This window comes from Anolis carolinensis, unplaced genomic scaffold (genome assembly GCF_035594765.1).
Source record: "Anolis carolinensis isolate JA03-04 unplaced genomic scaffold, rAnoCar3.1.pri scaffold_9, whole genome shotgun sequence".
NCBI classification, from domain to species: Eukaryota; Metazoa; Chordata; class Lepidosauria; order Squamata; family Dactyloidae; genus Anolis; species Anolis carolinensis.
Genome location: NW_026943820.1, coordinates 17622894 through 17855691, shown reverse-complemented (window position 1 = coordinate 17855691; position 232798 = coordinate 17622894). Strand labels below are relative to the sequence as shown.

General features: G+C 40.5%; 3 protein-coding genes and 1 pseudogene across 6 annotated transcripts; 2 read left to right on the top strand and 2 right to left on the bottom strand.

The window, feature by feature from the left end:
• Positions 1 to 9872: 9872 nt before the first annotated feature.
• LOC100556134 (neural-cadherin) lies at positions 9873 to 162424 on the top strand. The gene is made up of 33 exons (XM_062961661.1): positions 9873 to 10921; positions 53142 to 53339; positions 54033 to 54258; positions 59568 to 59772; positions 62022 to 62133; positions 63478 to 63727; positions 69238 to 69380; positions 78764 to 78936; positions 88041 to 88209; positions 89616 to 89786; positions 91895 to 92067; positions 94688 to 94855; positions 97132 to 97381; positions 98617 to 98744; positions 99101 to 99287; positions 100895 to 101038; positions 102040 to 102323; positions 104880 to 106494; positions 109084 to 109177; positions 111957 to 112141; positions 115598 to 115827; positions 117840 to 118117; positions 120583 to 120797; positions 124436 to 124563; positions 125036 to 125163; positions 125722 to 125845; positions 127018 to 127198; positions 128764 to 128930; positions 134187 to 134451; positions 136581 to 136755; positions 141403 to 141647; positions 151216 to 151370; positions 157218 to 162424. Exons 1-33 carry the CDS (start codon positions 9952 to 9954, stop codon positions 157641 to 157643), a joined length of 8562 nt encoding a protein of 2853 aa, XP_062817731.1. The 5' UTR covers positions 9873 to 9951; the 3' UTR covers positions 157644 to 162424.
• LOC134293696 (U2 spliceosomal RNA) lies at positions 150745 to 150947 on the top strand (annotated as a pseudogene).
• Positions 162425 to 165702: 3278 nt separating the features above from the next.
• On the bottom strand, positions 165703 to 208229 carry dpy19l3 (dpy-19 like C-mannosyltransferase 3). Of its 4 annotated transcripts, none has more exons than XM_062961663.1 (18): positions 208091 to 208229; positions 203812 to 203954; positions 197326 to 197416; positions 195876 to 195997; positions 195079 to 195224; positions 193907 to 194030; positions 192419 to 192553; positions 191831 to 191962; positions 189881 to 189982; positions 188941 to 189014; positions 188662 to 188820; positions 186096 to 186218; positions 185549 to 185660; positions 184983 to 185039; positions 182484 to 182566; positions 173019 to 173151; positions 171980 to 172138; positions 165703 to 171634 (listed from the first exon to the last, which is right to left on the bottom strand). In XM_062961663.1, exons 2-18 carry the CDS (start codon positions 203827 to 203829, stop codon positions 171470 to 171472), a joined length of 1935 nt encoding a protein of 644 aa, XP_062817733.1. In that variant the 5' UTR covers positions 203830 to 203954; positions 208091 to 208229; the 3' UTR covers positions 165703 to 171469. The 4 variants fall into 4 exon arrangements, with proteins under 4 accessions (XP_062817733.1, XP_062817734.1, XP_062817732.1 ...); XM_062961664.1 differs by lacking the exon at positions 208091 to 208229 and adding an exon at positions 207776 to 208058; XM_062961662.1 differs by lacking the exon at positions 208091 to 208229 and adding an exon at positions 200440 to 200564 and having other exon boundaries at positions 203812 to 203948.
• A 3421-nt stretch (positions 208230 to 211650) lies between these two features.
• Positions 211651 to 226936, bottom strand: znf507 (zinc finger protein 507). The gene is made up of 7 exons (XM_062961660.1): positions 226779 to 226936; positions 222781 to 224879; positions 221581 to 221686; positions 218431 to 218545; positions 217619 to 217723; positions 214379 to 214513; positions 211651 to 213936 (listed from the first exon to the last, which is right to left on the bottom strand). Exons 1-7 carry the CDS (start codon positions 226804 to 226806, stop codon positions 213588 to 213590), a joined length of 2937 nt encoding a protein of 978 aa, XP_062817730.1. The 5' UTR covers positions 226807 to 226936; the 3' UTR covers positions 211651 to 213587.
• Positions 226937 to 232798: the final 5862 nt, after the last annotated feature.

Genomic DNA, 232798 nt, shown 5'->3' with positions numbered 1-232798 from the left:
TAGATCACATCTGATCATGGATACTAAGCAGGAGGGACTGCTACCGTGTTTCCCCGAAAATAAGACGGTGTCTTATATTATTTTTTGCTCCCAAAGATGCTCTAGGTCTTATTTTCAGGGGATGTCTTATTTTTCCATGAAGAAGAATTCACATTTATTCTTGAACAAAAAAATGAACATTTATTATATACTGTACAGTAGTTGTCATCACAAACCAGCATAACCAGACAAACTGTGAATCCTATCAAGAATTTATTATTACTACCATTATTTCCATGTACAACTGGTATGTACATTTACCAATCCTGCATGCTCTGGTGTTCTGTTTGGCAGGCGCTGGGCATGCTTCCAAACAAAAACTGCTAGGTCTTACTTTCAGGGAAGGCCTTATATTTAGCAATTCAGCAAAACTTCAACTAGGTCTTATTTTTCGGGGATGTCTTATTTTCGGGGAAACAGGGTATATACCATCACAGTTTAATTTACCCAACCATTTCATTGCATCCAAACCATGGAGATTATTCCAATTGTCATTTAACTTTCAGTTAGGAAATATGAGTTAAAGAGATCAAGGCATTTTCATGCACTCTGGACCACTTTGCACAGCTGATCATTTAATTGTTATTACTATTCCTAACAACATTTCTGCTGTTATGTGACAATATGCTGGAAAGGAATTTCCTTACACCACTAAAAGCGGCCAGTACTTTGCAAAATAGGTGCCAAAACAGTGTAGCACAGTGGTTCTGAACCTGTGGGTCTCCAGATGTTTTGGCTTTCAACTCCCAGAAATCCTAACAGCTGGTAAACTGCTGGGATTTCTGGGAGTTGTAGGCCAAAAACATCTGGGGACACACAGGTTGAGAACCACTGGTGTAGCACAACACAGCCACTGAAAAGAAGCAGTGAATATCCTAAAGGAAAAGCGCAAAGGAGGCAGTGTGAAAATAACAATTAATGGTCAGAAGTCACTCTTTAGGCTAAAAGGTTATTGGGGTGGCACAGAAGGCAAATTATTACAAAGCCAAGTGTAAGAAGGACAGCTGTGCATGTTGAAGGTCTTCATATGAAGAATCCTGACATCTTTACCTATAAGAAGCGGGGGCCTTGGATTCATATTCACCTAAGTTCTCCATAGTTTCAGACCAGTGGGGCATGGCGTCTAAAATAAAAGGCCAGATATTGGTGGTGTCTCTTTTCCTATAAATTAGTCATGCCTGCAAACACCTGGCTGTGCTATAGGTGTGTGCAAAACTCAGGACATTAATCCTCCAAAAAAAGGGTTCTGCCTATCTGAATGACATTTTCCTTCATTTTCATAATATCACAAAAAAAATCCATTAAAATCCTTATGCCCACAGTTTGGCCTCTCCTCTGTAGCATCTAGCACTCAAAGGGCCAGTATGAACTCACTGGAAGCAGGTTCGAAACATTGTTTTGCCTTTTGGCCACTTGTTTAGGCCCTCCCTCCATCTCTTCATCTTCTTTAAGGATGGTATCATCTATCTCTGCCACATTTCCCTCTGGTTCCCACTCGGCAGAGCTTCTCAACCTCTCCATTTCCACCTCCTTTGTCCAGAGGACTCTCTATGGCAGTGGTTCTCAACCTGGGGTCCCCAAATGTTTTTCACCTACAACTCCCAGAAATCCCAGCCAGTTTACCAGCTGTTAGGATTTATGATAGTTGAAGGCCAAAAACATCTGGGATCCCACGTTGAGAACCACTGGTCTATGGCTTGGCATTCAGAGAAGATTTTCAGGATGGCATTGATGAAGCCTGCTTGGCTACCAGAAAGGAGGACTTTTTTATATTCCAAGTGACACCTTATGCAAGAAAGAAGATAAGGGAGACATCATTATTATTATTATTATTATTATTATTATTAAACTTTATTTGTACCCCGCTAGCATCTCCCGAAGGACTCGATGCGGCTTACAAAGGCCAAGGCCTCAACACACAATATAACAATACAAAACAAAAAGCAAATTAAAAACAATTAAAACAGTATAAACAACAAGCAATAAACAATACACTAAAACACAATAAAACATCAGCCACCAAGACGGGACAATGGAGCATCTGCAGGACAATGGCTTGGGTCCAGATATTTTGTTTACATTCACTTTCTGCAATCTTATGGAACAATCATATGCATCTTTACTAATAAGTAAAAAGTCATGGATGTTAATTATTTCATCTACCAGTGCAACCCCTATATCCATAGGGTCAGCACCTACAGTTTCACTTATCCACGGCCAACAAAATATATCTTCATAAACATTTTCTACATTCTCCAGCATGACTTTATGGTATTCTTGAGCCAGAGGTCCTTCATTTCAATAGAGTTCACTATTATTTGCGGCTTTACATAATCCAGGAACATATTTATTTATTTATTTATTTATTTACAGCATTTATATTCCGCCCTTCTCACCCCGAAGGGGACACAGGGCGGATCACATTACACATATAGGCAAACATTCAATGCCTTTTAACATAGAACAAAGACAAGACAAACATAGGCTCCAAGCGGGCCTCGAACTCATGACCTCCTGGTCAGAGTGATTCATTGCAGTTAATTGCAGCTGGCTTGCTCTCCCGCTTATTCTGCTCTCCCGCCTGCACCACAGCCCGGGCCCATATCCTTACAGATACGGGGGTCATAAGGTAAGAGATTTCCCCTGACATTAAGTCTAGTCATGTCTGACTCTGGGGGTTGGTGCTCATCTCTATTTCTAAGCCGAAGAGCTGGCGTTGTCCATAGACACCTCCAAGGTCATGTGACTGGCATGATGGCATGGAGCGCCATTTCCTTAATACCAGAGCGGTACCTATTCATCTACTCACATTTGCATGTTTTTGAACTGCTAGATTGGCAGAAGCTGGGGCTAACAGCAGGATTCGAACCACTAATCTATTGGTCAGCACGTTCAGCAGCTTAGCGGTTGAACCCACTGTGCCACTGGGGAGGGGGGGGGGGGGCGGGGGAGGATCATACTTCATAGATTTCAGCTTTGGCTATTGCCTTAATACCTAAATTTTAGAGACAGATTGTCATTTGACCAATAAAAGTGTAATTTCTCAAATGAGTGGGCTAAGCACAGCAAAAGGCCAAAGTCACTTTTGATGGCTCTTTGCAAGAAATCTAACAACAGAACAGAATCCGCCTTCAATGGGTTACAGTGTTCCCTCACTACTTCGCGGTTCACTTTTCGCGGATTCGCTGTTTAGCAATTTTTCAATAAACTCTAAAAGACTATTATAGATCATAAAAATTATAATTTACAGCCTAAAGAAGGGAGGAAGGAGAAGCCAAAGGGAGAGAAAAGGAGCCCAAGCAGCAACGGGAGAAGGAGGTGATTTATCAACACATGATTGGTTGATAAAGACTAGAAATAGTCTATAACTACTAAAATAATGTATAAAATAAATATAGTGCCCCTACTTCACGGATTTTCACTTATTGCGGGTGGTCCTGGAACCTAACCCCCGCGATAAGTGAGGGAACACTGTACAACTCCTTGCATTTCTCAACCAGCATGGATCCACCAATGATCCTTGTAACTGCTATATCTTAAATGGACTTTGCCGTCATGCAGGCCGAAAAATGCTAAGAACTCTCATCCTTGTAAGAAAATAAGGCTTCCAAGTTTGGATTAAAGGTTTTCTTCAGGAAAGCAGTTCTGAAATGTGTTGTTGGCATGGGAAAGGACTCGTTTTAGGAGAAAGTCAGTTTTTAATACTGGATCACATGAGTGTGCAAACTTTTGGCCATATTTTCCAGCACAACGGGGTCAAAATGGCACAGGAACTGAGATGAAGTAATGGAGCTATTACAGACATGGGCAAACTTGGGCCCTGCAGGTGTTTTGGACTTCAACTCCCACAATTCCTGGCCTCAGGCCCCTTCCTTTTCCCCCTCAGCCGCTTAAGCGGCTGAGGGGGAAAAGGAAAGGGCCTGAGGCCAGGAATTGTGGGAGTTGAAGTCCAAAACACCTGCAGGGCCCAAGTTTGCCCATGCCTGAGCTATTGCCATTGACTGATATCCCTGTTTTTTCCATCATGCAACTGTAAAGCAACCATCACAACTGATGTGCTGCTTGTGCTGCAAAGGATTAAATCTTGCCACAATGCATTTTCTCTGCCACCAGAGGAGGGCAGAGAGCAATTCTAGGAAAGCGGACCACCAAAGAGACAGGGTTAGAGTGTTAATGAATACTATTAAATATTGTAAACTATCTATATATATCTATATATATAAAAGGGTAATGAAATTTCGGCCTAGGACAAAACAACAAAACTACACATCCCAGAAACACTAAACTTGGCAGCACAGCCCCTCATCCATGCCTCTACGTTCATACAACAAAAAGAAAAGAAAAATAAAGGGAGAGGAATAATTGTTTTTATCCATTTGCTGCCAGTTAGAAGGCTAAGCTCTGCCCACTTGCTCTCCACATGCAAATAAGAGTAGATGAATAGGTACTGCTCTAGCGGGAAGGTAACATCGCTCCATGCAGTCATGCCACATGACCTTGCAGGACTCTACGGACAACGCCAGCTTTTCGGCTTAGAAATGCAGATGACCACCAACCCCCAGAGTCAGACACGACTGGACTTAATGTCAGGGGAAAACCTTTACCCTTTACCTTAACTACCACCAATTCCTCAATACTTTATTTCCCATACCACCATACTTCGCCACAGCAACGCGTGGCCGGGCACAGCTAGTATAATATAAAAGAGTAATGAAATTTCTGCCTAGGACAAAACAACAAAGCTACACATCCCAGAAACACCAAACTTGGCAGCACAACCCCCTATCCATGCCTCTACGTTCATACAACAAAAAGCTCCAGCTACTCCAGAAAAAGGCCAGGCTTTGAGACTGCAAGCCTATTCACTGCTATTCCAACTGGCCAACAAAGGATTCTCATAAGCCACAGCAACGCGTGGCTGGGCAAAGCTAGTATCTATATCCATATATATAAAATGATAAAGTTGTTTGCGCAGTGACTATAACAACAAAACTAAACATCCCAGAAATACGAAATTTGGCAACACAATGCAAAAGGCTTGCCTCCAGGTTACAACAACACAACCACACCACAAAACCACAATCCAGACCCACAAAACTCACAACAACGCATCATGCAATAACAACACAACTAAACGCCCCAGAAATACAAAACTTGGCAACACAATGCAAAAGCCTTGCTTCCCAGTTGTAACAACACAACCACACCACAAAACCACACAGGACCCACAAAACTCACAACAACGCATCGTGACTATAACAACACAACTAAACGCCCCGTAAATACAAAACTTGGCAACACAACGCAAAAGCCTTCCCTCCAGGTTGTAACAACACAACCACACCACAAAACCACAATCCAGACCCATAAAACTCACAACAACGCATCGTGACTATAACAACACAACTAAACGCCCCAGAAATACGAAACTTGGCACACAACTAAACGCCCCAGAAATATAAAACTTCGCAACACAACACAAAAGCCTTGCCTCTCAGTTGTAACAACACAACCACACCACAAAACCACAATCCAGACCCACAAAACTCACAACAATGCATCATGACTATAACAACACAACTAAACGCCCCAGAAATACAAAACTTGGCACACAACTAAACGCCCCAGAAATACAAAACTTGCCAACACAACGCAAAAACCTTGCCTCCCGGTTGTAACAACACAACCACACCACAAAACCACAATCCAGACCCACAAAACTCACAACAATGCATCGTGACTATAACAACACAACTAAACGACCCAGAAATACAAAACTTCGCAACACAACACAAAAGCCTTGCCTCTCAGTTGTAACAACACAACCACACCACAAAACCACAATCCAGACCCACAAAACTCACAACAACGCATTGTGACTATAACAAATACAACATTTGACAACACAACTCATCCACCTCCCCAATCCCTACATTCACACTTGGCCTCCAAAAAAACAATTACAATAATAACAATGACAACAACAACAACAACAAGAATCAACACCATCACAGGCAAGAAACAGCCAGGCACTGAGGCTGAGAGGCCAGTCAGTGCTACACTGGGCCTCCAAAAAACAATTCAGTAGCATCTAACTTATCCAACCTTCATGACCACTACAACAACAATAATAATAAACACCTACACAGGCAAAACAAAAAAAGGACTATTGTACCACAATAAAAATATAAACCGCACTCAGCAGAATCAGACATTACAATTAACAACAAACCAAAGACAACAGGGATCTCAAGCAATTATCAATCAACACAAAAATTGAAGAAGGTAACAGACTTCAAATACTACTACTAATGTGAGTATAAAGAAGGTGGAGGTCACAGCATAAATACAACCTAATGTAGACTGACCAACACCACCAGACTAAGCCACAGCAACGCGTGGCCGGGCACAGCTAGTATATATATATATAAGGGTAATGAAATTTCGGCCTAGGACAAAACAACAAAACTACACATCCCAGAAACACTAAACTTGGCAGCACAACCCCGCATCCATGCCTCTACGTTCATACAAAAAAAAGAAAACAAAAATAAAGTCCTAATTAGAGGGAGAGGAATAATTGTTTTTATCCAATTGCTGCCAGTTAGAAGGCTAAGCTCCGCCCACTTGGTCTCCTAGCAACCCACTCAGCCCAGGGCACAGGCAGAGTTAGGCCTCACTTAGGCCTCTTCCACACTGCTTATAAAATACAGATTATCTGATTTTAACTGGATTATATGGCAGTATAAACTCAAGGCCCTTCCACACAGCTATATAACCCATTTATAATGGACTTAATATCAGGGAAATCCTTTACCCTTTACCTTAACTAACACCAATTCCTCAATACTTTATTTCCCATACCACCATACTTCGCCACAGCAACGCGTGGCCGGGCACAGCTAGTTCTATAGACATGAACAAACTTTGGCCCTCCAGGTATTTTAGCCTTTGACTCCCACAATTCGTAATAGCGGTATAGAATACGTCACCATTATGATTAAAAGGCAGTCAATTTGTTCTATGAATCGTATCACAAATAATTTTGAAACCCAGTAGAACATTTGCTGTTAAATTTGCCATAGAGATACTTCTAAAAGGTGATGATGCTATTTATCAAAAGGCAACATCATGGAATATTCTCAGAGAATACAAATCCATATCCTTATTGGAACTGGTAATTTCAGTATGATTAATATCAGTTTGGAATTATGAGAAGACCAGGTAAATTTTCCACTAATTAGGAAGATGATGACAATAGCATTTTTAAATGATAGCAGTAATAAGAATCAATTAATGGAGCCAAAAACATCTTACAGACCGCAACAGATATCCTAATTTATATGATAATAATATTAAGGACAATAAGAAGAATTGGAAATTTATACTCATAATAAAAGTGAAAATATGTATGAATGTATGTATGTGTCTATGTGGCTAGGGTGTATACTTACACTGACAGGCTCCCACTTCCACAAATAACTATAGCTCCCACTACTCTGGAGACACCAATGACCCTTCCGCCAATGACATTGCAGGTTATAGAGAGTGCTGTAAACGTGTCCAAGAGCCCTGCCAATGATGGTAAAAACTTCATAAACATCTGGGCAACGTCCCCTGGACAACATCCTTGCAGATGGCCAATTCTCTCACACAGAAGCGACATGCAGTTTCTCAAGTCGCTCCTGACATGGAAAAAAAACCTGTGGGTCCCCAGGTGTTTTGGCCTACAATTCCCAGAAATCCCAGCCAGTTTACCAGGGAAGATAGTTCCATCTTGTCTCCTGTGCCATAGCAACATGCTATGCTAATTATATATATATATATATATATATATATATATATACACACACACACACACACACACACACACACACACACACACACAATAATTTATAAATATATGTATTGGATATTGATAACAATACTATAATGTAATGCAATATTATACTAATAATAATAGAATATAATAATATTAATTATATATTATATATTAAATGTAATATTACTAATACTGTATTATCATATAACGATATAGTACAATATAGTAATTTAATGGTATATTGTGCTATCCTAATAATATATTGTATGTACATTTGATTTGTAAGCTGCTCTGAGTCCCCTTTCGGGGTGAGAAGAGCGGGATATAAATGTAATCAATAAGTAAATTAATAAAACATCTGGGGACCCACAGGTTGAATGTAATACAATATTATACTAATAATAATAATAGAATATAATAGTATTAATTATATATTATATATTAAATGTGATATTACTAATAATATTACCATACAATGATATTTTACAGTATTTTATATTCCGCCCTTCTCACCCCGAAGGGGACTCAGGGCGGATCACACCACATACATATAGGGCATATAGGGCCGGCATGACTTCATGGAGCACCATTACCTTCCCACCGGAGCGGTACCTATTGATCTACTCACATTTGCATGTTTTCGAACTGCTAGGTTGGCAGGAGCTGTGGCTAACAGCGGTCGCTCATTCCGCTCCCGGGATTTGAACCTGGGACCTTTTGGTCGGCAACTTCAGCAGCTCAGCGCTTTAACACAATTTGCCACCAGGGGCCCCCATTACTTGTTACAGCAGCAAAATAAACACATTTCAATTTGTTGCATTGTTTCGAATTGTAGCTTGAAAGCCAAAATAAATAACATGCTATGGGCAACTATGTAATTATTAATAATAAGAATAATAATAAAATTTTATTTGTATTCCACTCTATCTCCCCGAGGTATTATAACACATTCCCCCCCCCCTTTTTTCTCTTTTTTGCTGTCTGCTAGCTGTGTGTAATAATTATTTTTATTTTTATTTTTTTCTTTTATTTTTTTTTCTTTTCCCCTTCTTTCTCTTTTCCCCTCCTCACAATTTTTGTAATGTAATTCCCTAAATTTCTGGAAAATCAATTAAAAATTATAGAAAAAAAACTCATTTGAAGCTCAGTGTATGAATATCCTTGGCTTCTCTCAGGCCCCTCTCAGGAGCTGTGGCTAACAGCGGGCGCTCATTCCGCTCCCGGGATTTGAACCTGCAAGTTCAGCAGCTCAGCGCTTTAACACACTACGCCACCACCAGGGACCGATATAAATGTACAGTAGAGTCTCACTTATCCAACACTCGCTTATCCAACGTTCTGAATTATCCAACGCATTTTTGTAGTCAATGTTTTCAATATATCGTGATATTTTGGTGCTAAATTCATAAATACAGTAATTACTACATAGCATTACTGCATAGTGAACTACTTTTTCTGCCAAATTTGTTGTCTAACATGATGTTTTGGTGCTTCATTTGTAAAATCATAACCTAATTTGATGTTTAATAGGCTTTTCCTTAATGCCTCCTTATTATCCAACATATTTGCTTATCCAACATTCTGCCGGCCCGTTTATGTTGGATAAGTGAGACTCTACTGTAATAATAAAACTTTATTTGTATTCCACTCTATCTCCCCGAGGTATTATAACTCATTTGAAGCTCTGTGTATGAATATCCTTGGCTTCTCTCAGGCCCCTCTCAGGAGCTGTGGCTAACAGCGGGCGCTCATTCCGCTCCCGGGATTTGAACCTGGGACCTTTCGGTCTGCAAGTTCAGCAGCTCAGAGCTTTAACACACTGCGCCACCACCAGGGGCCGATATAAATGTAGTAAATAAATAAAAATAAATAAATAAAGCACTTGGGGACCCACAGGTTGAGAACCACTGCCTTAACTGAAGGAGGGAGAAAGAGGGAGGAATCAGGCGCTCGAGAGCCCGGATTGGCTCCCTCGCGTTGCAGGCAGCCAATCCGCGCTCTTTGCGCCTCCTCGGCCACGCCCCCCCGGTTCGCAGGCGCGGCGCTCCTGCTTCTGGAGGCAGAGCCGTCGGAAGCGCTTCTCTTCGGCCATGCTGCTGCTGCTCCTGCCGCTGCTGCTGCTCCTCCCTTCGGCGTGGCCCTTCCTCCCGTCCTTTCGGGGCCAGGTGCTGGAGAACCGTCCCTCGGGGACGCGGGTGTCCGGGCTGAGCCTGCCCTTGACGCGGCTGTCGCGGGGGCCCTGGTGCGCGGAGGTTCGCGGCCGGCGGCGCTGGAGGATGGAGCTGCTGGGCGAAGGGCGGGCGCACTTCCGAGCCGCGCTGCACGCGAGGAGCGGGCGCGTCTGGCTCCGCACCTCGAGGCCGCTGGACCGGGAGAAGCGCGCCGTGTACGCCTTGCGCCTGGCGCTCTGCTGCAGGCCCTGTCCCGAAGAGGAGGAGCCCGCGGCGGAGTTGGCCGCGCTGGAAATCACCGTCTTGGACGCCAACGACCACGCGCCCCGCTTCCCGCAGAGCGAGCCGCGGGAGCTGCGCGTGGCGGAGACGCTGGCGCTGCGGGCGGAGGTGTGGCGCGCCCGGGCGGAGGACGCGGACGCCGGGCCCAACGCCGAGCTGCGCTACTTCGCCCGCCCGCCCAGCGCCCACTTCTTCGTGGTGCCCCGCAGCGGGAGGGTGGTCTTGGTCCGCTCCCTGCTCCGCCGACGCGCCGCCATCCCGCTCCGGCTCTTCGCCCGGGACCGCGGACGCCCCGCGCGACTCAGCGCCCCGCTCGAGCTCCGCGTCCTCCCGCAGCCCGTGCCCAGGCCTCCCACGCCCCTCCGCCCGCGACGCAGCCCCGCCACGCCGCCCCTGGCCTTCTCCTTACCCGAGGACGCGCCGCCCGGACTCCTCCTCGCCTCGCTGCGCCCGCGCTTCCCCCACGGAGCCCGCTTCCAGCTCGTGGGCCCCGAGGGAGCGCCTCTCCGCGTGGGGACGGACTCCGGGGAAGTCACCTTGGAGCGGGCCTTGGACCGGGAGGCCCGAGCCCGATGGGACATCGCCTGCCGCGTCCAGGAGAAGACAGGTACAGCTTGGCCAACTTGGGCCCGCCTGGTGTTTTGGACTTCAACTCCCGCCATTCCTCACAGCCTCAGGTCCCTTCCTTTTCCCCCTCAGCCGCTTAAGCGGCTGAGGGGGAAAAGGAAAGGGCCTGAGGCTGTGAGGAATGGCGGGAGTTGAAGTCCAAAACACCCAGAGGACCCCAAGCCTGGGCCAACCTCATCCCTCTGGGTTAGAGTTATGATATATCTATTACAACTGTTATAGTTATAAGGTAGGCAAAGGTTTTCTCCTTGGGATGGTGTCCTAGTTCTCAACCTGGGGTCCTCAGATGTCTTTGGCCTTCAACTCCCAGAAATCCAAACAGCTGCTAAACTGGGAGTTGTAGGCCAAAAATATTGGCGGCCCCAGGTTAAGAACCACTGGTATAAACAATTCTCTCACGCCAGAAGCAACTGACACGAAAAGATAAAATAAAAAATGGGTTGCCTGTATACTCAAATTGATGTCTATAAGGTAAAAGGTAAAGGTTTCCCCCTAACATTGAGTCTAGTTTATTTATTTATTACATTTATATCCCGCTCTTCTCACCCCGAAAGGGACTCAGAGCGGCTTACAAATCAAGTGTATTATTAGGATAGCACAATATAAGCATTAAATTACTATATTGTACTATATTGTTATATGGTAATATTATTAGTAATATCACATTTAATATATAATTAATATTATTATATTCTACTACTATTAGTATAATATTGTATTACATTCAACCTGTGGGTCCTCAGATGCTTTATTTATTTATTTATTTATTACATTTATATCCCGTTCTTCTCACCCTAAAGGGAACTTTGGGGAAATCGAAGAGCCCTGACCATCAAATATACAATATTACAGTTGCCCATTGTATCAATGGGTTCTCCACCAATGGATTTCACAACCCTTTGGAAGCAACCCTAAGTCTGATAAAAATGTGTTTGATAACCCTGGTTTAAGTTGTTCTGAAATACTACTAGGTTTAATTCTGTTTTGGTATTTATGGTCTTTAGGTTTTGTCTGGTATTGTTCTTTGTGCCATTTGCCACTTTGAGGCCCCTTCCACACAGCTGTATACATTGACTAAGGGCCCTTCCACACAGCCATATAACCCAGAATATCAAGGCAGATAATCCACAATATCTGTTTTGAACTGGATTATCTGAGTCCACATAGCCATATAACCTCGTTCAATTTGGATTTTATACAGCTGTGTGGAAGGGCCCTCAGGTAACCCAGTTCAAAGCAGATATTGTGAATTATCTGATTTGATATTCTGGGTTATATGGCTGTGTGTGAGGGCCCTATCTCTCTGTTAAGAGAAAAAAAGGCATCTTATTGTTATTATTATTCAGGGTGGGCCCAACGTCACAGAGGGATTGGATGTTTCCATAACTTTTTGAAGCTTTTGGGGGTTAAGAGTTTACATGTCCTATGTCCTGTAAATCTATTTCCTATATATACACTGTTGATTAGAGCTTTCCACATATTTTGTGTGGGGGACACACTTTTTAGACATGAATCATTTTTTGACCATTCAGTTTTACCGGCAAGCAGGAGGTTAAACCAATTCTCTATATCTATTATTAGACACATATATAAATTCCTGGGAACGGAATGAGCGCCCGCTGTTAGCCCCAGCTCCTGCCAACCTAGCAGTTCGAAAACATGCAAATGTGAGTAGATCAATAGGTACTGCTTGGGCGGGAAGGTAATGGCGCTCCATGCAGTCATGCCAGCCACATGACCTTGGAGGTGTCTACAGTCAATGCTGGCTCTTTGGCTTAGAAATGGAGATGAGCACCAACCCCCAGAGTCGGTCATGACTGGACTTAACGTCAGGGGAAACCTTTACCTTTTATATAAATTGTAATGAAATGTATGGGGATAAAACATGTCTCTTAAACAGCTGTGATTTTATGGATTTTACAGATACTTGCTTTTGTTGCCATCACATTTTAGTGAATCCCATGCAAAAGATGACACTAAGGAAAAGATTTGGGGACTGGGTGGACATAAAAAGACTTTGTAACAATAAGTTTCTTTGTCAAAGATTTTGTTTATTCAGGTTTGCCAGTATATGTACACACATATATTACCATGACGAGGTGGAACGCATCTGCTTGGAGGCAGCAATGATAGTGATTGTAGTGATGATAATGTAAACTATTCATTTGGTGTTCATCATTATTACTGGATTGAAGATTAGGTCCCACAAAATCCTTCTCTGCAGGTGGATTTGTCCCCCGGATTCTTTTCAGTGATAAGAATGCTTGTGTTCCTTGCTTTGCTGATCCCATTAGTTGAAAGGCCAGTTGGTGGAGCTGCAACATCAGCATGGGCAATAGATGATGCAGACTGGGAGGAAACCTGCAGTCCTCCAGATACTCACGGAATCAGAGAATTATAGAGATGGAAGAGACCACAAGGTCTATCCAGTCCACCCTCCCTTCCATGTTGTTAGCCATAACACTATGTAACACAATTGGAAAATGTTTCTGTTACTGGTTTGAAAGTGTTATTTCCTGTTCAGTTGTGTAGTATTACTTCAAAAGTAATTGCTATACTCCAGAAACAAAGTTTTTGTATTGTCGAAAGCTTTAATGGCCAGAATCACTGGATTACTGTGAATTTTCCAGGCTGTATGGCCATGTTCTCATGGCGTTTCACCCACATCCATGGCAGGCATCCCCAAAGGTTTAAGGTCTGTTGGAAACTAGACAAGTGAGGTTTATATATCTGGAATGTCCAGGATAGGAGAAAAAACTCATATCTGTTGGAGGTAAGTGTGAATGTTGCAATTGGCCACTTTGATTAGCATTGAAAAGCCTTGCAGCTTCAAAGCCTGGCTGATTCCTGCATGGGAGAATCCTTTGTTGGGAAGTGTTGGCTGGTTCTGATTGTTTTTTGTCTGGAATTCCCCTGGGGTTTTTTTTAGTGTTATTCCTTATTTACTGTCATATTTTAGAGTTTTTTTTAAATACTGGTAGCCAGATTTTAATCATTTTCATGGTTTCTTCCTTTCTATTGAAATTGTCCACATTCTTGTGGATTTCAATGGCTTCTCTGTGTAGTCTGAGATGGTAGTTGTTAGAGTGGTTGAGCATTTATGTGCTCTCAAATAATATGCTGTGTCCAGGTTGGTTCATCAGGTGCTCTGCTATGGCTGACTCCTCTGGTTGAGTTAGTCTGCAGTGCCTTTCATGTTCCTTGATTCTTGTCTGGGCAATATTGCATTTGGTGGTCCCTCTGTAGACTTGTCCACAGCTGCGTGGTATACGGTAGACTCTTGCAAAGGTGAGGGGATCCCTCTTGTCCTTCACTGAACGTAGCATTTGTTGGATTTTCTTAGTGGATCTGTAGATAATTTGTATGTTGTGTTTCTTCATCAGCTTCCCTATGCGGTCCGTGGTTTCCTTAATATATAGTAAGAACAAATTTCCTCTGAGTGCATCTTTGTCTTTACTGTGCTTCAGGCAGGAAGCAGCCAGAGTTTGAAGCTGCAAGGCTTTTCAATGCTAATCAAGCTGGCCATTTGCAACATTCACACTTGCCTCTTTAAGACTACTTTCTCCCACCCTGGAAATCATACTACAGGTATAGAAACCTCACTTGCCTAGTTTCCAGCATACTTCACAACCTCTGAGGATACCTGCCATAGATGTGGGCTAAACGTCAGGAGAGAATGCTTCCGTAACATGGCCATACAGCCTGGAAAACTCACAGCTCAGTTTTTGAAATTTAATAAACTGTTCCCATGTTTTTATGATAGAACCAATTAGGAAATGACATTTATAACCCATGAACAAAAATTCTGGTGTAATTCTAGCCAGTCAGGAATTTTGGGAGGTGTAGTTCAGTTACAATTGATCACAGGTTGTCCACCTTGGTCTGCCAGAAGTGCTGCTGCATCACACAGCTCTTTGCATGCAGCTGTTGTGGATCAGCCTTATAGAGGCACTGGTGTGTGATGCTCCTGTGCGTTTGCTGTCTTATCTGGCTTCTTAGGAAGAGGGAAGGGAGTGGAGCGCTGATGGCTCCTGCACGAAATGCAGGCCAGGTGTTGCTGCCTGGGCTGTGTCAGCTGCAAAGCCAAAGGGGAATAGAAGGGGTTATGACAAGTTCAGTCTCCTGGTTCATTGTAGATGCATATTCCTAACCTTTCAGTTTGTATTATCTAACTTGCAAGCAGCTCATATTTTGTGATCAGGATGCTACCTCCTTGGGTAGGCAATGACTGGAAAGGATTCATTTCCAATTAGCTTTTAGTAACTTCCCAGAACACATGAGAGATCAGGTAAAAAGCTTTAAAAATTGATTACTGGTTCTGTTTGGAATTATTTTCTCTTTTTCTGCTTCTTGGTGTCAATTACTCTCATGACTCTTCTTTAATTTTGTATTTTCTTGTGATTTTGAATGTCATGTATTGTACATCACCCTGGAATTCAGTTTGAATAATGGGTAGCTTACAAAAGTTTCAAGTAAATAAATAAGTGATAAATAAGGAAGAGGGAGCCGGCTTGTTTTCTGCTGCTAAAGTAGGACTTGGAGAACGGGTTCAAATGACAGGAAAGGAGATTCCACATGAACATTGGGAAGAACTTCCTGACCATAAGAAGAGCTGTTCAGCAGTGGAACTCTCTGCCTTGGAGTGCAGTGGAATTGCTTTCCTTGGAGGTTTTTGAACAGAGGCTGGATGGCTATATGTCAGGGGTATTTTGATTGTGCTTTTCCTGCATGGCAGGAGGTTGCACTAGATCAGCAGTTTTCAACTTGTGGGTCCCCGGATGTTTTGGCCTTCAACTCCCAGAAATCCTAATAGCTAGTAAACTGGCTGGGATTTCTGGGAGTTGTAAGCCAAAACACCCGAGGACCCACAGGTTGAGAACCACTGGACTAGATGGTTCATGTGGTCTTTTTCAACTCTGTGATTCTATGCTGCTCAGTATCCACACCTTCACATCTTCATCCCCAGTTGCAACCTCCGGCTCACTCTGTTTCTGCTTCAACTATCTCGAGAACAATAATGGCACACTTCATGCTTGATTCTGGTGTCCATACAGACATATCTCAGGACTGTAGTGCTCAATCTGTTTCTGATTTAATTATTTTTGCATCTAAGACCATCAGTGTCAAGGTACGTTTGATTTACCAGCTACTTCTGAGCACTTTCTATTGAAACAGAAAAGTTCACTTAGGCCTCCAAATGTAGAAATGACAAAAATGATATAAGAAGAGGAGGGTGAAGCACAATGAGGGGCCCCTAAAGGGTCTGTCATTCTCCAGTCCCAACCACTTTGGAACAAGCTTTGCAACCATCCATGCTGGAACACGGTTCAGGAGCTCAATGAATGACAGTTTCTATGGTAGAATTCGTACATTCTTCCCAGAGACTGGAGAAAAGCCATGGCCTTCTTCCCGTATTGGAAATGGTTCAAGTACAAGTTGGGACAGCCTCAGAGGGAGAGAGAGTGAATTCATCTTCAACTCAGTGTCAAACATTGCTGACTCCTCTTGTGATTGCTTTCCTAAGCAGGTCTTGAGATGGACCTTCTTCGGTTCCATCTCCACCTTGACATGCATCTTGATGTTGTCAGTTACCTTCATCCCTGGATTGATCCTCCTCTCACTCCTGTTTTAGAGTCAGGTAATCTCTGTACCATTGACACCAACACAGATTCATTGCTTGCTGGGACAAGAGGGTTTCTTGCTCCACTAGCTTTACTATATATGATCACTGCAGTCTAGATCTACAACAACTGTTTTCATAGCACCTGTTGAGTGTTCCCGGCTAAAATACATGAATCTCAATTGATTTAAAACAGCTTCAAACATCAAAGCCAGAATGATCCTTCTGGGAAACTGTGAGTCACTGAGGGGAGTTAGTTTTGAGGGATCTCAAGTTTTTAATTAGGCTTAATTCAACAGAAACAAGTTATATCAAACTAAAGTGACTGTAGTTATGCTGACTGGGCATGATGTGAGTTGAGCACCGTGTATCTAGAGAGCACCCATTTGGGGAAGGCTGGTGGAGGTAGTTAGAGGACTGTGGACATTTGTAAATTAGGAATCATTAATTAGTACTCTAGGATTTGAAAAAATAGTTCCTGTTTGGGCTTATAGTATCAGACATGATGATATAGAAGGAAATATAAATGTAGATGGAGGCAGAAAACAAGCAAATTCACACACCAGTTCTCAAGGTTTTATATAGTTAGCATTGAGGACACCGCTTTGGAAGAAGATGAGCCATAATTGTAGTTGGTCCCATGTCATCTAGTAGGATAGGTTTGACATCTATTTTCTCCGCCAGACATAGGGAGATAGAGATGCTTTTTAATGGAATTTATAATTCCAATCACATTTTGAATTCCTGTATTCATTCGTATGAAGGTATACAGTGCTGTACAGCATTTTACATGGTGTTATTTCTCCCTGTGGCTTCTGCTGAAGCTAGAATGTTTCACAAGAGTGCAAATTTTGCCTTTGTTGAGACTGCTTAGATCCAGCAGCTTACAGACTTGGTGGAGCACTCTTTTGATCTGATCTTGTTGAAGAATAAGATCCCATTCTGAGATCTCTCCCTGATCATGGCTCCTTTTAGAGCTGAGACGAGCTGTCAATTTAAAAATGATGGATGGCTTCCAATCATTGCTGTTATAGCTGGTCTTCACTAGTTGACTATGGTCCAACTGAGGGTGGGAAGTTGAGTGTCCCTTACATATTCAATCACTTTCTCTCAGAGCGGATACTTTAATCTCAGCTCAAGAATAGAAAATGGAATGTCAGTGGACAACAAAAGAGATTTAAAACTAGCCTTAAAAATGTGGTATAAACCTCAAAACTGGGAAGACCTGGTCCTTGAGTGTTGTAACTGGAGGTCAGTTGTTATCAACAGTGCTGTGGATTATGAGGTGGCACAAACAGAGGGCAAAAGGGAGAAACGTGCCAAGAGGAAGAAGCTCCTCAAGCAAACCCTCTTCGTGACTGCCTTCCACCTGGAAATCTGTGTCCTCAATTTGAAAGACCACGTGGATCCAGAATAGGTCTTCACAGTCACTTTTGGACCCACCACCAAGAGTATGTCTCTGGAAGACAATCAGACTCGGCTACAAGTGAATGGCCATGTTGACCTGGAATTCCAAAATCTGAAATCCTCCAATATCCAGAATTGTCTGCCTGTGTGGCTGAGATGGCAACATCTCTGCTTCTGTTGATTCCATATAGATACATTTTGTTTCTTGCACAAAATTATTAAAAAATATTGCTTACACAGTCACCCCTAGGCTATCTGTATAACGTGTGTATGGAATACAAGTAAATGTCCTGTCCCATCTGCAAGATATCACATTTTGTACATATATGCTAATAAAGATAAGCCAAAATAATAATAATAAACACTAAATCAAAAACACTTCTGTTCCCGGGCAGTTTTGACATGGGAAGCTCAACCTATATCGTGTTTGTTTCTAAAGCAAAGAGCCTGTCTTCCCAGAACCATCACTTCTTTTGGCAGACTTTGAATGCCTCCAGTGGCCCCATCCCTTTCATGAACCTAACGTTGACCTTCCTTCCCCCCATTTACCTGATGGTTTTGTTTGCTTTCCCTGCATTAGCTTCACCCTGTATTAGGCTCTTTCTGCAGAAAGTGGTTTTTCAGGAAGGGGGACAGTGTCCACAACATGCCAACAAATGATACCTCTCGGAATCCTAATGCTGGAGTCATTACAATCACAGTTTTGAAGCCATTGTGAGTGAATGTAGGGGTTCAGCTTAAACTGTAAGAGGGTGAGGATTTTTTGGAAAGAGGTGTTTGATTTTCAAGTGTTGTTTGTTCTGCAACCTATCCGTGATCGTGTTTTGACCAGGCTAACTGCAGGTGCATTGACATGTTGGATTCATCACCTTTTAAAAGTTATTTGGGTGTGATTTCAAGGGAGGAACTATGCCTGTTTTCTGTACCATTGTCTTGGCAGTGGAGGGTTTCGGGTGCATTGTCTGCTTTCCTCCTCTTTCTTTCCCCTTCACTATTCCCATTTTTCTGTCTTCTGAGTTTTTTTTATCTCACATCTTGGCTTTGACCTGTTTTTGACTTGGTCCCAGCTGTTCTTATTTTCCTTTCTGCTGTTGACAGCTGTCTTGATAGCAAAATAGCCTTCTTCCACCCTTACCCCAAACACAACACAGGTCTATTGTTGAGGCTATATTTATAGAGCCTCACATTTTTTCCAGTTTGTGGAATTACAGAATAAAATAAAAACACTTCAAAGGCAAAAAATAAACCCTCCTTAGCTGTACAGAAATCTTTTTAAGATGGATGTTTTCAAAGTGCCGGGGACCGTTCTTCGAGTGAGATGTTCTATTCAGCTGGGATTCTGCCTTCCTGGAATGTGCTCTAATTTTTATTTTATAAAACTCCGAGCGGCGTATCTTGATGTTTTGCCTCCCATTCCCTGGGTCCCAAAGAGTGCACAAAGACTTTAATGTTGTCAGGAAGATATCTTTCCAGGGGTGGCTTCTATCTTGCCATCTTTCATTTCCCCACGGTCTGATCCAAAGCATGGTTTTAAGGCTTCTTGAAGTGTCTCTAATCTATCATCTTGTTTTTCTCCAGAGCAAATCCATTTCCTTTAATGTTTTCTGCCAGTTCTGTGTCATATGCAGTCGTTCCAGCAGAGAAAGAATGGCACATTGCAGGGGGAAAAAAGTATGGTTAGTTCCAGAAATAACTGCTCTCAGAACTCGGGCTTATCCTGTGGCCCCGAGCCAGTGGTTGTGTTGCCAGCAAAAGAAACTGCTGTATGAATTGGGGGGAAAGCACCAGAAAAGCAATGTTACAGAAACAGCTACACAGAAATACCAATTCCAGTGTGATACCCATGTCCTTGTCTTTTACACATTTTAAAAAACATTTCTGTTTTGGAGAATGAAAGTTTCCTGAAATCCACATTTGATTAAAATGTACCAGGATCACCAGAGGATGGACGAAATCGTTTCCTAGGCGGACCCTGGACCCCAAGGCACTTATTGGTCATTCCTGCTGTACAGGATTCTGAACCCTCTTTTTTCATGACTTTGTTATATCAATATGCATGTTCAGATAACCTGTAATTTGATTTGACAGCTGGTTATTTTGACCAAAAATTTATAACCCTTTGCTATGAAAATGGGTAGAAAGACTCCTACTTTTTTCTTCCAAAATTGGACCCAGGATCATCTGATGAACCTGATTTGTGTGGGAGGAGATTTGGGACAGGCTTTTCATGTGGTGCATCATTCATATGCAGAACTCATCACAAAGTGTGGTGGGGGCCGAAAAGGAGTTGATAAACATGTGGAGCATTAAATAGATTTCTAGGTCACTTGTCATGATGGTACAATGCAGGCTTCATATTCTATGACAACTATAAGTCAACCTGCTGTTTAGCTTGACTTCTCAGAGTTGCAGAACCATAATTTGGCTGGTAACATCCATCCTCTCTGAATTCTTCCACAGACCATATGGTATCGGATACTCCTTAAGGCCAAAACCCAAAATGCTTATATTTTTGGACTACTCAGTTGTTTATAGGGTCTATTTTTTGTTATGTCAAATGGGAGATTACATCTGTGTAACTGCTTCAGTTAATGAAGTAGATATGTTATTGGGATTTACTTCTTTAACTGAAACATTGTTACTAGAGCTATAAATAATATGAGGAGGTGGGCTCCTATGTAACAAAAAAGATCAGGTCATGTTTAAGCAATTGTTTTGCTCAAAACCAACAAATATACACCTGAAATGAAACAACTAGGTTGTATAAGTAAACAAAAACATATTGCATTTTCTAAATGCATCTGAGATTATTATTTTCTTTCTTTCAGTAGCCTCCACTTTTCTTATTTCTATTTTGGTGACAAAACTTGCAGATATATATATTTTCAGTCTGCTATGATAGCTGGTAAAGCACATTAATCTCCTGTTCTTACTTTTTTATCTTCACATACTCAGTAAGTGATTTTGGAGGCAGCTGTTTAACTTGCTTATTGAATGTAAGCTCCCACAGCTACAGTAGATCTCTTTTTCAAATCTAAAAACCGTATCCCATTGGGAAATACTCAGTTTCAATCAGTATGCAATACGTTTTTTAATGACGGAAGGCATGCTGTATTTAGTTGGGATGCCTACTGTCCCCCTCATACCTGATTACAGTACTATGATTCTTATGTTGAGAAACGTGTGCTTTGACTCATCACACCTGACTTCTCCCAATCCATTTGAAGGCCTTGTCTCCCTATGTCACTTAAAAATAAATAAAAATATTGTACAGTGATGTCACCTGGAAGTCTCAAACTACCATTCTCATGAGATTTTAGCACTTCAGGAACAGAAGAAACCGTCGTATTTCAAAAACCATGATTAGAATCCCTTGTGGAATTCCTCCATTGCAGGAGGATTGTGATGGATTGCCGATGGGATTGGGGCAAACGTCATGTGATAGGGCCCATTTTCAAAGAGTCTCAGAAATGAAGTATTTCCTAATGTGATAAGGTCCTAAGGCAAATAGTTATTGTGTTGTTTCCTGTAGACCCATTCCTGTGCAACCCAGCAATGAAAGTCTGTTTTTCCAGCCCTCCTTCACCATCCTCTCAATGCCAATGCTGGAAGGCAGAAGACGAGAAATGGGGTGCTTGGACTGGGCTCCCAGAAGAATCTTTATAAATAAGAGATTCCTTGTCAGAGGGTTTCTAAACTGATCTTATGCCTGTATCTACACCAGCATATCTGAGATTATAAGTATGAGTGGTATGCGTGTTTGTGTATGTGCAATTTGTGGGTGGCATTTGACAGGCACTATTAAGTTTGCTCAAAAAAGTAAGGTGAAAGAGGGCTTGATTTTAAAATGAGCATTAACGTCTTAACATTACTTTGACATTTAATTTTAAGAAGGCAACACATTTCCATTAATGTTTGGGTGGCATGCATTGAAAGATCTTTTCTCATTTAATCCTCTGTCATGTTGGGCTTCTCTGACCTTCCGTCATCCCTCGGCATTAGCTCTGTAATCCCCTTTCGTTCACTTTTCCCCCCCTTTTCCATTTTTTAGCAAGGGATTTACTTTGGGTGGGTGGTTTAGCATGTTCTCCAAATAGGTAACGTCGATCCTGTTACGTTTTATTTAAGCATATATTTGTATCACTTAAGCCATGTGTACGCTGCAGAGAGAGCCAGCTCTGGTATTTGAATATTTTATCGCATCAAGCTTTCACTTTAATGAAAGCAAAGGATCGTGCGTTTTATTGGAGGCTGCTAGTTTGCCAGCTATATTGATTGAGAGTACATGTCCTGGCTTGACCAGGGAGTTAGACGAAGAGATAGAGGAAAGTAGTGTGGGAAGAGAGGAGGAGGACTATCTGGCAGTGTGGACAAAGCAGATATTGTGGATTATCTGCTTTGATAGTCTGGGTTATATGGCTGTGTGGAAGGGCCCTTGGATGAAGGTTTAGAGGGCCTGCTTATCAAGTTTGCAGATGACACCAAATTGGGAGGGAGAGCTAAGACTCCAGAAGACAGCATCAGATTAGAGAGCTGGGCCAAAACTAACAAAATGAATTTTTCAACAAAGAGAATGGTAAGATATTACATTTAGGCAGGAAAAATGGAATGCACAGATACAGAATGAGTGATGCCTGGCTCCACAATAGAGTCATGTGCGAATAAGGTCTTGGAGTCTTAGTGGGCAACAAATTGAACATGAGCCAACAGTGTGATGCAGCAGCTAAAGAAGCCAATGGGATTCTGGGCTGCATCAAAAGGAGTCTAGGGTCTAGATCAAGGAAAATCACTGTGACTCTCTATTCTGCTTTGGTCAGATCTCATCTGGGATACTGTGCCCGGGCCTCTCAATTTAAAAGAGATATTGACTTTAAGCTTGAAGGGGTCTGGAGGAGGGCAACTAAAAGGATCAAAGGTCTGGAGACCATGAATGCCTTTGAGGAATGGCTTAAAGAGCTGGGTCTGTTTAGCTTGAAGAAGTGAAGGTTAAGAGGAGACATTATATCCATGTATAAATATTTTAAAGGATGTCCTAAGGAAGACGGGGCAGAGCAGGCACTGCCATATAATCCAGTTCATTGTGGATTTCATACAGTTGTATGGAAGGGGCCCAAGTCATTAATGAAGATGTTGACTTGGGAAAAGGAAGTTGGAAAGTAGGGGTGACCCCTCATGCCACATTGAGGAAGGACCAAAAAAAGGTAAGTACCATCCCATATCCTCCGTGCTGCAAAGCTCAGGAAGATTGGGACAGCAGTGTTGCCATGTGAATATCTGGGCTGGTTTGAATTAGGGCTGACCAAGCTGCCCACACTACATCAAAGTGCAGGTCTGCTTTGGAGCTTCAGGCAACTTCTGAAATATCCCAACTTTTCCTCATGCTGGGCAAAGCTGCATTAACCAGTTTCTCCCTGCATCGGGGACTTGAAGGCCCTGATTGGGTTCAAGTGGATGCCTAAGAACAACTTCTTGCCCACTTTGGGGTTTGTGACCCATATAGATGGGCCATCAGAGCAGAAGAAGGGAAGTCAAACTGCTGCCGCCTCTCCTAGTTTGTGAATTCTTCCTCATTAATAATTTTTGCTAACTTGACCACACTCTCAGGTTGCATGGTTTGCAAATATCCTGGTTTTCATCTGTGAAGCATTAGAGATGTTTTTTCCCCCCATTATGGAACCAAATCCCTCAATTTTGTATTAATTGTTTATGTGTTCTTTGTGTGCTCCTTTCTCAACAGTTTGTATCTGAAATGGCTTGCACTGTGTTCAGTGAATAGCAATAAACATGCCAATTCAAAGTTCAGACATTTAAAATGGTGTTGATAAGGCATAATAACCAGGAACGGAAAATCTCAGTGCTGCTAATGGGTGTGCTCATTGTGTGATCGATTGCTTATTGCTAACACAGCAGACTATTTTCAGCCTTGATTTTAACAACTTATCCAATAGCAATAAGTAATCAGGAATTCCATGTAGGCGAGAGAGCTTTTACTTTCTCTACAGCTATCAGACAAATCAGTGAAACCGAGGAAGAACAAATTGTTCTACCCCTTGCTTGGTTGACTGCTAGGAGGTTGGTTGTGTTTTCAAGGCCTGGCTGATATGATTGATTGTTAGATGTAGATATTTCTACAGCAATGCATACGAGAAACAAATTTAAGAACAAGAAAAAGCTCAATGCTTAATTTAGAATTAGTCAAGCCAGTCCGATATTCCTGGGTCACCTTCTTGCCAGAGGGTATAATTAAGGTAAATGGATATTGCAAATGATGTGGCTTGGAAGCAATTAAAAATGGATAGGGCTGTTGGATCTTAAATGAGTATTGAGTCTGTTTGGACACTTAAAGTTGATTATTGGATCCACAAATGGAGAAACAGGCTGAGCCCACATGGAAAAAACCCTCTAGAACAATTTATTTATATCCAGAGTATAGAAATAGGAGTTTTTAACCACGCTTCTCAGAATGCCCTTGGGTAAACTTGTGGGGATTCCACAAGGGTGACTTTCCCAAAGTCTGCTTTTTTTCCTCCAGATGCTGTTGGTCAGCAGTGCCCGTCAATGCTCTCCAGCACAGCTGATGATTAGGAATGATAGAAGATGCAGTTCAGCAACATTGTTTAGCCACATAATTTCTTTCATTCTCCTAGTATAATGATAGTGGATCTAACACTGCAAACAAACAACAACAACAACACCCTAACAACCAAACCTTTGGGTGAAGAGAGAACATTGCTGAACCATACTTTACACTATTCCAGTAATGTGCCAAATGATTGTGTACCATGTCCTCTCCATGGCTAAAGTCACAAGGCAATATTAGAGGAGTTAATCTCATTTGGTTGCATTGGTCACTTTTTCATAGTAGCTTCTTTTAGATTTACATAGACATAACATAGTGGACACAAACAGACCAATTTGCACCATCCTGCAAGCTGAGGAAATGAAATCGTCCAGCTTCATCTGGCTCAGTCGAGAGATGTTCTCAGCTGTTCTTCTGCTTATCCCCATTTAATACTGCAAACTCTTTTTTCACTCCTGAAGTAGCAGGAAAGGGTCTTATGGCTGTTCATTTCCCCTTAGTGAAGCATCAGGCATTGATCTCAATCAGGAACCCCGAAATTACAGAATAAACTGGTATAGTGGGGAGGTTCTGGGACTCCATGATAAACAGGGATGATGACAATGTTATCTCCCAGTTCCTCCAAACCTCCCCGTGCCATCTGAGTTTACCTGCTGTCTTCACAGTGAAAGCAGTAGCTGCGTCTGTATTTGGGATCATCTGCTTTAAATTGGCCACACAACCCCATTTGCTTTATAATAAACCTGTTCTTGGTAGAGATGCAAACTTAAAAAACAGGCTTGGTGATTTGGAACTACATAGTTATCCAGAGGGCCTGGAACTATTTTTAAGGTGGGAAAGGGCAGCAGCTCAACATTGGCAGACAGGTTGCTATTAATTTTAACTGCTGCAAGTATGAAAATGCAATGCTTTGCATTAAATAGTCATCTGTTGTCATCACCATCACCCTTATCTCCTTCTGACTGAAGACGGTAAAAATTGGAAAGCAGGAGCAAAATAATGGTCATCTGGCACACTTCCATCTGATAAACACTACGTAACAAAATTTGAAAAAAACAAACACCTTCTGTTCCTGATTTGAAAGTGTTATTTCCTGTATAATTGTGCAGTCTTACATTGAACATAGTTGTTCTGTTCCAGAAACTTCATTTTTCGTGGCTGCCACAAACTAGGTTGAATTGGTTGAGACTCAATGAGATATTCATTGAAAAACTATAGCAAAATGTGCTGCATGTTGTCCCTCCCACAGAAACAAAGTTTTTGCAGTTTCATAAACCTTTTCCATGTTTTTATGATAGAACCAGTTAGGAAATGACATTTATAACCCAGGAACAAAATAGTGTTATATAGTGTTACATTATGAGGAGACTCAACTCCATAGGAGTCTTGGGGGCCAAGTTTTGCCTGATCATTTCAGAAAGGACCCAGTCCCCCATTTTCACCCCAGGCCTAGTTACGGAGAAGCTTACGCCTTGCTATGTTATTTTGGGACTCTCCGTGGAGCCCTGAGTTTTGGGGACCATCCTGAGAAGCACCTTGACCATTGCACATTTGCTTAGGCTTACTTCCTCTGCGACATGTAAAGCATACACTTCTTGTGCTTTCAGTTAGCTATTCTGGCACGCTGCCCATTTTTAGTACAAGTGAATATACATGAGGTAAGTTTAGTCAACAAAGCTGTTTCTCTCCTGTCTCGGAATTTTATGCACGCGGGAGATTTAGATAGCACATCTCTTACTGCCGGCAGTCAGATTAGAAACATCTTTGTGAGGCTGCTTGCATTTGAGCACCAAAGCTGTTTAGACCTGCTGGTTGTTTTCCACCCTTCATCATACAAACATTTTAATTTCTGCAGAAGTCGTTAGCTTTTGCCCCACTTTCACTCCAGATCTAACTGCATTTCAGCACAAATCTGTTAATCTGGTGACAGATGTAAATTGTTGAACATATGGACAAAGTCTGTCTTACTCCTAAAGCTGGCTTGTAACATTTTAAATTGGAGGACACGTTATGAGACTGATATGTTGTTGGCTTCACTTGAAATGACTATTTAAATATCAAAATGCTGCTTATCCCTGTTTCTTTTATTCCATTACCATTTTTCAATCTGTAATCTGCCATATAATGTTTATTACATGATTTGTAAATACTTGAGGATCTGTTGATCATATGGTTAGGTTTGCAGATTTTTTTTCTTAGTAAGCACCAGCAAATTTGACAAGACCTTCTGACTTCTTGTCACACCTTTGTGCGGAAGTGAATCAAGTGCGAGAAATAATGTGTCACTCATTGTAATCCTTTCTGTTGATACATGTGCTTTCTTACACAAAGTGTCAGTAGTTTCTAAGAGTGCAGCACATAAGGAAATGTCTTATGCCAAGTGAGACTTTGGACCATCTTGCTCAGCATCATCTACTTTGATTCATCCAAGGTGTCAAACTGGTGTCTTTTCCAGAGAGGTTGTAGGTTAGTCTGGGTTAGATTCTGCCACTGAGCTAAATGGGGTCCTGCACCACTTTCTTGTTAACTGCATTTATGTCCATCTTTTCAAAATACAAGTATGACACTAAGAAACACAACAAACAGAACTATTCCTCCTTCCATCACTCTTCACTGTGATACTTATACCCTATACGTTTCTTAAATTATTCCCCTTGTAACCTCCCTAAAATCCACTTTTGCTTTCCTTTCAAAATATACAAAAGCCAGCATCCATTTGTTTACAAGCTCTTCATTATTTTTACCTCAAAGTCCATTAGACAGCTTGGCCATTTCTATATATTCTAATAACTTTTATCTCCAATCTCTCCTCAATATCTCTCTTTCACCCTTCCAGGATTTAGCTATTTCTAGCTGCTGCAAAGCTGTATTGGCAAATGTCTTTATCCCCCTGACTTACTCCCTCTCTAAATAGTCCCAAAAGATACATTGCTGGATTTTTCTTAACCTTGTTGATGAGCATGTTATTTTAAACTTGAATTTCCCATGTTTCAGCCAAGGATGAGAATCCAGGCTTTGCTGTCTTGCATCTCCCATTAGCTATAACTAAAATCACCAATAGCAAAATATGGTGAGAGCTTCAGGAGACATGTTGAAAGATCAATCCAAAAATGTGTAGAAGGTGTTCTGCTTTCCTCGGCTAAAGACTGACCACTGTCCCAAATCAGAGAATGCCTTATGCTGGAATCAGGTCATTGGTCCGTTGGGCTTAAGTCTGTCTACATTTATTAGCCATGGCACCCCAAAGTTTCAGGTTGTTTATAGGGTAATTTAGTTGTGTGCATTGAAGTCATTTTCAGTTTGTGACTGGGAATTTCTTGGCAAGATTTGCTCAGAAGTGGTTTGCTATTGCCTTCCTTTTGAGTGAATGCATCTGAACAATTGTCACCCAGTGGGTTTCTGTGGCTGAGTGAAGATTTAAATCTTGATCTTCCAGAATTTTAGTCCTGTGTTCAAACCACCACATCAAACTGGGCCTCTGTGTATGGGATGTTAAGGAGTAAACCCAGGGCCTTTTGCGTGTACAGCTTCTGGGTTACCTCTTCCCTGTGGTTGTCATTGATGTAGTGGATACTTATCACATGCGCATAGACACCAAACTACTGCCAAAATATGTGATGGCTTGACTGTTACCCTTCTTCTTTTTGCTCCCCATGTTATATTTTCAGGAGGCGTTGAAACAGAGTATTCCCATTTGAGGTGAGCTGGAGGCCTTTTGTTATACAAATGGATTTTTTCTGCCTGTGAGCATAACTCTTTCCAGGAGCCCTTACCAGATGTCTCTTTTTTTTATGAGAAACAGCTGGTAGATTTTTCCCCCTTTCCTCAGTTGCCTAGTAATTCATAATTATGTTGCAAGGGAACAGAAGATACATTGTCAGGTGTGTAGAAAAATGTATAATTGTTAAGAAAATGAATAGTTAATGAACATAAGTCAGAAAGATCTGTGGGAAAGGAGAACCCAAATCCACAGTCAGTCAATAGCAGAATTATTGCTCTGTGGCTCTCTCTCCAGGTAGCTTTTTGTATTCTATCTCACGCATTCTCTTTCCTTTCCTTCAGTGATTACCTCCCCAACTTTGTGTTTATCTCTCACTCTGACTCAGTCCCCTTCCACAAGGTTGAGTACAATCCCACATTTTCTGCTTTGAACTGGAATATATTTCAGTTTGGACTCCGATATCCCAGTACAATGCAGATATTGTGAGATTTTCTGCCGTGATATTCTGGGTTATATGGCTGTGTGAAAGGACCATCAGTTGGCACGGCTCAATGCTTTGCAGTCCTGGGATTTAAGGTTTGATGAGGCAGCAGCATTCTTTTCAGAGAAGGCTAAAGACCTTGTCCAACTACATCCCCAAGGAATCCATAGCATTGAGCCACAGGGCAGTTAAAGTGCTTTGAAGCTGCATTCATTCTATAGCATAGATGCATCCTGACATGCATACAAATTTATTTATTATTTATTTATCATATTTATATCCTGTCTTTCTCAACCCCAGAGGGGATTCAAGGCAGCCTTACAACAAGCAGCAATTTGATGCCATACACACAGATATCAAGTAAGCAATTACAATGAAAACCAATAATTAAAGCATGTATTATTAAAACATCAGTTAAAATCACGCCATCCAAAACATAATCCAGGGCCGTTCCATTTGTCAATTACATTGTTTCACAGTCACACATTGTACTGCTCCAATTACCTGTACCTGTTCCAACTTACTGTACATGTATCTGTTCCGATTTACATACAAATTCTACTTAAGAATGAACCTACAGGACCTATCTTGTTCATAGTGACTTGGTTTTATCCAAATCTTACACTTTTGTCCCAAATTCATTTTTTTCTATTACTAGAAACAAAAGGTCTCTGTTTAAGTTGTCAGATGCTTTTTCTGCATCAAGGAATATCAGAGTCACTTGTTTTTCATTATTTGTTTCCAGATATTCAGTGATGCCCAATGCATATCTTGTGTTATTTCATTGTTACCTTTTAGGTAGAAAACCACCTTGACCCTAGAAATCGTAGTTTCTTGTAAAATATCTTTGATTCTTTCTGCCCAAATTGATGTAAAAATTTTATAATAATTATTTAATAGTGAAATTGGTCTATGATTATGTTATGGTTGAGCCTTCTGGCTCTGATACTAGGAAACGAGGTCGTAAGACTCCTCGAGAGTCAGACTCTTTTGAGGAGCGCGAAAGGAAACGGCTCCGAGACTTATTTGCAGAACCAACAGACGAAGACTCCTTTGAGGGTTTTACCGAGGGAATGGCGGAAGAGATGGTTAGCTCAGAGGAGGATGATATGGAATGGACTCGTGGGAGGGAGGATTTGGGAGTCACCGGCAATGATAGCATGGGAGGCGACTGGCGGGTTGCAGGATCGGACCTATGGACGGGCTGGAGGGATGGAGCGGGATCCACAGCTGGGGATGCTGTGGGGCGTAGTCAAAGGTGTCACGCTCACTTCAAACGACCAGCATGAACACAGATCAAAGGCAGCTGCTATCAAAACCAATCTTTATTGAAGAATACACGACTTGGGAAAAGTCGAGAATGACATAATGTTTACATACAACCACTTTTATTACCTTTGCTACTACGTCACATCACACGTAAATATCATCACCAAAACCCCACCCCCTGTATCACATTTCTACCATTTTCACACAAACTACTCATTATACTTGTTTACATTTTCACTCCACCAGTTCCCAGGCTGTGCTGCCAGGTGTTCCGGGAGCGCGCTTTGTTATGGCTCCAATTTCCAGAGCTTGCAGACTCAGCTCTGGGAATTGGCCCCATGACATGGCGCCCCCCCTTTCGCCGACCCCTTCTTCTGTGCTCTCTCCGTCTTGATCCTGAAATAAATCAAACAGGAATACTATGTATCCATTTTATCCAAAGTACCCATATACTTTTTTAACAAGCTGCGATGGAATACAGGATGTATTTTTCCCAGACTTTTCGGCAAGAATAATTGGAAAGTCACTTCGTTTATGACTTTCTGTATTCGAAAGGGTCCAATGAACTTGGGGCCCAGCTTTTTTGAAGGTAGGCCTAGTTTGATGTTCTGTGTGCTTAGCCACACTAAGTCCCCTTCTTCCAGTTTATCGCCTTCCATCCTTTTTTTATCTGCGAATGTCTTATATTTTTTGTGCGCCTCCTTTAAGGATGCAGTCACCTGACCCCAACATTCTAGCATTTGGGCTTTCCATTTCCCTGTCCCTATTTCTTCATTCTCTGCCCACGTTGGCAATTGGGGGAGAGGCTGGACCTCATATCCATAAACTATTTCGAATGGGGTTTTATTTGTTGCAGAATGGACAGTAGAATTAAAGGCTAGTTCAGCGAAGGCTAACCACTTAGACCAATCGTTTTGTCTCATATTAGAGTATATGCGAAGGAATTGCCCAAGCGTCTGTTGGGTACGTTCTACCGCCCCGTTTGTCATGGGGTGGAAAGCAGAACTTAGGCTCCTTTCTGCTCCTAGCATTTCCAAGAATTTCCCCCAGAATTTTGCCGTAAATTGGACACCCCTATCGCTGACCACTCTACTAGGACATCCATGAAGTTTGTAAATGTGGTTTATGTATAATTCAGCCAATTTCTCTGCTGATGGTAATTTCGCAAGTGCTATGAAGTGAGCCTACTTGGAAAACAGGTCTAACACTGTCCATATATAACGATGTCCTTTGCTGACAGGCAATTCTCCCACAAAGTCCATGGCTACACATTCCCAAGGTCTGGTAGGTTCTGCCACCGGTTGCAACAGTCCCATTGGCTTCCCTCCCCTCGATTTATTCATGGCACAATCATCACATTGGGTAACGTAATTTTTTATGTCCTTTCTCATCCCTGGCCACCAACAATGTTTTGCTATTGCCTTCGTTGTCTTTGTAATCCCCATATGACCAGCGCTCTGGTTATTATGAAAACGATGCAAAATCTTAGTCCTTAACATTGCTGGAATATACAGTTTCTTTTTCACAAACCAAACTTCTCCCTTCTTCTCTCCTTTTTCTGTGTTGGATGAAATCCACTGATCCCTTTCATATGATTGTATCAGTTCCTTTTCCCAACTATCCCCTTCGTCAAATTTGACTACGGCCATACTCTCCCTTTGGGCTTGTGCCCTTGTACTGACTGCTAAACCCCATTGCCTTTCGGAAAACAAAGTTCCTTCCTTTGCTGTGGCTACGTCCTCGTGTTGAGGCATGCGTGAAAGGGCATCGGCCAAGACATTCTGTTTTCCTTGGAAAAATTTCAGTTGGAAATTGAACCTGCTGAAGTATTGTGCCCATCTAATTTGTTTGGGGGATAATTTTCGTGGGGATTTTAAGTACTGGAGGTTCTTATGATCAGACCAGACTTCAAATGGAATTTCGCTCCCTTCGAGGAAGTGTCGCCAACATTCCAATGCCTTTAATATAGCTAATGCTTCTTTTTCCCATATGGGCCAGCATTTCTCAGTTTCGCTAAATTTTCGTGATAAATACCCACAAGGTTTCAAATTCCCATTTTGATCCTTTTGCAATAATACTGCCCCATATACACAATCCGAAGCATCACAATGGATTATGAAGGGACTCTGGATATCGGGGTGCTTTAGGACAGGTTCCTCCGTAAAGCGTTCTTTAAGGGTTTCAAAAGCCTTTTGGCATTCTGGCGTCCAACTCAGTTTGGCGCCAGGGGCTTTCACTTTTGCCGTCTCCCCTTTCCCCTTTGTTTTTAAAAGTTCGGTAAGGGGTGCGGTTATTTGCGCAAAGCCTTTTATGAACGATCTATAAAAATTTGCAAACCCTAGAAATGATTGCAATTGCCTCCTTGTTTGAGGTACTCCCCATTCCTTTACGTCTGATACTTTAGACGGGTCCATAGCTAATCCATCCGGAGATATCCGATACCCCAGAAAGTCAATTTGTGTCTTGTTGAATTCACATTTGGAAAGTTTTGCATACAGCTTTGCTTCCCTTAGTTTTTGCAAAACTTCCCGGACCAGTTCCACGTGTTTTTCTTTGTCCTCGCTTACGATAAGGATATCATCCAAAAATATGAATACTCCTCGGTACAACAGTGGGTGTAAGATTTCATTTATAAGCTGCATAAAGCAAGAGCCTCCATTTTTTAATCCAAACGGTAAAATTTGATATTCAAAAAGTCCGAATGCGCAGGAAAATGCAGTTTTCCAAGTATCTTCGGGTTTGATTCTTAATTTATGATACGCTTCGATTAAATCGAGTTTGGTAAATATACTCCCTTTCTTTAACACGGTAATCAGATCTTTTACTAATGGCATAGGGTATTTATTGTCCTTAGTAATTGCATTTAAATTGCGATAGTCAATGCACAGTCTTAAAGAGTTGTCTTTCTTTCTCCTAAATAATACGGGGGCTCCCAAAGGGGAGCAGGATGGCTTAATGAAGCCCCGCGCCAGGTTTTTATCAATATATTTCCTCAATTCCTCCTTCTCCTGAACAGACATAGGGTAAACCTTTGGTTTAGGTAAGTTTGCCCCTGGGGTTATTTCGATTCCCACTTCTATATTCCTTTTGGGAGGTAATTTACTTGCTTCTTTCTGATTGAACACATCCACAAAGTCTCTATATTCAGGGGGCAATAGTTCTTGGTTTATTTCCTCCGGTTCATCTCCCTCGCTCTCTTCCTCTGCTATCTTGCTTATTTCCCATTGTGTTTGTTGCTCTTTAAATGACATGCTCTTTCCCCTCCAATCTACTTCGGGGTTTGCCTGCTCCAGCCATGGGATCCCAAGTATTACATTATACGTGGCAATAGGGGCTACCACAAAGGATATTCCTCCCTCCCATTTGCCTACTTTACACGGGATCCCCTGTATTTCTTTCGTGGATGCCTCCCCAGCAGCAACCGACCCGTCCAATTGCGCGAACGCAATCGGAGCTTTCAGTTCAGTTTGCTGGCATTTCAGCGCCTCCGCTAATTCTGGAGTTATAATGTTCCTAGAGCAGCCGCAATCCACGAATGCTCTACAGGTGGCTCGATTCTCTAGCCCCGATAGGCAGATAGGCACTACTATCATGCGTTTGTCTTGACTCACCAGCTGCTCCGGGGGTTCTGGGGCTCGCACCTCCTCCTCCGCTCGTCTCCCGGCTGCTGGCGTGGGTTTTACGGCTTTGGGGGGCTCCCCCTTCCGGGCCCAACATTCCGCCGCCCGATGGCCCATCTTTCCACACACAAAGCATCCTGTCTTGGGTTTGTTGTCGTCTCCTTTGGAGGGGATCCCGGGCCGCCCTCCTGGTCGCTCCTGCTTCCGCGTTTCTCCCCGACCCCTCGTTGCCGGTCGCTGCTGGGCGCCGCCGCTCCGAAAGCACCTTACTTGGGACAGGGTGGATTCAACGCGCCTTGCCAATTGAATCCATCCCTGTAATGACTCCGGGTCATCTCTGTGCGCCGCCCAGCTGAATATCTCGGGGCGCAGTCCTTCTTTGAATATCTCCACTTTGGTCACTTCGGACCATTCTGGTACCCTTTCTGCGAGATGGAGGAATTCTTCTGCATACTCGGGCACCGTTTTGTCCCTTTGTTTTATGACCTTAAGTTGATCGCGGGCTCTTAATTGCTCCAGCGGGTCTCTGAAACGGTTCTCTAGCGCGGCCAGGAATTGGGGCACTGACTTCAAGCACGGGTCGCGTCTGGCATGTAACTGCACATACCAGCTGGCCGCCCCCCTTTTAGGGTATTACCAATGGCCCGAATCATGCTTCCTTCGGAGGGGAATGTGTGCGCATTGTCCTCCATGTATCCTCTGATGCCAATGAGGAAAAAGTTCAGCTCGGATGATTCCCCTCCGTATTCCAATTTGAGCTCCTCTCTCCTAGGCATCCATTCTGTGGCCCGTTGTCTCTGCATGGGTGGTCTGGGGAAAAGTTGCATCGGGTTCCCTTGGGCGGCCCCTTTGACCACGCCGCGCCCCAGCCCGGCGGTTGTTCCCCGCGGCTCTCGAAATTCTGCCGCTGCCGTCGGCCCTTCCACCCATCTGAATGCGGGCCCTGCTGTAGCCCCCGCACCTCGCCTTCCTTCATCGTACGGCGCATCCTCCCCATCTCCATGGATTTCCGGCTCCTCTTCGCCTTCCTCCGCCAACCCACTGGACCCGATCCCTGGTCCCAGCGGCCTTTCAACCCCGACGCCCATTCGGGGGGTGGGGAGTCCTGTTGGAGTTGGCGGCTTCAGAGTTCCCAATGCTTGCTGGCGATCCACCTCGCGCGCCATCCTCTCTCGGAACTCCAGCTCCTGCCAGTACTCCTCGTCTCCGTCGCCGCCTGCCGCCGCTGGGCTCTGCGTCGATGCGCGCTGGCCCCTCTGGCTCCAAGCCTCGTCCTTACTCGGCTCTCTTTCGGCACCGTATCGAGTGGGCTCCCTCTGGAGATTCTCTTCCAACAGCGGCACCAACCTTCCCACGGTTTCCGACAGCCTGGACAAGTTGGTCTCCAAGATGGACAACCGTAGGGCCACGGTCTCCGGCATGCTCCCTCCAGACCCCCAACTGGTCTCTGCAGCCGCCGAGACGCCTCTTCCTCCTCTGGGGATCCTCTGGGTCACCCCGTTAGGTCTGGGGTAGCCGGTAGAGGAAGCGATGGCTTGTAGCGTTTCCTCTCCCAGCGGCCGAACCTCTGGCAGGGGCCCCTCTGCCCCCTTCAGGCTCTGGTTGCCCCTTCCACTCATTGTCACTTCACTGCGACTCCGCAGGAGGGTGAGAATGGGATTCTCGACTTAATGTCACGCTCACTTCAAACGACCAGCATGAACACAGATCAAAGGCAGCTGCTATCAAAACCAATCTTTATTGAAGAATACACGACTTGGGAAAAGTCGAGAATGACATAATGTTTACATACAACCACTTTTATTACCTTTGCTACTACGTCACATCACACGTAAATATCATCACCAAAACCCCACCCCCTGTATCACATTTCTACCATTTTCACACAAACTACTCATTATACTTGTTTACATTTTCACTCCACCAGTTCCCAGGCTGTGCTGCCAGGTGTTCCAGGAGCGCGCTTTGTTATGGCTCCAATTTCCAGAGCTTGCAGACTCAGCTCTGGGAATTGGCCCCATGACACAAAGGTGTTTCAGCTCTGATGAGGATGATGATGAGGAGGCACCTGGAATTAGGATAGCAGCTGACAGCGATGAGGAGTTATGAACTGGCATAAAATGGGGTTTAGGATCAATGGCTAATTGCGTTGGGCAAGGTAATCTGGACGAACGCTTGGGCTCTTGTTGGGGAACTTCCTGAAGACGGGTGTGATTCGTTGCTGGATACGTAAGTTACCAAGGACACTGGGCATAGACGGCGGGAGGAACTGTGTGGGCTTTTTCTGTGCAGCTTGTGTTTAATCTTGATAGCTTGGACCTCCGTCGTCTTTTTGACGGACATTACTGCCTACTCTGGATTGATGTTGGACTGACTGACTGACTACGACTCTGGACTATCCCTTCTGTGGCTATCGGTGGAACTTGTGGAACCTTTGACGTCTGCACTTGGCTTTCGACCTCGGACCGGATTGGGACCCTGCTGACCGCCGTTACCCTGATTGATGTGCCTGGACCTGGATTTCGCTCGTTGCACGGAGGAGTAAACAGCCTGAGTTACTCATCTGTAGCTCTTGAGTAGCAGAGAGGAATCTGCTGCTAGGTTTTGTGTTCGTTTTGACCCTTTGTTTACCAGTATTTGTTTGTTTAATTGCCAGGCTGAAGTAAGCACTTTTGTTTTAACCCGGATTAAACTTCTGTTTAATCCGGTTTATTCTTTTGAACTGTTTAAACTCAAATGAAGCTATTTTTGTTACTTTTCACACTGAAGCCAAGTGTTTGCCTAGTCCTTTGTTTCTTACGGGCAATTTTTAGTTCTGTAACCTCAATAAACTGTGTTGTATCCTATTTGGTGGCGTTCTGTCTCTGACAGATTACTTGGTTTTGTTCTGTTTTGATCTTCTTTAGGGATTAAAGCATGAGGTTTTTAGACAAATGGAGCTAATTTACATATGTTTTAATTTTTATAATGTATTTTAATGATGTATTTTTATAGTTTTAATTGATTGTGTGTACTGTTTTTGTTTTATTGTTGTGTTCTTGGCATTGAATGTTGCCAACTGTGTAAGCCGCTCTGAGTCCCCCCGGGTGAGAAGGGCGGGGTATAAATTCTGGAAATAAATAAATAAATAATGTCATAGTTGCGGTTTCCTGTGTCTCTGGTATTTTCTCCCCTTCCAAGGTTGGATCAAAAATCTTCTGTAACCATAAACTCTTTTAGTATAAGGCTGACAATCCATCTTGTTAGAGAGGATTTATCACTTTTCATTTTTGTAATTGTCTCTGAAATTGTATTGGTTTATTTACCATTTGTTATTGTTCTTTCAATATCTGTGATATATTTTGTGCATGAAGAATTTTTTTTATGAAAATCCCATCTTTTTTGAATAGGTTTGAATAAAATCTATTTTATACAAATAAAATAGATTTTATGTGGAATATGAGTTAAAGAAGAAAGTAAGTTTCCCTTCTTGCATTTCATCAACAGTTGTTCCAGTTCTTTGCTACAGTAGAGTCTCACTAATCCAAGCCTCGCTTATCCAAGCCTCTGGATAATCCAAGCCATTTTTGTAGTCAATGTTTTGAATATATCATGATATTTTGGTGCTAAATTCGTAAATACAGTAATTACATCATAACATTACTGCGTATTGAACTACCTTTTCTGTCCAATTTGTTGTATAACAGGATGTTTTGGTGCTTAATTTGTAAAATCATAACCTAATTTGATGTTTAATAGGCTTTTCCTTAATCCCTCCTTATTATCCAAGTTATTCGCTTATCCAAGCTTCTGCCAGCCCGTTTTGCTTGGATAAGTGAGACTCTACTGTATTTGCTATTCCTAATCAGAGCTTGAGTAGATTCGTTTATTTGTTCCACTGAATGCATATTGTGGTCAGAAACGAATTCTCCTGAGATATTTGACAGCCAAAGTATTATTGTCTGGAAATATTTTTTTATTTGCTTTTAGTTTCCTGGCTTTTTTTAAGTACAGAGAGCAAAGAGAGGTATGTGACAAAGTAAGATTATTTTACCTGGTAAGGAGCACAACCTGTATTCTTCTTCTTCTTCTTCTTTTTTTGGAAGAGTTTATATTTTATAAATGAGCAGAGAACAGGACTTGAAAGATAGAGTCAGCTGCTGTCATCCTGCATTTTTAGAATTGACAGATGTACACTGTTTTACTGTTAAGCGTTTGGAGCAATAAGTAGCATCTGTTGGAATGTTCCTCTACAGCTCCTATTCACCATTGTGATGCTTATGGAGGAGAACCAAGTGGTTTGCTCTTTTTTATATTTAAATGCAGGAGCGGGGTGAATACAGGGAGTGGGGTGAGCTCCCACTGTTAGCCCCAGCTTCTGCCAACCTAGCAGTTCGAAAACATGCAGATGTTGAGTAGATCTATCTCTGGCGGGAAGATAACGGTGCTCCATGCAGTCATGCCGGCCACATGACCTGGAGGCGTCTATGGACAACTCAGTCTCTTTGGCTTAGAAATGGAGATGAGCACCAGCCCCCAGAGTCGGACACGACTGGACTTAATGCCAGGGGAAAACATTTACCTTTACCTTATTGTGCTACAAATTAAGTGCTTCTGTTTGTTAGTTTATTATTTCACATGGACATATAATATTCCTCTTTAGTTTGCTCTGTTCTATAAAAATATTTCTCCATGTTTCAATTTGTCAGAATAAAAATAGGAGGGGTATACACCCACCCCCCATATTTGAGTATGTAGTGTCCAATCCCCAAGATTGCATTTTTCAGGCAAAAAAACAAAAACAAAAAACTGCCAGTTCAGCTTTTGAATAGATTGTAGAGCCCCCTGCTCTGTGTGTATGTGTGTTTGTGTTTTCAAGTTGCCTGTTGACCTGTGACCCCCTGAATTTCAGAGGGTTTTCTTAGGCAAGGGATACTTTGAGGAGGCTTTGCCAGTTCCCTCCTCTGATATATGGGCTATGGCAACTGGTATTCCTTCGCTGTCTCCTGATTAAGTACTAAATAGAGGTGACCCTGCTTAGCTTTTAAAATCAGACAGTTTCTGGTGCCTTCTAGAAATAACATTTGACTACTTCCATTTACAGTACCTGCAAGCCCCATAACCATCTGTCAAGGGTGCTTTGATTGTGCTTTTCCTGCATGGCAAGGGGTTGGACTCGATGGCCCATGGCTCTTCTGACTCTCGTATTGTATGATTCTATGATTCTGTGGAATCTAAGGAGCCAAAAACTGACTCCCAGATTTACTGTGCATGTTCTTTCTTGCTCTCTTTGGTAGCAGAGCACACTAGACGGGTGAAGTTTGGGCTAAAACAGGCATCCTCAAACTCCGGCCCTCCAGCTGTTTGGGCCTCCAACTCCCAGAAATTCCTAACCATTCAACAAGCTGACTAGAGCTTATGAGAATTGGAGGCCAAAGCAGCTGGAGGGCCGGAGTTTGAGATGCCTGGGCTAAAAGAAGATGGTTAATTTGCTCTGATTTGGTGTAGATGGCCTGCATGTTTGCACTCTATTTTTCAAATTCAAACAACTGGCAAGCTAATCTGAAAGCAAAAGCTATGGATTCTTCCGAAACAAGAGTTCCTTTCTTGTTGTTCCTATTATAAACCAGCATTAAAAAACAACAAGTTATGATGTAAGAATCTTGAATAAACCAGGATCAAGTGACTGGAATGACATGCTAAGCTTCTGGTTTAGCTGGATGTGCTAGCTGCAGGTTATGCCAATTGGAAAAAGGGGGGCTGAGTGGCTAGACACTGCATTTCATTTATTATATACTGGGATGTCATGGTTTGCAAATATACTATATGTGTGTTAATTGGAAAATCAAATGCATGAAGCCGATTGGCTGAGTTTGCAAGGACCTGGGAATCGGTTTGCAACTGTTGCTGTCCTGCTGCTGGAGAACGGGTTTGAACAGGTTTCTGTCTGTGTTGTGTGAGTCTGAGTACTGGCTGGAAAGAAGATGGCTCTGTACTCGGAGAGGCCTGACTATTTCTGAGGCCTTGTTCGCTGCTGATCTTCACTGAAGCAGATTTATGGAATAAGAAAGGATTGTTTATGACTGTTGATTTCTGTCAGCAATCAGAGGGACTATTGTAAATACCATGGTTCTGTTGATCTCTTGGACTTAATAAAAGTTCCTGTGTTATTTGTTTCTCAAAGCTGAGTGGTGCATCATTCTGCAGGGTGACTCTAGGTTCATGGGCACACGTAAGAGCTTCTACCTATCATCCACAATCACCAACACCCTTGACCTCCACCACTGTGTTGCTTTGGAAATTCTGTTTATCTACACACAGACAGGTGAGAATGAAAAACATTGAAAGGACCCTACACCTCTGGCAAAAAGCACATTCTTGAAATGCCCAACCCAGCTACAAATTTCAGGTGTCTTCCTGCCTGTTTGTCTTCCTTCTTTCCTTCCTATTCAAACTATTTATCGTCTGTCTCTATGTTTGGTATCCACATAAACACATAAAAGAAGTGTTGCCTGAACAGTGATGAAATATTTCGCACTTTTGTCTAAAGAAATCCGAAAAAAGAAAAGGTCATTTAACAACCATATAATATCTTGTCTAAAGCACAGTTATATATAACTATACAACTTGAATATTAATCTTGACTGGCATTGATAGAACTTCATATATTTAAAAAAAACAAATTATTGAAAATTGCATTGCCAAACAGTGCCATTCAGAATGTATATCTTCATTTATTGATGGAGGGTGCATTTTACGTTTGGCCTACAGTGCTGACTTGAACTTCAGAGATTTTTAGTGTCGTCCTAATCCATTTTGAATAAACCACACATACGCGCACACACAAACTGTACATTGGAATGACCTAAAAATGCCAGGATCAACCTGACTTCTCAGCCAGTATTGTTTAATCATAGTAATACAATACCTCTTCCCTCACTAAAATAAAATAAGCAGAATATAGAGTCTAATTGTGGAGACGTGTTCACCCAAGTAAGATGCCTAGTCTCGTCAGTTTTCCCCCTTTTGAAATCATTGAATCTGTCATTGCCCTCCATTTATTGTGATCCACAGATGGTTATATCGGTAATGACTTGAGTATTTCTGATTCATAAAACTAAATCTGAAATATTCATAGCAATTTGTTGCAGAGAAAGCAAAACTGGAACAAGGCTAATGAAATCAGAAGTCTGCAAATAAGCTGACTTTTGTAGATGGACAACGTTTTTAATGATTTGACATGGTAATATGACGAGTCTAGAGGCAAATCCTACACTATTCAAGCTTAGAAAAAAATTAACAACTTATAACTTGTTTCCAGTAAAGGTTTGGGCTACTATTTTAAGCATCTTTACTTGGGAATAGATTCCAAAGAATTAATGGGGCTTATTTGGGAGTGGCCATACATAGAATAACATTACTCAGTTTTAACATAGGATAGGTTAAGGTAAAGGTTTCCCCTGACGTTAAGTCCAGTCATGTCTGACTCTAGGTGTTGGTGCTTATCTCCATTTCTAAGCCGAAGAGCCGATGTTGTCCGTAGACACCTCCAAGGTCATGTGGCCGGCATGACTGCATGGAGTGCTGTTACCTTCCCACCGGAGTGGTACCTGTTGATCTACTCACATTGGCATGTTTTCAAACTGCTAGGTTGGCAGAAGCTGGAGCTAACTGCGGGCGCTCACTCCGCTCCCGGGATTTGAACCTTTCGGTCTGCAAGTTCAGCAGCTCAGTGCTTTAAAACACACTTTGCCACCAGGGCTCCTACATAGGATAATTACTTGTAATATTTATATCTGGCTTCTAGGGTTTTTTTTGTTTATTAAAAACTCTGCTGATTCAACAAGTTTAGAACCTGTTGCCTTTGTCTTCAATGTAAAGTTGTTCAAGCCATCTGTAATGAGCAGATTCTTGTATTTGGGGGTCTTTCTTTTCCTCCCCATTGGCCCCAAGCTGTTTCATTGAATAAAGTGTTCCTTTCTGCTACAGGTTAGTCCTGTTGCAAGAATGGGGTTTTCTATTCCATTGTTTGTGGTTTCTTATGTTTGCCATAAGCCAATCATTTTTGCCTATCGCCCACCACCCATTCTGTGGCAATGAGAACATGAAATAAATTTCTTACCACATTCACATCCCAGTTGGGAATGTTAACTCTGGGCACATCTTGCAAAGAGCGGTCAAATCAACTCTGTGGCAGTGAAATGATTCATGGAGCTGATCTGAGTTAATGCAGACCAAGGTCACTCTAATACGGCTTGGAACCCCATTAACCAAGTGTTAGGGCTATATAACAACAACAACAAGAACAACTTTATTTATATACCGCTCTATCTCCCCGAAGAGACTCAGGACGGTTTCCAAGGTGCAAAACATCATACAAAAGCCTCAGGAAAGTAGGGACACTTTCCTTAGGCTAGGATCAGGAGCTCTAGGAATCAGACCAAGAATTAAGCTTTCCAGCTATTAAGAATGTAATTAAGGACTAGTGCCATCCAACCGAGGAGATCTAATTGGTTGGCTCAGAGGAGAGCCAACAGGTAAGAGCACTTTGGAAAGTGGCGTAAATAGCTGGAGGCTGGAGCTGATAGTTTGCTGGGAGCAATGTTGTGGAACTCTGTTGGTGATCTCTCAGATGTAACTTTAGATTTCGTGACTGATTGACATGATGACTGGACTATGGCGAGTTGGTGAGATGGCTTGGCTTTGACTATTTGTATGCTTTGCCTTGTTGGGCTGATTGCTGTTTATGACTTTGGACTGCCTTTGACAATGAGATGGAAACCCTATGAGGAGAGGCTTAAAGAGCTGGGTATGTTTAGCCTGCAGAAGAGAAGGCTGAGAGGAGACATGATAGCCGTATACAAATATGTGAGGGGAAGTCATAGGGAGGAGGGAGCAAGCTTGTTTTCTGCTGCCCTGGAGATTAGGACAATGGCTTCAAACTACAGGAAAGGAGATTCCACCTGAACATCAGGAAGAACTTTCTGACTGTGAGAGCTGTTCGGCAGTGGAACTCTCTGCCCTGGACTGTGGTGGAGGCTCCTTCTTTGGAGGCTTTTAAGCAGAGGCTGGATGGCCATCTGTCGGGGGTGCTTTGAATGAGATTTTTCTGCTTCTTGCAGGGGGTTGGACTGGATGGCCCGTGAGGTCTCTTCCAACTCTATGATTCTATGATTTGCCACTCTAGGAGCCCATGGTGGAGTATTGGGTTAAAGCCTCGTGACTTGAAGGTTGGGCTGCTGATCTGCAAGCTGCCAGGTTCGAATCCCACCAGGGAGAGCGCAGATGAGCTCCCTCTATCAGCTCCAGCTCCATGCGGGGACATGAGAGAAGCCTCCCACAAGGATGGTAAAAACATCTGACCGTCCCCTGGGCAACGTCCTTACAGATGGTCAATTCTCTCACTCCAGAAGCAACTTGCAGTTTCCAAAGTCGCTCCTGACACGAGAAAAAAAAAATTGTCACTCTGCATCTGTCCCAGGATAAAACATCAGTGTAGATTGCCCATTGCTGTTATTAGTGATAGCTCATATCTCAATTTTAATTTTCCCTTTTGTAAGCTAAACGAGCTGATTTCCTTTATCCTTTTCTTATGAGACTCGCCATCTGTGTTGCCTTCCTCTGGATGAGTTCTTCTGATCCATAATACATTGATACAATATGTTGTCAGAATTTGGAAACTTAATTTAAAATGGAATTGCTTATAGTAACAGTTTCAGTTCTCTCCCCGTTTTCATAATGTTACTTTTAGTTACTCATAAAAAAACACACACAGAGTGCTACAATCTTGAAGATGCTACAAGATTCCTTGGTATACAACAAAAAGATCAGAGTCCTCCCTGAGCAATGCCTCCAGTGGCTCAGTGTGTTAAAGCACTGAGCTGCTAAACTTGCAGACCAAAAGGTCCCAGGTTCAAATTTGAGGAGCGGAGTGAGCTGTTAAGCTCCAGCTTCTGCCAACCTAGCAGTTCGAAAACATGCAAATCGAAGTAGATCAATAGGTACCGCTCCGGCGGGAAGGTAAAGGCGTTCCATGCAGTCATGCCAGCCACATGACCTTGGAGGTGTCTACGGACAATGCCAGCTCTTCGGCTTAGAAATGGCAATGAGCACCAACCCCCAGAGTCGGACACAACTGGACTTACCGTCAGGGGAAACCTTTACCTTTACTAAGTCATTACAGAAAAGGAATGGACTGCAAGTTGTTACAGTCATTCTTCTGCTTTTGTGGGTTTCACAATCATGGTTTTGATTATTCAAGAGCTTGTACTAGACCTCTAGAAATTGGGGCTGTTTTGTGAATTTGTAGGCCATTCCCATCCTCAGGAACTGTTTGGGTATGCTACCTATTTATGTTTCCCTTCCTTTGTCTGGTCAAAACAGGCAATAAGAGGGGGAGCTGGCCTTACACTTCACTCCATTTATCTTGCAGATTTGGGTTTCATTCTTGTATTTTGCCAGAGCAAAGGGACAGAGGTACCAGGACAACAGTGGTTCCCAACCTTTGAGATTCCAGGTATTTTGGACTTGAACGCCCAGAAATCCCAGCCAGCTTACCAGCTGTTAGGAACTGTGGGAGCCGAAGTCCAAAACACCTGGAGGCCCAAAGATTGGGAACCACCATTTTAGGTTAATCTTGTTGTTGCCTAGTACTTCCCTTAGCATCAAATCTATATTAACTTGAAGTGACAATTTGAATAGTTCCCCCATTTTCTTCACTATTTTTCCCTAAAAGGCTGCTTTGAAAATTCCCACCACATATGGGCATACCATCCTTTATTTAATCTACAGTGCCAGCACATTGGTCTTATCACTGTTACCATATATGAAAGTTGGGCTGGGGTCCTATACCATTTCAATGTGAATTTCCTTTCCAATTCCTTGCATTTCTCCATTTTAATTTTATTGCTCCCCTTCATGAATCTCACTATTATTTGACTTGTGAGTGAGCCTTCGTTTTGCCATTTAGTTTGTATTATTCTTATCATATATTCATCATCTGGTAAAGGATCCCATCTTGAATCCTAACCTTGCAGGTTGTCATGTCTATATCTACATTTTGTGCATTCAGCTGGGCTGGGATTACATGAATCTTTCAGCTGATTTTATTTTAAATAGAGGTTGTTTTATCCATCTGTCACACCTCAGAATAGTTCACCTTGCTATAGACACTCAGTCAGACACAGAAGAGAGTATTTTGAAGTTTTATTGAGCAAAAGCAAATATATAAATCAAAGCAGGCAGTTGAAAGGTTTTTCAAAGTTGCAGTAAAGAGTCAATAAGAATCCAAATAGTTCATAAGTCATGAAAATCCATTAGTCCATAAACCATAGCAAACTAATATTCCATAAGGCAAGGCAGTAGATCCCAAAAACAAGGCCCAAAGGTACAAAGATCCAGGAAAACTCTTCCTAAGCATGAAACAAGAACATCCACACAGATGAAGTAAGGATTTGCTTTGACAATGAGCTATCTGCAAACACACACTTTTAAAAGCACCCGAGAAAGGCATTTCTTTTCCCAGAACTGGCCTTTTTCTTTCCCGCCAGCCTCTCACTCCTACGGACCTGAGAACCTCTCCATAACAGATGGTCAGCCCTAGATAAATCAAGGCCTTCTTTATTGTTATCTTGCACCTGAACCGGGACTGATCTCTCTTGCTCATTAACCGGGACTTGAGAGCTCTCTCGCTCATTAATTCCCATGAGAATGTCATCCTGGCTGTTATCAATGGCTCCTGGGGTCAACAGTTCATTCTGCTCAAACTGCAATTCTCCAGCCTCTGATTCAGCCTGCATTCCCATGCCATCATCTTCTGGCTCAACTGGCTCTTGTATCTGAAACCCAGAATCCCCTTCTTCATCCTGGCTCTGGCTATACTGTGGCTGAGTCACAACATCATCAACCCAACCTTCAAGTCATCAATCCTGCTGGCACAAGGGTTTAACTCACTGGACCACTGGGGGCTCCATGGGAGATGGTAGTGGGGTATAAAAATTATTATTATTATTATTAGCCTGATGCTCTATTTTCTGTGGCAAGGAATGTCTCTTAGAAAACCCAGGCTGTGTAGATCTACACCTGTATCTGATATATGAAACTCTAGAACCATGGGAAATTAACTCGGACATGAAAGTTCAACTGTCAGCAATTATTATAGACTTCCTGCCTGGTGTAATGAATCAAAACATATATTCTTCATGCTGGATCCCTAGGTTTATAGCAAACAAGCTGTTCATTGCTAGCAAAGCAAAGAAAATATGACAAATCTTTGTCCTTTGGCAACAGCAGAAATTAAAGGTCAAAAGTCTGTTTTCAGATTTTTCATCTCCTGCCCACCACCCCCCTTTTCAAGTTTTCTGTCAACAAATCTTAGTAGTCTAAATGAGCCTGGAGATCCTTCAGACTAGGAATAAAAAATAATGCCTTCAAGGATTTTTTTAATTTAAAAAACACACTCATGCAACAGCAGGGTTCCTTTTGAGATGACATTTTAGTACCATGAGTTTGAAATATGTGTACTTTGGTTTAGGCTTAATCTGACTGTTTGATACTTTCCACTGTTCCCATTGATGGAAGGTCCATTTTGACCTCTTTAAAAGCCACCAGGAACAGTGTATCCAAGTGACATGTTCTGACCTACCTCAGCTGGATAGCCACAAGGAATCACTCTTATATATTGAAGTGTGCAGATGAAAGGAAGACAGCATTATCAGTGATGTACAGTAATTGGAGCGAATTCTCCGGGGTCTTCAATAGCTAGGAATGCTAAGTTGTTGTTGCGTGCCCACACACATATCTTGTATTGTGACGTTGTCAAGATAAATGCTGCTAGGGAGAGGAAGCCCGAAGACTTTCCTTTTCCCACTTTCCCTAAGGTTGATAGTATTTACCATCAACGTTGGTTTCATTTTCCAGTTGCAAAAAGAAATCATTGGTTATAAGAGTGAGGATGCTAGTGGAAGTGAGCATGGCAGCCTCTCTCTCTTGGACCCGAAAGGGGACCTCAATTGTACATAAAGCTTGTTGTTGTTGTTGTTGTTGTTGTTGTTGTTGTTGTTGTTGTTTGCATTCAAGTTATTTTAGTAAGAAAGAATTTGCTTTGCTCAAAACTCTGGAGTAGCCTGTGGCTTCAGGGCAGTGTGTTCACCAGGACTGGATGCAATTTGGAGCACTCCCTGTCCACATGGGACACTGCTGCCTTCAGCTTTCCCTTGCACTCATCAGCACAGGGGAAAGGGACAAATCGCTGCTGGTCCCAGTTAGCTGGAAAGATCTTCATGAGCTTGTGGCTGTTACAAGCCTCACGTGCTGATATCAGCAAAGATGTCATGAATACTTTTTGAACCTCAAAAATGTTCTTTAATCTGTTTTCAGTGGGACAGAGTATCAGGCACTTTCAGAGAAAGAAGTAAACACACAGACCCAGCACTGGTTTTATAAATAGTTATAAAGTATTGGTTACATAAACAAAGAGGAAACATCACATATATGCAGGATTTACTCACATACATTCATTCACTTATTCATACTCACCATCCTTCTTCAATAATTCAGTTGATCAGGCTTCTCGGAAGGAGGCGGCGTTCAGAGTTCTGCATTCCTGCAGGTCTGGCACACTTTGGAAAAGGAAAAGGGTCTCCTTATGTTGAACTTTTGTTTGGTGGTGGTGGTTGTTGTTGTTGTTGTTGTTGTACTTGCTTGTTTTAATAATCTGTCATTCAGCTCAGACTTGCCGGAGCCTCATCAAGCCCAGAACAGGTTGTTTAACTTCTGTATTAAGGTCTTAAGTTAACATTGCCTTAGACCATGTAAACAGTTGTTGTTTACACCCAAAGTTCTCATGTCAGTTGTCTTCTGGAGTTCTCATTAGCACTTTTCCTGCTAGAGTTAATGACTTCTTCACCTCCTCCATAATGGCATGTTCAGGTTCCAATTTTAGGATGACGTCTTCAGTCTTGCCAGACCTTAATAGGCCCCAGCCAGATCCCAATCATACAGTTTAATTCATTCATCCATCCATCACAAAGGTGCCCTCAGGACCAGGAAGAGGGTGGGAAGATTCTTGCTTTCCTTCGTACTGGCTGCAGAAGTGCCTCTGCCAATGTCTTTATGGAATCCCTATGATACTCCATAGATAGCTCTGTGAAATGTAAAGAAGGGGACGGTCCAGTGGAGCCAGTGCAGTCCTAGCTCAGCTGAACTGCGTAGCCTCCAACTCACCACCACAGTAAATTCAGAAGGGTGCCTCCAGAACCAATCTGGAACATAAGTGCTCTGGATTATTCCCAGGTTTGCCGGCTAGTGTAGACATGGTCCAAATGAAGGCCTTTGAATAAATGGGAGTGAAGGAATACTTTTTGAATCAGCTTCTCATGTGAATTGTATGAAATGAATGATTGGTATAAGTGTGATTTGGAGATTCCTTAGCACACTGCCCTGTTGTATAATACAGATGGCACACATCACAGCCCATGTCAGTCTCTGTCTGCGTTGCATTCTCAGTCCTCTGGCAAGCCCTTGTCGGCTTACGCTTCGCCAGACACTGAAAGACTTGTTTCCACAACTTGTCTGCTCATATTTGTACGTCTTGGTGCAGAAAACATACAGTCTTGTCCAGTCCCTGTTACAGTTCTAAACTGAAGTCATGGTGTAGGAGCAAGTCAAAAATGTTTCTTCATACACTTCAGTTGCCTTTATTTGCTACAGAATGACATTGACTAATCTTGTTATCCCATTTTTTCAACTGTTTTAAAAATGATCCACTTCTCTTTCCTCCCCACTTTCCTTCTTTGTCCTTGGCTTACTTCGGTTGCAAAATTAGTCTGCATTCAGTTAATTCAGTGAGATGGGGAGAAGGAGGCAGAATCGTGCTCCTCTCAGGGTTGCTGTATCCCTTCTTAGCGGTTTTTTCCCCATTGATAATTATTTGCCATGTTGATTGTACTCTGATGTCATTTTTGATCATATGTTCCAGCCTTCCTCTTTAAAATGTTGGAGATTCTGTCTCAGTAAAAGTTTATAGGAAGCAGGGCCATGTTACCAAATGACCAATGGTGCTGGGGCCCATCTCAGTGTAGACTCCTCGGCTTGTGCATTATATGTTTATGACCTGGTTTGTCTATTGAGCTGAAATGTCAAAGGGAGCAAATAATTTTAGCAAAAGAATCTGTAAGCACAACATTCTTTCACTTAAAATTCCCATTTGCCTCTAAGTGTGTGAAGTATGCTCACATCCAGCCTTCGCTCAGCCATGAAACTCATAAAGTAGCCTTTGGCCAGTCAGTCTCTCTCAGTCTGACCCTCCTTTACAGGGTTTTGCCGAGAGGATAAAATGGGGAATGAAGAGGGCGAAAGAATCATGTATTCTGCCTTGAGCTTTTTGGAGCAAATACAGGGTGGAAATAAATAGACGACTGCATGCCTGCTGTAGATAGATGCATACTATGCTCTTAAACAAAGCTTTAGTATTAAATTATATGTTGTGGCTTTCTACACTACAAAACTGTATAAACTGTATTTTCAAAGCATGCAAGATAGTGTTGTGATTGTGGATTTTTTCACATTATCCAATCGATGTTCAGCCCTTTTCTATCCTCAGAGGAACACAGAGCTGGGAGGAGGCTTGAAACTGAGCAGGAAGACAAACCAACAAGAAACAATAGCTTTGGCCCAACACCAATTTACTACAATTTGCAAAGTTCAACAGACTGGTTGTTCATCTATATTAGCTTCCTCCTTTCTTCCCAGTGTTTGTGGAGCTAGCACTCCTTTTCTGTTCTGTTCTGCATCCATTTTCTGGCCAGAAGCAAGTAGAGTGGATTAAATGTTCCTTATTATATCTTCCTAAGTAGGTGAGAAAGAATAATCCCTTCATTTCACCTTGTTCTTGGAACAGCCCCTTTAGCTAAAATTTATCTCTTAATTTCCAAATGGGAAAGTATCCTCTTTCTCACTGCTGTTCTCTCTCTAAATTGTTAACTAACCGAAAGCAAATGGGGTTGGTATTTAATTCACAAAGCTTCTTCCTTAGGTTTCAGGTCTTGGTCTGGAAACTCTTGAAGTTAGGAAGATGTTGAACTAGCACTTTGGAGAGAAACCATTAAGGCAGTGGTTCTCAACCTGTGGGTCCCCAGGTGTTTTGGCCTACAAGTCCCAGAAATCCCAGCCGGTTTACCATCTGTTAGGATTTCTGGGAGTTGAAGGCCAAAACACCTGGGGACCCACAGGTTGAGAACCACTGCATTTAGGCTACATTCATTTAAGACTGTAGTATGAAGCTATCTAGAGAATGGCGTAATGTTATTACTCTTCTTACAATTTCAAGCATGGAATGAATGAAAGGAATTTATTTTTTCTTGGTTACAGTTTATTTAACTTTTCTTTTAGCCTTTCATACATCCAGATTGGAAGGAAGCTCATTTCTTTGCCTTGACAGTCTTTCTGATTTCTTACAGAATCCCAAAGGTCCCCTACCCCCTATATTTACAAAATAATAATAATAATTTTCTGATTATTTCTCTCGTCTCTTATTTTGCAGTTTGCCTATTTAAATCGTGCCGTAAAACTGTTATTGGGCATTACAGTAACTCTTACCTATGTTAGTACAATGAGTGTAAAAAAGTGTGATGTTCACATGCATGTAATGTAATGCTCCATTTGATGATTTACATGTGTGGCTTCCTCTGTAATAACAGGTTTGTTGAGAATGACAAAAGACGTAACTGCTTTTGTTCTACAAGCACCGCTTATTTTTAGGAAGGACACAAAGTACTTAAGGGTTGTAAAAGGTTAAGACTTTGGAATCTATACTAAGAAACATAAACTTGGAAGAGTTAATCGCTGCACCAGGGAATTTTCCTTTCCAGAATCCACTTACAAGTTGTTTATAGACGGCAGATTATGATTATACACGCTAAACTAGCTACGTTGCTGTGAGACGTTCCAATAAGACCATTCTCCTATGATGTGCTATATCTGATGGATAAACAAAAGGTTAAAAGATATCGACCATATGCAAAGTAAGCAAAAATGGTCAAGATTATCTCTCCCCCCCCCCCCCCCCAAATATGTAGGAGCTAGTAGAGATGAAAGGCAAGTCTGGCTTGGGAGATGCGTATTATAGCTCCACAAGAAGATTATACTGTTTACGAGATCAGTGTGTGTTCAGCATACTTAATTGATATGTTCGTGCAGTGTTCTTTTAAGTGTGCTGAGAATGCTATTTCTGTTTAGTACACATGGTTGAAATCTAGAATGCAGCAATGCTTTTGAACCTTTTTTCATTTTGAGCATTTCTGGAAATGGCAAGCACAAGATGGTATTGGCAGCTAAGACAGTATTAGTAGTTCCGTGTTAAATTGAGTGTTGATATGCAAGTCATAGGCTCCTTGAGGAAAGTGCAGAAAATCACTTGTATATGCTTGGACATCATGTACCGTGTTTCCCCGAAAATAAGACAGTGTCTTATATTAATTTTTTCTCCCAAAGATGCACTAGGTCTTATTTTCAGGGGATGTCTTATTTTCCATGAAGAAGAATTCACATATATTGTTGAACAAAAAATTGAACATTTATTATATACCGTACAGTGGTTGTTATCACAAACCAGCATAACCAGACAAACTGGTTATGCTGTTTGTCTGGGGCCGGGCTGTGGTGCAGGCTGGTGAGCAGCTAGCTGCAGCCAGCTGCAACAAATCACTCTGACCAAGAGGTCATGAGTTCGAGGCCAGCTCGGAGCCTGCGTTTGTCTCTGTCTTTGTTCTATGTTAAGGCACTGAATGTTTGCCTTATATGTGCAATGTGATCCTCCCTGAGTCCCCTTCAGGGTGAGAAGGGCGGAATATAAATACTGTAAATAAATAAACAAACTGAATCCTATGAAGAATTTCTTGTTACTACCAATATTTCCATGTACAACACTCTATGGTACTTACATTTACCGATCCTGCATGCTCTGGTGTTCTGTTCGTTGGGCATGCTCCCAAACAGAAGCTTTGCTAGGTCTTACTTTCGGGGGAGGCCTTGTATTTAGCAATTCAGCAAAACCTCTACTAGGTCTTATTTTTTGGGGATGTCTTATTTTAGGGGAAACAGAGTAGCAGATGCAGCATTTGACAAATCCTTTATTTTGTACATCAGCCAGATAACTCCTAAAGGTTGTGCTTCTTCTGTCCCTCTCTGACCCCTCCATATTGACCCAAACAACAATCTATATTCCATATTATCGAAATCCCAATGTACTTTTACATTGGGATTCAAACTACAGGAAAGGAGATTCCACCTGAACATCAGGAAGAACTTCCTCACTGTGAGGGCTGTTCGGCAGTGGAACTCTCTCCCCCAGACTGTGGTGGAGGCTCCTTCTTTGGAAGCTTTTAAGCAGAGGCTGGATGGCCATCTGTCGGGGGTGCTTTGAATGCGATTTCCTGCTTCTTAGCAGGGGGTTGGACTAGATGGCCCATGAGGTCTCTTCCAACTCTACTATTCTATGATTCTATTGCCTCCATAGAACTTACCTCTAATCAGTTCAAGTGTCTCCCAAATTCCATTAAGCAGTTTAAGTTGAATCCTTCTTAATTTAGCAACGCAACAACCTTCCCATTAATTTTAACATAATTCTGTTATTATTTATAGTGTATACAACACTGTATACTATTTAGAATGCCACAGTCTTCCTACACTGCTTTATAATGCAGTTTCAGAATGCAGTTTAACTAAATTGAACTGGATTATATGAGTCTACACTGCCATCTAATACAGCTCAATTCAATTCAGTTACATTCTAAAACTGCATTATATGGTAGTGAAGATGGAGCCCCACGCGGAGGCATCGTTTTGTGACACAGTCATTCAGTTTCAGTAGCAAGGTAAAAAGGTAAAGGTTTCCCCTGACGTTAAGTCCAGTCGTGGCCGACTCGGGGGGTTGGTGCTCATCTCCATTTCTAAGCGGAAGGACCGGCGTTGTCCATAGACACCTCCAAGGTCATGTGGACGGCATGACTGCATAGATAAATTGTAATAACAAAATGTATGGGGATGCAAAATATCTCATGAGCACCTTTCATTTATATTTTAAGTATCTATTGCTTATTTCTTACAGAGCAGTGGTTCTCAACCTGTGAGTCCCCAGGTGTTTTGACTTACAACTCCCAGAAATCCCAGCCAGTTTACCAGCTGTTAGGATTTCTGGGAGTTGAAGGCTAAAACATCTGGGGACCCACAGGTTGAGAATTACTTCTATAGAGGTTTTTAATGCCTTCACGCGACACACATACACACGACGGCAAATACATTATTATGTTCAACGCATAGTTTGGAAAGTTCTATTTTAGAGAGAATCAAGCCGTAGTGACAAAACGGTAATAAGTTATGGCTAATTGGTTTAAATCCTTACGAGGATACAAAAACAAGAGCTTGAAATGGATTGGTACTGGGCTCAGCTTATAATATATTTCTTTTGTTGCCTCAAAAGAGCTATTTACTAGCATTAAGATTTATTTTCATTTATTAACCTGCAGGAACGGATTGGTACCTCGTGCACTTAGAACTTACAGTGACAGACGTCAATGATAATGTTCCTGAATGGGCCATGCAACCATTTCCCTACTTGGCCATAGTTTCACCAAATGCCTCGACAGGCAGCAAAGTGTACAAGCTCTTGGCTGAAGATCAAGATGAAGAAGAAAATGGGGCTGTTGAGTATTTTCTTGTGGGAGGTAAATACGTACAGTTCCTAAAATCTGACATAACATATGCATAATCTATTCATATGTATTTTATTTTCCCCTTCTGTCTCACTCTCTACGAGATTGTTTATTTATAAGCAACTTTTGTAAATAATACATATAATAATCAGAGTTCTATGCCCTTGTAGTAGGTTTTCCTTCACATTATTAACATTTGCATAGGGCTCTGATTTTGCTCATAAGCAAATGAGAATTTACCCAGTTTTTACTTCCTGATGCAACATATGAAACACCTTGCAATTCCTACTAGAAATTTTGAGAGTTCTCAGACTTTTGCATTGTGTAATGATTTCATCAAACAAGTAAATCATTTTTATAGTAAGGGAAAGTGCTCTCTGAAATGTATTTGTTCATGAGAGATAGGAATTTATACATATAACAAGAATCAGTGTACATTGCATTTTAGAAGAAATGTGCATAAAATACTTGAAAAGTTTTTTTTTTAAAATTGTGGAGAAACGGGAATGGAAGAAACATTAAATGAAAAATAAAATGAGAGTAACCTTAATTATCATACTGGTCAAACCCTAAATGAGTGCAGTTGGGAAACGGGTAAGAGAAAGCCTTCAATAAGATTGAGAGTATAATAAAAGGAAATGATTGGCTACATGTTGTTCCTGATCCCAGCTTCCATGTTCCATTTGTTTGCTTCTTTCTGTGTAGGTGGTGATGACAGATTTGAGGTGGAAAGGGACACTGGTTGGATCAAAACCACAGGTTTGTCATTGGAAAAGGAGAGGGAATATGTATTGACTGTCATGGCGGCTGATAAACCTGGCCGCCAAGGCTCTCCTGCCTATATTTCTGTGTTTGCTGGCCGTCGACCCCCACAGTTTTCCAACACGTCGTATGCTGCTTACATTCCTGAAAATACTCCACCAGAAGAATCGTGAGTATTAACAGGACACGTCTCTCTGTTTTGCTGTTCATTCATACTCAGGACATGATCCTGGTGGCAGCTGCTCTTGACATTGCCTGTTGTGGGCAGGTTCATTCCGCTGCAGTACATTTAGGTGGAGTGATGGAGCAAGATTGTGCAAAATAAATTGTACATTAAGACAGTGGAATAATGGGTTAAAGTGAAGGGAGGAAAGAGTGAGAGAGCGAAAGAATTTGGGATAGATAAGTATTGCCAGGCAACCAGGAGGAGAGATCCCCGTGGACGGTTAAGAGGATATCAGATTGACCTGACAGAGATGGGAGGAGGGAAAAATTGCACTGAAGATTATTTTGTGAAAGATTGTTTTGTTTTGGAACAAAGAGGAACAAGATATTTAAGAGCACACACAGAGAGAGACAGAGATGCTGAAATGAAGAATGCAGAAAGAAAAGACAGAAAAAGAAGCTTGATTGCATGAGTGCATGTTTGCATCAATCTGAAACTATAAAACCCATGATGCAGGAACAGTCAAACATGGCGCTATCTTGATGCTTTCTTGGTTTGACTTGATTGTAAACCACCTCTTCCACACAGCTGAATAAAATCTCACATTACAGTAGAGTCTCACTTATCCAAGCTAAATGGGCCAGCAGAAGCTTGGATAAGCGAATATCTTGGATAATAAGGAGGGATTAAGGAAAAGCCTATTAAACATCAAATTAGGTTATGATTTTACAAATTAAGCACCAAAACATCATGTTTTACAACAAATTTGACAGAAAAAGTAGTTCAATACACAGTAATGTTATGTAGTAATTACTGTATTTACGAATTTAGCACCAAAATATCTCGATAAATTGAAAACATTGACTACAAAAATGGCTTGGATAATCCAGAAACTTGGATAAGTGAGGCTTGGATAAGTGAGACTCTACTGTATCTGCTTTGAACTGGAATATATGGCAGTGTGGACTCAGTTCAAAGCAAATATTGTGGGATTTTCTGCCTTGATATTCTGGGTTATAGGGCTGTGTGGAAGGGCTCTTAGTATTTTTCTGCAGAATTAAACTATTGTATTTTAATCTCCTTGTTTCTAGTTTTTGATTGAGAAATAATAGGGTCTTGAAATATTTGGGTACTGTGCCTCAACAGGAGTAGAGCTTCATTCCTTTTTAATTCAAGCTTAATTGCATTGTTTACCTTAGGCAGTCAGTGTGAAAAGTATATTTCTCCAGCTTTTCACCACCATCATATCAGTTTGATGCTGCTTAAAAAATCCAAATAGAAAGCAGGAAAGGAGGAAAAGTGAGGTTGAGCATAAACAGTCTTTGTTAAAAGGAGCTTCTCTGTCAGAAGCTTTGTTAAATGAAGGATTTTGTTCAGCCAGAATTTGGACTGTTGCAATGGGGGTTGAGCTCATTCATCAATATATCGCTGTCCACTCATATTTACGGTATAGACTTCGGTGAGTTTGATTATTTGCAGATTTTATTAAAATGTTTCTCTAGAAATGTCAAGGTCTTCCAGTTTGACTCTATTGTCCACTTTCTCTGGTCTTGCTGGAGGATCTGGAATCACTAGAGTGCTATTCTGTGGTCAGAGGAAGTCAACCACAGAGTGAAGCTGGAAGACCTAGAATTTCCTAGAGGAGTGTTTTTTAAGGCTTTAAAATAGGTTATTCATGTTTTTTTCCCCTTTCATGGGGGTTCTGTGCCAGTGTATCCTATTTGAAAGAAAACTTCCCAATCTTACACTGGGATAGAGGAGCCTTACAATATTTTACGGCAAGGAGCCATGGTGGCACAATGGTTTAAACCCTTGTGCCAGCTGGACTGCTGACCTAAAAGTTGGTTTGCTGACTTGAAGGTTGCCGGTTCGAATCCGCAAGATGGGGTGAACTCCCATTGGTCAGCTCTTGCTTGTAGAGACCTGAGAGAGGCCTTCCAGCAGGATGTAACACATCTGGGCGTCCCCTGGGCAACATTTCTGTAAATGGCCAATTTTCTCAAACCAAAAGCGACTTACAGTATGTTTTCAAGTCGCTTCTGCCATGATACAAAACCCACAATATTTATCCTGTTAAAGCTTTTAACAATTTACATAAAGTATACAAAGGTTACCTAATTATATAACATATCTCATAATCTTGTTCTTTTTTCTGTCATTATATTTTTAGTCACTCAATGCCATTTATGGATCAGTCTTTGAATATTTTACCTATATATTTTGCAAAAGGCTTCCAATTACAATAGAGTCTCACTTATCCAACGTTCTAGATTATCCAACGCATTTTTGTAGTCAATGATTTCAAAACATTGTGATATTTTGGTGCTAAATTCATAAATACAGTAATTACAACATAACATTACTCCATATTGAAGTACTTTTTCTGTCAAATTTGTTGTATAACATGATGTTTTGGTGCTTAATTTGTAAAACATAACTTAATTTGATGCTTAATAGGCTTTTCCTTAATCCCTTCTTATTATCCAACATATTCACTTATCCAACGTTCTGCCGGCCAGTTTATGTTAGATAAGTGAGACTCTACTGTATTTTGAAAACATTACATTGTTTTATATCTAAGGCAACATATCAGTTTATCAAATTCTGCAAAGTTTAGCAGTAGAATGAGATATATTGACGATATGGGACAAGTTTCAGCAATAAATTCAATTACATTTCATGTACACCTTACTGCCTTGAAGGTTATTTTGTACACAATGCTTTCAATAGTTTTGTGCATGGAACAAAGTTTGCATACATCTAACCATTAAATGTACTGTGCAAACTTGAGACATAGGTTCCTTTTGAAGGAGAGAAAAGAGAGCTTAAGAAAAGTGAATCTCCCCTCACCTTGAACGCGCCTTCTGTCATCTCCCAGATTAGTCGCTTTGGCTGCATTAATTTCCCAGATATCATTGGCCTTCAAATGGCTATTATCTTCTGAGTACAAGCTGCCTCGATGGAATTTGTAGCCTTTCCATTGAGAAAGATGGATGGATGACGCATGGTACATATGCGAGGCGATATACATATGTATCAAGTAATTTATCCCCCTTTTCAGGATAAACACTGTTGTAATCTTACCAGCTGTTAGCTTGACCCATTAAAATCTATGAGACTTGTTGAACTTTGGAGCTGATCTGACAATCTGTCATAATTTTGTGTGTGTGCAATCAGATTAAACCTAAATGGTTTACTATCCGATTTATTGCCCATGCATTCTAAGAACAGCGGGTTTTCTGGCTATTCCTTCGAAAGCAAAGCAACGTCATAATGGTGTATGGCTCAGAATTGGCCAATATGAAGTTTGGATATAAGCTGCTTCTTCTTTAAAAAAATATTTTTATTCAATTTTCTCATCTGTGGTACATAATTAAAAAGGGAAAAAACATTGAGGTAAGGTAATATAGTGTGGAAAAGAAGTGTAGGAGGGGAAGGAAAGGAAGGAGTTTAGGGAGGGGGAAAGAACCGGGATAGCGGGATAAGGTCTGTTTTTGGCCTCCCGTTTTTAATATTTTATGCAGTATGTTGATTTTTATGACTGTTTTACTGATGTTGATGTCTTATTCATGTGAAAAATTGTTTTTACTGTTTTATTGCTGTATGTGTCGGCTAGGCCCCCATGTAAGCCGCTCCGAGTCCCTCCGGGGAGATGGGGCGGGGTATAAAAATAAAGTTATTATTATTGTTATTATTATTATAAGGGACGGAGTGTAGGGGATAGGGAAAAAAGGGATAGAGAATATTATAGGGTAAAGGTTTATTTTGGTCTTCCGTTCTTTTCTCTTCCCGTTTTTATCTTTCTTTGTTGTCTTACTGCTCATGATTTCTAGGCTCCTCTGAATTTCATTTCACAGGAGCTTCTGTTTGTTCTCTAATCCTCTAAGGATATAGGTTTTAATGAAAGTGAGAATTTTTGGGACAAAATATTACAAAATGACAAGAAAGATACTACAAATATGTATAACTCTGAGAATGGTCCATGGAGGCAGAAGAAATTAAAAGTTGCATGATAAGAAATGAGCAAGAAATTTTGGCCGCTCAATAAAATTAGCAGAATGGGAAACAATTTGGAACAAAAAATTAAAATATACGTACTCCTTGGATTTGCAAGATAACTGGCTAGAGGTTTCACCGCTGGTATATAATACCGAAAAAATTAGGGTTAATGTATAAAAACACCCAAAATCACTGCTGAAAATGCAAGAAGCAGGAAGGAATGTTTTACCACGCATGGTGGACGTGCCCTGAAACGTCAAAATACTGGAAAACAAATACACAAAGAAACACAAAAAATGTTGAAAAAAACATTTCCAATGAAACCAGAATACTACCTTCTAGGGTTAACAGAAAGTATGACAGATTTAAACAGAATGAGGACATCTTATTTACTTATATAGCAATGGCGGCAAGGATTACCTTTGCAAGATACTGGAAATTGCAAGAAATTCCTACAAAAGTACTCTGGTTAGAAAAACTAGATGAAATCTATGATATGGACAGACTAACTTTTCTACTGAGGGAAAACAGAGGGGAAAAAAACCATTAAAAATGACAGACTGGAAGACATATGAAAGGTATAGAAAGAATGTAAAGGATATAAGTTGCTTCTGATGGCCAGACCATAGTGACCATATGATGTTGTGCAAGAGGTCAGGGAATTTTTGGATGTTGAACCTATTATAGTATCATGAAATCAGGCTGTATTGTGCCGGGTCAGCATTGATTTTGATTGGACTGAGGATGCCTGAACCTCAGATATTTAAGACATTTTTGTGTGTCTGTTAGGAATGGTTATTAACAGCAAAACATAATTTTACCAGCTGTTTCATCATTATCAATAATTATCATGATCACCAATATTTATTTCATTTATGCTATCAATCTCTTAAGATGGCTCGCCAGGAGAATCCATTAAAACCTAACAAGAAAAAAGTAAAAACAATTAAAATTTGTGACATTTAAACTATAGAAATAAAGTACTCCTTATAATGCCGTACTCATTAATAGTCTGCTTTAAACTATAGAGAGCAGGGAGGGAAACATCTACACGGACCACACTTTTCCATACATTTCTGCTTATCAGGCTACATCTACATCTGTTTACTCAAACACAAAGTTAGATTATACATTAGGCTTGTAACTGATGTTGGATTTTACTAAATATTAGTAAATGTTTTAGATATTTAAAATCTTTTGTATACATTCTGTAGTTCAAATTACCTTCTGATTATTTCTCCCAGCTTCCGTTCCTTAGTCATGTCAGAATGTGATATATAGTTAGAAATTATTCTTACCGTTTTTTCATCTAGGTTTTTGATGCTGTCTGCTTTGTCACACCAAAACGAGTCACTGAGTTATAGCCTTGTAACTAATCCAAATGGGCTTTTCGGAATCAATGAAGTAACAGGGAATTTGTACCTCAGTCGAAATATGGATTATGAGAGCGATCAGCATCAGTACCTCCTTGTGGTCCAAGCAACAGAAAATCCAGGGCAGCTGACCAGTACGGTTGAGGTGAGCGCTCCTTAGTCACAATGCAGTCCATCCTTCGTCTCTATATATAGTACTTACACACACACACACACACACACACACACAAGACTCCCAGTGTGGTCATTCCCTGATGGTAAAAGGCTCTATTGGTGCCTAAATAGTGGGACAAAACCATGCTGAAATTGGTGTATACTAACTCTATCTGTACAAATGCAAGTGAGCCTTGATCTACTCACCTGGTCAGAAAAGTCACTGCTTCTTTCTGCAAGTGTCATGAGTATTTTTTGAACCTTAAAAATGTTCTTTAACCTATTTTCAGTGGCACAGGTTGCATCAGAGAAAGAAGTAGACACACAGACTCAGTATTGATTTTATAATAGCTATACAGTGTTCCCTCACTATTTCGCAGTTGACTTTTCGTGGATTTGCGGTTTCGCGTTTTTTCAATAAACTCTAAAAGACTATTATAAATAATAAAAATTACAATTTACAGACTAAGGAAGGGAGGAAGGAGAAGCCAAAGGGAGAGAAAAGGAGCCCAAGTGGCAATGGGAGGAAAAGGAGGCGATTTATAACTATAACTATTCAGATGATTCTATGATTCTATGATTAAGATGCCGCATTCCTCACAGATCTGTCAAACTTTTCAAAGACAAAAGGGTCTCCTTATGTAGAAGCTTTTGATGTTGTTCTGGATTGTTTTGACAACTTGTCATTCAGCTAAGACTTGCAGAAGCTCCATCAATTCCGGAACAGATGTTGTTTTTCTTCCTCAACATAAGGAGTCATTGTTTCAGACTTCCTTAACTTAAAGAATCATTGTATCTGAATATGTAAACATGTGTTGTTTACACCAAAAGTTCTCAGGTCAGTTATTGTCAGTTCAGCAGTTTTCATGTCACAGTTAATAAATTTTTGCCTCCTTTGTTTCTCCATAATGCATTTTTCCAGGTTCCAAATTTCTTAGGATGGTGTCTTCAGCCTTGGCAGGCCTTAATAGGCCTTTAGCCAGATCCCAATCATACAATTTCATTCAATCCATTTATCACATATGCGCAAACAAGGCAAAAATTCCTTCTTTTCAAGGAAAGGAATAAGGAGGCTGCTGTAAGTATTTACGGTTTTGCAGCTGAACAGAATTGTTTCTACTGAAGCCCCATCTACACTGCCGTATAAAATGCAGGCTATCTGTTTTGAACTTGATTATATTAGTCTACACTGCCATATAATCCAGTTCAAAGCAGATAATCTGGATTTTATATGGCAGTGTAGAAGGGGCCTAAATGAAAAGGGTTCTTTTATATTCAAGTTGTTGGTTTCCGTAGAAGTCATCAGGAGTTTTTATTTTTATTTTTATGGGAGTCTAGCATTACGTGCCACAAAAAAATTACAAGTTTTGTTGTTGTTCCTTGTAATAGGTTGCAACTGTTCCTTTTAACTTGTGTAATTTTCATGTGTTACGATAGCTACAAGTGTAGTCCTATGAAACTGAAGGGCAATCAATTTTGCTTTGTCTAAAAATGTAACCTTGTATAAAACGGATGGGAGTTCCATGATTACAAAGAAACAACAAAATGTTTCAAATTTCGAGTTGAATAAAATTGAACAGTTCCATGACTGTAGACTGTGGGAAATGGGCCTATTATTATGTTTTGAACATACAAACGTAACAGGTATCATCGAAGAAACATTTTGGTCCTTCTTGGAAACCAGCCTTGAACCTAATAATGAAGATTGCTATTAAGCACATGAGCATCATTGCACATAACTCACTGTCTGGTTTCCCCCCAGTTTTACAATGGCACAGATCTCACATTCAGCCTACACACATTCATGGATTTGGTACTCTGTTCCTAGTAACAGTTTGCTTGCAATTGATAGTTTTATTATGTTTTGAACTATGGTGCAGTGCAAAAATTGTAGGTGCATCTCTCTTTTTTTTTTTTTTTGTATGAGAAGCCGGTATGGATTCGTGCACTCGGCTCTGGAGATCAGGGTTTGAATCAGCCATGGAAACCCACTGAGTGGCCTTGTGTGAGACTCTCTCTCAGCCTCAGAAGGAGAAAAAGGAAAACCCCTCTGAACAAAGCTTGCCGATAAAACCCCATGATCACTTCGCCTTAGAGTTGCCATAAGTTAGAAACAAAGGCACACAGTAATAAACTTCAATGAGTCCCAGACTGAGAAAAACATGGCATATGATGATGACGACGATAGCAGCTGTCATCTACCTTGATGCTACTAAATGTGGTACTTTCTTCTCATTTTAGGTTTGGGTTGTAATCACAGATGTGAATGATTGCGCCCCAGAATTCCAGCAGTCAATTTATACCAAAGACAATGTTCCTGAAACAGTGATGGTAACAACGGCACTTTTGCAAGGTTAACACCTTTCTTTCTTTTTTAAAAATGGGATATTGCACATCATGTTGTTAGGTTTGGCCCATCCAAAAAGTGGGTTCTTTCAGGGGTGAGACAGGGCTTCCAGGGCTTCCCACTGTGAGAAAGTTTTGATTATGATTCATGGATTTGAGTAGTATGTTCTCTCTAGAAATCTTTACATCCTCCACTGTGATTCTTATGCCCAACTCTGCAGAAGTTGACTGTAGGGATGTGCCGGAGGATTTAGAGATCCCTAAAGATAATATTTCTTCAGACATTTATCAGCCCTCCAGTATGATTCTGTGGACACCTTCCAGTCTGTCATGGATTTGTGTTTAAAATTGTTTGATAAATTATATGATTTTCTGGGTAGGAATTGTTTGGATGTGTGTTTCTTTGAATAGAAGAATTCTGACCATTATCCATTATACTTGGATGCCCGAATAAAGGCAATTTGATGTCACGAAGGTTGTATTTATTTACTGGTTGCTGTGAGTTTTCCATGGCTGTATGGCCATGTTCCAGAAGCATTCTCTCCTGACGTTTCACCCACATATATGGCAGGCATCCTCGGAGGTTGTGAGGTCTGGTGGAAACTATGCCAGCGGGGTATATATATGTGGAATGTCCAGGATGGGAGAAAGAACTCTTGTCTGTTTGAAGCAAGTGTGAATGTTGCAATTAGCCACCTTGATTAGCATTGAATAGGATTGCAGCTTCAAAGCCTGGCTGCTTCCTGCGTGGGGGAATCCTTTGATGGGAGGTGTTAGCTGGCCCTGATTGTTTCTTGCCTGGGTTTCCCCTGTCTTCTGAGTGTTTTCTTTATTTACTGTCCTGATTTTAGAGTTTTTTTCATACCGGGACCCAGATTTTGTTCATTTTCATGGTTTTCTCCTTTCTGTTGAAATTATCCACATGCTTGTGGATTTCAATGTCTGTGTCTGTGTAGTCTGACGTGGTGGTTGTTAGAGTGGTTCAGCATTTCTGTGTTTTCAAATTATATGCTGCGACCACTTGGTTTTCTCCAGTTGAATCAGTCTGCAGTGCCTTTCATGTTCCTTATTCCTGCCTGGGCAATGCTGCTACCTTTGGTGGTCCCTATGTAGATTTGTTCACAGCTGCATGATATACGGTAGATTCCTGCAGAGGTGAGAGGATCCCTCTTGTCCTTTGCTGAATGTAGCATTTGTTGGATTTTCTTAGTGGGTCTGTAGATAGTTTGTAGATTGTGTTTCTTCAACTATTTATTTATTTATTTATTTATTTATTGGTAGTTTCTTTTTTATTGTTCTCTTGACCGATGAGACAAATCCTGATTGGGCTTCCCATTTTCTGCCCCAACAGTGTCAGCCAGCGACTGTGATTCTGAAGAAAATGCAGAAATTCTGTACTACTCGCTGAGCCCTGACTTCAGTATTTCTGATTATGGGGCCATCTTCCCGGCAACGCAGTTAGACTATGAGCGTCCCAATCACCTCTATGAGTTTATCATTATGGCTGTTGATAAAGGAGACCCTCCGAGGACCGGAACGGCAACAGTCAGGATCCGTATCTCAAACATCAACGATGAAGTGCCCAAGTTTTCACAACCTGTGTAAGTCCATACTGGGTAGTTTTAGATACTGATGTATCACCATTCCTGTGTGGCATTTTCCATGTATATTTCTGAAATCACAATTTTGAGAGACAAGTGCAGTTGGGAGGATCAATATTTTCTCGTTCATACAGTAGAGTCTCACTTATCCAACATAAACGGGCCGGCAGAATGTTGGATAAGCGAATATGTTGGATAATAAGGAGAGATTAAGAAAAAGCCTATTAAACATCAAAATAGGTTATGATTTCACAAATTAAGCACCAAAACATTATGTTATACAACAAATTTGACAGAAAAAGTAGTTCATTACACATTAATGCTATGTAGTAATTACTGCATTTACGAATTTAGCACCAAAATATTACAGTGCATTGAAAACATTGACTACAGAAATGCGTTGGATAATTCAGAACATTGGATAAGTGAGTGTTGGATAAGTGAGACTCTACTGTATCTCCTCTGCAATAAAGTTACTTTGTTCCTAGGTGAGGTATTTTCTCAAAATTTTAGTTCCCTAACTGCGGAATCTAGGCTGTGGTGGCGCAGAGGGTTAAACCGCTAAGCTGCAGAACTTGCTGATCAGAAGGTTGGCAGTTCGAATCCGTGGACAGGGTGAGCTCCTGCTGTTAGCCCCAGCTTCTGCCAAACTAGCAGTTCGAAAACATGCAAATGTGAGTAGATCAATAGATACCACTTCTGTGGGAAGGTAATGGCTCTCCATGCAGTCATGCTGGCCACATAATCTAGGAGGCGTCTAGGGACAATGCCAGCTCTTCAGCTTAGAAATGGGGATGAGCACCAACTCCTAGTGTCAGACTCGACTAAACTTAATGTCAAGGGGAAACTTACCTTAACAACAGAATAGGTATGGTAATGATGATTGATTTTAAATTCTTATTTGTAGTATAATATTTGTTCTCAATTTCTCTCTTTCATCAACAATCTACCAATCTTAGAATAATCTATGCTTGCTGTGTATGTCTGTGTAGATATATATAGAGCGGAGGGGAGGAGAGACTTTTTGGGAACCACTTTCACTATGTAACAAAATTTTCTGTTCCTGGTTTGAAAGTGTTATTCCTGTTTAATTGTTATTCCTATTTAATTGTGTAGTCCTTATTTTGAAAGTAGTTGTTATACTCCAGAAACTTCATTTTTCTGGCTGCCCCAAACTAGGCTGAATTGGTTGTGACGCGATGAGATATTCATTGAAAAACTAGAGCAAAATGTGCTGCAAGATATCCTAATAAACCTTTTCCTTGTTTTTACGATAGAATTAATTAGGAAATAATGACATTTATAATGCAGGAACAAAAACCGTGTTACATAATGTTTTTCTTTTTATTCAGACAGGCTTTGAAAGAAGGCTTTTGAGATTGTCAGGGACTGCTGTGGTTTTTAGTTTTGAATACAATACATTACAGTTTATTTACGGTTTGTAGACCCATCAGTGAACAAATAGTCGTTAATACAATTTCCCATCTCAGGAGAAGTACCTTATATACTCGAGTATAAGCCGACCCGAATATAAGCCGAGGCACCTAATTTTACCAGAAAAAACTGGGATAACTTGCTGACTCGAGTATAAGCCGAGGGTGGGAAATGCAGGGTGTTTCTCTTTTCAAAACATTCCCTTGATTAAGAGCGAGGGAGGCTTTGCAAAAGTAAACACACTGATAAGGGAGGAGAAGAGAGAAATAGATCACATATTGCAAGCAATAGCCTGCAGGCTCAGTTGACCCAATTATAAGCCGGGGGAGGCTTTTTCAGCTCATAAATAAGGGCTGAAAAACTCGGCTTATCTTCGAGTATATATGGTACATGGTCCAAGATTTATATACATGGTTTCAAGAGATATCCATATCCGAGGATACTTACTTTCTTTCTCAGCCTTGTTGCCACTGCGAGGAATTTGGCCACTATGAGGGTCACCCTGTGGCATTTGTCCTCTAAAAGATATCTCACAATCCCCTGCATATCGGGGATGGCTGGTCATGCAGGACACTATATATATAAAAGGATAATGGTGTCATTCCACCGGGCAAAACAACAAAACTAAAGGCCCCCCAACCTAGAAAATTGACAACACAATCCCTCATCCACGTCTCTACATTCTTACGCTCAACAAAGGATCCCCCCCAAACAGGGAAACACCCACTCTTTGAAGGTCCAAACCCATTTGGTACTCATCACTCTCTCATCTCAAAACACAAAATAAAGAGCAACAATCTGAAAACAAAGGAATTCCATCCAGAAACAATCAGGGCCACCTAACACATCCCAACAAAGGAATCCCCCCCTCTAAGACATGGAACCACCTAAAAAAAGCCACAGCAACGCGTGGCCAGGCACAGCTAGTTGGGATATAAAAGTTGTCTATGTTGCACTGTGTAATAGCGGCACTGCAATAAAATGTGTTCTGTTGTTTCTACTTCATTTCCCTCACGGGAGCATAGTCTTTGGGAGTAAGGAATTCCAGACAATCTGCCTCCTAGTAGCTCTGAGAGAAATAGCTTTTAAATATGTTTTATGGTTTTTAACGGAATTTTAAAATCAAAATGACATTTAATTCCGTTTAAATTTTTGTATATTTGTAAATTTTAAATGGTACTGAAATGCTTTTGGTTTAAGCTGCTTTGAGTCTCCTTGCAGAAAGAAAAGCGGGGTATAAATAAACAACAACAGTAATTTCCTTAAAAACTAACGAAGTGCTATGTAGCAAATAAAAGAAAGAAAGGGAAAAAAAGGAAAAATGAACTCTCTAAAAATAAAATTAGCATTACAACATAATTACAAATGTTAAAAATGGGTTTTCAGAGACCAAGTGAAAAGCACATTTCTTGGCACACCTTCTAAACACAGAGAGAATGAAGCCTGATAATGGCTCTGAAGGGAGCGCATCCCACAGTTTAGGCTGCCTTTGAGGGCAAAGAAATTCTCTCACGACGCCAGCGAAGGGCTTTGAATCCTCGGGCTCTTTGAAGTGCTGCATGTTAGTTGTCAAAGCGGGATGTACATTAAGACATGGCAGTGTGCCGTGATCAAGATGCCAACTCGTCAGCGGGATCCTTCTCCTTCTATTCCCTTTTTGCCCTCTGTTTTTTGTACACCTTCACATTGCCAACAGCATCCAATATGCACCGAGTATTGGCTGCACAAGGAGAGGCTTTTGAAGAATGAATGTGCGGCTAATATTTTCTTTTCCAACCAGCCATCATGTGGATGATTGAAAGCAAAGCTCTGTTTTCCCCATCTTTTTTCCTTTTAGTATTATTTTGTAGTTAATGCATATTATTTGGTAGATAATTATTTTGTAGCTAATTGTTTGGCAGTTTGTAATAATAATAATAATAACAACAACAACAACAACTTTATTTTTATATCCCGCCCCATCTCCCCGAAGGGACTCGGAACAGCTTACATGGGGCCATGCCCGACAACAATACAATTAACAGCAATAAAACAATAAAACAAGGTCAGCAATAAAACAATGTCATATCAATAAAAACATAACATCAATGAACAGTTATAAAAGTCAGCGCACGGCATAAAATGGTTAAAAACAGAGCTAAAAACGCGGAGCTGGGTCCAGAGGAAAAACTTCAGCGTGGTAGAGGTAGTTTGTAGTTAATTTCCACTGACCACATGGTACAGTTTTTGTGTATTTCTCTTAGGTTCTATTTTCTTCTCTCTCTCTCTCTCTCTCTCTCTCTCTCTCTCCCACCCTCTCTCTACGTACATACATACATGTGTGTGTATATGTATGTGTGTATATATGTATATCTATACACAAAATATACACATATATTATGTATATCTGTACACATAATGTAGGAGCCCCGGTGGCGAAGTGTGTTAAAGCACTGAGCTGTTGAACTTGCAGACCGAAAGGTCCCAGGTTTAAATCCCGGGAGCGGAGTGAGCGCCCGCTGTTAGCTCCAGCTTCTGCCAACCTAGCAGTTCGAAAACATGCCAATGTAAGTAGATCAATAAGTAGATCTGGCGGGAAGGTAACAGTGCTCCATGCAGTCATGCCGGCCACATTACTGTGGGGGTGTCTATGGACAATGCTGGCTCTTCGGCTTAGAAATGGAGATGAGCACTAACCCAGAAATGGAGATGAGCACTAACGTTAAGTCCGACATGACTGGACTTAACGTCAGGGGAAACCTTTACCTATACACATAATAAAAGTGAAAAATATGCATGTGTGTGTGGCTGGGGTGTCCACTCAGACAACCTTCCACTTCCACAAACAGCTATAGCTCTCACTAACCATTCAGACACACCAGTGGCCCTCCCTCCAATGACATTGCAGGTTATAGTGAGTGCTATGAACATGTCCGAAGTTCTGCCAATGTCCTCCACAAACACCATACTGCCCACCACCCAAGTTAAGGCTTTCATACGGGGACCATTTCAGCCTAGATTTTCTGTTTTTCTTCCCAGTGTTTCTTACTCTCTCCATTGCTGTGGAATTTGCATGACCCCACCCACTGCCTCTCCCTTAACCCTTTCCTATTCTTTTCTATGGCACACAGCAAACAGAGGAATTGATCAGCAACTGAACATACTAGAGAGGTTTGGGGAGAATTCGTGATTTATAGGAGTTGTAGGTACTGGGATGTATAGTTCACCTGCAATCAATGAGTACTCTCAACTCCACCAATGATGGACCTGGAACTAACTTGATACACAGAATCCCTATGACCAAGAAAAAATACTGGAGGTCTTTGGGGAAAATTCATTTTGATTTGGGGGAGTTGTAGTTCACCTACATCCAGATAGAACTGTGAACCCAAATACTGATGGATCTGGACTAAACTTGGCACACATACCTGATATACCAAAATTTGATTACTGGAGGGGTTTGGGGGAGAAATGACCTTCCTTTCTGGGACTTGTAGTTCACCCACAACCAGAGAAACTGTGACTTCCACCGATGCTGGACCTGGACCAAATTTGGCACACAGAACCCCCATGACTAACTCAACCTATTGGTTTGAAGGGACTGACTCGCCTTAGTGGGAGTTGTAGTTTACCCTACAGCCAGAAAGCACACTGAACCCCACCAATGATGCATCTAGAACAAACCTGCCCGACATAACAAACATTAAGTACTGACGGAGTTTCTCGGGATTAACCTGGCATGATGTCAGTTGTAGTTAATTCATAATGTAATGCTGGATACCCAAGCTAGTGTATATTATATATATGGAGGGGGGGGGGAGAGATCCCAGCTTCATAAGGTGTATATTGTTTTGTTTTAAGATGTTCAAGTGTCGTTATGCTATAAATACATATTTTCACAAGTAAAGCAGGCAGGAAAGAAATCAAAATATAGCTGTTAACCTTTTCTAGCAGGATGCTCTATATGGTGATTTTATATTGAGCCTTTTCCTAATTGCCAAGTGGAAACGCAGTCAGCCATGTCTTTCATTTCATTTGATGCTTATGTTTGGATTTCCTTTCATCCATTCTTGTATTGAATGTCTTGTGTTTGACAGATACCGGAGTTTCGTTTCAGAGGATGCGGGTCCTAACACACTGATAGCAACAGTTCATGCCATAGACCCTGATGGAGACGGTGTTTCTTACAGCATTACTGGAGGGAATCAAATGGGGAATTTTATTATTGACCCTCAGAAAGGTAATGATGTACTTTCTGTGGCTATTATACATTTGTTGACTTCAGGTTGTTGCATGTGTCATGAGATGGGCTGGAGCCTATGTCCAATCTTAATTATTCATGATTAAATAAATATGGATGTATGGGTACTTCACCCTGCCAATGAATTTGTTCAGATTTTGAGGATTGCTTCTGATTTCTATTCTGGTGAACTGAATTGGAAGAGCTTTTCCATTACCATTGATGCCAATATCCTGGATTTTCCTCTAAGTGGAAAATGGATGATGACTTTCTTTGTCGGGGAATGCGCAGCCTGTACAATGTCATCTCTGCCCAGTTTAATGTCCTCAGAACTGCCTCCACCGATCCAGATTTTTTATATGTTTGCTTTGAAATGGTGAGAATCACACACCTTAAATCCTTCGGAATCAAAAATTATATTCTAAAGCAGAACTTTCTAAACTATGTGTCGCAACACATTATTGCGTCAGCAGCAGCATTTATGTTCACCTGAACATAAAAAGAAATGACAAAAAACTTGAAAATATGTGTTATTATCTTATATACCACTAGCTGTGCCCGGCCACGTGTTGCTGTGGCGAAGTATGGTGGTATGGGAAATAAAGTATTGAGGAATTGGTGGTAGTTAAGGTAAAGGGTAAAGGTGCCGGCCTGTTTATGTTGGATAAGTGAGACTCTACTGTATATTTATAATCTTATATTATCTGCTTAGAACTGGATTATATGAGGCCCCTTCTACACAGCTGTATAAAATGCACACTGAAGTGAATTATATGGCAGTGTGGACTCAAGATAATGCAGTTCAAAGCAGATAATATAAGATTATAAATGGGTTATATAGCTGTGTGGAAGGGCCTGGAGTCTACATTGCCATATAATCCAGTTCAAATATGATAATCTGTATTTTATAGGTAGTGTGGAAGAGGCCTAAGTGAGGCCTAACTCTGCCTGTCCCCTGGGCTGAGTGGGTTGCTAGGAGTCCAAGTGGGCAGAGCTTAGCCTTCTGACTGGCAGCAATTGGAAAAAAACAATTATTCCTCTCCCTTTAATTAGGACTTTGTTTTTCTTTTCTTTTTGTTGTATCAACCCAGAGGCATGGATGATGGGTTGTGCTGTCAATTTTCGAGGTTGTGGTGTGTTTAGTTTTGTTGTTTTGTCCGCTGCCGTGATTCCATCACTCTTATATATATATATATAGATATATTTCTACCATATAAATGAAAGGGTTTTAGAGATATGTCATGTCCCCATACATTCCCTTGTCACAATTTATGTATGTGTCCATAGCTCTTGTAAGGAGTCAGTTTAACTTCCGGATTGCTCGTAACACTGAACTACCGTGTTGTGAAATGATGCATGTTGAAAAAGGGTGTCACCAACGTGAAATGTTTGGAAGGATCTGCTCTAAAGCAAGACGCAGTACCATGCCTTACTTGCATTCAGCCTTTTTTGAGGCTTTATGCAAACTGGGGGTGAACTTTGAGTCACCTTAGTGGTTCTTGAGAAATATAAGTAACTGACATATTTGGCAGAGGTGAAGCCCACAAAATAGGGTCCAGGAAAGAGATTAAACTTTCATCATGATGACAGAAGGCAACATAAAGGTAGGTCCAGTTTGCTGAACGGTTTGTCCATTTTCAAGAAGGGAATGTTGAAAATCTCCTTGTGATCCGTCTGTCTTTTGGTCAACTTCCCTCCTTCACTCTTTGTTTCTGTAATGATTAGAACTGCTTTGAGTCTCCTTGTGGAGAGGAAATAGGGTATAAATAAACATAAGCGATGTAATAATAATAACAACAATAACAGTAACTGGACGCAAGCAGAGTTGGATGACCTGGACAGAAAAACAAAAAAACTGATGACAATCCACTACGCATTGAACCCATGTAGTGATGTCAACAGACTTTACCTGCCCAGAAAATCAGGGCAGAGGCTTCTGTGAGTGAAACAAATGGTAGAAGAAGAGAAACACGCACTTTCAGATTATGTGCAAGATAGTCAAGAATCAACATAGATGGAAGTCAACAGTAGAAAACTGCTTCAAGTGCAAAAGACAAAGAGTGAATACCGTAAAAATACAATGCAGAACAGAAGAGAAAACTGGTGAAAGAAGGCTCTCCATGGACAGTTCCTGGGGAAAATTGAGAGCAAAATGGATAAGGAAAAAACATGGATGTGGGTCACAAATGAAACTTTGACAAAGAAGACAGAGGCCTGATTCTTGGAGCCCAAGAGCAAGCAGTTAGAACGTAAGGACTCCTCTTCTTTTTCTCCAACCCCAAATCTCTGCCTTGCCTCCTCAACAATGGTTTTTGTTACAGTCCAAAATCTAATGCCTGGCCCCCAAGTTCACCCCCAAGTTCAGAATTTGTATCGTAATCACATTTATTGCTGTAAAAGGTCTGATGGATGATTGGTATATATATTTGGTGTTGCATTGTGTTAAATTTTCATATATTGTATTTTACTATGTTATTTAATTATTTTAACTGTTTTATTCTTATTTTATTGTATTATGATGTACTGGTAGTGATCCTACCAATTGTGTAAGCCGCCCTGAGTCCCCTCGGGGAGAAGGGCGGGGTAGAAATATTGGAAATAAATAAATAAATAAATAAAATGCAATGTTCATAAACTGCATCTTTCAGCAACAAAATAACACCAATGTATCAGTGGTGGGAACTGTATCACATAAATAGCTTAAGACCAAAGGAACGCTTTCTATCAGTTGCATTTTACCTTCGCACCTTAATACCAGCGGTATTAAGGCCAATTAAGCATTTGCAACATAACAAAAGCCTTAAATGAGACAGGGGAAGCTGCCATCTACACAGGATACTTCCTTCAATTCCTTTTATAATCCATTTGACGGCATCTTTTTTCTGGCTTCTGAAATACATTCATATCTGGGACATTAATATTGCAAAAGCCCTATTTGCATGGGCATTAATTTTTCATGATAAGTGAACCCCGAAGACAGATCAAATGAGGAGGAGGAGGACAGATCTGTGGCATCTTATTTACTTGTGATTAGCTTCCCAACGCGGGAGAGGGCAGAAACCCAGAGTGCAAAAAACACAAATGAGGGGGAGGAGGAGGGAGAGACTGGAGTCTGATCACAAAGTCATCAGAGTCACTTCAAACAAAACTACTGTTCATTTGTCTTCAGTTCCAAATATTCTGTCTTGCTCAAAGAGATCTTAACTATTTCAAATGGCAGTTTCACGATAGAGGTCATGAAATAAATTCAATAACAGTATGTAAAAAAAATTGAAAACAAATCTGGTCCTGGTTTGAAATCTTATTTCCTGTTTAATTGTGCAGTCCTTCCTTTGAAAGTAGTTGTTCTGCTCCAGAAACTTAATTTTTGTAGATGCCACAAACTAGGCTGAATTGGTTGAGAGTCTATGATGAGATATTCATTGAAAAACTAGAGCAAAATGTGCTGCTGCAGGATGTCCCTCCCACAAAAACAAAGTTTTTGCAGTTTAATAAACTTTCCTTGTGTTTTTATGAGGGAACCAATTAGGAAATTACATTTCTAACCCAGGAACAAACATTGTGTTACATAGTGTAATCAGAGACCACACGTGGGATCTCTTTGGGCTTGTCTACACAGACTAAAAAATTGTATTTGTTCTCAAGTGCTCTGATCCTGACTCACATTTGCAATGCATTTCTTGGGCTTTAACTTTAGTCATTTACCCCGAGGAAATGCTTCATTCTGAGTTTGAATTTCAATTTTGTTTGTGTGCGGAACAGTAGTTTTGTTTGAAGTGACTCTGATGACTTTGATCAGATTCCAGTCTCTCCCTCTTCCTTACAATGTGCCTAAACATATCTCCTTTTTGGGGTGTCCACAGATGCCAGGAATCATGGGAAAATGCCTTTTGCATGGATTTCCATGTCGTTGCGTATTGTGGTGTCTACATTCCAAATGTTCTTTGTGTATGTCTGTAAACATGACCGTAAAGTCATATTCCCTGTAATGAATCCACAATGGGATTTTTCTCAGAGGTAACATGCCTCAACAACCAAACTTGCAGAGTAACCCTAGGTTGACCTATTAGCAGAGCAAGCTAAAACAACAACAACAACAACAACAACAAAGAGTGAATACCGCAAAAACATAATCCAGAGCAGAAGAGAAAACTGGAGAAAGAAGGTTCTCCATGGACAGTTCCTGGGAAAAATTGAGAGCCAAATTGACAAAGAAAAAACATGGCTGTGGCTCACAAATGGGACTTTGAAAAAGGAGACGGAGGGCCTGATTGGTAGTCCATGAACAAGCCATTAGAACCAATGCCATCAAAGCCAAAATTGAAAAGTTGATGACCTGAGCTTGAAGCATCAGTGATGAATCCAGAAGGACCCCCAGACTGTGGACCTGTGTCTTCAAGGGGAGTGCAACCTTGTTGGGCACAGGTTGCCACCCTATACCCTGATCGGCCGTGCAACTGACCAGTAGGACCTCTGCCTTGTCTGGATTAAGCCTCAGCTTGTTGCCCTCATCCAGGCCATCACAGCTGCCAGGAACTGGTCCATGATCTTGAGAGCTTCATTGGAAAGAGGTGGAAAAGTGTAGTAGAGTGGTGTGTCATTTGTGTAGAGATGGCACCCAACTCCAAAACTCCGGAGGACCTCACCCAGCGGTTTCATGTAGATGTTGAAAAGCATGGGGAAAGAATAGAACCTAGCGGGACCCAACAGGTCAATGGCCAGGGATCTGAGCAGGTTTCCCCCAGCATCACGAAATCAAAGCCAACCTTTCTCCCTGTCTTTCATTTCTCTCTCCCAGCTCTGACCTTCAATTTGGCACCTCTGTGTTCCGAAACAATCCTGTTTTCCAAAACATTTCTCCTGCGCTTCTGCTGCCTGTCTCCTTTCTTCACTTCATCATGATCTTTCTTTCACCTTTCACACATCTTTTCGAATTCCTCCTCTCTTTCACTCTCTCCTGCCTTCCTTCTTTAACTTTCTCAAAACTTCATTCCTATATAATTTACATGTATACAATCTTAGACTCTTCAATATAGGTGAGGAAAATGTGCTGCAAATGCCTTCTGCTGTTTCAGGGGAATATCCCGTCAAAAAAGAAACAAAACGAAAAACACACTAGAGTAATGGTCTAGTTCAACCCTGTGCTTCAGTGAGTAGCTCTATCTTATGTGAGATTCTAATTCCTACAAGCCATTTCTATTGCTGGGCATTGCTGTTCAAATTACTTGTTCTGATGACATTTGGTGCCTCTGAAGAAAGAGCTTGAAAATGTCTTTCTGCTCTGTAGTAAGGATAAACTAAATTGATCCCTTAGGCTATGTGTGGCAAACTCAAGGCCGCGGGCCAAATCCGGCCCACCATGACATTTTATGTGGTCCTCCAGATCCTGGACTGTGGCTCATTGAACATCAAGATTAGAGCTGATGGGAGTTGTGATACAGGAACATATGGAAGTCTGCAGGTTGTTCTCTTTAGTCAGGAGAGTGGGATTTGACAACCCTGCCTTAAGTCCATTTGTATTTTACTCCTCTTCTTGACTTTGTATCTGTTAATATTATAATTCAATTCTTTGGATTAATCTTCTCTATGAAACTGAATGGTTAAGGGATTTCCCCCCAAAAAGTACAGTTGTAAGTAATTGGTTTCTAAACATACCATAATGTTTCCTTGTTTGCTTCAGATTCAAGTTGGAAATCCAGCAAATGTTTTCCCCATGAAAATGGTGGTGCCAAATGAATAGCTTATTATCATTCTGTTAAACAGCATAAACATGTCGAGTTACAGAAAAATGTAGTAAAGTGAAGAATTGCATCCAGTGGAAATGGGCTTAAAGCTATGAAAGTTTCTGCCATGAGAAATCTGTTTGTCTTCAAGGTACCGAATGACTTCTCTGCGGTTCTGGCTGCAAGAGGATTAACCCAGTTCTTCTCCTGGAAAAAAAATGGGTTGTCAGTATAGTTTTTTAAAGCTTTTATGGAGATGGTTGCAGCATATTTGTGCTTCCTTTTGCTGTAAAAGCTGTCGATTTGACTTATTCAGTCAGTAGTCAACCTAAGTCCAAATCTGCGCTGTCTCTTTGGGCATTTTATGTTAAGACGTTGCTGTCAGTGGAAGTGTTCTTGATCTGTCAGAATGTCAAGGTGAAGCTGTGACACATATCAGAATGCAAGCAGTGAAGGCGAAGACAGGGCATTTGCAAGTAAAGTGAATGGCACTTGTCATGTTAACAATGGTCCATTTGCAGATGGCACATTTTATTATGCCGGATAAATAATAGACACAATGTGATGGTGCTCCTGCACGAGGGAACGGCATTTGCTCACTGCAGCTTTGCGAATAGCTCCACTCGACTTTGCTTTTTAAAATAAACTTTTTATGTACTTCTGATTTGCTGACCCTTCTATGACCCACAACATCTGAAGCAGTCCCATTGAAGCAGAGGATACTTACACCTTCTATCAGCTTTGCTTTTGAAAATAATGTCAGAATGCGCAGCAAATGCAGGATGCTTGAAGCACGAGTCAATGCCGTGTGCTTGAAATGTTGCACCAAGTCTCACGCAAACCATCCCTAAATTACAGGAGCAATGAGGATAACTTTGTATCCTTCTGCAATTATTTATTTTAAAAATATTATATGTGGTGGTGGTGCCAGCAAGTGTTCCTGTTTTCCCTTTTGTCACTTAAAAATATCACTTGTGACTGTTTGTTGTTTGCCGAAAAGGTTGGCTTTGATGAAATTAACTAATTGTCCGAGTTTTTCTTTGCATAGGACCCAAGGTGAATAGTAGGGTAGAGTCAGTAGAGCAGTGGTTCCCAACCTTTTCTGAGTTGCGACCCCATTTTAGAGAGGAAAATTGACCCACGACCCTGATAAACATAGGTGACCCGTCACTCCAATATATTAAAAATTATAGCTGTTTGTGCTGCTACAATGACAACTATGGTGTCTGAACCTTACTGCACTGCTCGGCTCGTGGTTGATTGCTCTTGGCTGGCTGCTCATCTGACCAGAAAAAGAGAAATAACACAACAACAACAACAACAACAACAACACTTTATATTCTGCCTTATCTCCCCAGAGGGAATCAGGGCAGATTCCAAACATAAAAGGTAATCATTCAGTGCCCGAACACAACAACGATTCACCCATAATTATGAAAATTGATAACCCAACATATAAAAACAAATTATGACTAAATGTAAAAACACAATCTGTTATATCAGACATAAAACAAAATATCAAACATTGAACAGAAGCCTGATTCCTGGTAGATTCCCAGAAGCAGGATCATTTGATTTGTGTGCTGCGCTGGGCGTCAGATTCCTGGAAGCAGGATCATTTGATTCGTGTCGACATACGATTTATTATATTTTGCAGAATTCACTAATATTGAAGAAAAACCATTGCCGCCTGCAAGTAACAAGGCTAGGCACTCAGCGCACATGTAGCACTAAGAATCAACCAATCATAAGCCAAGCAGTGATCACATTCGTATGCCGAACTGTGCATGAACCTCAGAACAAACTAACCCAGTTGGATTCGTGACCCATGGGTTGGGAACACTACAGTAGAGGAACACCATGAGAGATTTCCCCTTTGATAGAGACAGCAATTTTGAGTTTATTTCATAGGGTCATTTTCCCATGTTGTTGCTATTTGACTTTTTTTTTGCTGTTTTTCCTTGGAACAAAATATTACTGTTTTTAGTATGATAGTTGGGTTCTCTCCCTGTCCGCCCCAGGCTTTGCATGATCTGCTCCAGGTTTCAAATACATTGTGTATGACCCTGGAGGAGATAACTCTTTAACTTCTCTGCATGAAAAATATTCAGAAATGCCCTCCCTGAATCTTTCACCTACAAATAGGTGATTTGGGCATAGATTAAATCCTTTGTAATGCTACTGATTGTAAAGACAACAAAGCGCAGAGTGCATTTAAAAATGTTTTTTTTAAAATGTGGGCTAGACAAAACTACAGTTAGGTGGATCTGTAATTGGCTAAGCGAACGAACGCAAAGGGTGCTCACCAATGCGTCGTCTTCATCATGGAAAGAAGTGACAAGTGGAGTGCCGCAGGGCTCCGTCCTGGGCCCGGTTCTGTTCAACATTTTTATTAACGACTTAGACGAAGGGTTAGAAGGCACGATCATCAAGTTTGTAGACGACACAAAACTGGGAGGGATAGCTAACACTCCAGAAGACAGGAGCAGAATTCAAAACGATCTTGACAGACTAGAGATGGGCCGAAACCAACAAAATGAAGTTCAACAGGGACAAATGCAAGATACTTCACTTCGGCAGAAAAAATGGAAATCAAAGATACAGAATGGGGGACGCCTGGCTTGACAGCAGTGTGTGCGAAAAAGACCTTGGAGTCCTCGTGGACAACAAGTTAAACATGAGCCAACAATGTGATGTGGCAGCTAAAAAAGCCAATGGGATTCTGGCCTGCATCAATAGGGGAATAGCGTCTAGATCCAGGGAAGTCATGCTCCCCCTCTATTCTGCCTTGGTCAGACCACACCTGGAATACTGTGTCCAATTTTGGGCACCGCAGATGAAGGGAGATGTTGACAAGCTGGAGAGCGTCCAGAGGAGGGCGACTAAAATGATTAAGGGTCTGGAGAACAAGCCCTATGAGGAGCGGCTTAAAGAGCTGGGCATGTTTAGCCTGCAGAAGAGAAGGCTGAGAGGAGACATGATAGCCATGTACAAATACGTGAGGGGAAGTCATAGGGAGGAGGGAGCAAGCCTTTTTCTGCTGCCCTGCAGACTAGGACACGGAACAATGGCTTCAAACTACAGGAAAGGAGATTCCACCTGAACATCAGGAAGAACTTCCTCACTGTGAGAAAGGCTGTTCGGCAGTGGAACTCTCTCCCCCGGACTGTGGTGGAGGCTCCTTCTTTGGAAGCTTTTAAGCAGAGGCTGGATGGCCATCTGTCGGGGGTGCTTTGAATGCGATTTCCTGCTTCTTAGTGGGGGGTTGGACTAGATGGCCCATGAGGTCTCTTCCAACTCTACTATTCTATGATTCTATGGTTGTGAAGTTAAGGTTCAGGGTAAGATCAAACCTACAGCTCGGGCACATCCTGCAAGTAGGTGAAGCAAAGAGACCAATAAGGGACTTCTGACTCTTTGCTCCATGTCAGCAGAGGTTGAGACATGCTCTGAAGTATGTGTGAACAACTAGGCCAGTTATAATTTGGAACTGGTCCCACTGGTCACTAGAGTGCCATCATCTCGTGTTTCCCATGCTCCATCTCCCTAACTCAAACCCTCTTTCAAAGCATACTGTGGTCTGGAAACCTCTCACTCTACCGAAGCCAGGGTCTCCTCATAATACATTTTGAAAACCCAACCACCTTTTTTCTTTTACAGGCTTAATACGCCTTCGCTCAAACCCACCTCCCAAACTGCAAGGACAAGAATATGTTCTCAACGTTACAGCTACAGATGACAATACTTCTGATGGACCTAGTTCTCTTTCAAGCACTGCTCTAGTTGTTGTACATGTTGATGATGTCAATAATAACAAACCTATATTTCAGAAGGTAGGTGGAGGTGTATTGCCTCAGATATCTGGAAATAAGAAATCATTTCTGTGTTAGTATAAATTTACATGGGGGTGGGGGGAGAAGGGCAGAAAATTTCTTTAAAAATAATTTGTTATACTTGTAATTACAATGCCCAAATAGTAAAAATATCACTTTTCTGTTGTTTGGAAAATGATTAAATTATTTAAAAATAGCAGCATGTCTTTCATCCGGCTGCATGAGCCAGCACTTGAACCAATTAGTTCCATCCCCTGCTGGCTGTCATTTAAAGAGGCTTTTGCACTAGTTGATATTTGAATGGGAGAGTGCCAGCTAATGCTACATGTAGGATATATTTTAAAGTTGGCAAAATTACCTCTGGATATTCTTTGCCTAAGAAAACCCAATGAAATTAGTAGGGTCACCATAAGTCATCAAGCAACTTGAAGGTGCATCATATACAACTATGGTTTGGAGTGATGTGTGAACACAGGCACTAGTTGGATTGTTTTTAATGTGAATTGAAATTTTTGAGTAATGACTGGTTCAAGAATATTTGGAGGTGAAGATGTTGTCAATGGATGGTGACTGGTTGCTCCTCATTTTGGAGAGAAGTGGCTAGCGAGGTTCCTAGGAGTTCTGTCTTGAAGCCGGTATTGCTTAATCTCTTTATCATGTATTAAGGTAAAGGTAAATGTTTCCCTCTGACATTAAATCTAGTCGTGACAAACTCTGGGGGTTGGTGCTCATCTCCATTTCTAAGCCAAAGAGCCAGTGTTGTCCATAGACACCTCCAAGGTCTGATGGCTGGCATGACTGCATGGAGTGCTGTTACCTTCCCACTGGAGTGGTACCTATTAATCTACTCACATTTGCATGTTTTTGAACTGCTAGGTTGGCAGAAGCTGGGGCTAACAGCGAGAGCTCACTCTGCTCCCTGGATTTAAACCTCCAACCTTTTGATCAGCAAGTTTAATATCTCAGCGATTTAACCCACTCTATCGGGGGGTCCTTATCATGTATTAGTAAATAGAATAGAAGATTCTGCATGTGGTACAGTTGAGTCTCACTTATCCAACACTCGCTTATCCAATGTTCTGGATTATCCAACGCATTTTTGTAGTCAATGTTTTCAATACAGTGTGATATTTTGGTGCTAAATTTGTAAATACAGTAATTACTACATAGCATTACTGAGTATTGAACTACTTTTTCTGTCAAATTTGTTGTATAACATGATGTTTTGGTGCTTAATTTGTAAAATCATAATCTAATTTGATTTTTAATAGGCTTTTCCTTAATCCCTCCTTATTATCCAACATATTCACTTATCCAACATTTTGCCAGCCTGTTTATGTTGGATAAGTGAGACTCTACTGTACTACATTAGGGAGAATAGCAACAGGAACAGATTGGTGAACTGGACCAAATAAACAAAATATTGGACACATTCAATAACTATAAAAATAACAAAAAATAAAACTATCCAGTTGACACATAGACATCCATTCCTGATCCTACGGATCATTTGTTATCTCTCCTTCACTTCTCCTATATCATGCTGATGACTTGGCTAACCTTCTGGATGAAGTCAGTCTGCAGTTTCTATAACATCTCATTATTGACCATTTTGGCCAATATTGGTTCTAGTTGCAGCTAGCAACATCTGGAGAGCCATACCTCCCCCCTCCCAGCCCTTTTATATATTGTTTTGTATGTCTTTGAATTAATTGACTGACAATGAAAGGTTGGGGTTTGATATTTTCCTATAGGCCCAAGAATTTAAGGGCAGAAGTATTAAACTTCGCCTTCCTTTAAAATTCATGAAGCCATTAGAAGTGGTTGTGAATGCAAAGTGACCAAAATCTGAGTAAGATAAGAATGAATGGCTATATAAAGAAAACTAGTTTTAACACATCAAGTGACTTGGAAACTCTAGAAATGTTAGATTTTTCAGGTATCAGTTTGGCACTTTTGAAAAGATGTAGGTGGATTGCTAGAGGTATGATAGAAAAGTGCAAAAGGGAGACTTCTTAAATTTTGGGGTACAGCATTTCAATTGCTTGCCTGTTTTCATGTTTAGGGGATTATGGATGATGGAAGTTTTTGTGCAGAAGTGTTGGAGTCTGAGGGAACTGGCTGTACAGAATCAAAAATGTGTGTTACCAAAGGTCACTGTGGTTAGAGAGCTGTGAGATGGCTTTGCTGTTGCTGTATTCTCACACTTTTGAGATATCAGCGCTTTCAATTGAGAAGCAACAGTAGGAAAGAGACATTAAGGTATAGAAAATACTGTTTATTCGGCCCATGGTGTTTCAAACAAAAGTCAGGGTCACTTGCAAAACGCGGCGGTTATATTCTGCATTCTTCAAATACTATTTTGACAAGTGAGAATTTGTTGAAGGATGGAACAAACACTATTTCTGCACTTTGAAGATTTCTCCCTTTGTCCTTTTCTTCTTTTTCCTTTTTTGTTAGCTTAAGATGAGACAGTTAAATATCCTTTTGTGAACTTTAATATAATAATAATAATAAAAAAACTTTATTTATATCCTGCCACCATCTCCCTGCTGGGACTTGGGGCGGCTTACATGGGGCAAAAGCCCCAACAACATAATTGAACAAAATAAACAACATAAACACAATTCACAGTATAAAAAAGATAAAAACAGTAATACAATGTAAAATGAGAATATTATAACAGTTAATAATATTGGAGCCCCGGTGGCGAAGTGTGTTAAAGCACTGAGCTGCTGAACTTGCAGACCAAAAGGTCCCAGGTTCAAACCCCGGGAGCGGAGTGAGCGCCTGCTGTTAGCTCCAGCTTCTGCCAACCTAGCAGTTCGAAAACATGCCAATGTGAGTAGATCATTAGGTACCGCTTTGGTGGGAAGGTAATGGCGCTCCATGCAATCATGCCGGCCACATGACATTGGAGGTGTCTACGGACAACACCGGCTCTTTGGCTTAGAAATGGAGATGACCACCAACCCCCAGAGTCAGACATGACTGGACTTAACATCAGGGGAAACCTTTACCTTAATAATATCAGTCAACCACCAGGCACAGGTCTATCTGAAGCAGCAGTGCAAGAATAAAGCAATGACTTAAAGTGCATAGATAAGGACCTAATAGAATACAGGATAGAATTATAATACCATCTGGGGCTGATTGTCTAATGACTGTCTCACCAAAGGCCAACCAAAACATCCAAGTCTTTAGTTGTTTCTTGAAGGAGGATAGAGAGGGAGCTAACCTAATCTCCCTGGGAAGGGAGTTCCAGCGTCGGGAGGCCACTGCCGAGAAGGCCCTCTCTCTCGTCCCCACCAGACGCAATTATGAGGAAGATGGAAGCGAGAGGAGGACCTCCCGGGAGGACTTAGAGATCGCATAGGTTCATAGGCGACGATGTTGTCACGAAGATAGGCAGGTCCCAAACTGTTTACAGCTTTATAGGTAATAACCTGCACCTTGAATTGGGCCCAGAATATGATCGGCAGCCAGCGGAGCTGCTTAAACAGGGCGGTTGACCGCTCCCTGTAACCAGCTCCGGTTAATAACCTAGCTGCCAACCATTGTACCAACTGCAGTTTCCAGACCATCTTCAAGGGCAGCCCCACATAGAGTGCGTTACAGTAATCCATCCTTGAGGTAACTAGAGCATGGACCACCATGGTCAAGTCAGACTTCTCGAGGTACGGTCGCAGTTGGCACACTAGCTTTAGTTGTGCAAAGGCCCTCCTGGCCACCGCCGACACCTGAGCATCAAGTGACAGCGATGAATCCAGAAGGACCCCCAAGCTGCGGACCTGTGCCTTCAGAGGGAGTGTGACCCCGTTGAGCACAGGTAGCCACCCTATGCCCCGATCGGTTGAACGACTGACCTGGAGGACCTCTGTCTTACCAGGATTAAGCTTCAACGTGTTGGCCCTTATCCAACCCATTACAGCAGCCAGGCACTGGTCTAGGATCCGAGGGGCTTCCTTGGAGGTAGGTGGAAAGGAGTAGTAGAGTTGAGTGTCATCTGCATAGTGTCTACTTTAGCTTTTTGTATTTCCCCCCCGCTATGTCCTGAGGTCACTGATTCCTTCCACTACCTTGTCATAAGTCAAGCATCATATGGCCTGATCCCAGAAGGGCAGTTGGTTCTCGCAGAAGCAGAGGAAGCAGGAGGACATTTTTGCTCCCTGGCTTCAGGTAGGATTTGGCTAAGATTTGGCTAAGATTTTAAACTGAGTTTGGGCTTGGCTCCTGTGGTCAAAGTCTAACTGTTGTGTGACTGTTGTGTTGAAAGAGAGCCAGGTACTTAAGTTGATTGACAGCAGGCATTGTCCCCTGTTAATTGAGTTTCTGGGAAAGCTTTATTTGCCAGTGTGAGTTTCTGCCAGAGCCTGATCCCAGAAGGGCAGTTGGTTCTCGCAGAAGCAGAGGAAGCAGGAGGACATTTTTGCTCCCTGGCTTCAGGTAGGATTAGGCTAAGATTTGGCTAAGATTTTAAACTGAGTTTGGGCTTGGCTCCTGTGGTCAAAGTCTAACTGTTGTGTGACTGTTGTGTTGAAAGAGAGCCAGGTACTTAAGTTGATTGACAGCAGGCATTGATAAAAGGCACCTTTACTAACTATCCTTTGCAGTACATACAGGAAACAAAGCAACATAAACAAATACACAAAGACGTGGTTTGTTGCAGTCTGCACATAAAGTGCGTGCATATTACTTAACTGTACAAAGATCCCACTTGGCCACCACGCTCACCAAGAGATGCAACAAAAGCAAAACATTCCCATCACATGCACCAGCTGTGGCATGTTCCGCTTTTTCACACAAAAACTAGACAACTACATCTGCTCCAAATGCAAACAGATGACTCTGATGGAGCAGAGGATCCAACAGCTCGAGCACCGTATTAAGACCCTTAAGGACATTCAGGCACTCGAGCTCTTCTTGGACACTGCACAACACGCTGCTGTAGATCAGCAGCCTGCATCACACCAACACCACCAAGACCATGATCAGGAACCTTATGGGGAGATCAACTCAAAGGTAGACAACCCTCAGGCTTGGAAGGAGGTCACCCATAGAAGGAGACGCAGGACCAGGCAGCCTCCACAGAACTCCTCTGCTCAGCTGCATTTACACAACAGATTTGAAATTCTTACATCATTAACATACAATCAGGAAACACATCTTGTGGAGGACCACAGTTTCTTAGATACCACTCAGTGGACCATCCTGGATCAATGCGCAGGGGATAGCCCTGACAGGGACAGTGCATCACCACAGTCACACTTATGTAATCATGCAAATGCTCCATCCCCAATCATAGACCAGGAGCAACAGGAACATCCTTGGGAGAGTAATGGGCTCTCGGATGTATCTCAATGGATTGTCATTGATGAATGCACTGGGGATGTTGAGGAGGAGGACAACACTTTACACCTACATGATTCACTTCAACAGGAACACTCTTCAGGGGACATACACACTGTCTTGCACAAAAGGGACCCTGTCAATCCTCAAAGGAAACAGGTCTTGGTAGTAGGTGACTCCCTCCTTAGAGGAACGGAAGCCATCATTTCCAGACCGGATGGGATGGCTCGAGAAACATGCTGCCTCCCGGGGGCAAAAATACACCATATCACTCAGAGGCTCAGCAGGCTCCTAAAGCCCCATCACCCTCCCCACCTTATGTTGATTCATGTAGGTACCAATGACACCGCTAGGCATACTTTTCAAAAGATCACAAATGATTTTCGAGCTCTGGGAACAAAGCTAAAACTGTATAATGTACATGTGATCTTTTCATCCCTCCTCCCCGTTGTAGGACATGGCTCTACAAGGGCCGGAAAAATAGTACAGGTCAATAACTGGCTCAGAAAATGGTGTCAAGAGGAGCATTTTGGCTTCCTTGACCATGGTCTACTCTTCCAAGAGGATGGACTACTGGCAAGCGATGGGGTGCATCTCACACAAGTAGGAAAACATCTTTTTGCACACAGACTCACAAACCTCATCAGGCGCACTTTAAACTAAATCCACTGGGGGAGGGGAACAACAGCCTGGCGAACACTATATTACCCACGACCACAGGGAACCGCCGTAAGGCTAAACGGAGGGCTGCACAAACACAGCAAGGACCAAGTACAGAGAGCACAATAATCCCAAATAAACAGTTCGAGGGGAGGTCACAGGGGCTTACATGTCTTTACACTAATGCTCAGAGCATGGGAAATAAGCATGACGAACTCCAACTCCTAGCACAGCACCACACATACGATGTCATAGGCATCACTGAAACCTGGTGGGATGACTCCCATCACTGGAATTTAACCATTGAGGGCTATAACCTCTTTCACAGAAATAGAACAAAGGGGAGAGGAGGGGGAGTAGCTTTATATGTCAAAAACAGTTACGTTGCAGAAGAAATGCAAGACTGTAATCCGGGAAACCAGCTTGAAAGCATCTGGATAAGAATCAAGGGAACCGGGACTCAAAAAGATCTTGTCGTGGGTGTCTACTACAGACCTCCGAGTCAGGATGAAGGACTTGATGAAGCCTTCTGTCAACAGCTGACCAAACAGGCACAAAGAAGAGATATAGTAGTCATGGGCGATTTCAACTATCCCGATATCTGCTGGAAAACAAACTCAGCCAAGAGTACAAAGTCCAACAAATTCCTCACTTGCCTTGCAGATAATTTTATGGTCCAGAAGGTAGAAGAGGCAACAAGGGGATCAGCAACTCTTGATCTAATCTTAACAAATGTGGAAGACCTGATCAATACAGTTGAAGTGGTTGGATCCTTAGGGGCAAGTGACCATGTGCTCCTGCAGTTTGCAATACAAAGGAATGCTGAAACTAAGACAAGTCAAACACGCATTCTGGACTTTAAGAGAGCTGACTTCCAAAAAATGAAGGAATTACTGAGCGGCATTCCATGGACGCTGATATTAAAAAACAAGGGAGTTAAGGATGGATGGGAGTTTTTCAAAAGTGAAATACTCAAGGCGCAAATGCAAACAGTGCCAACAAAGAAGAAAAATAAGACAAGTGCAAAGAAGCCAGAATGGATGTCCAAAGAACTTCTAACTGAGCTAAAGCTCAAAAGTGACATGCACAAGAAGTGGAAAAGGGGAGAAATCACCAAAGAAGAATTCAAACGTATAGCCAACTCCTGTAGGGAAAAGGTTCGCAAGGCTAAAGCGCAAAATGAGCTCAGGCTTGCCAGGGACATAAAAAACAACAAAAAAGGTTTTTTTGCTTATGTTGGTAGAAAAAGGAAGAAAAAGGAGGCGATAGGGCCACTGCAAGGAGTAGATGGGGTGATGGTGACAGGGGATAGGGAAAAGGCAGAACTGCTTAATGCCTTCTTTGCCTCGGTCTTCTCACAAAAAGAAAGCCATCTTCAACCTCAGCAACATGGAATGGACGAAGGATTGGGGGAAATCCAACCCCAAATAGGGAAACAAGTTGTCCAGGAACACCTGGCCACTCTAAACGAATTCAAGTCCCCAGGGCCAGATCAGCTACATCCAAGAGTATTGAAGGAACTAGCGGAAGTTATTTCAGAACCACTGGCAATCATCTTCGAGAGTTCTTGGAGAACAGGAGAAGTCCCAGCAGATTGGAGGAGGGCGAATGTTGTCCCTATCTTCAAGAAGGGAAAAAAGAACGACCCAAACAATTACCGTCCGGTCAGCCTCACATCAATACCAGGCAAGATTCTGGAAAAGATCATTAAGGAAGTGGTCTGCAAACACTTAGAAACAAATGCGGTCATTGCTAATAGTCAACACGGATTTACCAAAAACAAGTCATGCCAGACTAATCTGATCTCTTTTTTCGATAGAGTTACGAGTTGGGTCGATGCAGGGAATGCCGTGGATGTAGCATATCTAGATTTCAGTAAGGCCTTCGACAAAGTCCCCCACGACCTTCTGGCAAACAAACTAGTAAAATGTGGGCTAGACAAAACTACGGTTAGGTGGATCTGTAATTGGCTAAGCGAACGAACCCAAAGGGTGCTCACCAATGCGTCGTCTTCATCATGGAAAGAAGTGACAAGTGGAGTGCCGCAGGGCTCCGTCCTGGGCCCGGTTCTGTTCAACATCTTTATTAACGACTTAGACGAAGGGTTAGAAGGCACGATCATCAAGTTTGCAGATGACACCAAACTCGGAGGGATAGCTAACACTCCAGAAGACAGGAGCAGAATTCAAAACGATCTTGACAGACTAGAGAGATGGGCCGAAACTAACAAAATGAAGTTCAACAGGGACAAATGCAAGATACTTCACTTCGGCAGAAAAAATGGAAATCAAAGATACAGAATGGGGGACGCCTGGCTTGACAGCAGTGTGTGCGAAAAAGATCTTGGAGTCCTCGTGGACAACAAGTTAAACATGAGCCTACAATGTGATGCGGCAGCTAAAAAAGCCAATGGGATTTTGGCCTGCATCAATAGGGGAATAACGTCTAGATCCAGGGAAGTCATGCTCCCCCTCTATTCTGCCTTGGTCAGACCACACCTGGAATACTGTGTCCAGTTTTGGGCACCGCAGATGAAGGGAGATGCTGACAAGCTGGAAAGCGTCCAGAGGAGGGCGACTAAAATGATTAAGGGTCTGGAGAACAAGCCCTATGAGGAGAGGCTTAAAGAGCTGGGCATGTTTAGCCTGCAGAAGAGAAGGCTGAGAGGAGACATGATAGCCATGTACAAATATGTGAGGGGAAGTCATAGGGAGGAGGGAGCAAGCTTATTTTCTGCTGCCCTGCAGACTAGGACACGGAACAATGGCTTCAAACTACAGGAAAGGAGATTCCACCTGAACATCAGGAAGAACTTCCTCACTGTGAGGGCTGTTCGGCAGTGGAACTCTCTCCCCCGGACTGTGGTGGAGGCTCCTTCTTTGGAGGCTTTTAAGCAGAGGCTGGATGGCCATCTGTCGGGGGTGCTTTGAATGCGATTTCCTGCTTCTTAGCGGGGGGTTGGACTAGATGGCCCTTGAGGTCTCTTCCAACTCTACTATTCTATGATTCTATGATTCTATGATTCTATGATATGCTGTTTTTTAAAACATGTTTTGTGGTGCTGTTCCGTTATCAGTCTTGCTATTATTTGCTAGTGTCAGCATTATCGAGAACATGCGTCGGTGTTGGAGAATCAGCCAGTGGGAACATTTGTGTTGCGAGTCGAAGCCACAGATGCCGACGAAGGAACCAATGGGGAAGTCAAGTATGGCTTGATGCACAGAGACGGTGCTCTTCCCATGTTTAACATTGATCCTGACACAGGTAAAACCAGTGGCTGAGTTGTGGCTTTATGATTAGTTGTAGTGTAAATACAAGGGTCTGTGGCCCCTTCATGGTTATGAAATCAAATTTGAGTTAAATTAAAGATCAGTTTCAATGTTGTAAAACGGAAAATATTTGAGCTCTTCATCAGGCCGAATACTAAAGACCATTCTCACTACTTAGGACTCAATGGGAGCCATGGGTTCAAATAACAAGAAAGGAGATTCCACTTGAGTATTAGGAAGATCTTCCTAGAATCATAGAATAGTAGAGTTGGAAGAGACCTCATGGGCCATCCAGCCCAACCCCCTGCCAAGAAGCAGGAAATCGCATTCAAAGCACCCCCGACAGATGGCCATCCAGCCTCTGCTTAAAAGGCTGACCGTAAAAAGAGCTGTTCCTGACCGTAAAAAGAGCTGTTCAGCAGTGGAACTCTCTGCCTCTGAGTCCATTGGAGGTTCCTTCCTTTGAGGCTTTTAAATAGATGCTGGGTAGCCATCTGTCAGGGGTGCTTTTCTTGAATGGCAGGGGGTTGGACTAGATGGCCCTTGAGGTCTCTTCCAACTCCATGATTTTAACTTGCCTGTGATCATGAAATTCGCCTATGAGATCCGCCTTACTGTTTTTTTTCTTGTGACTTTTTAGATTGGTGGATTTTATATTTAGGACCTTTTTGGTAGTTGGTATTTCTCAGCAAGCGATATGGCCAAGTTCTGGTTGATCACTGTAACAGAGAGAGGCCTGCTGCTGAGCATCTCTTCTCACAGAGTGGAACTGAACCAAGCCCTTGCTTCTCTGGGGAACTGATGGCAATGTGATGAGTGAGATAGATTTGAGAGCAGGCAAGGGCAACCTTTGGCCCTCCAGGTGTTTTGGACTTCAACTCCCACAATTCCTTACTTTGAATCTTTTCCCTCCACAACAACAGAAAAACTTGCATAAGGAATCATGTTTTGTACAGTACAGTTCTTCGTAATGTAATGTAGTGTGTGTGTGTGTGTGTATGTGTGTGTGTGTGTACAGTGTTCCTCCACTACTTCGCGATTCACTTTTCACGGATTCGCTGTTTCGCGGTTTGTCAATAAACTCTAAAAGACTATTATAAATCATAAAAATTACAATTTACAGCCTAAGGAAGGGAGGAAGGAGAAGCCAAAGGGAGAAAAAAGGAGCCCAAGCGGCAACGGGAGGAGAAGGAGGTGATTTATCAACACACGATTGGTTGATAAAGACTTAAAATAGTGTATAACTACTAAAATAATGTATAAATATTAAAATGAATATAGTGTCCCTACTTTGTGGATTTTCACTTATTGCGGGTGGTCCTGGAACGTAACCCCCGAGATAAGTGAGGGAACACTGTATATGCTAAACTGAGTCATTTGTGTTTGTGATATCATTTCTAGGTGTCTTGACAACACTTCAGATATTTGACCGAGAAAAACAGAGAGAGCATCCAATCACGGTGACAGCGACAGACCAGGCAGCAGAGCCTCTCATTGGGATCTGCCAGATCACTGTGGTCATCTTGGACGTCAATGATAACAACCCCAGATTTGAAAATAGCCACTATGAATGTAATTACAACTCACTTGGTTATTTATTTATTTACAGTATTTATATTCCACCCTTCTCACCCCGAAGGGGACTCAGGGCGGATCACATTACACATATAAGGCAAACATTCAATGCCTTTAACATAGAACAAAGACAAGACAAACATAGGCTCTGAGCTGGCCTCGAACTCATGACCTCTTGGTCAGAGTAATTTGTTGCAACTGGCTGGCTGCTCACCAGCCTGCGCCACAGCCCGGGCTGTCTGACTATGAGCTTATCTAAAGGCTCAGATCTTTTTGGTGTGTCCTTTTTGTGGTTATTTTTTCCCCACACCATGCATTGAAATATTCTATTGTTATTGTTTGCATGTTGGAGGAGGAGAAGAAAAATCCATATAATAAAAGAATAGTTGACTTTCCCAATTTACCACCTCAAGCAGCAGATCACAAATAGAGCAAAAAAACGGACATCGTACCAGTTCTAGCAGTGGCCTTTAAAATTATCCAAATGATATGCGTACTGACTTCCAACAGACCTCTGAATATGCCGGCCACAGATGCAGGCAGAATGTCAGGAGAGAATGCTACTGAACATGGCCATGCACGCCGAAAAACTCACAGCAACCCAGTGATTTTGACCATGAAAGCCTTTGTGTTCTGAGTATACATTCCGATGATTGAGTCCTGGTGTATTTAGAGTATGCCTAGGTGTGGGTACAGTAAGTATGCGATCAGAAAACAGAGTAGTGTGATATTTGCTGGCTCCTAAGCCATCTGGTAAAGTTCATAATGCTCTGTGGCCACAGATGGAGAGAAGTGGCCACTGTGTCCAATTCTGGGCAAAGCAATTCAAGAGGGATATTGACTTTAAGCTGGAATGATCAAAAGTCTGGAGACCATGAATGATCCTTCTGAGGAACAGCTTAAAGAGCTGTTTAGCCTCAGAAGAGAAGGCTGAGAAGAGACATGAGAAGAGCCATGTTTAAAGATTTGAAAGGCTGTCATAAGGAAGAGGGATCAGGCTTGTTTTCTGCTGTTCTCTGACTAGGACTCAGTGGAGCCATGGGTAAAAATGACAGGAAAGGAGATTCCAGCTGAACATTAGGAAGAACTTCCTGGCCGTAAGATCCTAGGAGTGTGGTGGAAGCTCCTTTTTAGGAGGCTTTGGTTGTGCTTTTCCTGCATGGCATTGGATTGGATGGCCCATGTGGTCTCTTCCAGCTCTGTGATTCTATGGTGGAATGATTTTGTTTTAGATATCAAAATAACGTGGCTGGTGTTGTATTCAAAAGGAGAGACATGTTGGTTTGATTCAGTATACATCAGTATTTTGTAGTGTCTTTTATATCATTATAATTCATTAAACTATTATAATTGTATATTTATATTACATGCAATATTACTAATAATATTGCAATAAAGTTGTATAATATAATATATTGTATGTATATATACTTGTAAACCGCCCTGAGTCCCCTTCGGGGTGAGAAGGGCAGTATATAAATATCGCAAATAAATAAATAAATAAATAAATAATCTTTCATAGACTGGATCTACTTCATCATATGCATTTGGGTTATGATCCAAACCAGGAGAGTCAAATCGCAAGTGTCCAAGTGATTTTTTTTTTTGCTGAATTTCCTGATGGTAGGAGTAGACTGCTTCAATGGACTAACCTTCACTAGAAGTTTTTAAGGGTAGGCTTTTGATCACATTCTTTCAGCCTCAGAAGAAGTCAAAAGCAAACTCCATCTGAACAACTCTTGACAAGGAAATCCCATGATTTAGGGTTGCCATAAATGCGAAATGACTTGGAGGCACACAACATACACAGTAAAGACACATAGCAGCAGAATTTCAATATGTAATTGGCTAGATGACATGTAAGAAGCTTTCCAATCCTGCAGTTTGGTGAAATTCTGTGAAAAAAGGGAAGGTTTTTTTGAGTAGATTTATTCTTCTTCTCTCTACTATCCCTTAATCAAAAACTCAAAGCATTACATTTACACAAACCCAGAGTGAAGAAGAGGGTATGTAGAATCTATGGATTGTGACAGTTCTGAGACTATTTTGTGTGTTGTATTGTGCAATTGGGTTAATAACCGCTAGCATCAATTCTGCTTTCCTAGATTTCTTAAGAGAAGACACAGACGTGGGGACAAGCTTTCTTCGTGTTGCGGCCCATGATGACGACTATGGCTCTAATGCGTCCATTACGTATTCTATAGCCAAGGGAAAACCAAAATATTTTGAGATCAATCCTACCACAGGCTGGGTTTATGCCACTCAACCTCTGTTGCAGGTATGTTACAGATTGGTTTATCCTATAGCCAGATGTCAACTGATGGAATGTGTAGCTGGGAGATACAGTGAGATGCCATGTTGCAGAAGCATATACCTTCACAGACCCTTTTCTCTTCTTGTATGCATTAGTGTCACTTTGACTGTTACACACCACCCAAGGGCCTGCTCTTTTTAAATGAATTTTTTCCATAAGCATGAAGTCATTCACAGCTGTCATGTCATGCAGATTTCTGCTTTGACTGAGAAGGAAAGAACCAAGGAACAGGGTCGCAAGTCACATCCAAGAGAGAGCTGATGGATTATTTTTTTATTTTATTTTTTACTTCTGTGTTATTATTATTATGTTTATTAATAACTCACTTTTCCTCTCCACAGGGAGACTCAAATCAACTTACATTTTCAAATATACAAATATTAAAACAGAATTAAATATAATTAGTATTTAAAAATCAGTTAAATCCATAAAAGCATATTCAAAACTAAAAACCACAACCATATTAGAACCATATTAAGTTCTATGAAGTTCAACAGTTGCTAAAAAATTTTATGAACAGAATACATTGTGAGAAATGTATTGCAATATTAAGGAAATAGACTTATAAATGACCATGCATTTCTCAAAAACCAGTAATAACAGACTAATTGTATCTCTTTTTTGAGAGAGAGTTAGAGCTTGATAGATGAAGGGAATGCAGTGGATGTAGCATATCTTGATGTCAGCAAGGCCTTTGACAAGGTGACCCATCATGTTTTCTAGAGATGCGCAAAAATCTTTCCTTTGTTTCCTGCGTGCTATCGTTTTATTTCAACCATTCATCTACACAAAATGAATGATGACATTTTCATAGGAAACGAGAGGTGGCACAAAAATGAAAGCCACACAGTCATCGTGCTTGCTTTTGTTTTCCTTTCATTTCGGCCCTGTAACAATAAGCAGGTACTGATGGAGGGCTGCTTTCCCATTATAGCTGATGTGTACCAATGGGTGTTAATAATAATATATAAATAACAATAGTTATTCTGGAACCCTAAGCTGAGTCTAGGAGAGGAGTGCCTTCCCATTACATCGGATGTGAGCCAATGGGTCTTGATAATAATAACTATATATATATATACAGTAGAGTCTCACTTATCCAACATTTGCTTATCCAACATTCTGGATTATCCAACGCATTTTTGTAGTCAATGTTTTCAATACATTGTGATATTTTCGTGCTAAATTCATAAATACAGTAATTACTATGTAGCATTACTGCCTATTGAACTACTTTTTTGCCAAATTTGTTGTATAACATGATGTTTTGGTGCTTAATTTGTAAAATCATAACCTAATTTGATTTTTAATAGGCTTCTCCTTAATCTCTCCTTATTATCTAACATATTTGCTTATCCAACATTCTGCCAGCCCGTTTATGTTGGATAAGTGAGACTCTACTGTATATAATAGCTACTGGGATTCTAAGCTGAGTCAGGGAGAGGAGTGCTTCCCCATTACATCGGATGTATATCAATGGGTCTTAATAATAATATTTATATTAATATTAAGAACAACAGTTATTCTGGCACCCTAAGCTAAGTTTGGGACAGGAGTGGCTCCCCATGACAGCTGATGTGTGCCAATGGGTGTTAATATTGATAACAATAGTACTCTGGGGAAGACCTAAACGATTTAAAAGTTGGTCGACATGCCCTCAGTGTGTGGCAATTTTCATCCCTGTAGCCCAAAAACTGAGCGGGGGGTGATGGGTGAGTCTTGGAAACCCTCCCATAGCAGCCAATAGTCCAAAAATTTTCATTTTTTTCATAAGCCAGATGAAAATTCTGTTCATATAGGCACCCCATTTTCGTTAATGGGAACAAATATGAAAATGAGACAAAACGAATGAAACTACACAAAGTGAACTGCAATTCCATATAAAAGCACAACCCTAATGTTCTCACAAAGCTAGTAAAATATGGGCTAGACAATTCTACTGTCAATTGGTTTGCTGACCGAACCCTAAGGGTGCTGACCAATGGTTTGTCTTCATCTTGGAGAGAAGTGACCATTGGGAAGCCATCGAGGTCCGTCCTGGGCCTTTCAGGGCTATTCAACATCTTTATCAATGACTTGGATGATGGAATAGAAGGCATGCTTATCAAATTTGCAGAGGACACCAAATTAGGAGGAATAAGATAGTACCCCAAGGACAGGATCATAATCCAAAATGACCTTAATGATTAAAGAGCTGGACCCAAACTAACAAAATTAATGTCAATGCCACAAGTAGGTGGTATTAATCCTTCCCTCCTTGCACTGATGTTTGTGATTTCAATTGAGTATGGTTCATGAACCCAACTTTGTTTTTTAAGAATCAAAGTGTGAAGGAGTATTTCTGAAATTGAAAAGATAGCCATCAAGCTCAATAAGAGCTTTGCAAGACTTGTTGAACAAGTCAGATTGGCTTTTATTTTTTTAATGAAGTATAGTTGAAGCATTTGCTGCACTCTTTATTTGGAACTATCATTTCTGAGCAATAAAAATAAAGAAAAGCATAGTAGATTTGATATTAAGTACATTTGAAATCAGTATTAAAAATGATTGTTGGAGTAACCCTTCCCTTCCCTTTCTTTACCAGAAATCATTCATAACTCAAGAGATTATCGCAATGGATGGAGGGAACAGGAGCAGCAAGGCAGAGCTCAGAGTGACTGTCACCAGTGCAAAAAACCAGCCTCCTCGGTGGGAACGGGACACTTATCAAGTCATTATTCCAGAAAGCACAACAAGAGATACATCCATTCTGGTAAGTTGGGATTGGGGATAGGACTGTGAAGCACAGGCTTTAAAAAAGGAAATGAGAATTGGATATTACTCTCAAATTGGTATATGGATATTGCAGCTTAGGATAAACTGTGGTTGTCCTGTTTAAATTTTTCAAATATGAGAAAGCAAAATGATGTAATACGTCAGACCTATGCACTCCTACTGGTGTCTGCAAGTTTCACTTTTACCTTCTACAGAAATATGAAACTTGGTGGCTTTTAATTCGCATTTCAACTATTTGTGGAGAACTAATACTTATGGTAACCTTAGTATTTTCATTACTATTTATTTGTTATCCCTTCCCCTTGCCCCCAGTGATGTAAATGTTCTTACACATACAAGTTATAAACATCTGACTTGCATATGACTCCTAGTTAAGAATGGGGGTGAGACCACAGGAAGTGAGAGAAATCTACCCCTCGGAAGGGAAATCCACTCCCAAAAGAGTTATTTTCATGGGGGAAAGGGGTCTCCACTGAATCTTTATCCTCAATCCTTATTACCACAAAAAGCCATTTTTTTCAAAATCCAGTGATCACAAGAACAAAAAGTGAGGTGAAATCTCCCGAACAGGGGCACAGACAGCAAAACAACACCACGGGGTGTTAACTCTTTCCTATGAGATCCAAACTTACCGTATATACTCAAGTATAAGCCGACCCGAATATAAGCCGAGGCACCTAATTTTGTCACAAAAAACTGGGATAACTTATTGACTCGATTATAAGCTGAGGGTGGGAAATGCAGCAGTTACGGGTAAATTTCAAAATAAAAATAGATACCAATAAAATTTCATTAATCAAGGCGTCAGTAGGTTAAATGTTTTTGAATATTTACTGTATTTCAAAGAAAAGCAATAAACTAGCTTTATAAGTGAAAAGTAGGGGCAACAAAAACAATATGGTATCAACAATAACATAATAATAATAATAATAATAATAATAATAATAATAATAATAATAATAATAATAATAAATGAAAACTTCATTTGGATCCCACCCTATCTCCCCATGGTGACTCAGGCCAGCTGCCAATATAGTAACAGGCAAACATTCAATGCTTATATAAACAATGCAGAGCTAGATATAGATCTATAATTAAGATGCTAATTTCACATATGCATTTCCCCCTGAAACGTTTGCAAATTCCTTTGTGTGTGTGTGCATTTCCCCTACAATATTTGCAAGCTCTCTCTCTCTCTCTCTCTATCTATAAATATATATATATTCATATCTATCTAGACATTTCTATATATATTTGTGTGTTCATTTCCCCCCTGTAATATTTCCAAGCCCTATATATAGGTAGGTAAGAATATATTCATATCTATCCAGACATCTCTCTTTATATAGATATTTGCAGAGACTTGCAAACATATGAGGGGAAATTCATATATAAAATTAATGTATATAGATAGATACACATATAAAGGTACATAGAGATTGCAAAAGTTTGCAAGGGGTTAATGCCTATGTATCTGTAGGAGAGTTTAACAAATATTTCAAGGGGAAATGCTTTCATAAGATTAATGAATATATTTTTTTCTTCTTCCTGACTTGCAAGGGTGTCTCTCTTTTCAAAGCATTCCCTTGATTAAGAGCAAGGGAGGCTTTGAAAAAGTAAACACACTGATAAGGGAGGAGGAGAAGAGAGAAATAGATCACATATTGCAAGCAATAGCCTGCAGGCTCCATTGCCAGCCTTGACCTTGACCCGATTATAAGCCAGGGGAGGCTTTTTCAGCTCATAAATAAGGGCTGAAAAACTCGGCTTATCTTCGAGTATATACGATACCTATTGATCTACACTTTAAAATGTGCCTGTTCCAAGCTACATACAAATCCAGCTTGAGAACAAACTTACAGAACCAATTTTGTTTGTAACTTGTGGACTGCCTGTATTGCCCCAGTTGTTTGTCTTCCATTTTTCTCCTGAATATGTAACAAGCATAATTATCCTCTCTTTAGATGGAGTTCCTCTAATAAAGCCTATATCCAAGCAAAGGAAACTTGAGGTTGAAATAAACTTGCTTTCTGTGGTTGTACAAAAAATAGGTTGTCCAAGTCCATTCCCAAGCCAATGGGAGATCTTGCCCTATTTCTGCTCTTAGATATGAAGCCATTGTTTCTTATTCTATTTGTCACTTGGTGTAGATGAGGACTTGTCTCTCTTCCTTGTGTATCAATGTCTCTTTGCTCCTCTATGTGCTTCTACGTCTGTACGTATGTGAATCTCTGAATGTTTGGAATTGCACAGACCATTAAAGCGACATCCCCCCTTGGAGACCCACGGATCACGTATAATCTCGAAGAAGGGCTCGTTCCAGAGACCAACATGCCAATACGATTCTACTTGACGCCAAACAGAGACGACGGTTCTGCATCTCTCCTCATAGCTGAACCTTTGGATTATGAAACCACAAAGCATTTCTTGTTAAGGATTCGAGCCCAGAATGTTGCTGCAGTGCCACTCGCTTCATTTGCCACTGTCTATATTAATGTGACAGGTGCGTAATGTTCATTTAATGTTCAGGCAAAATGTGCACCAGCCAGTAGAGCATTAGTTTCACCTGCTTCATCCTTGTATCTAGTTGAACTGTTCAAGGATGCCCGTTTGGAAGCGCCAAATAACATACTGTTGGCATCTAAAGAGGCCGCATTTGTAAATTATGGAGATTGATTTCCAACTTTGATTTGAGACAAACATAGTTTGCATAGAACTTACTTTGCCCAATGATATATCAAGAAAAAAGGAAGTCTGGTGTGTGAGATGCATAACATGTTCCAGTCTGTTGGCTATAATATTCAGTATAACAAGATACCTTTCCACATTTCTGGTCTTCAGATGCCTTGGACTGGAACTCCCATCAGCTGCAGCTAGCATGGCATGTTGTCAGGGATGATGGGAACTGTAGAGCAACAAGGGGAAGAAATCAGAATAGAATTGATTGTGTCAAGGCATTCATAATTATATGTTTTGATGTTGTAGACTGTCCATCAAGCCCCTGGATATGAATATATCTTATCTAGGTAAAGGTAAAGGTTTTCCCCTGACATGAAGTCTAGTTGTGTCCGACTCTGGGGGTTGGTGCTCATCTCCATTTCTAAGCCGAAGAGTGTCTGTAGACACCTCCAAAGTCATGTGGCCGGCATGACTGCATGTAGTGCCGTTACCTTCCTGCCGGAGCAGTACCTATCGATCTACTCACATTTGCATGTTTTTGAACTGCTAGGTTGGCAGAAGCTGGGACTAACAGCAGGAGCTCACCCTGCTCCCTGGATTTGAACCACCGACCTTTCTGTCAGCAAGTTCAGCTGCTCAGCCACTGGGGGCTCCTTATATCTATCTGTAGTTTTAAAAATCCTAATACAGTAGAGTCTCACTTATCCAACACTCACTTATCCAACGTTCTGGATTATCCAACGCATTTTTGTAGTCAATGTTTTTAAAACATCGTGTTATTTTGGTGCTAAATTTGTAAATACAGTAATTACTACATAGCATTACTGTGTATTGAACTACTTTTTCTGTCAAATTTGTTGTATAGCATGATGTTTTGGTGCTTAATTTGTAAAATCATAACCTAATCTGATGTTTAATAGGCTTTTCCTTAATCCCTCCTTATTATCCAACGTATTCACTTATCCAACGTTCTGCCGGCCCGTTTATGTTGGATAAGTGAGACTCTACTGTAATTGTTAAACACATAGAGTGACTGTCTGAATCTTAAACACATTTTAGATGTCAACGACAATGTCCCTTTCTTCACCTCGTCAATTTATGAAGCTTCAGTGACTGAAGGAGCAGACGTTGGAACAATGGTTTTTCAAGTTTCTGCCACCGACCTGGACCTTGGCCAGAATGGTGAAGTAGGTTAAAACTCAAACAGTGTAGTAGTAGTAGTAATGTTTATTTATATCCCACTTTTCACTCCATAAGAAGACTCAAAGTACTGTTTATAACTTTCCAATTACAGCAGTGCTTTGTGATGTTCCGCCCAAGAGTATGAGATGGCATGTCAGCCTTCCTTACCTTTATTTTGCTTGGAAACCACAAAACACCCCTTCCTTAGTTTTATTTTGAATCAATAATTTTGAACCATGTTGTGTACACAGAATCACATGTATGTGCTCAGCCGACTGAATGTTGCCTGAGAACTGTTGCAAAATCAAAGATTAAACTTCTGGCTTTCATTGTCGATCTCATCTCTCTCTTCCTCTTTCAGATCACTTATTCTCTGCTACCCGATCGCAGTGAAGACTATACGTTTTTCCATTTGGATTCTAAAACAGGCTCAATCTATACTGCCTCTGTGTTTGATAGGGAAAAGAAAGCATCTTATCTTTTGGAAGTGAAGTCAACAGATGGCTCAGAATCGTCTCGTCCAGGAAAACACGGGCAGCCAAATTCTGGTGAGAAAACAAAAGGCAAAATCAGTCAAGCAGTATTTATTTTCTTTAAAGAAAGAAAGGGTTTTCCTGGCATGATTTGTTCTGAAGAGGGTTCAATTGCTTCCTCCTAAGACAAAGAGAATGTGACTTGCCCAAGGCCACCTAGTAGTTGGCAGAGTGGGGACTTGAACCCTGATTGCTCCACAATTCTGAGAATACATAACATTCAAAGACAACTAATGCCTTTTTCAAATAACCCGGGCATCGCCGGGTCCTCAAGCTAGTATCTTAATATATTTAGAGCTGTGGTTCTCAATCTGTGAGTCCCCAGATGTTTTCGTCTACAACTCCCAGAAATCCCAGCCAGTTTACCATCTGTTAAGATTTCTGTGAGTTAGGGCAAACAAACAAAGAATGGTGAGTGTTTCAGAGACCCAAAAACAAACCCTTTTGGAATGTTCCACATTTTTATATCTCCCATCCAAAAGAGCTGATGGCAATATATTTTGTAGTCGCCAAAGCTTTCTTCTGGGTGGGATTAATCAAAATGAAAAGACATGCTGCAATGACTCCATACTCGTATGGAATTAATGATGTGGTAGGGGAACAAGTTGTCTTTCTTGCAAGATTCAGTTTACCAAAAGTCTGCTCTTGACTAACTTCCACATTGTAAGGAATGGCATTCCTTATGGAGATCTTCCAGTTCCTCTCATCTGCCACATTCTCTTTCCTAATGTCTCAATTTTAAACAGTTGCAGCTATATCTTACCTTTCCTCCAGTGAATTCAGTGTGCTTAGCTTCTGCCTCGCTACTTTGCCTTCACTTTGGAAAAGCAAGTTGAGAGACAGGTCAGCCATTGAGTCTGGAGATTTGAGCTTGATCTTCCAAGTCCCGTCCAATCCTCTAAAGCAGGCAGGCAACTATAGAAGTGGAGAATTTTTGTCTCTTTCCAGCCTGTTCTGTTATGCTCAGGGCTCGTTGAAAGTGATGTCACACTTGTTTGGGACAAAGAATGATTAAAAATTCAGTGATAAATTAATGTTTTAATGTCTTGGGGATTTGTGGGCCATTGGTAGGGGCTTTGAAATCCACATTCAGTTTATGGTCTAGAGTTTCCTATCACTACTCTAATTACTCTATACAATGTTGGTGTAAAACTTGGATAATTGCATAGCCAGTTTATAGACAAACTGCTCATCCTGCTACATACCATATGGTCCTTATATCTCAGCCAGCAGCACCCCATAGCAATAGGAAATGGGCAGGGTATTCAATGAAAATCATATTGTCAAAGGACTTTAGCTGTGTTCTCAAAGAAGGAGTTAAAATTGGGCCCTCTAGGCTCGAGGATAGGAAACGTACGACACAACCATACAATTGCCACGTTAGACATCAGTTCTTCACATGTTATCTGCTTAGACAAATTGAATGTGACATTCATTTGATATCCAAGTGCTTTTTTGAGTAATGTTGGTATTATAAATTGTCCCACAACCCTAAGGGTTAGTTTCTGTATTGTCTGTGTTATTCGTCTTCATTTAATGTGCAGCGAGACAGTTTTAGAAATTGTAGCTGACAGAAGTGGCACAGCCAAGTATTTTAATCTCTTGTTCCCCCGTCTCTCTAGACACGGCCTACGTGCGAGTTTTTATTAGTGATGTGAATGACAACAAGCCTTCCTTTACCAAGAATGTCTATGAAGTCAATGTGGATGAAGACCAAGATGTTGGATCGACTGTCATTACCGTCAGTGCTAATGATGAAGACGAAGGTAAACCCTTCAACATTCCTAGTAGCAGCACCTGAAATATTAATGAGTTCATTTTTCAGGAGCGTGGAGGCCATATTTCAGTGGGGGAACATCTCTTTCATCTATCTCTATTTATTTAAGGGCTTCTCTGTGTCTGAAAGGCACTGTTCATGCCTTGAGCTTGACAGATTGTAAGTTTGCTTCAATAATGGCTGCATGAGTTCTTAGAGCAAGTATTTATGGCAGGCCATGCTGAGAGCACAGATGGGTATGTCCACATTGTACCTTGATACCATTATAACTGCAGCAGTGTCATCCTATATAGTATCCTGGAAATTGGGATTCTTTGGACCAGATGCTATGACCACAGTCTATTTTAGTGTGACCCACTGATTGAAGACCGTTGCTTCAACAGATGCAGCACAGAGTTTGCAAAACACAATACCACCTATTTGTAGCATCCCAAAACTGACAATTAAGATTTGAAAAATGCAGGCAAGCATGTAATAAATATGGGAATTCATTAACAGAATGCATGTAAATAATTATGCTTATTTTATGATTTGAATGATTTCTGACACTGGCCAAGACACATTTTGGTGCCTCAAATGTTAATCCTGTTTCTGGATATATTTAACCTGCTGATTCCAAAAATGGCACCAGTTTTCCCCTTTCAGTTCTAGTTTTTGAGATACATAACATATGCCATCTACCGGTCTCCATCTGCTCACCCATGGAAACCATGATGACCATATCTAAGAAACCAGAGCGGATGCAGTCTATCAAATGCAATTTTCTGAATCAGTGCCTCAGATATCCCCAAGAACAGACCTAAATACACTAAGAAAAAATGATTTTGGTTGGGCCATATAATTGTTAGAATACCTGTTCCACAATAAATTATTTACTTCTAGGTGTCCTTAAACAAATACCTTGCAAGCAGGGTGCCTATTAATTGTAAGAAATAATAATAATCTGGGCCTTGTGTGAAATATATTTTATCTCCTGTTCTCCATTTTTAGGGACAAATGCAAAGCTAAGGTACCAAATTACAGCTGGAAATACTGGAGGAGTTTTTGATGTTGAACCAGAAATGGGAGCCATCTTCATTGCACGGCCATTGGATTATGAAGAAACCCAGCTGTATGAACTTCATTTGCTGGCCTCTGATGGGAAATGGGAGGATTATGCTATTGTTATCATTAACATTGTGAATAAAAACGATGAAGCTCCTGTTTTTGCTCTCAATGAATATTATGGAAGTGTGATTGAGGAACTGGATGGACTTCCAGTCTTTGTTCTTCAGGTATATTTGGGTATGCTCCTCTACATAATAGTGAGCGCGTTCCAGCATAGTCAGTTTGCCACATCCCCCTTGATCTCCTCCTGCCCCACAAGAGTAGACCTGGCTTGAGCTGTGCCCCTTGCTATGCATCCCTGAAGATCAGGGATTGTTGTTGTTGTTACTACAGTAGTACCACTATTGAGGCACAATGCCCAAATATCTATCGTATCGATTTCTAATCAGAAACTAGAAATGAGATTAAAATACAATAGTTTAATTGGCAGAAAATACAAAGGGGTGGTACAATCAAGTCAAGAAAGTGCCAAGATAGTGCCACACTTGACTGTTCCTTCATCATGGGTTTTATAGTCATCCAGAGTCATTGAAGTAAACATGCACACATGCAATCAGACCTCCTTTCCTCCTCTTTCCTTTAGCTCAGTGGTTCTCAACCTGTAGGTCCTCAGATGTTTTAGCCTTCAACTCCCAGAAATCATAACAGCTGGTAAACCCGCTGGGATTTCTGGGAGTTGTAGGCCAAAACACTTTCAAGACCTGTTGAAAGTCCCCAGTTTTAAGACTTTGCATCTAACTGCAACTAGACGCAGAGCCTTTTCAGTAGTGGCACCATCGCTCTGGAACACCTTGCCACCTGAAGTTCATGCCTTGCGGGACTTGTCGGCCTTCCGCAGGGCATGTAAGACACCTGTTTCGACAGGCTTTTGAGTTCTGTTGTTGATGTTTTAAAAAGTGCTTTTAGGATGTTTTAAAGATGTTTTTAAAAATGTTTTTAAGATGTTTTTAAAGATGTTTTTAAGATGTTCTTTAAATTGTTGATTTTAGCCGGTTCTTGTAAGCCACTCCGAGCCCTAGGGGAGTGGCGGCATATAAGTTTAAATTAATAGAATAGAATAATAGGTTGAGGACCACTGCTTTAGCTTCTGCCTCCCAGCTCTGTCCTTCAACTCTGTGTCTCTGTGTCTCTCTGTTCCTAAACATGTTTCTAAACATTTCCTGCATAATTTTCTTTCCATCCATCTCTTTTGGGTCATTTTGAGCTCTCTTCACCTTTTACCCACATTTATTTATTTTATTTATTTGCAGTATTTATATTCCGCCCTTCTCACCCCAAAGGGGACTCAGGGCGGATTACCATGAACACATATATGGCAAACATTCAATGCCAACAGACAAACAACATACATTAGACAGACTCAGAGGCATTTTTAACATTTTTCCAGCTTCATGATTTTGGCCACAGGGGGAGCTGTTGCTTCACCGTCCAGTAGTGGCTGTACTTCCGCATTCCTCTCCTCGTGTTTTGCTGGCAGTTTTATGGTGTTGTAAATTAGCCTCCCGCATAAAGCGTCCCTAAATTTCCCTAATTGACAGGTGCAACTGTCTTTTGGGGCTGCATAGGTCAACAGCAAGCTGGGGCTATTAATGGTCGGAGGCTTAACCCGACCCGGGCTTCAAACTCATGACCTCTCGGTCAGTAGTGATTTATAGCAGCTGATTACTAGCCAGCTGCGCCACAGCCCGGCCCCTGGTCTTGGCAATGCTTATCTCTCTCACTTTCCTTCATTCTTCACTTTCTTCTCCCTCCCTCCTCCCCTCTCTTTAACCCACTCTTGAATTTCTTCTTCTAAAATTCACTTTTCAAATCTTAGCTGCATCACCACAAAGGGTCTCAGGTCCATGCTGGCAGAGGCCTTCATATGTGGGACACAGAGTGATTTTGTTTGTTTGTCAGAAGACACGGATTATAGAAATGATGCATGAGCAAAGCTATAGAAGAGGTAGAAATGCAATCCAATATATATATAATCCTTGAAATTTTAGTTATAAAAATCGACCCAAAGGAACTGGTCACCTTATTCATGCATCTTTGTACTCAAGCCCCAATGCCAGAAATTGCAACACAGTCAACCATCCACATTCAGTGGGCTTTGGGGCTTGGGACTTCGATGAAAATGCAAAAAAATAAATAAAATAAATGGCTATTTTTATACCTTAGTATAAAATGCATAATCTTACACAATTTTTTCCTAGAACATTGTTTTTAGAATTAGTTTAGCAGTAGTATATATATGAAAACCTTGTTTTCAACATTTTATTCATCATTCTCAAAGAAAATATTTCATCTTTCTCCCCCCCCCCCCCCCCCCGTTCCTTTTTTTTCCTGGAAAAATGGCTTTCAGAATGAACAGGAACAGTTCCCCTGATTTTCTCTCTCTATGATCTGCACTAATCTGTTTAAGCATGTTATACTTTTCTGAAACTTTTCTAGTCCAAACTTCTAGTTGCACAAAAAAAAAATCCCCTCCAAAACTTAGTGAAGATATTCATGGTTGGCTTTGTAGGTCCTTTTCATATGTAGTCTGCAGTCTCAAGTATATCAGCATGGGCTGTGTTCTGAAAGCTGCTTTTGCTAACATTTCATAGGGATGCTATTTGCTTTCTGTTTATGTGTAGTTCATCATTAGTTGTTATCATTTGTTCCAAATTAGTATGTGATTATGAAATTCTATAATGTGGTTACTAGAATTATTTCTTTTTCAACTTCAATTTCTCTAGGTTGTAGCAAATGATCCTGATAGCGCCCTGGATGGTGGTGATATAAGATACTCCTTACATGGCCTTGGTGCAGATGATGTATTTGCAATAGATGAGAACACTGGCAGCATTTATTCCCAGAAGATACTAGACAGAGAAGAGCGAGCCCTTTGGAGATTTGTTGTGTTGGCCACGGATGAAGGAGGAGAAGGACTTACTGGATTTGCAGATGTGATTATAAACATCTGGGATATAAATGACAACGCTCCAGTGTTCCCCTGTATGCCCAGCAACTGTAATGGGACTGTCTTTGAAAATTCTCCTGAAGACACGTTCATCATGGAAATGACAGCGGTAGACTTGGATGACACAAATGTCGGTCTGAATGCTATTTTGACCTATCGAATAGTTGAGAATGTAAAAAATGACTTTGATATGGACGTGTTCAAAATAAATCCCAGCACCGGCAACATCTATGTAACAGGAGGGATGTTGGACAGAGAAACAGCAGACAAGTATTTCCTTACGATTGAAGCAAAAGATGGAGGAGGACTGACGGGAACAGGTACTGCCACCATCTGGGTCGCGGATGTGAATGATCATATCCCTAGTTTCACCCAGGAGATTTGGCACGTTGTTATTCCTGAAGCTAGTACTGTCAACTCAGAGGTTCTAGAAATATCAGCAGTGGATGGAGACAGTGGGGAAAATGCACTTTTAACTTTCAGCATTATTGGTGGAGACCCTGATGAAAGGTTTTACATTGAAAATCATAAAGAAGACCAACGTGCTTCTCTTCGGCTGAAGAAGACCCTGGATTATGAGGAGATCCAGGAAAGGTGGTTTAACCTGACCATCAAAGTTGAAGACCTGGATTTTTCTAGCATTGCCTTCTGTTTGATTGAAGTGGAAGACTGTAATGACCACACTCCTGTTTTTAATTCTCAGTTGGTTCAGCTCAGCCCTTTCTATGAAAACATACCAGTGGGTACCACCATCATCACGGTGACGGCCACAGATGAGGATTCCAATTTGAATGGCGCTATTGAGTATTCTATCCAGTTGGATTCAGATCCCACTGGACAGTTTGCAGTTGATCAAGATGGTCATGTCACTGTATCAAAATCCTTGGATAGGGAAGCCACTCAGGCATACGGCTTAATTGTACAGGCTTCTGATCAAGGCGTTCCTGCCCAAACTGGAAGTGTTACAATATTGATTGACTTGCTAGATATCAATGATAATGGCCCAAGGTTTGAGGCATCGTACATGCCTGTGGTCTGGGAAAATACACCTGGACCTCAGCTAGTTGATATGAACACCACATCTAATTTAATTTGGGCTTTTGATCCCGACAGCGATGAAAATGGACCACCCTTTATATTTTCCTTGCCACCAGATTATCAGAACCTGTTGGATTTCTCTCTTACTGACAATGGAAATAATACAGCAACAATTACTGCTCTGCGGTCATTTGACAGAGAGAAGCAGAAAATGTTCCATATACCCATTGTTATAGCTGATAGTGGGAGTCCGCCCATGAGCTCTACAAATGTCTTGGCTATAACTATTGGAGACGAAAACGATAACAGCCACAAACCTGGCCATAAGATAATCTATGTTTATACACACCGAGGTAGGCACCAGATAGATTATAGTTGCATATACATAAAATGTATGCAGTGTCTCTGTAGTCTTCTACTAGGAACCTTAGAAATTGTTGTTTGGTTAGAAGTGCTAGGAATCCCTTGTCAGATAAATAATGTATGCCAGTGTGGTTGTAATTCTTTCCTCCAGTTCTAGATATAGGAGACTCGCTAGACAAAATTGGTCAACTTATTTGCAAAAATATTTGTCAACTCTGATTCCCAAGATTCTGTGGAAGAAGATTTGGCAGTTTTGTTCTTGATTTGTTTCATATGTGTAATGTATGGGCAAAAGCTACTTTTTATTTAGTACTAGCTTGGGGACCTGGCGGTGCCCGGGTTAATTGAGAAAGGCATTGTTTTGCTTTTAAACAAAGTTTAGTCTAGATCCAGTGTCAGCTGGGTGCAGTGGGTGTGGGTGGACTACAACTCCCATATGCAAGTCCCATTGTCCATGGTCCATCCCCCTCCAGCCAGCGCCAGGATGTAGAGTAGGTCATGGGGGCTCTATGTGCCAAGTTTCGTCTTGATCAGTCATTGATGGGGGTCGCAGTGCTCTCAGAAAGTGAGTGAAGATACTGGAAGTCCCATCACCCATGGTCCAAACTATTCCAAACCGCACCAGGGTGTAGAATGGGTCATGGGGGCTCTGTGTGCCAAGTTTGGTACTGATTAGTCTTTGGTGGGAGTTGCTCTCAGGAAGTGAGTGAAGGTATTGTAAGTCCCATCGTCCATGGTCCATCCTCCTTCAAACTGCACCAGGGTGTAGAGTTGGTCATGGGGGCTCCGTGTGCCAAGTTTGGTCTTGATCATGGAAACTGTGTCTGGGAAGCAACTGCATGGGACCATTCTTCAGATCTATCTCATCTCAGAGCTACTTGAGAAAAGCAGGAAGCCTTAGATGGCCTTGTTCGCTTTTTCTATCTCATAGTTTCAAGGCTTTCTCTGGAAATTGTACAAGAGATCCTTTTTTTGCCAGATACCCTTCTATAAAGAGCTCTCCTAACTCCTCTGCTCCATATCTGGGCTATATACCACATATACTCATGTATAATTTGATCTCATGCATAATTCGAGAGCAGGTTTTGGGGCCAAAATGATGGATTTTGATATGACCTATGGATAAGTCAAGGGTCATTTCATGGAGAGGGAATGCCACTGCCATTTCCCTACCCAGAAAGGCAATTCAAAAGGCCACAGAGGAGAGAGTAGAAGAGTCAGTGCTTGTTTTACGTTCTCTTGGGATGGACTAAGGTGTTGCCTTTTGCCACTCTACTCAGAGAAGGGGATGGTTCCTTTTCTGATGAGAGTTCCATTACAGTACTTTTATTAACCCATGGATAAGTCTACCCAGGGTTTTTTAAAATAGATTTTTTTTTACTAAATGCCTTGACCTATAGATGAGTATATAGGGTAGTTCTTGTTAGGAATATTTTATGTGCTCAGTTTATGAGCTATGGAAGTGCTCTACGTTTCTCAGTAATCTGGTAGTACCTGATTAGAACAGCAAACAATGGCAAGGACAGCAGAGCAAAGTAGGCATTTAATATTTTACATTTGATTTTGAAGTCAGAGTTGGTGAGTTTTGTTTGACTCTGATTCCACCCAAAGTAGACTCTGATTTTAAAGTCCTGTTGCCTTTCCGTGTTGTCAAAGAATAAGTACAGTTGGGCAATCACTTGGCTCTGGAAAGTATGCTACAAAGCTTCCTTAGGCTTCTTCTGTACTGCCCTATATCCCAGGATCTAATCCCAGATTATCTGTTTGTCCCAGATTATCTGGTAGTGTAGACTCATATAATCCATTTCAAATCTGATAAACTGGGATCAGATCCTGGGATATAGAGCAGTGTAGATGCAGCCTTGGAGTTTGACAATGTATACTGGGGTGGGCATAGTATAATGGTCCAGGGACCAAAATGGATATTGATGAATTGTCCATTTCTGTTTTCATTTTTCAAAAAATCTTACATGTTTGGGATCTCCTTTGCCCTGTTTACAAGCAAAACATTTGCTATGAACATTTTGATGGAAAAGGATGGCGCCCATTAGGGACTGCTTGTGGGATGTATTTTGGTTATTCCCATTGATAGCAGCTGTCCAAGGATTAAGGTGGACCCTTATACATTAGGAATATGAAGGGCTGACCCTGAAACCTTTCATGGTTCTGTGGTTCTGGTAACTGTGTGAGGTTTTGGCAAGATTAAATCTTACCAAACTAGAAAAGTATGCGGTTAGGAGACAGTTATTGTTATCCTTGATAATACATTCATGCTGCTGAACTCAGCTTTACCTATATCAGAATTTGAGGTTCACTTGGCACAGTGATCATCTTTTATCTTATTGAAGTACAGTGTGTGTGTGATATGCGTGTGCATGTGTCATATTTGCACTCTAGCTTTCCTGCTTTAAAAAAAATCAGAGCATTTGCTACCGCATTACTTGAAATGTCTTGGATCATAACCTTTGTGAAAGCCAAATGGTAATAAAAATGATGAATGCTGTAATAAATGCTATGGCATATAAAGCTCTTGGGAAATCAGAAAATTAATGCGGAATTACTGTAATTTATTTCAACAGGAAAATGGTCAACAATAGTGCTTGGGGAAGTGTTTGCACCCGATCAGGATGACTGGGACAATAAGACATTTGTCCCTGAAGAAAAAATGCACAAGTGAGGACTGTATTTGTGTTAAGTGGAATAATATTTAATACGTATGCTTCTGTGATGATTTTCTTATGCTTTGTTATGCATTTTATGTGCATAAAGATACGATTATTGTTCTCTACAGAGAAGGCAGCCTCTTTTAAACTAGTAGTTTGCATTTATCAGTAGTTCCAGCAGACATTTTTCTGTTGTTGTCATTCTTGCTGAATATCAAGTCCTCCAATAGTAAAGGTGCGAAGCAAAACTGATGGAGGACACCCGTTTGTGTCTTGCCTATCAGCTGTGTGTTGCAACCCCAGAATGGAGATGACAATGTGTGAACGACAAACGTGCATCCTTACAAATCCTGTGTCTTGTTTTGTGACTCCTTTGTCTTCCATCCCAGTGCTTGTTGTTGAGTCTTTCAGAATGCCAATTGGTATCATATCCTAGGAAGCTTCAAGCTTCAGTCTTTTGCTCTTGTCCTGACCTTGCATTTGGTTTACCTCTTGCCTCCAAAGAAGATAGAGCAGAGGAAGAGGAGCAAGAGCCTCTGTTTACTTTCCCTGCTCTGCCGGGTGGTGTTGTGGATTGAATCCAGAATGACAGAACAATAACAATGAAAAGAAAGGGGTGGAGCTATTGTGGGAAATGGACCTGCTGAATAGCCTCCACAAGTCTGAAGTTGGTGCCAATTGCCAGTACTGTAAATACCAGTTTGCAGTGATGCCAACCACAAGCACAAGTGAAATGTCAGGATAAAATTCTGCTAGAACACCACCATATAGCCTGGAATCCACACAACACCCCAGGAGTAACATACAGGAGTCAAGACACAAGTACCAGAGTACAGCACAGAGACATAGAGTATCTCTTTCAGACCCCTTTTATCCAGAGATTCTTAGCTGCTGGACATTTCAGCAGGCCTTCACCAATAACCGTGGAAGCCTGTGAAGCATTCCTCAGGAAGGGAAGGGAAGTTTGACCTCTTTCAAGCAGCCGAGTCAGATTAACCCCTTCCAAGCACCCAGCCTCAGCCAAGCAAACCAGACAAGCACTCAGCCTCAGCCAAGCAAACCAGACAAGCAGGGCTGTAGCCAGAAAAAAAATTCGGGAGGGGTTTTGAAAATTTCGGGGGGGGGGGGGTTAACCCCTAGCACACACCCCTCCCCACTACAAACCTGTCAATATCTGCTTGAAATAGTGCCTGGAGGGACTCTTAATGTTTTGTGTCTCATAGACTTAGCATGGGGATTTGGTTAACCAGTTAAAATTCATGAGTAAACCAGGTTTTTTTTTTATAACCTGAAAATTTTTTTTGGGGGGGGGGGTTGAACCCCTAACCCCCCCCCCCCCCCTGTTACAGGCCTGCAGACAAGCACTCAGCCTTAGCCAAGCAAACCAGACAAGCTGCTGGCCCTGACATATTGCTTTCTTCCGAGACAGTGTGTCACTTGCCCAGGGTCAACCTGTGGGCTTCCATGGCCAAGAAGGGATTTAAGCCCTGGACTCCTGGAGTCCAAAACTCAAATTATACACCACATTGGCTCTGGTAATAGTATTGTGACATTGGTACACCCTTAAAAGGTAAAGGTTTCCCCTGACGTTAAGTCCAGTCATGTCTGACTCTGGAGGTTGGTGCTCATCTTCATTTCTAAGCCGAAGAGCCGGCGTTGTCCGTAGACTCCTCCAAGGTCATGTGGCCAGCATGACTGCATGGAGCGCCGTTACCTTCCCGCCGGTGTGGTACCTATTGATCTACTCACATTGGCATGTTTTCGAACTGCTAGGTTGGCAGAAGCTGGAGCTAACAGTGGGCGCTCACTCCGCTCCCGGGATTTGAACCTGTGACCTTTCGGTCTGCAAGTTCAGCAGCTCAGTGCTTTAACACACTTCGCCACCGGCGCTCCGGAATAAAAATGTATAGAGTAGGAGATGTTGGATTGCATCTAGCATCAGCTGTGGCCAGTATAGTTAGTGGGAAGGAAAGACGACGCAGTCCAACAACATGTGGAGGGTTGCACTTTACCCACTGGTAACCTACTCCAGATAGCACAGTGGGTTAAACTGCTAAGTGGTGAACTTGCTATCAGAAAGGTCCTCAGTTTGAATCCAGGGAGCTGGGATGAGCTTCCTCTGTTAGCCCCAGTTTCTGGCAACCTAGCAGTTTAAAAACATCCAAATGTGAGTAGATCTATACTGCTCTGTCAGGAAGGTAACAGCACTCCATGCAGTCATGCTGGCCACATGACCTCAGAGGCGTCTACGGACAATACCAGCTCTTTGGCTTAGAAATGGAGATGAGCACCACACCCCAGAGTTGGACACGATTGTTGTCAGGGGGAAACCTTTATCTAATATTCTCATACTGTTACCTTTGGTGGGAGAAGACAAATACATCAAAATCATGCCTTTAGGGTGCACCTACCTGTAGACTTAATGGAGTTTGACGTCATGTGAAATGATAAGGCTGAATTCTGTAGAAGAATGGGAGTTGCAGGTTTACAGGTATATAATCAGCATTGCCAAAGGGTGCTGTTGCCTCACCAAACTACAAACCTCAGTATTTCATAGCACTGAGTCATGACCATTTAATCACACTTAGTAAGCAAAAGAGAGGATGATAGAAGCAAAATGAGGTGGAAAAGGGTCTCTTTCCCCCTCTGTGTTAATGTGAACAGAATGTATTAGCTGAAAAAATATTCTGAGATCTTTATATAAACAAACTCTGCTGATGTGCTAAGAATATCCTTTGAGGACGAAGTGGGGGGTGAAGTTTGTACATTTTGTTGTCTTGTATTTCTAGATCTTTCAGATTGAATCAAAGGACTGGGTCTCTGATCATGATGGATAATGCCCCTCAGGGAACATATGATTTGAAAATCCGAGTGTCAGATGGAATTTGGCCAGATGTTGTAGCAACTGTTCAGATACACGTCAGAGAGATAGAAAATGAAGCCATTCGGAACTCAGCAACGCTACGCCTGGCAGGTTTGTTTCATTTGTCATTTGAGTTTGGTTACCCCTTGTGCTTGAAAATTCAATCCCCTTGCTCTTGTCAGGATCCCATAGTCTTCTGGCAATAGCAGTCAGTTTGCTAGTGGTTTTAGTTAATGGTGATGCTAACTGTGCATTTCTGTGGCTTAAATCCAGTTGCTGATCCAAATAAAGTAGACCCAGGGCCCTTCCACACAGCCGTATATCCCAGAATATCAAGTCTGAAAATCCCACATTATCTGCCTTAAACTGGGCTATCTGAGTCCATAATGTGGGATTTTCTGCCTTGATGTTTTGGGATATAGGGCTGTGTGGAAGGGCCCCCAATGAATGCATTTTAATTGAGTCAGCAGGTCTGCTTTAATCAGTGTTAGTATTATATATACTATTAACGGCGCTCCATGCAGTCATGTCGGCCACATGACCTTGGAGGTGTCTATGGACAACGCCGGCTCTTCGGCTTAGAAATGGAGATGAGCACCAACCCCCAGAGTCAGACATGACTGGACTTAACGTCAGGGGAAACCTTTACCTTTTACTATTAGATCTTTAAATTGCATCCTTTTCTTGTTTCTAGTATGCCCACACTTTGATTTCATAGAATGTGTAGTCCTTGAAGCTTTTATAGCAGCGTTCTCTAACACTGTATCCACCATGTGTTTTCGATTGCAAGTCCCATCAGCCTCAGATATGACTCCAATTGCCATGGATGTTCGGAGTGGTAGCTTAATCCTATGAGGTAGACACCAACCTGAACACACTGGTTTATACATTTTATGTACACAAGAATTTGGGGTGAGCCACAAAACATTAGTGTCAAATAATATTTCTGAAGAAGTAATTTAGTATGTGTGTAAGTAAAATGAGGAGAGAAAGAAATAGATTCTAGCTCTCGCTGCTGTAAAATCAACTTGTAATCTCTTTAAATTTGAAACAAGTCAGAACTCAAAAATTCATAGAACCATAGAATCATGGAGTTGGAAGAGACCTCATGGGCCATCCAGTCCAACCCCCTGCCAAGAAGCAGGAAATTGCTTTCAAAGCACCCCCAACAGATGGCCATCCAGCCTCTGCTTAAAAGCCTCCAAAGAAGGAGCCTCCACCACTGTCCGGGGGAGAGAGTTCCACTGCTAAACAGCCTTTCTCACAGTGAGGACGTTCTTCCTGATGTTCAGGTGGAATCTCCTTTCCTGTAGTTTGAAGCCATCGTTCCATGTCCTAGTTTCCAGGGCAGCAGAAAACAAGCTTTCTCCCTCCTCCCTATGACTTCCACTCACATATTTGTATATGGCTATCATGTCTCCTCTCAGCCTTCTCTTCTGCAGGCTAAACAAGCCGCTCCTCATAGGGCTTGTTCTGCAGACCCTGGATCATTTTAGTTGCCTTCCTCTGGACTAATTCCAGCTTGTCAACATCTCCTTTCAATTGCGGTGCCCAGAATTGGACACAGTGTGATTCCAGGTGTGATCTGACCACGGCAGAATAGAGGGGGAGCATGACTTCCCTGGATCTAGATGCTATACTCCTATTGATGCAGGCCAAAATCCCGTTGGCTTTTTTAGCTGCCGCATCACATTGTAGGCTCATGTTTAACTTGTTATCCACGAGGACCCCAAGGTCTTTTTCACAAGAACTGCTGTCAAGCCAGGCGTCCCCCATTCTGTATCTTTGCATTTCATTTTTTCTACCTAAGTGGAGTATCTTGCATTTGTCCCTGTTGAACTTCCATTTTGTTAGTTTCGGCCCATCTCTCTAATCTGTTAAGATCGTTTTGAATTCCATACAAACCAAATGTGTTGATTATCTTGTTACCGCTTTGACAACTCTGAAGTTCAAAACCTTGCTGGTTATTTTTAAAACAGCAATAACAATAACACATGATGTTTAGATTTGCTGTTTGAAACTTAGTTTCTATCATCTGAAGGTAAAAGGAGTCTGTGATTCCTTAATATGGCTAGCTAATGTACTAGCTAATGCGGGAGCAGTATTGGGGTCACCATTGTATAATATGTGCAACACACTTTAGCCATATCGTGGGGAGCCATTGTAGTGGCAATGCTAGTGCGGGTCAACCAGTATGTGATATGATATCAATTCTAGTTTTAATTTCAGGTGCACTTTTCTTTGCTCGGATTTGTGGGTTTCGAAGAGTTGCTGCTTATGATGGAAAACCAACCTATACTACTGTGTGTTTTCTAGTAGTATGGGGCATTTTCTGATTAACGTTCACCTAAGGCAATAACAAAAGGGAGGTATTTGGGAGCTTCATTAGTATCTGGCTCAAAGCCCTAAGTTCAACCAGAAGTTGCTCCTGTTGTATAATATGAGGTAAATCTAGTTATAATCCAGTTTTGCCTCACATTATGAAAAGCTAGGAAATGTTCCAGAGTTTTTGTTAAACTCTAGAGCACTGCTTCTTAAATTGTGGGTCCCAATTCCAAATGGGATTCCCTTCGCTCAATATTGGGCTCATGAAAAATTTGGCAATTTCTGGATGCTACCTAGTGGCTGTTTTAGACATTTACACAAATTTGTAACCTGCAGTGTTTATTTACAGTGAACACATACTTCAACTGTACTTCATAAAAAGGGAAAAAATAGCAATCTTTGCACATGCTCATCAAGAAATGTTTGGGTTTTATTCCCATGTTGTATATCTATTTACTTGGGGACACACAAAAATTTCTTGGGCAGAGAAAGCTTGTGAGTGAAAAAAGAAATCCTATTCTAGAGCAGCCCACATGGACAGATGGGGCTGGTTCGAAGTATTGTTTCTCTGGTCTTGGATTAAGTGAACTGTGGGGCCAACGAAAAAGGAGTTAGGAGCTTCATATGATTCAAGGTTATGCTTTTCCCACCCTGGGTTTATACTGTTGGCCTGTGCCTGGTGAGAAATGCGTAAAAGTCACAAATCTCACACATTCTGGAACTGCATGATAACACTATGTAACACGTTTTTCATTCCTGGGATATAAACGTTAGTTCTATCATAAAAACTTGGAAAACTTTTATTAAACTGCAAAAAACTTTGTTTTTGCGGGAGAGATATCGTGCAGCACATTTTGCTCTAGTTTTTCAAGGAATATCTCATAAAGGAGTCTCAACGAATTCAACCTAGTTTGTGGCAGTCACAAAAATGAAGTTTCTGGAGTATAACAACTATTTTCAAAGTAAGTACCATACAATGAAACAAGAAAGAACACTTTCAAACCAGGAACAGATTTTTTTTTCAAATTTTGTTACATAATGTATTTGCTGTCTCCCAGTCCCTCCTCTATGTCTTGTTTTTGTGAAGATAAAATAAGGGGTGGGATGTGGGTGCCATGTGCAGTTTGAGCTCCTCAGAGGAGAGATGATTAAAATGCTTTCACTGTATAAAATCCTAAGCAAATGTTTTAAAGACATTCTAATAACCTGATTTTCCTTTTTAAAATTGACCTTTTGCATCAGACATGACCGCAGAAGAATTCATAAGAAAAGACAAGCTGGAAGAAAGCAGGCATGACAAGTTCATAGACCTTGTGGCAGGAATCTTTTCAGTCCGCCCAGAGGATGTTGCTGTTTTCAGTGTGTCAAATGTCGACGGGAGGCAAACAGATCTGAGATTTGCAGTCCAGAATGGTTCATTCTATTGTCGGCCAGAAAAACTGCAAGGGCAGATGGCTGCCTTTAAAAACAAGGTGAGGCTGAAATGTTGCTGCTACAAAACGGACAGAGCGCAAGCACTCAAAGTGTGGAAGGCACAATAACTGGTTCCAGAGAAATTATGTGGGAAATGTGTACATTGTTACAGGAGGAGAGGTTTGTGGATTGCTCAAACAGAATCTTAAGTACTGTTAATCTTTTGGGAGAAGACTAAGGCAAAGAAGATGTTGAGTAGTTCAAGCCTTTTCGCTATTAGCATTTTGCCATTGCCTCTATGCAGTGAACCACAATATTTCCATGATCTTCCTTTTCATAAAATCATAGAATAGTAGAATTGGAAGAGACTACTGAATTGAACTTCTAGCCCTTACACATAGATAAAGGAAATCCTTTCGTTCCTATCAATTTTAAGCAACAAAGTGCCAGAAATCAGCTTCAATCTCCAGGAGATTCTCATCTACCTTCCTGCCTTTCTTTAGAGCATGGCTTCTTAAAATGTGAGTCCTGACCCCAAACGGGGTCTCATTTGCTCACTTTTGGGGCCTCAAAATTGGCAACAGTAAAAGATTTCTGTAGGCCATCCATTTACACAAATCTGTTAGCAACAACATGCAGTGTTTACAGTGGACTCTGCAGAAAATGCTTCAGCTACACTCTAAAAAGGGGGCAAACACCCTGTTTAGCAAGCCATGCAAATACTGATTTCTTATCAGTGAATGTTTGGTTTTATACTTATTTTATATAACTATATGACTTCTTGTACTGATTCTTTGTCTGCTGTGCTTTGAGAAGTTTCTGATTTTTGACTTCAATCAAAGCAAGTTCTTCACTTCCCCTTACATTTTCTGCCAATGCATGTTTTAATTCTTCGACTGCTTGTTTTACTTGTAAAAGTCCTCTGCCACAAGACCTTCTAGGCAGATATAACCGGTCAACATCACTGCGAGGATGCAGTGAATAATGAATGGTCATGCGTTTTCTTGTTTTTCTATCTAAATTGTCCAGTTCCGCCTGTGTCCAGTTTACGATGCCAGCAGTATATCTTATGACAGGTGTGGCCCAGGTGTTTATGGCCTTGATGGTGTTGCCTCCATTGAACTTGCTTTTGAGAATTTTTCTGACCCTTTCAGTGTATTCTTTGCTAACCACAGTTTTCACATGTTCATGTTTGATGTTGTCCAGCTGTAGCATGCCCAGATATTTATAGGCTTCTGGCTGGTGGCACTTTATCACTTGGCCATTAGGCATATTTATGCCCTCACTTTCAAGTATTTTCCCTTCTTCAATGCCACTGTCGAACATTTGTCCAAACCAAACTCCATGCTGATATCAGCACTAAAAATTTGGACAGTATTAGTCAGAGACTGGATTTCAGTTTTTCCTATATAGCTTCAGGTCATCCATATGTATCAGATGTGAAATTTTGTGAGAATTCTTGGATGTTTGATAGCCGAGATTTGTTTTTTGTAAGATTATTGACAGGATCATGGCAATAATGAAAAGCAGTGGGGACAATTAGTCTCCTTGGAAAATTCCTATTATTATTATTATTATTATTATTATTATTATTATTATTATTATTATTATTATTTTATGACACAGCAAACAAGATAGACATGCTGGATTTCGTATCACAAAATCACAAGTTGAACACTTCCCAAGTGTTTAGGACTGTGTGATGTATTTTCAGATGATGCGCGCAGATCCCAGTAGGGTGGCCTTTTGCAGTTGGCATATCGTGATTTTGTCAGTGTCTGTTGTTTCCAAATGCTGGCTGAGATCTTTTGGCATGGCACCCAGTGTGCCGATCACCACTGGGACCACCTGCACTGGTTTCTGCCAGAGTCTTTGAAGTTCAATCTTGAGGTCCTGATAGCGGCTGAGTTTTTCCTGTTGTTTTTCATCAATGCGACTGTCACCTGGGATGGCGACATCAATGATCCAAACCTTATTATTATTATCATTATTAGTATTATTAGTATTAGTATTAGTATTATTTTGTGTGATGAAGCTCATGGGCTATTTCTAAACTACATTTTCCCTTCAGATCCAGTTGGCTTTAGGAGTAAATATTTCTCAGATTGATGTGGACGAATGCCAGAGGACAGACTGCAGCGGAAGCAGCGGCTGCACAAACTACATCACAGTGAGCGACGTCCCTTCAGTGACAGACGCAGGAAGTGTGTCTCTGGTCTCTGTATCCACCAGCGTCAGTGCCATCTGCATCTGTGCGGCCAGAGAGAGGGTCCATCGGTCATGCAATTCTTACTCTCACAGCCCCTGTTTCAATGGAGGGACATGCATTGACATGCTCAGCGGTTACAGGTGAGAGGAGGAACTATACCTTCCACATTTTCCCTCTCCCACCCCACCCACTAATTATCTCCAAAGTTATGCTTCCCAAAATTCCATTTTGAAGTATGGACATTCAGATAGATCTTGTGTGCCATTTTGTCAGACCTTGTCTCTGTTTCCCTCTTTTTCCTCTTTCTCCTTTCTGTCTGTTTATAGCTTGTAAATCTGTGAATTCTTGTCTTTAATTCATCTTATACTTTTTAAAAAATCTATATATTTTTTATCAGGAGATATATCTGGAAACTGCCAGGCATGTCCTTTAACAGTTTCACTTCTATAAGCATATTCAATCTGTCTTTATTACTCCCATTGTACAGAAGATCACTGGCAGAGGAATATTAGCTAAAACGTCTCATAGAGGATAGGGAACCATCAATCACTTATAGAGTGGCTAAGTTTTGTGCAGCAGCTATAAAAAGGAAGCATTTTGTGGATGATTTTAGCAATTAAAGTTTTAGCTTACTCATTTTATTATCCATACCCACAGATTTTATAAGCGTCATATATGAATCCATGTTGATCAGCTCCATATTATGGATGTTCTGCTTTTAATTTTGTGAATTTCTGGTCTTAATGTTAATGCTTTTTAAAAATAAAAAACAACAATCTGTTTTAAAATTTTACACTCCTGATCTGTGACCATAATAATAAATTCGATTCGTACCAACCAACACTGAAGCTCTCTGGGTAGTTCCCGAAATGGTTGAAACCAAAAAGTACACAAAGGTAGTTAAGACTAGTTTGTGCATGGTAATAAAACCAGATTTGATATAATTCAGTCATAATCAGTGTGCCAACTATTGGATAGCTTTCACTTGGCTCAGTAGTAAGGAGTAGTGAAGCAAACTGGGAAATTTAAAATGATATATCTGAACCAAGATCTTTGACTTGTTGCTGTCCTAACAAGCCACAATGCCCGCAGAAGGCTCAGGCTTCTTTAGCAGTGTTCTGACTACAGTCCACCCCAACCAAGGTTTTTTAAACCCAGGTCGAAGCGGACTTTACCACTGTCTGGAACCACCGTAGGCCTCTTTGAGCTATTTATCCTGATATTGTATTATATGAGGCCGGGCTGTGGCGCAGCTGGCTAGTAACCAGCTGCTATAAATCACTACTGACCGAGAGGTCATGAGTTCAAAGCCCGGGTCGGGTTAAGACTCCGACCGTTAAAAATAGCCCCGGCTTGCTGTTGACAGCTTGCTATGCAGCCCCGAAAGACAGTTGCATCTGTCAAGTAGGGAAAATTTAGGTATGCTTTATGCGGGAGGCTAATATACAACACCATAAAACTGCCAGCAAAACACGAGGAAAAGAATGAGGAAGAACAGCCACCAAGTGGACGGTGAAGCAACAGCTCCCCCAGTGGCCGGAATCGTGAAGCTGGAAAGATGTTAAAATGCCTCTGTGTCTGTCTAAACTGAATGTTGTTTGTCTGTTGGCATTGAATGTTTGCCGTATATGTGTTCATTGTAATCCGCCCTGAGTACCCTTCGGGGTGAGAAGGGCGGAATATAAATACTGTAAATAAATAAATAAAATAATACAGAAAGTAAGAAAACGAAATCACAAGACGTTTCTGTGAGAAACTAGCCATGAAAGGTAGTGGTAACCTGGATGCATTTGCTTTGCTCTGTTTTCGGAGTTTCTGGAAGGAAGGGAGAATTCAAACAAGCTGCTTCTGCACAGGATATTTGCTTGCATTGGCCCCTTTGGGCTTGTTACAAGAGAGGAAGGTGTACACACAACACATTTGGGAGACGTGGTGGCTTCTAAAACATTTCTCTGTGGTTTTGGAAATCTTACATGGTAGTAAAGAGTTAGGCTTTGTTTGCTTAAAAAAGACCTTGATGTAACTGTAAAATACCAGGCTATATTTTATATTTTAAAAGGTATATTTTATACCTTTTATATTTTAAAAATGCCTCTGTGTCTGTCTAAAACTGAATGTTGTTTGTCTATTGGCATTGAATGTTTGCCATATATGTGTTCATTGTAATCCGCCCTGAGTCCCCTTCGGGGTGAGAAGGGCGGAATATAAATACTGTAAATAAATAAATAAATAATAAATACCAGACATGGGCAAACTTTGGCCCTCCAGGAGTTTTGGAGTTCAACTCCCACAATTCCTAACAGCCTATCAGTGGGCCGAAGTTTGCCCACTTTTGTTTTATACCATTGGCTTTGTTTCATCTTAATGATCCTTGAATCTCTCCTGCTGTGGTGGCCCTGTACATCCCTGGCACCAAAACATCCACCAATTCTGGCCCTTCAAAGTCCAAATTACGCCAATGTTAAATGTATAAAGGTAATGCCCAATAATGATAATAATGGAAATGATGGCAGGAATGTTTAAAGGCATCTATTGTTACCACAGTTTCTCTCTCCCTTCCTTTCCCTCTTTCTCTCTTGCTCTTTCTCATTTATATTTGTTTCAGATGTCAATGTTCTGCTTCATTTCATGGACCAGATTGCCAGCAGACAAAGCGCAGCTTCCATGGGAATAGCTTTGCGTGGTTCCATCCCATCAGGCCTTGTTTTGAGAGTTCCTTGTCCCTTGAGTTCATCACGGATGTTCCAGATGGACTTTTGCTGTACAATGGTCCGTTGTCAGATTTGGGTTTTGGGAACTCAGAAAACTTCATTGCAATAGGTATATCTACATGATGTGTTAAACAGCAGATCATCTATTGAAGCACAGAACACAGATTACTGTGACGGCACACTAGATATTTCTTATTTATTGCAGGCCAAGCAGATCCTAGTCATGAATTTGTGGTTGCTGTCAGGCTATTTTGCATATAAAGGAAACTGTGCTGGTATTTAAATAGGCAATTCGTATTGTATTTCTTTGCATCCCTAGTACTGTAGTAGTAGTCATTATTATTATTATGTTCATTTATACCCTGATTTTTTCTCCATAAGGAGATTCAAAGTGCCTTCTATTAAAAGCATTTCAGTACAGTGGGTTGCTGTGAGTTTTCTGGGCTGTTTGGCCATATTCCAGAACTATTCTTTTCTGATGTTTTGTCCATATCTATGCAGGCATCCTCAGAGGGTGTGAGGTATGTTGCAAACTAGGCAAGTGGGGTTTATATATCTGTGGGATAATGTCCAGGGTGGGAGAAAGAACTCTTGTCTGTTTGAGGCAAGTGTGAATGTTGCAATTGGCCACCTTGATTAGTATTGAATGGCCTCGCAGCTTCAAAGTCTGGCTGATTCCTGATTGGGGGAATCCTTTTTTGAGAGGTGTTAGCTGGCCCTGATAGTTTCCTATCTGGAATTCCTCTGGTATTTGAGTATTGCTTTTTAGATACTTTTCTGATTTTAGAGGGGTTTTTTTTAATACTGGTAGCCAAATTTTGTTTATTTTTATGGTTTTCACCTTTCTGTTGAAATTGTCCACATGGATTTCAATGGCTTCTCTGTGTAGTCTGACATGGTTAGAGTGGTCCAGCATTTCTGTGTTCTGAAATAATATGCTGTGTCCAGGTTGGTTCCTCAAGTGCTCTGCTATGGCTGACTTCTCTGGTTGATTTAATCTGCAGTGCCTTTCATGTTCCTTGATTCATGTTTGGACAATGCTGCGTCTGGTGGTCCAGAATGCTTCTGGAACATGGCCATACAGCCCCCGAAAACTCACAGCAACCCAGGTCATGAAAGCCTTTGACAACACATTTCAGTACAGTTTAAAATATAGATAAAAAGGTAAAGGTTTCCCCTGACGTTAAGTCCAGTCGTGACCGACTCTGGGGGTTGGTGCTCATTTCCATTTCTAAGCCGAAGAGCTGGCGTTTTCCATAGACATCTCCAAGGTCATGTGGCCGGCATGACTGCATGGAGCACGTTAGCTTCCTGCTGGAGCGGTACCTATTGATCTACTCACATTTGCATGTTTTCGAACTGCTAGGTTGGCAGGAGCTGGGGCTAACAGTGGGTGCTCATTCTGCTCCCAGGATTTGAACCTGGGACCTTTTGGTCCACAAGTTCAGCAGCTCAGCGCTTTAACACACTGTGCCACCAGGGGCCACTTAAAATATACAAATATATAAAGATTAAAACAGAATTAAATGGCATGGGTATTTTAAAAATCAGTTAAAATCAATAAATATGTATTCAAACTAAAAACCACATCCCACCAACTAGGGAAGTGTTACTCAGATAGAGAGATGGTACTTTTTATTTTAAAAAATACTGTGTTCATTTTTCAAATGCAGAAAAGCTTTGTATCAATTCAAAATAAAACACGGAAAGCTGGACCTACAGATATAGCACTCCCATCTTTCCTATTTTTATCCCTCCAAGTCCAAGTTTTCACAGCTTTATTATAAATATATAGGCATGTCATGTGTTGTGCACGCAGACAGACATATATTGTGGTGGTCTCTCTTGCAAACTCCCTGTTGCTTTTTTATTTTTCATACTTCAAAAACTCTGTTTTCTTTAGTAATAATGAATAATGTGTTGTGCATTCCTTTGGGTTATTTTGAAGAAGGAACATGGACCCAACAGAGTAAAAATGTGTGTTTGGTCGCTTTAAATTTTGCATAAAATAAGAGTTGGGTTTTCTTGGACTTCTTTATTAAGACAGTGTGCTTGTTTTGAGCTGATTGTAGTCCCTTATGGTCTGCCCGTTGTTTTAAGACAGTGAATGCATGCTTTGTGCTATGAAGTGTGTGGTTACAATTCCTTCAGACTGGGGCTCCTTGCCTATCTGAGTTGATGTTATCAAAGGGAAAACAAAGCAGACAACTCCATCAAAAGGAGCCCACTGGGGAACATCTTTCTTCTTTAAGTGTTTCAGATATTTTGAGGCAGGTATTACATGATTAATGAAGACTTACTCATGTGTGTTGTTTTTTGTGACTTGGTGGAAATGCAGACCTGCTTCTTCAGAGGTTGTCTTTCTCGAGGCTTGTTAGAGAAAAGCTAATTTCGTTATACTATCATATTTGTAGGAAGGACAAATTGAGGGGAAAAGCCACTTCTATTGCTCCAGAGATAGTTCTTATCTTCAGGGGACCATAATACTAAACATATTTTAATGTTAGCCTAAATCACCCCATTTCCTTTTGGAGGGAGTGTTGACCACCTATAAGGGAAGAGGCTGAGACAAGAACGGATACCTACCTATACTACATGGTGCAAAGAAGCCGTAAAATATGGATGAGCTTTTCTTTTAAGACAAAGAACAGATTGGACTTGAAGTGGCAGTGGATGAAGTCATTAGAAATACAGCACAAGGGAATAGATTAGAATCTGTCATTGTTCCAGTGCTTCTGTGTAGATGTATGCTAAGACACTTGCAGTGCAATTCTCTGCATGTCCACTTACTGATCAATTTCAGTGTAGTGAGGGATACTTACTCTAGATCAGTGGTTCCCAATCTTTTTTTTGACCAGGGACCACTCTCCAACATTAGTACCAAAAGGATTACGAATCAGTTTTTGGTCGACTTTAGGTTCAGTTTGGTTATTTGGGCTGCTGATTCAGAAAATTGCATTGGATAGGCCACATCAGCTCAAGTTTCTGATACAAAACATATGCCATCCTGTAGTCACCATCTGCTCTCACACAGAGCATATTTAATAATCTAGAGGTGATGTGGTCTATCCAATGCAATTTTCTGAATCAGCACTCCAAATAACCCCAGGAACAGGCCTAAAAGTGATGACACCAAGGCGTTCCTGCTTCCAGGAACCACAAGGAATGGCTCCTCTCAGAGGGAGGGAGGGAGGGAGGAGGAGAAGCAGCAGTCAGGAGGCTTGTTGTCATGCCTTTCATGGGTAGTCAACCTCTCCGCTCCTGACATCCCTATTGTCTCAGCACCTTAAGAGGGTTTCGCGAGATCAGTCACTCTCGTTGTGTCATAACGGTGAGGCCACGGACCATATTTTAGTTCTTGGGGACCACTGGTGGTCCACGTATGACAGGTTGGGAACCATTACTCTAGATTAAGTGTAGTTAGGATTGAAGTGTTTATCTTATTGCAGAATTGGAGGAAATTGTGGGGAATTAGTCAATTTCATCTCCCCACTTTCCATCCATTATTGAGAATTGAGTAGGGACCTGAAGTAGTACCTCCCACACATTTTAGTCCAAAACACTGACCATGCCAGCTTTCTGATGCAACATCTGATGTAACATCCAGTAACACATTCAAGTAGTTCGATGCAAATTGAAATGAATTAAATGAAACTCAAGGACTGGAAAGTACAACTCTTCATTTCCTTCCTAGTGCCTTTTTGGGACCAAAGCTATATCTATTCTTTTCTTTGTCCTTAATCTCAGAACTTTTGGATGGCATTCCTGTGCTGAAAGTAGACCATGGTTTGGGCACCACAGAATTGCGTTTGCCTAGTTATGTGAACGTTACAGACAAAAAGTGGCATCGGCTGGAAGTGAGGAGTGGCAGGCAGGTAAATTGCACCCTTTTGCTACATATCAATTTTTTTATCTGTTGCTGATGGACAAATTGTGATCATTTGAAAAAGCAACATACATCAGGAGGTTCGGCTTGAGTGATTTTCAGTAAATTTTTATCCTCTTGTAATTATACGTAGAATTATATTCCCAAATTTTTGGTAAACCTTTACAGGCCTTCTCCTTCAAACTATGTCTCCAACTATGATTGATGCCAGATCTTCTCATATCTCCTTGCCCCATAGCTTGAAACATATGTTTGATCTTTGTTCATTTGGAAGTCCCAATAAAAATGAAGCTATGTTCTGATTTTAACTATCTTTTGCATCAAACCCTCTTTCAGTCTCCAGTATTCCTTTGTTTAGTCACATGTCCATCACAAGGTACTTTCGACCATATGTGGTGGACATGGGACAAAGCCAAAGAATACTGGAGACCGATACGGTGGCTTTCTTTGTTTGGGTGCAGGATGTGCGATTCAGTCTGGATCACTGTAGAACTGCAGTTGTGTCAGAGATGGAAGGAGTAGGAAAATGGCTATCTACGGAAGACCGAACAAACTGTGAAGTGGTGGCCTTTGTTCCACAAGCAAGGAGGTAATGTTTACATTATCACATTTTATACCTTACCCTGAAATGACTATATAATGGAGGACACTCTCTCGTCACTGAAGGTTGAAGAAAATCCAACTGCTAAATTAGCTGCTAATCTGGCTAGCTTCTGTAAATGGAATGGAGGGAATGCCTTTGTCTCAGGCAATTGAAAACAAATCCCAAGTGGCTGTAAGAACCAGTCCTTGTTGTGTAAAGCTTTGACCTATTTGTGGATGAACAGTAGCATATTGATATATTCTTAATTTTGAATAAAGAGGCATAGACTCAGAGTATTCCCCCATTCCCAAACCCAATATTTTCAACGCTGAGCCGAGTACATCTTGCCTGTGACTGTTGTGTTTGAGTGACACTGTTGACTCAATGATATTCTGTCATCCAAGAATTTGGTTTATACTTGCAACCAAATAAAAGCTTCTGTAGGAGTCAGCTTTGGAGATTTGCAATAGTAGTTGGTTTATTAACCGCTCTAGGCAGCTCTCTTTTTTTGTAGCATAGTTATACTAACATTCATCTCTTATTTAGCACCTCTGTGTTTTGAAGGTACTTGAACATGAATCAGGTTCTTCAGTTGGGTGGAGTAAAGGAATCGGTTCCATATTCATACCCTCAGTTACAACAGAAACATTTTAATGGATGCATTCGCAATCTTATTTTGGACACTCAGGTAAGTCAGAGGTTATTAGAATAATGTGTGAGTTCATACAAATGAAGACTTTAGGGTTTTTAAAAAGGGATATCTAGACTCTTATTATCCCCAGTGGTGAAGTGTGTTAAAGCACTGGGCTGCTGAACTTGCAGACTGAAAGGTCCCAGGTTTAAATCCCGGGAGCGGAGTGAGCGCCCGCTGTAAGCTCCAGCTTCTGCCAACCTAGCAGTTCGAAAACATGTCAATGTGAGTAGATCAATAGGTACCATTCCGGCAGGAAGGTAACGGCGCTCCATGCAGTCATGCCGGCCACATGACCTTGGAGGTGTCTACAGACAACGCCAGCTCTTCGGCTTAGAAATGGAGATGAGCACCAACCCCTAGAGTTGGACACGACTAAACTTAACGTCAGGGGAAACCTTTACCTTAGACTCTTATTATAATATGATGCTACTGAACACTGAGACTCCCACACAGTGGTTTGCTTTAAAGTTAGGATGTATCCAAATAAAGCCTTATATTTTTTCCAAGTCTGTGAGAGGCACATACCCTAGGACAGGAATGCAAAGGGTGTTTTAGTTCAGTCCAGTAAAATTCCACTTTGCTTGGGACAGGTGTAGTTGTGATTCAGCACCTCATTTGACCTATTTTCCTTATCTCCCTTCTATTGATGATGTACCTCCCCAAAATTTGGTGGTCCTCATATTACTGTCTGTATGTTCCCATGTGAGTCGCACATTGTGCAGCTACATACATCATTTGCATTCTAGCACTTGTACTTTGGGAACAAAAGTATAACAATAATTAGGGGAAACACCTCTGTGGAAATGTGCCACATATTTAGGAAAGTGGAGAATTTGCATAGTATTAACAGATTTAATTAAATGGGGAAAAATCCTTGGCCGTGCTATACTATGTATGTTCCCTGTACATAGAGCAGGAATAGGCAAGGTATGGCTTGCCATTGGCTTTACTGACCAAATTGGATGTGAACTGTAACTTGACAACATATGGAGAGCCATGGGTTTCCCACCTCTGTTTTGTAGGCTGCAGTTACATTTATGTTTGAGATGCCAGAAGATTGGTCAGCCACAATGTTGAAAAGAAATAGTCTGTTCCTCACAGTATTGGCTTTTTGGAGCTCCTTTTTGGCACCTGATCATAATTCTCTTTTATTTTTTCTCTTATAGCTGTATGACCTTGAATCTCCTGCAGAGTCTTTGAATAGCTCTCCTGGTTGCACCTTGACAGATGGAGGTTGTGAGAAGAGGGGCTCCTCTCCTTGTGGCCCGCATGGGAGATGTCATGGCGAGTGGGGCTCATTCACTTGTCACTGCTTGCCAGGTTACTATGGATCTAAATGTGACAAAGGTGAGCTAATGGTTTTCTCTCTCGGTATAGTGTAGAGTATATTTTTCTGAAATTCCCTTCATTGATGGGCTTCAAGAGGTCCTCCCAGAGATCACCTGCTGTTTGGTCACTGGAAAACTGTGGAGGCACCTGGGCTCTGGGGTGCAATCCATTAACTAAAGTGAAGGGGATGGAAGCAATATGTGGAATTTTGTGCTTTGGACCAAATGTGCATGTATGTGCTCCATGCAAAGCAAGACGACCCTGAAAAAAGTCACCATGCCCAGATTGGATCATGGTGGGAGCGGGATGTGAAAGATGGAGTAGAGCAGTTCCAGAGGCAAGCTGTCTGCGAATAATCAAAGCTACAATAGCCAAAGGAATACTTGAGTATAAGTCTAGTTTTTCAGCCCTTTTTTTAAGACTGAAAAACCCCCCCTCGGCTTATACTTGGGTGAGGGTCCTGGTTGGCTTATATTTGGGTCAGCTTATACTCGAGAATATATGGTACATTTATTATTTTTCTCTATTATTATTGGTATTATTACATTTATTATTTTTCTCTATTATTGTTGCTACTATTACATTTATTTTACTCTATTTTTATTATTATTTTTAATACATTTATTATTTCACTCTGATCTTATTATTATTATTGCATTTATTATTTTACTCTGTTTATTATTACTTGTATTATTTTCCTGTATTTATTATTATTATTATTACATGTATTATTTTACTCTATTAGTATTAAAAGGATACATAAGCACATTGACATTGAAGAAGATGAGAATAATGACTGGATCAGAGTTGGACAGTCTTATCTTAAATTTGAGCTTTATGTAAATATTCAAAAACATTCAACCTACTGATGCCTCAATTAATGTAATTTTATTGGTATCTATTTTTATTTCTGAAATTTACCACCCTCGGCTTATACTGGAATCAATGTTTTCCCAGTTTTTTTGTGGTAAAATTAGGTGCCTCAGCTTATATTCAGGTCAGCTTATACTCGAGTATATACGGTAAGTGTCTATATCAGTGGTTCTCAACCTGGGGTCCCCAGATGTTTTTGGCCTACAACTCCCAGAAATCCCAGCCCATTTTACCAGCTGTTAGGATTTCTGGGAGTTAAAGGCCAAAGACATCTGGGGACCCCAGGTTGAGAACTACTGGTCTATATGGAGGGAGTCAGGGGTTCTAACCCTGATGCAGAGCACTGGGAGCTACTCAGCCTCTGAGCAGATTGTAAACACGCTTGTGTGGGAGATACTTGGGGGAAACAGTTGACAGCGAACTTGGAAGGCTTTATTTTCAGTTGCAGCAATGCAGATATTTACAGCAATCCCCGACGTACAATAACCAGCCATCCATTATCCATCAAAAATCCATGTGATGGCAGGCTGCTTATGAACTCACATATGATGCAATCATGGTTTCACCATCCACTTGCACTTTATATTTAGTTACTGTAACTCAGTATTTTACGTAGCATTTACCTTCTAAATATGCCAGAGTATTCTAAAACTCCAACAGAGGGGAGGGTAATTCTAAAAGCCTGGCTTTATTTCCCCCAATGTCTCTAGTTGCCGAAGAATACTCTTTTGGGCCAGGAAGTCACATTCGTTACCAGCTTCCTTTCAGCGCACCTTCTCGCAGAACACTAGTCGAGGCCATGATGAGGATGCGAGAGCCCAACGGTATTATCATGAGCATGTCTTCCCGGAGCAAGGATGAACACATCACCCTCCAGGTGAAGGATGATGATGAGTGGCGGTCAAATGTCAGTTCAGAGTTAATTCCTGAGTTGTTCCAACCCAGTCAGGCATGGAAAGGATCGATCTCTCCTGATGCGGTCCGTTAGTTGTCATAGCTTTGCATTTGTTCCCTTGGTTCCTTTTCATTTCCAGTGAAATCCAGAAGGGCCATACTAGTCTATAAAACCTTTATAGAAACTGCTAAGAGTGCCACATAATCTTCATTATCCAAACCTTAAGGCCGATTCACATTGTGAAATTCCTGGATATTGGTGTGGAATTATGGGAGGTGGAAACTAGTCACAGCCCTTTCCATAGTTTTGGATGTATCTTTCCCCAATGGTGGTGGTGGATATACAGGTGGCTATTGCCTTCCAGAAGTATACAGCTTCCTTCACGATAGTTTTTTCTCATGCAACCTCAGATGCATATATAGAATAGCATTTCAGAAGCTTGGCCATCAGAATATTTTCTGAGTACTTTGGTGCACTCTCTGCCCTGTGCCATGACCTTGGTGATTGCGGTCTGCTGTAATAAGCCCTCCAATGTGTGAGTATGTCTTACTCGTGGAATCATTTGTCTGGTCTCTTGTCTGTATGTAGCATGAATGAAGGATGGCTTGGGTGCGTGCAGTGCAAGTGAAGGATAGTTTTCTTTTCAGAGGGAAAAATATCTATTTTCACTGTCATATTGACAGGGAAAATAAAACCTAGTATGGAAGGACTTGATGGAAATGCTCCCCCACCATGAGATAGTATTGTTTAATGTGGACCCTGTGAAGAATATCTATAAACATTGTGTTTTGGTGGTTTCAGCACTGTACTCCAATTCTGGATTGCTTGGCTGTGGGAGGATATTATCATTATTATTGTTATTATTAATAATACTTTATACCCTGCTTTTTTCTCAACATGGAGACTCAAACCAACTGGATGATCTTGGTCAAGGCATTCCCAGTTGGAGAAGGAGGCAAAGACACATCCCCAGAATGAATCTTGCCAAGGAAAACCCCATGATAGATTTGTCTTAGGGCAGTAGTTCTCAGCCTGTGGGTCCCCAGATGTTTTGCCCTTCAACTCCCAGAAATCCTAACAACTGGTAAACTGGCTGGGATTTCTGGGAATTTTAGTCCAAATCATAGAATCATAGAATAGTAGAGTTGGAAGAGACCTCATGGGCCATCTAGTCGAACCCCCTGCTAAGAAGCAGGAAATCGCATTCAAAGCACCCCTGACAGATGGCCATCCAGCCTCTGCTTAAAAGCCTCCAAAGAAGGAGCCTCCACCACAGTCCGGGGGAGAGAGTTCCACTGCCGAACAGCCCTCACAGTGAGGAAGTTCTTCCTGATGTTCAGGTGGAATCTCCTTTCCTGTAGTTTGAAGCCATTGTTCCGCGTCCTAGTCTACAGGGCAGCAGAAACAATCTTGCTCCCTCCTCCCTGTGACTTCCCCTCACATATTTATACATGGCTATCATGTCTCCTCCCAGCCTTCTCTTTTGCAGGCTAAACATGCCTAGTTCTTTAAGCCACTCCTCATAGGGCTTGTTCTCCAGACCCTTAATCATTTTAGTCGCCCTCCTCTGGACGCTCTCCAGCTTGTCAACATCTCCCTTCAACTGTGGTGCCCAAAATTGGACGCAGTATTCCAGGTGTGGTCTGACCAAGGCAGAATAGAGGGGGAGCAGGACTTCCCTGGATCTAGACGCTATTCCCCTATTGATGCAGGCCAGAATCCCATTAGCAGCCGCATCACATTGTTGGCTCATGTTTAACTTTTGCACATACTGCTGTCAAGCCAGGCATCGTCCCCCATTTTGTATCTTCGCATTCCATTTTTTCTGCTGAAGTGAAGTATCTTGCATTTGTCCCTGTTGAACTTCATTTTGTTAGTTTCGGCCCATCTCTCTAGTCTGTCAAGATCGTTTTGAATTCTGCTCCTGTCTTCTGGAGTGTTAGCTATCCCTCCCAGTTTGGTGTCGTCTGCAAACTTGATGATCGTGCCTTCTAACCCTTTGTCTAAATACCTGGGGACCTACAGGCTGAGAACCACTATCTTAGGGTCACCATAAATCAGAAATAATTTTAAGGCACACAATAAAATAATATCATAAAAGGTCAAGTCATTTTATAGTGGCATTGCCCAATTGCTATGTCGTTTCTCTCCTTGTGGGCTAGCCACCTTGTAGCGTCAGTTGTTGAAATGTACCTAGAGTCGTGAGTATTTAAATGTATGACTTACAAAATATCCACCCATATTGATGAGGCAAGGTGCAAAATTCTCTTTTGATACCATCAGCTCCTCACATTATCCTCTCTTTGATATGAATGTATGCCACCATCTTTGCTTCTGCTGGCTTTTTTTTTGTCCCAGAGTGGTGGAATATAAATCTAAGCAATAAATAAATGAACCATGTATGCTTTGTGCACATTTACCGGTCAATTCACATTACCCTGATATATTAATATAGCATCATCCCTGCAGGAAGATTGCTGGATTTATCTAATCGTGTGAAAAGAGCTACATCTCTGAACTTTGACCCTGTCTTCATGTGTATTCACACACACACACCAGCATTTTGGAGCCCACAGTTTAATCTATAGAGTCCTTCCACCATTTTTGTCCTGTTCTTCAGTATATATTACTAGCTGTGCCTGGGCACGGGTTGCTGTGGCTTATGGGAATCATTTGTTGCCCAGGTGGAATAGCAGTAAATAGCCTTGCAGCCCCAAAGCCTGGCTGTTTTCTTCTTTTGGAATCCTTGTTTGGTGAGTTGGAATGTAACTGAATAGGCTTGCTGCTTGGAAGGCTGGGTACTTGCGTTCTAGGGGAATGGTTTTTTGGGCTGCTAGAATTGCAATGAATAGCCTCACTACTTCAAAGCCTGGCTGCTTGCTACCTCTGCCTGTGCCCTGGGCGCCATTTTGGCTGAAGGATACGAAGTGGGCGGGGCCTAAAGGGGGCGGGCCTACCGTTCTGAGCCGCTTCTAAAGGGGGAAAACAGTTATTTCTCCTCTAATTTGGGCTTTATTTTTCTACATTTTTTTGTTTGAAAGACATAGACTGGATGACTATGTCTTTTGTGGCCAAATTTGGTGTGATTTGGTTCAGTGGTTTTGCTGCTTGCTCCATAGCAAAACAGCACATTACACATATATATAGATGACTAGCTTTGCCCAGCCACACCTTGCTGTGGCTTATGGGAATCCTTTGTTGGGCAGATGGAAAAGCAGTGAATAGCCTTGCAGTCTCAAAGCCTTGCCATTTTCTGGAGTAGCTGGAGCTGTTTGTTGGATTGGTTTGTGGCTATAATAAATGCCTCCTTGGGTCAGGGGTCAGTTCCATCCTGCTTTAAGCAGGCGGTAGTAAAACCGCTACTAAAAAAGACCTCGTTAGACCCATCTGTTTGTAACAACTACAGACCAATTTCCAACCTCCCGTTTTTGGGCAAGGTTCTGGAGCGGGTGGTTGCCACGCAGCTCCAGGAGTTCCTCGATGACACTGATTTTCTGGACCGCTCGCAGTCTGGCTTCAGGCCTGGACACAGCACCAAGACGGCTTTGGTGGCCTTGGTGGATGACCTCCGCAGGGGGAGTGTGACCCTGCTGGTTCTCCTGGACACCTCAGCGGCTTTCGATACCATCGACCATGGTATCCTTCTGGGGAGGCTCTCCGGGATGGGGCTCGGTGGCACGGTTCTGCTGTGGCTCCAGTCCTTCCTGGAGGGCCGTTCCCAGATGGTGAAGCTGGGGGACACCTGCTCGGACCCCTGTGGGGTCCCGCAAGGGTCTATTTTATACCCCATGCTTTTTAACATCTACATGAAACCGCTGGGAGAGGTCATCCGGAGTTTTGGAGGGTGTTGCCATCTCTACACAGATGACACATAAATCCACTACTCATTTCCATCTGATTCCAAGGAAGCCCCGCGGATGCTGAACCAGTGCCTGGCCGCTGTGGCGGACTGGATGAGGAGGAACAAGCTGAGGATCAATCCTGACAAGACAGAGGCCCTCCTGGTCAGTCGCTCGTCTGATCGGGGTATTGGGTGGCAGCCTGTGCTGGACGGGGTCGCACTCCCCTTGAAATCACAGGTCCGCAGTTTGGGGGTCCTCCTGGATTCAGCGTTGACGCTTGAGGCTCAGGTGTCGGCGGTGGCCGGGAGGGCTTTTGCACAACTCAAGCTTGTGCGCCAACTGCGACCATACCTCGTGAAGTCTGACTTGACCACGGTGGTCCATGCCTTAGTTACCTCTAGACCGGACTACTGTAATGCGCTCTACGTGGGGCTTCCCTTGAAGACGGCCCGGAAGTTACAATTGGTCCAACGCTTGGCTGCCAGATTAATAACGGGGGCGAGTTACAGGGAGAGATCTACTCCCTTGTTTAAGGAGCTCCACTGGCTGCCGTTCATCTTCCGGTCCCAATTCAAGGTGCAGACCATCATTTATAAAGCCCTAAACGGTTTGGGACCCACCTACTTTCGTGATCGTATCTCCTACCATAAACCTGCCCGATCCCTTCGATCATCAGGGGAGGCCCTCCTGTCGCCACTGCCTGTATCCCAGACCCGCCTTGTGGGAACAAGGGAGAGGGCCTTTTCTGCTGTGGCCCCCTGTTTGTGGAACTCACTGCCCATTGAAATTAGGCAAGCCCCCACCCTTTTAGCCTTCAGGAAAGATTTAAAAACATGGCTCTTCCGGTGTGCTTTCGGAGAGTAACTGTTCCTTTGCGAATCCCCCCAACATATATCCTCTGGACTGTTTCACTATTTGACGTCCCTGTCCCCCGAGGTTTTTATTCTGATCTCTTTCTCACCCCGAATTTTAATTTAGTGTTCATGCGGCCCGCCCTTGTTATATTGCTTTCTTGATCTTATGTTGTACTGCACATTTTATTTATTGTATTATTTAATTGTATTTTGATATGATTTTTATTTATTTATTATTTTTATATATTTTGTTATATTGTATTGTCCTGGGCATGGCCCCATGTAAGCCGCCCCGAGTCCCCGTTGGGGAGATGGTGGTGGGGTATAAATAAAGTTTTATTATTATTATTATTATTATTATTATTATTATTATTATTATTATTATTATGAGCGTAGAGGCATGGATGAGGGGTTGTGCTGCCAAGTTTAGTGTTTCTGGGATGTGTAGTTTTGTTGTTTTGTCCTAGGCCGAAATTTCATTACTCTTTTATATATATAGATGGGCAAAAATGATTGACACCTGTTCCTGGTTTCCTTGCAAGGTGGTCCTTGGCTTATTAACAGTGTCTTACAACCTGGGTGACGGAGCATTTGTCACTAGCCTTCCTTCCTATCAAGTTGATAATGGAGAATGGCATCAAATTTCCCTGGAGAGAAATGAAAATGAGTTCATTCTTCGCTTGGATGGAGGAGGCGGGAAGAGAGAAATCCTGAAGGCAGCGGGAGTCTACAAAGAGATCATCCTTGATCCCAACAGTTTGGTCATTGGCAATACACACTCTGTCAATCAGAGCCACGGTTTCCAAGGTGAAAATAATATTCTGCTTAACCGTTGTCTCGGATAACTGTCCATCACGGAGCCAGGGCTATTAAAAGAGTTATGCAGTGACATTTATGTACTATTCAGAGTATTTGTGTATTAGCATTTTGCCTTCGTTTGTTGTCCTTGCGGAACTAACAATCGAGCTGATGAAAAAATAATAAAGTGCTTCAAGGAGACATTTTGTGACAGCCCTGTTATTCTCCCACTTCTGATTATTTTAATTTTACTCATTTAATCTTAACAAATTGTAACATCATGTAAACCAGGGGTGGAAGTAAGGGTAACATTTTAAAAGTGCATCCTACTGGAATAAGACCAGAAGACATTGTGCAACTGATTGTGTATGCATAGTATAAAATATAGGTGTAATAACATTTTCTGGATAGATAACTTGTGGCTCTTCAGATGTTGTGGGGTTCCCATTTGCATTTGTCAACACGGCTCATGGAATGATGATGGAACTTGCAGAAAGCCATAGAGTCTCCATTTCTGGTCTATGAAAGAGAAACCTATGTTGCTTTTTGCTCAGAATTATAGCATTTGGGAAAGAGCAAAACTCAAGTTTCATGCCAGGGTGGAAAATCATGTGGCTCTCCACATATTTATCAACATTCCTCACCATTGATTGTAGGATGATAGGAGTTACAATGCGGCATCATTTGAAGGCTGCAAGTGCATATAGTTCATATCCTTGAATTATTCAGTGCCCGACCTATTAGTTTGCTACAAATCCAGACTTATAATATGAATGAAGAACTCAGAATGAAGATTGCACAAGGGTGAAGATGAAGATTGGATTTTATGAGCACCCTTGTCTCTATTCAATTTGAGACATGGTCTGGAGTATTAATTGAATATGAAAAAGAGTATTGTAGGGATGGACATTATTCATATTTTTGAGGTCAAGAGGTGTGATTTTCTTAACCCCATGGCACACTCAGGAGAGTTTAGTGCAAAAAATATACACTTAGAATTCCACACAAAAATCTACTTATAGTTAACCCATGTTTTCTTAGTCTTCAAAATGCAATTTGACAGTACAGTAGAGTCTCACTTATCCAAGCCTCGCTTATCCAAGCCTATGGATTATCCAAGCCATTTTTGTAGTCAATGTTTTCAATATATCGTGATATTTTGGTGCTAAATTCGTAAATACAGTAATTACAACATAACATTACTGTCTATTGAACTACTTTTTCTGTCAAATTTGTTGTATAACATGAAGTTTTGGTGCTTAATTTGTAAAATCATAACCTAATTTGATGTTTAATAGGCTTTTTCTTAATAACTCCTTATTATCCAAGATATTCGCTTATCCAAGCTTCTGCCGGCCCGTTTAGCTTGGATCAGTGAGACTCTACTGTATCTGTAATTTTTGTTTGGTGACAGTCATCAAATGACTTGGAATTCTTTGCCTTTCGAAAACAAATTCAGCAGTTGTACATCCAGATTTGATGTTTCAAAATGATCAGTTTCAAAGCAATATATTTCACGATGGCAACATGTTACAATATTGCAACAAGTTAGAAACAATTTAACGTGTTATCAAGTTTTCCTAACCATTTAGAAATATAACAAAAAATATAACTTTGCAAATGCAGAATATCTCATTCGGCCTTAAATTGTGGGGTCGCCATCTTGCGAATGACTGAGGTGAGGGGCTCTTTGTGTGCTGGGAGAGGCATTTAGTGGTAATCATTTGGAATTATTTGTCCCATCTTGCAAGTGGTAAGAGTTTCATATATGGCTGCAGAGATCCAGCAGTTTTTAATTGGGTTCATCTCCTGCTCTAGAGCAACCTTCCCATAGCTGTCAGATTTTAACCACAACATCTACCATCCTTAGTACCATGGCGTCTTGGAGGATGGAAGTTGTAGATGAATGCATCTTTAGATTGTCAACAAACTCCTGCAATGAATGCCAATCTGGGGGGAAGTGTTCGGCGCTGAGAAGTAGGGAATGGACTGGGAGCTCTAATGTGCTTCTGAACCTCTGAGGCCATTGTTAAACATAACACATGCTCAGTCTTACAGGGCCTGCGACATCTGTTTCAAAAATAGTTCTTGATCAGGAGTTTTTTTAAAAATCAAGTCTGTTCTGTATTTCGCCTTAGGATGCATGAAGGATGTCAGATTCAATAACTACAGGCTACCTCTAGATCCTTCCCTCAAGGAGCTGGTATTGAGTGCCCAAGGAGTGAAAAAAGGCTGCCTCTCTGAAGCCTGCAAAAGCAATCCGTGCAGCCAGCAGTTTATCTGCATTGACCTGTGGATGGTGCATGAGTGCAGGTAAGGGTCTTTGGTTTCCTAAAATTACTAGACAGGATCAACCTCTTCCTCTTAAGGCGGCAACATTTTGGTGTGTGTCAGTTCAGTACAAAGCACGGTGGTTTCTTTTGGAAGAGGTACTTTTAATATAACCAAGTTATGAATCTTTTGTCTGAATTTCGGTGATAAGGCTTCCTCTGAATTTAACATGTGTTGTTATTTGTAATCTGCAGTGTTTCAGGGCAAATGTAGAGGGATGTGAAATGAGTCACAAAGGAAGGGTCCTTCATGGCAATGGCCTTCACCCGCCATTAGCCTGGGAACCTCAAATTAAAAAATATGCTCCTTGGAGTCAGAGGTAGGGATCAGAGAAAATGGTTTGGAATCCATTTGAATTAAGAAGATTTGCCAGTTACTGTGTTTGCCTGCAGGCGCAGCACTCTGAAGTTCAGGGTCTCTCTGAACGTTTGATATGAGGTTGGCAGGTTTGCTGTGGGAGTGCTGGCTTGCCTCTTGTATGCTCTGCTGCTTGTGTATCTCTAAATAAAACAAGTATTGCAAGGGCAGGACATTCTCATGTGCGGAGAAAATAAATCCTGGTAGCATTTTCCGTATAGAATTAATATTGTTGCTGTCCATTTAGAAAGAGCAACTCAAGAGGAGGGAGGAGACTTTCTATTCCATATTTTAAAAACTTAAACTATAAATGCAGTCCATTAAAAATAAACAATATAGGCTGAAGAATACATTGATCTTGTCATAGAATCATAGAATCGTAGAGTTGGAAGAGACCTCACGGGCCATCAAGTCCAACCCCCTGCAAGAAGCAGGAAAATCTCATTCAAAGCACACCCGACAGATGGCCATCCAGCCTCTGCTTAAAAGCCTCCAAAGAAGGAGCCTCCACCACAGTCCGGGGCAGAGAGTTCAACTGCCGAACAGCTCTCACAGTGAGGAAGTTCTTCCTGATGTTCAGGTAGAATCTCCTTTCCTGTAGTTTGAAGCCATTGTTCCGCGTCCTAGTCTCCAGGGCAGCAGCAAACAAGCTTGCTCCCTCCTCCCTATGACTTCCCCTCACATATTTGTACATGGCTATCATGTCTCCTCTCAGCCTTCTCTTCTGCAAGCTAAACATACCCAGCTCTTTAAGCCTCTCCTCATAGGGTTTATTCTCCAGACCCTTGATCATTTTAGTCGCCGCCCTCTGGACGCTTTCCAGCTTGTCAACATTGGACACAGTATTCCAGGTGTGGCCTGACCAAGGCAGAATGGAGGGGTAGCATGACTTCCCTGGATCTAGATGCTATTGTATCCTCCAACGGTTGTTAAATTCGGAAGAAAATACTACTTTTTATTGAGATTCTTAGTAAGCTATCTACAGGCACCCAATGTGGCGCAGTGGGTTAAACCCTTGTGCTGGCAGGACTGCCAACTTGAAAGTTGAGTTGCTGACCTGAAGGTTGCTGGTTCAAATCCAAGCTGGGGAGAGCATGGATGAACTCTCTCTATCAGATCCCGTTCCTTGTGGGGACATGAGAGAAGCCTCCCACAAGGATGGTAAAAACATCAAAACTTCTGGGTATCCCCTGGGCAACGTCCTTGCAGATGGCCAATTCTCTCATACCAGAAGTGAATTGCAGTTTCTCAAGTCACGCCTGACACAAAAATAAATCTACATTTTTGAGCCATTGGAAACCATTTTTCTAAGAACTGATCTTGACCGTTCAAATGATATCCTACGTTGGTAATGAGTTTTCCTATCTAGTCAATAGCCCAGTTCTTGCTGTGCCACTCTACCATTTTTATCTCCCAGAATCCTGTTGCTGCTACATATCTGCCTAAGACTGCAAACTAAGATCATTCCGATGAGGAACTGGAAAATATAGATTTTTAGACATATATTGTATGCACATTAGAAGCACTGAAATGTAGAAAAATCATGCTCTCTCTGTACCAGACACAAAGAATAATAATAATAATAATAAAACTTTATTTATAACCCGCCACCATCTCCCCAATGGGGACTCGGGGCGGCTTACATGGGGCCATGCCCAGACACGATACAATATAACAAAATAAAACAATATATCATAACACAATATAATAGTACAAAAATAATCATATACATTACAACGCAAATCAGAGCAGACAGGGCGGGCCACATGAACATTTAATTAAAAACTCGGGAGAGAGAGGCATATAAATAAAGAGAACAGGGGTATAAGACGGAACAGTCCAGACAGTCCAAAGGATAGAATCCAAGGGGAGTAATCAAGAGGTATATAACATTTACTCCCCGAAGGCACATCGAAAAAGCCACGTTTTTAGATCTTTCTTAAAAGCCAATAAGGTGGGGGCTTGCCTGATCTCAGAGGGCAATGAATTCCACAGTTGGGGGGCCACAGCAGAGAAGGCCCTCTCTCTCGTTCCCACTAGACGGGCCTGGGATAGAGGCAGTGGCGAAAGAAGGGCCTCCCCGGATGAGCGGAGGGATCGAATAGGTTTATAATAGGAGATACGGTCACGAAGGTAGGTGGGTCCCAAACCGTTTAGGGCCTTATAAATGATGGTATTCACCTTGAATTGGGACCGGAAGATGAACGGCAGCCAGTGGAGCTCCTTGAACAGGGGAGTAGATCTCTCCCTGTAGCTCGCCCCTGTAATTAATCTGGCCGCCGAGCGCTGAACCAATTGTAGTTTCCGGGCCGTCTTCAGGGAAGCCCCACGTAGAGCGCATTACAGTAGTCCAGTCTAGAGGTAACTAAGGCATGCACCACCGTGGTCAAGTCAGACTTCACGAGGTATGGTCGCAGTTGGCGCACAAATTTGAGTTGTGCGAAGGCCCTCCCGGCCACCGCCGACACCTGAGCCTCAAGCGTCAGCGCTGAGTCCAGGAGGACCCCCAAACTGCGGACCTGTGATTTCAGGGGGAGTGCAACCCCGTCCAGGACAGGTTGCCACCCAATACCCCGATCCGACGCGCGACTGACCAGGAGGGCCTCTGTCTTGTCAGGATTGATCCTCAGCTTGTTCCTCCTCATCCAGTCCGCCACAGCGGCCAGGCACTGGTTCAGCATCCGAGGGGCTTTCTTGGATTCAGATGGAAAGGAGTAGTGGATTTGCGTGTCATCTGCGTAGAGATGGCAACGCCCTCCAAAACTCCGGATGACCTCTCCCAGCGGTTTCATGTAGATGTTGAATAGCATGGGGGATAGAATAGACCCCTGCGGGACCCCACAGGTCAATGGCCAGGGGTCCGAGCAGGAGTCCCCCAGCTTCACCATCTGGGAACGACCCCCCAGGAAGGACCGGAGCCACTGCAGCACAGTGCCACCAAGCCCCATCCCAGAGAGCCTCCCCAGAAGGATACCATGGTCGAATGTGTGCTATAGCTGAGCCGTAGTTATCTGTAACTTGCTACAGGCTTTTAGAGTGCTTAGATAGAAAAATGCTGATATGTGCATATTTATGCCCATGTATGTAGACATGTGAAGTGACGTTCTGATGACGAGATGTATGTAGAAGCATGTTCTTTGTCTGAAAATGTATAAAAGGCAATGTCAACGCCTTGATCGAGGCTCTGGGTTGCTTTTGGAAGAAATTCCACATCCAGAGTCTTCAGCTGAAAATAATAAACCGGACTTTTTGGCCTCTCAAAGGATCGCTCTTGGTGTTACCTCTTCTATCATCTACAACAATTCCAGGTTTTAAGTGGCAGTTTGCTTAATATGCAAAGAAGCTGGGGAAGGTGGCAGCCAGAGTTGTGCATGCGACACGGCCTGCCTTAGGCCATCTAAGTTCTCCTAATATCTTTAAAATGCAGAGAAGGAGGTGATCCTCTGATGTTGATGGAAGATTAAATCCAAGCTTCAAGAGATTAATTTTAAAGCTCATGTAGACATTTCTTGAGAAGTTGTTCTTCTTACATGTTTTTGAAAGAATGATGCATTGCTTTATTCAAAGTACCAACATGTTACTTTGACAGAAAATCAATTAAATTACTAAAAGCTGCCAGAAATGCCTTCTAGTCCCCTGATCTGTTAAGTAAACACTATTTGTTAAAATAGTGTGTTTCAGTACTGAAAGTAATGATGTTGGCACACATAATAAATGGAAAGGTTATGAGTAACATCATTACTGTGAATGAATTACTATATGGTTTCAGTTTGTCAGGTTGAGTATTTGGAAGGGGAGGGGCTGCCCTGTTGTGTCTTGCCTCAGGCAGGGGAAAATGTTGGGTTGGGTGGCCTTGATTTTGCAACTGCCTAGCAAGGAAAACCATGATCCATGTGTTTGCTTGATGCTTAGAAGGTTGTGCAGCTCTTGCTTGGAGACTGTTCTTAATTCATTACAAAAGTGTAATTCTAATATTGGATGAGATTCTGACAAAACCGCCTCTTGCTCACGAAAGCTTCTGCCCCAATATGTTTGTCTAAGATGCCACCGTGAGACACAATTTGCTGAGGCTGGCATGTACGCATGGCATGCAACTGTGCGGAAACACATCCCAGGACCTGGGTCTGCTCCAGGCAGATTGCATTACATTGTAACTGGCTCTGGATGATGATGCTAAATGAGAACATAAAACCCAGTCGATGCCCCAGAGCTTTGAATGAGCCGGTGCTGATGTTACTGCTGAATTGTTTGATGTGCATTTCTGTCTTTCAGTTGCCCTGCAGGACACATGTTGGTGGAGAATGCCACCGGCCGGCACTGCGTCTACACGGCCTGCGCTCAACGGCCATGTAACTTTGGCACATGTGTCTCTCAGTCTGCAAGCAAGTTCCGATGCCACTGTCCCGACGGCTACTCAGGGCGTAACTGTGAGATCACCCTGGCCATCTTTCACAAGGATGCTGGGCTGAGCTTCAGTTCCATGTTTGCCATCTGTATTTGCTTCCTGGCTCTTCTAGGTAGTTATGGCAACTACATACTGTACTATCTTTGGTAATGGACAACAGCTATCCTCTGTCTTGTCCTTCATACGTCTTCTGTCATCATCTGCAAAGACTCCTGCTGGATCATGCCTTCATTGATTTATCTTTGGGTTTTTCCTCCATCAACTGAGACAGTTCTCCTTTCCATTTTCATCCATCTGCATTTGGTTTGATGTTTTCTTCTGTGTTCATTTGCTGCATTTTGGTATTTTGTTGACAGTTGATTCAGAAAGAACAAGCCAAGCACATAGCCGAAGGGGATAAATGGACATTAGACAAGAACCACATTGTATCAGACCAAAGAGCAACCCAACCCTGCAGTTTGGTCACAGAGAGGCTGCCAGAAAGCCCAGAAACTACACACGAAGGCAATTGACTTGCCGCTCTGTTGCTGTTGATACTCAGAGGTTCTGTTTAGTTAACATAGAAAATACCTTTTGGTTGAGCTCTCATTCATGAAATTGTTCAGCACCGTAAAGCTGCTTAAGTTACGTCGTTCAGAGAGAGATGTTTTGCAGGGAGCAGGTTCATCAGGAGCCAGCTTAAGTGAAATGATTTTGGAGAGAGATGGAAAATCCCATGCATTGCTATTATAGAATAATTCATGAATTCACAATGATTTATTATAAGGCTTTCTGAATTTGGAAAACACTTCCTGAAATCTTTTATCCTCACAGTAACCTTGTGAAACAGAATCAGTGGAATCATATGGCATTGGAGATACCAGGTTTCTATTTCCGTGTTCCATTTCTAGCACTTGTTCATTGGAATGCGGTGGTTCCATTGCCAAATGGGGGGGACATTGGGACCCTGCTATCACGGGAATTATGAGTCCTACTTGGTCTTAACACCCCTGATGTGTAGTTCTTTGCCTTGCCCTGCAAGGAAGTCCATTCTTCACATGAACACGAAGGGTAAGCATCAACAGGAGTGACTCATCAGCCTTCTTCCCATGAAGTTCTTCCACATTCTGACCTGAGGCAGCTCTGTTGCATAGATCCCCTTTATTGTAAACAAAGCTTGTCTCTCTTCTAAGTCTTGCCGTGCATGTGTTTGAAGCCATTCAGTTGTGATCTGGCAGCAGTATAGACAATTGAAATCTATTTTTGGGTCTGCTACCACTCCTAGAACAGCCCTGTTTAGGTTTTCAAATGACTTTTGTGTTGAGGGAGAATAAGAAATACATGTCAACCCAGCCTCCGTCACCAGCCTTGTTCAGGTCTGTAAATGAGAAAACTTTTGGCCAGGATCCTGCAAGGTGTTTTTTGGGATATTTATTATCATTGCAATGGTACCACAATTGCAAATGTAAATAGGAAGACGTCGTAATGTCATATATCGAGCTTACCATGTAGGCATGATTTAGAAGTCTGTAAAATTGCAGTTGTCAACCTTGTTGGTGGCCTTTTATAGATTCCAAAGGAGAATGAACAGGTATCTCAAATCTTTACTTCTTATGTAAGTAATATCAATGTGTTTATAGGGCTTTTCCGTTAGCATTTTGAAACTGTAATTGGATGAATCTGTTTGCCATGCAAACATGGGACAGTAGTTATTTGTAATAAAATCAGAGTTACTTTTCAGAATTATAGGGGCCTCTGTATTTAGGTAAATTGTAACCTGTGGATATTTCTTTTCTGGAGTTTTAGGCATCTTTTTGCGAGGCCATGTTTTGTTGCCGAGTCTAGAGAGAATTAACTTTGCATGTCCAAGTATCGTTTTTCCTTTTGATTTGGAGGAGATTTGCTTGGAGCAATGTTAAATATTGTTCACAGGCGAAGGAACTGAATTTTAAAAGTGTGAATTTTGTCCGTCTGGTCAACTAAAGCCCATCATGCAGATCAGTCTGGTGTGGCGCTCCGCTTTTTCTTGCACCCACCTCTTAGTGTTTTCCGCAGATTAAACTATTGCATTTTAAATCTCCTTGTTTCTAGTGTCTGATTGGAAATAGATACTAGACATATTTGAACACTGAGCCTCAACTCAGGTATTGAATACCTAGCATCCTGGTAGGCTTTTTGCTGTGAGAGCTCGGTGTACATTTCCGTGGAGTTTGATGCACATTGAAGTTGGCTTCACGCTGTAGCACTTGCATCCGGTGGCACTTTTTGACAAGCAGAAGCAGAGGAGCAGCTCCTCTGGGAGTCGAGCCTTCACAATGTAGGAAGGAGGGCATCTTGGAAGGCAGCACAGAGCTACACTCTGCAGTGCGCTTCTTTTTCAAACAGATGTCTGAGAGCTCGAAGAAGGCTTTTTGTGCTAGGAAGCAGCGACATGAAACCAAACTGTGTCCCTGGGGGCCCTCATCACATAGTCGCAATATTCTCCTTCTTGCCGTGTGGGGTCTCTTCATGGATGTGTGGCCACTTCTAAATGGCACTTGTTCTTGCTGTTTTTTAGTAGCTTGATTGACGCTGTCACTCTGAGTAATCAAAATGGATCACGTTGATCATGCAATATTTTTTTCGTGTCAGGAGTGACTTGAGAAACTGCAAGTTGCTTCTGGAGTGAGGGAATTGGCCGTCTGCAAGGACGTTGCCCAGGGGACGCCCGGATATTTTGATGTTTTTACCATCCTTGTGGGAGGCTTCTCTCATGTCCCCGCATGGAGCTGGAGCTGATAGAGGGAGCTCATCCGCGCTCTCCCCAGGTGGGATTCGAACCTGGCAGCTTTTAGATCAGCAACCCAACCTTCAAGTCATGAGGCTATGCCACCGGGGGCTCCTATCATCATGCAAATGACTGAATAAGATGTTTTATTCAGGAAATTTCTTTTGCAAGTGTGTGTATTTCAGAATCATGTTTGTGTAAGTTTTCCCAATCTGTATATTTCCAATCAGATACTCAGAAATATTTTGAGGATGGGATAGTCCAGTTGGTTATTGGGTATTTTCAGCAGTTATTTCAGTCTTGAGCTCTAACCCATTTGTGTATACATATTTATATTCTAAGGCAAGCATGGGCAAACTTTGGCTCCCCAGAAATCCCAGCCAGCTTACCAGCTGTTAGGAATTGTGGGAGTTGAAGTCCAAAACACCTGCAGAGCTGAAGTTCGCTTATGCCTGTTCTAAAAAGTCAAGTCAGTATAAATAGGATTTCGGCCTTAAATATTTTGTATTTGACTTTTAACCATGGACTTTAGTATATTTTAGTAAGGGTTTCTTATTTAGAGTTATATCTCATATCTGTTTACCACCATTATATACATTAAGTCCAAGATAGCAGTCACTTCTGGTATCAGCTGGGGACAATGGGACAATGGCCCCCAACCATTTTGCAATAGTTCTTTCCTACTCTAGAATACGTCGTATTGATTTTCATGGAACTCACTTCTGATTAAATGTGGTCAGCATTGTACTACACACAAATACAGTCTTCAGAACTCAGCACAATATGGACAACCGTTTTGGTTGTGAATGAATATTTTTATGGAGAGGGTTGAAGAGAGAAGATTATCTGATAACGATAGGGTTTTGCTAGAACAAACACATTGAGTGGAGGGAGAAAACAGAGAATGTAAAGAACTACTGACAGTCAATGGCAGCTACTAAGTTCCCAATTTAGGATTGTGGCAAAGTGGTGGAGGAGGATTTTATCCATCTTTGGCTTCTGTGATCCTGATTTCTTTGTTTTCAAAGCCAATCACCTCAATGAGCTGAATATCATATTTTCTGGTTTGGCCCTGAGAAAACATGGAGTACTACAGTGAGCTATTTTGCTAGGCATCTTTGTGGTAGTGAACACTTGCAGATGGTTGTATTTATTCATGTAAATTTCAGTTGAAATATATAACAAAAATATTTTAAGTGAAGAAAACACAAATGCTGTGCCTGAATTATTTTTTCTAATAAAATGTTTGCTGTGCAACCCTTTCCTCCTTTGTTTAATGATATGGTCCTCACTTCTGTTCTTTTTTGTATTTGGTTCCTTCCGATGTTTTATTGATCCATGGCTGCATGCAATTTCACCGTATTGATTGAGATCCATAGGACAAGTTTATTTAACTTAGCCTAGATTCGATCCATGTTATTTTATTTCATAATATTTATTAGGGATGCAATGTTCAATTAATTAAACATCTTTAGAAAGCAATCCTATGGAGAGATGGAAGGTGAGAATCCATTGTTGTGGTAATGTGGGAATATGGGCTGGAGATGTGCGCATGCTTGTCCACATAAGCCTAGTCGAGAGGAAGAACCCATTGGGTGATACTGTTGTCTTGTATCCCGGGTTGTAGGATTGTGGCCTTAATGGACCAAAAAAGTGCCCATAAGTAATTAGGTTTTTACTTTATGTGGTCAATACCTGTCACAGTTCACTTTGAGAAAAGATGCAGCCTATAAATAGGCCAAAAATGAAGGACAAAAATAGCCCAGCCTGTTTGTCCACAGGACAATTTGCAAATTAAGCAATAAATCATGGCTAATATATTATGGAAGTTAAGCAGGATCAGCCGTGATCAGTTCTTGGATAGGAAGTGGATCACCAACAAATATCGGGTGCTATCAGCTATATTTCAGAAGAGGAAATTCATGGAGTCACCAAACACCAACAGGTGATTTGAAGGCATGTACATGAAGGAAATATGAACTATGGTTTGGAATGAGGCATGAACACAAGCGTTGAATGGATTGCCTTGAATGTGAGCAGACATTCTGGAGGAGTGACTGGTTCACACGGATTTGGAGGTGAAGATGGATGGTAGATGTTGTCAATGGATGGCAACTAGCTACTCTAAAGAAGTGTCTAGTAGGGTACCTCAAGGATTTGTCCTGAGGCTGGTGTATCTTTATCTCTGTGTTAGAAAATGGAATAGAAGATTTTGCATGCGATACTGAAGTGTGTGATGTGACCAAAAAACCCACTGAAGAGCAGTCATGATAAGTAGACATCTAGGAACTGTATCTTGTGGGGAAGAACTGAAGGAGTTGGGCACGTTTAGATTGGAGAAAATAAGACTGACATGCTACCTGTCTTCAAATATCTGAGATATCATAGAGAAGATGGAGCAAGCTTGTTCTCTGCTGTTCTAGAGACTAGAACACACAAACAAATGGATTCAAGTTATAAAAAAAGAGATCCCACCTAAACATTAGGAAGAATTTTTAGGGTTCAACAGTGGAAGAGATTGCTTCAGAAGGTGGTGGAATTTTCATCGTTGGAGGACTTTTAGGAGTTCCAGAAAGATATATATACGAGGGCTATCCACAAAGTAGGTTATGTTTTGGATTTTAAAAAGGACCAAGTATAGGATAAATCATTTACCATATGCAGCTGAAAGACACATTCCAATACTACAATCTCATGTAATCCCCATTGAAATCTAGGCACGTTTCATATAGATAAATGAGTTTGAAAAGTACTGCTCCAGTAAATTCCCCGCTTGTGTTCTCAGCTCTTCCCCCTTCTCCCTTCCTGCAGCGTAGCTAAAACGCTGTGCTGCCAGCCATGCCCCCATTGTTGGAAATGGAGGAGAGAGGCAGCAAATTTACTGGGGCAGACCCTTTCACATTCATTTATCTATATGAAACATGCCTAGATTTCAATGGGGATTACGTGAGATTGTAGTATTGGAATGTGCCTTTCCGCTGCATATGGTAAATGATTTCTCCTATACTTTGCCCTTTTTAAAATCCAAAATGTAACCTACTTTGTGGATAGCCCTCGTATATTCCTTCATGGCAGAAGATTGGAATGGACATCCCTTGTGGCCCCTCTTACAACTCTTTAAGATTCTATCATTCTATCATCTAATACAGTGGTTCTCAACCTGTGGGTCCCCAGATGTTTTGTCCTTCAACTCTCAGAAATCCTAACAGCTGGCAAACTGACGGGTTTCTGGGAGTTGTAGGCCAAAACACCAAGGGACCCATAGGTTGAGAACCACTGTTCTAATGCTTCTTGGCAGGAGGTTGGACTGGATGGCCCATGAGGTCTCTTCGGACTCTCCGATTCTATGAATAGGATTTACCATGAGATATGGCTTTTATGGTGTTTGTACAGTGGCATTAATTTCTCTCTCCCCCTCTCATTTATTTCATCTGTCTTCTAAAAAGGTGTTCTCCATTTTCATGTCATTCATCTTCTGCGGCAAGCATATGAGGTATGTAATTGCTTCCATTTTAGCCAGTAGGGATTGTGTGGTATAAAATAAGGCACATCAGAGAAGTCTGTATGTCACTGGCTTGTTTTAAACCCAGTCCACAGTCCACTAAATTGATTGTGTATACACACACACACACATACATATCTATATATATATATAAAAGGGTAATGAAATTTCGGCCTAGGACAAAACAACAAAACTACACATCCCAGAAACACTAAATGTGGCAGCACAACCCGTGCCTCTACTTTCATACAACAAAAAGAAAAGAAAAATAAAGTCCTAATTAGAGGGAGAGGAATAATTGTTTTTATCCAATTGTGGCCAGTTGAAACTCGAACCACCCGAGACTTACTTGCCTTTCGGAAAGCCTGCAAAACCTTGCTCTTCTGACAAGCTTTCAGTGGGTGAAAAACTCGGGGCTATGTCTGTTTTTATTGTTGCTTTTATTGTTGTTTTCATTGTTTTTATTGTTATTTTAAAGCCAAGTGTATTGTTTTAATCTATTTTTGTAAACCGCTCCGAGCCAAACTGGGAGTAGCGGTATATAAGTTTAATAAATAAATAAAATAAATAAAATAAGCTCTGCCCACTTGGTTTCCTAGCAACCCACTCAGCCCAGGGGACAGGCAGAGTTAGGCCTCACTTAGGCCTCTTCCACACTGCCTGTAAAATACAGATGATCTGATTTGAACTGTATTATATGGCAGTGTAGACTCAAGGCCCTTCCACACAGCTATATAACCCATTTATAATGGACGTAATGTAAGGTAAAACCTTTACCCTTGACCTTAACTACCACCAATTCCTCAATACTTTATTTCCCAGACCACCATACTTCGCCACAGCAACGCATGGCCGGGCACAGCTAGTATACATATATATGCATACACACACATATGGTAATCCCATGGACTTAGTGGACATTTCTTCTAAAGAAGAACTTTTGGCATTGTAACTTAAATGAGTGAGCTTAGCTTCTCTATTACGCACCTTCTAACTGTTTTATGGCTGTTAATAGCAGTAAATCGAGAAGACAGCTTAAGCCCCTGCTAAAACTAGCCACGCTTATTGGATTGTCTACTTAAAGGTCTGAATCTGGGCACAGTTGAATTGGTACAATCCCATTAGCTTTGGTACAAAGGCCGAGAGTAGACATTTGGCATGTCAGCATGAGGAGGAAAAGTCACGTAAGCGATGACCACTGCAGAATGTGTTCATTTTCAAGGCCCGATTCAAACATGGCAGCCACTATGTCAGCACATTTGCTCCTACCCAGCTAGTTTTCATCATGAATGTTAAACTCATGCCCTGTGTTTTAATCCCTGTCCTGTGTATTTAATATGTATTTTATAGAAATACGTTTAAATAAGCATCTTTTAAAGAACTACATTTTAATATATGTGTTTGTAGGATGTTTACAATGTTTGTGTGTTTTGACCTGCCGCGAGCCACGAGGAGAGGCGGGTAGAGATAAATACTGATCATTGTATATTATTATTATTGACACAAAGACAGAGTATGACACAGCAAACAAGATGTATATGCTGTATTTTGTATGATTATATATACTGTATATACTTGAGTATAAGCCTAGTTTTCCAGCCCTTTTTTTAAGACTGAAAAAGCACCCCTCGGCTTATACTTGGGTGAGGGTCCTGGTTGGCTTATATTTGGGTCAGCTTATGGTACATTTATTATTTTTCTCTATTATTGTTGCTACTATTACATTTATTTTACATTTATTATTTCACTCTGATCTTATTATTATTATATTTATTATTTTACTCTATTTATTACTACATGTTTTATTTTCCTGAATTATTATTATTATTATTATTATTATTATTATTATTATTATTATTACAGTAGAGTCTCACTTATCCAAGCTAAACGGGCCGGCAGAAGCTTGGATAAGCGAATAACTTGGATAATAAGGAGGGATTAAGGAAAAGCCTATTAAACATCAAATTAGGTTGTGATATTACAAATTAAGCACCAAAACCTCATGTTATACAACAAATTTGACAGAAAAATTTGACAGTACGCAGTAATGTTATGTTCTAATTACTGTATTTACAAATTTAGCACCAAAATATCACGATACATGAAAAACATTGACTACAAAAATGGCTTGGATTATCCAGAGGCTTGGATAAGCGAGGCTTGGATAAGTGAGACTCTACTGTACATGTATTATTTTATTCTATTATTATTAAAAGGATACATAAGCACATTTACATTGAAGAAGATGAGAATAATGATTTAATCAGAGTTGGACAATCTTATCTTAAATTATAGCTTTATGTAAATATTCAAAATCATTTAACCTACTGATGCCTCAATTAATGTAATTTTATTGGTATTTGTTTTTATTTCTGAAATTTACCACCCTTGGCTTATAGTGGAGTCAATGTTTTCTCAGTTTTTTGTGGTAAAATTAGGTGCCTCGGCTTATATTTGGGTCGGCTTATACTCGAATATATACGGTATATTAAATGATCAACCAGTTTTTTGTGGTAAAATTAGGTGCCTCGGCTTATATTCGGGTCAGCTTATACTCGAGTATATACGGTATTTATTATTTTATTATGACACAGCAAACAAGATAGATATGCTGGATTTCATATCACAAAATCACAAGTCGAACACTTCCCAAGTGTCTAGGACTGTGTGATGTATTTTCGGATGATGCGCGCAGATCCCAGCAGGGTGGCCTTTTGCAACTGTCAGATCGTAATTTTGTCAATGTCTATTGTTTCCAAATGCCGGCTGAGATCTTTTGGCACGGCACCCAGTGTGCCGATCACCACTGGGACCACCTGTACTGGTTTCTGCCAGAATCTTTGAAGTTCAATCTTGAGGTCCTGATAGCGGCTGAGTTTTTCCTGTTGTTTTTCATCAATGCGACTGTCACCTGGGATGGCGACATCAATGATCCAAACCTTTTTCTTTTCCACAACTGTGATGTCTTGGCCTTTTGGCTAAGATCAAGTGTAGTTTTTATTATTATTATTATTATTATTATTATTATTATTATTATTATTATTATTATTATTATTGTAAGTCACAAAGCAGATGGACTCCCTTCAGACATGGAAATACTCTTGTGCTGGCAAGACTCCTGACCGAAAGGTTGGCGGTTCAAATCCAGAGAACGGGATGAGCTCTCATCTGTCAACTCCAGCTTCCCATGTGGGGACATGAGAGAAGCCTCCCACAGGATGGTAAAACATCCAGGTGTCCCCTGGGCAACGTCCTTGCAGACGGCCAATTATCTCACATCAGAAGCAACTTGCGGTTTCTCAGGTTGCTCCTGACACAAAAAAATGGCAATACTCAAAAGTCCCACCAGCTGAGATGCATCATTTCCACTTGTGACATTTGGGCTTGTTTTCTAAGTTCTGCTCTCCATTTCTTCCCTCTCTCTTCATCCAGTTCTGTTTAGTGGCCTTTTCCTGTGGACTCGGTGGAAAAGCCACAAAAACAAGAACGGGGGTGTTTACCATGCCACCACCTGCCATGATGACTTGGAGGACATCCGAGAGAACATTCTCAACTACAATGAAGAAGGCGGTGGGGAGCAAGACCAAGTAAGACCCCTCTCTCTTTCCGGATCTGGAATATGCATAGCGGAGAATGACCTCAGCTCTTAGCTATGGTTCAAGGAAAATCTGCTTGGGTTTGGTTTGATATTACTGCCATGTTTCTTCAAACAAAAATCTGTGTTTGATTTTTAGAGGGGAAACCGCTTTAGCCTGTTGTAGGCAAACAACAAAGAGCCATGTAGCACTTTTAAGGTGCTATTACAACATGAGCTTTTGTGAAAACGCAGCCCGCAAGCTCTGCTTCCATTTCCTCACAGAGAAAAGATCAAAGCCTCTAGACATTTTTTGATTTCCTTGAAAGTACAACACCTTTTGTGTGACCTGCCTCGAATGTCAATTTTTGGCTGGAAATAAACACAATAAGTAAATAAGTAAGTGGGCAGGTGTAGAAGTTCAATAACACATAGATCAAGGTAACGCTCGCAAACGGCAACATACAAAAAGGAATACAGTACGTTACAGCAAATAGAGGAGGCAACATCAGAAGGAAAACTTCACGTCTTCCTTTTCAGAATGTTGGTTTGGAAACACTCTGTGGTCTCAATGAAAAGAGATGACGAGAAAGGACTTCCAGATGTGTGTAATGCCTTTACTGAGGAATTAAGTCATCTCTTCTTCTAGGTTTTGGGTCTACCACTGACTCTCATGCAGACCAGCCCAACCAACCTTAACAGTAGACACCTAATTAAAAAATATTTTAAAAAATTGTAGATGACAAGTGTCATCATGGAAAAGATTGTCCCGTTTTTCTTCTCAAATGTGAAGGAATGCCTCTCTGAACACAACGTTTGCTAAAACACATACAGTAGAGTCTCACTTATCCAACATAAACGGGCCGGCAGAACGTTGAATAAGTGAATATGTTGGATAATAAGGAGGGATTAAGGATAAGCCTATTAAACATCAAACTAAGTTATGATTTTACAAATTAAGCACCAAAACATCATGTTAGACAACAAATTTGGCAGAAAAAGTAGTTCAATACACAGTAATGCTATGTAGTAATTACTGTATTTATGAATTTAGCACCAAAATATCACGATATATTGAAAGCATTGACTACAAAAATGCGTTGGATAATCCAGGACGTTGGATAAGCGAGTGTTGGATAAGTGAGACTGTACTGTATCTATATTTGTATGTTTTACATGTTTTGATATGGTCAAAACTGACTAATCAATAAAGAGTTGTTGTTGTTATATCTATCCTCTAGAACAGTGGTTCTCAACCTGTGGGTCCCCAGATGTTTTGGCCTTCAACTCCCAGAAATCCTTTTTTTTTAAAAAAAAAATGTTTTTATTGTAAATACCAGTGGAACAACAACAAAATCCATACACATCCAATCACATATTCTCGGTAACATTACACTTGCTAATTCCACTTTTATCTCCCATTTATGTCAAGTTGTTTTTCACCCCTCCCCCCCTCCCTCTGGGAACAGCACTTTCTTTCATTCAGATATTATTTTAATTGATCAATCGTAAGTAGAGAATGATTCAGTTCTTTATATTTTCTTTGTCCTTTGACTTTATCTATCAATCTTCCCCATTTCAGATCCCAATTCTTTTTGATTCGGCCTGATATATATTTAGTTCTCCTTTCAAGGATATAATCCTGAAGCATAAAATCAGCTAGGTATTCATACCATTTTTTAACTTCCCACTTTGTTTGCTCTTTCCAACCCAAGGCAACTGTTGCTTGAGCGGCAACTATCATGTATTTTATCATTTCCCCCCAGTCCTTAGTAATTTTGTTCTTACCTAATTTCTGGATGAAAAATTCTTTATTTTTCAAAATCATTTTATGTCCTGTTAAATCTTCAATTTCCTTCTTTACCTTGTTATAAATTTTTTGTACTTTATCACATTCCCACCACACATGAATATAAGAGCCAGTTTTGCCACATCCATGCCAACACAATTTTGTGGTTGTTTTAGTTATATAAGCTAATTGGATTGGAGTTCTATACCATTTAGTCAGGATTTTCCTTTGGGTTTCTCTTATCCTTATCTGCTTGATTTTTTAAATTGAATTGATCCAGTATTCAATGTCAGAGTCGTTAACGTTCATGTCCTCTTTCCATATCTCGGCCAATGTTTGTTTCAGAAATCCTAACAACTGGTAAACTAGCTGAGATTTCTGGGAGTTGTAGGCCAAAACACCTGGGGACCCACAGGTTGAGAACCACTGCTCTAGGAGTAAAGAGAGCCTGATTATATTTTCAGGATCAAGCTGATAGTAGATTTGGAGTAGACCTTCCTAAGTGCCACTCGCCAATTTATGTCATTCAGTTTCTATTTATTTCAATAGGTTTGCTCTAAGTTTGACTTAGAATTGGATCCACCCCATTGTTCTTACCTGACTGTGGATGATGACGATGATAACTTTATTCTTGTATCCTGCCACCATCTCCCCAAAGAGACTCAGGGTGGCTTAACATAGGCACAAGGTGCCTAAAAGCAGAACATAAAATAAAGACAATATAAAATACAATTGAATAAAACATACAAGCATGTAAACAAGAAGTTAAAACTCAGATTGAAGCTCAGATTAAAACAGCGCTCATCCATCAATGGCAGTTAATGTAAACATGGCCATGCTGTAAACAATAAGGCAAGGAGATGGAAATAAGTGCAAGGCTGTAACCATGGGACGAGGGCATGGGATGAAGTGCAAGACTGCATAATAATTTCTATGTTCAGATGATGGGTGTTGTAATCCAACATGAGTATTTCTATTGATGGCTGCAGTAAAGAGACAAAGGTGGAGAGAAGAAAAAGGTGGCAAAGTTGGAACACTGGGAGGAGTGGGCTCCATACCGCCCCATATTTTGAATATTTGGCTTCTAGCCAAAGCTCTGAGAGCTCCTGCCTTTGCTGTGGAGTTCCCCAGGGTGCTATCCTTTCGCCCCTGTTATTTACCATCTACGTCCGACCACTTGCTGGACTAGTGCGGAGCTTTGGCCTAGAGTGCTACCAGTATGCAGATGATACCCAGCTACTCTTGCGTCTCGAACCTGGGACAACCACGATTCCTGAGAACTTTGGAAGCAGTGATGAGTTGGCTGCGAGCGAGTAGACTAAAAGTGAATCCCACGAAAACTGAGATACTCTGGCCCGGCCAGCCACCAGAGTTAATCCAGTCACTGCCTGATTTCGATGGGGAAGTTCTGGTTCCGTCTGCTACTGTTAAAAGCCTTGGGGTTGTGTTGGACTCATCGCTGACAATGGAGGCCCAGATCACTGCCATAAGTAAGCAGGCCTTTTTTCATCTTCGTCAGGCAAGGAAATTGGCATCCTACATTTCGACAGAAGCATTGGCAACGGTAATCCATGCAACAGTCACCACTAGGTTGGATTATTGTAACGCCTTATACGCCGGCCTTCCAAAGACAAAAACCCATAAGATCCAAATGGCCCAAAATGCGGCGGCCAGGCTGCTAGCGGGATCATCTATAAGATCCCATATTACACCGATTCTGAAACAACTGCATTGGCCACCAATAGAACATCGGATCTCTTACAAGATACTGGTCCTTACATTTAGAGCTCGAAATGGCCAAGGACCATTATATCTTAGGGACCGCCTCATTCCTTTTTTCCATCAGTGGTCACCTCGATCCTCCCAGGAAAATCTCCTATACGTACCAGGCCCTAGGAAGCTACAAGGTGTAGAGCCTTTTTGATCTATGCTCCAATTCTGTGAAACCCATTGCCTCCATATGTTAGAGCAATATCGGAGTTGCGACCTTTTGGAAAAGCGCTCAAGACTTGGCTGTTTGGTTGTGCATTTAAGTAAATCAGATCTAATTTGCCAAATAGTCACTGTTGAATGTTTTTATGTTGAATGTTTTTATATTGTGGAATAATATTTTAAATTGTAAGTCGCTTGGAGCACTCTGGTGGAGAGCAACTAATTAAGAAATAAAGTGAAGTGAAGTGAAGAAGTGAGGTTCATGGAAGACGTGGTTCAAATAATTGCCTGCCTAGTAGAACAGGCAAATGTTTAAACTTCTCTTCCCATAATGCTTTGGGTCCATCAAGATGTTGAGCTAAGATTTAAGATATAGGTAGCATGAGGGTGCTCAAATCCCATTGCTTGCTGCCTGCACAAGACTCTAGTCTACAAAAGCGTCTGTTGGAACAAAATGCCATCAGATGCTCTTTAGCGTCAACTTAAAAAACCTCCCCCATCATTGGCTTTGAATAGTACAACATTTGTAAGATGGTAGCTGACCTGACATTTTCCTGCCTGAGGCACTGCAGCAAATGGTGTCCCTTCCCCACAAGTCCCGTCACGTAGTTCTCAAGGCCAGAAGTCATTCGTGCACCAAAAATCCCACAAACAACTCTTTCCTTCTCTGGCAGTAAAAATATAACAGTACTAAATGGATGCTGATATGATAGTAAATTAATAACACGAGTTGGTGCTTCTTCAGGGCTGCCTGAAGTTTCCAGCTGATTTGACTTAAGGGCAAGTCCAGCTTTGTGACTGAATAACCAACATGACTGTTAGAACTGGACTAAAGGGGAAAATTGAGTCTCCTTTGTGTCTCTTTTTGGAGAGAAAAAGCGAGGTATAAACAAACAACAACAACAACAATAAATCAGCGGTACAGACCTAGTTAGCATTTTACACCTAGGATTTCCTACGAGTTGAATGGATTTTTCGTGAACGTATTTTAAACACTTAAAGGGATATTTATCATCAAGGTGGCACATAGAGAGCTAAGTATACAAATCCTATTAGTACTTAATAAGATTATCTCCCTCCACAAATTGTTTAGGGAGGGGGAACTAGGTTTACCCACCCGGGGGGGGGGGGGGGTCTGACTTGAGGAAATCCATGTGGTTCTTGTGACACGTCAAGTGTTCTGTGTCCTGAAACCAGTAAAATGAGACACGGTACAGATCATTTGTATCGTGCCATTTTTTCCCCCAAAATTTGAAAGTTACATATTTAAAATGATTCATCCACAATATGATTTAACAGTGTTTAGAAAAGTAATTCATAGTGGTTACTTGCTGCAGTCTTTATGAATTTAATTCTGGATACTGTTTAATTCCTTTTCATGGCTTGTTGGGAGTACTTTAGGCTTGATAGGAAAACAGCATAAACTTCTAATATTTCTGTCATAATGACTATAAAAATACCAGTTGTGGTTCTGTATCACCTACTTAGCCACCTTATTGCCTTGATAGTCAGAAGCAGGATTATTATTTTATATCATTATGTTTATTTATACCCTGCTTTTTCTCTCCACAAGAAGACTCAAAGCAGATCCCTGTTGCAAATCCTCAGCTGCTTCCTGATCAACTGGAAAACAGACCTCTGTCGCTTGCATTGGCTGCTGCTTAATAAGTGGGAATATGAGAGGTTTTATGGTGCCTGTGTACCCGCTAATCTAGTGAATACGTACAGTAGAAATTATGAATACAAAATAGACACAAATGCAAAACTCTTAAGTTACACATTAATAACCATGATAGTGAATTCCAGCAATCTTTTTGCAGCAGTATAAAAAAAGAAACTAGAAAGCGGCACCAGCAAAGCAATTTTATTCCCGTTTGTTGTGTTCATTTTTAAACTGTTCTTAACAGTTGTCCAATTTTTGTTAATGGAAACTTGCAAGTTTTTACATCCAAAGACAAGAGAGGAGTGAGGGCCCAAAGGAGACATTGAATGGTGGCAGCAAAGTCCAATCAGTGTTATGTATAACAATTTGGCTCCTGAGCTGAAACAATTCCTGAGAATGAATGTCCAGAGACAGAGAATGAAACTGGCAATTATGAATTCCTCCTTAACGTAGTGCCAATTTCTTCCTACCTTCAGGATGCCTACAACATGGCAGAGCTTCAGATGTCCCTCCAAACCAGCCCAGCCTATTCTCTCTACAAGAAGAAAGGGAAACGGACTGAGCTACAGAGTCCTTTGAGCTGTGAGCTCCACGTCTCTTCCCCAAAGGAACGGCCGGAAGAATCTCTCTCGGCAGCAAAGGGTCCCTCCTTTTCAAGCACGGATTTTGGATGTTACCTGTCTGGCGTGGTAAGAAACATGGACCAGCAGCACCATGCTTTGCCTTGTGATTCATTGCAGGTGTTTTACACGGAAGGAGAGTGTTCAGAAGCTAGCAGCCTGAGTTCTCTTGGGTCCTGTGGATGGGATGAAGACACAGTATATGGGGATATAAACGAATGGGGCCCCAAATTTGAAAAACTCAGCAAACTCTATTCGCATGCAGAGCCGGATGACATTTAGACCTATCAAATGCTAGAAGGACTCTTGGCAATTTGGGGGTTGGGTGGGGTAAATGTACTTTTGATAAAGTTGACCCTTCCTTGTGAAATATATTAGAAGCAGAATTGAGAAATCTGGGGTTGGACCCAGAAAAGCAGTAGTCCTAAATCCAGGGGACTGGGTGAGGGATTGAATACTAGAGTGCTTTGGAGACGTTTGCCATTTGAAGGCTAAAAAATGAGGAATGAAAGAGAACTGAAGCCAGCCTAACAACTCCTGGAGAAAGATTGTAAAGAATTCACTGCTTCTAAGAATGGATGCCTTTTCTGTAAGACTCCTTCTGTGTGAAAACTTCGAACAAATGTGGAAGTTGTTCATCACTTTGCAAGGATTTTTAATCATGGCTTGTGTCTTCTGAGCTGCTCCTGCAATAAGTTGAGAAAAACAACGACCCAAGTTGTATACAATTGTGGTAAAATAGTATCCCGGATTGGAACTAAACATTTCTTCATATTGGAAGGCCACTCCTGCAAAGTTTTGGATTCCAGCACTTTGATTTTTGTGGGGTGGCTGAGTGGGCATCTTTTAATGGTCAGTGTTGCTGTTTACATTATGTTATGCATACTTAGGAGAGGTGCTTAAAAACAAACAAACCCAAGTGAATAGCTGAGATGCATATCATGGCACCAGTAAGTGTGTCTGGATGTGCATTGGGCTCTGCCAATGGACAATTCCTATCTCGTGCCCAATGGGCATTAGTCTTGTTGTCCCATTACACATTGGCCACTTCACTGGCATTGAATGTCACGGCAGCCAATTGCTGAAAACGTACATTGCGAAAGCTCTCCATTCTTTTCCTACTAAGGAAGATGTAAGTCTCTGACAGAATTCTGGCCAATGTTCATAGTAACCTGGGGCTGATTAAAATCCTTTCATCCATGTGGAAGGCAAGCATAAAATTGTAGTTGGGGAACCACCCACTGACTCAGCTTCTTGATATTTTAAAAAGATGAATTGCATCATTTTGCTGTTGGAAAAGGGCAGAAATTACTCCCGAGAGTGGCTTTCTGTGATTTCTCAAATCCCAACAGTCTGAAATATTTGGGTTTATTTTGTGTAACAGGAGGTTGCATATGTGGCAAATACCAGTATTGCAAAACACAAACTGTGTGTGTGTGTCTGTGTGTATTTGGAGTATTTGTACCCCTCTGTTCAGGCAAAAAGGCTTCCAAATCCATGAACCAGGAGGTTTGAACTCCCAGTCTCTGAATCCAGAAACAGACTTCTAGACCACTGGGCCATCCAGCAGCCAAACCTTGTGCTAGACTCCTTTTTGATTATCTCTTAAACCTCTGTCCCTATCCTTGGAATGGGACACTTCACTTTCAGTTACATAATCAGAGAATCCTCGTTTGCTCTCAGGCAGAAGTGCATTACATAAGCCAGAGTGGTGTAGAGGTTCACCATTAACAAGAGCATTTTGTTAAAATTTGCAGCATCCTGGAAGTAAGTTACATAAAGATACTTGTTTGGTTGGGTCACTGGATGTGTCACAATGGAATGGTAGAATGGATTGTAACGCTCGGGACATGGACCTGGGTTGTATTTTAATGGTTCCCACATAAGGGGACAATTAAAATACAACCCAGGATACAAATACAATTGAAGAAGGTGGATATCTGGTCTTTGTTATGGTATTTTCTTTTATGAAACTATTTGCATGCAGGGAGCATACAATGCTGAGGTTTCTCTCCCCAGCTAAGAAAAATGATGAGTGCATTCCATTGTATTGTATTGTATCACCACACTGCCTCTTTATTTGTAATACCCTTGAAAACCCCAACCTTGTGTAATAGCCGTGGAAATACAACCCTTTGGCTAACTGTCAAGCCTTCTATCTTTTTGTCCCTCACAGCTTGAAATTATGGTTTAACTCTGATTGGTCAACAAACCCTTTTAGAGACAAGTCAGGCTGTGGTTTCTACCCAAAAGAAACAGCAAAATGCTGGCTGGAAAAACAGTCCCAAGCAGAAATTGCCCTGCATTGAAATTGCCCAAAGTAAGAATGGCCTGCCTTGAGCAGGGATAAAAGCCATTGAGAGCCATGTGGGAGAAGACTTTCTGTTGGGATTGTGTTTTGCTGTTCATTTTGTCCTTTAAACAGCCTTTCCTTTCACTTCACTCCGATACTGGTCTTGATTTATTTCTTTTTGCCGAACCTTGAATATCTGAAGCGAAGAAAGTGGCCTCTGCAGTGCATTTCTATCTTCTTATCACATCTCTGCATTTCTACTTAACTGTTCCACATAAATGTTATGCGCAGAGCAAGAAGTCACTGTGGACTTAAAATCTAAAGTTAGATTTCATTTCCAGCCTTGAGTAACTTATCCCATTCCCTTGGCTTTGTGAAAAGGAGGTCTTCAGTTATGAGTGCTCCTTAGATTATTCATATTTTTTCCCCACAAATGAAGCACAGAAGAATGAAATATAACTTTATGAGAAAAGTCAGGCAGAGGGGAGACCAGAAAATGGAAGATCATCCATGCACGAGGGAGGGAATGAACAAGTGTACTGAAAGGAGAGTAATGGATATTGAAGTGTCCTTGGCAAAACACCAAAAAATGTCTCAAAAAGTTCCTAAGTGTGTATTACGCCACAACAGAAGCCGGCATTTGTATAGGCAGCCAGAAATACTCGGGTTTCTGTTAGGTTTTTCCGTACGAGTGAGTTTCTGTTTCCATTAATGCAGTTAAAGATGCCCATTTTGTGGACGGAGGGAGATTTTGTTGGGGCTCAGTATCTCCTAAACACTTAGTATCTCTATTCCAATCAGACGCAGATGAGATTTAAATCAATAACTTTAATTGGTAGAGCAAAGCCATTGGGTGACAGGAAAAAGAAATGTGCCACACAGTTGAAGTGCGTAGTTTGGTTTTATAGTCAGAACTTTATGAGCATGCACAAAGTTCAGTCCCTTTATTCTCTTTTATCAATTCTTCAGTAGCTTCCATTCTCCCCCCCTTTCTCCCCCCCCTTCCTGCTGAGCTGTTTTTCCTTCAAGGCCCCATCTTTTTCTTTGGTCCTCCCGAGAACCTTTTAGCTACTTTAATCTAACTCAGTGGTTCTCACTTTGACCAGGGACCAGTCTCCAACAAGGGTTATGAGTCAATTTTTGGGCATTTAGTTTGGTTATTTGGGGTGCTGATTCAAAAAATAGCATTGGCTAGACCACATCAGCTAATTTCTGATACAGAACATATGTCACCCAGTAGTCGCCATTTGCTCACCCACAGAAAACCATATTTAATCATCTAGAGCTGATGTGGTCTATCCAATGTAATTTTCTGAATCAGCACCCCAAATAACCCTAGGAACAGGCCTAAAAATGGGAACACCAAGGTGCCCCTGCTTCCAGGCACCGCATGGAATGGCTCAGCTCAGGGGGAGGGAGGGGGAGGAGAAGCAGCAGTCAGGAGGCTTGCTGTTGCGCCTTTCATAGGTAGTCAGCCTCTTCCCTCCCGACATCCCCATTGCCTCAGCACTATAAGAGGGTTTTTTGAGACCAGTCGCTCTCGTTGCAAAGGTGTAGTAATGGTGAGGCCGCGGACTATATTTTAGTTCTTGGAGAACACTGGTGATCCATGGACCACAGGTTGGGAACCACTGATCTAATTCAATTGCCTATCTAAGGCTCCTATTGTGCTTTTGTTTTGACTAGAAAAGAGTTTCAGCTTTCTTTTTCAAGTCCTCCATTTCCTCCTCCCTTCTGTCTCAATCTTTTCTTTTTCCAACTTTCTTAAAACTTTATTTTGCCCGTAATTCTTTATTTTTTTTCTAGCCCTAGCTCTAACAATTTTCAAACTTACTCAATCATGGTATAAGCTTATTCTGGAAGGGTCTTTGAAAGCCATCTGTGCTAACTCTGTTCTCCATGAAATATGGAACCACATATGAACCCTCAGGACAAATCTACATGGCCATATAATGCAGTTTGGAATAGCAGATGTTGGTTATCACCAAAGATTCACCTCTGGAAATTATCTCTTTGAAACTACCATTACAGGTACTCATGTTTTTCATCGGATATCCTTATTGGGACATACCCATCTCACAATGGGTGATTACGGTTTTCCTTCCAATAATGTATTGTCATTAAAGTTCCTTTGTGAGTGTTTATCATTCAGACAAGTAAGACAGATTTAGATACTACCATGTAACTCTGAAGACATCCAGTCTCATCTGATTTTGGAATCTAAATAGGGCTGGGCCTGGTTGGTACCTGGAAAGGAGACTATCAGGATAGACCAGGAATCTCCAGGCAGGAAGCCATGGTTGTTAGACAGAGCCGATAGTACCGGTGTAGAGGGTCTCAGTATAAGGCAAATTCCTAATTCTACAGCAAATGTAACCATCACCATCCAAAAGACCAGAAATGATGGGGGAAGGGGAGAAACAGGAGACGCATGGGGTGAAGGAACCCAATCTTCATTTATATTGTTTTGTGGAATGGGCAAAAGTGTAATGTACTGCTGGGCTTTGTTTTGTAATTGCTTGCTGTAGGAAAAATACATAGTAAACAACAGTCTCCCCAACCTCTTGTCTCCTCCAACAACATCTAGTCATTACTCAGTATTAATGATTTGCTTCTTTCCCATTTGTCTAAATCTGTTCCACCCACAATGTGATATGCTATCATTTGAGTGCACTTTCAGTCGAAATTACGACTCTCTCTTTTGCCTGTAAACATGCTATTTACTCCCTTGGTATGCAGTACAGAATAAAAATGCTCTTGTTGATATACACTGCAATGTATTTCACTCACCCTGAGCCATTCATTCTGGTTTTGAGCCTTGATTGTGATACATGAAGGAGAGTGTGTGGCCAGACCCTTGATGGGGGCAGATGTCTCACTGATTCATATGAATATCCCCAGATTAGGACAAAAGGAAGGAAGGAAGGAAGGAAGGAAGGAAGGAAGGAAGGAAGGAAGGAAGGAAGGAAGGAAGGAAGGAAGGAAGGAAGGAAGGAAGGAAGGAAGGAAAGAAAGAAGGCCAGTGCCTTTGAACGTAGAAAGCTGAAGTGTGAAAAGCATTGCTAGCTGCTCCTTCTGCTCCATATAAAAGAGGTTTGGACAGTGATGGGGTTAATGATATGTATATAGCAGTGTTTCTCAAACTCGACTCCTCCAGATGCTTTGGACTTCAGCTCCCCCCATTCCTAACATCTGGAAAGGTGGCTGGGATTTTTGGGAGCTGAAGTCCAAAACACCCGGAGGAGCAGAATGAGAAACACTGGTGTATATATAGTAATGGTGCTTCTTATCTGCCATATCATACTCATGTTAGGGGGAAAAACGCTTGTACTATCATTCCCAGAATCCTCCATTAAAAACGATGTCTGGAATGTGTCGGGAGGTGTTATCCAAAAACATTTCCAAGCTGTGTTCATGGTTTACTCCTGTCATGCCTGCTCCTTTTGCTTGTTCAACACAAATAGTTAAACCAAATGTCCCTTTGCTTTGTATGTCATTGCCAGCATTTGCCCATTTCATGCCTCTCTAAATCATATGCAAGAGTTGCAGCCATTGCCGTGAATGAGGCCAGTGGGCATCTTTATTAGAAGGCCTGCAGCTGGAAGGGGAGAAAGAAAGAGGGGCATGATGTCCCTAGGTAGTTGGACTTTTCAGTAATCTGGGACTTTGACTAATCTCCTGCCGAGCTCTTTACTGAGGATAACGTGGAGCAACAACTCCCATTTCCTATCAAAATTGTGTTAGCTCTGCAATTTAAATAATTTTCTATCTATGAGTATTTAATCTGATGACTTGCCAGCTTCTCTGATTTCCCTAGGGTTCCTCTCTCTCTCCCCCAGCTTGCAGAATGACAATCCGGGGATAACAAATAGCTAAGCTATGATGCGGCACTGAGGTATCGTCACAGGCAAGGTTGCTTTGCCATGTCTTATGGAGGAGACAGCAACTACAAATATGTGGAGACTCTAGAGCCCGATGATTGGTTTCAGTATTATTTTTGTACTGGGATTTTTTTTCAATGTCCGGGAACAGCTTTCAGGAAGAAAGGGAAAAACTCAGGGTATTTGTATGAAGACAAGCTGTTCTTAAAAGATTGCTAGAGAAGCCAACGAGCAACCGGTGTCCAAAGAAAGGATGGGGATGTGATCCTTTGCGCAGGAGCACAGACCTCACAAGCAAAAAGGTTTCCAAGTTCACATTTTGTTACTACAGTAGAGTCTCACTTATCCAAGCTAAACGGGTTAGCAGAAGCTTGGATAAGCGAATATCTTGGATAATAAGGAGGGATTAAGGAAAAGCCTATTAAACATCAAATTAGGTTATGGTTTTACAAATTAAGCACCAAAACATCATGTTATACAACAAATTTGACAGAAAAAGTAGTTCAATACGCAGTAATGTTATGTTGTAATTACTGTATTTACGAATTTAGCACCAAAATATTACGATATATTGAAAACATTGACTACAAAAATGGCTTGGATTATCCAGAGGCTTGGATAAGCGAGGCTTGGATTAGTGAGACTCTACTGTATTACAATTTTGGGCAAGGACAATGCTTTGAGATCCTGCAGAGTACCAGCATACCAGGTTGTACATAGCTTGTATTGCTGTATATGTATTGTACTCTTTGTTCAAACAGGCATCTATGACTCTCTTCATTATCTGCACAACTATCTAAGAATGAGGCAGAGGGACAAATTCAATTACTCTTTTCTAGTATCTGAATGTACTACCAGCAATTGTAGGTACCTCCCCGGAAAATGCCTGTCGCAGTCTGTGCAGCTATAAGAAAAAGAGCTGCTCCCTGACAACAGTGTTGAGGCTGAGTGCTCCAAATATTTCTAGTATCCCTATTCCAATCAGACACTAAAGATGAGATTTAAAATACAGTATTTAATCTGCAGTGTATAACCAGGTGCACATGCCACATTTGACTGCTCTGCATCATGGGTTTTATAGTTGACCGGAGTAAACACAAACCAAACCTTTCCCTCTTTCCTTCACTTCTCCCTCCCAGCTGTCCATCAATTTCGTGCCTCTCTGTTCCCCTGTCCCATCTCCCTTTCCCTTGTCATTCTGGTCTTTCTTCACCTTCACACACACATCTTTCCCCCTGTGCCTAGCAACACTATCTTTTTCATCTTCTTTCTTTGACTTTCTCAAAAATTAATTCTTGTAAAATTTATACTTATACAATCTCAAATCTCTTCAATAGGAATGGCCATATTGGATGTGTGTGTGTTCACTGCTTAAAAGGCAGGCTTTGGGAGAGACTTACTTTTGATCTGTGCACTGACTGCAAAAGTGAACTGCAATGGCACGAAACAGACTTAACATCATTCTAATGCCGTCATTTCCAAGATTCAGTTTTTCAAGTAGTAATATCCTACAGAGAAAATTATTTAAAAATTGTTCTCATTTCTGGACTCGATATTTTGGTGTATGCTGCAAAGTTGTATCCCATGACAATCAATCAAGGCAGTGGGTACGACCTGAGGAAAATTGGTGTTCCTCCGTGAGCTGTGTTTTTCAACCCTCCTCAGCCTTAAATCTGCTTTCTGGAATTCAAATAAGGCACATGCCACATGTAATTACTTCTGGCTGATCTTCCCTGATAGATGCTGCTTTTTTCTCCCTATCAGAGAAAGATTTCCAAAATATTATGAAGCTCCCCATTAGGAGGAAAGGGAAAAGCAGCAAAGGATCCCAATGGATCAAAAATACAACTTCCCGTTAATGCTGTCCAAGTAACTCCCTCAGACAAGCAGCTGACCTTCCTAAGGCTAAGTGTACCAGACAGCAGCGGCAGAGGGAAAAGAGGCTACTACTAAATCATTTAACTTGGAAACTCAATAAAAGCTACTCTTATAAAACTGTCAAAGCCCAAAGATGATTTAAATAAATATTAACTCTTTTCAGCAAGTTAAGGCGCTTAAGACAAGGTCAAAAAGCTGCTTATGGCAAACAGATTTTGACAAGAGGACATGCATAAACAAAAGCCTTTAAAAATAATGACTGATTTTAAAAAGGACAACGAACAGGAGGTTTGATAGAGAACTTTTATTCAAGAAGACAATAGTCATGTGTCGTGCTTCAGCATCCTAGAGAATACCTGACAAGTAAATTATTAACTATCAAGGTACTGAACAAGAAAAAAGAGTTAGGGACATATTAGACCCCAACAGTTGTGGATTGTAATGACCATGCTAGTTTCAGTGAATACACAGGCAAGGGTTTAACTCATACCCATGTATACCATCCACAGGGCACCAGCCAATTGATAACAGACCTCTTTGAGGGAAAAATGTAGAACAAACTTTACTTGTACAAAAAGACACAATGAGGAGTAGATCTGTGATCCTTTTACATGCATGGAAGTAAACCTGTTCAACAGCACTTCTAACACATGTTTCAGTAAACATGGTTTGGATTACACTGCACGCCACTCACACATTCATGGAACAGGTTTTTCTTATGAGAAACAATCAGATTTGATAACAAAGAAAGAAAACTTGACTGATGAGCATCCTGATGGCGAGGTGTGGCTCACAGCTTAATGAAAGAGTGGAAAAAGTCCAAAATGTATTTATGTCCCCCCACCCCACGCTTCCCTAGCCATGTTCCCTCCATTGGTTAAATTGTAACAGGCATGGGCAAGTTTTGGGGTTGTTTTTGCTGCTTGCTGTGAACACTACCTGTTATAGAGCTCCAACATCTGTTATAGAACTCCAATATGCCGATAATAAACGTGGTCTGTGCGCATTCAGAAAAAGACCTACAAGCCACTCTAAAAATCTTTGCAGAAGCATACAAAAACCCGGCCTCTCATTGAACATTGAGAAAACCGAAATGCTCTTCCATCAGTCACCAGCCAAAGTATGATTGTTTGGCTTTTGTTTTTATTTTCAAAGTACGTTCCATTGAAAAAACAATCAAAAAGCAAGAGAGGCTGAGGCAGCCAATGACACTGGCACAGTGTAAAGTTATGCTAGCCTTCTTGGAAATCTAGGCAATGAAGAGAGGATGGAAGCAGCCATCCCAAAAACAGCAGAAAGAAGTTTACTTAGAACATTTGAGTCCTGGAAGTCCATCTAGATCAGGCCTGGGCAAACTTCAACCCTCCTCCAGGTGTTTCGGACTTCAACTAACACCTGGAGGAGGTCCAAAGTTTGCCCAGGCCCAATCTAGATGCTGTTTGGTAGCTAACTGAATGCAATGTGTAATGTGGTTCTGGATGCCACTTTTTCAACAAGCCCCAGTAATGCTAGAGTACAGCCCCCATGCAGATTCCAATGAGATCCCGAATCTCTCAAAGATATCACTCCAAGAGAGATCTGTTTGAAAAAGGAATTGATCTAGATGTCATGTCAAACTAGAATTCACCCTACTTTGTATCTAGGAAGATAGGAGCCACCTATTCCTACAACGACAGGCTGAGGATAGGATCTCAGCCACAATTCCCAATTCCTTTTCAACTACTCATTCTGTGGTCTTTGTTTTTGATGGTTTTTTAAAATGCTTACTCTCCTTTCTAAAGACAGTTACACCAAGCTCTTCTGCCTCAGTGCTAACCTACTGACTTCCATGTTAGAAGTGATTCACTACCTCTCCTTTAAGACTATAGAACAGTGGTTTATCAACCTGGGTCCCCTGATGTTTTGGCCTTCAACTCCCAGAAATCCTAACAGCTGGTAAATTGGCTGGGATTTCTGGAAGTTGTAGGCTAAAACACCTGGGGACCCACAGGTTGAGAACCACTGCTATAGGATAATGCTTGCTGCACCATTCAAGTACCCATTTCTTGCTCTTCACTCCACTGAGTCCAAAATACAGGGACCTAGAACAGCAAACACACAAATCGAAATCCTCAAAAGACATTTGTGATCCTGATGTTTTTGAAGCAAGTTGCCTTTAACAACATCAAGTCTCCAATACCAGATAATGCTATTGAAATTGCTTTGCAGGTATTAGGCCCAGTGAATCAGCGTGGCCAACATTAAAAATATAAGTAAAGCTCCTCTAAGCACCCTTAATACAGTTTCAGCCTCTTCTGGAAACGCAAGCTAGGTTAAGGATTCATAAGCCAAGCAGTGTCACTCAATCTCTCAAGAACTAGGCCCAGGGAAGAGCTTGGTGTAACTCGCTATTATAGCTTCATTGGCCCATCAGAAGGTGTTGTTTCACTTCTTAAATATTGGAATTTTTTTTGGGGGGGGGGGGGGTTGTTTCCATTCAAGAACAAATCTGACTTAAAGGGTTTGCAATTTGACAGTTCCATTCATTCTTTTGGCTGTGTATTATGAAATTCTGCATGACTACAAATCTTTTACATGGGATCAGGGCCCTTTTCACCACCTTATGAAGAATTTCTAGTCAAACTGCAAATAGATAGAAGCTGACTTAAAACATATAAGGGCTCATCTGCTGTTCCAGTTGCTTTTGAGAGCACTGTCCGAAGGCGCCCTGAGTATTTGGAGCCAGCAGATGACACTCGCTGCCTTTAAAAGGTAAAAGACTTGAAGAGAAAGCAGAGTATTTAAAGAAGAGGGCAACCTTATCTAACTGCTTCATATCTTAAACATGTGCTGATCCTGAATTAGTGTGCAGCAGCAGAACCCAAAAAACCCCCGGAGCAATAACGCTGACCCTCGCTCCCAGCAAGACCAGTCACGCACACCGACCAGTTTAATTAAACTTTTACTACTTATTAAAATGTTTTATTACAGTATTATGTGGAAATGACAGAGGGCTCCAACCTCATTAACAGAAACAGTAGAAATTATTCAGGGGCTTTGCTTGCTTAAAACAAAAAAAAGTGGCTGGTGTCCAGGTTTGATTTAAACTCAAGTTGATTAAAGCCTGCTTTCCTTTCAGCAGCGGCACGAAAACTGCAGAAGGATCCCGCATGTTGCTTAATGAATGCTTGCCTAAATGTAAAAATTATTTTATGTGTGGGTGACAGAACCGTATCTTGCCCTGCGGTAATTTACCCAAGAACAACTGCAGAGGGGAAAACGGTTAAATCACGGGGAAACAGAACGCAGCTTACTTGGGAAGCTTTAATCTCATTATACATCTTGATTTAATTAAACTTAGGGAAAGCTAGCTGAAGCTCTGCACGTTTCTCATCATTAGAAATTAATCGTAACCATTTTTGTGCCTGAATTATTGAGCAGGTCAAACATGGTCCAACTGATGTTTAAATCGGTTTCCAGAAACACTTGATTACTATTTTATTTTGCATCAAGGAAGAGCAGTGGCCATGCTCTAGTGGGACTTACACTTGGGCAAATTGAGTTTAGATGAATGAGAGATGGATCCTGCCCTTATTCTAATCTCATTTGTACCAATGTGGCTGTGCAGAAGATATCCCTAAGTGTGATTGTGTATACAATTGCTAAGCCATTTGTTAATGACAGGAAAAAATCCTGTTTCAAAACTGCCTTCATCCTAAATTTCATATAAAATGTTAAAAATAGTATTAAAAACAACATCGCGGTGGCTCTTTTTTAAAAAATACACCATTAAAAAGTTGATAGTTTTCATAAAAGTTCAAAATGTACAAAAATGTCAAATCTACTTGCCTCAACATATGACACATGAGTGGCAAGTTTGGTTTTATACAGCGAACCCTCCAGATCCGTGATGTCCATCCAATACAGATTGTCACATTCTATGCATAAAATGGCAGCCATAGGAAAGCAAATGTGCTGAGACGCCTGTGTTCCAATTGCCACCATTTAATAATATGGCGATAACTGAATCCCCACAGATCCAGAGTCCTCACTGTCCAAAGGAATAAACAGTGAGATATATTTTCTTTTGGAAGGAATGTTTTATGTACATGTCACATATAATAAAGCAAAAATGCCCCTTATAACACAAAAAAAATATCCTACCATGTAGAATGACCCTTATGACACTATTTAGATGGGTTTGCTACTTTTATGTTAAAAAACCCATTTAGGGGAAAAAACAATATGGGAATTGAACATTTCTGTATGCAAGACAAGGATCAGGAACATTTCGCTTTGTCTGCAACAGCTCCTCTGACAAGTTTTGCAATACAAGACAACATCACAACGGGCTACAGAACACACACATACATCCAGACCAAGGATTATCGACCATGAACCATGCTCCCAGGATCTCCAATTTCTTAAAATCACAACAGATACATTCACTGGAAAATCAGGAATGTCTGGAAAACCAACAGCAACTAGTAGTGGATACAACTGAAATACTGGACCACAAGTCTCTGAAAATAATAACCAGTGTTTGCAAATTGGAATAGTGCAAGGGCACAAACCTTTATGGGCTCCTGAGAAAGTCTACTGGATAATGGCCATAATGTATTGACGAAGACTTTCACGGCCGGAATCACTGGGATGTTGTATATTTTCTGGGCTGCATGGCTATGTGCCAGCAGCGTTTCCTCCTGATGTTTTGCCTGCATCTGTGGCTGGCAACAACTATGTTAGACTACACAGAGAAGCCATTGAAATCCACAAGCACATGAACTATTTCAACACAAAGGAAAAAACTTTGTTCTAGGTCCCACTGCAATGGGGGAAATTCTTCTTTACCCTGATCTTATGCACTCTAGGATTTGGACTGAGAAAATTAACTCTGTGCTACGAAGCACACTTATGTACTAACTGTAAGCTCCAAGAAACCAGTAGGACTTACTCCCAAGTGTTTTTGGGACTGATAATCTATAGCAAGGGTTCCCATTTTTTTTTTTCAGTCATGGAACCCCTCAGAAGACGTTTTATTTTCTTCAGAACCCTAACTCTATTCATGATTTGTTTAACCAAAATATCATAGAATCATAATAGTTGGAAGGGATTTTCAAGAGCCATCCAGTCCAAACCCATTTGGCCATGCAAGAAAACACAATCTAAGCTCTCCTGACAGAGGGCCATCTTGCCTCTGTTCCAAAATTTCCAAGAAAGGTGATTCCACACTCCGATATATTCTGGATTGTTTTATGCCAATTCAAATGTTTCTCCTATTTCCTATATTTGAATAAATTTTACTCTTAATGTTTCATGTCTTTCATCTCAAAAATTTTACAAGAAAGATGAGAAAAAGAAATGGGAAAAGTAGACTATGTAAAATGTTGAAATGTGTGATCTGTAATTAAATACTTTGTAGAAATAGTTGTAGCACAAAATAGACATTACAAAGACTGAAAAATCAAATAGTTGGCCTTGTATAGTTTTATTTTAAAATCCATTTTAAATTTCATGGAACCCCTACAATGATTCTGCAGAACCCTAGGGTTCCCCGGAATGCAGTTTGGGAACCGCTGCTCTAGAGTGTCCTAGAAAAAAGAAGAGGAAGCAACAAGCCTGTGAGGTCTCAAGACTACTCTATCAAGCCAGAATCTTGAGTAGAATTGCTAGGTTAGTGGTTAATGGAAAGTAATCACAGTTGGTCCATATAGGCTCTTATAAATAGGTTCAGTACACACTGGAGGTAGCAATACGTTTTGGGCTCACAATCCTTCTCTGCACATCCAGCATCTTTAGGGATGCAGCGTCTACAACAAACAACATTCCTGAGGAAAGGAGTCACAAATATAATTGTATCTGGGATATTAGAACTCATTAAAACCTGCACACCAATTGTAGTGTACATACCAGTGGCATCTGCAAACCAGTCTCACATTCCCTTGACAAAAGGTGTTACTAAGACAAACACTTAAAAATCGTCACAGTAATTATGAAGTCAACATGATATAATTCTGTTTCAAAAAACCCAAGCCATTTTGTTAATGCTTAGAATTTTCTACCAGAGCAAAACTATGTCATTTTTTATGTCTCACAAGCTTGTAAACATGGAATGTTTTGTTTTGAAATGCTTTTGTAAAATACTTTGTATATGAAGGCAGGTTTCTTTTGATTTCCTCACAGAAGCGAGGATATGGTGATGGTTTCAGATCAGGGTCATTTTCTCCAGGACCATCCATAGTCTGCAAAAAAACGACAATTGTGTTTAAACATGATATTGCATTACAATGTAATAAAGGAATGCTCCCCTTCTCTATACTGTATAAAAAACAACGTAAACTTCTCTATTCTGTATGAAATGAAAAAAAAGTATAAACTATTATTAAAGATCATTGTAACACAGGGAAATACTACAAGGATCATTTGCCTCATCAGGTGAGATTTCTGGTGGCATGAATGGAAAAAGCATGTATTTGTCTGGCCCTCTTGACTGTGCCCCTGTTGTTCACATGTCAAATTAGGTGCAACTGGAATTAACCCTTTCCTAAATGACCGTTTCCTTCTGAAGTACTTTGGGAGATACTTACGTGGCCATTTGCGATGTCCAGAAGATCCCGCAGTCGGCAGCCCCTGTTGTGTCTTCTTTCATAACAAATACTGTCCTCCAGGATCACAAAGTCTGTCCCAAATGATCTGAGGATTCTGTGGACATCTTCAGGAGATCTTTTTGCATACACTTGATACACCTACAACAGGCAGAATATTGTAAATTAACTAGGACTGATAATTTATCACTTCACAAAACATTACAGCAAAGGACTTTCTAGCCCAGCCTATCAGTTCCCAATGACCAACCAGATGAGAAGGTCACAACAGGAAATAAATAACTTTCATTCACATTCTCCAGTAATGACTGCTGACAGATACACTGCCTTCTGATACTGCAGGCAATATAGCCACCACCAGTATTTATTTATCTGTTTCAGATTATGAAACCAAACAGGAAAGTGGAGTAGTAACAATATATGTGCCAAGGATGTTTACCTCTGTGAAGAGATCCATGATTTAAATTTTGGAAGCCAAGTTGAGAGCAACTTGTTAAAAATTAAGTGCTGAAGAAGCAATAGGGATATCACTGTAGAGGTCTACTGCAACCTCCAAGCCAGACTGAGGACTTGGAGCAAATGACTGCACTTTCAGAAAGGACAGTTGTAGTAGGAATGGGAAATTCCAACTCTTCCAATATTTGTTTGAAGTCAGACTCTCCCAAGACCAATGGGTCTAACAAATCCCACAGGTTATCTAAACAACCAAGTGTAACAAAAACAAGAAGTTCTACAAAAAAAGAGACTCTTTTCATTTTCGACTGTGTGCCAGATATGCGAGGAATGCAGCATTCTGGAGTGGATGGTGAGTATGAATGAGTGAATGTATGGATTATGAGTGAATGCTGAGTATATGTGATGTTTCCCCTTTTGTATGTGCAATCGATATATAGCTATTATAAAATACTAGAGTCTTTGTGCATACTTCTCTTTCTGAAGGAGCCTGATACTCTGTCCCACTGAAAACGGATTACCACTGAAAAGTATTCATGACAGGATGGGGAAGTCTGAGTCATCTTACCTGTTTTGTCCGTTCTCTCAGGCTTTTGTCTTCATAATGGGGGTGATTGGTTAAAACTCGGCCTGTACACAGTTTGACGCCTGCTAAGAGTTGCATACTTCCAGCAATCACTGCTTTCTTTGGGGTGCTGCTCCTGAACAAATGTAAAAATAATTCTGCAATAGTATTAATGTAACCCCACTCATCTACCAGCTAGAGAGAGCCTTCTCAAGGGAGTCCATCAATTTCTACTGCCTCGTGAAAGGAAAAAATGAAAAGGAACTACCATCTCCATTTATGGCTCATCAGAAACCTTAGAAAGGCAAGGTTTCACCTATGAATACTACCCCTTGCATTATAATAACAATTTCAGGGAAGCTCAGGTCACTAGGATATTGGGAGAGAGAAGGGTAGTCTAGCAAAGCTTGTGAACAGTGAATAATTAGTACTCCCATCTTTTCTCTGTATGCATGTTTTCTTTTATGTCATGTCTTTGTATACTATAAGCCTCGTGCAAGGAATGCCTTATTTCTATTGTATAAGCTTCTCTGGGAAATTTTCTGGCTGAAAAGCATGCACTAATACTTTAAAATTAATAACTAGATTACAGTGAATTATCTATCATGCCCGAGCCAAACAAGAGGAAGCCGGCTTTCAGATGACATTGTTTGGCTATGAGAATCAATGTGAATTTTTCTGGCTCCAAAAAGTATTCTAGCAAATTACATACCTTAGGCATCTCCTCACAGTCATAATTTAGGATAGGATACACTAGGCTTTTCTATTTCAACAGTCATTTAAAAATATTTAGAAGTAAACATTATCTATTCAATAAACACTACGCATAATTTATTTTGACCATACTTGAGTTAAAAGCTATATTAGTACTGATTACTAACTTGCCTAGGGTCAGAAGCCAAGGAAAGGTTTTCCCTCCATCCCAACTGCCACTGCCCTGGTTTCTGAGGGAGAAAAAAGGAAGCTGGTACAGCTCCATCATCTCTCAGAAGCAGATGGAAGGTTCTCCATCCCAACTGTTTTCAGGGAGATAAGATGACACTGGCACAACCCCATCATGATTAGATTTGGAAGCTGATGAATGGCCCTCCCCTCCATTCCAACTGCCCTTGCCTTGGTTTCTAAGAAAAAAGCTGTTGAGGCTGGTGCTGCCCCAAACCATCAGACATTAGAAGTGAGATGAAATGCAATAGATTTTATTTATTTACCCCATTTATACCCTGTCCTTCTCCACCCCGAAGGGGACTCAAGGCAGCTTACACATGGCAATTATTCAATGCCTCAACACATACAGAAAACTTAAAATAAATCACATTAAAATCAATACATATTAACAGTTTTAAAAAATTCAACATTAAAATCACGTAATCTAAACTGTAATCTGAGGCCATTCCATAATCATTTCACATATGCTAGATCCATTATTGCACTAAATTATTTTCCAAAAGCCTGGTCCCATAACGAAGTTTTTACTTTCCTTCTGAAGATTAGAATAGAGGGGACTGATCTAATATCGCTAGGGAAGGAGTTCCATAGCCGAGGGGCCACCACTGAAAAGACCCTCTCTCTCATCTCCGCCAGTTGTGTTTGCAAAGCGGACGGGACCGAGAGTAGGGTCTCCCCAGATTATCTTAATCTCCACGATGGTTCGTTGGTCAGAAAATGCTATTTTGGCCAGACAAAGCTACCAAAATGTAATACCGTCTGAGCAATGCGATTGTAGCTTTTTTTCAAATGAAGCAGAAAGGTATATTATACGTCACAACCTCTGAGGATGCCTGCCATAGATGTGGGCAAAATGTCAGGAGAGAATACTTCTGGAACATGGCCATACAGCTCGGAAAACACACAACAACCCTGTGATTCTGGCCATGAAAGTCTTCGACAACACAAGGATGGGAACTGTTTTGTTGTTTTAACTTGCCATGTACACTGAGGGTGGCAATGATGATAATGGTAATAATGATAATAATGATGATACGATGAAATAATAATAATAATAATAATAATAATAATAATAATAATAATAATAATGTGTGTTTACCGAGTTGTATGGCTGTGTTCTAGCAGCATTTTATTCTGATTTTTCGCCTGCATTTGCAGATGAAAAGACAGGAAAAATGCTACTAGAACATGGCCGTACAGCCCGGAAACCATATAACATGCCAGTGATTCTGGCCGTGAAAGCCTTCGACATTAATAATGAAATTCTAAAACAATTGCAGAATGCTTCCAACTTAATTGCGCAGGGTTGTTTTTTGTGAACATGCCCCTAGAGCCTACATTATTTTAGTGGATTTACTAAACAACAGGAGAATGAGGTAAAGGAAATGCCAAGAAAGATAAGCAGCCTTAGACTGAGACCACTACAAAAATAAAATAAAGCTGACTGCACAAACCGCTATCTAAACTTAAGCTGCACCTGCTAATACGATTGCATACCATTTAAGATTGCTATGAATTTCCCATTCATGTCTTTCTGATCAAAATTTGAAAAATGTTAAGCGACAACCATAAATGCTTGCCACAGCCCTAAAGGAGATAATCTTGGAAACGCTACATACATGCCACTAGCATTTCTTAAAACATCTTACAAGGCCAGGCTAATCTCATAAACGGACAGTGGAGATAATATTTTTAGCGAACGATTTCTTTCCCCCGTTTTGAAAGAAAATCATCAACTTCTCTTTGGCTTTTAAGGCAAGCTTCTTTTGAAAAATCTCTTTGCTCCAGTTTAATATTTTATAATTATATTTAAAATATTCAAAGTCACAAATACCATGAAATCTCAGCATATGGAACAGAACAAGAACTTAATGTTATGCTGGTGTAATCACATCTCTCTGACAGCCAGAAGCAGAAGCTGAATTCCAGTGTTGCATGAAGACTAGTCATCATCTGAGCCGAAAAGAACTCCGTAAAAAGCCAATTCATATACTACACAACTGACCTGGAAAAGGACCTTCTCTTCTGCTCTTTCAATTTCCCTTGTAATGTAGGATTTTGTGCCTGCAGTTAGAAAGACTTCTAAAACGAGTGCCACTATATTTTATTCCTTTACTACCAGAGATGTTTCCATTGCTGTCTGCGCCTAGTGCTTCAAAGGGGGCATCGATAAGGCTTCCGATTTTATCAACATTCTTTTCTCCCATAAAAAATAATAATTGTAATTATCATGTTTTTAATACCCCTCTTTTCTCTCCACAAGGAGACTCAGAGCAGCTAAGTATCTTATCAACATGCTTTAACACTGTCAAATTTTGAAACATTTGAGAAAACGTTCTGATGAATTGTGGTTGCCATAGACAGAAAAAACAGGCATAGTCTTTTTAAGACAGACAAACTGGGGGTTATTTACTGTTTGTTAGTTAATCTGTCTATGTTTGGAAGTTCTTCTTGCCTTATTCTGATTACCAGGGATCCTCACTTGTGAAAAACAATATAATGCAAATATGCAGATCAGCACCAACATTTTCCAGCTTTGCACTCTTAAGAATTGGAACCCTAGGATTTCATTATGGCAGTATGAGCAAAGCCACTATTGTTCTTTTAGGCTATTTTATCAAAATAGATGAAATCATAAATACACAGGTATACACTTCTCTTAAGGAGAGACCTTATCAGTTTCTTTATATGCAAAGTATTCCCATGTCTTACCTTATATTGTTTTTTAAAAGTTTTACTTGTAAGAACTCATAAATTTTGTATCAACTTGGCATCTAAGGCCCCATCTACACTGCCATATAATGCAGTTTCAAACTGCATTATATAGTCAGTTTAAACTAATATAATGCAGTTCGCATAGATCATATAATGCAGTTTCAAGTTCCACCTTGAAATGGGCAACTTGTAAGTCCCTGAACAGACTCAGAAGTAGAGTGGGCAGATCAAAAGACAACCTGGTAAGATGGCACTACCTGGAGGAATTCTCCACCTTGTGTGAGACTGTGGAGCAGAACAAATAACTCCACATATGTATGCTTGCTCACAATGCCCTGCCTCATGTACCTATGGACAATGTGGTCACTGTTGCCCGCTTTTGGTCTAAAACTATTTAGCTGCTTGTGATTCCTTTGTTTTATCACTTTTAACTTATTCATTGCTTTTGACATGAAATAATAAGTTGTATCTTATGGCAATGTAGATGGGGTCTTAGTCTGCACCACTATGAGGCAGCTATATTATTTATCAAGGATTTTTGTCAAGTGGGACTCGAAGTGGCTGTACAGGCAAGGAATTGCAACACACATCTCACATGTCTCCTCTGTATGTCAAATACACATGCATTCATGGAAGGTAATACTTTTCCATAGAGATTGCAACCACTGGAGAATCTCTATCTACATAATTAATAGAGAGTTACATCCTATTTGACAATAAAGGCCCTCTTTTCCTCTCCTTTATCAGAATTTAATCAATGGAATCCTTACAACCCTTTCTACATAGGCATCATGAATATCTAGCAGCTACTCAGGACAAATGTCACTGATCATAAAATGTAATAACGTGAAGTACAAAGTTACAATGCTACTGATGTTGTAAAGAAAAATAGCAACAAAAACTAACAGCAAGATATACCACATGCAAAATAAGCCACATGAAAACAGTAACAATACAACGTTGTTGTTGTTTTCATAACTAAAAGCGATGACACCAGATAGCAAGACCTCTGAGGATAGAGATCTGGGACTTAACATTACGGTTGCAATGTTTTTTGAGCCAGCCATTAAAACTTTTTGGAAGAGAAAACTCAAATAACTCTTGATTGTGTTCTCCATTGTTATGATCTGAAAGCTCCCGTCTAAATTCTAGCCAAATTCTTCTTGCTCTAATAGGTCTTAGAAAGGAGAGACATCGAAAGTGTGAATCAGCTGTGCTTCTTCTCCTACTTTTCTATCATACTGAGTTGGAAGTGAGTATGTAGTAGATGTGGGACAGTAATTATCCCTGACAATATCCTATTACAGGGGAACAATTATTACCCAGCATATTCCTGGCACAATGCACCGGGTATGCTGAACCTTTCCTTGCAAATACTTTGGCTTGATGCAGATGCTAAAAAACTCTGAATTTTACAGAGCTAATGTGCTCCAAACAACCAAATGACACTTTTCCATTATGGAAAAAAAATAAAGCAATTTTTACAAATGTCTGAACAAATGATGTATAAAATGAAAGGATAATTTGTTTTTATAGGTTTTTGCCAAGCTCCATAGCCAAGCTGCCCAACCCGCAAACAATTTATTCTGCAAGAAATATCACTAAATAATGACAAGGACTTACAGGTCAAACTGATTTACATGATGTAATTTAAATGTCATTCCAAGCGGACCTGATGGCATTTGGAACAAATAATCTCATTTATTTTTCGAAGCTATAAGCTTCAACAAGTTAATTACTGCTAAACTAATGGAGTAAACTGAGCACTACAGTACAAAACAGGAACCTCTGCTTTACCCAGACTCATAAAGAATGATAGGATTACTATAAAATAACTCATTCACAACAAAAATGAAAATGACATGGCTTTATGTGTGATTTCTTTGCAAGGGAGGAATGGTGGAGGTTAAAATACTGGGGAAAATCTGCCATGAGCAGAATTATAAGTCAGAGAATAGGATATAATCTAATTGATTATATCATAAAAACAATGAAAAAAGTTTATTAAACTGCAAAACCTTTATCTTTGCGGGAGGGACATCCTGCTATAGCACATTTTGCTCTAGTTTTTCAATGATATCTCCTAGAGTCTCAACCCATTCAACCTAGTTTGTGGAAGCCACCAAAACCAAGTTTCTGGAGGATAACAACTACTTTCAAAGCATGGATCACACAATTGAGTAAGAAATAACACTAGCAAACCAGGAACAATTTTTTTCCAAATTTTGTTCCATAGTGTTATTGCAACTCTACAGTCACCACTTGTTGGGTCTGTGGGTGAGCACATATCAGCATGCAGATTATCCCATAAATGGAAATCATGAAGTTGATTGAAACAGAACAAAATAAAGAGATACCGCACTGAATTTGTCCTAGGCAATAGCATGGTCAAGTGAATCGTTTCTTTGTCGGAAAACATCCTATGCAATCTTATACATTATATCCTTAAACAACTGGGTAGAATAAGACAGTTCACTCAACTCTCAAGAAGACATTTAGATAAAACCATATCAGGCATCTCTGACACTATAATAAACTTCTTTTTTCCAATAATATTTTTTATTAATTTGTAATTGTTAAAATCCTCCCAACCACACTACCCCATACCCAGATCACATATTTCCTCTATATCTTTAACCCTGAGCACAATTTTCTTAGTTTCTAAACAATATTTACATTGGTATCGCCATTTTTATCCATTCCATATAAACCATCAGCTCCATGCAGGGACACGAGAGAAGCCTCCCACAAGGATGGTAAAAACATCAAAAACATCCGGGCGTCCCCTGGGCAACGTCCTTGCAGACGGCCAATTCTCTCACTCCAGAAGCAACTTGCAGTTTCTCAAGTTGCTCCTGACACGAAAAAATAAATCTATTTATCTTTAATTTCTCTTATTTTATCCTCCTGTGTATCATCCTGAATTAAACATGCCACAATGTTTAATTCGGTCATGTATAACTTCTGTTTCCCAAGTTTAATTGGACGTTTCTATTTGGGGGACAGTCTTTAATTTTTTTGGCACTTCCTTTCTTTCTATGTTGCAGACAACCAATACTTTAATTCCCAATAACCATCATTATCAAAATACTTGCATGAAATAGCTCTATATTAAGTTTTTTTTAGTGTGATTGGCTTTCTTCTTCTGACCGGCTGACAAGGAAAAAAGAGTGTGCAGCTGCCTTTGTCAAACAAGTCAGCCAGCCTGCTCGAAGGGTTATTTCTGCTTCATATTTCGGCAGTTCATATCTCATAATCGCCAAAATTTTCCGAAAACCGAAACAATGTCCGGAATTTTGCACACCTTGAATGTTGGCCCTGTTTCTCTTCTCTGCTGCATTCTGATGGAACGGTTGTTGGATAATAGTCAAGGAAGAGGCAGCAGAGCTTTCTTTATCTGTCATTACTATATCCTTGGGGACTGGCTGATAGCTAAGTCCTCACAGCCCGTACTTTACATCAGATTGAACCCAGGAACTTGGATCCACTATTGTACAGGAAATGTAAGAAACCATAATCTACACTTGTCATACTATACTGTTTTTACCTTTTAGAATAATATCTTTTTAACCTCTCAACCCACAAATGACTGTAGCTTTCACATTTTATTTAGACTGAAAGAAAACACAAAAACCTTCCTGAGGCAGAAACTGCAACTCAAAACAAAAAACCCTTATCCTATGCAGAAACCCTTGAATGAAGTTTGGCTAAAGTTTTAAAGGGCTGAATGAATAATATCTAAATCTATTTTGACACCAGAAGCTTACAAGGCAAGAAAGGATCCATATTTTAGTTTCAGGTGAGAACCGTAAATTTGTTTTTGGTGCAGTTAATACAAAAGTAATTAACTTCTTCTTATGTGTATAACGTTCACGCTTCAACGCAATAAATTCCAAGTAGCAAACAATAACAAAAAGTGTCTACCATGATTTAAAAGGAGAAGAGGATAAATAGCAGTTTAGTATTCTCTGCTCAGGAATGGCGTGAAAAACTGCTCTCATTGCAACCAGTCAAATCCAGTTTATGTCTGAAACCAAAGCTTACATGTATATTTTATGTATAAATCTATATATAAAACACTGCATATTGCACTCCAGAGACCAGGACTATCAAACATTTAACATCTCTTAATACAGAAGTGGTACTAAAAACCCCTGGTTGCTGAACATTAGTCATGAAAACATGTCAATATGGTAGAGATGGCTTTGGCTGTCTTTCAAAATGCTGTCGATAATTTATAGTACTGATTTAGTCATGAATAATTATACTGTCCATTAATACTGTTGTAGAAAAGGCAACGTGGAGGTACAACAGGCAAAGATACCCCTGAAAGCTTCTGCTTAATCTTATCTGAGAAGACAAGGGGGAATCTCATAAGTTAGCTGTGAACATGTCTTGAACCATTTTAAAGTATTTTAATTAATACCATTGATGCTTAATTCTATTTCAACATCTGTATATTTTTGGATTTCAAATTGTATGAAATGCTTTTAATGTAAACCGCTTTGAATCTCTGTTGTGGAGAGAAAAAGCAGGGTATAAATAAACATCATAATAATACTGTGAAAATTCTCTGTGGGACTTTTTGTGTGCCATATTTTTTTAAAAAATATGAATGTATTCCTATCTCTCTCTCTCTCTCTCTCTCTCTCTCTCTCTCTCTCTCTCTCTCTCTCTCTCTCTATCTCCTGTTCTATATGAAAAGATCCAAAGGCAGACCATAGATGAGAGAAAAAATTAAACCATCTAAAATTAAAATGCTAACAAAGTCAAAAATATTGTGCAATTGCAGTCTAATTCACCCAGAAAAATCAGCCATAGCTGACATGATAAACCAAGCTGGGCCCAGAATATTATTTGAGAAGACAGAAATTCTGGACCACTCTTGACAACCACTTTGTCAGATTACACAGAGAAGCTATTGAAATCCACAAGCACATGGACAATTTCAACAGAAAGGAAGAAACCATGAAAATGAACACAAATTGGCTACCAGTATTGAAAAACACTAGAATCAAGACAGTGACTAATGAATGCCACCCAGGCAAAGGATGTCTCCAGGCAGCAAACAATTCAAAGGAAACAAAGGCCAGGCTACTTATATGAAGATGCCCTACTCACATGCTAATGGACAGATCCCTCTCAACACATATTTTTTTTAAAAAAATAAACTAGCTTACTAATTGCACCCTTTACACTTGTATAACAGATAATGGTTCTTTCCTCCCACCTTGGACATTATTCCACAGATATAGATATACTCCACTTGCTTGACCACCATCAGATCATCTGAAGACGCCAGCCACAGGTGCAGGTGAAATGGCAGGAGAAAATGCTGCTAGAATACATTGGCCATACAGCGCAGAAACCACACTACAACACCCCAGTGATTCCGGCCATGAAAGTCTTTGATAACACATTGTGCAATTGGTTGTTCTTCAGCTGGGGCCTGAGGGAAAGCTGGACTCATTCCTGCCAGTGTTTTTGGGGCTGACAGATGCATGGGCAGAAAAGTTTGGACTCAGGACTAGTTCAGCTGGAAGGATTCCAATCCTTGGATTGATGGAGCTGGCTCTCACCCCTTTTGCCCACAGCTATAAGTGGTTACTGCAGTGTGTAGCAGGGAGGATATGTTTTGTTGGCAGTATTGCTAACCACATCCCAAGACTTCCATGGGTGGCACAGCCTACTTTCTAGACCTGGTCGATATAGGTCACTGACAGAACCACAGGGCTCCCTCGTCACTAAGTACATCGGCTTGCTCTTAATAGAGGGCATCTCATTTAAATAAAGTCACAATCCTCTTACTTAATCCAGTTCATCAGCTCCACTGTGTCTGGGTCATAGAACTCCCTCAGCTCTGACAGCTCAGCCATCACTCCAGGCCAGAACTGGAAGGAAAATGGGACATGGAAAAACATATGGAATAAACGAAATCATAGAGTAGAATAAAGTTCTCTTTTCAAACACTGATGAGAAATGTATTTGTTGTTTTCCCCATAGTTCATAAAGCAACTTGTCTTTTTGCTCAACACAGCAATTACTGTCTGGATTTGACCCTTGGCTAAGCAATGCACCCTTGATCCCAACTCTTCAGTTTTAAGCATGAATTTTAAACTCATGTCATGTGTTTTAATCTCTGACCTGTGTATTTAATATGTATTTTATAGAAACATATTTTATAGAACTACATTTTAATACTATGGAATTTTTGTAATGTTTGTGTTTTGACTGTGCTGTGACCTGCCTTGAGCCGGGTAAGTATTACTATTACTATTATTATTATTAAAACTCTCAAGCAGGTGGACTTTTCTGGCTCTAGGTCCCTGGTATTTCGTGGTAGTTTTCCATCCAAGGATTAACCAGGCCTACACTCTGTTAGCACTGAAAATTAGATGACATGGGTGTGTTCACAGATATATGCCTTCTGATTCAGCCTGGCAAAAAGAAGACTGAGAGGTGATTTGGTAGCTATTTTTAAATATCTTTCAAAGGGCTGTCATGTGGAAGATAGAACAGATTTTTCCCTGCTGTTCCAGAGGTCAGGACCTGAATCAACAGATTCAAATTATAAGAGAGGAGAGATGTCAATTTGTTAGGAAGAATTGCCTGGTGATAAGTATAGTCCAACAGTCTTTGAATAAAGGTGATTTAATAATAGATTCCTGCATGGCTGGGGTCCTATCTATACTGCCATAGAATGACATTTGAAACTGCATTAAATTGTCAGTCCAGACTCAAATAAAGTAGTTCAACTTCACTTAAATGCATTATATGAGTCTATAGTTTCAAATAGTTGAGAAAACAAATATGCCACCACTGTAAATAAAGGTCCTACTAGTACTGTTGCAAAAGTAAGGATGTGTGTCTGTATGAACAACAGCACTTGGGATCTTTTGGGATCAAAAATGCTAGTTAAATACAGCTCCAGGGTCATTGTATAGATTGTGTGACAGGCTGCGGGGATACGTGAATCCAGCCAGCAAAGCGGCCATTGCTGAATGCGAACAACTAAATCTTCCAAGCAATCTCTCTGGACTTACAGCAGCCACATGGCTTCAAAGAGGCTTTCATTAGCTTATTTGAGATTAGGTTATAATCTCCTCCCCACAAGCCACAGGTTGGGGGCCTCTCTGACTTGATAAAATGGAACTACATAAGGAGACTGACCAAATGAATCCCTGAATGCAAATTGAGGCCATAGACAGATAGATGGACAGAAAAAAAACAGGTACGGTCTTTTTAAGACAGAGAGACTGAGGGTTATTTAATGTTTGTCAGTTAATCTGTGTCTGTTTAGAAGTTGTTCTTGCATTCTTCTGGTTACCAGGGATCTCAAATTGTGAAAAACAGTATAAAGCAAATACACAGATTCAGCATATTTTCCAATTTGCACTCTTAAGAATTGGAATCCCAGGATATTACTATGGGAGTGTGAGAAGGATCACTATTGTTCTTTTAGGCTATTTATTAAAATGGATAAAATCATAAATACACAAATAAACACTGTTCTTAAGGAGGAACGTGAGTGTTTCATCATCTAGACACATACCTCATCAATTCCTTAACATAACATGAAAAGCATTCCACATCTTACTTCATATTTTAAAAAAAGGGTTACTTGTAAGAACTCATACATCTTGTGTCAACTTGGCATCTAAGGCCCCATCTACACTTCCATATGAAACTGCATTGCATGGTCAGTGTAGGCTCATATGATGCAGCTCACACAGACCATATAATGCATATGCGAATTGAGGCTAGTTCAACTATTTCGGTCAAAACTGGAATCACAATCCTTCGAAAGGATTCAGAAGGAGTAAACAGAAATGTTCGGGCTCTAAGAGACCTTCTCACTTCTGCCTCTGTATAGAAAGAAAGCCAACTTCTGCATGGCATTATCTTTGGGCTGGGGCAATGCTTTAGATGTCTATGCACAGACAGATGCTGGAAACTGCGATCATTTGTACCTGAGCAAGAGCTACAAATAAGACTTATCTCTTAACCATTTCTATTTATAAAAGGGTTGTGAAATAAAACATCCATTAACACCAAACATAATCATCTGCTTTGGACATAAATATATCCAACTGCTTTAGTAATCGAATTTACACCTGTGTAAGGCACCAAAAGGATTTGACCCAAGATATCACCATACAAACCACATGGACAAAGGCTGTATTAAGACTTAATATTGTCTGAGAAGTTTGCTTTCTAATAAAATAGATCATTTTTGCAGAAAGAAGCTTGTTTTAAGCAAGCAATCAAACAAGGAAGCCAGCAAAACGTTAAAAACAAGAATCCTACCTTGTAACAAAGATAGAGTAATATGAGTATTGGTGTTAAATATCTAATCACAGACACCTAGGCAAAACAAAAAAGCAAACTATAAGGATATGCCTTACAACCACATTTTGAGCTCAGAATAATTTGTTTTTAAATTAAGCATTTCAACTTAATAGCAATCTATTAAGAACATTAACAAAACATCATGCAGCAATTTTACTTCTTTATACTGAAAAATTATTTTACTGTACTGTGATATATGCTTTTGTTTCTATTTTCTTTTTCGAAAAGCATTATTGTGTTTGTGAGTTCCACTGCTTCTCCAACATCGCCATCTAGTGGACTTAAACAGCATTGTTTAACACTTCCAAAATGCACCCTAAACTCCAAATTAATTTTTATATACCTTACATACATACACATTCAGCTTAAGAGCAAACCGACAGGACCTTTCTTGTTCGTAACTTGGGGATCTGCCTGCACATCAATACACTGAGTGCCTTACAAACCTATTCTCCCTCTTATAGGTGGGTAAAAATCTGAATTTCCTTTATCAACAAAATCAAACAAAATATAGCACCTCTCACCCTTTGTGGTGTGTACAGATGGAGGAATCTCAAGACTAGGCCCCACATGTCACTGCTGCACAAACCAGAAGCTGCAAACACACATATATGTGATGTCCAAAGGTATTTCATTCTGTGAGATGAAAGAGGAAATGTATTGTTTGGGCTCCATGGAACTCACAGTATTTATAGGGCAGGGATGGGAAAACATCTGCCCTCCAGGTGTTTTGGACTTCAATTCCCACAATTCCTAACAGCCAGTAGGCCAAAAGACCTGGAGGGCTGAAGTTTGCCCATGCCTGCTATAGGGAGACATACAATATTCACTATTTAAAAGGAATTATGCACAGATATGTTTCCTAAAATTATTTTGCCAGGAAGAGTAAGATATGAAATGCGTTTGCCTAAGTTTGAGGGTTGCACTGGTGTCAAGATGTAACACATTGCAACAAGGATGCACATGTTATATATATAAAAATGGAAGGTAACCAGGAAAGACAGTGTGTTATCTATATTTTACACCGAATGCTAGGCATCCAGCACATGAGAAAAGCCAAATAAAGAGTACCGCATTGTGCTCAAAGCCAGCAATCCAAACAGGATGGTATGTCCCAAGTTGTAAGCAACACCAGGTTTCAGTTGCGTTGGCCATTTTTGCTGCCTTTCTGCGTATCTGACATTTGCAGAACCACTGGAAATACAAAAACAATGAAATATTATATTACACAAGATATACAATTATTTTAAAGCAAGACATTTGTATGCAGTCCATAGTGACTCTTAGGTTCTGTTTTTAAACTGCATCGACAAATGGTGGTATAAGAATGCGAAAAGTATAAAAATAAATGTTATTTGTTTGGGAAAGTGGAGCAAATGCTGAATAATAAATGCTCAGCCAAATACATCCCTGCAGCTACTACAAGGTTTACTACTTCTCTTGTTTTAGATAAAATACTGGCCTAAAAGTGGTTTACTTGTAAAACAGAAAAGCCCCCTGTCTCACTCTAGGAGTCCATTGCCCATTCACACTACACAACTACAGTGCTTTCATTCCACCTTAACTGCCCTTGTTTCACCCCAGGGAATCCTGGGCTTTGTGATTTTATGAGGGACTGGAGTACACTCTAAAGGCCCTTCCTCCCTAAACTGCCAATTCCAGAATTCCTTCATGGCTGTTAAAGTGTGTAGTGTGAATGGAGCCTATGTCTAGTGCTCTATAGGAGGCCTTCTTCAACTTTTACCAATCCCAACCCCTTCTCATTAGAGAAATGTTTATATAACCCCCAGATATGTCGATATATAAAATAGGTATAAAAATAAATGCTGAAAATACACCAGCATTTCCAAGGCTTGCTAAACAGGCCAATTTCCCCTTTTGTGGAGTATGGCAGAAGCATTTTCTGCAGTCCACTCACAGAATCACAGAGTTGGAAGAGACCACATGGGCCATCTAGTTCAACCTCCTGGCACGCAGGAACAGCACAATCAAAGCACCTCGACAGATGGTCGGCCAGTCTCTATTGTTGCTTACAGATTTGTGTAAATGGGTGGCAATGGAACCCCAATTGGAATCGGGACCCACAGTATAAGAAGCCTGGCTCTAGAGTATTCTTAACTTGCTAACTCTGAAACTAGTGAAGTTCTCAAATTTCGCACCTCTTTTTCCAGGGAAACCATGGGCTTGTATATATACATTGGCTAGAAACCCTGAATTAGACCAAATGTCATTCCTAGACTTCCACATGATGTCCAAGGACCTCCGGCTTGTAACATGGGATAAAACTGGTTCGTCTGGCTTTACCCTGTTAGCTGAAGTCAGGGAATGACAAAGTGGTTTAGACCAGGGCTTCTTAAATCTTTCCACACGGGACCCCTTTTGGTCCAGGAGATGTGTTTATTTGGTCATAGGTATATAAAATAGATATAAAATATATAAAATAGATATAAAAACCAAACTGATAACTATTCAGCATTTGCAAGGCATGCTAATTTCCCTTTTAATGAAGTAGTGCTGACACATTTCCTGCAGAGTCTACTGTAAATGTTATACAACAGATTCATGTGAATGCCTAAAACAGTCACTAGGTGGTGTTCAGAAACAATTTACTGTTGCTAAATTTTCTGTGACCTCAGCATTGAGGTTAAGGGGACCTCCTTTGGTGTTGGGATCCTCTGTTTAAGAAGTAGTAGTTTACAGAGCTGGACTGATTTTGTGGCTTGTGTAGATGAGCCCTACATTTCTAATCTTGGGCAAAGGAATCATCGACTACTGGGTCGACTAGGCTTTAAAGCAGTGGTTCTCAACCTGTGGGTCCCCAGATGTTTTGGCCTTCAATTCCCAGTAATCAAAACAGCTCATAAACTGGCTGGGATTTCTGGGAGTTATAGGTCAGAACACCTGGGGACCCACAAGTTGAGAACCATTGCTTTAAAGACTGAAGGGAGGTCATCATCTAGGATAATGAAGGGGAGTTCTCTAAATAAAGTACAGAAAAAGTGATAGAAAGTTAAGAAACATTTTAAGGAATATATCTTACACCAGGAAGGGTAGGGTATTTTTACCAATAAATATAATATGAAAGGGGATCTTATGGGAATAGTGAGTAATTATATAAAAAGAAAGACCCTAAAACTTTCCAAGGACCCAATGTTATAGAAAACAAGGAAGAAATAACAGTCTCTGTGAACAAAAAAACCCCATAAATATTAAGCATTTAAGTTTTCTTTTCACCAAATGGAACCTAAGAAGATTAAGAAAGAATCTCAAAGAGAAGGAAGTCTAGACAAGACACTGAAGTTGTGTCTTTATTTTAAATGTTTAATTGTATTATGTTATGTTTGTCTGGTGTTAAGTGTATCTTTTTTCTTTGTCCTTTTTTGGTTATGTATTTTTTGTGTTGAAACTTAATAAAAATATTTTTAAAAACCTCTAGGGATAAAGATTACATAAGTTATGTTTGGGAGGGATAAGAAAAACAAACTGAATACCTTCCCAAGACAATGATTTCTGGGAACTACTTGGGAAAAAAAAGCTATTCTAACCAATTCTTTGGAATCAGGAAGAAAAAGCATTCCAGTTAGATAAATAAATATATAATCGACCCATCCATCCAAATAGTTATAAAACTACATACCTCAGATTTTGAAAAGCAACAGCAGCAGCTGTTATAGTCATCACAACAACCACAAATATATAAGGGTAGAAAACTAATGAGTCAGAAAGCCTCATAAAAGTATTAAAAGGCAAGAGACCAAAAGCTTCTTCACAGAGGTACAGATTGGCATCAAAGTCTCTAAAGGAAGGGAAAAAAGAAAAGTAATACAATATGACATGCATTATCACTGCATGTTACAAAATCAAGATTATCTAGTATTTCCAAGCAGAAAAAAGTGTAATTTCAGAAGCACAATACCTTGTTGCTCCAAATCCAAATTTTGCTTTCAGAAATTTAAAGATATGCTCATCTGATTCCAGGTTAAGAACTTTCTATGAACATACGAAACAAAAGTTATGATTTCCTCTTAGTGATGAAAATTAATTCACTACATATAATTGGCTACTATTTCTATACCTTTACCTTACTATTATTACTATAATTTTTATATTTATTATTATTACACTTATCTGTACCCTGTTTTTCTTTCCAAATGTGGCTCATAGCCTTAAAACTTATACAATAAAACCCATAAATTATAAATATTAACATAAATGTTATAATAATTAAAATACTGTGATTACTAAATAAAAAGCTGTTTAAAGCATTTCATTATAAATATTTCGCAAGTGTCACCAATATCCTGAAAACTGTAAAACAATTCATATTGAAGACCCAAAAAATTACAGACCCATACTGCTGCTAAATAATGACTACAGGATTTATGCTGTGATTTTGGCGAAGAGCTTGAAGAACGTCTTGCAAGCTATGATACATGAAGATCAAGCAGAGTTTTTACCAAAGAGACATCTAAGTGATAATGTTAGGTGCGTTCTGGACATTTTGGATGAGGTACATAATGAAAAACAGGCAGCTCTGATTTTTCTTAGATGCTGAAAAGGCTTTTGATAATGTCTCTTGGTCGTTTTTACGGGCGGTCATGAAAAAGATGAACTTTGGGCCAAACTTTCAAAGACGGGTTAAACAAATTTATAATGAGCAAAGTGTCCAAATTTTGGTCAATGGGGAACTGACTACATCTTGTAAAATATAAAAAGAGACTAAACAAGGTTATCCCCTCTCCCCATCCTTGTTTTTGTTGGTAATCGAGGTTTTGAACAACACCATAAGAAAGACAGAAAACATATGCAAGAGAGACACAACCAGGAAAGGGTAAGGAAAGAGCGAATTTACTCACCTTTATAAAATTATTTCCAAGAAATGTCAAACTCAACACTAAGAGAATATGGAGGAAAAGCTTCCCAAGCCTGCTGAACAAACCTCCAATTTTCAGGTTATTCTGGAAAATGGAAGCAATTGCATTTTAATGTTTAAAACATATATCCGAAGTGGAATCCATGTCACTTTGTCATATTTAGCCAGGAGCCTCCTGTGGCACAATGGGTTAAACCCTTGTGCTGGCAGGACTGCTGACCAAAAGGTTTGAATCTAGGAAGCGGGGTGAGCTCCCGTTTGTCAGCTCCAGCTTCCCATGCGGGGACATGAGAGAAGCCTCCCATAGAATGGTATAACATCCGGGTGTCCCCTGGGCAACATTCTTGCAGACGGCCAATTCTCTCATACCAGAAGCAACTTGCAGTTTCTCAAGTCCCTCCTGACACGGAAAAAAAAAATACTTAGCCGATTTAAAAAGAAAACTACTGTGTGTACCACTTAGTCAGACCTCTGAATTAGCTGTGGTTTAAAAGTGAAAACTGTGAATAAAGGCAAGGGATCTGTTGCCTTCAGGATTTTTATCTAGAAGTACTATTTAGCATTCAGAATTGATTTCTGGGATTGATTGTTTTCCTGTTTCCCCATTATCCCTTCTTCATTTTGTGTTGTATTTTTTAGATTGTAAGCTTTCAGGCGGGAGCTGTTTTGATTTCCTGTATAATGCTCTGGGAGTCTTTTCAGCTTTAAATGCTTTAAATACTTTGAACGGTTACACAAGACAGCATTGACATTAAGCAATACATTTCAGTGCTGATTAATTAACGTCAGAAAGCTGAATTGCCTTCCTAAGAATTATCTCGAACAAACGTACCTCTCCTACTGAATAGGCCTTTTCATACAGAAATTAATTTTGGTGTATTAAAAAGTAATTAGCATTTTGTGTGTTAGTCAACAGTTAAGATTTCAATGTAGCTCAGCTATCAGCCATGCCATACTGTATTCTTATCTATTTCTGTTCTATAGTATGTTATTTCCTATTCTGTGGCAATTTGGAGTAGAGAGCCGATGCCAATGAAGTAGAGTCACACTCCTGATCAATGTGGTATCTATAGATGGTTAAACAATTTTTGCTATCATTCAAACAAAAATGTTCAAATATTTTGAATTAGGCAATAAGCCACATCTGCTATTTGCATCTCTATCCACAGTGACATTGGCAATATTCACATTGACCCCGGAGATCCCTTTTAGGTTTCTATTAGTATCTATTGATAGATCAGACTGCCATACATTTATCTTATGTTTTAAGATTGTGGCCATTGTCATACCTTGTGACAAAGAAATCCATCAATTAGTAATTATTTGCCTAACAAAAATATTTCTAGCCCTGTTCATGGGGTTATTTGGGACACTGATTCAGAAAATTGCATTCCATAGACTGCATAAGCTCTCGTTTCTTAGATAGGGTTATCATAGTTTCCTATGGGTGAGCAGATGGTGACTGACTAGTATATGGCATATGGTAGACTGGTAGATGGCATATGGTCTGTATCTCAAAGACAAGAGCTGATAGGGGAAAACTGGTGCCATTTTTGGAATCAGCAGATCAAATAGACCAGTGATCTATTGCATAAAGGAAGTCCTTTACTCTGCATGACTTGGTTTTAAGTTCAAATTCTTTTCTTAATCTCAGATGCTATCGGACTGCAACTTCCATTATCCACCCTTAATTGTGCTGGCCAAGACTCATGGGAACCGCAGTCCAATATCATTTGCAGAGTCACACATTCTCAGCCTGGCCATAAACAATAAGACAAGGTGTCCTTGTGACAGTATTGATAAAAGCACAATTATCACAGACAGGTGGGAATTATATTCTGTTCATTTCCTCCTCCCTGTAAAAAAGTAGACAACTGTCTAGTTTATCTCACTTACTAGTTATTTCAAAATAAAAGACAATTCTATGCAGTACCTGTAGTTTCCTGGCTAACAAGGCAGACATATTAAAGCTTATAAGCAGTGATCCTACTATCATGGAGTTGAAGAACTGCAGAACGCAGACAAGAAGCAAACTAGCCACTTGTATCACATAGATCCAGGTAACCTACAAAAAATAGTCATAGAAATAATAATTATTTTATTTCTTACCCGCCTCTCTTCATGTCTCAAAGCGAGTCACAACATAGTCAAAACACACAGACTTTGCAAAAAGTCTATAAAAACACATATTAAAACGTATTTCTATAAAATTGTTGGGTTAGCTGACAATGGACCCCAAAACGGCATGCCTTTTGGCCGAATTGCACACCTCAACAGCAACACTTTTCCCTGGGGAAGAAGAGCGCTATAAAAATTAAATAAATAATAAACACTTCACAGTTTTTCTTTGCATCTTCCATAGTATTATTTCATTAATTTTTTTCAGCACTTAGAATTACTCACGACAGTTGAATGGCAGTATACATCAAATATTACAAAATGTGATTGGTTTCCCATGATTTAAATTAGCCTTAAATGCGCATAACTGGGTGCCACTGAGCCACATCCACCATGAACTCACCTTTTTGCTAGGAAGCAAGTCCAAACAGTCAAGTGTGAATAAAACTAATGCCTGGATCAGCAGCATAAATTGATTAAACTGCCAAGCCAAACTGAAAAGTGAGGTTGATATAAACAATGCGGTCAGTGTCAGTTTCTGGTGGGGGAGAAAGAACAATAGTCAGAACAGCATCTACATTCATAAAAAGGTATCTGTGTATACAGATCTTTCTTCTGTATCTGATTCCTTGAAATTGTTCACTCAGCATTCACAAGTACACTATATTTTTATTGCTGATACCATTCCAACACCCAAACTATTGGGTTGCTGTGAGTTTTCCAGGCTGTATGGACATGTTCCACAATGCTTCTGGAAGATGGTCATACAGCTCGGAAAACTCACAGCAACCCAGTGATTCTGGACATGAAAGCCTTCAACAACACTCAAACCATTGCTCAATACTGTATCTATATTCTGTATAGATTCTGAATATAGGTCTAGTATTCCTTATACAAAATGCTTGAGACCAGAAGTGTTTTGGATTTAAGAATACACTACCTGTATTTACATATACAGACATAATGAGATATCTTGGAGATGAAAATAAAGTCCATATACAACATTCATTTATGAGCCATATATACCGTATACACAAAACTTGAAGGTAATTTTATACAATATTTTTAAATAATTTTGTGGATGAAACAAAGTTTCTGTATATTGAAGTAACAAAAAACAAAGTATTTTGGAAATTCAGATAAGGAATGCTCAACCTGTACATTAGTTCATGTATATATATTTGCATTTAGAAATGGGAATGTGTGTTTTGCTATCCTTTCTGTGTTTCTTTTTTGGCGTTTCTGATGCTATTAATTTTGTGTTGTCACCTACTAAAACACCCTGTCTACATATGGTCTTAAATTATGTTCTGACACCTATATACAATCAAAATCGGGTTTAACTAGAGAAGAAAAAAATTACACTATTCAACAAAACTTGACAAAAATCTGTTCCTGGTTTGAAAATGTTATTTCCTGTTTAATTGTGGGGTTCTTATTTTGAAAGTAGTTGTTCTTCTTCAGAAACTTCATTTTATGGCTGCCACAAATGCTGAATTGCTTGAAACTCTATGAGATATGCACTGAAAAACTAAAGCAAAATATGCTGCAGAATGTCTCTCCTTTTTCCATGTTTTTATGATAGATCCAATTAGGAAATGACATTTATAACTAAGAAACAAAAATTGTGTTACATAGTGTTATTTACATACTCACACACTGTTTATCTTTTTATTCTAACAATCTCATCTATCCCGCCTTACCTATCCAAAGCAAACTATGAGGTTCTTCCCTCATACATTAGAAGCTATCTGTTCTGCTTCACGGCTTGATGGAAAACAGAACAGAGGCCACTCAAGTTCCAATCCAGAACTTTAACCATTACATCTCACTAGTTTTTATTACATTTTAACTAAATATATTTTTTGCTAAATAAAACAAAAAGACTCACTTCATGAGTAGGTCGTAAATGAGTTCTCAATAGGAATGTAATTGCCGCTGTCTGAACAGCAAAGAATGGCAGGGCCCAGTTCTCTCTTAACGGAATGGTGAATTCCACCCGAGTTGTATCTATTCTACACACAAAAAAAGAAAAATTAATAGAAGACCTATGCCCAAAAAGAAGTAAAACTTCAGAACTGAAAATGGAGTTGGAATAGACTATAATTACTTTCATACATAACAGAATGGCATTTATATTTGTATCCAGGTCAATCGGATCAACCACTCCATAATGATTTCTTTTTAAATTCAGATTTCAACCAGATAAACCCTATAGAGAGAAATGTAGTGCTGCTACAAACTAACTCAATTTACACCAATAGTGTGTTTACAATACATTTTAAAGCACTAAATGCAAAAGTCCAACATGTCTAAATTATTTAGTTAAGAAAATATGGCCAACTCCGTTTAATACTCCAAAAATATTATTTGCAGCAAAATACTGTACTATTTTTCATAGCTGATTAAAAGCCAGGTGACTGGTAGCTTATTGACTGTTTGCATCTGTGTTCTATGCAGCTTAGAACACAAACATCATTGATAAATTATTAGCAAATACAATAGAGTCTCACTTATCCAAGCCTCGCTTATCCAAACTTCTGGATTATCCAAGTCATTTTTGTAGTTAGTTTTCAATATATCATGATATTTTGGTGCTAAATTCATAAATACAGTAATTACAACATAACATTACTGCGTATTGAACTACTTTTTCTGTCAAATTTGTTGTATAACATGATGTTTTGGCGCTTAATTTGTAAAATCATAACCTAATTTGATGTTTAATAGGCTTTTCCTTAATCCCGCTTTATTATCCAAGATATTCGCTTATTCAAGCTTCTGCCGGCCCGTTTAGCTTGGATAAGTGAGACTCTACTGTATCTTAAAGTGGCCAAGAAATGTGCTTTTAATGTTTCTTTCTTCATCAGGAGCGGTTGGGAAAAAAAATCTCAAATAAGCTTTTTTGAAATACCCTTTTTAGGCCAAGCTTTTGGTGATCTAACAGCTTCAAATTAAATCCCAATGAACCTTCTTTGCATACCATATTCTGTCTATTCATTATTTCCAAATGGTTCTGGCAAAAGACATATGATTGTGGATGAATTTACCCAATTATCTTACCTGTTTGTGATGTACCAGAAGGCTGCTAATACACCTGAAAGCCATGTTCCACTGAGAAGCCAGCTGGTTACATAAAGTGCAATGACATAAATCGACTGAAGGCCAAATACCGTATAGATATAAAAATATACAGGTTCTAAAAAATTCTGTGAATGGAAGATATATGAGATAGTTAAATACACATTCTTTGTTTTAGTATGAAATGAACTGTATATATCGTTATAAACTTCATTCATTTTATAGTGTAGATGCACCCTAAGGTTGCACTCTTTTAAGTTTAACTGAATAATAATAATAATAATAATAATAATAATAATAATATAATTATAAATATATTATTATTGTTATTATTATTGACACAAAGACAGAGTATGATACAATAAATGAGATATTTATGTTGGATTTCGTATCACAGAATCACAAATCAAACACTTCCCAAGCGTATTATTATTATTATTATTATTATTATTATTATTATCATCCCATTTGAGTCTCCACAAGGAGACTCGAAGCGGCTTATGTTAAAAGCAATCTGATACAACTTAAAATCTAAAAATATACAAACAATAAAATTGACTCATTTCTAAATAAATATGGACATGATTATATTATAAAACTGCAATACTATTATCACCTTAATGAAATCTACCAGCTCAAGTGTGAGTTCTTTTAGAGAGAACAAGCTCAGGACTACATTACAGATATAATGGTCAATGGGAATAGGACTCATGCCTTACTTAAATGTGGGATTAAGATCACTGTGCTCATTTGTCAGAAACGGGTAATGCAATGTGTACCTTCACTTGAAAAACTGTATACAGAATGCTGAGAAATACTTCTTGGTAAACATTCATTCTTTCAAGTATGTTAATTGTCCTCATGGATTCGGTTTTATTGTCATAAATCAAGCCATGTATACCTGTATGGTAAGAGGAAAGCATGCCTACTTATTTCAATGGTGAAGACTTCTACAAAAGAGAATGGACAGAATTAGAAATGAAATCAGTCGGTAAATTGATACCAGGTCACCATGAAAATATCAAAGAAGGCAGAAGTCAAAAGACTAAAGCAGGCCTTTTGTCAAGTTAGACCAAGAAAAGAATTCTCTGTTGATTTGTACTACTTCTAAACATTTCTCTTTGGTGAAAGGCTATGCTCATGCATGGGTCATTAAAAAGCAAGAGTGATCTCTCATGCCTAAGTATGGAGATATGTTTGTTCCTTTATATAGCCAACAAACAGAAAATTCAGACAGCCTGAAAACTACAGGAGAACTGTTTGCAGAGATGTATATAAGGCAGCGTTCTAAAACATCCAGAAAACTCCAGATACCACAAGAGTTAAAGGATAATTAGACACTTTATCCTGGGGCCAATCATTCTGGATGTTCCTGACACTGCTGACAGTATTTACTTTGGAATTATAGTGTATATAGTCAGGCAGAGCCTATGTCAATATTAACTTGGCAGCTGCTGCAATAAGTAAAGTAGGGTCTGGCTATTATCTCATCACACATTCAACATTTTATTGGCACTGCACTGCTGAGAAACTATACTTTCCTTCTAACAGACCCATTCTTTTGCCATCTGATGTGCCCCTGCCTGTGACTTTTGGGGTACCATCTGAGTTTTTCCTGGCAAGGTGAAAACACAGGAGATGGCAGAGAAGGCAGAAACACAAAATCAAAAGGCAGGCAGTTTGTAGGAATCAGACACTCCACATGAAATGATCTCACAAATGGTCACTGCACAAATGGCGTCAACTTAGCAATCCTCTCAGGGTGACCACCAGGACCAAAGCAAGGTGCCAGGCCGACAAAGGGAACAGGCAAATAGAATTGGAGGGCGATAATGTACATGCACCCTGAGTAATGCCGTTTATATCTTTACGTTTTCCCTCTCTGTCTGACCCTGTTATACAGTATTGTTGTGCTTATGAGGTGCACGTATACCACATTATGGGAGAAAAGGGAGAATATAGATGTCTGTTATAACAATTAATATTCACTCCTAGCCAACAAGGCCAAGAGTGAAGTGTGATGTGTGGCCCAGCTCTGATGTGCAGCCAAGTGATGATGATGATGACAATAACATTGTCACCGGGACTTATTTCAAAATTCCAGTAACAGGATTTTATGATGGGGGTAAAAACTCTGCAACAACCTTCAAAATCAGAAAAGTCAACTGGAGAGACATTTTTACTTTACACAGTTCAGAATCAAAGACTGAAAGAAAAATGTTACAACACCTAGTTGAATTGACGGTGCCTGCAGCATCTGTTTGTAGTAGGAGTAGTAGAGGCCACATTCTGTTCTGAATGAAATCTCTCGCTCTACCTCCTGTAAGGAAACAAACTAGTTGAAAGACAAAAGAAGACTTGCATTCATCAGCTGACTTCCTGTGATCCTAAATGGTCTGCAAAGTGGCTATAAGGGAAATGGGGGGGACACATTTAGCCCTGTTCTTGGTTCTTTGAAAATAAAGGGGGGGGGGGGGGGAGAGACCCTTCAAAGTCTGATGGGAGAGCCATGGCCCACCCTGACATACTCAATGCAGGATCAAGTTTGAATCTAATCTCAAACTGTTTTTACTCTTTGATTATATTGGTTTGGTTTTTAATTTTATTTGGTGTTACTTTAAAAAAAAGTTGTGTATGTTAATGTAGTAGAAGTGTATAAACCTTTCTATCAAGATGTTGCATAACATTATTATTATTATTATTATTATTATTATTATTATTATTATTATTATTATTATTATTATTATTATTACCCCACCTTTTCGCTCCACAAGGAGACTCAAAGCGGCTTACATTAACATGGTTTTTGTTCCTGGGTTATACATGTTATTTCCTAATCGGTTCTCTCATAATGGAAAAAGTTTATTCAACTGAAAAAACTTTGTTTTTGCAGGAGGGACATCCCACACTACATTTTGTTCTAGTTTTTCAATGAATATCTTATTGAGTCTCAATCAACTCAACATACAGGTAGATCGTGGTAGCCACACAAACAAAGATTCTGGAGTAGAACAACTACTTTCAAAGGAAGTACCACACAATTAAACAGGAAATAACACTTTCAAACTAGGAAGATTTTTTTTCCACATTTTGTTACATAGTGTAATCAAAGTAAAATTTCTATCACACATTGTGAGCTTGGAAAAGAAGTTTTTGTACTATAATCCTGCAGGCAACATGGCCCTGACCCTATGAGTTAGGAAATTGCAGGAGCTGTTTCCCAGGAAAGTAACTTTTCCAAACTCCAAATATTAAATGAGGGTTTTGAGACAAGCCAAATGAAGTAGAGGGGATGACAGATGGTCCATACCACATCAATTGTGAGCTAATGTTCTGTAGCATACTAAATGGTTTTGGTAGCAGTGCAAGTTCAGTAAAAACTCAGAAATGCTGCAAGTTCCGTTCCTGTTTCTCCTGGTGCAGAATGACAGGCGAATGTACCTGATGTCCCCATGTTAGCTACACATCCTCTGGAATTATTAATTATTAATTATTAACATATTAAAATGGTTGGTCCCTGAGAAGTCTTGGAATTTAGTTTGGAAGACTGGGCATAGAGGGGGATCTCATTAGCAAGGATGCATCAAATAGAAATGATTAATTCGGAAGCCTGGCACCAGCTGTTTTCAACCAAATGCCATCTTTTATGAGGCAAACACTACTGTTTTACATCTGTTTCACACTAAGATAACATCTGCTTTCCTTATACAAAACACATTTCCAGTCCTATAGAAAATAGTATTTTTCTTATAACCTCATGTTGGTGAAACGGCCATAGCTTTAGGTTAATAGTTTAAGAAAACAATTTAAATAGTATACATTTTATATATGCAACGTAGACTATAGAGGATCCTCTGTATTCATGGATTCAACCATTCAAGGTTCTCCCCCCTCCAAAAAAAATCCAAATAGCAAACCGTGGTTGGGACTCTCTCTATATATTTTGTTTGAAAATCTTAACAGAAAAGGGGAGAAAAGTGAAAAGATATGGGTATTAAAATAGCCTAAACTAAGTATCATGCTTTCAACAAACATACAGAAATAATTCTTATACAGTCAATCTCAGGTACATTTACTCTTTACTGAAAATAAAGAATTCCGCAGCTGGAAAGTTTAACTGGGAAACTGGGACTCACCTTCCCCCTTGGCCATAGTAAATCATTCTTTCAATGCCTCAGTCTCAGGAATAAGACAGAGTATAAATCTAAATAAATTGATCATAAGCATATTTTTTCTAACAAAAGACTGGAGGAAATGCCAGCTTATATCTTGGCATTATAGACTTACAAGAACCAGAAACAGCATAAAAGTGTGGTTATAATTAGCTCTTTATTTGGTATAAATCATTTCCTTTTTCTCTCTATGGAAAGAGTATGACTTTAAAGTACCAAGTGATTGACCCAATATGCACTCTTCTCTTGGCAAAGTTTCTAACACCATTCCTGCTCTGATTTATTCTGCAAGATCCGACAATAAATTGCAATTGCGTTGACCCTAATAGCAAGTTAAAGATAAAATAGGTGCTATTAACATGACATCATTCGATGAAAATACTTTAATGTACCACATCATGAATTCCATTGCTATGGAATTTGATCCTATCCGGCTGCCGAAAAAACCACTGGTATGTTGGCTGGGTCTATAATAAGTGTATGCTTTATAATATGAACCAAAGAAATCCACATCATGACAATACAATAGCACTACTCTAACAATTGGAAGACTTGAGCCCCAGCCACACTGTCATGTAATGCAGTTTGCAACTGCATGATATGATCAGGGAAGATTCATATAATGCGGTTTACCTGCATTGAATTGCATTATATCACTGTACATACGCTGACCATATAATGCAGTTTCAATTTTGATTTGTTTTACTGATGATATCAGTGGTTGCCCACGGCATCTGAAATGAACCCTATCTGAAGGAAACTTCAAGGGGTGGGTTTTTTTTGTTCCTTTTTCATTTTACTTTCATCAAAAATCACATTTAAGGTTTTTAGTTACTTCCATAATTAGATAATATATGATTTAAAACAATAATGTATATGAAGTTGGTTAAAGCTTGACCAATACTGGATTCCTTCCTACAAACAGCTATGTGGAAATATATATGAATTTTGGTTGATACTTTCTGTCAACTGTCTGCTGTATGCCTCCTGAATAAGTTGTCAAGGTAACATCTGATGTGATTGATAGCTTAAAACAATAAAATGATTGGTATAGAAGAAAAAGGTAATGTTATGGTAGATGTGGAAAGATCTGCTGAAAAACATTGACTGCCAAAGTACCATGAAAACAAATTCAGCATCATCCACACAGTGATTATAATAATTTCATTACCTTGATGTTGGAAAACCACAGATCATTTTCATGCAACGTAGCAACATAAACGGAAGTAAGAATTGCGAGGGAAATACCAATGATTCCACCAACGGGGGACGAAAGTTTTTTCCAAAGTTTTCTACCTGCAAAAGATTGTTCTTGTTTGTATGTATTGTCTGATATTTCTTCCTCCAAAATGTATAAGACTACTACGCTCTCTCCTGATATTACAGATAATAGAAACCATAGAATCAGCAAGGGAAGTACCAGCAGAGCTTATGTAGTTTGTTTTTACTAGCCAGGCAAGTCCTTTATACTGCAACATTTTATTGTTTTATAGGTTTATTGCTCCAGATTCTGGAATTGAAGGCTACATCCCAGAAGCTCTTCAGGAGATCAAAGCTTTACTCCAAAGCTTTAGTCCAACTATTCCAAACTAGCTGAGAAACTTCTGCCGGGCAGGTGAATCTATTTACAGCAGTATTTTATTGTTTGGTTATTATTTTTAAATAGGAAAAAACATTAAAAGATGTAATGTTTAAACTATTTAGAGACTAGAAAATTCTAGCATTAGAACATTCACTTTATTTTAACATTGTAAAGATAGTGTCAGTGTTATAAAGTAATTTAAGTGCTGGACAAGGATTCAGGAGAACATAACGCAAATAATCACAATAATAATAATAATAATAATAATAATAATAATAATAATAATAATAATGATAATAATCACAATAATCACATAGCCATGGAAAGCCCCTTCTACACTGCTATATAAAATCCAGATTATCTGCTTTGAACTGGATTATATGGCAGTGTAGACTCATATAACCTAGTTCAAAGCAGTTAATTTGGATTATCTGCTTTGATAATCTGGATTATTTGGAAGTGTAGAAGGGGCTTTACATTCCCTAGCAAACTCCTTTTGAAGAAATTTTGTCTTAAGGTTGTCATATGTCGGAAATTAAGAGGCATACGATACCAACAACAAGATGGCTTGCAACAGAACAAAAGCAGGGTTGTTGTGTGTTTTCCGGGGTGTGTGGCCATATTCCAGAAGCATTCTCTCCCGACGTTTCGCCCACATCTATCCTCTGAGGATGCCTGCCATAGATGTGGGTGAAACGTCAGGAGAGAATGCTTCTGGAACATGGCCATACACCCCAGAAAACACACAACAACCCTGTGATTCCGGCCATGAAAGCCTTCGACAAGAATCAAAGGAATCTTAAAACCACTAAAAAGAGCCTGCTAATTCTCAAGAAGTTGAATTTGAAGAACCAAGTAATAAGGGGTTGTCTGCTCACTGAAGGGGCACTGCATGAGAAAACTGAAAGATGTTCTTCTATTTGCACAACCTCTTTTGTCGAAGGTTTTCATGGTATTGTTGAAGGCTTTTGCAGCCAGAATCACTGGGGTGTTGGTGGTTTCCAGGCTGTATGGCTGTGTTCTAGTAGCATTTTTTCCTGAAACATCAGGAGAAAATGTTGCTAGAACACAGCCATACAGCTCACAAAACACACAACACTCCGTTGTTTTGAAGCCTCATTTCCAGCTGCCCCAGAGACTAGGTAAACAGCTACACTGACCACTAAATATGGAAGGGTCCCGCATCAGCTCTGTGGCTTTGACCTGTGAAACTCAATGCTAGGGGATACTTTGAATTTCCGGCCATTCTGAGACAGAACCAGCTGCAACCGTTTACACTGCGAATGAAGAGGTTATTCTAATAATAAAAAATAATACACCATACAATGTCCAATGAATTCTGGTTTGAAAGGAATTTTTTAAATCAAAAAGGTACTTTAGATTTTCTTCATTGTGTACATTTTTTTCACAAATTGCTTTTAAATGTTTGTAATATTTGACTGAATGAAATTAGTATTGAAATTAGTAATTAAAATAGTGTAAGAATTGTGTGTGCTATGATATTTCTACTGTGTTTTTTTGCATTCTTCACCCCAGTTATAAAAACAGCTATAGCACTTTAAAATGGTATTTCTTCACAAGCCTATATAATTTTACAGCTTGATAAATTGTTTTTCTTCTGATTGTCAGCTTCAACTAATTTTCTCATTGGGGATGCTGAATGTTGAAAGAAGCAACATGCTCTTTCTTATACTTATTATGACTTCTGCACATTGCTTGTGTGCTCGCTATTCCATCTATGATTAAGCTGATTTATGCTGTGACCTTTCCCCAATAAAAGTTTAGTAAAACTGTACAGAATCTTAAAATAATTTTGATAACCATCACTTATTTGAAATCCTTTGGAACATTGCAGGCGTCATGCTTCCTAATATAGTACAGTGATGGTTCTGTTGAATATTCAGTAGTCTGATAATCTACAATTTCTCGTAAGTTAGCCGATCAAGGCATTCTCTGATAATAATACCCAATTACAAGTGATGCTTTTCTGACACTGAAATAGCAAAACTACACAGCTGATCCACAAGTGAAGGTGAATCGCCATTTTCTATATTTAGACAGTAGTCTTTTGTGAACACTATTTTTTATTTGGAATAATTATATTTCTCATATTTTTCTACTGTAGTAACATTATTTCAAGAAAGAGCCAATTTTCAATAACTCTTGATAAAAGATGAGCCCAAAATTGGATTAAAACCCATTTAAGCAAAAACTGCAGGGCAGCTACTCCCTTATTAACAGCACACACACCTCACAAATATGCAGAGCATCTCAAAAATTATGTAAATTCTTTAACAGTTAATCATGGAATCATAACATTGGAGGAGACCACAATAGCCATTTAGCCCAATCCCATACAGGAATAAATAAACAAAACAGAGGCCATCTAGCCTCTGTTTAAAAACCACTGAATCAGGAGACCCCACCAGCCTAATCCACTGTCGAACAGTTCTTAATGTCAGAAGATTTTCCCTAAAGTTTAGGTGGATTCTTCACCTGTCATCTGAATCTGTTACTCTGTAACTTGGGGCTTATCTACCAGCCACATACTTCAAATAAGGGCACCGATCTTCCTTATTGTTTAATGTTGTGAATTGCTGGAGAATTGTTGTGCATTTTGTAGCCCATGATGGTGGGGCCTTAGTCCCCAGAACAGCCGAAAAATCTTACAAATATAAAAATTAGGTTCCGTTTCCCAATCATTTCCCCTTTCTAACAGCACCCTAATCCCCAACCTGTTAAGTAAGCAAGGGTTGAAGACATAAAAATCAATGCAGTGCTTTGTAAATAAACTACTAACTTCTGGAAATTATAATGGACATCAAGTTAAAAACAATGTGGAATACTGATTAGGAAGGACTTACTCTATCATGATTAATATTGGCATTCATGTAATGACATTTCAAAAATAAACCTGAAACTATCTTACTTTAAACAAACAAGTAAACAAATTATACCTACCAGGCACAACTTTCCCATTAAGTTTCCAGTTTTTCTCTTGTGATAGACATTCTTCTGCAACTTCTGTAGATTTTGTTCCCTTTCTCTGTCGAATAGTTGTCATGATGTCACTAACCTTCATGCATTATACTTCAAGCTCGTTCCTAAATGCACATATAGAAAATAATATGGAAGTTAATTTATCCATTTGTTTAACAGCCTGTCAGTTGTACTACTCCCCTTTAAATGTAGGGACATAGACACAGAAACTTAAGATGAAATTATTAATAAAATGAATATTGTAGGATCAAAACACTGTCAAGGTAACACTCAGATCAGTAACTGTTAGGTCAGCTTGGTAATTTGAAGTCAGAGACGAAAGATTTAAGGCCAGTTATTTAATGCCTCCTTATGTCTTGCATACTATTAATACTTTGGGTATATTTTCCAGCAATTTGTCATTCCATATGGCTGGATCTTCAAATAAGAATTTCCGTGTTTTTTGTGTCATAGCTGTGAAACTTATCTGGGCACAGAATTTGGGTATTTTGAATGCTGAATAGTCAATAATAAAGCAGGAATGTTGTTTGCATTTGAACCATCCAAATCATCCAACTCAAATTAAAATCATCACCTAATAAGAATTTGTGATAAAGGCAATTGAACCCAATTGTGAAAGGTCCTTCCCACTTGAACTCTTTCCAACAAGATCCTGTAGAAAATGCAAACCATGGATCCCATATGTGCAATAATAGTGCGCACCTTACCTGTATGTTTTTATTCTTCTAAAAAGCACAACAAATGAAAGATATGCAACCACAGAGGATGAGACAGATTAAGAGGTCATGTTAAGGAAAAATATAATGCATAAAGTAGCATATGATGAGTACATAAAGGAGAAAGGTATATCCAGGAGTTTTGATACAAATGGAGTACAGGTCAAGGTATGAAGATACTGAATACAAAGGAGTGTGGTTTGCAGTTATTTGGAGGACAAAGAAAGTATAATTAATACACCAAGCAACATAAAAAAGTGTACAGGCCTTTTGAGGTAGGAGCAAAAAGAGAAAAATTATAATAAGTGTGTGAGAAAAGAAGAAGCAGATGGTTGCATATGTATAAGGCATGACGAAGGTAGACAGGATATGAAAACCAGAGCAAATTTCCGAAATACATCCAAGACTTCCTGAATATGTTGGGGTCATAGCCAATGAAGTTAGTGATAATGCTCTGCTTCTGCCCACACTTTGAGGGCCCTTCCACACAGCCATATAAACCAGAATATCAAGGCAGAAAATCCCACAATATCTGCTTTTAAACTGGGATATCTGAGTCCACACAGCCATATATTCCAGTTCAAAGCAGATAATGTGGGGTTTTATTCAGCTATGTGGAAGGGACCCGTTTCCCCAAAGCCTCTTTTTCTATCCTAGGTGAAGAATAACAGCCCTTCCACACAGCCCTATACCCCAGAATATCAAGGCAGAAAGTCCCACATTATCTGAGTGTGGACTCAGATATCCCAGTTCAGAGCAGATGTTGTGGGATTTTCTGCCTTGATATTATGGGATATAGGGCTGTGTGGAAGGGCCCTTAGCTGATGTTTTACCATTATTACACTGCACTTTATTGTTCATTTTAATTGTGAAATTACCTGTCTCCATTTTGGTATTTTCTGCACTTTGCCCAGGATCTATGAATTTAGTCCCCTGATTTTAATATTGCATGATTCATGCTCATTTTAATGATTGTTTTTACTGATGTCGATGTTTTTATTAGGTTAATTGTGTTATGGCTTTGTGATTGGTTTTTTGATTGTTGTATCGGGCATGGCCCCATGTGAGCCGCCACGAGTCCCTTCGGGGAGATGGGGCGGGGTATAAAAATAAAGTTATTATTATTATATTATTAGCTGCTAGAATCCACACTTGTCACACTAAAGACTCTGCCAGGAAAAAATGAGTTGACAATTTTAATGGGAAAAGAAGTAGATGCTTTCAATGCTCAAAAAGCATGTGGGTATAAATGTCCACACAGGACTAGTGGAGGCATATGCCACATGAGAAAAAAATACACTAGGGGCTCTTCCACACAGCCATAAAACCCAGAATATCAAGGCAGAAAATCCCAGATTATCTGCTTTGAACTGGGTTATCCGAGTCCATACTCAGGAAGGAGACGTCCACACTCAGATAATGTGGGATTTTCTGCCTTGATATTCTGGGATATAGGGCTGTGTGGAAGGGCCCTCAGATCTTCAAAGCAGATATTGTGGGATTAAAGGTAAAGGTTTCCCCTGATGTTAAGTCCAGTCGTGACCGACTCTGGGGGTTGGTGCTCATCTCCATTTCTAAGCCGAAGAGCCGGCATTGTCCATAGACATCTCTGGGTCATGTGGCCGGCATGACTGCAAGGAGTGCCGTTACCTTCCCGCCGGAGCGGTACCTATTGATCTACTCACATTGGCATGTTTTCGAACTGCTAGGTTGGCAGGAGCTTGAGCTAACAGCGGGTGCTCACGCCGCTCCTACCCTGTTTCCCCAAAAATAAGACATCCCCGAAAAATAAGACCTAGTAGAAGTTTTGCTGAACTGCTAAATATAAGGCCTCCCCCAAAAGTAAGACCTAGCAACGTTTTTGTTTGGAAGCATCCCCAGTGCCTGCGAAACAGAACACCAGAGCATGCAGGATTGGTAAATGTACATACCAGCTATACATGGAAATAATGGTAGTAACAAGAAATTCTTGATAGGATTCAGAGTTTGTCTGGTTATGCTGGTTTGTGATGACAACTACAGTACAGTATATAATAAATGTTCATTTTTTGTTCAACAATAAATGTGTATTCTTCTTCATGGAAAAATAAGACATCCCCTGAAAATAAGACCTAGCACATCTTTGGGAGCAAAAATTAATATAAGACACTGTCTTATTTTCGGGGAAATACGGTAGGGTTTGAACCTGGGACCTTTCGGTCTCCAGCTCAGTGCTTTAACGCACTTTGCCACCGGGGCTCCTTATTGTGGAATTATCTGCCTTGATAAAAGGTAAAGGTTTCCCCTGATGTTAAGTCCAGTCGTGACCAACTCTGGGGGTTGGTGCTCATCTCCATTTCTAAGCTGAAGAGCCGGCGTTGTCCATAGACATCTCTAGGTCATGTGGCCGGCATGATTGCATGGAACGTCGTTACCTTCCCGCAGGAGCTGTACCTATTGATCTACTCACATTTGCATGTTTTCCAACTGCTAGGTTGGCAGGAGCTGGCGATAATAGCGGGCGCTCATTCCGCTCCCGGGATTTGAACCTAGGACTTTTTGGTCTGCAAGTTCAGCAGCTCAGCGCTTTAACACACTGTGCCACCAGGGGCTGCCTTGATATTCTGGGTTATATGTATGGCTGTGTGGAAGGGCTCTAAAACTACACTGAAATATAATCAGTGCCTGGGCTGTGGCTGCAGCCAGCTGAGACCAATCACTCTGACCAAGCGGTCATGAGTTCGAGGCCAGCTCGGAGCCTGCGTTTGTCTCTGTCTTTGTTCTATGTTAAGGCATTGAATGTTTGCCTTATATGTGTAATGTGATCCTCCCTGAGTCCCCTTCGGGGTGAGGAGGGCGGAATATAAATACAGTAGAGTCTCACTTATCCAACATAAATGGGCCAGCAGAACGTTGGATAAGTGAATATGTTGGATAATAAGGAGGGATTAAGGAAATGCGTATTAAACGCCAAATTAGGTTATGATTTTACAAATTAAGCACCAAAACATCATGTTATACAACAAATTTGACAGAAAAAGTAGTTGGATAATCCAGAATGTTGGATAAGCGAGTGTTGGATAAGTGAGACTCTACTGTACTGTAAACAAATAAATAAATAAATAATCCAGTTCAAAGCAGATAATCTGGATTTTACTTGGCAGTGTAGAAAGGGCCTCAAAGCAGTGAAAGCAAACGAAAGTCAATTTGAGACCTAAAAGTAAGCAAACCTTGGAATGTAACGACAGGTGAACGGTAGAGAACGGCAGCCGAATCCTTAAAGGCTGGAGGAGGGGATGCCAGATAGAACAAACGAAAACAGAGGCCTCTCCCTGTCTCTTTCTCTCTCGCTCCGTGAGGGCCATTCCGGATTGAAGAGACAGAATAAGGCGATGGGGGAGGAAGGCGGCGTGAGGAGAGGGCTGGGCCTGCCAGCGCCGCCATGGAGCCCTTCTTTTTCTTCACCCCGAGCGAGGCCTGGCCTTCCTTCCCTCCCTCCTTCCCTCCCTCCCCGACACCTCCTTCCCCGCGAGGCCTTTATTTACCTCTCTGTCTTCGAAGGGAAGAGGAAGGGCTCGGGCGGAGGAAGGAGACGTCGCCACCGAAGCCTCCATTCAAAGGAAGGAGGGAAGGATGCTTTGGCGCCTCCCTTTGGGCGGCCTGACGGGAGGAGGAGGAGGAGGGCCCAAAGGACCATGTTTGCATACACTCCTAGAGTTGGAAGAGACCAGATTTCCCCTGCCGTGAAGGAAATGCGTAATGACAGCATACCCGACAGATGGCCATCCAACTCCTGTTGAAAGAGCTTCCACCACACTCCAAGGCAGAGAGTTCCACTGCTGAACAGTCAGGAAGGGCTTCCTAATGTTCAATGGAATCTCCTTTCCTGTGCATGTTGTAATTGACCACCTTGAATAGGTAAAGGTAAAGGTCCAGTCGTGACCTACTCTGGGTGCTCATGGTGCTCATCTCCATTTCTAAGCCAAAGAGCCAGCGTTGTCCATAGACACCTCCAAGGTCATGTGGCCATTGGCATGACTGCATGGAGCGCCCACCATTATCTTCCCGACCTATTGATTTACTCACATTTGCATGTTTTCGAACTGCTACCGTACTTCCCCGAAAATAAGACAGTGCCTTATACAGTAGATTCTCACTTATCCAACATTCGCTTATCCAATGTTCTGGATTATCCAACGCATTTTTGTAGTCAATGTTTGCAATATATGGTGAATTTTTGGGGCTAAATTCATAAATACAGTAATTACTATGTAGCATTACTGCATATTGAACTACTTTTTCTGTCAAATTTGTTGTATAACATGATGTTTTGGTGCTTAATTTGTAAAATCATAACCTAATTTGATGTTTAATAGGATTTTCCTTAATCTCTCCTTATTATCCAACATATTCGCTTATCCAACGTTCTGCCGGCCCGTTTATGTTGGATAAGTGAGACTCTACTGTATTAATTTTTGCTCCCAATGATGCTCTAGGTCTTATTTTCAGGGGATGTCTTATTTTTCCATGAAGAAGAATTCACATTTATTGTTGAACAAAAAAATTGAACATTTATTATATACTGTACAGCAGAGCCATAGCCAGAAAAAAATTTCAACAGGGTAGGTTGGCAGGAGCTGGGGCTAACAGCAGGCGCTCACTCAGCTACCGGGATTTGAACCTGGGACCTTTTAGTCCGCAAGTTCAGCAGCTCAGTGCTTTAACGCACTGTGCCACCCAGGGTCCAAGTTAGCACTGAATAGCTTGGAGCAAATAAAGAACAACAATAACAACAACAACTTTATTTTTATATCCTGCCTCCATCTCCCTGAAGGGACTCAGGGTGGCTTACATGAGGACAAGCCCGATCCAACAAAAATTAAAACCAAACATAGATTAAAACATATTAAACATAGATTAAACAAAGGTGAGGCCGCGGACCATATTTTAGTTCTTGCGGACCACTGGTGGTCCACGGACCACAGGTTGGGAACCACTGTGTTAGATTAAGTGGTTTAAAACATGCCTCTTGTTTAAAACATAATTAGACATGCTCATAGGCTTCTTGGTTGTTTTAGATCCTGGCTGGGAATTAAAACTGTATGATATGCAAGGTCACTCTGCAGAGCAAAGCAAAACGATCAGTAAAACCCCCAATAATCATAGTCATATGGTTTGGAGGTTGAATCCCAAATTGGACATCAAATAAGCCAATTGATATGAATAGATCAACCTGAACCCTATTCATTCCAATAGATTTATTCTAAATATTATAAACTAGATTCAACCCACATTATTATTCCGTGTAACAGATGGGGATCGTAGAGCCCTTGGTTGTTGGAATTAAAGTTCTAGTTGTCCAGCCATTATATTCAATGGGGGGAAAACTGTTAGTCGAAGTCCAAAAAACCCCTATATGATTCTCACCTCGACATAAAACAATTATTTCAATGCAGGCCAGTATCCTTACAACAGATACACTTCAAAAATATATCCCATACAATCGAGGGCACACAGTTTTGATGTGTTCAACAAAGGCGTTTATTACCAAAATACAATTAGTCAATACATGACAAAAACTTCTGTAAAATAAAATAAATTATTCTAACCATGTACAGTATTTCAGAAGGTAGTCAAAGGAGACCTACAAAGTTTGCTTCTGTAGTTTCCAAACACAACAATCCTAGAGAGAATGTAAGGCATGCATCTTAATGTGTGGAAAAAGATCTTTATAAAAGAAGCCATCCCATGAAGAAGATAACGCAAGAGGCGATATCTGCAATATTTTTTTTACATGTCAGTTTTCTAAAAGTTTTTTACTTTGGCTATTAAAAAAGCAGTGCCGCGGTATTACAATTCCTTTTCTTAAAAAAATATATGTACCCATGCCCTTGAATATCAAATGCAAAAGTCTATTAAATATATCTTAACGTTACCTTAAGCACCAACTGTACATTTTAAATGATTAAATAAGTGCTTTACATTGCAGTTTACTGGCTGAATCCCACACTGCCTTTCGGACTGAGAATGACGGGCACCGTTGCAAGAAGAAACAGATTCCGTTGGCGAAGCGGTCGCAATAATAATACATTGGAAGCAAATCCCATAGATTTTAACAACACATTTCCATGTAGGTCATTTATAATCAACGAATTGGTTGAGTCAAGGCTTGGTGGTTGAACCTCCTGGAAGAAGATAACTTAAAGCAGTTTATGCCTCCAAACCGTCAGAAGCTATCAATAGATTGGGATGCAATGTTTGTTTGGACTCTATAAAAGTCCAGCCCTGTTTGCAAGGGAACAGTTCTTAGTAAAAGCACATTGTTTGGACTGGATTATTTATTATATCCCTTGACAATTAGGGCTCGTAATTAGCAGAAAACCAGTGGATCTGAAAGCAGGATAAGGCAAAAGCAAGCAAGCATTATTCCACTCATCCTAAACTTCAAGTTTATCTCTAACAAGTGCAGCACACACTCACATTTTCCCAATGAATGAACACTGTACTATAAGGTTACCATCTATATCACATCTGTTTCAGTCATTCTCAATGAAATCTAACCTCAAATACAGACAGAGAATGAATGGAAACTTTATCCATAATGAAACATGTAAGAACTAAGAGCAATGGAAGAAATTATAACTCAGAGAATCAAAACTAATCCTACAGAAATTAAATAAGCCAAAACACACCATTGTTAGCAGTATGTGTCCATGCATTTCTTCCTAAACATGAAGGTGTGCCCCATGTCCCCAAAGTGCTCTTTTCAAAGAAAAAGAAGGAAGAATCCCTCTTCACAAATGGTTCACACTCCAACTTTCCAAAACTGTAAACATGATCAAGACTTTTATTTCGGGCTGAATACTTCAATGGGATAAAGACATGTATCAGGACGCATGAATGTATAGCAACGTTACGGACGCTAAAATAATAATACAAAATGTCAGTATGAAGATTACCCGTTCTCTGTGCAAATAAAGGTAATCTCATGTTTTGTATTGTGGCTGTAAATTTTTTTAAAGTATTCTATTTTACTATTTAATAGTAAAAGTTAATGAAAAAAATCCATGCATAAAATGCACTTTTATTATTTCTCCCATAACATGTTCTAAACAGAAGCTATAAAAGCAGCAGTGGAACGTTAGTAGTTCAATCTCAAGGTCTTAAATGAGAAACTATTTTGGATTTTCTTTCAACCCTTTTGATGGAGCAGTGCTTCAAGGAACCTGAACACAGGGACAACTTCTCGTTTTCTATTTCTCAGCACAACAGAAGTATGCAAGTATGGCGACATCATACTAATATAAAAAAGAATATAGAATGTAACAACCCAATGCACTGATATTTTTTGTTAATGGATGCCCATTCTGATCAAGCTTAAATTCAAAACAACTGCTGTAAAATATAGCATCCTTCGTATTAAGCATCTCCTCTCATTTTTTTTCCTGTTTGTTCTTTTTCAAATATAAAAACCTCTGCATTTCTAAATCTTATTTTTCATATATTTGAAATATTTTTGTAAATTCTAGGCTATATGGTAACACCTTTTAACCACACTGTTGCATAGAATTTAGAGAGAAATAGATTAAATAATAATCCAAACTGGAGACATCCTAGTTAATAGGTAGTCTTACGGAATGCCTCCTTGAACAATTTCTGTATTAAGTATTTAAAACTCAAACATTATATACAATTTTATTTCCATTTATCCAACTTCACAGTTTGGGGAGCCAAATTCAAGTAGCACCATGCAAACTGTGCGCTTCTAGCTTATTTGTGCTAAAATATAATTAGAAACACATAGATAAATAAATACAGAAGAAATATGTTCTACAGCTCTTAGGAAATCAATTCAATGTTGACACAGTTTCCTGTGAAGCAGTGAACAACTATAGAAAAGGGACTTTATGTATCCAAATTAAGTAATTTCTTGAAGTAACACCAGAAGCTGAAGTATTTAAAGCTAGCTATTTAGCTACACACTGAAATTGATGGAAGTCAAACAGAAAAACTGTGGGCAGAATCACAGCGAAAGGAGAAAAAAACACAGTTGGAAGCAAGTATATTAATCCAATATTTTTAGCGATCAATTTAGAACCATGTCAGACCAAGAATAATTTCTAGCAATATTCAGTAGACTGGGCCAGAACTCTTCAATGGTGGAAATGGGTGAAAAACAAATTCCAACTTGCTATATTTTTATCTGCTCTCAGATTATCCCATCTTGAGCGGGTTTTGAAATGTTATATGAAGAGAAGGAAACTTCTTTAATTTTTGTTAGACAGTCTGCTTGAAAGTTTAGCAATAACCTCTTCTTCTACATTTCCTGCTCCTCCATGTATGTTATGGCACCTCTAGATACTGAAATTAAATACCACTTAAATGCTTGCTTACATACGTATTTCAAAGTTTGGGTTGAACAAGACATATTTAGATATACACTCTGAACATCCTATTATACTCATACTGGAAAAAAAAAAACACACCACCCAACTCATATCGAGCCAGCCAAGTAATTTGTGACATGCCTACTTGTTTCATGCTGTTTGTATCAGACAGGAATTGTTCTCTCCTGCAAAAGAAGCAATTGGGCTCAAAATGTTGCTTGATCTTCTCTTTCACTCTCTGGGAATCTTCTGCTTCGTGAATTTATAGTTGTTCACATTGAGATTAAAAATATGTATCTGAAATGAATTCGACACCCTTAAGATAAGTTTCAAGGCATGGAGATTAAACCCCTTTAAGTTAACACCTTAGTGTGAATTTCCTATTATAATACTATATTTTGGATTAGTAACAGGCATTGAAAATGTCTCTGTCAGCAGGGATAACAGTCTCAGTGGCCCATTACCATCAACGGAGTATTTACTGTTCAGTTGTGTCAAGAGCTTATGAAATAATCAGCTTTCCTGTTGACACAAAGACTTGCGAATTTGGGGACATTACTGTTTTTTGTTACAGGTCTTCTCTGTAGCAAGCACTTCAGGAAATGATCGACAGGATGTTTCTTCTTTAAAGGAAAAGTTGACAATTCAATTCCACCTAGCTGATGCTTTGAGCCGCAGTGTGATCCTTGTTTAGAATGATGTTTATGATTTCGCCTTCATGCTCCTTCATATGATCCAACAAATGTTCTTTGTTGGTGGATTCAAATCCACAGATGCAACAGCAGAAGAGGAGGACGCAGTATTCTGTGCCCAAGTTAGTGTTTTTTTCTGAACTGGACGAGGTATTTGTTGTAGAAGAAGCAGAGTTTTGCTTTTCATCAGAATTCATAGATTTGACAGCAGTCTTTTCTGGCAATGTCAAGCCCTCCGAGTTCCCTGTCACAGGAACTGAGCTTTCGTCAGAGCTTTCAATTATCATCTTCCCAGGAAGCTGAGCTGGAAACCTAAGAAATACAGAAACTGGTTTATTGTTACGGTGTAGCTGACAATTCTCCAATTAACATTCAAGACTAGATAAGGTCAGTGTGTAGACCTAGAAAGCACAGAAAGCGCATGGTTAAGGATAACAATATAGAGAAAATATGTGGACTGGGTGATGGGAGGTGGGGAGAGGGAGTTGTTTTCAATAACAAAAATTAATAAAATGCCATTAAGAAGAAGTTTGTATAAAAGGATAAGGTGCCGTTAAAAGAATTGTTAACTTATGCATTACATGTTATACCAATGTTCAAGAACAGTGTGACTTGAAGGTCTTTCATTCATAGGGTTGCCATAAATTCAAAGTCAATGTGATGGTAGTGGCGATTATTAAGTTATTCATGCATCGTTGTTGTTTGCAGTGGCCCCCGTATTACAACTTCAAAAGACTCCAAAACACACACATACCTGCCGTTTTGTGAAATCGCATCGTTAATAGCTTTGTTCACTTGTTCATAGTTATAATTTTGGTCACTTGCGTGTTTCCACATGTGGGATTTCAATGAAGGAGGATGACTACACACATATCCGCACAGAGAACACCTGGAACAACAAAGGAGAGGAAAGAGAAGGAAAATAGGATCAAATAAGTAAGCCATCTCCAAAATGTAGTTAAATCAAAGAAATTCTACACAGTTTCCATTTCTATCCTGACCTGCTTTAACCAATACCTAATTTTTGCACATTATTTGTTAAAGACCACAAACATTGGACATATTTATCTAACAGATAATTCTGTCAAATGTGGAACATAAAGACAAATACATAGTTTAATCCCAAAGAAATTTCAAGCATTATATATTAGCTATTAGAATTAAAACAAAAAAGATTTCACGTAGGCAGGGAGAGGAATGCACTTGTGAGACATCTAATTTATAGAACTGGCACTCAGGTTATTTTAATTCTAATTGATAAGATATAGCTATTAAACATTAGCAATCATATATTTTGCTTCTTATAACTTTTTGTATATTTTTAACAATACCTGTTTTTACCTGATTTAATTTCTGCATATAGAATATATTAATACATTCTTTCATTGTCAGTGTCTAGTTTATTTTCTAAATTGGAAGAACAGCCACCATTTAAAGGCTAGAAACAGCATTATTATTCTGCATTATTGCTTGCCCAAATTCATCAAAACTGAGAAAAACATCATTATTTGAAAAGACCTCTATCAAAGAACCTGAAGGGTTGCTATTTGCCTAAATGCACAAACAAGTGTGGCCTGGGAGGTTTCTCACTGTTTCTAACAATTTAGTTGTAAAAAAATTTGTTCAAATTGTCAGAACAAATCAGATACAATATTTTCTTCCTTAATACACAACACATTGCAAGCATAAAGCTCAATACAGCAATAAACTTACAAAAAGTTGTGGGTTAAGAAAGCATCTTGAATTTTCTTGATGATAAGACTACTTGTGTACTACAGGTGCTGGTCTGCATTTTGCTCACCAATTAGTAACCACAGTAATCTATATATATAAAAGGGTAATGAAATTTCGGCCTAGGACAAAACAACAAAACTACACATCCCAGAAACACTAAACTTGGCAGCACAACCCCTCATCCGTGCCTCTACGTTCATACAACAAAAAGAAAAGAAAAATAAAGTCCTAATTAGAGGGAGAGGAATAATTGTTTTTATCCAATTGCTGCCAGTTAGAAGGCTAAGCTCCGCCCACTTGGTCTCCTAGCAACCCACTCAGCCCAGGGGACAGGCACAGTTAGGCCTCACTTAGGCCTCTTCCACACTGCCTATAAAATACAGATTATCAGATTTTAACTGTATTATATGGCAGTGTAGACTCAAGGCCCTTCCCCACAGCTATATAACCCATTTATAATGGACTTAATGTAAGGCAAAACCTTTACCCTTTACCTTAACTACCACCAATTCCTCAATACTTTATTTCCCATACCACCATACTTCGCCACAGCAACGTGTGGCCGGGCACAGCTAGTCTCAACTAAATTTACACAACTTTTAGTTATGCATGCAAAGGGATTTTGTTTACTAGCAGTCTTTGTGTATGAAAGCTAATGTTTTCTCGGGTAATCTTTTAAAAAAGTTTAATGGAATTTTATTTTAAAACTGTAAAACACCCACAACACACATTGCAAACATATACACATACACAGACAACCCGCTACCTACAATACAATTACCCCTCAACCCACCCCCAATGCACCCCACCACCTTGACTCCTGACACTGAACAACGTAGAGTTTATGCATAGTTTTGTTTAACCCTCTGTGCTTCTGGATCAATAAATTCACCTTGTTTTTATTTCTTGGATTCCCCCATCAGATATGCTAAAGCCAGCTTCCAATTTCTTTCAAAAACTTCATGACTTTCCTGTTTCAGATTGCTAGAAATCTTGGCCATCTGTGCCTAGTCCCTCAATTTATCCTTCCAATTTTTAATACTTAATGTTTTTTCACCTTTCCAGTCACTGGGTAATCTTTAAAGTGCTACAAGATCCCTTTGCATACTGACTAGTACCACAATGCCTTTGGATTTTAGTTATGGTAGTTATATATTTTTAATATGGATGGCAAATAGCTGAGAAAGTTACAGTGAGAGGTGCTGTAATAATGGCATGGAAAGAATCAGATAGAATTAAAGTGCTGATGGTACATAGAGATTCCAAAGAGCTAGAGAGAGAGGGGGGGGGGAGAGGGGAAGAATGTTATACACTATGTAACAATTTTTTTAAAAAAAAATCTGTTCCTGGTTTGAAAGTGGTATTTCTTGTTTAATTGTGCAGTCCTTACTTTCATTTTTGTGGGTTGAATTTTTGTAGGTTGAATTGGTTGAGACTCTATGAGATATTCATTGAAAAGCTAGAGCAAAATGTGCTGCAGAATGCCCCTTTTGCCAAAACAAAGTTTTTTGCAGTTTAATAAACTTTTTCCATGTTTTCATGATAGAGCCAGTTAGGAAATGATATTTATAACCCAGGAACAAAACTGTGTTACATAGTATAATTAAAACAGTTCCCTAAGTTTTATGTTAAAGACAAATGAAAACTGTAACAAGTGCCTATGTGCTTGAAAGAGTTGGATTTAGTGCCATAGTAAATATAACATTCAGTATTACACTAAATAAAAGCATATTCTATTCATCATAAAATGCCTTTTGCTGGATTACTACTAACCAGAATTACAGGAGAGCCTAGGATCCAAAAGGAATAGTCTTAAATAAAGAGCATAAGAGAAAGTGATTTAATAGGGATCCTGATACCAGAAATGTCTTTAAAAACAATGTAAGAATGAATCAGCTTGTCCCATTTGAAAAGTCTAAGATTGCATGATGTCTATACATTTTAGGCTGGATCCCAGGATTTGATCCCAGATTATCTGCTTTGAACTGGATTATATGGGTCCACACTGCCAGATAATCTGAGATCAGATCCTGGGATCTAGGGTAGTAGATCTAGCCTTAATGTGTCAAGGCAGCACTGTACAAAGAAAAAAGATGCTCCCTTACCTGGAAAATGTAAAACTAATGAGAAGATGTATATAGTTCCTTAAGGAAGTAATAGATGAGCAGATCTACAAAGACAACCCAAGAATCTTTCTCAACCCACAACTCTTTATGTGTAACAAATTGCTGCTTCCTTTGCAGGCTCCCAAGTTACCTACTTGAATTGCTCCATCAGCTGAACGGCCTGGTGCTCCTGTGGATGGCGCCTCATATGGCATTTCAGGCTATTCATATTAGTTGTTGCAAAGTCGCACACTCGACATCTGAAGGGAAGAAAGAAGTGGTGATTGTTGATGAACTTAGCAAGTTGCAAAAACAACTCTAAGAGAACTAAAGGGTGTGACAGAAACATGGAAAGAACGTAAGCAATTTGGGTGACCTGCAGCTCATTCTGAAATCCTACCAGTGCCATTGTCAACAGTTATTAAAACTGGCTGCTATATAAAATGCCAATAGCCATAGGTTTCCCAAGCTCTGGTTAAACAAAGATGTATAGTCCCATCCATATGGCATAAGCCTGTGCCCTTTGGATGATGTTGAACTCCTATTTCTATCACACTCACCAAACAGGTATGATGGGAATAATAGTTCATCAATGTCTAAAGATCAAGGCTTCACTACCTCATTGTTTCAAATCCATCAGTGAAATTAGACTTTCTAGACTGTTTGGCTTAATTTAAAAAGAAAAGAAGAGAAGAGAGACTCTATCAAACGTATAGCTTGTTTTGATAACTTCCCCTCTGTTGCTATCCCTTTTGCCTATTTAGAAAGAACATTGTGGAAGACAAGCAGATGCTTTTACAAGATTGAGCGAAATGTTGGTGGATGCTAAATATGCTGTCAGTGAAAAGTGACACACCGTTTCGGAAATAGGTTGTTTCAAGTTGCCTACCATATTCTATATTTAGAATGGGTAACCAGAAGAAAAGGTTTCTTAAGTTCTAGGAAAAGAAAATAGTGAGATACCTACCTGTATGGCTTATCAGAGTTGTGAATCCGTCTATGATTCCGTACACCAACGTATGTTGTGCTTGTGTAATCACAGATATCGCACCGATACAGTTTCTGGACAGAAATCCTATCCCCTGCGTGACAAGAGCACAAAAAGACAATGGATTAGACCAGCCATCACCATTACTGTTGTTGTCGTTATTATTATTATTATTATTATTATTATTATTATTATTATTATTATTATTATTATGTTTATGTTTATTCGTACCCCGCTTTTTCTCTCCACAAAGTGACAAGCACTTCAGGGATGTCATGAAGCCCTAAGGCCAATTTGGCAGCCCATGAAGTCATCTTCATTGCCCTCCTTTTTAATACAGAGGAGAATTATACCTTCGGAAGCAACAACAGAGACCTATGTGAACTCTGCAGGCAGAAAAGGGGCAAGAACATCTTTTCTACTCATGTTCCCCCAAAAGTGATATTCAAAGGAATAATGTCTCTAAGACTGGAAGTAAAATATATCTGTCAGAAGTATCACCTATTCATGACCTAGTTGTTTATGAAGTTGTCTAGTACCTTTCAAATCCTTTTAAAATGCCCATAGGCACTCATCACAGCAAATTCCAGGTAAAGAAAAACATTTCATTTTATCTATCCTGAATAGTGGAGAATGGTTATCTATCTTAGATAACTATGGGTACGATTATTATGAGAGAAGACTAAAAGGACTTCTTACCCACTTTCTCTTCACCATGGAGAATGATATGTATCTCTATCACATTTCATCTTATTTCATTTTTTTAAAGTTACAAAGGCTTTTTTTTTCTTATCAGGGCATTACTTAAGTTTCTTCATTATTTGGGCTGACTATACTATACCCTTTTGGACAGGTGGTGACTAGAATTATACAGAATATGCAAAACAAATTTATGAAGTGGGTTTAATCCAGAAATATTGTAGTGAAGAATGTTCTAGTTTACCCTTGTTAGGTTGTAACCTTCCAAAACTAACACTGAGGAATCTGCTATACCATTATATCTTTAAGGCTGAAGCTTAGAACACTCAAGTTGTTTTGGACTAGTTCTGCAAACAGTTAAGATTTTGTGTTGTTGAAGGCTTTCAAGGCTGGAATCACTGGGTTGCTGTGAGCTTTCCGGGCTGTATGGCCATATTCCAGAAGCATTCTCTCCTGATGTTTCACCCACATCTAGGGAAGACATCCTCAGAGGTTGTGAGGTATGAAAGGCATACTTCACAATCTCTGAGGATGCCTGCCATAGGTGTGGGTGAAACGTCAGGAGAGAATGCTTCTGGAACATGGCCATATAGCCTGGAAAACAAAAAGCAACCCAATTAAGACTTTCCTTAATTGGATTATATGGCAAGGAAGGAAATAGTGCCCACAGGCAAATAAAAGCATACTGCCTGGTGATAAACATCCAAACACAACCCCTAGTTTCCATCATATTTTACCCATAATTATGTCACTAGCTTAGACTTTTCATTTTGCAATAGTCAGAACTCTTTTATTCAGATTCTGGAAACTGAGCTGATCCCTGGTATATATGTATGAAGGAAGGGGGAAGCCATGAAGATATGTAATAGTGTATGATGAAGTGACCAGTTTCAATCTAGCAACAAAAGCAGGTGTTTCTATAATGTACATTATTGCAACAAGCCTACATTATCAGGCATTTACAATCCAATCATATGCTACAAGATCCCTTCAACGCCATAGTGCAGCCATGATAAAGGGAAGCGCTGATGATTTCGTAAACACAAAATGAATGTTCTTGCACATAAACAGATGCTATGCCATAAACTTATCGCATTCGGGCTGTTTTTATAGAGGTGACATCTGTCTGTCAAGAGGGCCTCCTTCCTCCTGCAACTGTGCCATCATTTGACTGAAATGAGTTTCCACAATACTTTACAAAGCTTAAATTCTCATTTAATGAATGCTTTTAAAAAGGAGAACATTTTCAGCCAAGTCATACTTCCAACTCGAGATTTTGAAATGGAAAAGAAGCACATTAAGAATCAACGCAAGGCTTGTGTATTGAGGGTGTTGAGGGTGGAGGAAAGAAGGGAAGCATCACATTGAATAATGTGAATAATGTCATCTCTTGATTCCAGAATCTTCTAAAGACAACTAGAACCAACTAGTTTATCTAAGGAGCTGTAGACAGTAGCAAAGAAAGTATAAGATAGATCTATTTATTGATTCGTCCACTGGCCATATCAACAATAAAAAACAAAGATACAGTGACAAATAGACTCCAATCACCATCCCAAAACTCCTGAAATAGTTCATAGGTTTCTCTTCAGGTCGTATAAATCTTTCATCTTTTACCAGAGAAAGTATGAAATCCTGCTTCTGCTCTATTTGAACCAGGGCACATTGAGGAATTTGGAGGTCCTCATCAGAGGTTATGTATGGCAGAACATCACAGCTGTTATTTTGGCCAAATAGTAACATCACCGGAGTCTCTTTAGTGTCTTTACTAACACAATTTCCTTGTTCTCCTGGGGTGGGGGTACCCCTTCCAACAATATTTCAACTGTTTTAAGTGCGGTTGCGGGGATTTTCAAAAGAAAAGGTTTGACCAAAAATGGGGGGTCAATGGTGCCCCCACGGCCTACATAGGGCTTCCCTCAAGAACCAGATGATCTCCACCTATTAAAAAACCAGACACTTTCCAAGTGAATAATATTATTAAAGTCTTCCCCTCTTGTTATTTTCCAGGGAATAATTGTAACATTTAAAAGCTTATCTGCCATGCTGTCTCAGCTGTGTATAGAATATCTATACAACAATGTTGCCAAATTGTGCATGTAACACACTAAAAGTAACACAGTGGCCACCATCAATTATATATTTGATGTAACAAGTAAAGTCTTTGGTTGTTGGTAAACAGAGACTTGCCATGAAAAAACATTCCATAGTCTGGGAAACCAGGATAGCAGCAATGAATAACAAAATATCATATTTCTGAACAAAGAATAATGAGTAACATAACTGATTACTTTTGCACCTCCCCGATGTAACAATTAACTGAAATAAGTTACTTTTAAACAGGAGCATTTCCAGCTGTGTATATTGCTAGCAATGGTTACATTCTTGCTTAGGTATTAGGAACAAGCAAATCAAAACGGAATACAGTACCAACTCTTTCATCCACTTCACTGCAAGTTATTAGACTATCAGTTGAAGCTGCTGAGTACATCTCTTGAAGGCTGTGTTGGTCTCTTTCATGGTTTCGCAGCTGACTCTGGAACACAAAAAGTCACACAATTTTTAAAACTGTGTAAATATTACACTGTCTATTCCTGATATTCAACACCTGCTTTCCTGTCCACTGTCTTTTATACTTATGAAAATGACAGGAAGTTATAATTAAAATTGTAAAGAAAGTTCGAGTTATGCAGGGCATTAAGCATCTAGATGGAAATGGAGAAAGAAAGCCAATTTTCAAATTAAGTGGGGATAAGCAAACTTGCTTCCATGTCTGGGCCACATTTGCTTTCCTTGCAACTGTGTAAACTTTAGAGAATCAAAGAAATGTAACAGTAATGTTAACAATTATGTGATATAATAAAACATTAAAGAGTTGTAAGTTTCTACCCTCAAGACCTGCAGAAAGGACTCACCCTGCATCACAGTGTATAACAATCTACTAGGGAGACAATTAGTACATATCACTATGTACAGTAGAGTCTCACTTATCCAACATTCTGGATTATCCAATGCAGTCTGCCTTTTAGTAGTCAGAGTCATTGTGATATTTTGGTACTAAATTCATAAATACAATAATTATTACGTAGCATTACTGCGTATTGAACTACTTTTTCTGTCAAATTTGTTGTTAAACATGATGTTTTGGTGCTTAATTTGTAAAATCATAACCTAATTTGATGTTTAATAGGCTTTTCCTTAATCCCTCCTTATTATCCAATGTTCTGCCGGCCCGTTTATGTTGGATAAGGGAGACTCTACTGTAATACAATTTTTGTTCCTGGGTTAGAAATGTCATTTCCTACTTGGTTTTCTGTTTTCTAAGAGCCAGTGAAATCTTTGCTACACTCCTGTTTTTATTTTGAATGCAAGTAAGAAAGGCTTTCACACATCTTGTTCACGTAGGACCTTCCAGACAAGCCCTATATCCCAGGATCTGATCCCAGAATTTCTACTTTAAACTTGATTATATAATCGAGTCCCCACTGCCAGATAATCTGGGATAAACAGAAAACCTGGGATCTGATCCTGGGATATAGGGCATGTCTGGAAGGGCCCTTAGTATCCTGCCATAAGGATTTTCATTCTGACCATGCTGTCAGAAAATGCCAAGCAATGAACATTATTTACCTTGTAATGAAAGGATTCCTCACACTGTTTGCACTGGTACATCCGTGTTTTGCAGTGGTTGATCATATGGCTTTCCAAATCCTTGCTGTTGTCAGCGATGTGCTCACAGATGGGACACTGGTAGGGCTGCCTCTGGCGGTGAACCCGCAGGTGCTGCTTAATGTACCCCTTGTTGCCACTGCTGTAGTGACACAAGCGGCACCGGAAAGGACGGTCATCATTGGGGAGATATTCCACCAAGCTGCTCCCCAGGACACTGGCATCATTGGCCGGTTGGCACTGAACGTTGTCTTGCAACTCCTTCAGAATGTCATCGTCAGAGGCATTCTGGTCGGTCCTTTCTTTCAGTTTTTCAATGACAGTGAGCAGTGACATGCTGATGCCCATTTTCATGGGACCTTCGGTTAACTCTGGTTTGTCCTTCTGAATTTCCATGATAGTACACTCAGTTTGGTTTAGGTTAGTCAGTTCGTCAGTTTCAAGAGATGTTGCCAGTTTAGAATGCACTTCAGTTTGCCTTTGCCCAGACTCTGAACCAAAGGCATTTACTTCGGCAACGGCCCGGAGGCTGGATCGAGCAAGCTCTGCAGCTCGGATTGGCATCGTCACAAGGGCTTCAGCAGCAAGCGAATGCAGCCTCAAGGACTCTGAATTTGTTCTTCTCCTTGCAGGAGGGGCATTTTCATCTGCTTCTTTGGCTCTGGCAGGATTTATGTCCCCCTCTCTCTTTTCTGTGCTGCTCCATCCAATTATAACCTCTTCAAGTTCAACAGAGTTTTTATCCATGTGATAAATGTCCCCTGGTCCATCTCGAGAAATGCTGATATGCTCAGAAATTACTTTTTTTTCAGCCTCCATTTCAGCCTCCATCGAATAAGGCTTCTGCAAGACAGGTTCCTCGGCACTTGGCAAACGTTCCACTATGACATTAACGTGGCCCTTTTTATTTGGACTGCAGTTAATGATTTTCTGGGCTGAGGAAAGTAAGCTGTCACTTGCCACACTATCTTGTTCGAAATCTGCGTCAGATATGGTTTCCTCCAACAGTTTTCCTGTGGGTGAAAGTGCAGTTGATTGACTTAGGACTGCCTCTTCTTTCATAGGTTCTTCTGATGGCAAAGGTTTGTAAGTCATTTGCTCAGGACTGCAAATGTGGAGCTGAACAGCCTGGTCGTCACAGAGACCCAGTTCGTTATTTTCCAACGAAAGGACAACCGTATCCATGCTGTGAGGAACGCCTAAAGCAGTGGGATCTGGCAACGAAGCTTGTTCATTTTCTTCCTCAAATATGGGATAAGAGCAATCCACTTCACCTGCATGTTTCCAAGCATGCGTTTTCAACATTCTTTGCTGGCCACAAGTGTAACTACAAATCAAGCAGCGGTACATGCCGTATTGTTCATAAGTATACCATTTTCGCCGCTCCTTCGCAGTAACGTGAGGCTGAAGCTGTGCCACCGCATCAGTTCCTACTTTGACAAGACTTTCTACCGGTCCCTGCAAAGTAGTGCTTGAAAGACCTAAACACTGTTGTTCCTTTGACAGTGTATGGGTTTTGTCACCATTCTCCGGGTGATGCTTGACGTGAGCCTCAAACTCTTCAAGACTTCTAGTGGCAAAACTGCACATGGAACACATAAGTATTACTTCGTTCTGCTGGCCATGTTGTTTGATGTGTTCTTTTAATAAGGGAAGAGTGGGAGACAAAGATTTACAGAGGCTGCACTGGTAACAAATCACTTTCCTTTTGCTTAGTGGAGGACTGTCTGTTACATAATAATCCTCTATATTAATGGTGCCCAAAGCAGGCAGTTCAATGGTTTTGGGAGGAATCTCTAGGAGGTTCTGTGGTTCAAGTGACAGCAGTGAAGTGTCGGGATGCAAGCGTTTTTTTCCTACCAAAAGGCATTTCTGAGTTTTTTCACTCTCAACAATCTTGCTTAGCTTTTGAATGACCTGAATGAGTGGATCAGGGTTACACTTCTGATCTTCGCCACTTTCTGAGCTTGGGCTTAAGGCTGCTTCAGAGATCAGTACTGCTTCTTGTTCGCCGATATTTGAGATGAGTGCTGTAATATTTTTGCTCGCTTCCATAATATCTGAAAATTTTAAAATAAATATGTATGTATAAACACTTATGTGACTACATGTAGCATCAAGCATTCAGAAGAAAAACCTGAGGGTTTAATTGGCTAAAACTGACCCCTCAGTGTGTGTACCTGTAACTCTGAAACAGCAGCACAATTTAAGCACACCTGGTTCAACTTTGTATTGCATTTATACATCACTTGGTGGTTTAATTAGTAAATGTCCTGCAACGAAAGAGCTCTCCCAGGGCCCTTCCACACAGCCCTATATCCCAGAATATAAAGGCAGGAAATCTCACGATATCTGCTTTGAACTGGGTTATCTGAGTCCACACTCAGATAATGTGGGATTTTCTGCCTTGATGTGCTGGGATATAGAGCTGTGTGGAAGGGCCCCCAACCTACATGAATTACACTTAAATACTTGATCAAATATTTGATTAAGTATTCCTAATAATTGGGCCTTTGAATACATTACAGTTTTAAAAACAGTAGATATGATAGATAATATATATCAAGTCTGTAAATATATAAGTGAGGGAACAAGGAAAGATAGGATGCATCCACACTATAGAATGGGTGCTGTTTCCATAGCATTGAGCCATGGTAAAGTGCTGACAAACTGCATCTATAATGAAACCTCCTTTTTCCTTCTGCTTTATTCCTAATATGTTCAGCTGGGAGAAAAGAAGGCACAGAGAAGCAGAACCTGAGAACCAACTTTAAATATTTGAAAGATCCAATTGACAAGGAGGAAGGAGCAAGCTGCTTTCCTTCTGCTCTGGAGACACAAAGGAGGCATGAATTCAAATTGTACAGAGCGGGGGGGGGGGGGGGGGGAGATTCCACATAAAAACACTAGGAAGAACTTATTTCAGGTTAGAATTGTTTGAAAAGGAAACATGCTGCCTGGGAATGTAGTAGAATTTCCATCTCTGGAGGGTTTTAAAGGTAGCGTAGATGGCCATCTGTCAAGAAAGCTTTGCCGTTGTCTTCCTGTCTGGTAGAATAGGCGTTGGGTTCCCTTCCTGTCTGGACTGAATGGGCGTTGGGTTCCCTTCTGGCTCTATGATTCTCTGGTTCCCTGCCAGGTCTATGATACTATGGTTTATTATTATTATTATTATTATTAAGCAGGGGCTGGGTGGCCATCTGTCGGGAGGGCTTTACTGGTGTCTTCCTACCCGGCAGAATGGTGTTGGACTGGATGGGTCTTGGGGTCCCTTCCAGGTCTATGATTCCATGGTTATATTATTATTATTAGGCACTGATTGGGTGGTCATCGTTCTGCCTGGCAGAATGAGGTTGGACTGGATGGCGCTTGGCCTATGATTCTATGATAATGATAATAATTAAGCAGGGACTGGATGGTCATCTGTTGGGAAGGCTTTGTTTGTGTTTTCCTGCCTAGCAGAATACAATTGGACTGGATAGCCCTTGGGGTCCCTTACAGGTCAATGATTCTATGGTTCTATTATTATTATTATTATTATTATTACAGTATTATTATTATTATTAAGTGCTGACTGTATGGTCATCTTTCGGGAGGGCTTTGCTGGTGTCTTCCTACCTGGCAGAATGGGGTTGGACTGGATGGCCCTTGGGGTCCCTTCCAGGTCTATGATTCTATGGTTATATTATTATTATTATTATTATTATTATAAAGCAGGGGTTGGATGGCTATCTGTCGGGAGGGCTTTGCTTGTGTCTTACTGCCTGGCAGAATGGGGTTGGACTGGATGGCCATCTGTCAGGAGGGTTTACTGGTTTCTTCCTGATGGTTGGATTGGATGGCTCTCTTTGGGGGTCTTTCCCAGCAATAAGGTTCTATCTTGGGATAGGGCTCACGAGCCGTTCAAGAAGAGGCTTCGGGTCCTCTCTCTCAGTCTCTCTCTGCCTTCCATCACTTACCTTCCCGGAAGGAGGGACCCTGTGGCATTCGCGCCTCCACCTTCCCCTCCCTCTCTTCAGAGGCACCGCTTCAAAATGGCGACGATGGGCACGGGATCACGTGGCCCGCGGGGCCGGATCAGGTGACCAGAGAGTGAAAGTCTCCTCCCGCTTTCTCTCCCGGAGCCCCTTCCCCCTCCCACCTGTTGCCATGGCGACTCCAATACACGGCCGTCTCGTGCTGTTTGGAGCCGAGCAAGTGAGGCTGGCCAAGGATGAAGGGAGTTGGAGCCACGCCGTGGACCAAACTTGGGACAGATATACCAGGCATGGGCAAACTTCGGCCTTCCATGTGTTTTGGACTTCAACTCCCACAATTCCTAACAATCGAAGGCTTTCATGGCCGGAATCACTGGGCTGCTGTGAGTTTTCCGGGTTGTATGGCCTTGTTCCAGAAGCATTCTCTCCTGACGTTTCGCCCACATCTATGGCAGGCATCCTCAGAGGTTGTGAGGTCTGTTGGAAGCTAGGCAAGTGGGGTTTATATATCTCAGGATGGGAGAAAGAACTCTTGTCTTTTTGAAGGAAGTATGAATGTTGCAATTGGCCACCTTGATAAGCATTGAATGACCATGCAGCTTCAAAGCCTGGCTGCATCCTGCCTGGGCTCTACAGGCCAATGGAGACTCCACGACAGACATCAGAAGATCTGCAAGACCAAGAACAAGCCACGAGAGTAAAGACAAAGATCCACCCAGAGGAAAAGTGTTACAGTGTTCCCTCACTTATCGCTGGGGTTAGGTTCCAGGACCACCCGCAATAAGTGAAAATCCGTGAAGTAGGGACACTATATTTATTTTAATATTTATACATTATTTTAGTAGTTATACACTATTTTAAGTCTTTATTAACTAATCGTGTGTTGATAAATTGCCTTCTCCTCCCGTTGCCACTTGGGCGCCTTTTCTCTCCCTTTGGCTTCTCCTTCCTCCTTTCCTTAGGCTGTAAATTATAATTTTTTATTATTTATAATAGTCTTTTAGAGTTTATTAAAAACCGCGAAACAGTGAATCCGCAAAAAGTGAATCGCGTAGTGAGGGAACACTGTATTAATCTACATTAGTGGTTCCCAAACTTATTTGGCCTACTGCCCCCTTTCCAGAAAAAATATTACTCAGCGTCCCCTGGAAATTATTTTTTTTTTAATTTTAATAGCAATTAAACAGAACGATAGATACCCTGTTTCCCCTAAAATAAGACATCCCCAGAAAATAAGACCTAGTAGAAGTTTTGCTGAATTGCTAAATATAAGGCCTCCCCTGAAAGTAAGACCTAGCAAAGGTTTTGTTTGGAAGCACGCCCGCCAAACAACACCAGAGCATGCAGGATCGGTAAATGTACATACTGTACCATAGATTGTTGTACATGGAAATAATGGTAGTAACAAGAAATTCTTGATAGGATTCGCAGTTTGTTTAGTTATGCTGCTTTGTGATGACAACTACTGTACAGTATATAATAAATGTTCAATTTTTTTGTTCAGCAATAAATGTAAATTCTTCTTAATGGAAAAATAAGACATCCCCTGAAAATAAGACCTAGTGCATCTTTGGGAGCAAAAATTAATATAAGACACTGTCTTATTTTCGGGTATGCATATGGCAAACACGGTATGCATATGGCAAATGCACCTGTGGCCATTACCGCCCCCCTGGATTGCTGCAGCGCCCACCAGGAGGCAGTAGCGCCCACTTTGGGAATCACTGATCTGCATCAAGGGAACCATGGACTGCATAGGGAAACTGATAAAGAAACACAACCTACAAACTATCTACAGACCCACTAAGAAAATCCAACAAATGCTATGTTCAGCGAAGGACAAGAGATTTTCATGTGTTTTATTTGGTTGAAAATGCTGTTTTTACATGTATTTTACCTTGATTCTTTGTTTTTGGCCTTCGCCCTGAGTCCCTGCAGGGAGATGGAGGCGGGATAGAAAAATAAAGTTGTTGTTGTTGTTGTTGTTGTTGTTGTTGTTGTTGTTGTTATTATTATTATTTTCACAAGATGAGTCCACAGCAGACACTCTACTGGCTGTTGAATTGGATCACACGTTGGACACTTCCCAAGTGTCTAGGACTGTGTGATGTATCGGCGAATAATGCAAGCAGATCCCAGTAAGGTGGCCTTTTGCAGCTGGCAGATGGTAATTTTGTCAGCGCCAATTGTGTTTAAGTGCAGGCCAAGGCCTTTAGGCACTGCACCCAGTGTGCCGATCACCACTGGGACCACCTTGACTGGCTTGTGCCAGAGTCTTTGTAGTTCGATCTTTAAATCCTCATATCGTGTCAACTTTTCCAGTAGTTTCTCCTCAATCCTGCTGTCACCTGGGATTGCGATATTGACAATCCATACTTTGTTTTTTAACACGATCGTGAGGTTAGGAGTATTGTGCTCCAAAACCCTGTCTGTCTGAATTCGGAAGTCCCAGAGTAGCTGCTGCTATTATTATTATTATTATTATTATTATTATTATTATTATATAATTAATAATAATTAGGATCCTCTCACCTCAGCTGGAGTCTACAGTACACCATGCAGCTGTGAACAAGTCTATATAGGGACCCCCAAACACAGCATTGTCCAGACACGAATCAAGGAATACGAAAGGCACTGCAGATTAGCTCAACCAGAGAAATCAGCCATAGCAGAGCACTCGATGAACCAACCTGGACACAGCATATTATTTGAGAACACAGAAATGCTCGACCAATCCATTTCAGACTACACAGAGAAGCCATTGAAATCCACAAGCACATGGACAATTTCAACAGAAAGGAGGAAACCATGAAAATGTACAAAATCTGGTTATCAGAATAAAAAAAAATACCAGAATCAAGACAGTAAATAAAAAACACCACTTAGAAACAGGGGAATTCCAGACAGCAAACAAGTGCCAGTTAGCACCTCCTAAACAAAGGATGCCTCCACGGACAACAGCCAGGCTACCGCTATGCAAATACCCTCACTGATTGACTTTGCAGCTGCAAGGCTTCTCAATGCTAATCAAGCTTGCTAATTGCAACATGCACACTTGCTCCAAACAGACAAGGGTTCTTTCTCCCACCCTGGACATTCCACAGATATATATACACCCCACTTGCTTTATTTCCAACAGACCTTTGAGCAAACTTCTGCAGATGCTTGCCACAGATGCAGGTGAAATGTCAAGAGAGAATGCTACTGAAACATGGCCACAATGCCCAAAAAAACTCACAGCTGTTGGGAAATCATCCTGGACTACTCAAGTCCAAATGTAGTCAGATAGATGATAGAGTTAGATTGAGGGAATCCTTTCCCTGTGTCCAAAGCATGCCTAGACAGGCTTTACTGTGTTTCACTCTATCCTGTTTACGTCACATCCCTTACTTTGAAGTTGGTAGAAATGTGAATCTTTAGGGACACTAACTTCCAATTGGTCAGAGTGTCTTTTATGGCCCCAATAAACTGGACCATGCGGTTGGAACCATTTTTGGCTCTCTTTTCCCTTTGTTCTTCAAGCTAACAAGCAGCATCCTGCCATCTCTCCTGGCAAGATGTAACTATGTAGATGTTTGTTATTTTTCCTTTCTTATTTTTCCTTAGAATCCTGTCTATAGAAATATCTAGACAGCTCCCAAGCCTTTCTATCTACAATGGAGTTCTTTTTACCTAAATAAATACTTTTTGAACTTTTATTGAGACTCTGCAGTCCATTGCAATCCTAAAAAGGCTTCTCTTGCTCGCCAGTGTAAGTAACTGTTGCATTTGAAAGCTTTGCTTTTGCTACTCTGCTGATTTTGGTGGAATCTCCCCCAGAGAGGGTTAAATTGAGTCTAACCGCTCAGAGATTACCACAACAACAGCAACCCAAGCAATGACTATTTCTGATAAACAGCATTGCAAAATACTTAACTGAGGCAACATCTGGTACCTAAGCTTGTGTGTGTGTTAATTTATATACAGTAGAGTCTCACTTATCCAACACTCGCTTATCCAACGTTCTGGATTATCCAACACATTTTTGTAGTCAATGTTTTCAATACATTGTGATATTTTGGTGCTAAATTCGTAAATAGCATTACTGTGTATTGAACGACTTTTCCTGTCAAATTTGTTGTATAACATGATGTTTTGGTGCTTAATTTGTAAAATCATAACCTAATTTAATGTTTAATAGGCTTTTCCTTAATCTTTCCTTATTATTCAACATATTCGCTTATCCAACATTCTGCCTGCCCGTTTACATTGGATAAGCGAGACTCTACTATCTATCTATCTATCTATCTATCTATCTATCTATCTATCTATATATATATATATATATAGAGAGAGAGAGAGAGAGAGAGAGAGAGAGAACAAATTATTAGGAACACTTCCCTATTAGAAACTTACTTCAAGTACTTGGTGATAAACAGTGGATCCCTGACCCCACTTAAGTCAATTGGAGTACTGCTTTTGACCCTGGGGAAGCCAAGCTCTCTCCCGCAGTGTCTACGTCTTCTTTGTGTCCCAGGTTCAAAGCATTTTTCAGTCATTAAGATTGTAGCGGAAGCCAGACTTCCCCTCTTCTTGGCTTCTCGTGTGTCTGTGCGGATGCAGTGGAAGTAGGAGACAGACAACTGGAGTTTTTTTCCAAAGAAAGCAGTTTACTAAAGTTCATGCAGCTGCAGAGGTTCATCCCACGCACAACTAGGTGCTGAAAAGGGAGAACCCCGCCGACAGGGTCAAGTGTCTATTTATACAATTCAATGGGTTCGGTTTACGACCGCCCACATATCAAACCATTGGTGCATATTTGTGGTGCAGTATTACATTTCGTCGTTACTTTCGTTTCTCTCAAAACACATGATTTTGGGGAAATCATGTGATAACCCATCGGCTGTGTACCTGGCCTGCTCGTACGTCCTTATATGGCCATTTCCTCCTACCCCTTCATTCCTGCCTTAAGATGAATGGAATGCCTTAATGTTATTAACGATTTAAGTAGCAGTGAGTTCCTCAAGAAACACCAGATGAAAGGGCGTATGTTTTATGTATGGTTTGGAGCCATACATTTTCCTGGCCCCATCATGCCTTTTCTGCGCTCGGGAATGGGAGTGTACCGGAACCCCTTCATATACTTTATAACAGGCACTTTATTATAAGCGTAACACCTAATTGGGGTCCCAACAATCGTAAATTTGCTACGCAGAATATTATATACTATACGATGGCATGCTGCAAGTGGTTGAGTGCATGGCACTCAGGTTTTCATGCCATGACAAAACTCAGCAATGGAAGCAGAGGATCAGAAGACTGGATGAAGGATAGGTGTCTTTCACAAAACTGCCCTTTGAACTGAATTGTCCTAGTGCCTTTTTGTCTCTTGTTGCAGGGCTGAACAGAAGTACAATGAGAAACAGATCTTAATTAGAGCTGTTATCGTACTGTGGGGAGCCTCCAGTGGCCCAGTGTGTTAAAGTGCTGAGCTGCTGAGCTTGCAGACCGAAAGGTCCCAGGTTCAAATCCGGGGAGCCTAGTGAGTGCCCGCTGTTAGCTCCAGCTTCTGCCAAACTAGCAGTTTGAAAACTTGCAAATGTGAGTAGATCAATAGGTACTGCTCCTGCAGGAAGGTAACGGTGTTCCATGCAGTCATGCTGGCCACATGACCTTGGATGTGTCTACAGACAACGCCAGCTCTTCGGCTTAGAAATGGAGATGAGCACCAACCCCCAGAGTCGGACACGACTGGACTTAATGTTAGAGGAAACCTTTACCTTTACTATCGTATTGTGGTTAATGAGGAGACTTTTCAATGCCAGGGGTTGTACGTCTGATAATAATAATCCAGATGTAGAGCAGCACAGTTCAGTTTATCATGAAATATAACAAACTGTTAGTGATTTCTTATCCTTGTGTTTTACTGCTAGAGTCGAGTGGCCCACTGTGGCCAGATCAGACTTTTCAAGATACTGTGCAGTTGGTGCACAAGTTTTAATTGTGTGAAAGCCCTCCTGGCC

Excerpts from the sequence above, each read along its gene's own strand:
- LOC100556134 (XM_062961661.1), top strand. The coding sequence starts at position 9,952 with ATGCTGCTGCTGCTCCTGCCGCTGCTGCTGCTCCTCCCTTCGGCGTGG. Across the intron at positions 62,134-63,477 it reads AACAACGGCACTTTTGCAAG|TGTCAGCCAGCGACTGTGAT; the intron begins GTTAACACCTTT and ends CTGCCCCAACAG. Across the intron at positions 101,039-102,039 it reads TGCTAATGATGAAGACGAAG|GGACAAATGCAAAGCTAAGG; the intron begins GTAAACCCTTCA and ends CTCCATTTTTAG.
- dpy19l3 (XM_062961662.1), bottom strand. The coding sequence starts at position 203,932 with ATGAAGGTTAGTGACATCATGACAACTATTCGACAGAGAAAGGGAACA. Across the intron at positions 192,554-193,906 it reads ATTTACGACCTACTCATGAA|AAACTGACACTGACCGCATT; the intron begins GTGAGTCTTTTT and ends CTCCCCCACCAG. Across the intron at positions 171,635-171,979 it reads TGGACATCGCAAATGGCCAC|ACTATGGATGGTCCTGGAGA; the intron begins GTAAGTATCTCC and ends GTTTTTTTGCAG.
- znf507 (XM_062961660.1), bottom strand. The coding sequence starts at position 226,806 with ATGCCACAGGGTCCCTCCTTCCGGGAAG. Across the intron at positions 224,880-226,778 it reads GGGTCCCTCCTTCCGGGAAG|ATATTATGGAAGCGAGCAAA; the intron begins GTAAGTGATGGA and ends TAAAATTTTCAG. Across the intron at positions 218,546-221,580 it reads TGAAGTGGATGAAAGAGTTG|GGGATAGGATTTCTGTCCAG; the intron begins GTACTGTATTCC and ends CTTGTCACGCAG.